This window comes from Balaenoptera borealis (genome assembly GCF_965194805.1).
Source record: "Balaenoptera borealis genome assembly, chromosome: 1".
Taxonomy (NCBI): Eukaryota; Metazoa; Chordata; class Mammalia; order Artiodactyla; family Balaenopteridae; genus Balaenoptera; species Balaenoptera borealis.
The window spans coordinates 146,655,017-146,943,374 of record NC_138860.1 but is presented as its reverse complement, the minus strand read 5'-3'; the positions used below and the strand labels follow the sequence as shown (position 1 = coordinate 146,943,374).

The window sequence follows — 288,358 nt, the reverse complement described above, 5'->3', positions numbered from 1 at the left end:
CTATCTGCTGATCTATAGGAGCTCTGAATATAAATCATGTTTAACATGAGTTCCTTGCCATTGAGGAACCTACAATCTGATTAAACACTAGTAAAATGTGAGATACTTATAGTTCAATCATGGACATCCAATTTAACTTACAATTATCCTCCAAGGACAATGGTACCAAAGAAAAGAGAGCTAGATTTTTCAAAATAGTTGGAGCATTATTGTTTCTATCTGCCAGTACCATAAACGGCCTGGCTTTGTCTGTGATCCTGTCAAATGTTTCAGGGATAATGTTTCCTTATTATCAATTCACCTTTAGTGCTTGGAACACAGTAGGTTCTCAACTGGTAAGAGCAATTGTCATGAAAGGTGTGAAGAAAGAGAAACATACACAGGACTCTGAGGTGGGATTAATTAAGAGGGGGAAATCAGGAGGCAGAAAGAGATTGAGCAAAAGCCTATGAGAGGGATGCGTCCTGGATCCATTTGTTCTTGTAAAGATCTCTTGAGCACCTTCTTAGACATCATGACCTTTCTACCTGTATGCCAGAACTGACCTGGCTTGTCCAGCCCAAACAATGGGATTTTAAAATTTGAAGTAGTTGCCATCATTGACATATCAGTAGATTACATGTACAGATTAGCAGTTTTTCCTAAAATATCAGAAGGTCCAGCGACACCAGCATTCCCACATGGAAGCAATGGGCAGGCACTTTCCTGTATAGTGACATTTTCCTATAGATAAGACATGACCACATACGTCATGGTCACCATGGCTCCCTGGTTGGCTTCACTCATTAATGTTCCTGTGTGCCCCCTTGGCAGTTCTGGTTTTGATGCCTGACTATGTGCCCAGCACTGTGGTGATGCTGGGTCCCTACCCTGGAGGGGCTGCAGAATAACAGGAAGTGATCCATGGGGCAGGTGATGTGAACCTCAACAAAGAAATGGCTATAGGAAGGGAAACAAATATATGTATCCCAGACATATTTCAAAGCCTGAAATCATGGAAATCAGTGAAAGATCATGTCTAGGGAAAGGAGAGACAGAGTTTAAAGTAATTTCAGGATTGTAGCCCAAAACAACAAGAAAAAGGTGACTAAAATGGGATAATTGGGGAAGAAATCGGAAGAGGAAGGAGAAAGGAAAGGGGGAAGGAGTCATGAAGGGAGGGAGAAAGGGAAGGGGGAAGGAGTCATGAAGGGAGGGAGAGAGGGAAGAAGAAAGTATTTAAGTGGCTACTCAACCAAGCATTTTCACATCAGCTGGTTTTAAGGGAAATATTATGATAAATTTTGGACATACTGAGTTTTGGAGCTAGCACAACTTCCAGGAATGGTTTCTGATGGGCAATAGCTAAGAAAACAGGAAATTCATCTCTTCAACAATTTTTAATAATAAAAGCAATAATGATGAAAACATCTAATCTACATTGAACATGTACTCTATGCCAGTTACTATGCCAAACACTCCCTAGGTATGAGCAGTCTTTTGCAATCTTCCCAACAATTGTGAGAGCTAGCAATAATAATAAAAACAATAAATAATAATTGCTAATAGTGAATTCAGAGTCACCGTGCCAGATGCTGTTCTAAAAGTTAATACATATATTAGCTTATTTGATTTTGACAACATCCTTGTGAGATAGGTATTTTGTCTACATTTTACAGATGAGAAAGCTAACATCAAGTGGAATTAGGTAAGTTTCCCAAGATTACACAACTAGTGAGTAATGACATTGGACTTCCTACCCAAGCCTGTCTGAATCGTAGTTTAAGCACTGAGACATTACGGTCTAACACTCTGTGCCAGGAAAGATTTTTGGCACTAATGACTCAAATAATAAAAGAAGATAGGCAGTCTCTACCCTCAAGGAACTCACAGTCTAAAGGGAGAGGCAGACGAGCGCAAACACTGCAGGCTAATCCTCACGACAATCTTAGAGATGCCTGCGTACCAGGTGCTCTGAAAGCAAGAGGTAGAGGAGCTGAACCTGCTCAGTGGGAGGAGGGCAGGCAAGTAAGTCTTCACAAAATTGCAGCACAAGAAGCTGATTCTGGAAAGATGGAGACAAATTTGACAGGCAGGGAAGAGAGAAAAAAATGGAAAAGGGCATGGAAGTATGGAAGTTTAAACCTTCTTTGGGGAATATCAAAACATTTTGGATGGCTGGGAATTTGTAAATGTGGAAAAGGTCAAGGAATATGAAATGTCAGAGCATGCAGAGCTAGACTGAAAGCCTTCAGTGTCATGCTAAGCAATGAAGGGATGTAGAAAGCTAATATTTCTTGTGAGCACTGTCATGCACAAGGTGTGCATTTTTGTCCTGTAGGTAATGGGGAGAAATTGAAAGAGTAACATGCTCAGATCTGTAACAGAAAAAATGTCCCTCTCAGGCAACCAGGTGGACACTGGATTGTAAAATGGCTAGACATTTAGAGAGGGTGTATTTAAGAGACTGCAGCGATAGCCTGAGTGAAAAAGGATGAATCCAGAGGGTAGAGAAAAAAGGGTAAACTAAAGAGAAATTTCAGAATTCTTTTGCAAGGGTAATGTATCCTCTGGCTTTCAATTAATCATTTAAATCATAATATGGTGGGAAAACTTCCACAAATTCAATTCATTCTGGCTATGCTGAATTAACTTGTTGTACTCAACCACAAGGAAAGTTGTTATTTTTGTCTCTTTATATTTATAACCATGATCAAGCTCTTTCCACAAAGGATTTGAGGTGCCTGGAAGATCACTAAATGAAATGCAGTCTCTGACAAGTGGATCCTTACTGAAAGAACTGATCTGGAAGCAGAAGTCAGCTTCTCCTGTCAAACGAGACAAGTTCAAGTTGAAGATATCAAGAAACATCCTCTACGTCAGCTCAAGACTCCAAGTTACTGTTCCTTCCTTTGTCTGGAGAAACAAATGGTGAGAAAGTGTCCAGTTTGTTCTACTGCTAAATTGAGCATTTCACTAGGAAAAAGAGGAAACATTGAAAGCAGTGATGAGTTTCAAACAGCACTTGCACACCCTTTCCTGGAGACACTTAAAATTATATAAGAAGATGTGTAAATAAATCAAAACTTTAAACAAGACAATACCTTAATCCTAAAACAGATGAATTCTTAGGAATGTGAAGCATATATATATCACATTTGTGCACAGAGTATTTTTGACCTCTTAATCTCACTTAATTCTTTTCAAAACAACCTGCAAAAGAGTCTGGGAAAGAATTATTATCTCCATTTTACAGATGAAAAAAGCTAAAGGTCAGAGCTTGAAAATGGCTTCCTCAGATTGGCACAACTTTTGTTGTTAGTGACAGAATTAGGTTGAACGTTAATTTTACTAATACTCATTTTAAGGAAAATGGAGTAGGATAAAAATAGTAGGAACTAATATTTAGAGTGGTCACTATGTGTCAGACACTATGCTATGTACATTATATGCATTATCATATTTAATTCTCAAAGCACCCCATGATAGAGGCAGTATCACTGTTTCCATTTTACAGATGAGGAAACTGAGGCCAGAGAAAATGACTAAATCAAGGTCACACAGGTAATTATTGGTGGACCAAACCCAGACATCCTGTGTCAAATCTAGCTCTTAACCAAACAAACATCTATTTAAATCTCACCTCTGCAATTAATTGTCTAGCCTTGGCCAAATTATTGCATTGTTGGACCCTCTGTTAAACAAAATTGTGTGTTTGTATCTGTGTGTGTGTATGTATTTGTGTATGTGTGGCCTGGTTCCACATCATAGTCTTTGTAGGTCACCAGTAAACATTATTTCCCCCTGTTTCAACCATAATACATTGTCACTAGACATTTTTATGACAGAAATAACCGTATTAGTTAATCTAACACAAAACGGCAGCATTTGTATTGATAGTGGGAAAAAAAAGAACTGTACCTTAAACTCATCGTATAGTCATATTTGACTGCTAATCTCAAAGCTTTCTCCCAGGGTTCTTAGGGTAGAATTAAAATTTCCTTTTGAGTAGGAAACAAAAACTACACTTGTTCATAAAATTAATTGTCTTGCCAACAAAAGCCCATTTGTTATGGAATTCCCAAATGACTTAGGCACATTAAATCTGAGTTACTTAGTAATACTATAGTTTAAATAAGTAAAATCTTGTTAATCAAAGATGGGTACCAGAAAATTCTCCTCCAAACACTGCAGGTTTTAGAACCTCGAAATGGAGGCACTTGAATTTGAAACTATGCCATGTTTGAAAGTCAAAGCTCAAGTCTCATGGATTCCAACCCTTTCAGGTAAAAGTGTCCCTTTTTAAACATAAAAGAATTTGTGGATCTACCCCCTGACATAATGAGAAAAGTAGTGATATTAGTTTATGTTAATTTTTAAAACTATGATTATAAAAGTAGCTGTGTATTCATTCGTGCATAATTTGTAATTTATTAATCCTAACAGTATAATACACTTCTGTAAAAAAAATAATACTTTGAGATGCTAGACATTTTTTTAGCATACAGATTCTTGTGCTCATGAGTCCCTTTCAAAAAAAATCTATAGCCTCTCACAGTGATCCACAGGGTGGAAACCACTGTTTTAAAATATTAGGATTAGAAGGGATGTTTAATGTTATATAAACTATCTCAGTACCTAATAAATGCATTCCAGGTACAACATTTTGAATGCTAGGCATGTGTTATCTGTTTGAACACACTCAAAGACCTGGGAGGGAGGAAGCTGGAGTAGGGGAGGTGTGGCCAAAGAGACAGGGGTGTGCTAAGTACCTCACAGAGTAGTTGATCTATGCTGCTGTGGAGATACTAGGAAACTCTTTAGAGTTGATCTATGCTGCTTAAATGTCTCATGTCCCCTGTATCAGTCAGGGTCTCCTCAGGAAAATCAAAATCATACTAGTGATTTCAAATAGTGGGTGGTGGGTAGAGGGTGGGGGTAACACAAGCACCTCGTTGCAAAAGCATTTGAAGGCAAAGGAAGTCAAGTGGGTGGGGGGCAGTGATAAATAACGACAGAGATTAGTTTCTACCACGTACAGAGCTGGAGGCACAGAAGGAAGGAGGTGATATTAGCAGAGCCTAGGAGCACTCACTGCAGACTGAGCAGCTGCTGAGCAAGCCGGCAGCCACTGCTCCTGCTGCTACAGCTGCCACTACCTGACCACCTGATGCCCATACCCCTGAAGCCCCTCGCCTCCGCCAGCCACCGGCAATCACCCACCAGATCTACTTCTGCTAGATCTACTAAAGGCTGCTGCAGGACATAGACACCTATTTCTCCCAGAGAGAACACCAGAAGCAGAAACAGAAGAACAATGACCTTCCTCCATACCTTCCTCCTTTCTCCATTTCTACCCCGGCTTTATAGTCTAATTCCTCCCGCTGGTTAAATAGACAGGGAAACCAGCCATCAAGGGAGTTGGTCAAGTATAACTTGCAGAAGTCTGGCCTGCTGTGGTACAAACCTGGGCATGGCAAACGTGGGAGGGAGCTGACAGCAAAAGGCAAATGATCAGCTTAATTCAACCCTTTAGCCACCCAGATCCACTCTCACCCTTTTAGTCATATTCAACTTGCATCAATAGCAGAGTCATAATTCTACCTAATATGATGAACCTCTTTCTAATACAAATACCCTCTCATCTTTTTCGAAAAATAGATGAGATAAAGCCTTGTCAACTACCATATATATGAGTCAATTCCATGGAAATTCAGTAACCTTAAAACTAAATAGAAAGGCAACTACCACCAATACTCCTCATATAAAATATTATAAAATATTAAAACTAAGGGAAAGACAAAAAAAAAAAAAGAAGGAATTGGTATATACACACACAAACACACACATACACACATACACACAAACATATATCAAATGCAAGAAAAAACATAGATAAAGCTGCTTCAATCTTTGTTTCTATAATGGGTCATTTATTCCATGTTTGATATTTATCTCCATTCCTTTGCTCTTGACAAGCACTCTGATTGAGAGACTCAAAGCTCACCTATTGTTATTTCCCATCACTGTCAGCCCTCCTAAATCTTTGTGTAGCACCTTCTAGAACTAGCCCTGAAAAATGAGAGGAAACGGTAAACACTACCCTCAATTTAGATAACTGTGACTTTGACATTCAATAAATATATGACTTTATAAACTATGTATCCTTGGTTCCTCCATATCTAGTATTCTGCATTCATGGATTCAGTCAACAATAGATCATGCAGTACCTCAGTATTTACTATTGAAAACAATTTGCTTATAAGTGGACCTGCACAGTTCAAGCCTGTGTTATTCAGGGGTCAACTGTATTTTCACTTCTCCTTCTCCTTTATTTTGTGATACTCATATTTTACCTCTGCATACATTAAAACTTCACAATACACTATTTTTTTTTAATTTTCAATAATCAGTGTTCTCTTAAAGATAATTTTTTAAATGGGAAAAAAAATATTTTCTACTTACCCAGCATTTCCACTGCTGTTCTTTCATCTTGTAGATCTCCGTTTCCATCTGGTGTCATCTGCCTTCAGATTGAAGAACTTCCTCTAACATTTTTCATCATGCAGGCCTGCAAGTAACATATCCTGTCATATGAAAATCAATGAATTTGCTAAAGTTGTAGGATACAAAATTAATACACAGAAATCTCTTGCATTCCTCTACACTAACAATGAAAGATCAGAAAGAGAAATTAAGGAAACAATCCCATTTTCCATTGCAACAAAAAGAATAAAATACCTAGGAATAAACCTACCTAAGGAGGCAAAAGACCTGTACACAGAAAGCTTTAAAACACTGATGAAAGAAATCAAAGATGACGGAAACAGATGGAGACATATACCATGTTCTTGGATTGGAAGAATCAATATTGTGAAAATGACTGTACTACCCAAATAAATCTACAGATTCAATGTAATCCCTATCAAATTACCAGTAGCATTCTTCACAGAGTTAGAACAAAAATTTTACAATTTGTATGGAAACACAAATGACCCCAAATAGCCAAAGCAATCTTAAGAAAGAAAAATGGAGCTGGAGGAATCAGGCTCCCCAACTTCAGACTATACTACAAGCTACAGTAATCAAGACAGTATGGTACTGGCACAAAAACAGAAATATAGATCAATGGTACAGGATAGAAAGCCCAGAGATAAACCCATGCACCTATGGTCACCTAATCTATGACAAAGGAGGCAAGAATATACAATGGAGAAAAGACAGTCTCTTCAATAAGTGGTGTTGGGAAAACTGGACAGTTACATGTAAAAGAATGAAATTAGAACACCCCCTAACACCACACACAAAAATAAACTCAAAATGGATTAAAGACCTAAATGTAAGACTGGACATTATAAAACTCTTAAAGGAAAACATAGGAAAAACACTCTTTGACATAAATTACAGCAAATTTTTTGACCCACCTCCTAGAGTGATGAAAATAAAAACAAAAATAAACCAATGGAAAAAAAATAAACAAATGGGACCTAATGAAACTTAAAAGCTTTTGCACAGCAAAAGAAACCATAAACAAGACAAAAAGACAACCCTCAGAATGGGAGAAACTATTTGCAAATGAAGCAACTGACAAAGGATTAATCTCCAAAATATACAAGCAGCTCATGCAGTTCAATATCAAAAAGAAAGAAACAAACAAACAAAAAAACAGCCAATCAAAAAATGGGTGGAAGACCTAAATAGACATTTCTCCAAAGAAGACATGCAGATGGCCAAGAGGCACATGAAAAGATGCACAACATCACTAATCATTAGAGAAATGCAAATCAAAACTACAATGAGGTATCACCTCACGCCAGTCAGAATGGCCATCATCAAAAAATCTACAAACAATAAATGCTGGAGAGGGTGTGGCAAAATGGGAACCATCCTGCACTGTTGGTGGGAATGTAAATTGATACAGCCACTATGGATAACAGTATGGAGATCCCTTAAAAAACTAAAAATAGAACTACCATATGACCCAGCAATCCCACTACTGGGTATATACCCTGAGAAAACCATAATTCAAAAAGAGTCATGTACCCCAGTGTTCATTGCAGCTCTATTTACAATAGTCAGGACATGGAAACAACCTAAATGTCCATCAACAGAGGAATAGATAAAGATGTGGTACATACATACAATGGAATATTACTCAGCCATAAAAAGGAATGAAATTGGGTCATTTGTAAAGATGTGGATGGACCTAGAGTCTGTCATATACAGTGAAGTAAGTCAGAAAGAGAAAAACAAATATCATATATTAACACGTATATGTGGAATCTAAAAAAATGGTACAGATGAACCTATTTCCAGGGCAGGAATAGAGATGCAAACATAGAGAATGGACATGTAGACACAGGACTGGAAGGAGAGGGTGGGATGAATTGGGAGACTAGGATTGACATATATACACTACCATGGGTAAATAGATAGCTAGTGAGAAACTTCTGTGTAGCACAGGGAGCTCAGCTCAGTGCTCTGTGATGACCTAGATGGGTGGCATGGGGGGAGGTCCAAGAGGGAGGAGATATATATATATATATATATATATATATATATATATATATATATGTACATACATACATACATATAACTGATTCACTTCATTGTTCAGCAGAAACTAACACAACACTGTAAAGCAACTATAGCCCAATTAAAAAAAGTAAAGTTAAAAAAAAAGAATGGGGGTTTCCTTGGTGGTGCAGTGGTTAAGAATCTGCCTGCCAATGCAGGGGACATGGGTTCAAGCCCTGGTCCAGGAAGATCCCACATGCCGTGGAGTAACTAAGCCCGTGCGCCACAACTACTGAGCCTGTGCTCTAGAGCCCGCGAGCCACAACTACTGGGCCCATGTGCCACAACTACTGAAGCCCATGGGCCTAGAGCCTGTGCTCCGCAACAAAGAGAAGCCACTGCAATAAGTCCGTGCATGGCAACAAAGAGTAGACCCTGCTCACCACAACTAGAGAAAGCCTGCACACAGCAACGAAGACCCAAGGCAGCCAAACATAAATAAATAAATAAATAAAAGTATTTATTTTGTTTTTCAATTTTGCAAGTTGTTTACTCTCTCCATTAGAGCCCGTAACATTTTAATCATAATTATTTTTAAATTTCCAATCTGATCATTTGAAAATCTCTGCCATAACTGAGTCTGGTTCTGGTGTTTGCTTTCTCTCTTCTTACTGTGTTTTTTTGCCTTTTAATGTCTCTTCTAATTTTTTGTTGATAACCAGACATGATGGATCAAGTAAAAAGACATGAAATAAGTAGGCCTTTAGTGTGAGGTTTAATGTGTATCTGGCTAGGAGTTAGACTGTGTTTAATACTTGCTGTAGCTGTAGATATCAAAGGCTAAAATTTCCTCTGATGTCTGTTTCTGTCTCCCTTGTTTTGGATTTCCTCAGAGACTCCTTCTTAAATAGGGTCTGAGGCTTGCAATTCTTTTAGCTGTAATCCTCTTTTATCACACAGTAGCCCAATTAACATGGTGGTAAGTGGTACAGGCTCCAGCAGCAGGCTTCTGCTCCTGGGTTGCTTCTCCCAGTAAGCTGGATTATTTGTATTCACCTATCTCTCCAAATTTTCAGGGTGGCAGCTTACCTTGTGACCTCAATTCTCTCATCAATCTAAGACAAGTTGTTGATTTTCAGTTTGTTCAGCTTTTTTCTTATAAAATGGGAGTAATGACTTCCAAGGTCTTTACATATCAGACCAGATACCGGAAGTCTCATTGCTTTCCATTTATGAAGGATATTTTTTTTCCTGGATGTAGAAATTTAGTTTGACAACTTTTTTTTTTCTTTTAGCATATTAAAGAAATTGTTCCATTGTCTTCTGTCTTGCCTTGTTCCTAACAAGAATTTGGTAGTCATTCTATTTGTATATAATGTGTCTTTTCCTCTGGCTGCTTTTATTTTCTCTTTATTGCCAGTTTTCAGCAATTTGACTAGCATGTGCCTTGGTGGTTTTTCCATTCATGTGTGTTTACCCTGTTGAAATTATTGGAAAAATTTCGACATTTATTTCTTTAAATAATTTTTCCACCACCACTTACCATACTGTCAGGGTCCCTAATTACATGAATATTAAATTACTTTATGCTTTCTCAATGTCACTGAAGCTCTGTTTATTTTATTTCTTATGGCTTTTTTCTCTATGTGCTCTCACTTGGATAGTTTCAAGCTTGCTAATCTCTTATTCTGTTATTAAGCCCATTCATTAGATATTTTATTTACAATATTTCATTTTTCATCTCTCAAATTTCTACTTAATTCTCTTTATATCTTTTATTTCTTGACTTGCATATTTCTATTATTCTTTAAACCCTTGAAAATATTTATAATAGCTTTAGAGTCTTTGTCTGCTAATTCCATCATTTCTGTAACTTCTGGGCTTATTTCTACAGATTGACTTTTCTTCCAGTTATGGGTGACATTTTTTGTTACTTTGCACATCTATTAAAATTTTATTGGATGCTGGACACTATAAGCCTTACATTATTAAATATTTGGCTCTTATTGTCTCCCTTTAAAGAGTGTGAAAGTTTGTGTTGTCAGGCATTTAATTTGTCTATGAATCAGCTTGATGCTTTCAAGCTTTATTTTTAAACTTTGTTAGGGCAAGTGCAGAGTACTCAGCTACTATGGCATAAACCTTCTTGGGTCTCTACAGAATGGCCTAGATATTCAATAAGGTCTCTGCACTCTGGCATTTAGAACTCCCAGCCCTTTGAGGGCTCTACGAATTGTTTGGCTTATACCTCCTTGATACATATTTTTTGCCAGAATTGTTCTTTGCTTGACCTCAGAGAGTCTCACTCCGCACATGCACAGGATAGTATTCAGCCAGACTCAAAAGGACCCCTGTGCATTTTACTGGATCTCTTTCTGGGCTTACTTCCCTCCTCTATGGTACTCAGCCCTGCAATTCAAGTTGCTTAGCCCTCCCCCAAACATCTATCTGTTTCCTCAACTCAGTGAACCTGTGAAGCTTTGCTTGGGTTCCCCTCCCTGTCCCATATTTCAGAGAATGCCTCCAGTCTGAAAGCTGAAATGATTGTGGGGTTAACCTCATTTGTTAATCTTCTCTCATGAAGCACAATTCCATGCTGTCCCATGTCTGAAAACAGAAGAATCATGTATATTGTTCAGTTTCTCTAGTTGCTTATGACCAGTGAACTAGTCTATTATACTAATTATAAATACTTTTAGCATTTCATTCTAGCAAAAAGTATACAGGCAATCCCACATGTTCTTTTATGCATTAATGTAACAAACAGCTATTAAATACCTAACAAGTTCCTGGCACTGTTCCCCAGGAAAAAGCAGAATGGTAACCTGGGAAAAAGTCTAACATCTGGAGTCAAGAGATCTGGGTTTCAGTCTAGGTTCACTATTTGCTCACTTTGTGACAAGTTATTTAAACCTCTCTGAGTCTCATTTCCTTACTGTTAGAGCAGGATAATGTTATGCCTACTTTGCAGGATTACTGGTAAGGCTACATATACTGTATGTAGAACAACTGGCCAATTCCTGGCACATAGCCTGAACCTGATTGATTGCAATTATTATTTTTATCATATATGCTATGGAAAGAATTGAAGGTACAATAAATCAGCAGACCGGGGTGAAAGAAATGCCTCCACTGGAGGCTAATAATAACACTATGCCTGAAAGTAAAGGCACAAACTGGGAGACATCCAAGAGAAAGAAAGAACAATGAAAACTGAGAGCTTAAAGAAATAAACTTTCCCTCTCTGGTTAAGTAAGGGAGAGTCTCAGAGTATGCAACCTGAGAATTTCAGAATAAGTAACACAGGCACACTCAGGCACTGAAAGGCAGACCAGCAGCTACTGATAAAGAAACTGGATTCCTTAAAGACAGAAAATGGAGCACCAGAAATGATGGGATCTCTGTATCAAGAAAGTAACTGTAGCATAGATGAAGATTGATGGGAAAATGCCCTCAGTGTCACTCTCCATAAATTGGGTGGAGAGCCACAGGTAATCTGAGATTTCATGACATGCAGATAGAAGATTTTGCCAACTTTATGGGCCAAACATGAAAATAATAGTGTTTCCAGTTCATCAAACTTAGTAGCAAAATCCTTTGATCTGAGTATGTGTTCTATTTTTCAGAACGAGTTAGGAGAGCTGCAAGAAAAGACTGAGGGTGAAAGAGGGGTAAATGTTAAATCATAAATAATCCATGCTACTAATTAACTGGAGATTGAAATGAAAGAATGAATGATGTGGGTGTTAAGCTTTACATCAGGCCATTTCCCAACTTACACCAAAATTTACTTTTTGTGTTTTCCACTTCAACATTATTTTTCAAAGTAACCTTAGCAAAAATGTGTTCAAATAAATTAACATTGTGTTAACTTCCTTGTGTTTGGATTTCTCTCCTCTAATAGGATGTAAAGGCCTTGAATTGAATCAATGATGACTTATTTTTCTTTATATCATACCAGCATCAAATGCTGTTATGTTGGCCTGTAATAGATTCTCAATAAGTATTTCAAGTATTAAAGTTTGAATGGATTAATGAAGGGAAAGAAAATCAAAATTTCTGACATAATTAGCAAGAAAAAAATTATAAAAGGGTGACTTTTTCAAATGGAGCAGACCATTGAGCAATCAGAACTCTGATGCTTATTAAAGTTGGGGCACATTTTTGTACACAGCTTTTAGACAAATCATCTTCCTCTCCCTTCCCTCACCCAAATTAGCCATAGAAAATACAAACAGTCATGGTTACTTTGAGAAGAACTCTCAGAGGCACTAACAGCAGGAAATAAACTAGGACAATCTGTGGGATGAGAACTTGATGAAATTTGGGACATTTTATATAACATTCTCATTTTGGTTGGTTTTGACTTTATTAAATTAAAATTTTTAAAACACAAGGCAACACCAATGAATAAATTCAGGCATAAATAGGCCATGTTAAATGATATCCTATAAGGAAATCTGTTTATGTGATTTTTGTCCTCCAACTTTATTAAAACAATCAATAGGGTTTATTTATCAGTAACATTCCTGGGATTACTCCCTGAAGTGGATTTCTTTGAGAGTGACCAAATTACATTATTGAATAGAACTATATGTTGTTTTCTATGTGGTTAATTTAAGAACAATTATCGATACATATGACATATTACAAACAAAAGTAATAATTGAATTGGTTTAAAAACTACCTGACTTAGAGCCAAAGAGTCCATCATCCAACCTGTTCTGAATTCCTTTATATGCATTGCCCAAGTTCTACGGCACTTTATTACACCAAGGTGTCACTTTTGGTATCAAGGCCTTTACTACTATTTAAGCAGGCTTCTAATTTCTGTGATCATCTACAATTGCTCAAAGTTTAACTACCAAATTGGTATCAATTGTACTTTAGGAGATAAGGTGCCATACAGAGACATCCTCTAAAATGTCTAACACTGGTTACTTACCCTAGGAACAGTATCCTTCTTTATTTCCTTGGTCCTGCAATATCAGCTCCTTCTGGTCTATGTGCCCTATTCTCTCTGTAGTCAATATTTATCTTTATCTGAAGCCAGTAGCCTCTCTGTGATGCCTATGCTCTAATAGTGTGAGAAATGCTTTAAAATTATTTTCATGTGAATAGTAACCTCTTGACCAGCTCCTAAAAATTTGCATTTTCCCAAGTAGACAAAAATAAATGAGGGTTCCTTTTTAGGTTCGATTTATATTTAGTAAATGTACAATACTAAATGCATAATAGGGTGAGTTTTGACAAATGTGTACACCTGTATAACTGACATTTCTATCAAAATATAGAACATTTCCATTGCCCAGCAAGACCCCACATGCCCTTTCACCAGGCAATCTCCCATGTCAGAGAGAGCCATTCTAAAATTTGTTTTCTTTAATAAAGTAGTTTTTGCCTGTTTTAGAACCTCATGTAAATTGAATTATACATAATGTACTATTTTTTACCCACATTTTTTGGCTTAGCATAGTCTTTGAGACACTTAACCATGAAATTCATTCATTGCTGAGACTCCATTTACCTGTCTAGACAAAAGGGTTGTTTCCAATTTGGAGCTGCTATGGATATTCTTGTACGAGTATTTTTGCGGACATTTGCTTTCATTGCTCATGGAAATATACCTAAGAATGGACTTACAGGGTCATGGGGTAGGTGTGTTTTAATTTTACAAGAGACTGCCAAAACCTTACCACAGTGGTTTAGTGCTGCCGCAGTGTGCTGTCCGGATTCCCCCTTCCAAGACTAAAGCACACATTCTCTCATCTGCTAGAAATGTTGGCAGCTGACAGCTCTGAGCTAAATCCTTCTCTGGGACTTGCCCTCAGCTGCAGAGAGCCATCTCACCCAAGGAAACACAGGGCTGGGAACAGGGTGAGGCAAGAAGATGCTTAAGGTGCAAAATTTAAGGAGGTGCTCGCTCTGAGGTCCACGCAAGTGTGGCCCGCTGTTTCTCCTGCCAACATATATCCATACATGGCTTCAGAGTCTCTTTAACCCTCTTCAAGGCTAGGCCTGTTATCAAATGAAAGGTAGAAACTTTTAGTTTTTACCATCAATAATCACTTTTTCAATCTGTAGAACATAATACAGTTTACCAAGCATTTTCATCTGTATATTCTCTTGTTATCCTTGGATGAAGCTTAGCAGGTCCAGAAGGGCTTAGAGATAGAGATTTGTTCAAGACACTGACATTGCCAATAACAAAGGAGAATTGAGTCCAAGTCCTAACACATCACAAGTACCAACCTTATCTATAATTCCCTTCCCTATATGCTATAAAGCCTTTCCTGGCAATGTTGGTTTGTTTGCTTTTTCTAAGGATGAATGAGTGGAAAATGCATGGGCACTGAGGGCTTACATAAACTGTCCTTCAGCCAAAATACAAGACTACAGCAAGGCACATTGGCTCTGCATTAGTCAAATTTCTCTGAAAGCAGGGATTTCTTGAACATGTGAAAACCACTTTTCTTGTTATATGTAATTCTGTTTCTTCAGCCTGCGCTAAACTATTGATCAGTAGACCTAAGGTTGACACCTGTACTTTAAGGACTATGTCATTTTAGGGAAATTATATCACTTGAGTTTCAACAGAGTTTCATTTGCCCCATCTGTGAAACTTGTTCCCAGAATCTGTGATTTCAGAGATTATATGTGTTGGGGGGTGTGGTGTGAAAGCTACCATACTAGTCTCACTATCAGTCTTTCATTTCATAACAGAATAAAGGATAATCCTTTAAAATGAATATATTCAGCTGATGAGGTGGATGTAAATGCCATCATGACCAAGCCTAAGCTGAGAATTGGTCTTTAGGAATCCCACATCTCTATAATCCTTTTAATTTCTGAAGTTATCAACCTCTCTGAAGGCAATATGAGAGTGTTTGTTAAAAAAAAAAACATGGTCCCTTGGTGGTAGACAGCAGTTCATAATGTTTCTGATTTTCTGGGGGAGTTTAATTAAGCAGTTTGCCACTGGGAGCTTGACACCAGAGAGGAGGCCCAACCCAGAGAAATCTGGTGATTAAAGACAATGTTTGATTGCTAGCTTATTTTGCTTGGGAGCTATCCACATCCAGCAGAGCGCCTGAGGTTTGAAGAGCCCCACAAACAACACACTGCTCCCAGAGCACTGTGAGCCCAGCAAGGCAGACTTGATCGGTAGCAGGTAATGGCCCTTGCACTTGATGGTTGAAGTAGGAAATAGGCCTTTCATTCACAAAAATCAGCTTTAATAGCAGAAAACCTAAAAAGACCCCTCTGACAGGGGAAGAGTGACAACTAGCAGTTTTCAAGCCTTATTTGACAGCAAAACAATTTGACTTCACCCCTTAAATTTGCTCTTCTCCCAATTTACTTTTTTAAAATGTAGGGTGTGAACTGTTACAGTAATAAGTAAGGCTTTATGCTATCCTTCATGGTTTATGAACAGTGTTTTATATGACTTTTCATTTAATCCTCATTACAATCTGTGGAAACGTATATTCTTTTTTCATGGAGACAATGAGGTACAGACCAAGGAAATGATTTTCATAAAACCACATAGCCAGAGACCAGTGGCATCAAACTATTTGCCTGGAGTATAATCACACTAAGTTAAATGTCTATGGGTAGACACCAAATCTGCATCCACAGCACCAACCCCAGTGCCCAGTATGTGAAAGGCACTCAATAAATATTTTTTGAGTGAGTGAATGAATGGATGAATAATTATACTAAGGAACTAGAGTGTAAGATTTATCCTGCATTTTAGCCATCTTTGGCTAGATGTCATGGACTTCCTAAGAGCCTCGAGAATGGCAAACACGGAGATTTAGCTGGACAAGATCAACTTCCTGTTTTTTACTTATTCAATACATATGTGCTGAACAACTACCACATGAAAGGCAGGGTGTTAAATATTATGAAAATTTTACTAGAATATGTATGGTTCTTATTCATCTATGTCTGGAAAATACTGTTAGTGAGTAGAAAAATCATAATTTTCCTACACCCTTTCCACCTCTTCCTCCCACATCATATGCTGCCTGCTTCCCACATCAATAAGGCTAGAAAAGGCAAGCATAAGCCTATAGAGACAAAATTAATGTTAAGATTTCCTGTTACTCATCCCAGATTTCCATGACAGTCAAATAAACAGGGAAATAATAGAAAGGTATATTATTTTTTCCATCATGACCATGTTTCTGGTAAATTATATGTCTTATAAATCAAACGCTTTGTTCTACTGACAGTAAAATTGGAGAGTTTCATTTTCATTTATGGTCATCTTCAGTTAGGAATAGTTCCTAACACAAAAACTTAAATTAATAGTTCTCAATCCTGAACACACTCACCAAGGGAGTCTTAAAAGCATACAATGCAATTTCCTGACTTCACCCAAGATCCACTAAAACTGAATATCTTAGTTTCATTTTCAAATTGCTTTTCCAAAGAAGAGAAAGTTAGGAGCAAGTATATAGTTTTACTATATGGGAAGCAAAGAAATGAGGAGGTAGCTGGAGGGGGATGTGGAGTAAAGGGAGGATTATTTTTGAAGATGAAACATCTAACACCATGTTTATATCCTCATAGTAAGATCCAGGTGTGGGGGGGAAGAGGGGGAGATGTATTAGTGATTCAGGAGAGAGTGTAATCCTAGAGGCAAGTCACAGAGTAGATAAAAGGGGATGGATCCAGTGCACAAGGAGAAGGGCTCACCTTTGAGAAAATCATGAATGTACATCTATATTAAAGGAAGAAAAGTATGGCTGGTTGGGAGATGCTATGGTGAAAATATGCAAAAGTTCTACTTTCTCAATGAAACTAGAAGCAAGGTCATGAAGAAAAGAGTGGGGGAATAGGATAGAGGTATGCTGGAGGTTTGAAAAGAGAAAAATTACATGAAATTCTTACCTAGGAAGGCATGGTCAAGATGGAAGAGTAGGAAGACCCTGAGCTCACTTCCTCCAACAAGCACACCAAAATTACAACTATTTACAGAGCAACTGTCTATGAGAATGACCTGAAGACTAACAGAAAATACTTTTCACAACTCCAGATATAAAGAAAGAATTACAATGAGATAGGTAAGAGGGGCAAAGACATGGTATAGTCAAGACCAATATCCTGGGTAGGTGACCCACAAATGGCAGGATAATCACAATTGCAAAGGTTCTACCCAAGGAGCAAGGAGTCTGAGCTCCACATTGATTTCCCCAGCCTTGGGGGGCAGGAGTTCAATAAGAAGATGAGCCCCTTGAAAGCCAGTCAGGATTGCATACAGGAGAGCCAGAGGGCTGTAGGAAACAGAGAATCCACTCTTAAAGGGTGTGCACAAAAGCTCACATACTCTGAGTCCCAGAACAGATGCACTAATTTGAAAGGAACCTGGGTCAGTCCATTTGTTGAACTTGGCGAGCCTCCCAGAGAGGCAGGAGGCAAGTGGGACTTCCCCTGGGAACACAGACATTTGAGGCAGCCATTTTGGTTAGCCCATTCTACCACAAGGACACAGGTGCTGACAGTGGCCACTTTGGAGCCCTCCCTCTAGCCCATAAATGCCAAGGGCTTACCTGCTCACCAGTGGGTCAGCACCAGTCCTGGAACCCCGTGGACTGAGCAGCCAGCTGCACAGGAACTGAAACCCACCTACCAGTGGCCCAGCAGCCACCACACAAGACAGAACCATGCAGCCAATCAGGCTGGGGGCCAGTCCTGCCTACCAGTACACCCACAGTAGTCAGCCCTGCCACAAAAGAAGGGCCCACACAGCCCACATAGAGGGCTTCTCTGGAGCATATAACTCTGGGGACTCAAGAGGAGTGGGATGCTGGGCCCCATTGTATGTCTCCTACATAAAGCCACTTCTCTAAGATCAGGAAATGTAACCAACTTACTTAATATAGAGAAATAAACACAGAGAATTAGGCAAAATGAGGACAGAGAAATATGTTCCAAATGGAGGAACAAGACAAAACCCAAGAAGAAATAAGCAAAGTGGAGATATGCCAAAAAAGAATTCCAGGTAATAATCATAAAGATGCTCAATGAACTTGGACAAATGGATGAACTCTTTCTAACAAAGGATAACCAAAGAGAACTGAAGAATACTATAACTGAAATAAAAAATACGCTAGGAGGAGTCAACAGTAGGTTGGATGATATAGAGGAACAGAACAGCGAACTGAAAGACAGAGTAGGAGGAATTATTCAAGTGAACAGAAAAAAGAATATCTAAAAATAAGAATAATTTAAGAGACCTCTGGGACAACACTGAGCATATTCACATTCACATTTATAGGAGTCCCAAAAGGAGAAGAGAGAGGAAAAGGGGCAGAGAATTTATTTGAAGAAATAATAGCTGAAAACTTCCCCAACCTGGGAGAGGAAACAGACATCCAGGTCTAGGAAGCACAGAGAATCTCAGACAAGATGAACTCGAAGAGGTCCACACCAAGACACATTATAATTAAAATGACAAAAATTAATAATAAAAAGAGAATCTTAAAAGCAACAAGAGAAAAGCAACTACTTATATACAAGGAAACACCCATAAAATCATTAACTGACTTTTCAGCAGAAACTTTTCAGGCCAGAAGAGAGTGGCATGATACATTCAAAGTAATAAAAGGAAAAAAAACCTACATCTAAGACTATGGGGCAAAGCTATCATTCAGATTTGAGGGAGATATAAAGAGTTTACAGACAAGCAAAAGGTAAAAGAATTCAGCACCAGTAAACAGGATTTACAAGGAATGTTAAAGAGACTTCTCTAAGCAGTAAAGAAGACCACAACTAGAAATACGAAAATTATGAAAAGAAATTTTCATCAGTAAAGGCAAACATAAAGATAATAGATCAACCACTTATAAAGCTAGTAGGAAGGTTAAAATACAAAAGTAGTAAAATAATCTATATAGACACAATAAGTAGTTAAGGGATACACAAAAAAAGTTGTAAAATATGATGTAAAAAACATTAATATAGGGGAGGGGGGAGTAAAAACACAAGGTTGTTAGAAAGCATTTGAACTTAAGAGATCAACAACCTAAGATTATTGTATATATGTTATATATGAACTTAAAATAATGTTATATATGAACTTTAGGTAACCACAAACCCAAATATATAATAGGTATGTATGCAAAAAAAGAGAAAGGAATCTAAACATAATGCTAAAGATAGTCATCAAATAACAAGAGAAGAGAGAAAAAGAAGAAGAAATGAAGAGAACTACAAAAATAACCAGCGCAGAATCAACAAAATGGCAATGAGTACATACATATCAATAACTACTTTAAATGTTAATGGGCTAAATGCACCAGTCAAAAGTGAAAAAAAAAAAGACATAGAGTGGCTAAATGGTTACAAAAACAAGACCCATATATATGCTGCCTACAAGAGACTTACTTCAGAAATGATAACACACACAGACTGAAAGTAAGGGGATGGAAAAAGGTATTCCATACAAATGAAAACGAAAAGAAAGCCAAGGTAGCAGTACTTGTATCACACAAAACAGACTTGCAAACAATGACTTTAGCAAAAGACAAAAAGGATATTACATAATGATAAAGAGATCAATCCAACAAGAAGATATAACAATTGTAAATATATATGCACCCAATATAGAAGGACTTAAATACATAAAACAAATGAACAGAAATAAAGGGAGAAATTAACAGTAACACAATAATAGTTGGAGACTTTAACACTCCATTTACATCAATGGACAGATCATCAAGACAGAATATCAATAAGGGACCACTGGCCTTAAATGACACATGGGACCAGATGAACATAATAGACGTATATAGAACATTCCATCCAAAAGCAGCAGAATACACATTCTTTTCAAGTGCACATGGAACATTCTCCAGGATAGATCACATACTAGGCCACAAAACAAGTCTCAATTAAATTTAAGATTGAAATCATATCAAGCATTTTTTCAACCACAATGGTATGAGACTAGAGATCAACTACAAGGAAAAAACCTACAAAAAACACAAACATGTGGAGGCTAGATAATATGCTACTAAACTACAGTGAGTCACTGAAGAAATCAAAAAATACCTGGAAACAAATGCAAATGGAAATACAATGATCCAAAATCTTTGGGCCAAGCTAGCACAGTTTTAAAAAGGAAATTACAGCTTATATAAAAGTGTAAAAGTCTAATCTCAGGGAACAAGAAAAATCTCAAATAAAACCTAACCTTACACCTAAAGGAACTCGTAAAAGGAAGGAACAAAACCCAAAATTAGTAGAAGGAAAAAAGGAATAAAGATCAGAGTGGAAATAAATGAAATAGAGACTAATAAAACAATAGAAAAGATCAATGAAACTAAGAGCTGATTCTTTGAAAAGAGAAGTAAAATTGATATACCTTTCACCATATTCATCAAGAAAAAAAGAAAGAGGGCCCAAATAAATAAAATCAGAAATGAAAGACAAGTTACAACGGATACCACAGAAATATGAAGGATCATATGAGATTGCTATGAACAATGACACACTGATAAAATGGACAACCTAGAAGAAATGGATAAATTCCTAGAAATGTACAATCTCCCAAGACTAAATTAGAAAGAAATAGAAAATATGAATAGACAAATTACCAGTAAGGAAATTGAATCAGCAATTTAAAAACTCCCAACAAACAGAAGTCCAGGACCATTTGCTTCCCAGGTGAATTCTACCAAACATTTCAAGAAAAGTTAACACCTATCCTTCTCAAACTATTCCAAAAAATTGAAGAGGAAGAAGCACTTCCAAACTCATTCTACCAGGCCGGCATCACCCTGATACCAAAACCAAAGACACCACACACACACAAAAAGAAAATAATAGGCAAATATCACTGATGAAAATAGATGCAAAAATTCTCAACAAAATATTAGCAAACAATTCAACAATACATTAAAAGGATCATACACCATGATTAAGTGGGATTTATTCCAAGGATGCAAAGGTGGTTCAATATTCTTGAACCATCAATCAATCAATGTGATATACCACATTAACAAATTGAAAAATAAAAATTATTTGATAATTGAAATAGAGGCAGAAAAATCATTTGACAAAATTCAACATCAATTTATGACAAAAATTCTCAACAGAGTGTGCATAGAGGGAACATACCTCAACATAATAAAGGCCATATATGACAAACACACAGCTAACAGCATACTCAGTGGTGAAAAGCTGAAAAATTTTCCTCTAAGATCAGGAATGAGACAAGCTTGCCCACTCTCACCACTTTTATTCAACATAGTATTGAAAAATACTAGGCATAACAATCAGAGAAGAAAAAGAAATAAATGGAATCCAAATTTGAAAGGAAGAAGTAAAGCTGTCACTATTTTCAGATGACATGATACTATATATAAAAAACCCTGAAGACAAAAAACAATTAGAACTAATAAATGAATTCAGTAAAGCTGCAGGATAAAAAATTAATATACAGATGTCAGTTTCACTTCTATACACTAATGACAAACTATCAGAAAGATAAATCAGAAAATCAATCCCATTTGCAATTGCATCAAAAGAATAAAATACCTAGGGATAAATCTAACTAAGTAGTTAAAAGACCTGTATTCTAAAAGCTACAAGAAACTGATGAAAGAAATTGAAGACAACATAAACAAATGGAAATTTGTATGATGCTCACAGAGTGGAAGAATTAATAGTGTTAAAATTACCGTATTACCCAAGGCAATCTATAGGTTCAAAATACTAATGGCATTTTTCACAGAAATAGAGCAAATAATTCTAACATTTGTATGGAACCACAAAAGGCATGAAATAGTCAAAATCTTGAGAAAGAAGAACAAAGCTGGAGACATCATGCTCCCTGATTTCAAAGTACACTACAAAGTTACAGCAATCAAAACAGTATGGTACTGGTACAAAAACAGACACACAGATCAGTGGGACAGAATAGAGATCCCAGAAATGAAGTCACACTTACGTATCAATTAATCTGCATCAAAGGATGCAAGAGAATATGATTGGGGAAAGACAGCATCTTCAATAAATGGTATTAGAAAAATTACATGCAAAAGAATCAAACTGGACTACTTTCTCACATCATATACCAAAACAAACTCAAAATGGGTTAAAGCCTTAAATGTAAGACCTGAAATCATAAAACTTCTAGAGGAAGACATAGGCAGTAAACTACTTGACATCAGTCTTAACTTTTTTTGAATAGTCTCCTCAGGCAAGGGAAACAAAAGCTAAAATGATCACATGGGATTACATCAAACTAAAAAGCTTTTGCACAGGAAGGAAACTATGAACCAAATGAAATGGTTGCCTACTTATTGAATGGGTGAAGATATCTGCAAACAATATATCTGATAAGGGATTAATATCCAAAATAAACAAAGAACTCATACAACTCAACATCAAAAAAATAAGCAACCCAATTTTAAAAGGACAGAGGACCTGAATAGACATTTTCCCAAAGAAGACATATAGATGGCCAACAGGCACATGAAAAGATGTTCAATATTATTAATCATCGGGGAAGTGCAAATCAAAACCACAATGAGTTATCACCTCACACTGTCAGAATGGCTCTTATCAAAATGACAAAAACAAGTGTTAGCAAGGATGTGGAGAAAAGGGAACCTCTGTGCACTGTTGGTTGGAATGTAAATTGGAGCAGCAACTAAGAAAACTGTGTGGAGGTTCCTCAAAAAATTAAAACTAGAACTGCCATAGGATCCAGCAATTGTACTTTTGGGTGTTTATCCTAAGAAAACAAAAACACTAATTCAAAAAAATATATGAACCTGTATGTCTTTTGCAGCATTATTTACAATAGCTAAGATATGGCAGGAACCTAAGTTTTCATCAAAAGATGACTAGATAAAGAAGATTATCTTTATATAGGAACATTATATTATATAGGAATAATATATAATATAGTATAATAATAATACATTGGAATACTACTCAGCCATAAGACCAGAATGAAATATTGCCATGTGTGACAACATGGATGGACCTAGAGGATATTATGCTACGTGAAATAGGTCAGAAAGAGAAAGACAAATACCATATGATTTTACTTATATGTGGAATCTAAAAAATAAAACAAATGAATAAACATAACGTAACAAAACAGGAACATACTCAGAGATACAGAGAACAAACTGCCATAGGGGAGGCAACTGGGAGAATGACTGAAATAGGTAAGGGAGATTAAGAGGTCCAAATTTCCATCTATAAAGTAAATAAGTCATGGGGATGTAATGTATAACAGAGGGAATATAATCAATAATATTGTAATAACTTTGTATGGTGACAGATGATAACCTGTCAGACTTAAAAGTGGTGTTTATTTTGTAATGTATAAAAATATCTAATCACTATATTGCACACCTGACACCAATATAATATTATAAGTCAATTATACTTTAATAAGAAAAGAAAGAAAGAAAGAAAAAAGAAAGAAAGAAAGAAAGAAAGAAAGAAAGAAAGAAAGAAAGAAAGAAAGAAAGAGAGAAAGAAAGAAAAAAGAAATTGTTACCTAAGAAAGTAGGATAGTGATTGAAATAGGAAATTATGAGGCATGCAAACACCACAGCAAAAAAACTGACAAAGACAGACCTACCGTTGTGGTACTTACATTCCTATGACAGAAAAAACAAGCAAACAAACAATCCACCTAGTGTCAGATAAATGCTATGAAGAAAATTAAATCAGGGTAAGGGCATAATGGGGTCAGGATACCCCCAGTAGGGTTGTCAAGGAAGACTTCTTGATTCTATGACACTTGGAGAAGATCTGAATAAACTGAGGGAGTAAGATTGGTTGAGCAGAGAGTGATTATTCTAATAAAAGAGAACCCCAAGTGCCAAGTCCATAAAGGAACATGCTTGATGTATTCAGGAACAAATAGATGAATGTGGCTGAAATGGAGTGAGCAAGGGGAAGAGTGAGGGGATGTAAAGGCAGGGAAGAGGCCAAGAGACAGACTGAGATAGGCCTCATAGAGCATGGTAAGGATTTTGAGTTTATTCTACATATTTAGGGAAGCTGCTGGAAGGGTTTAATCAAGAAATTAATGATCTGTCTTCTTTTTAAAGAATCCCTCTGCTGCTCTACTGGGAATAGACTTCAATGGCAAGTGTGGAATCAGGAAGACCAATTATGAGATTGTTTCAATAGTTCAGGGGAGACATGATGGTGGCTTGGGAGTAATAGCAGTGGAGTGGTAGGAAGTGGTCAGGTTCAGAATATATTTTGAATATAGAACATAATAGGATTTGTTGATGGATAGATACAAAGTGTGAAAGAGAGAGTCAAAGGGAGGGTCAAAGATCACTTCAAGTATTTTGGCCTGAGCAATGGAGCAGATTACAATGCCATTCACTGACACAGAGAACTTTAGGGGAAGAGGGAATCAAGAGTTGTTTCAGCATTTTTCACATAATATTACCATTATTAATATATGTGACTATCACTCCATTAGATGATCAGCCATCAGGGCAAGACCACGAATTCCCCAAAGCCCTGATACCTAGCCCAATTTTTAACATATGATGGTGTGATAGTGTGATATAAGAAATGTATGTTTAATCTTTGTCCAGGCACAAGAGCTTCTGGGACCCTTGGAATTTCTTAAGTGATAAGTGTAAGAAGAGAATCTTTTGTTATTCATGATTAACCCCTTTCAGCCCCTCCTGGATTTATGCTAATGACGTAACTGGTTGCTAGGGGCTCCTAGATGGCTTCAGGATATGGGCTAGTTGCCAGAAAGACCAAGGCATGACTACAGGGTTGGAGTTTTCAGCTCTACTCCCCAGCCTCTGGGGAGGAGAGAGAGGTTGAAGACCAAGTTAATCACCAAAGGCCAATCACGCCTACATAATGAAACCTCCATAAAAATCCCTAAATGGTGGGTTCAGAGAGCTTCCAGGTTGGTCAACACATTGAGGTGCGGAGAGGGTGATGTGCCTCAAGAGAACAAGGAAGATCCCCAACCCCATATTTTGCTCTAGGCATCTTCCCTTTGGCTGTTCCTCAGTTGCATCTTTTATAATCCTAGTAATAGCAAGTAAAGCACTTTCCTGAGTTCTGTGAGCCTTTCTAGCAAACTATCAAATCTAAGAAGGAGGGATCTGTGAGAACCCACAACTTTGTAACCAAATCAGACAGAAATGTGAGTAACCTGGTGGCCCAATACTTGGCACGGGCATCTGAAGTGGATACTAATTCTGGGTAGTTAGTGTCAGAACTGAATTGAATTGTAGGACACCCAGTTGGCGTCTGAAGAGTTGGAGAAGTGTCTGGTGTGACAACGACCCATACACATTTGGTGTCAAAAATGTTGTGAGTAAAAACGTAGCAAAGGTAGATAGTCCTTAATATTCATTGAAGAAACCTTTATAATATAGTCTGTTAAAAGATTAACTATTTGCCAAGAATTTTATTATTGATATGTTCTAAGTCATGGGACCAAAATGTAAATTTATATCCCATATGAGAGGTAACTTAAAAACAAAACCAAAAGCTTCTTTTTAAAGGACTTACAAAATAGACAAACTTTTGGCAAGGTTTATTTAAAAAGAGAGAAAATGCATTAAAAGAATTATTAGGAATAAAAGTAAAAGTATCGGGGCTTCCCTGGTGGCACAGTGGTTGAGAGTCTGCCTTCCGGTGCAGGGGACACGGGTTCGAGCCCTGGTCTGGGAGGATCCCACATGCCACGGAGCGACTGCGCCCGTGAGCCACAATTGCTGAGTCTGCGCGTCTGGAGCCTGTGCTCTGCAACGAGAGAGGCCGCGATAGTGAGAGGCCCGCGCACTGCGATGAAGAGTGGCCCCCACTTGCCACAACTAGAGAAAGCCCTCGCTCAGAAATGAAGACCCAACACAGCCAAATAAATAAATAAATAAATAAATAAATGAATCACAAGAAAAAAAAAAACCTAAAGGGCTTTGAAAAAACCAAATTATTAAAAAAAAAAAAAAAGTAAAAGTATCTACTGATACAGATTCTGAAAATCATAACAGAGTAATACCAATCATTTTAAAACTTAAATATTGGACAACTTCTTAGATAAATATAACAAACAAAACTGAGAAAAACGAATGAAGTTTCTTTAAAGTAACTTAATATAATAGATTATAAACTAATTATAATAAAATAGATAAACAAGCTGGATCTACTTTATAGATAATGTCTATAAAGCTTTCAAGAAACAAATAAGCTATATCTCATAAACTATCCCAGAGAATAATAAAAAATTGAAAAGACCCCTAACTCATTTTTGAAAATACAAACCTTGAAAAAATTCTACATAAAATAGTAACTTTCACTCTAAGTAATCTATACATTCAGAGTCATAAACTTCACTATTATCAAAATCCAAACAAGAATTTTCAGAGAACTTAACAAGCTGATCATAAAATTCATACAGAAGAATAGATGGCCGGGCTTCCCTGGTGGTGCAGTGGTTAAGAATCTGCCTGCCAATGCAGGGGACACGGGTTGGAGCCCTGGTCTGGGAAGATCCCACATGCCGTGGAGCAACTAGGCCTGTGAGCCACAACTACTGAGCCTGTGCGTCTGGAGCCTGTGTTCCACAACAAGAGAGGCCACGACAGTGAGAGGCCCGCACACCGTGATGAAGAGTGGCCCCCGCTTGCCGCAACTGGAGAAAGCCCTCGCACAGAAACGAAGACCCAACACAGCCAAAAAAAAATTAATTAAAAATAAATAAATAAATTAAAAAAAAAAAAAAAGAATAGATGGCCAAAGTAACTAAGACAAAATGGAAGAAGGAAAATAATGAAGTGGGATTCAGTTAGCTGCATATAAAGACTGGATAGCATCCTGCTGAACTGTGGTAGGAAAGGATTTCTTAAGACAAAAAAAAACTACAAACCATTAATGAGAAGATTAAGAAAATTCACTGTATTTAGATTAAAAACTTTCATATGACAAAAGATACCATAAAATGAAAAATCAAGCTAAGGACTCAAAAAATATATTCACAACACATATAACTAACCAATGATTATTATTCAGAATATATGAATAGATCTTACAAATTTATATAAAGACAATCCAACAGAAAAATAGGCAAAGAATATAAACTTTTGGTTCATAGGGAGCAGGGAAGCTGAATGACAGGCTTATAATAAGACATTCAAATATTATTTATTAGAATTCAGATTAACAAAATTAATAAATGAATTAAAATCATTAATAAATGAATTTAAAATACAAATTAAAACAATGAGATATTAATTTAGAGTGCTAAGATTTGCAAAATTTAATAAATCTGGTAACACTTATGTTGGCAAGGATTTGGGGAAGAGAGATACCTAAACTTTATTGATAGAATCATTCATTAATACCATCACTTTGGAGAGTCATTTGACAATACATGTAAAAAGACTCATATACTCTATAACCGAGAAATTCTGCTTCTGGATTTCTATCCTAAAAAACAAAAACAACAGCAACAATAAAACTATCTTACACATGTCCAAAGAGACTTGTACAAAGATGTTTATTGCAGAACTTTTTGGAATGTCAAAAAGTGGAATCCCAACTCTTTCTTAGTGGTGACAGTAGGGAGATGGATACAAAAGGAGCAGCACTTGTGTAACATAAAATAATAACAATAATAATACCTATATGTTATGGGCTGAATTGCATCCCCCTCAGATTCATATGTTGAAGCCCTAACACCCAGTACCTCAGAATGTGATTGTATTTGGACATAGGGCCTTTAAAGAGGTGGTTAATTTAGAATGAGCCTGTTAGGTTGGGCCTTAATCTAATATGACTGGTGTCCCTACAGGAAGAAGAAAGTTGGACACACAAAGAGACACCAGGGATACCTGTGCACAGAGAAAAGACCATGTGAGGACACAGAGAGAAGACAGCCTCTTGCCTGAGAAGAAACCAAACCTGCAGGCATCTTGATCTTGGGCTTCCAGCTTCCATAATTGTGGGAAAGTAAACTTCCACTGTTTAAACGACACAGTCTGTAGTATTTTGTTATGGTAGCTCTAGCAAACTAATATACCATTCTATTCTATACACTAACTGCATGACCTCCTTAATCTTTATTACAATTCAGCGATATTGATGTTATTATTCCCATATGACGTATGAGAAATGAAGACTATATAAATTGAAGATTATGTAAACTGCCCAACTCCATATGCTTAGTTAATAGTAGACTCAGATTTTAAACCCAGAAAATATGATAAGAGTTGGTTCTTAACATGATATTAAATCACTTAAAATGAATAAGCTAGATCAAAAAGTCTTCAGAGATAAATGCCAAAAATATAATGCTGAACGTAAAAAGCATCTAGCAAAAGGATACTTCCAATATATCAATTATGATCATTTTAAAAACACACAAAATAGACGTTACACCTTTGAAAAAAAAGGAAGGAAGAGGGTTGGAGTTAACTATGTTTCTTTCTTTCCCTTTTTTTTTTTTAAGAGAGAACTGAAACAAATATGTCAAAATGTTAATATGTGTTTAATCTTTGTGAGAGATAATAGGTATCTGCTAGGTGATTTTCTCTGCATAAAGTGTTTCAGAATTTTTAAAATATTTTCTTTTTAAAAGGCATAATATATTGCTTTAAACATCTTTCTTTGTGATTAAGTCAGGCAGTAAACCCTTTGTCATAAAAGAGCAGTTCATTCTTTCATATAAACAGTGAAGAAAACGTTTCTTATGTGTTTGTTTGTTTTGCAATTGGAATATTAAAAGGGCAATTTTCTTTAACATATGTTGGTTGTCTTGCAAAATAGTCTGGATCCCTTTACAAGTCAGGTTGCTGAGTTGATCGTACAGTGAAAGACCAAAGGAAGTGATTAGAAACAGATGTGACATTTAAAAAGCTTTCACTGTAAAAAGCAGAAAAGAGACAAAGATGGAGCCAGCCAGGGCATGGTTGAAGGGCATAGTGTACTTCCACAGGCATCCCCCTGCCCTTACTAGAGTGAAAGCTCATCGCCACCCACCATCCCAATTATATAGAGAAGATCATTTTCCTCCAAATACACAAGAAAGAACACTAATTCAGGAGCTGTTTGCTCTGAGACACAATTAAGAATCAGACCAGAATCAGTGGTTGGAATCTCATGTTGCCTATTTAGAAGGAAAAAAGCATTAATACAGGATTTATACGCTGGAAAGCTCTCCAGAAGCTGAAATACAGTGGTAAAAGAAATAAAGCATCTTAAGAAACCAGGGGGAGTTATGAAATTAACTGGGTAGACTAACTTTTGGGACCCTGGTAAAAATCCCTATAGATCAATTTGCTCTTTTCCGAAGGAAGCACTATTACTGTGTTTTGGGGAGACAGTTCTCCACGTATCTCTCCCATTTCTGCACATCTTTTGAGCAGAGGCACTGACATCTTTTGTTCTGAACTAATTTATCAAGGATATTTATACAGTAAACAACCTGAGAAAATAGAGTATCTCCCTCAGGAGCGAGAGGTTTGTTGGCTGTCCAATATAAAGCTGATTCACGTTGATATACAGCAGAAACTAACACAACATTGTAGAGCAATTATACTCCAATAAAGATGTTAAAAAAAAAAAAAAAAAGATAAAGGTTTCCTGAGCTCAGGATTTCTCAGCTGTGAAGCAAACTCACTCTGTACAGCACCCACCTGTGTCATGCCACATCACCCCCAAGGGATTTGGAAGTAAAGGGGAGCCAATGAAAACAGAAAGATCATGCTGCTTGCTGTATTGTGAGTAATAAGTCTTTCGTCTCTGATCCAGGAGTCTTGTGACTTTTGTCAGCATCCGTGAAGCTGTGGCGGAGTAACCTGTATTAGCTTGCAAGCTGAATAAAGTCTTAGACCCTGTACAATCCTTAACAAGTGTTACTTCTAAGGGTAATGGTTAAATATACCAAATTCAAATTCAACAAATACGTAGTGATCGCTTACAATGTGCCCGTCACTGTGATAAGTGAGCACTGGAGGTCTATTATCTTATTTAACCCTCCATTGGCTCTAGGAGGAAATGAGGCATAGCCAGGTTATATAATCTACTGAAAATCATACAGTTCATGAGTAACAGCTTCAGGTTTCTAGCCCAGCCAGTCTGACTAGAGCACCCACTCTTATGACTTTCTATCCATGCAGCAACACTTTGCTGTCCCTGTTAACAATAAGGAAACCGAGATTCAGAATGGTTAGTGCTTGTTCAAAGTCACAAAATTCACTCATGTGAAGTTAGGATATCAACTCCATTATAAAACCAAAAGGCAATATTGATTATTAAGCAGAGAAGTCACCTCCAAACATTTTGCCTTAAAAATCATGATTCCTGCTATAAGCTTCCAATATTGTCTATTTATTGTGTAATTATTTTATTAAAAGCAAAAGAACTAAAAGATGCCAAAATTAGTGGACAAAAGTTTGAGGAGAAAAGGGGTCTATGTAATTTCAAATTATTTTCCCCAAAAAACTTATCAACTGCAAAGGGAAAACTAGTAACTTTATGGTAGAGAAACCTAGCAGATACCAAGTTATCCCAGTGATGAAGGTGCATTACCAGCAATAAGACAATCAACATCATAAACTCCTTGATATGATACACTGAGAAGGACACATTTTTTTGGTATTCTTGCCAAAATAATGCATGTCTTATTCCAATCATGAGAAAATATCAGACATACCCAGATTGAGGGACATGCTACAAAATAGCTAACCAGTAATCCTCAAAAGTGTCAGGGTCATGAAAGCCAAGTAAAAACTATAGAACTGTTATAAACTAGAAGAGACAAAGGAGAAATAACAAGGAGACACAATGCGAGATCATGAATAGGACTTTGGAACAAACAGGGAAAAACACCTGTGTTAAAACTGGTAAAATTAGAAAAAGATCTGTAGTTTAGTTAACAATGTTAATTTCCTGTACTTGATCATTATACTGTGGTTATTTAAGATGTTAACATTAGGGGGAGCAGGGTGAGGAATATAAGGAAATTCTTTGTATTTTTTTTTCATCTTCTCTATAAGTCTAAGGTTGGTACAAAATAAAATGTTTTTAAAAACTTAATTATGTCACTTACATAAAACAATGTTTTATGAAATGTATGGTTAAGAGTGATTAAGAGTATGTTCCCCTTATTCAAACCCCAGGTCTTCTACTTATTAACTGTATCATTTTGGACAAGTTATACTAATCATTCTATGCTCCAATTTTCTCTTCTCAAAAGTGAGTGGCATTATATGGGGAAAGACTCTTAAAAAGAGTGGATATATGTATATGTATAACTGATTCACTTTTGCTGCACACCTGAAACTAACACAAGATTGTAAATCAACTATATTCCAATAAATTTTTTAAAAGTGAGTGTCATAATAATTCCTACTGTATAAGATTATTGTTGTGAAGATTAAATAAGGAATCCTTGATAAATGCCAAAAACAGAGGTCATTCCAGAAGAAACACTCAAGAAATACTGTCTTTGTTGTTGTTCACATGCAGTGGTTCACCTATGCCAGGCACCCTTGGGTTTCACCTGTTGAAGACGGCATAATCAGAGACTGCAATCAGCTCTTGGATGTGAGAAGAAGGAGAGTACAAGGAGCAAAGGCGGCCTCTCCAGGGCATCCTCTGAACCGGGATGGTCAGCTCAAATGCCCACAAGCCCATGCCTGCGACACCAGAGAGTAAAGTCAATCTGGGTGGGAATGTGGTGAACTGGAGAGCCTGTGCCCCATCCAAAGAGACAGCTGCACTCCTGCTGTCACCATGACAGATCCTGGCCAAATATTGCCAACTCTTCTAATTTTTCAAGGAAAGCAAGAATCTTGGCTTTTTATAGGAAAACCCCCAACTCTTAAATGTTGACAAATAATTTAAAAATGTAAAACTCTCTGAAGCTAATACTACAAAGGCCCAGTCAAACTCCTTATCAATGAACCAGGTGCTACAGGTGTCTCCCTCTCAAATGGCCAACTTCTTGGCAGGTACAACCAATGGACTGTCAAGAGAGCAGGGCTTTGAGGTCAAAATACCTTGGTACACATTTGCTTCTGCCATGAATTAGTATAACCTACACACACATGTTTACACACACACACACACACACACACACACACACACACGCACACACACAGAGACATCACCTAGTCATATAAACTTGAGAAATTCAATTAAACACAATTTTTTGAATTTCAAGTCTCAGAACCTTTCATATGCTCAGGTCTGTTGTGAATCCAGATTAGAAGTTCCGCTATGCCTTTTCTTTTCCAATTTCATCTGCCACTGGGCATTTTTCTGAGGAGTTATTCATGGGACAAGCATTGTGTGAAAACACTTGGGGAACACAGGACTAGATGGTCTCTGATGCTCTTCCCTAACTGGCCGTGACTCTCCACCATCCTGAGCTCAGCATCAGGACCACTTTCCCTCTTTTTTCCCACAGGCCTTGGTGTGTGGTGGACTCTTGCTCAGTGCTTACAGAATTAATTGCCTTTGCAGAGGAATGTGGGGTTCACAACGCAGCCTGTACTTCAGCTTAGAAACAGAAAAGAAAGCCAGATGCCACACTGGACTGAACAAGCTTGCTGGTTCTGCCAGTTGGCTCTGATTGTTTACAAAGGAAAAGCCAAACAAAGAAGGAGGTGGGATTTATTTCAGTAAACAGCATCTTTCAAAGAGAAAGAACTCAGTCTCCTCCAGGAGAGGAGGCCTCACTTCTGTTACAATCAGAAAACATTTGTGAACAACCACTTGGTTAAAGAAAACAACATGGGCAAACAACGGAACTGTGGGTTTCCTCTGGGCATTTGGGGGGTGGGTGTGTTCTGAAAGGAGGGCAGGGAGAGATGCACTTACGTACATCTCTATGTTGAAGAGCATTTGTTGTCTCAGGATCAGAGAGTAAAAGGTTTATACACACAGTGCATTTAAGCACTAAGGGATTTTACACCCTATCTTGCTATCACTCCTCAATTGGCACATGAGGGAAAGAAGTCCCAGAGAGGTTGAGTGGCTTTCCTAAGAAATAGATTCCAGCCCTGTTCCCATCCTCTCCTACTCCCTTCTGCCTGATGTTCTCTCGCCAAAATGCTACCCCTTAAAGCATAGGAGCATTTTAAGAAATGGTTTACAAAGCCACAACTCTAAATAGATAATACCAGCAATAGCAAAACAAACAAATATGGAAAATGGCAAAAGAGTTGGGCGTTGGTCAAGGTGAGGAATTAAACTCCAAAACAACAGAGTGGCATACCCAAATCCAAAGGAAATCTAACCACGTTGCTGGGAGATATCATAAACTACTCCAATAATAACACCCCTGCCTAACAACTAACATTTACTGAGTGCTCCCTGTGTGCCCAGCGCCGTCCTGAATGCTTTGTTCTCCATCTCATTCAATCCTAACAGTTATTCTCTCTGCAGGAAAGGCAGCACCATCACCATTTTAACACATGGAAGAACTGAGGGTTAAGAGGTCTAAATAAGTAATGTCCAAGGTTATAACGGAGAAGTAAACATGTTGGGATTTGGACCCAGATCTGTCTGGTTCCAAAGCCCTGAGATGTTCTCCTACATCAAAAGGAATGACGGCATTGACAGATGAATGGATAAAGAAGATGTGGCACATATATACAATGGAATATTACTCAGCCATAAAAAGGAACAAAATTGTAGAGACATGGATGGATCTAGAGACTGTCATGCAGAGTGAAGTAAGTCAGAAAGAGGAAAACAAATATCGTATATTAACACATATATGTGGAACCTAGAAAAATGGTAGAGATGAACCTGTTTGCAGGGCAGAAATAGAGACACAGCTGTAGAGAACAAACATATGGACACCAAGGGGGGAAAGTGGTAGCGAGGGGTGGTGGTGTTGGGAGATTGGGATTGACATATATACACTAATATGTATAAAATAGATAACTAATAAGAACCTGCTGTATAAAAAATAAATAAAATTAAATTAAAAAAAAAAGGAATGACGGGAAGCCACTTGTATATTATAACGTAGAAGTCAATTTTTGTACATCTAAAGAAAATACTCATTCCTCATCTACAGTGTCCAGCACAAGTTAGTCACTGGTCCATTCTGAGGATGAATCAGTGAATCAGACCCTGTCTGGGCACTCAAGGTGGGATCTGGTGAGGAAGACAAGATAAGAAGGATGATCTGAGCCATAGGAGAGCACTGTGGGGGCCATTACAGTCAATTAATCAGGGGTTCCTGGAAGGGTACTTGGAATTGATGGCATTTGAGGTGGTCCGTGAAAGAGGAAAAGGGTCCTCAAAGGGAAGGCAGAAAGAAAATACCATTCTAGACACAACCAAAAGATTGGAGAGCAATGGGAGTGTGTTGGGGAAAAGCATCCACTGGATCATGGCTGGGGCATGAGTGTGTCAAGAGGTACAGGGAGATGAATTCAAAAAGCCTGGGTATCTTGAACTTCAGGCTAAGCAGTTTGAGCTTCATGTTGTAGGTAATGAGGATGGGATGGAATAGGTTCAGTTCATGTGACCATAAAATGACCCAAATGCAACAGGAATTAGCCTGTGCGGAACACAGGTTAATGGGGGACGATCTTTTCTAGTCAGATGTTGGATTTGCAGCTCTGCTACCCACTAGCTATGTGACCTTCAATAAGCTCCTCACCTCTCTGAGCCTCAACTTCCTCATTTGTAAAATAGGAATAATAAGAATATCTAGCTCACAAGACTGCTGTGAGGGTTAAAGAAAGATCCACACAAAGTGCTTCTGAAAGTGCCTTACACATGTGAGCTATTATTCACATGGCGGGTTCTGATTTACATAACGTTTGGTTTGTCAGTGGTTTGGGATAATCAATGCCAACATCTTTTTTTTTTCAAAACTTGCCCCCTGGCTATTATACACAGAGATCCCGCGGTGTAGTAGAAAGGACCACTAGTTTTAGAGACAGGCAGGCTCAGTTTCTGATTCTGACTCCCCAAGTTGCTGGCGGAGCATAAATTGAATGACTTTAGGCCAATTATGACCCCTCTCTGAGATTTGGGTTCTCTTTCAGCACAACGAGTAGCACAGAGTTGATTATCAACAGATATTGTTGCCCTTCTCTTCCTTTTTAAGCCTGGTATTGCCTGTGATTTTAGTATGTCACTTAACTTCTCTGGGCCTCAGTTTTCTCCTTAGGAAAATGGGAATAATAATCTGCACTGGGTGCTTTATGGGATTATTCTGAAGATCAAATAGCAGATGGGATAACATGGACCAATACTTTGTAAACTGAATCTCTTTGCAAACAGGTAGGATCATCATTATAAATTCAGCCAATATTCAAATAGTTTCATTGACATTTTGAAACCATGAGGCAAAATGGAGTCCATATTTGGAGTGGCCACATGAGCTCCAGGGAAGAATAACAATGAAACTTTCATCTCCTGGCCCAATAATAGAGAAAAACGGTTTACCTTCATGAGCCTCTTCAGTGCTACTCCAAGAAAACAGGGCTAAATGCTCTAAAAGGAGGCCAGTGAAATCTACACAGTTCTGTTTCCTGCCACCCATCAATTTCACTTCTTTCTCCTCCTCTCCCAAATAATAGCCACGCCCACCCTTCTAATCATGGTGAAGTCTTACATCTGTGAAGATCATAAAACGCACAACACACATTGGAAAAAAATCACCCTAAGACACACAGAGACACACATAAAACATGCACAGATACATATGCACAGGGCACATCAGCACACCCCTTCACAATAGAGTCTTTAAGAAAGAAATAACCAGTTTGGAAGAGCTGATTTGATGGAGTCACTGAGCAACCCTGGTGACATGGCCATGGGCATTTCTTGAATCCTTTCCACATGCTCTGGGCACCAAGACACACAGGCTTAAGCTAGAACCAGCCCTGAACGGACATTAAGAACCTAAATGCCCTTTAACTAAACAAATATCAAAGCATTGGTTCCAAGGGTCTGCAAGAGTTACTGACCAGAGGCGACTTCCCTTGGGTTTCTTTTTCTGTTATTGGGAAATGGAACGATCACCCACCAGATCACCCATGGATGTGTAATATCCTGATTTGGAAATATTATATTTTAGTTTTTACTTTCGCTCCTTTGGGAAAAATATGAAAGAGAAAGGACTGGGCTGTGGTGGTAAAAAAAACCCCACTGGACTTGAAGTGAAACTACCAGAATTTAAGTACTTATTGTTTTCCATATAAGCTATGTCATGCTGTGTGAGCCACTGCTCACCTGAAATATGGGGTAATGATGCTCACCTCCCAGGACTGTTGGGAAGCTCGATAGAAGTATTCCAGAAATAAAAGAGTCTTTTATATTTTTAGTGTTGAATAAACATGAGTTGTTATCACTCTAAAGGGCAATGAATTAGAGTCGGGGGACATAGGACCTGAATTCTGCATCTGCCGCTAAGTAGATGGGTTGACCTTCATGAATGATTTACCTCTTGGAGATTCATTTTCCTCACATCATTCAAGAAATATTCACAAAACCTCTCTTATGAGGCAGGTACTGTGAATCATTCTGTAAAGTGTTAGTCAAACATAATGGATAAACACTATGTTATTGACTAGTTACTACAGTACTTGTTAATTATGTGAATTATACAACTTTATCATTTCAGTGTGGTATCTTCCCCTACGATCTATATTTCTAGGTTATATAATCTGAAATTTTAATCTTCTATTCTAATTTATATTTCCCAGTTTCTGAATATTAAATATCTTAAATTTCTACTTGACTATTTTAGTATAGCAATATTGAGTAAGCTGCTGCAAATACTTTATAGGATGAAATGTGATAGTGATATATAAAAACACAAATAAGAGTGGAGGAAAATCCTCCAGGATTAAAATTCACTAGATTTGCCTGCATTCGTTCCAAGTAATTCTCAAGTCATTCTCTGGTTACCCAATCTCAAACCTATCCTAATGTGAGGATTAAAATAGAGGTACTTGCTTTTATAAGATTAAATAATGCCAAAAAAAGGGAAGATACACTCTAGGAAGGTTGCTTTAATTCATACATATTATAAAGAACAATATCAGCAGTTTTTCTGGTAACTAGTTTTGAGGGAAGAAAAAATATTGAAATCAAAGAGTGCTCTTTGAACACTGTGGAATTGGTGGTAACTCCCACAGGGAAAGGGCTTGGGGGGAGAAGGGGAAAGAGGAGGGCTTGACTGGCCAAAGGCACTACTTTTATGGAACACCTACTATGCTAAGTGTCTTACAGCTACTGACACATTAAATCCTCACATGCATGTAAGGGAGACAACACCATCCCTCTTCACAATTGCCCAAGTCCACATGGCTATGGAATTCAGACCCCAATTTTTCTGACCAAATTTGCACCATCTTTCCACTCCAGGGTGCTGATTCCCTTCCTAACTTTGCTGAGTATTAACACATCTCTGGCAACAGCCCCTTCTGCTGTCCTAGGATGCCCCTGAAATGCAGATGAGTTTAATGGGGACACAGTACACCCAACCCACATTCTCTTTCCTTCCTGTCTGACTCCTGGTCCATAGCTATTTCACACCAGCCACATACAGGACAGAGTAGACTTAATAAAGAAACAGCCTGAGTCTCAGTGTATGCTCCATCCAGGGTGAGGAGGAGAAAGCTTCTAGTTGTTCTTAGGAGGAACTGTCTTTCATTTTAGAGGCTTGTATTATGTGGGACAACTCAGGTTGATATAATAGAAGGAGAACACAATTGGGTCATAAAGATACTAGTTGAAACCCAGACTATATAGCAGCACTTTCTATAATGATGGAAATATTCTACATCTGTTCTGTCTAATATGGTAGCCACTAGCCACGTGCAGCAATAGAGCACTTGAAATGTGGCTAGTGCAGCTGAGCAACTCAGTTTTTAATTTTATTTAGAATTAACTCATTTAAATTTAGATGACCACATGTAGCTAGTGGCTGCTGAGTTGACAGCACAGCTCTCTTACTGCCTAACTGTGTGACCTTGAACAAGTCACTTCATTTCTCTGAGCCTGAGATCACTCATCTGTTCATGATCCTGCCGCCTCACAACTTCATTGGACTGACAAGGTGAGAAAAGAACCACGTGAGCGCCTAGCACAAAACGTTGCACTTAACAAGTACTCAAGAGACTTTAGTTGAATCTGAAAATACGAATCTCATAGCAGTCCAAGAGAAATGCATGTTAAAAGTCTAAGCCTGGATTTTTCTCCAGAATTGATTCCTTATGATTGCTTTATTCATCCAAACGTCATTTGCCTGCCGAGAATGACCTCTAAGAAAATGAGGGCTGAAGATAGCCACACTAGTTAAAGGACTGTGGGTACCATCCCTACTTCTGACTGCCCTGCTTCCCCCTGGAGTTCTAACATGTCATTTTCTCCAGGTGGTAATGATGGGAGGAGCTAAATGCAGGGGGAAGTGCTACGCATCTGATGTAGCCACACATCATAGAGAGTTTTGCCAAAAAATTCCCTCCTCCTCCACTTTTTAAACACATTGCTTTCAGGAAAATTTGCCCATCTGGTTCTGATTCATCTGCACTTAACTCATCAGAGGGCGGTGTTGTAATACCAGACTGACTGAAAAGTTACAATTCACATATCCCACAGCCTCTTTCCTTAGAAACAGGAGAATGGGTTTGGCCAGTAGATGGGACAGAGGGCATGAGATGGCAGTTCCAGCTCTGCTACAAACTCTCTGTATATGAGTACATCCTTCATTTCTGGGGTCTGGGCATCCCCTCCTGGGAAATGAGGGTTTCAACTGAGTGGCAGCTCAATTACGCAGTGATAGTTCTCTAGTGTGGAAAAGCCGAGTAGTTTTACAAAGAGCACTATTATCACTAAGAACTTACACAAAATTGGACAGTTTGATGAAAGAAGTCTAGAATATGTTTTGTAATGACCCCCCAGAAAAAAGGAAATGTGGTCATCAGAAATTCAGAAAAATCAAACAATCTGAGACTGACCTTGCTCTTTAACTGATAAAATCACTAGATTACTAAACAAGGTCTGATATTTGAATAGCTCTACGTTGAATAAAGTCTTCTGGGATGATCTGATGGATGAAAGAGAGCAGTGAGGACTGGATGGTAGTATGGTTTAAATGGCAAACCCTGGAATTAAATGTAGGTTAGCTTGAAACCAGAAACCTGCTCCCTTTGCACTAAACTATGTTCTTAGACATCTGCTGAATACAGCATATTCAGGTCTTGCTAGGCCTGCCTGGTGGACTGAATACCTCATCGGTTCCTTTATTTCTTTATTTTTTTATTCATTAGTTCATTTAATCATTTCTTCATCCATTACATATTCTCTCAACACTTCCTAAGTGCCAGACCATGAGCTTAGTGTTAAGATAACACAGATGAACAAATAAGATGAGGCTTACAGTCTAGTGAAGAAGATTAAATTTCAGTGGAAATTTCTCACCAACAATCAACACCCAGTCTGACTTTCCTGATTATTTTTCTCTCTTCTCTCTCTCTCTTTAAAGTCATTTGTAGTGCCTTTTCCTCCTCCCAGCTTACCCAGTATTACGATAATGACTTCAAACACCAAGCATTGCTATTCAGGGCACTGTGAAAATGTGTTTTTCTCATCAGTCCTGATGAAATAGTTTCCACTGTCTGTTTCCCTTGCAGATAGCAATCAAAGTCCAGGCACAACAATAAAAAAAAAGTCTAAACTCTTGTCTGATATAGAATCTAAAAGTTGTCCTTGGAAAGTGACACCCAAGGAAATTTAATCACAAATGCTCTTCACTTGGCCCAACCCATTGCTGTTAAATACAGAATATTTGGAATGATTTGTTTCTGGGAGCCGATTTTCCTATTCTTCCCCCTTAGTCTTCCCAGAAGGCCAAAATAAGAGGCCTTTGAAGAATGTTATTCCCTTAAGACCTCTGCTGGGATCTCCAGGGTCTCATACTAGCCTGTAAATCTCACTGTCATCTTTTTACTACCTCCTCTGGCTATAGACCCCTTTATACTGCACCATTCTCTGAGCATTTCAGTTTCTCAGATTGGTTGACTTTACATCACCAGGTCAATGCCTATCACTTACTATCCATACCAGGCCCTATAACTTACTAGTTACATGACCTTGGACAACTATTCACCTCCTGGTCTCAGTGTTCCCAGTGGTAAAACAGGAGTATGCACCTGTGTCTCACAGGATAATTTTGAGGTTAAATCATGTAATATAGCAACACTACAAGGAAATTGATCCTGAACTGGTTGGAGGATTATAAAGTCTCCTCCTCCCTGTCAATCTCTCTTTTCTCTGAATTTTGTAACACTGGTAGCATGCAAACATAGAACTCACAGCCGGAATGGACTTGGAGATGTTCGTCTGAATATTCCATTTCAAATGCTTAGTACACACACATACACACAACACAGACAACACAAACATACACCATACTACACATACAAACCACAAACACACACACACATCCTAAGCTGGGCATTTGGACATTTGCCATTTCAAATTCCAAGGATGGCGTGTCTTCACTGCCCTTGTCTCCTCGTGTGATTTGGCCTTTGTAACTAGGAAAACAGCCCTGGTTCTCAGTCCAAAGATGTTATGAGGAAATGCTGTGGGAAACATAAGGAAAAGGGACGTGCTGTTTTTCTAAAGCCTTTTGTTCTTTGGTGATTTTAGACCTTATTTCCATGTCCACTGGTGATGGTCATTAATAAGTAACTAAAAAGTAATGTATGTACAGAACATTCACCCTCTATCAGGCACCATGCTGGTGTATTACTTACAGGATGCATTTAACCCTTACAACACACCTATACAGCTACAGCTATGAAGCAATCTGGTTGCAGAGGGAGCTGCCATCCCCAATATTCTCTACTGCCAGGGTTCTACCCAGCAGTCAGACTGCCCACTACAAGTTTGATCACTAGCAATTAGAAGAGCAATTGTATATCAAGCTGGGAGTGACCAGTGATTAACCATACAAAGGGCACCATGAGTGTCAGTCTTACTGACATAATGATCCATAAAAAGTAACAAGTGGGCATCCAGGGATCAGGAGATATGAAGGTCTTTGCCATTTCATCATCCTGGTCATGCTTGGTATCTCTCAGAAGCTCACAGTCATTCCAGAGCCCTTGTGATGCCTGGCACTCTTGCCTCCAGACTATAATCAGTAAATATAGTTTTTTTTCCTCAAAATGCAAAGCAGTTTCTGTAAAGACCAAGCCAGATGTTCTTTGCTAACCTGTCACTGACCACTGGGTTGACAGAAAGTTGTGGGCTTTTGCTGGAAAAGGGCAGCGCTAACAATCTGCCCATGTTATCATGTACGACTAGTGTAGGGCATAGCCATGCCAGCCCCAGTGATTTATAGCGGCACTGAGTTGCAATAAACCAAGCAAATGGAATTCCAGTGATATCATTTAGGGAGAAGGCTGTCTTCTTTGGGACAACATAGCCATGTAGATAATATCAAAAACTACTCTTACCCCTTTAAATAACATATACGGAGCACATGTATCCATATCATACATGGAACTTCTGAAGTTCCAAGACAGTGTAAGACTGGCTCCTGTCAGGGTTAACATTTTCTATTACTTGTTCCATCTCAATGCTGGGTCAGATACCCTATGATCAACTTCCTCCCTTCCATTCACGTGGTTTCCAAACTGCTTTCATGTTCATTAATCATTCACAATGACCTTGAAGGGTTATCATTTGTATTTCTCAGATGTGGAAACTATGCATCAGGTAGGATAAGTAACTTACCAAACATCCCACAGCCCACAATGGCAGAGATAGAATGATGCGATTGTTTAGTGTTCACACCACTGCTTCCAGCCAGCCCAGATTTCTATCTGCAAGTTGGTACCAACAAACATTCTGGGGGATGACCTAGGCTATCTGATCTGGGTGAGTGGAAGAAGCAAGGGGGTCCCTTTTAGACATTGCTAGACTCCATTTCTTTCCACATGCTGATCGCAACTGGTCTTTGACTCCAATTCATCTTTAAGTCTCAGCTCAATGCCACTTTCTCAAGGTGGCCTGTCCTGACACCACTATCTAAGTTAGGGTTTCCACCGTTATATGTTCCCACAGCATCTTGTTCTTCCTATTTAGTGATACTCTTCATACTCATAATAGCTTTTTCAGTTGCTATTTTCTTTATTAAGCTATAAGTTAATAAGCTTATTAACTGAAGCAGGGACCATATTTAGCTAGCATAATTCCTAATACCTATTAGGCACTCAATACATGTATAGAATGAAAGAGCAAAATATTTCGTCTCACGGAGAAGTCTGGACAGGGCCAGAGAGTGTCAACCCATCAGTCAGAAGGAGACTTACCAGAAGTAGCCAGGGAGAAGTACAAAAACATGGCCAAGAGCTCAGCAGCTGGTCAAATGATGTAAACCATTTGTTTTCAGGTCTAAACTGGGTCTAGGAGCCAGGAATAGGACCACAGCCGAGGGGAGAAGACCCAGAGCCTTTGTTTCCAGCAGGGTAGTCACTCAAATGCCCCTCTAGGGGCCAGAGGACAAGCATCCCAGCAATATGACCAGGAAAATAAAGTTTACAGCTCTCTGCAGGGCTGTTCAGTTAAAACAGATGGCTCTGTACCTCAACAGATGCTTTCCTTCTTATATGGCCGACCATTTCAAATAGTAGGTGATAGGGAGTTATAGATAGATGCACTGGTGGAATATCATGGCAAAAGGTGTGTTTAAAGAAGATTATTGTTAGGATAGAGAAAAGCCACACAAGAATCAGGAAGATCAGGGACTTCCCTGGCAGTCCAGTGGTTAAGACCTGTGCTTCCACTGCAGGGGACATGGGTTTGATCTCTGGTCGGGAAATTAAGATCCTGGATGCCGTGATGCGTGGCCAAAAAAAAAGAAGAGCATTATTTAAAAAAAAAAAAAAAGAATCAGGAAAACCAGCTAAGATGCTAACAGACAAGAAAGAAGCAATGAGAAAATGAATTCAACAGGGACAATTGGAACAGAATGAAAAGAATTGAAATATATTTCAAAATATATTTCAAAGGTACATTCTGTTGAGCTCGGTAATTGATAGGGTATGTAATAGGATCCCCTTTGGATTTGCTTTCTGTTTACTAAGTACTTTTATATCCTTTACCTCATTTAAGCCTCATAAGAAGCCTGTGTGTTGGATAGATAAGGAAACAGGCTTGAGAACTGACCTGCCCACATTACACAGCTCAGAGAAGTTGGCCTGGGGCTGGAGTCCAGTCTCCTGACCACCATCTCTGAGCCTCCAGACAGCATCAGGCCATTGTGTATCCCAGAGTTCAGGTTACAGAAATGAGCTCACCTCACTCCTCAAGGATTAAGCAGGCTTTGATCTAGTTTGTGTATTCATGTTTATGTAAATGCATATTTATAGGCCTGCATTTCCCAGAAGAGAGGTCGGAGGATTCCCATCAGCTCTGGGAGTGTGATAACAGCCTCAGCAGCTGCTGCACCAAAGACCCCAGTGCCTCTCGACAGGCTCCGCTCCCTGTGAGTCAGGCCTGTTCTTCGTCTTTACTGTTTTTCCTGATTACTAAAGAAATTCCAGGGTCATTGTAAAATATCCAAAGAAGAAATTTTAAAAAGAGAAAATACTATATACTCTGTGACAACTTACTTTTTTATTTGATAATGTAATACAAAACACCCACTGACATTTATGGATCCTCTGTTAGTTGCCAGGAACTGGATGAGTCACTTTAAATGAGCATCTCATTTAATCCTCAAAACAGTCTCCAACAAGTGCTATTATTACCGCTCTTCTACAGATGAGGAAACCAAGGCTCCCATGGAGTCATGTACCCAAGTTCACAGAGATGGTGAATGGCAGAGACAGCATTCTGGGCAGGTCCTATGATCCAGAATGCACACACCTAACTGCTGCTGTGTATCTGGGATATCTTTCCAAGTCAGACATATTCAATCATATCTGTTTCTTGAAGAAAAGTTTGTTGTCTTCTTCTACTCCCCAAAATGTTTCTTGGGTTTAGTTAACTAGAGTAAAGGGGCCAATCCATAATTCATTTTCTTTTCAAGGTTTTGAAAATACATTTTTTTTTATTGAAGTATAGCTGATTTACCATGTTGTGTTTCTTTCATGTGTATAGCAATTGATTCAGTTATACATACATATGTATCTATTTTTTTCAGATTCTTTTCCCTTATAGGTTATTACAAAATATTGAGTATAGTTCCCTGTACAATAGTAGGTCCTTGCTGGTTATCTATTTTATATATAGTAGTTTAAAAAAAAAAAAAAAAGCAGTCACATTCTTCAGCTAATAGGTTTTCTCGTATCTACTTGCTGAGTCAGAAATCTAAACTTAAATAGGTTTTCTCGTATCTACTTGTTGAGTCAGAAATCCTCATAGTTATGTCCCCTTACTTGTGATAGACAAATCACGTGGCTAAAACAGGAAGCTCAAATCTTGGGTTAGGTCCTGGCTACACTATTAGTTTACTGAGTAATCAGAAGCAATACCCTCTCTGTCTGCATCTCAGTTTCCTCAACTTTATGATGAGAAGTTTGGGTGGTCTCTGAGGACCCTTCCAGTTCTGACCCACCACATGTTGTCTCTCGTGACTTTCTGGAATGTGGATGGGCTTATTTTATAAGATCCTTTATTTAAAACAAAATTTAAACTTTCATAGTAACATTCAGAATAGTAGAATGGCCGGGGAAAGGAGATGAATGGTGTATTGGTTTTCGAAGGCCATTGTAACAAATAAGCACAAACAGTGGCCAGAAATAACAGAAATTTATTGTCTTAGTTCTGGAGACTTTGAAATCATGGTTTTCACAGGGTTTTATTCCCTCCAGACTCACTAGAGGAGAATCTACTCCTTGCTCTTTTCAGCTTCTGGTGCCTCTTGGCTTACACTACATCCCTTCAATCTGTTTCCAGTCTCTGTGGTCATGTTGCCTTCTCCTCTTCTTCTGTGTCAAATCTCCCTCTGCCTCTCTCTCATAACATTTGTGTTTGTATTTAGGGCCCACCCAGGTAACCCAGGACATCCCCATCCCTAGATCCTTAACTTAATCACATTTGTAACAACCCTTTTCCAAAGAAGGTCACATTTACAGGTTCCAGGGATTAGGAGCTGATATCTTGGGAAGCTGTTGTTCGGTCTATTATGCAGAAGCACTGAAAACCCCATTTCAACTGCTCCATGATGACACTCAAGGTGATCTCTCAAGGACATCATCATGAACAACAAAGGCCAACAGACATAAATACAAACATGCTGTGGGTATTTGATAGGGGAGAGGAAGGAAAGCAGAAGGAAAAGGTCAAGAGAGGTTGATTGCAATGGAATTGTTGTGTAATGGAGAGAGTGCTTGCTACCTGAAACAACACACAAGTGCATCACACTGACTGGCTGAAGGGTTCCACCTCCACAAACCAGGGCAAGACTACCACAGAACCCTAGATTGCCCAACCAATGAGAAGTTTTATGACACTAACCGTTTATTGTAAAATCAAACAACTTCTTGGTGCCAGAATTCTTCCCCTCTGACCCATTCAATTCCCTACAATACATTTAATTATTTTCTTTAAGGAAAAAACAAACCACACTTTTCATTCCCACTAATACTACACATACGCTCCTTAAACTGGCATAGGATTTACCAGCTCATCTTTTCTCTGGAGAGTTCACTAACTTCAGGAAGTGTTCTTAAAAATAAATGCCCAAGCAATATTTTAGTAAACCTGAAGAAGTCTACCTTTCTGGAAATTTGGATTCAAGACGGGATTCTACCAGGTACAAACTGGGTGCCTTTGGGTAAGTTATGCTGTACTCAACCATTCAACCACTGAAAAGTTGGCCCCTCCCAGCCACCTGCTCTCTCCCTTGGTTTAGAATAATGTTGAAAAATGTCTTATATCCACTTCTAAACTCTGAGTTCCCTGATGACAGGGAAAATGTCTTGAAGAAGATAATGGCTGATTTACTGAGCCTCATGTTCCATCCAGCACTCAGTAAAGTCTCTATGAATCATGAAAATGATTCCCGTTTTAAAATGAGGAAATGTAATGCTTAGAGAGATTAGTTGACTATTCGAGATGGTACAACTAAAGAAAGAGGAAGTTAGGATTCACACCCTAAGCCCAAATTTCATACTCTTTCTCCCAGATCACACTCCCTCCCTTTATCTCTAGCACCTAGTACAGTATCCAGAACATGGGACACTCTGGAGGAAATAATAGTTGATGGGTATGAATAAATTAAAAAGTGGAAGATGGAAGCAAGGACTTGTTTACACTATGCATGAGCTATGCTACCTCTGCAATGTTGGAAATCACAGGTATATGTGTGAGAGAGGGCAAGCAGAGGCAGACAGAGAGAGCAGTGATATACAAAATAAAGCCTTACAAATTACAACTCTCTACACTGCCTAAAGCAATTTTCACAGGGATTGCTGCATTTGATTCTCACAAAATACCTGGGAAGTACGAAATGTCAGGAAGTGGATTCTCACTTTTAGTAATAGAAATACAATCTGAGGTGTTACCTAACTACAATTCCTAAGTGGTAGGGACAGGATTCAAAGCCAGGTCATAGGACATCTTGTCCAGTACTTTTCCCACTGGGCAGCACTGCTCCCTCTCGCCATGGACTCTCCTCTTTGGCCACAAATCCCTTACCTATAGCTTGCTCACAGGCTCTGGGGCCAGAAGCTTTCTGCCACCATAAGTAAACACACACACACACGCGCACACACACACACACACACACATGCACATTTCCTTTTGCTATATTTACAATGCCCTAGGGCTGAAGAAACAAGGATGGGGAGCCTGGGGAAGGTATAGAGAATCTGTAAAGGGTACAGGAACCAGACTAATGATATTGTCATCACAGCTTTCCCAGAAGTTCTTGAGAATTTTTTCTAATGGTTACTATAAATTTACTGTATATGTATATATATTTCTAGGTGTGACTCATGGCCATGACTTAAGAAAAGTCACAGATCATCCAATACAGTCACTGTGTCCTTAAAAAGCTTCAAAGTCAGACCTGGGTGAACAGCCAGCTCACCCATCCTCTTGCTGTGGGACAGTGGACCAATTTCTCTCATTTTATCTGTAAAAAAGAACTACAGAATGATTTTATGTATAAAAGTGATCATCAGTATAACATGCCTAACACTATTCAAGCAGATAATTATTATTCAACTTATTCAGTTAACCATTAACTTCTTATATAAAATGGATATATTTACATATCAATTCTTTGAAAATGTAACAACTCCACTTCATTAGTTCAATAACTCTAGTAGGTCGCAAGTTATAAGTTAATTAGATGTAGCTTGTAAGTTCCTCTAGACTATAACCCCCATGAGGATGGGAATGTTTTTTTTAATTTAACATTCTATTCTCAATGTAAGATACAGTGTCTGATACATATTAAGCAGTCAGTCAATGGGTGGTAGAGAAGGTTAAAAATAAACAACGCATCGGACTGAGTAAAAATATCAATATATGCAACTACAACTTTTACTCATATGTATGTAAAGGGGGTTTCAAAAGAAGCTCCTTGAATGTATATTCTAATTGAAATTCACCTTTTGCTTCAATTGTAGAAGACTTAAAAAATATTGTTGCTTTTGCTTAACACCAAGAAATCAAACTTATGGTTTTGTGTAACAAATTTATAATTCCTAAATTATCATGTACTATATCAGATATGTGGTGGGCATTTGTAGTTTTGCTGACTTATTTTCTTTTCCCTTATCATCTGGACAGGTCAACACAATTTTCTTTTGGCAACCTCCTTACTGCAGTCTCAGTCCATTCAGAGAGGGCTGATCCCCACTTCTGGATCCAAGGGTGAGAGTATGACTCACCAACCAATGAGAATACAACAGCACCCTGTACACTGTGACTGGCCCAGATAAGAGCATATAATGGGCAATTCCTGGATTTGAGTTAGATTATTGGAACAGCATCTCTGTCTTCCAACTGATATTGTCAAACTGGTAAAATATATGCCTGAGGACCTGAAAATGTTATCTTGTTGCCAAAAGAATTTGCTTGAGAATGAAGCCAGTCAGAGGAAAGCAGGTCAAGATAAGGAATGAGGCAAGTTGCTAAAGAATCTGGGTCCAGCCATGTCAGGTAAGTGAGCTAATTAATTTCCGTCTTTGTTTCTTTAAGTCAGTTTCAATGTGTTTCTTTCTTAAACAACCAAAAAAGTAATTCTGATACATATTATCACATCAAAATCACCAACGGTTTAAGAAAAATTGATAGGGGAAATAATATAAAATTGGGACAACTCTATCCGTTAATTAATTTTGCTGTGTAGGATAAGAGCATGATCATTTGCTTTTCAAGAGCAACTAATATTCAATCATATGATCATCTCAACAGATGTAGAAAAACCAGTTGACTAAATTCAATATCCATTTATAATAAAAAACTCTCAATAAAGTGGGTATAGAGGGAACATACCTCAATATAATAAAGGCCATATATGACAAACCTACAGCCAACATCATACTCAATGGTGAAAAGTTAAAAGCTTTTCCTCTAAGATCAGGAACAAGACAAGGATGCCCACTCTTACAACTTCTATTCAACATAGTATTGAAAGTCCAAGCCTTAGTGATAAGGCAAGAAAAAGAAATAAAAGGCATCCAAATTAGAAAGAAAGTAGAAAAACTGTCACTATTTGAAAATTGCATGATATTATATATAGAAAACCCTAAAGACTCCATCAAAAAACTATTAGAACTAATAAATGAATTCAGTGAAGTTATAGGAAACAAAATTAATATAAGAAATATATTACATTTCTATACACTAATAATGAACTATCAGAAAGAGAAATTAAGAAAGCAATCCCATTTACAATTGCATCAAAAAGAATAAAATACCTAGGAAGAAATCTAACCAAGGAGGTGAAAGACCTGTACTCTGAAAAGTATGGCATTGATGAAAGAAATTGAGGACAACATAAATAAATGGAAAGATGTACTGTGCTCATGGATTGGAAGAATTAGTGTTAAAATGTCCTTACTATCCAAAACAATCTACAGATTCAGTGCAATCTCTGAATACCCATGGCATTTTTCACAGAAATAGAACAAAGAATCCTAAAATTTGTATGGAACCACAAAAAACCCTGAATAGCCAAAGCAATCTTGAATAAGAAGAACAAAGCTGAGGGTATCACACTCCCTGATTTAGAACTATACTACAAAGCTATGGTGATCAAAACAGTAGGGGATTAGCACAGACACACAGATTAATGGAACAGAACAGAGAGCTCAGAAATAAACCCACACTTATACAGCCAACTAATCTATGACAATGGAGGCAAGAATATACAATAGAGAAAAAAAAGCATCTTCAATAAATGGTGTAGGGAAAACTGGACAGATACTTGCAAAAGAATGAAGCTAGACCAGTTTCTTATGCCATATACAAAAGAAACTCAAAATGAATTAAAGACTTAAATGTAAGATCTGAAACCATAAAACTTCTAGAAGAAAACATAGGCAATACACTCTTTGACACCAGTTTTAGCAATACTTTTTGGATACCTCTCCTCAGGCAAGGGCAACAAAAACTAAAATAAACAAATGGGACTACATCAAACTAAAAAGCTTTTACATACCAAAGGAAACCATCAACAAAATAAAAAGGCAACCTACTGAATAAGAGAAGATATTTCCTAATAATAAGTCTAACAAGGGGTTAATATCCAAAATATATAAAGAACTCATACAACTCAATATCAGTAAAACGCAAACAACCCAATTAAAAAGTGAGCAGAGGACCTGAATAGAATTTCCTCTTAAAAAAAGATATACAGATGGCCAATAGGCACATGAAAAAAATGCTAAACATCACTAATCATCATGGAAATTCAACTCAAAACCACAATGAGATATCACCTCACACCTGTCAGAATGGCTATTATCCAAAAGACAAGAAATAACAAGTGCTGGCAAGGATGTGGAAAAAGGGAAACCTTGTGTACTGTTGGTGAGAATGTAAATTTATACAACCACTATGGAAAACAGTATTAAGACTCTTCAAAAAGTTAAAAATGAACTATAATATAATCCAACAATTTCACTTCTGAGTATTTATTCAAAGAAAATTAAAACACTATTTTGAAAAAATGTATGCACCTCAGTGTTTATTGTAGCATTATTTATAATAGCCAAGATGTGGAAGCAACCTAAATATCCATTGATAGATGAAAGGATAAAGAAGATACACACACACACACACACACACACACACACACACACACACACACACAGAATGGAATATTACTCAGCCATAAAAAGAATGAAATCTTGCCATTTGCAACAACAAGGATAGACCTAGAGGGTATCATGCTAAGTGAAATAAGTCAGACAAAGAAAGACAAATATCATATGATTTCACTTATACGTGAAATGTAAAAAACAAAACAACCAAACATAAAACAGAAACAGACTCATAGACATAGAGAACAAATTGGTGGTTGCCAGAGGGGAGGGGAATGAGGATCAGTGAAATAGTGGAAGGGGATTAAGAAGTACAAATTTCCGGTTATAAAATAAATAAATTACAGGGATGTAATGTACAGCATAGGGAATATAGCTAATAATATTGTAATAATTTTGCATGGTGACAGATGGTAATTAGACTTATTGTGGTGATCATTTCATAATGTATATAAATATCAAAACACCATGTTGTACCTGAAACTAATATAATATTTTAAGTCAATTATACTTCGATTAAAAAAAAAAGAACATCTAACATTGATTGCATTAATTGAGGACAGTCAATATTTATGAACACTGGGCAAGGTTCTCACACAAACATGTGCAGGGCTAGCAATTGACTTTGAGGGTTGACACAATGAAAAAATGCCAATGCATGAGGATGGATGGGTTTTCCTTCAAAGGGCCATTAAGTTGGCTCTCTCTTATTTCTGGCATGAAGCATGCAAGTGACTCTGAATGCCTTTATTAAAAAGTGAATTAAAGGTCAGAAGTGAATTTCCCTTAGTCCTTAATTTCCTGTGTGTATGCCAAGGGCAGGAAGGGGAGGGGGTGTTGGGGGGAGGGCACAATTTGTTAAACACCAGATGAGGATCCATGGCTGGGAGAGCTGTACCACAGGACTTGGCCACCTGGGCCTGGAGGCTGAAGCTGTGGAAAATGGTTCCACATTCCTGTGGTGGAATGTTTCTTATTGTCAAGGATGATAGTTGAAGGAGTGATTAAAAAGGGGGAAAAATCAGGGCTTGTCATTTAAGCATATGAGGTGTAACAGTGAGAAACAGCTGCTCAGCTTTCATTACATGTAGGCAATTGAGGACATAGAAAAATTCCAATATCACTTTCCACTTTTTGGTTTGATTCTATTATTATATGTCTTTGAAACAGTCCCCTGCCACTGAGCTTTCTTATAAGTGCTAGGTTATCACAAGGAGTCAAGCTGATTTGGGATTGAACAAAGGCTCTGCCACTGACTTTCTGGATACTACACAGTAAATCACCAATTCTCTGAGCCTCACTTTAAAGTCAGAATGCAAACTCTCCCTCTAGGATGGTGTGAGAACTGTGTAATGATGCACACAGAAGTACCTTAATAAAGCCTGTGCATGTAGGAATACAACAAATAGTTTTCCTTCCCTCCCTTCTCTGGTTCACATCATTCAGCAAACATATTAAGGCACAAGATGGTGGAATGGAGCAGACTCATGATTGGGGTCAGACAGCTGGAATTTGTATCTTACATCTGCTATTTACCACCCATGAGACTCTGACTTTTTCTTTTTTAAGGTTCAGGGTTTTTTTAATCTTTAAAATGAGCATAATCACTATTGTCTCCTCTACTTTACAACATTGTTAAAAGGATAAAAGGAATCAATAAATTTTAAAATACTTTGTAAATGGACATGTGTCAGATATATGTGTGTGTGCATACATATATACACACATGTATGTATAGTTATATATCTATCAAATTGTACATGATATAAAAGACATACTAAAAAATTTACAAACATTAAAAATATATCGATCTTCATGATGTTGGATTTGGCAATGGATTCTCAGATATGACACCAAAAGTGTGAGTGACAAAAGAAACAATAAATAAATTGGACTTTATCAAAATTAAAACCATTTGTATATCAAAGGATATTATCAAGAAAGTGAATAGACAAACCACAGAATGGGAGAAAATATTTGCAAATCATGTATCTAATAAGAGTCTAGTATCCAGAATTTTAAAAAACTTACATGACTTAACAACAAAGAGACAAAAAAAATTTTTTTAAGGGTGCCAAAGATTTGAATAGATACTTCATCAAAGAAGACATACAAATGGCCAACAAACACATAAAAAGATACTCAACATCATTAGCCACTAGAAAAATGCAAATTAAAACCACAAGGAAGTATCACTTCACACCCACTAGGATGGCTATAAAAAAAAAGAAAACAATAACAGTGGAAGATAACAAGTGTTGGAAAAAATGTGGAGAAATTGGAACCCTTGTATATTGCTGTTGGGAATGTAAAATGGTTAAGTGGAAAACGATGTAGCATTCCCTCAAAGAGTTAAACAGAAAATTACCACTGACCCCTCTTATCATCTATACCCAAAGGAATTAAAAAAAGGTACACAAGCAAGTACAGGTACACGTATGCCCATAGCAGTATTACCCACAATAGCCAAAAGATGGAGACAGTTCAAATGTCCATCTATGGATGAAAAGATAAACAAATTGTAGTACATACATGTAAATGGAATATTATTCAGGTATAAAAAGGAAAGAATTACTGATACATGCTACAATATGAATGAACCTTGAAAACACTATGCTACATGAAAAAATCCAGGCACAGAACATCACATATTGTATTATTCCATTCATGTGAAATATTCAGAATAAATACATTTATATAGAGAGAATGAAGCTTGGTGGTTGCCAGGGGCTGGGGGGTGGGGAGGGGGAATGGGGAGAAACTACTTAAGGGGTAAGAGATTTTACTTAGAGGGATGGAGTGTTTTGGAAATATATGGAAGTGGCCTTTGCTCAACATTGTGAATATACTAAATGCCACTGAATTGTTCACTTTAAAATGGTCAATTCTAGGGACTTCTCTGGCAGTCCAGTGGTTAAGACTCCACGCTTCCACTGCAGGGGGCATGGGCTCAATCCCTGGTGGGGGAACTAAGATCCCACAAGCCACAGGACATGGCCAAAAGATAAATAATAATAATAATAAAAGCTTCTGTTTAAAAAAACAGTTAATTCTATTGTGTGCATTTCACCTGAATAAATTATTTTTCAATAGATTGATAGTTTCAATAATGTTCAAAGAAGGTCCTTCAAAGGACTGTTCTACATCTAAATATTTTGAGTTTTCTTAAAGAAAATAGTCATCTCATAAATGTTTTTAACAAACAAATAAGTACATCAATAAATCAATTAATATTATCTTGGAAAAATAGTCTATTGTTAGGAACACAGAGAAGACTCCAAATAAATTTTCAAGCAACATAACAGAATCATTGCCAATGATATCACTGTTTTGTGTCAAACCATTACCAAGTGAAACTGAAAAAAATTAAAACTATCCATAAATTTGCCAAGATAGCATGTAATACTATGACATAATGGCAAGTTTTTCCAAAGTATGTTACTTGTTTATTTTATTTTTTGGTAATTCCTCTCTTGTCTCTACTGAAGAATGTTCTTTCTTCAAATTAAAACTAGCTAAAAACTATTTAAAGAACACTAAGTGACAGCATTTATCTCAGCTCTGAAGCTCAGTCAGCTGAAAAAAATAAAGTTGAAAAAAGTACAATTAATTTTGTTATTGCTAAATCACAATGAAGACCATTCTAAGTTTGTTTATAATTTTGAAGTGTGCTCATATTGACAGGATATTTTATTTTCTATTATTTGTTTTAAAGCTTCGAAGTTTATTTATGTGAAAATATTTTTCTGTTGAAAAGACTGTTATTTGATCATTAATAAAATTTGGTCTATGTGTGTTTATATATCACTCAGGATCTAACCTGTTCAACAAAAACTACTCTAAGGGTCTAAAATAGAAGGAATTTAATATAAGGAAATGGTTGTACAGGAGATAAAAAAGTGAGAAGCTACACCGATAACCAGGGGTCACTCCAGAAGTTAGCCATGGCAGGAAGTTGCTACCACCCCATAAACAAGAAGGACAAAGCAAGGTGCCCAAGAGCCAAGGTCACCCAGCTGAAGCTGGAATCATTGTGAGCTGAGGGTCATGAAAGAGATAAAGCCTCAGCTTGAGACAGAAGACATACAGAAAGAAGGGAAAACACCCTGGCTCTTCCTTTCTCCCCACCCTCCAATCTCGCACCAGTACATCCCACTAAGGAAACCCAGCCAGAAGTTAGCTGGTTGGTATAGGAGCCTAGGAAGCAAAGACTTCTTCAGGGCCAGCCCCCCTGTGACATAAGGACAAGCAGGGAAGGATGAGGAATGGATCTGAGAGCAAGAAGGTCAAGGACCAACACAGAGGGCAAAACTAATGAGCACGTGACAGGGACAATATCACATGAACTAGAGATATCCAATCGCAGACATTCAGTCTCTGACCTCAAGGATCTCACCATCTTCTTCAGGAAACAGGCTCTCTGATCATTAATTTATTAGTATATATTATAGTTCACCCCTGGACATAATAAATAGAGCATAGATAATAAATAAAGCACTGTATTCCACAGATAATGAAACAGCACGTTACATAGCACTTTCACACACATTATTTCCATTCTTGAGATATTAAAGCTTGAAGAGTTGCCATGAACCTGAACCCACCATGATCCTTGATTCCTTTCTCTTCATCAAATCCCCTCATTCATACCATCACGAAGTCCTATCTGTTTATCTCTTTATTTCTCAAATCCATCCACTTCTTTCCACCCAACATCCGTTACCCTGAGGCAAATTAGTCTCTCACCTGGATTACTATCATTAGCTACAAATAATTTCCCTGTGTCTACCCTGTCCCTCTCCAGTTTGTTTTTCACACAATAGCAGTGACCTTTTAAAAAATACAAATATGACAGTTCTACTTCTTTACTCAAATGCCTTCAAATTCTTCCTGTTGTTCTTGAGTTACAGACCAAAACCCTTAATGTAACCTAAACTGACTTGCTGATTTGGCCTCTCTCCAACTTTTTATCCCCATCTCATGCCCCTTCCCCCAAGCTCTAATCATACTAATCTGATATACCTGTTTTTACAAAGTACAAGCTCCCTCTAACCCCAAGGGTTTCGCATATGCTGGTCCTTCTGCCTAGAATATAATCTCCATCTGCCCCCAGGCCTCACTCCATAATCCCAATTGTTATGAGATAATACATAGCTTTTGATTTCTGGAAAGAATGATTTATTCATTAATTAATTCATTCAATAGATATTCATAACTGCCTCTCACACACAAATTCTCTGCATAAGTGGTAATTCATCTCCCTGCCTCTAAAATATGCCCCATCCAGTCTTTCCTATAGAAACTAAATGCCTTATTAATAATAACAATGACAGCAATAATAAAGGCCAAAGAAGAAATGTTACTATTTATTTAGAATTCTAAAGCCTTTTAGTCAGCCTGGGCCATGGGAAGAATTGAGTCATTGGATCCGTATATTCAAGTTGGCAACAAACATATTCTTGGTAATGTGGCTTTTGAAATCCTGTACATGGAAACAAGAAAACCTGAAACCCTTTGGCCCATGGTATTATTATAAGGCCTCGCCCTAATAATGAGCAGTGTTTTTCCTATTTTCTCACTAAGAGATTTCAGGAGTCCTGCTTACTTGGGGCCCTAGCTGGCCTACCAGCTGTATTAGCAACACTAGAATTCTGCAAGAATTACCACTGCAACAAAGGGAATTCCACTCAGGCAGAGCCTCCTGACCTCTAGGGCTTTTGTGTAGAAGTCTGAGCACTCACACTCCCTGTTCTAGCTCTTTGAGAGGAGGAAGTGTGGGCTGGTGTTCTCCAGGCTACCCTCCACCCCCAGGGCTGCTCCTCTTCTGCTGGTTGTGGATGGGGGAGGGGTCCCTTCCACCCCCCAAGTAATAGAATAGACTATAAAAGAACCAGAAAGCCTCTCTGTGCCTATTCACATAATGGAAAGCGTCCTGGCTTTGTAATCAAACAGACCAGGGCTCAAATTCAAAGTCTGCCACTTGCTAGCTGTGTTATCTTCTAAAGCTGCACTGTCCCATATGCTGGCAACTAGCTACAGGGGGCTACTTAAACGTAAATTAATTAAGATGATGTAAAACTAAACAGTTTCTTAGTTGCACTAGCTACATGTCAAATGACCAGTAGTCTAGTGGCTACCATACTCGAAAGCACAGATGGGATATTTTCATTAATAGAAAATTCTATTGGACAGCAATGATCGAGAAAAAGTAATTTAATCTCTCTCTCACTCTTTCTGATCCTCCATCTCCTCACCTCAAATGAGATCATACGTGAGATCATCTATACAAAATACAGTGCTTGGCACAGAGCAGGTTCTCAATATGTTATGTGTTCTCTACCTTCCATTCTTCAAGGTGTATGTGTTACTTGAAGGCAGGAATCTCATTTCAGCACTTTTGTATCCCCAGTGCCTTCCTAGCACCATAGCCAACTCATAGGAGGTGCTCAATAAATATTTGTTGAACTATACGACTTACCCTTTCAAATGGAGCTCAAACCTAACTTTTCCCTGCCATCACCTGAATGCAATGCAATAGGGATGAAAGAAAAGTTATATATATATATATATATATATAATAGTATATTAAATGATATATTAATTTAATAATATATCACTATTAATAATTAATTTTATATTAATAAAATATATTCCCATTAATAATCATTAATTTTATATTATAAAATATAGTAATTTTATATTAGGAAAATATATTATATATATAACAGAAGGAAGGAAAACTAGCTAACAACTGTTAACATTTATTCAATGCAGTGTGATGTGCTTTGTTTATATTATGTCATTTAATCCTTACAAAAGTCCTATGACATGACATTTTAATATACATTTGACTGGTGAAGTAACTGAGGTCCAGATTTCAGAACCACAATTCAAACGCATATCATTCTGAATTCAAAGTGCATGCTCTCAGCTATTATATCCTACAACCTCCCAATGATGAAAGAATAATATTATCCCTTGCCTACTCTAGTAGATTCTTGTGGTGATAAAATGAGATCATACATGTGAACACCCCTTATAATCTTTATCCATGCAAAGTGGCCATTAATATTTTGTACTTATTATTGTTAAGTACTCTAATTCTCAAGCCAGAGTGCCTAGGTTGGAACACAGGCAAGTTGCAAATTACCTATCCAGTCAATGCCCAATCTCAAACTCAGAATACCAGTAATAGAATAATAATACTACGCATGCCTCATAGACTTACTGTAAGGATTATATAGAGTAATGTGTTTAAAGTGCTTTGAATAGTTTCTGGCATATTTTTAGCCATTAATATCACTATTATTACTATTACTATTACATGGTGAAGAAGTAGGAATGAAAATTGCTTAGAACTGAAAGATATCCTCAATAAAAGTAAAGAGTCTAGTTTCTCCAATTTTTTTTCTAAGCCAAAGTAAGTGAAAGGGTTTTCCTTGATCTTACTTATCATTTAATCGGGACTCTCCTAGGGACCATTCATCTGGAACACTTCAGTATTTGGGGCACAAAATTCTAATCAGTCCCCAGCCCAAGGTCTCATCTACAGCCACCAGATGTATCAGCCAATGAAACACCTGGTGCAGCTCAGTCTGTCAGGTGGAGGCATTGCAGGGAGAGAAGTCCTAGGTTTTCATGGCTCAGAGAATGGAACCTGAAGGCTGCAACTGGGCCAACATCCCCCTAGGCAATCACAAAGCAAGTTTTAGAAGTTTCTGGACAATTTGCAGCAGACGGGTGGACAAAATTTCACACTCTCTAGTCTTGTGGAAGCCCCAAAGCTACTTTGTTAATAGTAAGTAAAAGGATGAGAATTAAAATTAGAGTCCATTTGTTCATTCACTCTAATGGTGTTTATTACTAACACACACTTAGTATAATGCATCTCAAGTAGATGTTCTTTCTTTTTTCCTTTATTTGAACAAGTATAGAAGACAACTCCCCAATAAAATACTGAGAACCTGGCATAAGAGTTGACCAGCCCTCCTCCTCCAGGCAATTCACAGAAAATAAGTAATAGGGATTCCTAGAACCTTAAGCCACTGAGAATCAGCCTCACAAGTAGGAGGGACTTGACATGAGAACGGGGCTATAGGAAGTGTTGAATGAAAAAGTTCTATTCCTGATGTAACACATTGAATATGATTGGGAATTGTTAAATGAGAATGACAAGGGTAAGAATGTTTATAAAGGAACTCCAAGATTTCATTGAGCATTTGAGAGGATGGTGTGTTATTTGCTGAGAGACAGTTTAAAGGGAAGAATGTGGGGAAAAGGGGAAAAATCAGCTTACAGTAAACACCTGTATGTGCCAAGCACTGAAGTAGGCACTTCACATACATCCTTTCATTTAATCTTCACTGAAATCTGTAAGGTAGATATTATTATCATCCCCATTTGACATATAAGGAGATTGAGGTTCAGAAAGCTAAGTAACTAATGTAAGATATTAAGTTCTTAAATATTAAGACGCTATTCAAACTTCGGGCTTTGTTACCTGAAAACTCATGATCTTGCTAATACATCCTTATGGATTTCCAGGGTGTAAACCTCATTACACCCTGTTATGTAGCTATTATTAGCCCCCTTTTACAAATGGGGAGATTGAGTTTCAGAGGGAGCAAATGATGCATCAATAGAACTAAATGGAGAGAATCCAGGCTCTGGAGGCAGGTAAGTCCTAGATTCAAATCTCAGTTTTGTTATGTATCAAGTAAGTGACTTGGGTTTTTAATTCATAATGTAGGAATCACATGCTTTATGAGGTTGCTGTGAGGATCTAAAAAGGCAAGACATGTAAAGTACCTGCATGGCATGAATTCTCAATACACAGTAGCTGGTAGTTTTGTCATTATTATACGACTTACATTTCCTTTATGAAATTAAATGAAACAATGTAAATGGCATAGCACACTACCTACTACATAGTAAGTATTCAATAAATGATAGCTATTATCTTATTGTTAGGTATCAAAAATGGCCTTGGCTGTCTCATCTCTGACTCAAAAAGCCACAAGAGAAGCCCTGTCCAGTCTTGCCAGCAGGATTTCCTCCATAATAAAACTCTCTGAGTTCACTCAGGTGCAATCTGATCCTTCCTCCCCTTGACTCCGGTAATCACTGGTATTCTACCTTTCCTGACCTCCTCCTCCCCTCAGGCTCAGGACAGAATAATATCCCTGTCCTTCCTTTGAAGGATGTAAAGCGGCTTAAATAATTAACAGTTGTGAGGTGCTTTGAAAAGAGAGCACAGAACACCATAAATCCCAAGAATTAATTCATAAAATCAATGGTGGGCTTGTCAATTATATATGTCATATTTGTTCAGCTGTGAGAATGGGGCAGAACGTCAAAGTTTGGAGTGTGGTCCAAATCTCTCAAGACTAAGGATTTCCTGCAACTCTGTATTGTCTGTATTCTCTAAGGCTAAGACTGTAAAGTTCCAATCTCTTAAACATGGCATTAAGAATAGTTGCATTTTATTATGACTGTTTTTTTTTTTTTAAAAAAAAAGCTCTCCACTTAGGTCTAACCTGCATTGCAGTCTGGGTTTAGGAAGGCAAACGGTGGAATGGAAAGCACACAAGACTTGGAATTACCAGAACTTTCTTAAAGCTCTGGTTCTGTCACTCTCTGACTGGGAACATTTTAGTTCATTATTTAACCTATTGTAGTCTTCATCTCCTCCTTAGAAAAAGAAAAAGGCTAATAATAGTTCTAGTAATTCAGGTTGTTATAATGAACTAATGAGATGGTGCTTATACATTCATTCACCAGAAGTTTACTGAGTATCGTATTCTGTGCCAGACTTACATTAGGCAATAGCAATCAAAAACAATTCCTTGGTATCATAGAGAACAGACTTGTGGTTACCAAGGGGAAGGATGGACTGGGAGTTTGGAGTTAGTAGATGCAAACTATTACATATATTGAATAGAATGGATAAACAACAAGGTCCTTTTGTGTAGCATAGGGAACAATATTCAATATCCTGGGATAAACTGTAATGGAAAAGAATATAAAAAAGACCCTGTGCTCTAGAGCCTGCAAGCCATAACTACTGATCCTGCGTGCCACAACTACTGAAGCCTGCACACCTTGAGCCTGTGTTCCACAACAAGAGAAGCCACCGCAATGAGAGGCCCGTGCACTGCAACGAAGAGTAGCCCCCGCTCGCTGCCTCTAGAGAAAGCCGGCGCAACAATGAAGACCCATGCAGCCAAAAATAAATAAATAAACAAACAAATAAATTTATAAAAAGAAAAAAGAATTTATATATGTGTATAACTGAGTCACTTTGCTGTATAGCAAAAATTAACACAACATTGTAGATCAACTGTACTTCAATAAAAATAAAATTTTTAAAAATTCCTTGGTCTTAATGACCCAAAAGGACAAATAAACTGATGATTGCAATAGGGTGGGCCAAGGCTTTGTCACTCCAAGTGTGGTCCATGGACCACAGCAGCATTGCCATCTGGGAGATTTTTAAAAATGCACAGTCTTGGTCCCCCCTCAGACCTATTAAATCAGAATCCACATTTTCATGAGGTCCTGGGGTATTCCTATGCATGTTAAAGATTGAGATGCATGGGGCTCAGGGCAATGCTAAGATAAGTACAGGGTGCTATGGAGAATGTAAACTAGATAAAATATAATGCTGCTGTTATCTAGATGGGTGGGGCAGGTGGGCAGTGAAGAGAGGCTGGGGGAACTTGTTGTGCATTCAATCCAAAGAGAAGGATATATGTAAAAGCACAGAGGTATGAACCAGCGTGGCAGCTTCAAAACACTATAACCAGCTCAATATTTCAGCATTGGGATTGGGATATTATCAATAAAGTGCTACTGATCGTTAGTGGTCCTTAACATTCAAACGTAACCCCTAAGATCCTTTCCAAGATGTTTATTTCATAGTGTACTACATGCATATCAACCTGCCTCTGAACTTCAGCTTTAACTACAAGTGTTTCTGTTGTATAAACTGCAAATGCACTTACTGGCAAGACATCTCCAATAGGAAATAGAGGGTCAGATTAAAATCTATCATCTGTGGTCCCTCAAACGTGTTTGATGTTGTTGAGAGAGAGAGAGAGAGATTGGGAGGAGGGTAGGAGAAAGGAGGAAGAGAAAGAACAAAGGAAAAGAGGGGGAAAAAGAGAAAGAAGAAAAGAAAAGGCACAATTCTTTTTGGATTAGATTTTCCTGGATCTTCATGCCTGAGTTTGTGTTCTTCATTGTCACTTTCATCATCTGGATCTTTTCACTCTCTTGGTCCTTTATTGAGTTCAACTTTGTTATCTTTCGTACACAGTTTTAGGAATGCTTTGCATTTGTTCAATATATTTAAACTTGTTAGAACACCTTACGTCCGGCTCACAAGGCCTTCATGATGGGGCATTTGCCTGCCTTTCTAGCCTCATTCAATTCCTGTTCCCAATCGCAAACAAAAATATTTTCCCTTCCCAGAGAATACCCAGCTCTGTCCCATTCAGTCCTTTTGAAATACTCTTTCCTCTGCCTGAGCCCCTTTATCCTCAGGAAAATCCTCATTCTTTAGTAGAAACAGTTGCCATGGCTACCACCTATTTAGGACCTATTACATGTACTCAACAATTTTTATTCACTCTTTTCTAATTACTGGGGATGCAACTGTATTATCTGCACCTAATTCCTTGTCTCAGACTGTTTTCTAGGGAACCCAAACAATAACCCTAAAAATTTGCCAAACACCTTCACATTGATGATCTCATTTTAACCTCAAACTATCCAAGATTGTACGTATCAATTACATTCAACCTTAATTTTAAGCATTGATCATTATTAACTGGATTCAAATATTCATTTATTCAACAAATATTCCCTGAGCAACTACTATATTCTAGGCACTGTTCAGTACAATTTATTACTCTACTCTCTGACACTTTTGTAAATTCTGCGATTTAATCCTTGCCTTTTATATTCTCAGGCTCTTAGATTTAGTTGGTCTTTGTAGTCATCTCATCCAGCCTTTGACCCCGCCCAGAGAGCCCCGCCCAGAGCACCCTTGACTATGGTCAGCCTCTGCCTGAACACTTGCAATGAAGGAGGAATACTTCCTCTATCCTTTATCATATTCAGCTAAAATCTTCCTACTGTGTCTACAACCCACCAATCTGATTCTGCTCTCTGTTCCTTCACAGAATGTCAGGGCTTGCTTTTATGTCGTTTTTACAGAATCATAGCATAGAAATATTAAATGAAACTCAAGGATCATCTTCTACAATTTCCTCATTTCAGATGGGAGTATTGAAGCAACTTGTCAACAACAAACTGCACATTAGTGAAATGCCTGCAATTAAAACCTCCTCAGTTCTAGGCCAATGCTCTTGCCATGACAGTGCACGGTCTCTCATTCATTCTGAGTGATTTACTCGACACGCCAGCCACTTGTGCACATTTCGTGTGTGTGTTCTTCCCGTTGTTTCCACTAACAACTCTTAGCCTTGACAAGACTTGTTAAATAAACACAGATTCGTGGCTTCAGTATTCCTTATTAAGCACTCAGTTGCTTCTAATCAGTTATTAAATTATTTTTCTAGTTTCTACCAGAACCATGATTATGGAAGACCAACTTATTCATTTAACAAATGTGTATTCAATGTATGCTGTGTGTCAGGCATTGCTATGTGCTGAGAGTCACAAAATTGAAACAGTCATGGCATCTGCTGTAGAGAAGCTCACAGCAGTCAAGTTGGGAAGATACAAACACTAACCTAGAGGTCAGGAGTATGGACTCCAGTGTCAGAAGGACCTGCAAGAGAACCTAGCTCTCCCACTTACTAATTATATAACACTGGACAAGTTATTTAACGTCAGTATATCTTTATTTCATCATTAGTAAAATAAGGTTATGTAATATAGCATTAACCTCAGTGTACACTAATGATGATTAATGGCTCAATAAATTGTAACCATCTTTATATGGTACATAGTTACCAATTAAGAAGTGATAGCCATTATTATAATTATTATCATTAATGAAAATTATGTTAATTTAGCAAATGTTTATTATGTTTCCCCCAAGAGGCAAACTAGTATATATGGCTGACATGGATGGGGCCACCCAGACTGCCTTCAGGGAAGGACTTTCTGACCAGCTGTGGAGTGTGTGATGGACAGTCTCCAGCTACCAGCAACCTCAGGGTCTACGTTAGTTGGAAGGAGCTGTTTTGCCCATAGTCACACCTTCCCCAAGGCAGCCCATATCTGGAGACAAGGCAAGGCAGGGATATAGAGGTCCAGCCCTCCGAGCCCAAGTCAGATCAACTCTAATAAGAAATACATTCCAGCATTCTTCACCAACTCCGCCCAAGTTGACTTCTCCCTCTGCCCCATCCTGCTTCTTTACAGGGACTCATCTTTAGTAAACATGCCACATCCTGAACTCTATCTCCCTGTCTGCCTCCAGAGAACCCAACCTGCAGCAGTACTGTGCCCAAGAATATGGGCTCTAAGCCACACTGCCTAGGTCTGAATTGTGACCTCTGCTCTCTGGGCTCCTTCAAATGAATCACTCAGTGGAATGTTTTCTTGGTTTCTTCATCTACAAAATGGAAATTAGAGTAGTGCCTACCTCATAGAGGTGTTGTAAAGAACAAATGAGTTCATCTCTGTTAAGTGCTTAGAAGGGTGCCTGGCACTTTTAAGCATTCAGGAAATGTTGGTTGTTATTCTTTCCAACATTACCATATACTCAGCACTGTACCACAACCTCGACACACAGAGGAAGATCAAGCGTGTTGGCTCTTGCCCATGAGGAATTCTATTAAGAATTATGGAAGATGTGTCTGCATGAGAAAGACATTCTGTGGTTGTAGAGTGAATTATGTTATGTGAGAATCCATAATTGGGACACAAAATCCTCCTGAGGCTGGAAAAAATATGGGGGAAGTTAATCACTTCATAAAGGAGGGGACAGTCATGGGACTGCACAAAGAATGAGGGGGATCTTGAAATGAGGTTCAGGTCATGCCATGATATCCAGCCTACCTCAATTCTGCCTTAAACAATGGTAGACACGAACAATAACGTGCACTGCTGTCCTGCCAGAACATAAAGAACTTTCACTTCTGTTCCCTTTCTGTTAGCTTCTTCACTTCCACTACAAGAAAATACTCTAAACCCCCAACAATTACCTGAACTCCAAGGTCAGGTAAAGTCCTACCACCAAGTTTGCCCAACTAAAAGCAAAACCAGAAAATGCTACGGCAATTGGATTTCTGAGGGTTTTGCTCAGGAAATGCAAGAGTTATTTTACCTGAACGAATCATGAGGCTATGTCCATCCTGAATACTGCACTCAGGAATTTCTCCCATTCACAAGCTTTACCAGTTAGGGACAGCTAAAAACAAACATATACAGTATTAGTCCCTCTGAACTATTTTTTCTCATAAATTTTATTTATAACAAATAAAAAGACAAGGTTTGTTACTTGCACTTATAATCCATTCAAAGACAGAGTGGGGTGATTTTTACTTTTGATTACCATCTGCTTGACTTATGTATTTTAATAAAACGAGTAATGTATATATATTCTCCCAATATTCATGGGAGGTCATGGGAACTATAAATTACACTTGCACTAACTTGCTTAGGATTGACACGGTTACATAAAAACAACTGACATATTCAACTTTTTTTACTGAGCCTCTGTTTAAAGAACTAAGTGAGAAAGAAAAGTATGAGGAAGGAAAAAAATGTTTTCATTTTACCCCCATGACAACTTTGATGAAACAGAGAAAGTATTATTCCCATTTTACATATAAGAAGTAATGAAGCTCATAAACAAAAGAGTAGGACAGATAAGCAATGGCCCAAAAAATCGTGACCAAAATGAAACAAACAAAAACAAGTGCCCTGCTATGACAACCATGTTGTATGGGAAGAATTCAAGCTTTGGAGCCCAAAAGACCCAAGTTCAAATTGTAGGTCCGCCATCTATTGTTTGTGTGACCTTAGGCTTGTTTTGAACTTCTCTGAGCCTCATTCACAACTGTAAAGTGGTAGGCAGAGAAACACCTGTCTCTTAGACTTGTGAGAATTAAATGAGGTGTTCAATAATTATTAGTCCTCCTTTTTCACTTCTCACCATATTCCCTGCACCTCTCACTCGGCCTGCAAGTGAAGGTCTGGGGAGGAGGATTGCAGAGGGTATCCCAGACACAGGACAAGGCTTGTGCACAGGCATGGAGGCCTGGGACAGTGTGGGGAGCTTGGAGACTTGCTAATATGCCTCACTTGGTAACCGAGCACAGAGCGGGAGGCTTATGGTGTTCCCAAAGCTTGGGACCTGTCACTTTCCATCCTACTCTTGTTTATTTACTAATTCATTCACTCATTCAGTCATTTGACAAATATTGATTAGCATTTACATTGGGTTCTGGGTATGTGGGATACATCAACGGGTCCTTTCTACCCACCCTGCCTCCAAGGCTCTACTCATCCCCTCTCTCTCATGCATGCACACCCACACACATCCTCACATGCACACACACTCAGTAATATCTTTCTCTTGGCTTAATGAGCACAGTAGAGGACAGTAATTGTTCTGAGTGTAAGACAGACTCCATGAATCAAAACTCCCCCTGGCCTGATAAAACTCTCCTCTAGCTTTGAAAACTACCTGCCCTCCTGGCTCTGGGCAGTTCTCACATTTATAAGTGCCCACTGCTCTTCCCTGGGACCTTCCCACGGTAATAGCTGTCCTTCAGAAAGTTGTGCTTTGCTCCACAAATGAGAGAGAGTTTAGTCTCTATCCACCGTGCCCACTGGATACTGCAGTATCCCAGCTCCTTTTCATAATTACAGACGCACTTATAACTCAGACCCAACTCTTCGTACATTACCTGTCTCTGAGATTGAAAGAAATGCCATCTATTTTGAGACAGATCTCTTTTCTTGTGAGAATTTCCTTTGAGGAGACACAGTATGAAGTGCCAACAAAGCACTGAGCTTGGTAATCAAAGAGAACTGGCTTTGATTTTTGAATGATTTTAACTTTCTGAGACTCTATTTATTGCATCAGTGAAATGGAGATAGTAGGGCCTTCCCAATAGGGCGATTACTAGCACTAAATTAGATAGCATGGGTAAAGACCCTGAAATACGATAGGTGTGTAGTGACTATTCTAGCCCTCTTTTGGCTTCAACCATGCAGTGTGTGCTTCTTGACAAATTGTGAGGTCTCAAGTCTCCAAAGGCAACCAAAGGCAGAATTCACCAAAAGAGAGTGTAATAATTGGCTTCTTTGTCTATTTCCTTGAACTAGTAACTCATTAATGTTCCTGCAAGCTAAATGTTACACTTCCTTGTGGATCAAATTACAAATGCTATGTATCTATGGGAAATTCCACATTTAATTCATAACTTATTAATGAAAACAGAATGTTTTTTCCTGGTTATCCATTTGAAAGTTGCACTTCTTACAAAGAACCATGTGTCCCTAAGCTGGTAACCTATGTTCTTTGACTCTTAGTTTTCCCAACATAATAATTATATATGTCATAGAAATATCATGAAGAATGAATGAGATAAATGTACATATAGAACAATTTTTTTCAATATTATTTCCATGGTCATTAAAAATGAAAGAAAATTAAAACTCTCCCTGCCTACCATCAGTTAGTGTTTAGGAAAATAAAAAACAAACAAAAGAAAAGTAAAAAACCCAAAAAAGTTAGCTGTAAAATAAAGAAACATTCATTATGAATTTTATTACTCCAACTACTGTAAACTGTGTAGGAATCTGAGTTGCAAAGCTACCCATTAAACTGTCTGCTCTTTCCTGTTTAAACAAGGCCCCTCTTGGGTCATGGCTGCCTGAACCTTCATGGGTCTGCATCCAGGAAGGAAGACGTTTCTACGGTAACCACTGAGGCCTTCTCTGGAGGTTCGCCGGGAGAGGCCAGGGTCTGGTGCAAGTGACAAACCCCAGTTCCCTTGATAATGTACAGAGAGGTAGCTGCCATGATGTCCAAGCGTGAGCAGAATAAGAGCATTCAGGCATGAAATCTCTTTCAATTGCTCATTTGTTTCCTGTGATGGAGAATTCACTTTGTGCTGCCCTTGAGAAATGGCCAATCTAGACTCAGTGATGTATAAATAATAAATGCTCCAGAAGGAAAGATATTTTTGTGATTTGGGAAAAGGGGTTGTTGACATCCCATTGTCACTTGGGTCAAGGTTTTAGAAGGCTTGAAACTGTAAGAGATCATAAAGAATAGCCCAATAGCCTTATTTTATAAATTGAGAAATAGGTCATGAGAAAGGAGTGGGGGAAGATGGGTTAAAGTCACAGAGAGAGGAGGATGGTATCAAAAAATATCCTAAGCTCCTGTGGAATAAGGCTTGCATTGTACAGTGGTGACTGTCACAATAGAGTGTGGTAAGTACTCAGAGGGAAAGTTGGACAAGAAGCAGTGAGAATATGAAAAGGGGATACCTGAAGCTACCAGTTACAAAGAAGAGTTAGAGCTTGAGCTGAGACTTGAAGAATGAGTAAAAGTTACTGTCCTTTATGTAGCATTTATGTATGACAATGTGCTAAACACTTTCTATGCATCATCTCATTTAATCTTCACAAGAGCCCTCTTATGTGGGTACCATTACTAGCCACTGTTTTTAAGATGAAGAAACAGGCCTAGAGAGGTTAGTTACTTTCCCACACAGCTAGTAGATGGCAGACTTAGGATTCAAACCCAGGTCAATCTAATTCCTACACCCAGCTCTTTATTGACTATTGGTGTACTACCTTCTATAAATAAGTGCAAGAGTCTAGCACGTAGGTAAGTTGAGAATAGTGTTCTGGTCAGGAGAAAAAGCCAGCCCAGGCAAAGGCACAGAGGAAGACCACATGCTCCATCTGGTACCTATCAATGCTTAGTGGCACTACCAATCTCCCACAGCCTTGTCTAGGGCTAAGTAAGCCTCACCGTTGCTTCTGACTCCTTAACAACCTGGCTCTGGCCATAATGAGACAATCTGACACTTACCCAATAATAAAAATCCACACACATTTGGTGGCCTGGATAAAGCCCCTACATCCTCCGTGGAAGTCAGAATACTAAAATCCACTGTGAGCCACTTTCTCTCTTACAACTCACTTTTACAGCCTGTGGGTTTCTGGAGGCTCTCATCATTTGCATCTCCCTTCATTCTGGACACTCAGAGTAGACAATTTCCATCTCAGCTTCATTTCACGGGGACATGTTGACCCTTGGTGCTTAGAGCCAAAGCGGTGCCAGTTCAGTAAAAAGTCTTTCATGGAAAATCCATGGTGGAGCTTGAGGGAAAAAGTGCCTGCCCATGAGGAGGCTACACCAGTCCATGCCAAACAGAGTGAAAAATAAAGAAAGTTTTCCAGATGTCAAGGCCAAAGTAGCCACGTTGTGGTAGAAGTTATCCAGGTTATAAGAGCCAACATTAAGTGCTTGCTCTGCAGGTCTTCTTTATATATAGATTCTTATCCTCTTCACAATCCTTCTTTACCATTGTACAGATGAAGAAACTTAGGCTCAGAAAGGTTCAGTTGCCTGCCAATGATATAGAGTATTCCTACCCAGGACTCTTTGATCCCCAAACCTCCACTTTTTCACATCACCCCAAAATCATCAATCTAGTGGCTGGTTGGAATTATCATAATTTTTGCCACTATTTTGTTCTGGGTTCCACAGATGCCCATTGGTTAGCACATATGCTGATGCTTTGGCAAGCAAGTACCTTCTGTGTCCCAGGTGCTATACTAGGTCCAGATAATTTAGAGATTGCTTCATTCTATAGGTTAGTTAGTCACTGAACCTGTTCAAGGGCCAGTTACGAACAAGGTGCTGAGGCTAAAAGGGTGAGCAAAAGGCAGAAGCAGACCTGCATGAAAACACCCTCACACTGTAGTGGGTGCCATGAAGAAGTGGTACAAGGAGCCATGAGTGGGCAAAATGGGTGGGGGAGAGGACTTGGTGCTGTCATTAAAGTCATAGGCATCCCCGAAGAAGTCCCTGGGCAAGGCGGGGTAACAGTACAGGTGGGGGAGATAAACTGGGGAACTGATGAAAACCAGGAGGAAGAGGGATGAGTAAAGCAGGCAGCTATAGGAGAGTGAGTCAGTGTTATGGTCAGGTAAACCATCATTCCTGGAAACAGAGAGGAAGGGGAGCTTAACTGCCCGAGGGCGGGGCTGGCTGTAGAGCACCTTCAGGAGGTAGTGATATCTAAGCTGAGAACTGAGGATGCACAAGAATCCAACAGAGGAGGAACTGTTTGACTGATGTACACAGAGGAAACAGAACACACACAGATCCAGAGACAAGAGAGTGTGTGACGTGTTTGGGGAACTGCAAGTGCTTGTAGGTGTTGTGGGGACTAAGAGAACAAAGGCAGGCCCAGGATGAGGGTAGGGATGCTAAAGGGAGTGACACTGGTGTTAAATAATAACAATACTGAAGAACATTATTCTGATGGCAAACTCACAGTCAGAGCAGGAGATGTGTTCTCGTGTGGATATTAACAAGGCAGATGCCAGCATCATGAAAGGGGAGAGAGGTGGGAAAGAGAAAAGGAGTTAGAAAAGGAACTAATATTTATTGAGCACCTACTAGGTGTCAGATACTGTCAGGTAGAGCTCCATTCTATGGATGAGGAAACTGAGGCACCAGAAGGTGAAACAATCTGGCTGAGGGCATATTCATGTTTCATTCTTCCTCACTGACTTCTGGGACTGTCTTGTGCCTCTATTTCCAAGGGCTTTCTTGTCCCACCAGAATACTACCCAAGTGGGTGATTAAGACTGGCATTAGTCAGGACTCTTATCTGTAAATTCAACTAGCTTAGGTAAATGATACATAGCAGATATGTCTGAATTAAGGAAATAATTAGGAAATGTTCAGCACTAGGGCATAAGAGGGGCAGGAATTCACCTGGGTCTCAGGAACAGTTGAACTCACTAGGGCCCTCTGTCTGTCCTGTGTCACTCTCTACCCATAAGCTTTAGTCTCTCTTACTACCAACCATTTCCTTCTTCCATGTAGTAGGAGCTTGGTTACCCATAGTTCTGGGGCTTTCCACTACAGAGGGACATGCTGTCTGTTTTAGTTTTTAAATTCAAGGAAAGATCTCTGATTGGCCCAGTGCGGGTGGTGTCCAACCATGAATCAATCAGCTACAACTAGGAACACAAACATGGCTGCCAAGGGTTCATCCCTGTGGATTGCGGGTCATTCTTCAAAACTCTTGGTGAGTCAAGAAGCCACTCCAAAGAGTATCTATGAAATTTATAACAATATTTATCATTCATGGGATATTTAAGACATAGCAGGCTCTGAACTGAGAAAGCACATTGTTCTTTGTTAACATTATTTGATTCTCCCAACAACCATGAGAAGTAGGGATCTCTAATTTATATATAAGGGAACGGAGGCTCAGAGAGGCCTATGAATTTGTTCAAGGTCCCACACTCGTAAGGAGTAGGAGTAGGATTTGAATCCTGGACTGACTCCAAAGCCATGCCCTTAACTCTCATGCTTAACTACACCTACTTTGGCTTCCTTGGGAACTGAAGCGAGGGTGGTTATAATCCAGGAGTCCTGGGATCCACCTCTGCCACTGTGTGGCCTTGGACAAGACCCCCTAAGCTCTCCATGCCTCAATTTTATTGTGTGCAAAATGAGAATAATAATTCCTGCTTGCCTACTTTTATAGTCATCAGATTAAGTGAGACTGAGAGTGAAAGTGCTTAGAAAAGAACTCCATGCTAACAAAGGTGAGGCTTTATTATCATTTTATGTCTCCTAAATCCAGTATGCCATGATTTTGAAACTTCCTATAAAGCAAAACCTGTTCTTTGAAATAAGAGTATGTTTATGAAGAGCCAATAGACAGATCTGAATGTTTTAGGCTGTGTTTTTTTTTTTTTTAATAACTCCAGATTGACAGAATTTAACAGAGGAAACAGAAATAGAGTTAATTTATCCTGGATCCAAATGTTAGGCTCCTCTTGGTTTTTTTCAAAACAGACATTAGCATTGTTCCTCTGGATTCCTTCTGTGCTGACACCACCTGGTTTCTGCTTATTTTTTCATTTCACTCGCTTCGGTGACATTGAATTATAATTGGTTTCTGCTGAACTTTCTCATGCTGTGATGTACTGATTAACAAAGAAAATGAAATCTTTCATTTGGTCAACAAGTTCTGCCTCACTGCAATATCTCAGATGGCAGTCCTTTAAGGAATTAAGGTTCTGTGGCATAATTTCCATGCTTAGGAAACAACTGCAAGGTTCTAATGAAAGACTTTGTCAGCTGACATTCTGTTTATGGCCCATCAGCTACAAATTTGCTCAAACTAGGAACTGTGACATAATGCTCCCACTCCTAAACCCATGCATGGAATCAGGCACTAGGCTGGGTGATGGACTTCCCCAGAACACCTCCATTCTCGGTCCCCTTCCACTCTGTGTCACAGCCTCAGCCCAGGCCTTCACACTGCCGCCCTGAGACTATTTAAACAGCCTCCTAACCAGTAATTCACCTCCACACTGGTGCCAGGGTGATCTTCAAAAAACATAGATTCTGACCAGGTCAGGCCTGCTGGTCACCTTTCTGCGGCTGCCTATTTGCCAGGTGAGCTCTGCTGGTCACCTTTCTGTGGCTCCCTATTTGCTAGACAATAAAGGCCAAATTACTTACCGGTGTCCCCCTTAACTTGACCTCTGCACACCCTTGTAGCATCATCACATTGCCACCCTGGCCTACCACACCATCAGGATCCATCTTACTCTATCATCATGACAATGATACTTACTAACATTGCTATCTTTTATTGCATGTCTGAGTCTGTAGGACACTTTTTCACAAATTCTCAGAAACATCCTACGAGATATTTCATACCTTTATTATACACAGATTTAGAAAGTTAAGGAAACTGCCCAGGATCACACAGCTGATCTCACAGGTGACAGAGTTGAGACCCAAACCCATGTCCATCTGATTCTCAAACTCCTTCCACTCTGTCACATGGACATTAGGATATACTGGCAGTTCTCTGAATGAGCCATGCCCTTTATACCCTACCATCATCTTTGCAATTGCTCTTCCCTCTGCCTTTAATACATCTTGCCTTTCTTTGACTGGCTGGCTGACTACTACTCATGCCCTAAGATTCGTCTCAAATATCACCTTGGGGTGAAACTCTGAGCAATTGCAGATGGAGAGATAAAGAAAGAAATAGAATCAGACTGGAAACCAGGAAACTGAATGAGTCTCCACAGCTCTGTCAGCTAAGCCTCCATGTCTATAAAATAGGGATAATAACCCTGCCTACCACCTGGAGTTTCGGGGAGGATCAAATGGGACTTTATATTTGAAACCACTTTGCAAACTATTAAGCCCCATATAAATGTAAGTTATTATTGTTATATTAATTAAATAATTAAATCTCAGCTATAATAATGATTCTTAAAAATGACTATCAATGGCTATTAATCAAAACGCAGGCTGATGGTAATTACACTAATTTAAACTCTCAGTAATAATGATAATTAGCCCTGATACTGAGAAGTGGTCCATGGGACACAGACTAGCATGAAACTGGGCTGTAAATAACACAAGTGAAAGTTGGCAAAAGGACCTGGAAGCAGGTTGATGAACAAGACAAGCAGATGAGCCATGCTCTTCCTGGCTGAGAGTTCTGTTGTGCTGAGGAAAAATGGACTGATAAACACCAAAACCACCTATTGTTATATGAGCATTTGGCTTGCAATGGTCCATGTAGTTGTCTGTGTACATACATCTCTGTGTGGTGACACCTTCATATTAAGCGTCACTTCATTGAACTGCACATGGGTCCATGACCGTGCCATTCCCTAACACCACTTACTCATCACATCACCATGTCTCCTGACAAACCCAAGTTCCTTCATGGCCTGGTTCATGGAATTCTCTTCAATGAAGCCTTCCTGGATTTTTCCTGGAAGACTAGGATGTCTTTCTGATCTCCTTCACCTTCTGCAAGCCTCCCCTTAGAACTTACGGTCCCAGGTCCATCACTTACAAGCTGTGTTTCTTCAAGATGTTACATAAAACCTCTTTTATGCTTCAGCTGCCTCATTTACTAAATGAAGATAACAGCAGTATAGACCAGATAGGATTGTTTTGAGAATTAAATAAGACATGTAAGTCTTTTAGAATAGGATTAGACATATAGTACTCCATTACTGTTTGTTATTATTACCATTACTATTTTTGTAATTATTTGTCTCTATATCCATCGCTCTGCCAGACTGTGAACCCCTTCTTTTTGTGTCCCTATTTCCTAGACTTACTACATAATTGCTGCCCCTTTCATTGTTGATATTACAATGGAAATGGATGGGAGATGTTCTTAAGGGAACTGTGGACAAGACTAAAGGCAGTGGGCTGGAAAATTCATTGACCATGAAATCAGATTTGGTTTAAATCTTGGCTCTGCTACTTGTTTAGACATTGGTTTTGTGCAAGTCACTTCCCCTTCTAGGACTCAGTGTTTTCATCTAGAAAATAGAACCAATAATCTCTGGCCTATTTCCTCACAAGCTCCATCATGAGGTTGGAATAAGGACACAGATGTGAAACTGCTTTGTAAACTGAAAGGCACTAATCAAATATAAGATACTTTTACTGTTATTAGAACCATCTGGAAGTTGTTTGGACTTACAAATTGATAGAATCAGTCAACACCTACTTGACTTACACAGAAAGCAGTTGTTATGCTTGGGTATTTTTTAAGCCCTTAACCCCATGGATATTCCAAGTCTTTTCTCCAAATTCACGCCCAATTTGAGAATGTTCAAGTTTATTTTCCCAAAGACTGAGTAAAAATAGGAATTTAAAATATAGCTAAGGCTGAAACTTCACTAAAGATTTCAGTTTCTATTTCCCTTAAGGGAGTTTCTAGAGCCCTAGTTCATAGCTGAGTTATTAAATGCAGCTTAATTCATAGGGTTTCTCAAGGTACCAGGAAGCTCAACCTCAGAGGTTACTTTAGGATAATAGGGAGTTTAGATTAAGATGGTCAATAAATTGCAAAAAAAAAGAAAGAAAGAACCATATAGATGGTAAGAACACTGGACCAGGAGTCAGAAATCCTAAATTCTGACCAGCTCTACAGCCTTCTAGTTTGAACATCTTCCCTACTGGGCCTGACTTTTCTCAGTAAAATGTGGATAATCTCCCCCCATTTCATTAACCTTTGCCATATAGCAAATCACCCCAAAACTTAGTGACGTAAAAGATCAAGAGTTTGTTTCTGACAATTCTGTGGGCTAGTTAGGAAGTTCTGCTCATCTTTCTGGGCCCACTCATGGAGCAGCGTTCAGCTGGTGAGTCAACCAGGACTTGGGCCCAATGGACACAGCTAGGACTCTGAGCCTCTTTTTCTGTATAGGGCCTTTCACACTTAAGGTGCTAGCCTGGGCCTCCTCACATGGCAATGCTGTTCCAAGAGAGAGAATGTGGAATTGCTTGGCTTCTTAAGGCATAGTCTCACACAGTGTCATTCCCTCCGTATCCTATTGGTCAAAGCAAATTACATGGTCAGCCCAGCCTCAAGGGTTGGGGAAACAGACTAGATCCTTCAATGCGAGAAAGGCAAAGTCAAATTACCAAAAGGGACATTGTCACAGGGAGGCATGATTCATGCGGATTCATGGCATGGGGGATGGGGGGATCTTTTTGTACCAATCTAACACACATCTATCCTGCCTCCACGGCTATTTACAAACATCTAAGCTAATATAATTAGAGACACTTTGTAAAGAATAAAGTCTTATGTCATACAGATGGACGAGCACTCAATTTTTGTCCTAATATTTGTATTCATATTATTTAACTTATTTCAAGATGATTTGGATTGTTTTCAGATTTTGATTCCCTGTTAGTTAAGAAAAGTTTATGAGAATATAAAGAGAAGAGTTCCAGACAGATTATAGAATTAGAATACCATGATTCTGCAATCCATCATGAATTAGTGGATGCAGACCTCAAGCACCAATGACTGCTAACATCACAAAAAACAAGACAACTAGATCATATGTGTCTGTTGAGGAGGAGCACATCACCTATGAAGCGGTCTTGCTAAAATAAAAAAATTGAAACTTAATCTGATCAAGCCTCTAGTTACAACTACCAATTTTCAGGAAATATAGAAGACAAAGGAACATGTAAAACCATACCACAGAAGTACAATCAGCAAATCCAGACTAGAAAACCACTACAGGAAAACCACCTGGTTTTTTCAATACCTAAATTACAAAGGAAAAGAAGAGGTGGGGAAGAAGCATGTGCATTGAGAGAGACCAATAACAAGGTGTGGAACTTATTTGGATCCTGATTCAAATAAACTACTTTAAAAATTATGACATTTTTGTCATTTTGAAAATTTATAAACTGACAGGATAATGAAATTAAGAAATTAAAACTAATTTTAGGTGTGAGTTGGTATTATATTTATGTATTTTTTTAAAAAAACTCCTTAGCTTTTAGAGTACATATTCAAATACCTGTGAATTGATATTATAGCTGAGATTTATTAAAACAGAGTGGGAATAAGTGGATAGGGGTACAGATGAAGCAAGAACATCCATGAGTTGATAACTGTCCAATATAGGTGATGAGTACGTGGGCATTCATTATTCAGTTCTGGCTACTTAAGTATATGTTTGAAATTCTCCATAATACATTTTTGTAAAGAGTTGGACAATAAGTCAGATAGCCCTGAGTTCAAGTAGCAGCCCCATGTCTCCTTTCCTTAGTCATATGTTCTAGGGAAATTCATTTCACTTCTCTGAGCTTTCATTTCCTTACAAACAATGTAGGGATAATCTCCTCCCATTATTTTCCAATGATGCTCTGAGGGCCAGATGAGTCCATGAAGGTAAAAGCATCTTATAAACCATGAAAGCCTACACACATTCTCAGAACTGTTTTTGCTACTAATTATTGACCTGAAAATAATTTAGATCTTTTGGGCCCTGTCTTCCCTTTAGTAAGAGTATCTCTTCATCCTTGGTCTGCTCTCATGAGAAATTAAGCACAGTGAGCTCAGAAAGCTCATTGGGCAGTGGTTATGAGCTTGACAAAGGGTCTGAATATTATTTTTTAAATCTTATCTTTTGTCTTTATCTTAAATCCAGGTGGGAAGAATTTCTGCTTCTGGACAAGACAGAGCAACAGGGACTGTATTTACCCTCCTGCTGGATACAACCAAGAAACAGACTATATAAATATGTATTTACATATAGTTTCATATATGTATGAAAGAATGGTTTTCAAGGAACTGAGTATCAGGCCAAAAAGGATAGTGGTCACTGAGATATAGGAAAATAGGAAACAAACAAGTTGAGTCTCACAATTGCCTCAGTTTCCTGCCTCAATTGAGAGTTTCCAGACCAAAAAAAAAAAAAAAAAAAAAAGGAATAAAAGATATCCAGATTGGATAGGAAGAAGTGAAATTGACTTTAGTCACAGATGACATGATCATCTATATAGAAAATCTAACAGAATCTACAAAAAAAAAAGCTATTAGAACTGAGTGAAACTAGCAAGTCTGAGGGGTACAAGATCAATCGTACAATGATCAATTATATATCTATATATTATCAATAAAATATCAGAAATTTTAAATTTTAAAAATATATCATTGTCAATAGCATAACAATATGAACTATTTAGGGATGAATCCGAAAAAGCTGTGCAATATCTATACACTGAAAATGGTAAAACATTGCTGAGAGATGTTAAAGAAAACCTGAATAAATGGAGAGATTACTGTAATCGTATGCTGGATGACTCAGTATTAAGATGTCAATTCTCCCTAAATTGATGGACAGATCCAATGCTATCCCAATCAAAATTCCAGTAGAATTTTTTAAGTAATTTGATGAACTGATTCAAAAATTCATATGACGCAAGAGGGTGGGGATATGGCAATATATGTATACATATAGCTGACTCACTTTGTTATACAGCAGAAACTAACACAAAATTGTAAAGCAATTATACTCCAATAAAGATGTTTAAACAAAAAATTCATATGAAAACACAAAGGATCTAGATAAACCAAAACAACTTTTAAAAAGAAGAAAGTTGGACAACTTCCACTATCTGATTTCAAGACTTATTATAAATTACATTAATCAAAACAGTGGTAGTGGCATAAAGATAGACAAATAGACCAATGGTATAGAATAGAGTCCAAAGATACAGGGAGATGAATATATCTATCTATCTATCATACATATATGATTGTTAATATAAGTGCAAAGGCTATTCTGTCAAGAAGACTAGTCTTTTCAACAAATTGTGCAAACAAACAACAACCTTCAATCTATACTTTTTTCCATAAACAAGAATTAACTCTAACTGGGCCATATACCTAAATGTAAAATCTAAAACTATAAAATTTCTAGGAGAAAACTTTTGTGACCTTGAGTCAAGGAAGGATTCCTTGGATCCAGCCTTACAAGCACAATCTGCAGAAGAACAGAGTGGATTGGGGACTGAAGGAGTCGCTCTGCTGGTGACGTCATTACCAGATGGTCACTTAGGTTCTAGAGAGAAAGGGAAGAGTTTAATGAAAGATCCTATGACTCTTTTCTGAAGAAAACTAGACTCATGTGGGTTTTCTGAAATTCCTCGGAGGCAGAAAGGCCATATCTGAAAAAACAGATCCTCTTTAGTTCCTTTTATATAAGACCCAAATCCAGAACTTGCTTTTTTGTTTTGTTTTGTTCTGTTATAGCATTTGCCACCACCAGCCCTCCTCCAGCCCCTTAGGGCTCTTTCTCTGCCTTTTGAGACTTGAGGAACTACTGTTCAGACCCTGAAAAGTTCCTCTTGCCTCAGACAGCCTGCTCCACCATTTTTACGTAACCACTGAGCAACCACAGATGACATACTGCGTCTCTTTAGGTCTCAGTGTATGATAAAGCTTTTGGGGAGCCAATCTATAAAACCTTTTTTAGCTCTGAGCCCCTCTTATTCTCTGCTTTCCAAGAAGAATGATTCAGCGATCAAACAGCATGAACAAGATTTTTTTCCTATTTAATACCAGATTGTACCCGAGAACAGGAGTGAAAAGTGTTATTGCCCAGATCAATAATTCAACAAGCTACATTGGAATGAAGCCACATTGGACTTAAACAAATTCTGGGATGTCTGTTAAATAGCCAGTCATAGTTCCATTTGGCTCATGCCTTCATCCATTCATTAAACTAATATTTACTAACCACTTATTATGCCCCAGTTGCTCTGCTGGGTATTAAGATTCAGGGCTCACATTCTGGCAAGAAAGCCCAATGAAATTCTTCCCGCTGCAGTGCCAGTGCACACGTGTCCCTTCTGCCTGGGGCAGCCTTCCCCTCCTCTCTTCTCCTGGCCAACTTCTACTCTTCATTCAAAGAACCCAGATGTGACTTCCTCAGGGAGAACTTGCCTACCACGAATTGAATGAAATTCTCCCATTATTTATTGCCTTGTGTCCCTCCATTCTTTTCCTTCCCAGCCCTTAATGAAATCTAGGACCATTTTATTTCTCATTACAGTCTCAGCACACTTAGCACAGATCCAGAACTGAGCAGATGCTTAATCAACATTTGTAAGCTAACTGAATGAACAAATGAGCAGATAAAGGGCACATAAATGGATGGGGAGAAGCCGGGTGGAAAGGTCTCCTAGAAGAATTGTTAGGCCTTCAGGGTGGTAAGGATTTAGGTAGGTGAAAGGTGAAGAAAATGGGCAAGCAGATGCCTCTTCTCCATTCCATGATCTCTTATCTGGGAAACAGTCTCCCAACTTGTCTCAAAATTTCTGGTCTCTTTAGTTTTTCAGGCTAAGAGTTATTATGTTACAAAGTCAGTTATATCACTTAACGTCTCTAAAATGCAGTGGGCTCCCTACTGAAAAATAGCCAAATTCTTCAGCATGGTGCCACCCCCTCCCCGAAGTGATCTGGCTTTCAAGCATCTGTCTGTATATATTTCCCAGTAAATCTGCCCATTTACTTTTTGATGCAGTCATGCATCGAAGATGCCATTCCCCACTGACCAGACACAGGTCCTGCCCTTTCCTATTTCCTTGCTATGCCCTGTCCTCCATTCTCCCTCTGCTGAAGTTCTCATCTGAATCAAGTGTAACTCAAATGCCATCTTCTCTATGGAAGCTTCCGTGGTAAGGTACCCTCCTCCTCTGAAGGAATCTCTCCTCCCTTTCTGCATCCACTCCACATGCTTATCCTTCCTTTCTGTGCACAGAAGTCATTCTTCTTCACACCACAGTTTCTATCGACGTATCTTTCAGTAGCTGGTGAATTCCTTTAGTTCAGAAGCAGCTCTGAAACTGCTCCCGACATACGGTAAGCACTCAATAGGTGTTTGCTGGACTAAATGTCCTGATATATCCACCCAGGAGATCCCTTTATATTGTTCCTCACTTCCTGTGGTGGGTCACTAGGAGAGCATTAAGATACTGTCCTCTTGAAAACCAGACTACAGCCTTCCTCCCAAATCTGACAATTGACTTATTCATCAGATGTCTATTGAATACCTAACATATTTTAGACACTTTTCTAGGCACTGGGGATACAAAACAATAGAAAATAAAATATTTCTGCCCTCACAGCACTTATATTTAAGTGAGCAGGAGACTCAGTATAATATGAAGTGCATCAGGTGGTGAAAAATATTGATACTATGGAGAAATATAAAGTGCAAAGGGGGATAGAGAATACATTGCCTCCTGGAGGTAAGGGGATATTTTAAGGAGTGTTCTGATACAGCCTCTAATAAAAGGTGATTTTGGAGCAAGACTCAAAGGAAATAAAAGAGTAGGCAGATACGAGTGTAAGGCACTCCAGGCAGAGGGAATATATAGCACCAAGGTCCCAAGGTGGCAGCAATGCCAATAATCCAAGTTAAAGGAAATGACCATCTGCCCCAGGGTGTCATGTCTGAGGATCAAGTCTGAGGCCAGTGTGGGTAGAAGAGTGTAAGTGAAGGGGCAGAGCGGTAGCAGACACGGCGGGACATGGGGTGTAAGAGTGTGTAGAGCCTGAAAGGTCATAGTAAGGACTAAGATCTTCCCTGTCTGTGACATAGGAAGCTGTTGGAAGGTTCTGAACAGCAAAATGAGATCAACTGACATGTATTTTAAAAACGTAAACTAGTCACGGTGTTGGGGAGACATAGTAGGGGAACAAGAACAGAAGCAGACAGAGACCGATTCGTGCAATAATCTAGCTGAGGAATGATGGAGGCTCAGGACAGAGTGCTGGCTGATGTGGGCTACAGGTGGACAAAGTCTGAATTTATTTTGAAAGCACTTGCTGACAGATGAACTGTGGGTATAAGAAAAAGAGAGGACACAGGAAAGGCTGTAAGTTTTTTAGTCTGAGCAACTAGATGGAAGGGGTTGTTGTGGAGAAAGCTGTGTCCCCAGCTTTACTGAGATATAACTGACATATAATAGTGTGTAAGTTTAAGGTGTACAACATGATGCTTTGATACCCATTATCTATGGAGAAATGATTACCACAATAGGGTTACTTAACACCTCCATCATCTCACATAATTACCCTTTTTTGTGTCTGGCAAAAACATTTAAGATCTACTCTCTTAGCAACTTTCAAGTATATAATACAGTATTGTTAACTATAGTTGCCATAACATACTTTGGATGCCCAGAACTTATTCATCTTATAACTGGAACTTTGTATCCTTTGACCAACATCTTCCCATTCCACACACCACCCCCTGCAACCACTTAGCATAATTCCCTCAAGGTCCATCCATACTGTCACAAATGGCAGGATTTCCTTCTTTCTCATGGCTGACTAATATTCCACTAAGTATATAGCACAGCTTCTTCATCCATTCATCTGTAGGTGAACATTTGGGTTGCTTCTATATCTTGAATAATGTTTCAGCCAACGCGGGCATACAGATATCTCTTCAAGATCCTTTTCATTTCCTTTGGATTTATATCCAGAAGAAGGATTGCTGGATCACATGGTAGTTCCAGTCTTAATTTTTTGAGGAAACTCCATACTGTTTTCTGTAGCATCTATACCAATTTTCACTGCCACCAACAATGTACAAGAGTTCCCTTTTCTCAGCATCCTTGCCAACACTTGTTGTTATCTGTCTTATTGATAGTAGCCATACTAATGAGTGTGAGGTGATATCTCACTGTGGAAGACTATGAGAAAAATAGATCTTGTGGGAGAACAAGGGGGATTCAGGAGTTCAGTTGTGGGAAATTGAAGTCTGAAATATTTTTATCATCCAGGTGAGATGTCAAGTTGGCAGTTAGAAAGAAGAGTCTGGAGTTCACTGAAGAAGCCAGAGCTAGAAACATAAATTTGGGATGTGTCAACCTCATGATAACATTTCAACCCACGATGACCTAATCAAAGGAGGGGTTGGTAAAGATAGAAAAGAAAAGAGGGCCTGGGGCTGAACCTGATATTAAGGAGGTCAAGAATTTATGAGGAACCAACACAAAGAAAGAGCAGCCGGCAAGCTAGGAGAAAAACCAAGGGGGTGTGGTGTATAACCAAGTGATGAAGGGATCAATTATGCCAATTGTTGGGCCAAATAAAATGTGGACAATTGACCATCAGTTTTAACAATGTAAAAATCGGTGATCTGGACAAGGTTTTGTGAATAATGGTGTGTAAGCTTGATTGGGGGGAAGGTTCTAAAGTGAATGGGAGGAGTGGAACTGGTGACAGAGTATAGACAGGGCTGCCATGTGCCTTTGTTTGCCTGTGGCAATCCCAGTCTGCACCTGCAAACCAGTGGTACATCCAGTTAAAAGTGTTCCAGTCTGGATAATAAATTATATAACAATCCTAAGTATAGTATCTATTAACACACTGTACCCATTCATCCATATAACAGTGCACTTTCCCCTTTCTAATTTTCTAACTTTCCTGATGTAAATAAGCGTCACATCTCCCAATCCAGAGAGCAAAGGCCTGGAGAACTCTCCCTAAGGTAATCATTCTCAAGATGATCCTTGTGTCCACACAAAGGGGACCAGGGCACTACCCTCAACGATGTTAATTCCATTGATCTGAGATACAGCCAGGAGATTCTGTGTAACCAGGAGTGGGGACCACTGTCCTGGTTAATGAAGAAGCAAGCAGGTGAGTCTGATGGAGATTATTATATAACCCTCCCTCTTCAGCCATCTCTTCAGAATCTTCCTCCCTGCCCATCCCCTGGTCAACGCTCTGGTTCACGTGGTCATTTTCTCTACCTTGGACTATTGACGTTGCTCTCCAGGTAGCTTCTCTGACTCTGGGCTCACCTCATCCAGTCCATTTTCTCTCATATTACCAACTTATTCCTCTCTGTTCTTCCTTTGAAAACTTCTGATGTCACTTTATTGACTTAAAGTTTAAATTTCTTAAAATGTCATTCAGAGTCACGTGAGTACTCAAGAGTTGTATTGTACATGAGAAATGAACGAATGGACTCAGACCTCTGGGGTCAACAGAGACATAAACAATGAAGGAGTGACAGGACCTACAACATGGGCTTGGATGGGTGGCTTTTAAAATCCCCTCATAACTTTAAGAATGTTACCAGGGGGAAAAGGGGCGGGGGATAAATTGGGAGATTGGGATTGACATATACACACTACTATATATAAAACTGGTAACTAATAAGGACCTACTGTACAGCACAGGGAACTCTACACAATACTCTGTAATGACCTATATGGGAAAAGAATCTAAAAAAGAGTGGATACATCTATATGTATAACTGATTCACTTTGCTGTACACCTGAAACTAACACAACATTGTAAATCAACAATACTCCAATAAAAATTTTAAAAAAGAGTGTATGAATCCATGATGGTAAGGAATTTCCCATTTGACATATCCTTGAGCACATTTTGCTCATGCAAACCTCACCTGGACATGAGTTGGAATACAGAGAAGAGAGGAAAAGTGGGGAGTGAGATTCTTTACCTCTCACTTGTGCTCACTCTGTCTTTACCCCAGGCCCATGGGGGAAATTACATTCATTCCTCAAATAAGCCATGTTCTCTCACCTCCAGGGTTTAGCACATATTGTATCCTCCTCCTGGATTACACTTCATCTCCCTTCTTCAATTTCTACTCATTCCTGAGATCTCAGCTACATGAAAAATTCCTCTGACAAGCTTTTCCCAACACCTGTCACCCTCTACTTCACCAACCCCACTAAGGCCAGATTGAGGGCGTTTCCTGCAGCATCCTGTATCACCCTGTACTTCCCTCACCATGGCCCCTCTCTCACTGTATTGTTTTGTTTGTTTGTTTGTTTTTTGAATTTTATTTTATTTTTTATATAGCAGGTTCTTATTAGTTATCTATTTCATACATACTAGTGTATATATGTCAATCCCAATCACCCAATTCATCACACCACCATCCCCATCCCCCCGCCACTTTCCCCCCTTGGTGTCCATACATCTCTCACTGTATTGTAATTGTAACTTTACGTGTCTATCTTTCCAACTAGACTGCCAAGACCATATCTATCTGTTTCAAGGCTCAATAATTCTTTGTTGAATTAACACTAATATGAATTCAATCTAAAGTGCTGGTAGAAATACCTAAAACAAGCATTAACAATTCACAGGTGCAGAACTCTCCTTTGAAATTTGACAGCCCCAAGGATGTCCCACCTAACCCTGTCCTTGCTTTGCCCCACACCCACTGGTGGACATGTGCTTGACGTTGGCCCCGGTGCCCGTGACTTATGATTCATGCTGAAAGCACATTGGAAGCCCTCATCTTTATAGCTCTTTTCTGAGAAAATTACCCAATCTGGCAGTCCTTCTGGCCCCAAGGCCATTTGACAGATCCCAATGAACAAGGCCAGATGGGAGTGGGGGAAGAACTCCACCATCAAATTGTCCAATGCCTGAAAAATGTTGGCTTTGGAATGATGCAGGTCCTCTCTTGTGCACTGCCTAGAATCAGAGGAAGGTGTTCTCCGCCAGGCCAAGGCAGTGTGGTCTCTGTGTTCCTGGCTGAGGCCCCCAAGCCAGTGCTGTCTCTGCAGCAGAGCTCCCTGCCGGGTGGGGTGTCACAGCTGTGGAATCAGAGAAGTTGTGCAAGAGGAGAAAAAAAAGTTTTCCAAATGAGCAAAAGAACAAGTCTTGGAGAGAAAGAGCTCGGGGAGAGTGGGAGTCCAAAGCAAGGCCAAGAATCATGAAATAAAGTCCACGTGGCAAGAACTAAGGATCTTAGCAACTGCAAGATCTAGAGGAAAGTAAATGAGCAGTAAGTTAGAGGGAAGAATGAGCTTGGTCAGGAACACATAAGGAATTCCAATGCTTTCTTACAGCCTGACGTTTAGTTGCAAAACATTCTACAAAGTCAATTTGTATATTAATTAACTCACCAAGCATTTATGGATACTTTGTACCTAACATAACTCCCTTGATCTGCACAACTACCCTAGCTTCTATTATTATTGCCATTGTAGGAATGAGGAAATTGAATTTCAATGAGGTTCATAAGTGATTAAGACAAGCTTAATGCCCAGGACCTGTCTGATCCACAGGTCCCTGTTCTGGATTGAAGCCCACCCCAAACCACCTTACGGGCTAGGCAACCCTGAGCAAAGTCATTCTCTCTTTTCTTGTCTATAAAATGAGGGTGCTATACCCACTGAGATAACCTACAGGAAAGGATTTCCTCAACCGTAAAGCATTATGCAAATGTAAGTTACATATACTTGTTTATTTACTTGCTTGTTTCTTTATATTCTATTTTGTTTCACAATGAGGCTTTGCATGAGACCACACGCAGTGAAATATCGCTGTACAGTCATCTGAATACCGGTGCCGAAGAGATTGAATTCTCTGCTTGACAAGTCTTCATGGAGGAAGACCCTGCAGGCGCCGACCTCACATTCATAAAATCATTCACTCAACAAGCCCTTACGAAGCCCCTGCACCGGATCAAACTGAGTGCAGTATGTAAACGTGAGTAAAGCACAGTCCCTACCTCCAGAATCTCAGTCTAGAATAGATGGTAGAGTAATAAAGAGGCCACTTTAAGAGTGTGCTCAGCACAACAGGAAAATGAAAGACAGCAAGTTGCAAGTTTGGGGAATGTGACAGAGGCACTTAACCCAGGAAAGTGCCCCCAGAGGCAGGAACTTCTGAGCTGTTTCCTGAAAAATGGACTGGAGTCTCCCAGGAGAAGCTTGGGGGTGAACGACAAGAAGGATATTCACACCCAGGGACGGGAGGGTGCGCGAGTTGGCAGGGTAGTGGGGCTGCAAATAATTGGCCTGGCTGAAGCCTCAAGTTGCAGGGGAGAGTGGGATGTGTATGAAGAAGCTCCGAGACCTAAAATAACTTCCTTGGCTCCGCTCATGTGCCCTCATTCCAAGGCACAGTGAGACATCAGGGAGGCTTCTGGAGCCTTCAAGAGACTTCTGCCTCGCTCAGACCCATCAGCTTCCCTAGCTGCTCCGATACATAAACCAGGCCTCAGCAACGTCTTACCTAAACCACATCTCTCTTCCCTCATAAGCAAAATGAGCTGCTCAAAGCTTGAACAGGTCCTGACTTTTTCCTTTTGCTGAGTGTGTAATAGTTCAGGCCTTGGGTTCTGGAGTCAGACTGGCCCATCTTCCAAGCCTGTCATGGCTGCTTCCTTGCTATGTAACTTTGGGCAAATAATTTATCTTCTCAAGCCTCAGTTTCCTCATCTGTAAAAGGGGTCAATAATAGCACGTGCCACATAGGGTTTGTGTGAGAATTAAATGAGATAATACAAATAAAGAACAAAGAACAATGCCTCACCCATAGCAATTATTCAGTAAGTGTTACTTATTATCATTATTATGATAATTACCTGCAGCATCAACTTCTACAATCCAGCCACTTTATTTTTAATTGCAATTCTTTCCAGTGACTGAGGAAATGTGCATCAAGAGTGATAATGAGAGAAAATATACATAAGAATCATTGATTAATATGGAGGGAAAGAACACAGAAACCCAGACCATAAAGTCTCACATGGCTACGTTGGATTAGTTTCAAGTTTGACGTCCAGTTTCCTGGCAGCCAAAGCAAAAAGGAGAACCAACTTGTAATTACTTCCCCAGGACAGTTCCAAAAGAATTTCTTCCACCAGCTTCACACAGGAGGCAAGACATGATGTAGTGAACAAATTCACAGTGGGGTCTGGATTGGTCTGTCAGAGCTGCCATAAGAGAGTATCATAGACTGGGTGGCTTAAACAACAGAAATTTATTTGAAATTTATTTTCTCACAGTTCTGGAAGCTAGAAGTCAAAGGTCAAGGTGTTGGCAGGGTTGTTTTTTGAGGCCTCTCTCCTTGGCTTTTAACTGGCTTTCTTCTACCTTGTCTTCACATTGTCTTTCCTGTGCATGGCTGTGTCCTAATCTCCTCTTCTTATAAAAACACCAGTCATATAGGATTAGAACCCACCCATATGATCTCATTTTACCTTAATAAGGCCTCTTTAAAGACCCTATTTCCAAATACAGGCACATTCTGAGGTCCTGGGGGTTAGGACTTCAACGTATAAATTGGGGGAGACACAATTCACCCCATGACAGCATCCCTGAAGCAGAGCAGGGAGGAAATAACACAGCTTGATTCCACAAGGCTCCCTGACAATGCAGTCCTCAGACCTTCTGATGCCCAGCTGATTCCAGAAGAGAACCCAGAGCATCCAGAGGGGTGGATGCACTGTTTACCTTCCAAAGATCTGGGGGGAAGATCACACCCCTCACTCAGTGCTAGGACGTAAAGGTGGGGTAAGAGAAATAGAGACCCTATTCCCGCTGTGAGCAGGGAGTGAGTTCAGCCTGGGGTGCTGGGTAAAGAACCTTTAAAAAGGTAGTATTGTTTTTAGGCATGCTGCTCCAGCACTGGTGTATGGCTAAGACAACAGGGAAAGCAGTTAAGAATGGTTTGTAATTACCTAGGTCAAGGCTACCAGTCTAAACTGGGCCATGGCAATGGAGACAGATGCCAGGAGATGGGTCTGCCTCATGCAACCTACTTCACGGTTACAGTTCAGAAAATGTCTCCACTGGGTTGAGAAGTGGGAAGAAGTGAGGATGATGAATGGGGCAGTTTCGGAGAAGAGGATTCGAGTTTCCAGTCAGTAAGGATCTGGGTTAAAGCCTCTGGCTTTAGAGAGCCAGTCTGCTCTGCTACTGTTTTTCTGTGGACCCTGCCCTCCAGGAAAAGGAGAAGAGTGGCCCTTACCGAGCATCTCTGTGCCAGACACAGAGTTAGTCACTGTTCTTACATTTTATCATGCAATTCCCAAATGGACCTACCAGTTAGATGTTATTATCCGTATTTAGGGATAAGGAAACTGAGGATCAGAGGGGTAAAGTGAGTCACCTAAGGACACATGGTAAATAACAGAGCCAGAATTCAAACCAGAGTCTGATGACTTCCATAACTGTGACCTTAACCAATAAACAGTCAGTGCCCCACTCACCTTACTGAGATTTCAGAGGTTAACAACCTTCAGCATGTTTTACATCAATCAGTAACAACTGACACAATGTTGCTTTTGCCTTCTTGATCACTAAAACCTCCTGAAACCATTTCTCTGAATGGAGGTACCAGAGTCTTTAGCCTGACTGCATTTTCATGGACAGAAATGAGACAGAAAAGGTCACAAAGCTGTTAAGCAACGTCAGGACCTCACAGCCTCCCAAATACCTTTTCTTGGGCCTTTAATTGTCCTTTTAAAAAGAAACCCAAACAATGAAGAATCATCTAGTAAGCATCCTACCAGCATGATGGGCAACTCCACAATGGCCCAGAGTCAAATCCTGGAAGAGAAAACAGAGGCCCAGAACACTGCATCCTGGTCCTTTCACAGAATTCTCATTCCCAGAGGAAAATAGCCATCATTTTCAGCATTCCAGAAACCAGCTGCCCTCCCATTTCATGAGGTCCACTGCACCCCTTGACTGTCCTTCATGGGAAATAAGGAGATGGAGGTGGGCCTGGAACGGACAGCTTCCTTCATTCAATGCAAGTGCACTGAGCCCCTGCCCTGCTAGCACGGTGGTGGGAGGAGCAAGGACCTCAGCATTAGGCTCAACCTGGGTTTGATTCCCACCCCTGCCATTGGGTGACCTTGGGTGAGTCATTTAAACTCTCTGAATTTCAGGCCATCATTAAAAAATTAAAATAACAATGCTGGTGGAACAGGGCCTGCGACTAGCCAGGTCCGTTGAAGTAAAGCAAACAAGTGGGCCAGCACGCAGAGGCAGAAAGAGTTACAGTTAAAGAGTCGGGTTCAAGTCTCAGCTTCACTACTCGCAAGCTCTGGGACCATGAGATCTCACTTAATTCCTCTGACCCTCCATTTCCCCCCTATAAAATGGGTTAACAATACCTATCTTACAGGCCTGTTATGGGAATGTGAAACACTCTTGCAAGGCACCTGAAATACAGCAAGTCCACAAAAAGTAGTGATTTTTATTGTTTATCAGATGCCATGCTAGACACTAGGGATGCAAAGATGAAAAACAGTGATGCACCCTACCATGAGAGCTCACATCTCTGTGTATCTATTTCCTCGTCCATAATATAGGGTAACACTCTCTTCCCTGATTTACTCATAGGGCTAAAGACAAAATTAATAACGCAACTGTAATTATAATATCTAACACATATGGAGTGATTAACATATGGCCTGGCATGTTATTGAGTGTATTAGATGCCTTTTTTCATTTGCTCTCTGTGGTATGCAGAATGTCCCCCAGAGATATCCATGCCCGATCCCTAGAACCTGTGAATATTACCTTACATGACAAAAGGGGCTTTGCAGATGTGATTAAGTTAAGAATTTTGAGATGGGGAGATTATTCTGGATTATCTGGATAGGCTCAATCTAATCACATAAGACCTTAAAAGCAGAGAGTTTTTCCAGCTGGAGGCAGGAGAAATGAGGCATAAGGAGAGGTCAGACAGCAGATTTGAAGTGTAAGGACTTGACATGTTGATGTTTTGAAAATAGAGGAAGAGGGCAGAGACACAAGGAGTGCAAGTGGCCCCTTGAAGCTGATAACGACTTCTGGCCAACAGTCAGAAAGGAAATGGCAACCTCAGTCCTACTACCACAAGGAACTAAATTCTGTCAGCAACTTGAAAGAGCTTGGAAATAGATTCCTCTCCCATGTCCTCCAGAAAGGAAGACAGCACTACTGACCCCTTGATTTCAGCCATGTGAAGCCCGGAGCAGAGAACCAACTGAGCCAGGAGGTGCACCTTTGAAATAATAAATAGGGATGATTTTTAAGGTATGAAATCTTCAGCAATAGAAAATCCTCAACACAGCCCTGTGAAGAAAGAGTCATTGTAACTCCCATTTTGCTGATGAGTAACTGAGGCAAAGATAATTAACTCATCCAAGGTTACACAACTAGTAAGTGGCAGAGCTACTTGATCCAGTCTGATTCAAGAGCCTTTATTCATGAAAGCAGTCCCTGGGACATAGTAGGTACTCAATAAATATCTGTTAAATCAATGGATGGAGGGACAGATAGGTGAGTGGAAAGAAATATTGAGTGTGAAGATGCTGAGGACATAGAAAGAATTGTCACTTGTGTTACATTAAGCAGATCCAAATCTGCCATTTCAAGAATAGCCTGAGACCGTCAAAAGGTACAAACTTCCAGTTAGAAGGTAAATAAGTACTAGGGATGCAATTTACAACGTGATAAATAGAATTAACACTGCTGTATGTTATATATGAAAATTGTTGAGAGTAAATCCTAAGAGTTTGCATCACAAGAAAATTATTTTTTTTTATTTCTTTAATTTTGTACCTGTATGAGATGGCAGATGTTCACTAAATTTACTGTGATAGTCACTTCATGGTGTATGTAAATCAAATCATTACGCTGTACACCTTAAACTTATACAGTGCTCTATGACAATTATATCTCAATAAAACTGGAAGAAAAAAAATTTTTTTTAATATCTTTAGATATTTATTTAGAAATAAAAGGTAATTTGGCAATTTGAAGAAAGAGCACTGGATGAGGAAGCCTGTATTTTGTTCCTGGTTTTCCAATTTATTTTCTGTGTGACTTAGACCAATCTCTGCACAGCTCTGAACCTCAGTTTTCTTGTCTGTAAAATGGAAATGCTAAACCGACTACAATCTTCCCATCATGGGTGCCATGAGGCTCACATGGGATGCGGAGACATAAAAGTGGTTGGTAAACTACGCTCCACAACCCATTCATCCACTTGGTCATTAACATTTACTGAGTGCTTACCCTGTAGCAGGCAGTGTGAGAGGGGCTGGGGGTGCAGCAGTGAGAGAGACCGAGCCTGTCCTAAAGGTCCCCCAGCCTTGCCATGGCAACATGTGCAGGAACATGTTATTGGAAAACCAGATGAGATGTGCTCAAGGTCAAGTTAGACCAAGAGAATAGTGTGATCAACCCTACACGGTGCATGTATGTTGCGTGAGTGGGCAGGTATGGGTACAGGAAGGCTTCCCAGTAAAGGTTACATTTGAGCCACTTCCTGAATAATTACGAGTTGGCCAAGTGTTTGTGGGAAGGGAGGACCTTTCAGCCAAAGGAACAGCCTTTCAAAGGCATCAGTGTCCTGTGCAGAAGGACTCCGTGTGGTCACTAAGGATGGTCACCAGTATCTGCTTCTCCTCTCCTTTCGAGCACATGTTAGCACAGCACTGCCCTGCCTCTTGGAAGTTAGGTGGGGTCTGGGACTGGCGTTGGCCTATGAAATGTGAACAGAAGTGTCTGCTGTTATTTCTGTAAGCCATAGATGCAATTTTAAATTTTCTAGTAGTCACATTAGCCACACTAAAAAAAAAAAAAAAGAAAAGGGTAAAGACAAACAGATAAAATTAATTTTAATAATACATTAAATATTTTAACCTAATATATTCAAAATATTATCATTCACTGTGTAATCTAACAAAAAGTATTGAGATATTTTATATTGTTTTTCATACTACGTATTTGCTTTGTGCTACAAGTGTGTATTTTACACTTACAGAACATCTCAGTTTGGGCTAGGCTGTTTTCAAATGCTCAGTAGCCACATGTGTTGATAGCTGCGATATTGGACAGCGCTAGGGTGACTGGCAGAGTCTCTATGACCCTCGGCTGGTGAGTGAGAGACAAAGAGCAAGGGCCCAGCGAACACTCAATGAACCTGTAGCGTAATCAAGACATGAGCCATTGCTTCTGAGATTTCGTTTGTTATTGCGACATAACTTAAGCTAACCAGCACAAGCCTCATGTTGCTAGAGTATAAAGCAAAACCAAAGGAGAATGGAAAGTGAGACAGGAGTCAGTTAACGAAAGGCCTTTTATGAGGTACTTAGACATTTGAATTTTCCTGACACCATTCAGATTTACTGGAGGCAGGGAAAGTAAATAGGGGGCTGGTGCAACATCCAGGCAATGAGGTCTGCTACTGGGACAGATGAAAGCTCATATAGAAAGGCCATCCCCCATTGACCTACAAACGGCGCAGCTTGTTTTTTGGGTTTTTTTTTAATTAATTTATTTATTTGCTTATGGCTGTGTTGGGTCTTCATTTCTGTGCGAGGGCTTTCTCTAGTTGTGGCAGGCGGGGGCCACTCTTCATCGCGGTGCGCGGGCCTCTCACTATCGCGGCCTCTCTTGTTGCGGAGCACAGGCTCCAGACGTGCAGGCTCAGTAATTGTAGCTCACGGGCCCAGTTGCTCCGCGGCATGTGGGATCTTCCCAGACCAGGGCTCGAACCCGTGTCCCCTGCATCGGCAGGCAGATTCTCAACCACTGCGCCACCAGGGAAGGGCACAGCATGTTTGACTTCGTGTAAAAGGGGAGCTTCTTGGTCCAGCCAGTAAGGGAACCATCAGCCTGATCTCTTACATTCTGCTGTGGCTTCAGTTTCATCTTGTAGCTGTTGGCTGTGAGGAATGATTCCACATATCCATCGCGGTAGAAGGCTTTGCCCTGATGAAAAGGATTATGGATCTGTTTCAAGGTCATTTTCACATGTCAAGGTCATTTTTTCTTATTTTTCTTCTAGCCCAGGGCAGACCTCAAAACCTCCAGCTTTTCAAAGCACTCCAGCTGGGGTGGGGATTTTTTCCTCCCTGTACTTTTTTCCCTACAAATGACATGTCATGAAGAAGAGATAAAGAGAAAAAAAAACAGTGATTGTTTGGATAATTCTGAACCATCCACAGAAGGGGAACCAGGGACTGGGCTGAATGAAGAAGGCCATGCAAATAGATTGGTGTTGATTAGAAGTCAACACATCAAAATCCATTCCATAGATCTGAATTATTGTATTTTGAGAATTCCAGTTGTTTATCTTTTTAAGCAGGGGTCAAGGGACACACTTTGATCCTCAGTTACCACAAAGAACTCTTTAGGAAACATTTTGGTGAAATGAGAGTCATAGCCATGAGACAGATTTGTTTAAAAACCACTTTAAGCCTTTTCACTGAGATTTTTGTACAGAAGGATGTCTGTCGCAGTGATTTTCATAGTATTTAATCAGCCTTAGCTGTCACAGTAATGTGGATGCAAAGCCCTTATACAGGCACATAGGCATCAGGGATTATTCGTTAACTGCTGTGTAATGAAGCAGAACTCTAAGTCTGAGTTCTCCCACTTACTTGCTGTTTGACCTCAGGCAAATCCAATAACTTTCTAAGCCTTGGTTTCCCCATCTGTAAATTGAGGGCAATGATCCCTACCACCCAGGGTGGTTGTGAGGATTGAGTGGAAAAACTGGCATGTTAACTGATGTTCCATAAATCTCAGTTTTTTTAAATGAGTAAAGAAGTACATGGACTTGGGGCCAATAAGCTTAGGATAAAGATCCAGCTCTGGCACTCCCTAATCGCATGGCCTTGGACAACTCACACACATCATTTGTCTACATATTCTATAAAATGGGATGTCAAATACATCATGCGATTAAACCGCATGATGTATTTGACATTCAGTTTTGTCTTCATCCTCTAGAAAGCAGTCTGAGGCAAGGATTAAAGTGCTGGTACTTCCAGTTGGAGGTGAAAGTCAAGGGAGGCCAAGGTGAAGAAGAAAAGCAGAAGCGAATGAAAGAAATACGTAAGCTAATGTGATTTGTACGTTGCTATGATACCGCTCTTCAGGGTGAGCTGCAAAGAGATGCTCATCCCACAGAGGCACGTTCATTCCTTCAGCCACTATCAATTTCCAGAGGCTTTTCAAACAGACACTGCAACTCAGCACTCCCCAGAAGGGAGGAAAGAGAGAAATGTATCTGCCTTGCTCCTCCTGGTCTCCCTTTCCCATTGATGAAGGTTTACCCCATGGGGAGCTAATTCCCCACATCTCTGAGTCATATCATGTGGCACCTCAATAGCTGATCAGGAAACAGTTCATCTCTCCCAGTGGAAAGGTGTGGACCACCTCCATGTGGTCCAGCTGAGCCTGTGGGCCATGCAGACCAGACAGGCCTGGGCCTTGCAACCCTTGACAACTCAGGAAGCTCCATCACCACAGAGGCACCAGAACACTCCAGCCCCTTCATGCTGCGCTCTACCCGTGGGCAGGGGAGGAGGTGGCATCAGTGGCACAGAGCAGGAGTGAGATTCCAATTTTTAAAAGATACTTTGAAAGCTTAAATGTGACCTGTCTGTTTTAGAAATGAGGATTTGGAGCCCCAGAGAGGGAAATGGACTTCTCTAAGTTGCATAGGTGCCATTGTCAAAGTCCCTCCGGCCTGTGCTCCTCCAACTCTGTGCTCCTCAATCTAGCTGGCAATTTTGTTTGAAAGGAGATTCTGACCCAGTAGGTCTGAGCTGAGACAGAGATGGGGATCTGTGGATTACATTTTGTGTAGCGAGCCTTTCAACGGCCAGAGCCACCTTGGAAATCTACACTAAGTGCCATGTAAATGAAACTTCGGCATGTTTCCTCTTTCATCCACCATCTTAGTCCAGAATGGTCCACTTTGCCCATCACTTGCACCTGACTCTCTCCTGCTACTTGACTTTTACTGACTTTGCCTATTATTTTCTCACCACTGGCCTTGCTGTCTTTGCTCTAATATGATGCTTAATGTTCCACTCTTCCTTCCTTCTTGGTTAAGATTTTGGCTACCCTCACTATCACTTAAGCTATGCCATGTAAAGTTGTGCTGAGTACACACTCTCCCTCTACAGCTTGGGCCCAGAATCCTCCAGCCGCAAGGCATTCCTTGTGGTCAGTGCCTCTGATGGGCTCCACCCAGCTTCTTTTATGTGAAGATCAAACTGATGAGAACCCAAGTCTTCCAGGCACTTTCCACTATACCACCCAGCCTTAATTCTAAGGTTTAATAAGGCCGAAGGGGATTTGCAGGGCACAAGAATATTTTTGTGCTGGAATGTGTACTTGTTCTCAAAAAAAAAAAAACAAAAAACCACAAAACTTACATTCAAGCTGGAATACTCTAGTTTCCTAAAAATCACAACAGAAATAGATTTTCTTTCCTGTTTACGTATGAATCAGATTGTGCTTCAGAGTTACTGGTTTGCTGAATGAATGACCAGAAGCAGATCTGAAAGTATTTATGAAATGCCTACTATCTTCAATAGTGAGCAGAGAGCACAGAACGGGCTAGAGTTAGTCAGTGAAACAGAAACTGAGTTACTGAAGGAGAAGGAAGCGGTGGGTGTGGACTGGAGAACCGTGGGAATTAGATTTCCCAAGCTCTTCATTTACTCTGACCTAAAGCAGTTGGCTTCAGAGCGGCAGGATTTCTCATGGCTACGAGTAGGGACTCTGCAGCCCAACTGCATCAATTCAAAGTCCAGCTCTGCCATTCACCATTTGTGTGATCTTGAGCAAGTTATTAAATGTCTTGGTTCCTTGGCTTCGCCAATTGTAACATGGGAATAATAATAGTACCCATCTCATAGAGTTGGCATAAGGATTAAATGAGTTAATCATTTAAACATAAGCCATTTAAATTTTTCTCACCACATAATAAGCACCCAACAAATGGTAGCCAGCATGCTGCCAGCTGAAACTTCACTGCTTCAACTCCCACTCCAGAGATTATATTGGAATTCACGTAAGTGAGAGTGGAAAGAGAAAACAAGTCTTAATAAATTTGAGAAGATTGAAATCATATCAAACGTTTTCTCCAACCACAAAGGAATATATTCTAGATACAGCAAAGAAGTATTTATGCTAATTTTATCAAGAACCAAGATTTTTAGTGTATGAGAAAAGAGAAACAAGTATAAATTCAATTAAGTTAAATTTGATATTACTGTATTTGGATTGTCAGTGATTAGCTTGAATATAATTTTTTTAAATAGGTATTTTCTAGCTCTGCCCACTAAAAAGGCCTAGAAGCAATCACAGCCTCATGGCCGTGAGTATCCCTAGCACCCGAATTGTGGCTTATAAAGACCATTCCCTTCCAAAAGAAACAGGGACTCCTCTGAAAAGTGGATGATGATTAAGATCTGGGGGAAAGAATTTCCAAAGACTTGTACCAGAATGTAGGGAAGCTATCAAACAGTACTGAGGATGTGATAAAAGGACTCATGGCAAGTGTCTTGAAATACACTGCATATAAAAACCCATGTGCTCAAAAGGATACCCAATAGAAAAATAAATAAATAAGCTCAGCACTCAAACAGTGTTCACCATCAGTGGTAACTAGGTACCAACTCAACTGAACATCAGTCGTTAAAGGGACAGAACCATTTATCTTGCCTTTCCTCAATGGAAAATATTTCAGAATAAACAGATACTCATAGTTTATCAGCATAATGGGTCCTTAGAGAAGAATTCCAGCCAAGACATGGGAAAGGATGACAGAATTAGAAAAAGTGCCCGTTTTCAACCCCTAACAAAATAATTGATTCACGCAAAGGTTGTCTGTAGATGACACCATTAGATGAAAGTTTAAAGGAAAATTTAGAGTGGAGATATCAGACTGTCGCCATCTGAAACCCTTGATCAAATTAGCATCATTAAAATGGTACAATCAGACTTTCTGCGCCTTCTAATGTGATGCAGCAAGAAGTGCATAGCACCAGCAACGAAATGCTCTTGGAAAAATCCTTGAACTCGACTCTCAGCAAAGGCTTTAGAACTAGCTTCTAGTTTACTGTAAATAGAAAGAGTAGGTAAATCAGTTAAATTACACCACAATGAAGCAAATACACACATTCAGAATGTGGGATTTTCTATTAAGACCTGGTTTCTTCCATAGGAAAAATGGCGTAAAAGAGGAGGGATCAGGGAAAGGGCCCAGGGAGGAAGGGCTGTTCTAGACTACAAGAGACTTAAGAAACACAACAACTGAATGCAATATGTGTGGATTTTATTTAGATCTCGATGTGAACAGTGTTACATCACATTCTTGAGATAATTGGAGAAATCTGAATACTACACTGAGGCCTTACAGTGAATTTCTTTAGGTATGATGATAACCCTATGTTTAGCTCAGAAAATGTCCATATTCCTATAAGACATACCCTGGACTATTCACAGGTGAAATGATATGAGATCTGGGATTTGAACAAACAAACAATTGGGTGGAGTTGGGGTGGGGGGCAGGTGATGAAGCAAGAGAGGCAAAGTCACTTGTGTGTATATATATATATATATATAATTATTTATGTATTTTATATATATATACATATACACACACACACACATACATACCACACATGCATATTAGTTATATGGAGTTTATTATACTCTTGAACTGTATGATGCTAGACTATATTATTATTGTACCATTATTATTATTGAACCATTATTATTATTATACCATTATTATTATTATATTCTCACCACTTTTGTGTATATATGAATGTTTTTATAATAACAATATTTTTAAATAACATGGGAAAATCCATAATCAGACTTAATACACATTTTGTTAAAAAATATTTGCAACCTTTGATTTTTTTCACTAATAGCAAAAATTCCCTGTTCCATCACCCACCACCAAGCCAAGGCATCCCATTATGTCACCACTCATGCTGCATGTGTGCCATCCTTGAACTAATCAGTTTGAATGAAATGGGGGTGCTCATTTGTCACTCACCAGACTGTGGCTTGGGAGCAGGAACTGTGTCTTATTCAACTTTGAACCCCAGCACTGGTACACAGCCAGTGCTCACAGTATATTCACATAGTAGGTGAATATGACTAGGAATCAACCAGAGATGATTTAAAATGCTGATCCCTTGACATTAACTCTAGAACTTCTGAAGCAGAAAGTCTGTGTGGGGTCTGAGGAATCTTCATTTTTAGTAAATTTCCCAGTGATTCCTATGCACAGTGTTTGGAGCCCACACCTTGAGAAACACGTTTTTCTCTATTAAACAGTCACGTGGGACAGTTTCACAGGGTAGCTTGGGAATAAGCAGAGTCAATAAACAAATGGATGGCATGTATGCAGTTATACTCATCAGTTTCAGAGGCTCTGATTTCTGAGGTTAAATAATGAGAAGGGGTGATTAGCAAATGCAGAGGGAGCAGAGCAGCTTCTAATGCAGCATTTGATTTCAATTTTATTTTTATTTAAACGGAAACTTCTGCAGGAGTCAAAAGCAAAGCTTCTCGATTACAGACAGAGCAGCCATGGATAAATATAAATCCTAGCTTTCCAGACAGCTTTGTGAAATGGATAAGGAGCACACGGCACTAACTAGCGTGATTATATAAGGCATGTGCTTGTAATAAGACTTAAACGAATACGGGCTTCCTCAGAGTCGAATTTATAAAATTTCTCATTCTCTCCCATCAGCCCCGTAGGCATCTGTTTGAATCTGCCTGCTCACTGGTTGGAGTAATATTGTTTCCACACAATTCCCATTCCATGCCAATATATTGTTAGTGGTGGGTAGTTAGTTTCCTCTTGAGCCTAGAATTGCCCACCCCTGGAGTTCAAGTAGAGGACAGAGGGATGATCATTGAATGATTATGTGATCTAAAAGATCCTACATTGGGTCTTGGAGAGAAGGCCCAAGATTCCTGCCAATTCCTTTCCTCAGTTGCCCCCTTATTCCTCCCGGTCTCCAAGCTTGGCAAATGCTCTGCCTTTGCCTAAAATGCTCCTCCCCATCTCTGCCTGACCAGGTCCATTGAGCCCCAGCCCAAAGATCAGCTCTTCCAGGAAGATTCCTCTGACTCCAGGCTGATGTCAAAGCTCTTCTCTGTTCTAAGTAATCTGAGCTTACCTCCATCACTATATAATCTTTTTAATATTTATTTTATTTAGTTTTATTTATTTATTTTGGCTGCTCCGGGTCTTAGTTGCGGTATGAGGGATCTTTAGTTGTGACATGTGGGATCTAGTTCCCTGACCAGGGTTCGAACCCAGGCCCCCTGCATTGGGAGCACAGAGTCTTAACCACTGGACCACCAGGGAAGTCCCCATTATAATATAATTGACTATTAAATTTTGTTAGCCCTGCCTCGACTGTGAGAACCGTATCTCACTCAGTGCCATATCCCAGGTATCTTGCACAAACCTGGCAGACCGTAGATACTCAACAAAGGCAGTAAAACTGAATGAATGAATGAATGAATGCCTAACCAACACATCTAAGTTACTCAACCAATCCAGTTCAAGTATGCCCCTGAATTGAAATAGTAGAAACATTTTGAGGAATTTCTTAAATATTGGAGAATTAGAGAAATGCCACAGACAGGAGATGGATACTAGTGTTAGTTTTTCAAAAAGCAACTAAAGGTGAATTTAAGACCATGAGCAGATTAACTTGTAACTGATTACTAGTAAAATGTAGGAGCATTTTAAAAGCAAAGAAGTGATGATTGGGATTCACATAGTTTTTCAAATCATAAATCCATTTGAGCATTTGACAAATCTTGTATAACGTCCATGTGAAAAGAGAAAAACATTAGCAGGAAGACAATGTCATTTAGACAAATTTGTAGTTGGTTAAATTTATGTATTAATGAATGTATGAAGATTAGTCTGGAGGGAGAATACTGTCATCACTTCTTTGCCTTTGCCGTTTAACAACTGTATAAATTACTTGATAAAGATTCATAAGATAAGCCCATTAAATACATTCATCCATTCAATAAGCAACTGTTGAGCCCTTGCTTTGTGCTTTCCCTTGAGAAGCTCATTGCATAGTAAATAGCTAATTATACTATAATGTGACAGATGTTATCACAGATAATGAAGCAGAATCTCAGGAGGCTGACCTAGAAATCACAGCCATTAATAAGAGCCCCAGGTAATACTTGTAATCAGACAAGATCTGGGAAACGATGGTATATGACACAATCAAGTTTAAAGTATATCTATCCAAAAATGAATAAATAAAATCAAGGGAAAAAATGAGAGCAAAACTTTAAAATACCTCCACTGGCAAGAACAATGGGTTGAAACCTAAAAGGAGAAATGTAATGATTAGTAATGTTAAAATATGCAAAAACTGGGCTCTACCTATTATACAACAAAATAATGCATGTGATCTGGTTTGCTAGATCTGTTAAAGGCAGGTAAATCCACATATCTCCAACTTACTATCTTTACTACAGTAGTAGATAAAAGAGTATGACCATAGCAATACGATTTCTTGAGTCTCAGTGTCCTCATCTATCTAATGGGCATAATAATAGGACCGGCCATGAAGGCTTGTGTAGAGTCTCCAGGTATAGTTGTGCAGGAGAAAATTAAACGAGATTATCTGCTCATCAAATATTTATTGACTGACTACCATATTCTGATGTTAGGCTCTGGTTATGTCTAAAGCACTTTGCACCATGCTTAGCACACAGTATATGTACCAAAATAAAATGGTAGCTATTATTATTATTAAGCCATTTGTAATGATCCTGGTTATCCATCCTGAATCTAGAAACAGAAACTGCACCTGATTTTTTATGCTCGACAATAGGCGGGTCTGTGCTGGGCTACTGTAGTTAGCACATTGTAAACCTCTTCAGAGCTCTTTCCTTATCAAGTGCCACTGAGAGTTCCAGCCAGAGGCAGACTCTCAGTATGGTGTCCGCTGCTAGACTTCTTAGGACAATCAAGTGTTTTCAAAATCAAGTCACAATTAATCCTTGACTAGACCAGCTTTCATAGAAATTCCTCACCTCTGAACTTCTAAGCATTGTTAGTCTGTAACATGCAATGTAGCACTTAATTTTACCATCTTGGAGTAGAAAGAACACTTAAGATTACCTTAAAAGGTATTAGTTAAGAGACTGGGCTTCTTGGAGTCAAACAGTCCTATGTTCAAACCCCTAATTGTCTGACCTTGGGAATGTTATTTTGTTTCTTCATAAGTTCAATGCAGTACTGTGAAGACTGAATGAGATTATTATGTACCTTGCAGTGTAATAGGGAAGAAGAGATCTGACTCCATATTGGATCTGTTTCTTTTACGTTTGCATTCTTTTGCTTTTGCTTGGAGTTAAGAATGTTGCCTATAGCCTAAAATATACAGGATAGCCCATTCTCAAGGCTCTGGCCTTTAAGGGTTTAACAATTTCCATTCACATAGAGATAAAAAGTTGCAGAACAGAGAATAACATTGGTCTTGTTGGAGGTTTACAGGAACATCATGATCTGATCTATGTGGACAGCTGTAAGAACAAAGGATTACAACACCAAGAGGTTTGCAACAGTCAACAACACTCCCTCTCCTTTTAGTATAAAAGAAGTCTGAATTCTTACTTGGGTAAGATGGTTCTCTAGGACATTAGTCCACCATCTTCTCAGACTCCTGGCTTTCCGAATAAAGTCATTATTCCTTGCCCCAACACCTCGGTCTCCCAATTTATTGGCCTGTCGTGCAGTGAGGAGAACGAGCTTGGACATGGTAACAGCAGGAACTCACTAAATGGTAGTGGTCAAGAGTAGTAACTGCTCACTGGTTCATAGCTGGTTGTTAGAAAGTCCTCAACGGATTGAACCAGAAATTTCCTTCCTCTAGCTTTGTTCTTCCCAGTAGTCTAAAGTCTGCCCTCTGAAGGTACACAGAGTCACATATCTTTACTTCCTCTCTCTAGGAAAGTGCTTCAGATAGTTGCAGACACCAGTGATGTCTCCCTAGGGTGACCAACCATCCTGGTTTGCCCAGGACTAAGGGGTTTCCTGGGACATAGGACTTTCAGTGCTAAAATTGGGAAAATTCCAGGTAAACCAAGATGGTTGGTCACCCTACCTCCCTCTCTGTTCTCCTCCAGGCTGAATAACTCCATGATCTTCAATCATTGCTCTTGTGACCCATGTGTAGTCCCCTCATCATCCTCTCTCCCTCCTTATAGGCATTAGTTTTTTGTCAATGCCCTTCTTAGTGTATAGCACAGAGACATTTATGCTGCAGTATAGATGTGGAAGATTTTCTCCTGTGATATATGACATTGGTTCTTCTTTTCTTTTCCCCATCTCTGGTGCAAAGATCATTCTCCTAAGTTCATGGGTCACTATGTACAAGGCCCCCTTGTTTCTTTATTCCTCATTGTCTGCATCCCTGACTTTTATTTCTCCCTCCTGATTAGGCACTCAGTCTAATGTGAGAAAGATTAGATGAGGGTTTATGTCAGTGTCAATCATGTAGTTGTTTTTTATGCATGTATATTTCAATTTGCATAAATGGTATTATGCTATAAACTACATTTTCTCTTTTTTTTTTTAAACTAAAGGCTATTATTAAGATCTGTCCACATCACCATGTGGACAATCATTTCCTTGACTATAATTGCTGCATAGTATTTCCTTGACTATAATTGCTGCATAGTATTCCTGAGTGTACATCCAGCTCATTTTCTAAATCTATCCCCTCAATAACGGTAAACAGGTGACCTCCTTCTCCCAGCTGCTACATATAATATTGTGATAAGCATCCTCATTCAGGTCCCATTTATGAGAAATTCTCTTGGATCAGTTTTAGTTGCCAGAATCTCCTTGAGCTAGTTTAGCAAAAAAAAAAAATATATATATATATATATATACACACACACACACACACACACACACACACACATATATATATATATAAAATGGAGAGAATTCTTATTTTTAAATGGTTGGAAGAAAGCAGGATTTAGGTCAAGCTTCCAGGAATGACACCTGGAACTACACAGCAGAACTGACCCACCAGGGAGCAATGGGCCAGAGGACCTAGAAACCAACACCACCTCTCTGAGAGCAGGGAGACCCATTGCCCAGCTTCTTGATACTCACCATGTTAGGACCAGATATCAGGCCCTCTACTACATCTTCTGAAAAATAAATTTCAGCTACCTAAAAGTCTTTGTGACCACACGTACCAACAAAAATAACAGACACATCAGCAACAAGACCTCTGCCTCATGATAATCACTTCCACCTTCCAAATATCACATACATACATTGCTTGGAGGAAGCTAGGTCATTAATGGAAGCTGAACAATAAGGGCATCTGGAAAATATAGATTTTACCTTTCCATCCCCTAGAGTGCAGGAAATCACATTCTAAGTGAGGCAGAAGGAAGTTGGCTGAACCAATCTATAGAGTTTGCCACAAACAAAGAGTGGGACTGACAGATCACAGGCATATACAAACTTAATGTGCTCAAGTAGTGCCAGATTGTTCTACAGAGTGACTACATAAGTCCACACTCCCACCAGCAGTGCATTAGGGGTCCCAATGCCCTCTTCCCTGACAACGCTTGGCATTACACAGCTAAAAAATGTTTGCCAACCTAGTTATGATGCCAAAGTAAAAAGCACATTTTTAGTGTTCCAGTACCCCATTGGAGTCAATTGAACTTGATTTCTAACAATTTTTTCCGGTGTTTCTGACATGAGCTGCTACCTTACTAATTTTCCTCAAGCCAGTAGTTCCATTTTATATGTAATCTTAAATTCTGGACTTGACATTTATCTTTTTAAAATTTCTTGTAAATAGTATTAGCTTAGTGCCCTGGTCTATCAAGATTATTTTAAAATCTTTCTAACTGTTATCTATTTTTTAAGTGCCCCATTCAACTCTGAGAGAGTAGAGGGAAAGGGTGTTAATTTTCTATTTTACACATGAGAAGCTCAGAGAAGATAAGTAACTTGCTCAAAGCCACCCAGTGATACGTGGAAGAGGCATGCTTTGAACCAGGCATGTTTGCAACCAAAGCCTTTCACACGCAGGGTCATATGCTTTGCAAAATCATACAGGGGTATCTGAGGACTAACCCAGACTCCCTTTGGTTTAACCATTTAAAACATTATTTTCAGAATTACAATAGGCCCTTTTATGGCCTTTGTAAATAAAGTCTAATGAAAAGACACCAAAAGTGACTTAATGGAAAATTTTCAAGATCTTAAGAGATATTATTGCAAAAAACGAGTTTCTCATTAAAAATGGTTCAGGATGGGAAAAGTGTGTTTTTCTGTGACCTCCACACTTTTGCACCTGCTGTTCACTGGAAATCTCCTTTCTCCATCTGGACAATTCTTGCTCATCCTCCAACACCCAATTCAAGGTAATCTCTTCTGTTTTGTCTGCTCTGATCTCTTCAGAGAGAGAGATTCAAATCTAGGCACTTTGATTCCAGAACCCACGCTCTTGACCTTTATACGCAAAAACTAATGTGGAGAGGAACATAAAAACAAACACATAATATGATGTGATTCATCTTACAAAAGACATAACACAAAGGCACAAAGGGCACAGAGAGGAAGAAGCAGCTGATTTACCTGAGAGAATCATGGGAGCTTTTCAGAGGATGTGATTGTTGAACTGACCCTTGAAAAAGGAGCAGGATTTGCCAGGTAGACAAGGTAGAGAGAGAATTTCAGACAGAGAGAACAGTAACAGCAAAGGCAGGGAGGAATGAAAGAACATCTTTCTCCCAAGAGCAAATTGATACACTCTTCCCCCAAATATCAGTCAAAGGGTGTTTTATAAATAACTCTGGATCTTAGAGATCATCTTTATAGTAAATTTTTACTTTACATTTTTAAAATGTATTTTAAAACTAGCTTGTTATCACTAATCAGTCAATGGTACAGCTAGGATTGCTGGTGTTTCCCCAAATTCTCTGATGACAAGACTTGTCTGGGGTTCTTGTTAAATACACAGCATCCTGGGTCCCTGGAGCTCCTCATTCAATGGGTCTGGGATGAAGTCAGAAACTTGTAAGGTCTAACAAGTACCCCCAGGAAATTCCCATCAACAGAGAAGTTTGACGAACACTAGGCCAGCCTGGGCCCTGATATCCAGCACTCCTCTGATGACACTTTGCAGAGGAGGAAAACTCCAGTGCAGCAGACAGCCTCCTGGTCAGTTAACAATTAAATCGTGTGAACCACTGCGCTGGATAACTCGAAGATATATTTCGTTAAAGAAGGTGACCAGGAGCAGTGTGTTTGGTGGTCCTGTGGATATGTCTCTTGCTTCAACAGTGTTTGGGCAGAACCGACCCAGGGACACCCCTTCCTCTAGCCTCCGACCACCCACCAACCATTTTTCCAGCCACAACTTTCAGAACCAACCAATTAGCTATCCTCGGCCTCTGGGACCAGCCAACACCATTTGTTGAGCTTAGCTCCTTATTGCTGATCAACCATGAGCTCCCGGATTTTTCAGAATTATTCTACCCAGGTGGAGACCACCATCCACCGCCTGGTGAACCTGCATCTGCAGGCTTCCTACACCTACCTCTCTCTCTGGGCTTCTGTTTCCACCACGATGATGTGGCTCTGGAGCGGGTGGGTGACTTTTTCCATGAATTGGCTGAGGAGAAGCACAAGGGCACCGAACATCTCTTGAAGATGCAAAACCAGCGCTGCGGCCATGCCCTCTTCCAGGACCTGCAGAAGCCATCTCAAGATGAGTGGGGTAAAGCCCAGGATGCTGTGGAAGCCGCCCTGTTCATGGAGAAGAACCTGAACCAGGCGCTTTTCGCTCTGCATGCCCTGGGTTCTGCCCACACAGACCCATAGCTCTCAGACTTCCTGGAGATCCGCTTCCTGGATGAGCAGGTGAAACTCATCAAGAAGATGGGTGACCACCTGACCAACCTCTGCAGGCTGGCTGGTCCCCAGGTGGGGCTGGGCAAGTATTTCCTCGAAAGGCTCCACCCTCAAGCACCACTAGGAGCCTCTGGAGCCCAGCGGCCTTTGAGAAGCCCCCTCTGGTGTCAGTGCTTCTGCCTGAAGCCTCTCTGTGCAGCCACTGAACAGCTTTTTAACTGTCCTGGAGCCCTCTCCCAAGACTTGGACCAAATGGAAACAATAAAGCTTTTTGCAGCAAAAAATACTAACAATAACAGTAATGTGAATTCGGAAGCCTTGTACCGCATTTCTCTTTATAAACCCAGTGCCTGACACTTTTCCTGCACTGTCTCATCCAATCCCCTCAACGCTCCTGCCAGGTAGATATTCTTTTACATTGTACAGGTTTGGAAACTGAAACTCAAGAGGTTTGGGAAATTGTAGGTCATGAAGCTTATAGTAAGTAGCCAAATTGAAATTTAAAGCCAAATTCATCTGAATCCAGAGACTATGTTCTTCCCATTATCCCAGACTCTGGAAGGGTCTATGGCAGATTCTGTCTTCACAAAGTCAATCTATACAAATGTCTAGCCACAGTTGAAGTCTGCATGCCTTTCCTCAGGATCTCTCCATTTTAGGTTGACCTTTCACTGACCTTTCCTCCCCCACCCCACCTGCTTCACCCCAAGAAGCCATCCTGTTTTCTCCTTGCCACTCCATTGCAATTTTCCACCCGGATTATTTGTGTCTATAACAAGCAAGGCCACACCAGTGTCTGGCTTTAAAAGAAGCATGAGCCTTCATTCCCGAGGTAATGAGACCTTTTTTTCCAAGTTCCTTCCTTCAAAGTTCATGAACTTAATAAAAAATAAGACCAGCTCTATTACAGCCCAGACCTCTGCTGCAGGAAGCCAGGGCTGACTGAGTAAAGGCAGCGCCTGAATGAAAAAGAAAATGTATTCATACATCAGCACTGTCTTTGCCTTCCACCGACCAAATCCACAGACACGCTGGGAGGCACCACAGCCCACGTCTGAGCTTCCTGGTTACACACTACAGGTGACATTCACGTCACAAGGGCAAAGTGGACCTTGATATAGAGACGTTTACAGTCTTTGTTTATAGTCTTTTCTCCCCCTTGGAAGTAGAGCTTTGGAGAAGCCTGACACTTGACTCTTCAAAGTTGTTAGAGATGTGCATCCATCCGCTCCCCACACAGAATAGTGTGAAAGACCCAGGGGGTGCATGCAATGAGTTATTCCAGGCTGTTTCTCATTGGCCTCTTGCTCCTCAGCGCCAGTGGCCATTGCCACATGCTTCTGCAGCTGCCCAGTAATGGTCCCACGGTGGCCCTTGCCATCACTTCATCCCTCCAAATGGCTCCTCTTCTGAGAACCTTAAAGGTCACTAGTATTCCCCCCACTAGTATTCCCCCACTAGTATTCCCAGCTCCTAGCAGCTCACTTGTATACCTACTGCTCTAAGGCCTCCCTGGACCCTCCAGGAACTTGGCTCACCTGCCCATCAGTCCCCGGTTAGCATTCACACATCTGTTCAGAAGACATGTTCTGAGTGCCGATCATGCTCCCGGCATGAGGGATTCACCTTGAATAAGACCCATCCTTGCTTTCCCACCAGCCTCACCTCCTTTCCTGCCCAAACTCTCCTCTCACCATCCTATGGATGCTTCATTCTGCTCCACTCAATCACTCGTCTTCTCTGCTTTGGCTGCCAAGCTGCTGGAGAAGTTTGCCTAACGAGGCTGAATTGCACCAGAAAAGAATTAGCCAACTCTGCCTTGGCTTCAGTTTCTACATTGCAAGGCTGCAATGAGAAATAGAGGAGGGAAAGAATTTAAACCCCTAGTATACCATGTAACACAAGTAGGTGTTCAATAGATACTCCATCCAATTGCTGTGTTCTCTGAGCCACAGCCCCTCATCAGGAAAATGGAGGCAGCAAAACAGCAAAGTCTTTAGGCCATAGAGGGGATTCAAAAACAAACATGTCAACAGCCATTATTCCCTCGTGCCTTCCCCTAAATGAACATGGTCTGCCTGGGCTTTGGATCCCACACCATTGCCTGAGTTCTAGGTGGTTTTTGATCACCAGCTTCAGCCTATTGCATCAGAGGAGCTCTGCTGATGACAGGTTTAAGACCTGCTAGGCTCCTAGAGCCTGTGCCACTGCCTCCTAATTCTCAGCTAAGACCATCAAAAAGATTGCAGAAAGATACAGGAAACAAATCTCAGGAGGCCCTGCAGCCCGGGAGGTTTGGTGCAAGGAAATGTAACATCTCAGTGCCTGGAGCTCAGGGCTCCCAGGCCCTCGGCCCCCATCCCAGATGTTGTGGGCAGCGATGATGAGGAATGGGTTGTATTTCCTGTGAATTAAGCCATCGGGTGGGAGAACAATGTCGTCATTGATGGGGAAAGGTCACTGAAATTCCAGGGACACTTGAGGCCTTTCACTGGGTTGAGACAGAGATGCCTAATGTTAATCCTACGTAATATGAGACAACCCACTTTCTAATGACAACCCACTTTCTAATGGGCCTACTGGAAGCTCAATTGGCCATTCACTGTGATTCAGTGCATCCTCAAGGAAGTGGTTTGGAAGGGAGGGAACTTTCTTTTTTTTTTTTAATCTGTGGTCCAAAACTCTCCCAGAATATATTAGCACGGGCTATTCTGATTCTTGGTGGAAAAGGTGTTTGCTCCATTCAAGACATACTTAGTTGGAAGGCGAGGGGTTCCAACCTCCAAAAATAGTGAAATCAATATTCTTTCATTTATTAAATACACATTAATGGGGCACAGAATGTAATGAACACACAGGCTATTTCTGCTGCCCTCCTTAGGGTGGTTTTTGGCCCGTGACCTTGGCTCTAAGGCCCATGTCTTTGCCCTCGTACTTTAGAGTTCATTCCTTTATTTGACAAATACTTAATGTGTGCTTCCCTTCTTCCAGGCACCGTAGTGAGGGATAAAATGGCTAACAAGACAGAGCCATTCTCTCCCCTTACATGGTTTATTGACTAACTGGAAAGTCAAACCATGACTTTATTCATTACAATTAAGTGGCACAAGTGTAATGCCAGGGGAAGTGCAGGGTCCTCTGAGAACATAGGGCAGGCCCTCTGCAAGGGGAGAAAGGAAGGGGAATTTAAGAGGATCTTTGGAGAAGCTGACATTTCAGCTGGGCCTGGACAGAAGGCTAAGAGTTAGCCCGGGGAAGGGGGAGCAGGAAATAAGGGGGACAAAAGAAGGGCACTGTCCCTGGGCTGGAGGGAGTAGGGAGTGGAAGGGGTGAGGCGTGGCTGATGCAAAGTGAGCAGATGCAGGGGAGGGCTGCCTGCCCCGCTCACTTCAGCTTTCCAGCTGCATGACGTCTCCAGACCTGCTTCAGTGCCAAGCTTTGCAACCTACTTAGCTTGGGGACGGGAAGTTCCAACCTCCAAACACAATGAAATCAATATTCTTTCATTTATTAAACACACATTCATGGGGCACAGAATGTAATGAACACACAGGCTATTTCTGCTGCCGTCGTTAGGGTGGTTTCTAGCCTGTAACCTTGGCTCTGAGGCCTATCTTCAGTGACAGCCCAAACCCCAGAGTCCCAGGAGAGGTCCAGCTTCCCAGGGGCCACTTGTCAGGGAGGGGAATCCAGACCACCTCCACTCATGTCTCCAGGGTCAGATTTCCGTAATTAGAAGAATTGGTCGGAGTGGGGAGGTCCAGGTGGTCCACCGAGTGGGACCCATGGTGCAGTGTTTCTGACACGGTGAGCTGTTTCCTCGCTCCTTTTCTTTGTCTTCGCTGGCAAGGAAATGATCTTCAGGAGAGTCGGGCACTGGAAGTGAACTCTTTGTCTCCCTAAATGACTTCTCATCTCCTGGTTTGGATTAAATTAAACTCTGTCCCAGAAATGAGAGTTTCTGCAGATAAAACTTTAAGGAAACATGAAGAACAAGAGCAGAGTTGAAGGATAGGGGTGTGACCAACATTATTTTTATTTTCAACGATGAGAAAAAAGTAGACACAGGAAATGTCAGTGGTGGCCTTGACACCGAGACCAAGCCAGGATGAAGACAGGTGATCAAGGAGGAGATCCCAGGACATCAGAGAAGGAAGCAGTGGTGACCAGGAGAGCAAGTTCACTCAGCTGGCTGCCTGTTTTTGGACAGATACGAGTTGGCAGTTTAGCACAAGTCCATAGTTTCTCTGGGATTCAACAAAACAGGTGTCAAACACTTCCTTGGCAATCCCTTAAGATACATTCAACTAACGTACGCTAAAGGTGGTGTGTCTGCAGAGTCAAGGCCAGAGCGTATGAGAGCACGGAACAGAGTCACCTACCCCAGCCTGTGGCAGGTCTGAAAAGCATCCTGAGAGAGGGCCACCTGAGCAGATAAAGCACACATCTGGCACACGGTAGGGTATAGGGTAGAAGCAGGTAGTACAGCATGGTACAAACACTACAGCCAGACTGCCTGGGGTCAAAGAGGACCCTGCCATTTACTAGCTGTGCAACCCTGGGCAAGTTCCCCTAACCTCACTGCACCTCAATTTCCTCATCTGTAAAATGAGAATAATAATAGTACTTCGCTCATACGTTTGATGTGAAAATTTTGAAAGAGTCAATATATACAAAGTGCTGAGAATGGCACCTGGTAAGCTACATAAATGTTAGCTATGATTAAGGAGATGTGTGGTTAAGTTTTTTTTTTTTAATTAATAGTCTTTATTTTAAAGCAGATTTAGGTTTATAGAAAAGCTGAGCAGAAAGTACACAGAATTCCCATATATCCCTCCCTTCCACACACAATTTCCCCTACTGTTGGCATCTTACATTAGTATGGTGCATTTGTTACAATTGATGAGCCAATACTGACACATTATTATTAACTAAAATCCACAGTTTACACTAGGGTTCACTCTGTGTTGTACATTCTATGGGTTTTGACAAATGTATAATGTCAGGTATCAGCCATTACAGAATCACATAGAATAGTTTCACTGCCCAAAAGAATCTTCTGTGCTCTATCTCTTCCCTTCCCCCACCCCCAACTCCCTATCCCCTGACAACCACTGATTTTTTTTTATTATCTCCATAATTTTACCTCTTTTAGAATGTCGTATTGTTGGAACCATACAGTACATAGCCTTTTCAAATTGGCTTCTTTCACTTAGCAATATGCATTTAAATTTTCTCCATGTCTTTTCCCTGATTAAGTTTTTATAAATGGTGGGTATATTCATACCAAGTTGAATGACAATACTCAAAGGAAGCTGAATAAAGAGTCTTTACCTTGTCAATCTATAGAAAGTTCTGCTAATATTTGCCTTTGGAACTATGCTATTTCATCCTCCAGTGAAGTCCGACCACTAAGGGTTTTTGTCCCTAGTTAAGTAACTCCTTTAAAATACAAACATTCCTGGGAGGTCACATTTTAAATATTTCAGGTCTAGAACTATAGCATTGTTCAGCTTTAAGGAGCTTCAGTATCAAATGTTCCCAAACCCGTATTTTTTTTTTAACATCTTTATTGGAGTATAATTGCTTTACAATGGTGTGTTAGTTTCTGCTTTATAACAAAGTGAATCAGCTATACATATACATATATCCCCATATCTCCTCCCTCTTGCGTCTCCCTCCCACCCTCCCTATCCCACCCCTCTAGGTGGTCACAAACACCCAGCTGATCTCCCTGTGCTATGCAGCTGCTTCCCACTAGCTATCTATTTTACATTTGGTAGTGTTTGTATGTCCATGCCACTCTCTCACTTCATTACAGCTTACCCTTACCCCTCCCCGTGTCCTCAAGTCCATTCTCTATATCTGCGTCTTTATTCCTGTCCTGCCCCTAGGTTCTTCATAACTAATTTTTTTTCTTAGATTCCATACATATGTGTTAGCATACGGTATTTGTTTTTTTCTTTCTGACTTACTTCACTTTGTATGACAGACTCTAGGTCCATCCACCTCACTACAAATAACTCAATTTCGTTTCTTTTTATGGCTGAGTAATATTCCCTTGTATATATGTACCACATCTTCTTTATCCATTCATCTGTCGATGGACACTTAGGTTGCTTCCATGTCCTGGCTATTGTAAATAGAGCTGCAATGAACATTGTGGTACATGACTATTTTTGAATTATGGTTTTCTCAGGGTATATACCCAGTAGTGGGATTGCTGGGTCATATGGTACTTCTACTTTTAGTTTTTTAAGGAACCTCCATACTGTTCTCCATAGTGGCTGTATCAATTTACATTCCCACCAACAGTGCAAGAGGGTTCCCTTTTTACCACACCCTCTCCAGCATTTATTGTTTGTAGATTTTTGGATGATGGCCATTCTGACTGGTGTGAGGTGATACCTCATTGTAGTTTTGATCTGCATTTCTCTAATGATTAGTGATGTTGAGCATTCTTTCATGTGTTTGTTGGCTATCTGTATATTTTCTTTGGAGAAATGTCTATTTAGGTCTTCTGCCCATTTTTGGATTGGGTCGTTTGTTCTTTTTGATATTGAGCTGCATGTAAATTTTGGAGATTAATCCTTTGTCAGTTGCTTCATTTGCAAATATTTTCTCCCATTCTGAGGGCTGTCTTTTCATCTTGTTTATGGTTTCCTTTGCTGTGCAAAAGTTTTCAAGTTTTATTAGGTCTCATTTGTTTATTTTTGTTTTTATTTCCATTACTCTAGGAGGTGGGTCAAAAAGGATCTTGCTGTGATTTATGTCATAGAATGTTCTGCCTATGTTTTCCTCTAAGAGTTTTATAGTGTCTGGCCTTACATTTAGGTCTTTAATCCATTTTGAGTTTATTTTTGTGTATGGTGTTAGGGAGTGTTCTAACTTCATTCTTTTACAAATAGCTGTCCAGTTTTCCCAGCACCACTTATTGAAGAGGCTGTCTTTTCTCCATTGTATATTCTTTCCTCCTTTATCAAAAATAAGGTGACCATATGGGTTTATCTCTGGGCTTTGTAGCCTGTTCCATTGATCTATATTTCTGTTTTTGTGCCAGTACCATACTGTCTTGATTACTGTAGCTTTGTAGTATAGTTTGAAGTCAGGGAGCCTGATTCCTGCAGCTCCGTTTTTCTTTCTCAAGATTGCTTTGGCTATTCGGGGTCTTTTGTGTTTCCATACAAATTGTGAAATTGTTTGTTCTAGTTCTGTGAAAAGTGCCATTGGTAGTTTGATAGGGATTGCATTGAATCTGTAGATTGTTTTGGGTAGTATAGTCATTTTCACAATGTTGATTCTTCCAATCCAAGAACATGGTATATCTCTCCATCTGCCAAACCCGTATTTTAGAGATGGAAATCAGACAGAGAGGTTACTTAGTGAAGAGTACACAGTCAAAGACAAGCAACACATCATTCATCTAGGAAGTCACCTGTCACTTGAATGCAAGTTTGGAGAGGTAGGGCCAGTAACCACACAGCCTGAACTGAAAAATTAAGATACAAGTTTCAACAAAAAGATCTTTTGAATTTCATCCATGAACATGTACAATCATTTAATTATTTCATGTATAACCTTTATCAATAATAACAACATTAAAGTTAGGGCTATTTATTTACCAACATATACTTATTGGGTGCCTACAAAATGTAGACAATAAGCTAGGTGTAAGGATATGCAGGTAAAAATAATACAGGCTTGCAGAAAGTAGGAATCAATGACTGCCTGGGGCAATCCAGGAAGGTTTCCCCGAAGAGGTGGCATTTGATCAGGCCCTGAAGGATGAACAGATATAGGTGGGAAAAGAAGGACACTAGAGTGAACCTGGGAAGAGGAGAGTGTGGGATGTTTATTCAGGAGTAATGAGCAGTTTTGACTGGCCGAGAAGAGAACACACGGGGAAGTCACAGAAGTGAGGCTGCACATTCCCCATTACAGTGTCAAGGTGACCGTAGGCTGCAGAGGGGCTGGCCTGGGCAGAGCCCTCAGAAAGCTAACTCCTCCATGTCACCACTGTTCCCAAGGCCCACGTTGTTCCACCAGTGTCAAGTGTCCAGCCACCCACTGAACACTTGCCAAAAGGCAGTCTACAGCAGGTTCTTAGAGAACTCAAGGACTCCCTGCTTCCTCCCTGTGTCCTTGGCGCCGTGTCCTCATTGTGCTCTCTAAGGAACAAGTTTCCTCTCGAAGGGCAGACAATAGAATTCTTTTGAGAGAGACTTCTCAGGCATGAGTCGTCCCAAGGCAACCTTAATTCAGCCTGGGCGGGGTGGGGGTGGGGGGGGGTTAGAGGGTGGGCTTTCCTTCCTGGAAGTCCAGCTTATTAGGGAATTGCCTCCCCACCCTCATCCCACTCCTGCTGGCAGCCCTGCACTTCCAGCCCCCATTCCTCTGCTAACGCAGCAGCCTCCCGCCAGCCCTTGCAGTCAGGATGGGCTTAAGCAACTTTCTCCATTAAATTCCAGACTCCTTATTTGATGCAACCGTTTTTCCACCAGCCTCCCCAAGCTTGTCAGAGAAAGGAAGGCTCTGGGTCTGCAAGACACCCCACTCAAATAAATGCCCAGTTGACAAGCAAGCGCCGCCATGTCAAAGAGGAATCAGGAGTGTGGTTGACAAGGAGGGGGTCTTGGGAAAGTGAGGGCTTTTTGGGACTGATCCCCCACAGTCCTTTCAACACTTACCTCCCTCCTGACTGCTTCCCCACCTCTGTAGATGAAGGCACGCATGCGCACGCATGCGCGCACACACAGCCCTGGTCCTCTTATTCCCTGTACTCACCCCATTATCACTCCCCACTGCCAAGCTTTCCGGACCCCTCATGTCCCCACTAATTCTGATACTGTCATGCACCTCAACACCACGGGACACAGTGGGATGGAGTGGCGAGAACAGGGGCTTTCAAATCCTACAGACAGGGGCTATATTGCAACCCTAGTATCTATGTATTGTTTGTACCGTGTATAAACCTCCCTCAGCCCCAGTTTCTGCACCTGCAACCTGGAGATAAAGAAAATGAAAGGACTAAAGTATATAAAGTGTGTAAATAACCAAGAACAGTAGCTCACACAGAGTGTAATTCCAGGTGATTTCCTTTCCTCTGCCTCCCTTAACAAATTAAACTCAATTGCATTCAAACAAGCACAGTACCGGAATGTCCCTTCAAGGGCACAGAGAAACAGTATCATGGGGAGGACAAAGGCTCAGAGACAGATCCTATCTCATACAATACAAATTTTTATTGCAAAGAACAGAAACCCCAACTCAAATTGGCTTCAGGGAGGGGAAAAAAAGAGTTAATTGCTTTGGCAAAATTGATCAATACTCCCAAGATCTGTTCTCCCATCCTTCTCTTTAGTAATAGAACTCCCTGTCTCCCGTGACGGAAAGGTTGTGACCGTCTGTCCCACACACACTCCAGAGGCTGCATTTCCCGGCCTCCCTTGCATCTAGCCGTGACCGTGCAGTGGAATGTAAATGAAGGAGATGAGTACAGTTCTCAGGTCACTTTCTTTAAAAAGAAGCTGATCGCTCTACGTATCTTCTTGTGTTCTTCCTGGGTTGAGAAATGGGTCAGCTGAAGCAATCACTTGGGACCTAGAGATGGAAGCCACATGTTGAGAATGGCAGAGCTACTCTGGCAGCCCTAGACCACTTACCTCTGGGCTGTTATGTGAGAGAGAAATAAACTTCTATGTTGCTTAAATCCTTTTGCTGGGGAGTCTATATAGTAGCAGCCTAGCCTTCAACTTACTAACACAATTAATTTCAGGTGAGACTTGATTCAGCAGTTTCCAACAATGTCACCAAGAACCTGTTTTCTTTCATTGTCTCTGTTCTGCTTCCAGTGGTGTCTGTCTTATTCTCAGACTCTGCCTGACCCCCTCCCATAATTGGTCCCTAGTCCCCCAGCCCTTAAACAGCTCCCGGGACTTCCCTGATACTAACAAAAATTTCTGCAGCCAGTACTGACCTCAAATCCTCACACAACACACTGTAGAGAAGAGGAATATTTTCTACTCTTAGCATCACGAGTTGGCAAGAGGGACACTAAAGGACAGACAGATAAGCTAGTAAACTTAAAAGGATGACAGTTACTCATTTTCTCCTTTGCACATCTTGCTTAACTGTTTAGCTAGAGCCATTAGCTTAGGATTTACATCAAGTACTGTGAACTTTAGAAACCAGCTCTAATATTCAGACCATGCTCCTTCAGAGCCCTCTTGGGCTTCTACTGTGGGAGACAAACACCTGTTTCCCACAAAGTCCAAGATACACGAAGGAGGAAACTAATTCCCCAAAATGAAATTAAGTCCTGTGAGGAAGTGGAAGTCAATGCTGGGAAGCTAAACAATGGTAAATGTCCACCCCATCACCTATATATTTATATCATTCAAACTTGTAATTCCAGCCCAAACCTCTCTCCTGTGACTCAGACAGGGACAGGACCAGAGTGACGCAAGCAAGGAGCCCAGGAAACTTTTAATTTCCTGAAAAATCTAAGGAAACACTCATTCTCAAGTACTGACCCTGCACTAGTCGGACCCTGAGAGTGAATGCCTCCTTAAATTTTGCTCCCTAACTCTAGTCCTGACCCCTGACCTTCAAGCCTGTGTACTGGCCATTTATCTACCAGGATATTTCTTAGGCTGCTTAAGTTCAAGCATGGTTAAGATAGATCCTGTCACCTACCACTTCCCAACCTTGTCCTTCGACGCTCCCTATGACACTACCACCTACCACCTATCTAGGTGCTCAAGAAAGATTCTTGGGAATCATCTTTGGTGTCACCCTGTCTTCACCTCCCTCTAGACAATCACCAAGTCCTAACCATTCAACTTTGTTTAGTCAGCCCTCCACAACCACAGATGCAAAACCCCCGGATACAAAGGACCGACTGTACTCATTGTACTATGCCATTTTATGTAAGGGACTTGAGCATCTGCAGATTTTGATATTCAGGGGGCTCCTGGAACCAAGCCCTCACAGATACTGAGGGATGACTGTACATATCTCCAAAATCCATCCCCTTCGCCAAGCCTGCCATGCCTGTGGCACGAAACTAAGTTACTCTCATCTTTCCACTTGAAATTTGCAACAGCCCCATACCTGGTCTTCCCACTTCCAGTCTTGCTTTCCTCCAATCACTTTTTCCTATCATAAACAGAATGGTATTTCCTAATTTTACTTACAAAGTAGTCCCCCACAATTTGACCCCACTGACTTCTCCAGGCTTGGTTATTACAACTACAGCCATATTGTCTTCTCTTGGTTCCGCAATCCCTCCATGCTTCTCGAACTTTCTTTACATGTTCTTCCTCCTCCCACCCACCTCCCCCATAACTTCCTTATTCTTAGAGTATTAGCTTAAACTTTATTTCCTCCCAAAGGCCTTCCTGACCCATAAACTAGGGGAACCCCTTCTCTATGCTCCCATAACACCTAGTTCTACTTTTAAGACACTCATCAGATTTTTGAAAAACACTTGTTTACTGTCTGCCTTTCCTGACTGGCTATACGATCCTTGAATTGCTTATCATAAGTTGGATGAATGTTTGAGGTAAGAACCAACTCTACAAATCCCAAAATTACTACCCTGACAATGCATTTATTTATTCAGCTATCATGTACTAAGCCTCCAGAGGGTGCCAGGACTTTACTAGGCATCGAAGCTGCAGAGATTAAAGAGACATCATCCATACCCTGAGGGCACTCAGAGTCTAGTATACCAGTGAAGAGCCCAAGCATCAGAGTCAGAGGCCTTGGTTCTCTCACTTGTAAAATGCGACTATATCCTATAACAGATGTCTCTAGTACTTTCATCATGTTCTGTTGATCTACCCCTAATTTCAGTTGCAACTGTAATGGGTATTTCCATGCAAGCTCAGAATCATCTTGTACTGTCAGCTTCCTACCTCAAACAAGTATTTCCCATCTTTCAGCATCCTCCCCCAGAGCTTTCTCCGATATTGCCTTAATCTACCTACCTGTGTAGGTAAGCTCAGCCCAGGAGTGTAGGAGCACCTATGACCACCCAGATTCTAGGACTGCTCCTAATCCACAAGGCATGGTGGCTGGTGGGTAAATGCCCCAACCTCTCACTTTTCTAGGAGACAGAATTGAACCCCCAATGCCTACAGGCATGACCTCAAAACACACACTCATTTTGCCTTTCCCTCCTTCCCTGTCTCCCTCTCCCTGTTCCCTCACTCCTCCTTCTTGGGATCCCTGTACCAGCACCCAGATCCTTGTATCAGGCTTCACTTTGAGTGGAACCCAAATTAGAGTACCAAATTCACAAGGTTATTCCAAAGACTAACTGTGGCAACATGAGTGAAATTTTTAACACAGTTCCTAGCACACCATCAGTGCTTAATAAATTGTAATTTAGCTACTCTGTTCCTGGTGGGGGAGATGGACAGGTATAATCCAATAAGATAAATGCTATAATAGAAGTATAAAGTGGTTGAAAGGGCAGAATGAGAACAAGCAAAGGAGCCCTTAAGTTTGGAGGAATCAAGGACACTTCACAGAGGAAGTTTCTCTTAAACTGAGCTTCCTTAAAGGCCCACAAATCAAAAGAGAAAATTCCCAACAAGGGACATAGCAGAAAGGAAAACGTGACATATGACAGAACATGGCATGTTATGGGATGCATAAGCAGTTCCGTATCATAGGAGGGTTAAGAGAAGGTTTATGAGGGGTAGAAACTGAGGGCACGGAGTGTGGCAGAGGCTCAAGGAATCCCCACCAAAGAGAGAGGCAATGTCTGAGGCTCCTACAGAGAAGACCTGCCCGGACTCTCCTGCAGATAGCCACTCAGAGAGGGACACATAAGGTTCACCATCCATCTACACATGTGCTTTCCCTGCTCCTGTTTATTTACACTCTGCGTGGCTGGAGAGAATCAAGGCATAATTCATGACCCACCCCCTTCAGCGCCCTGCAGAGAGGGGGAAGCAGGGAACATCCTTGTCAAGTGCCAGATGTTTGGCAGGGCCCTAAGGGCTGCTGATGGCTTTGGAGGTGAAACAGGAAACTCTTCTGGGGCAGGAAGACTGGAAGTGCAGAAGTTTGCTGAATGAAAGACAAGTGGCTTCAGAAAAGTAGGGGCTGATGAGATGGAGTCGAGTCAGACACATCTGGGTTCCAGTCTCAGCGTGGTTCCTTCCTGACTATGTGGCCCCTGACAAATCACTTCCTCAACCTGAACCTCAATTTCTTCAGCTCATGTCCCTTTTAGAGCCCTGAGGTTCAAGGATGCTATGAGGCAGTATATGAACTTCACTTTGAAGGTTGAAAAGGATTTTGTTACCCCAAAGCTCCTTTTTACTTGGAATGAGTAGACCACCAAATGAGATGTCTTTGACCCAAAAGGAATTCAAAAAAATACCAAAAAAAGCTCAGAGGCCTGCTCACCTGCCTTTAGAGTAAACAATGACTTTTAAACAAAGGACATACAGAACAATAGATTAATGGGGGGTTGGGGGAGGAGTTGGAGGGGAAAGAATCCTACTGGGTATTTAGAAATGCTAGTTGGCTAACTTTCACTTTCACCTGGTTACTTTAGTTCCAAACTGGTAGCTAAGAGCTCATAAATTTTTGCTGAAGTTTTTTCCAGTCTCCTGTCCCACTCTGCATCCTACTCCAGCCATGCTGAATGAACCGCTCTGCAGTCTCCTAAAATGCCCTCATCTTCTATTTCTTTGTCTTTGTCCATGTTGTTCATTCATTCAACAAACATTTACTAGGTCCCATTTGTTAATTTTTGTTTTTATTTCCATTTCTCTAGGAGGTGGGTCAAAAGGATCTTACTGTGATTTATGCCATAGAGTGTTCTGCCTATGTTTTCCTCTAAGAGTTTGATAGTGTCTGGCCTTATATTTATGTCTTTAATCCATTTTGAGTTTATTTTTGTGTATGGTGTTAGGAAGTGTTCTAATTTCATTCTTTTACATGTAGCTTTCCAGTTTTCCCAGCACCACTTATTGAAGAGGCTGTCTTTTCTCCATTGTATATTCTTGCCTCCTTTATCAAAGATAAGGTGACCGTATGTGTGTCGGTTTATCTCTGGGCTTTCTATCCTGTTCCATTGATCTATATTTCTTTTTTTTTTTTTTTAACATCTTTATTGGAGTATAATTGCTTTACAATGGTGTGTTAGTTTCTGCTTTATAACAAAGTGAATCAGTTATACATATACATATGTTCTCATATCTCTTCCCTCTTGCATCTCCCTCCCTCCCACCCTCCCTATCCCACCCCTCTAGGTGGTCACAAAGCACAGAGCTGATCTCCCTGTGCTATGCGGTTGCTTCCCACTAGCTATCTATTTTACGTTTGGTAGTGTATATATGTCCATGCCACTCTCTCACTTTGTCACATCTTACCCTTCCCCCTCCCCATATCCTCAAGTCCATTCTCTAGTAGGTCTGTGTCTTTATTCCTGTCTTGCCACTAGGTTCTTCATGACCTTTTTTTTTTTTCCCTTAGATTCCATATATATGTGTTAGCATACGGTATTTGTTTTTCTCTTTCTGACTTACTTCACTCTATATGACAGTCTCTAGGTCCATCCACCTCACTACAAATAACTCCATTTCGTTTCTTTTTATGGCTGAGTAATATTCCATTGTATATATGTGCCACATCTTTATCCATTCATCTGTCGATGGACACTTAGGTTGCTTCCATGTCCTGGCTATTGTAAATAGAGCTGCAATGAACATTTTGGTACATGACTCTTTTTGAATTATGGTTTTCTCAGGGTATATGCCCAGTAGTGGGATTGCTGGGTCGTATGGTAGTTCTATTTTTAGTTTTTTAAGGAACCTCCATACTGTTCTCCATAGTGGCTGTATCAATTTACATTCCCACCAACAGTGCAGGAGTGTTCCCTTTTCTCCACACCCTCTCCAGCATTTATTGTTTCTAGATTTTTTGATGATGGCCATTCTGACCGGTGTGAGATGATATCTCATTGTAGTTTTGATTTGCATTTCTCTAATGATTATTGATGTTGAGCATTCTTTCATGTGTTTGTTGGCAAATCTGTATATCTTCTTTGGAGAAATGTCTATTTAGGTCTTCTGCCCATTTTTGGATTGGGTATTTTGTTTTTTTGTTATTGAGCTGCATGAGCTGCTTGTAAATCTTGGAGATTAATCTTTTGTCAGTTGCTTCATTTGCAAATATTTTCTCCCATTCTGAGGGTTGTCTTTTGGCCTTGTTTATGGTTTCCTTTGCTGTGCAAAAGCGTTTAAGTTTCATTAGGTCCCATTTGTTTATTTTTGTTTTTATTTCCATTTCTCTAGGAGCTGGGTCAAAAAGGTTCTTGCTGTGATATATGTCATACAGTATTCTGCCTATGTTTTCCTCTAAGAGTTTGATAGTGTCTGGCCTTATATTTAGGTCTTTAATCCATTTTGAGTTTATTTTTCTGTATGGTGTTAGGGAGTGTTCTAATTTCATACTTTTACATGTACCTGTCCAGTTTTCCTAGCACCACTTATTGAAGAGGCTGTCTTTTCTCCATTCTATATCCTTGCCTCCTTTATCAAAGATAAGGTGACCATATGTGTGTGGGTTTATCTCTGGGCTTTCTATCCTGTTCCATTGATCTGTATTTCTGTTTTTGTTCCAGTACCATACTGTCTAGATTACTGTAACTTTGTAGTATAATCTGAAGTCAGGGAACCTGATTCCTCCAGCTCCATTTTTCTTTCTCAAGATTGCCTTGGCTATTCTTGGTCTTTTGTGTTCCCATACAAATTGTAAAATTTTTTGTTCTAGTTCTGTGAAAAGTGCCATTAGTAGCTTGATAGGGATTGCATGGAATCTGTAGATTGCTTTGGGTAGTGTAGTCATTTTCACAGTATTGATTCTTCCAATCCAAGAAGGAATGGATAAAGAAGATGTGGCACATATATACAATGGAATATTACTCAGCCATAAAAAGAAATGAAATTGAGCTATTTGTAGCGAGGTGGATGGACGTAGAGTCTGTCATACAGAGTTAAGTAAGTCAGAAAGAGAAAAACAAATACCATATGCTAACACATATATATGGAATCTTAAAAAACGTGGTTCTGATGAACCTAGGGGCAGGACAGGAATAAAGATGCAGATGTAGAGAACAGACTTGAGGACATGGGGTGGGGGAAGGGTAAGCTGGGACTAAGTGAGAGAGTAGCATTAACATATATACACTACCAAATGTAAAATAGATAGCTAGTGGGAAGCAGCTGCACAGCAGAAGGTCAGCTCGGTGCTTTGTGACCACCTAGAGGGGTGGGATAGAGAGGTTGGGAGGGAGGCGCAAGAGGGAAGGGATATGGGGATATATGTATACATATAGCTGATTCACTTTGTTTTACAGCAGAAACTAACAGAACATTGTAAAGCAATTATACTCCAATAAAGATGTTAAAAAAAAAAAAATTTACTGAACAGGAGCCTCTCTGGCCTGGGTTCTGAACAGTGAAAAAAAACGAAAGACGTGGTCCCTGCCTTCGTAGGCATGTAGTCTAAGATTAACTAGATTAACTAGGTAGACGTTAACTAAAGAGTGGTGCACAAAATGGAAATGTCAGAGGTTGTACATGCTACAGTGGGGCAGAATATTGTTCATGAGAGTCATAGTAGAAGAAATTGACTTAGTTATGGAGGTCAGGGAAGGCTCTTGGAGTTAGTAATGCCTTTATGTCCTTCCTTTTAAGGACAAAGTCCCATTCAGCTTTACAAGGCAGCTCAGATATCTCTGTGAAGTCATCTGCATCTTGCCAAGCAAGACATTCTTTCCTTTGGGATCTGTAGAGTTTTTGTTATGGACACTAACGGAGCTTTGGGGGCACTGTGTTAGTATCTTGAGCTATGTTCTAGTCTGTCTCCTCATAAACTGTGAGTGCCTTGATAGTGCAAGGACTTCATTACCCACTTCTGCATCCCTGACGCTGCACCAAATACAAACGAGAGGAAACTGGAGTTAGTTGAAATGTAAATTGGCTGCAAATTCAAGATATTTTTGTAAGTGAGTAACTTATTTCACAATTAGCAATCTAAATAATGTTCTGATTCATACAAGTTTTTCTTAATAAAACAAATTCTTTTCTAATAAGTTTTCCTGGATGTATTATATAATTAGTAAAAATAAGCCATATATGAAAACTCTAGACCTGCCATTCAACTAACGGATCATAAAATTCCTTCACTGGATTTTAAAGATATTCATCTGTAATTTCTCCATAAGCCCAAAGTCTGGCTGTCAAAGTGACTGAAGTAGTGAGGTTTCTTATTTCATATATGAATTTTTATGATGTGGTCTACCTATGTGGGCAGGATCACTTAGGAAAAGGCAGGTGGGTTTTTGGGCTTTGAAACAGAAGTAAAAAGAACTTGTTGAAAGTCCATTTCTCAGAAGTAAATACGTCTGTCGCCTTTCCTCCTTACATGGTAGAGTTGTTACAAAACAGCGCCAGAATTATTTGGTTTCCTATCGCTGGGTAGGAAATTGCCTTGTACTTTGCGCATTCAATTACCTCCACCTGGAAAGTCTTTGCTCCTATCAAAATCTTAGGCACACTTCAACCCCCATCTCAAACATATCCTTGTTTATTTTACCAATGGTTGGATGGCTGGAATTTACCCAAGGTCATAAAACACATTCGTGGCAAACTAAGAGAACAGGCCTCTAGCCATCCTGGCCTATATTCCTTGCTCCCCACCAGGGTTGTCCAAAGGGCATGGGGTCCCAGGTATTTGGGAAACGTTATCTAACTTCCTCTTCCCCTTTCTAGAGAAGTTTTAATCCCTATTAACACCAAAAATGCTATAAAAAATCCTGTAGCTTAGATGCAATTTAGAAACCATTATTTTTTTATTTAATGCAGCATTTTCCAACTCATTTGAGCCCTTTACCCCATCCATTAACTTCCCCTAGAATTATTTTTCCAGAAAACAATTTGGCAAACACTACTGTCTGTCATGATTTCTCTCACTCCCTTTCTCCCTATCTTTTTAGATGGGGGAGCCACAGACAGTTATTATATAGGTGAGATGCTAAGATATTTGGATAATCACCTCTCTTCACGGCCATGAGAGAACTCTATTTTACATTTAAATAAGAATCAAATACAAAATCAAAGGGGAAAGGAATGAAAGAGCGACTTATGAAGGAAGAGACAAATTGTCATTAAGTTATGGAAAGGTGCTATGTCTCACTGAGTATCAATATTCATAGCAATGCAAAGTGGAAAAGATAAAGGGAACCGAATCTCTGCACCTCCCCCTCCCTTCCCTTTTTCTAGAGCAAAACAAATACCTCTTACTTTCTGAGGTGGAGAAGATTGCCTATTCTTTTCTTGCTTAAGTTCCTCATAACACCTTTACTCCCAAGTAGTTTATCAAGATATTTTCATAAGAAAGACAGTTATCTCCCTGAGAGGAATTCTGGTGATGGCCATTAAGATTTTTTTTTTAATTTACCTCATTACACACATATACAGAGGCAGTATTGCACAGTAGTAAGGAACATAGTGGGCTATATATCTTGTCTTCTTGCTGTATATCTTGTCTAGCTGTGTGGCCTCGGCAAGTTATTTAAATGTGGTGTCCTAGTATGCAGAATGAAGATTATAATACTGCTGAACTCATAGGGTGTTTATAAGGATTAAATGAGTTAATACATGTAAAACGCTTAGAACATTGCTTGGCACAAGATAAGGTCTCAATGAATATTAGCTATACATTTTTTATTAAACAAGTTTTTACTGCATTTACTCTGACCCCTTCTCTTCCTATGGGACTTTATCCCTTTGGGTCAACTCCTTTAAATGCAGTCAACACTTATAAGGCATTAGCAAGAAGATGTACCATTGTGAGCATTGTAGATCATTATTGCAAAAAAAACTTCTGGCCAATGATATATGACTGCAGATAGTGACAGGACTATGCGAAAGTAATGGACCAGCAGGATAGCATAACAGCTGGGAGTCAGGGAGCCTGTGTTCAAATCCCAGCTCGGAAACGTACTTGCCATTTGACCCTAGAGAAGTTGCTTGACCTTATCCCTAAGCTGGTTTCCTCATTTGATTAATGTGAGTTAAAATAAAGCCTACCTTACAGAGCTGAGAGGATGAAGAGACATGACGTAGAAGGAAAACATGCCTAGTACACATTACATGCTCAATAAATTAGATGGAGGTAGTAATGAACAGTCAGCATAACATGTGTGTTTAAATGAGGGTCCCATTCAATGTTTTTCACTCTAGAGGCTATGTATATATCTCAGTGTTACTACCAACTTCCAAATCCTATTTAGATATGATCCTTGGAACACCTGAGAATATCTGTCATCCACAAACTCATCAACTGCAATAACTATGGGTAAGATTTTTACATCTTCATTTTGTTCATATATTTTTATGTCCCTGAGATCATTCTGTATAAATATTTTATACCCTACTTTTCTACTTAACATGATGTTAAAGGTACGTTCCCATGCTTTTAAATTTTTTAGACACTTTAGCAATCACATGTTATTCTATTGTAAAGATCTGCCGTAATTTATTTAACAACCCTCTTTTTACTGATCATTTAGGTTTTCAATTCTTGATTATTATAAATAATACAGCAAAGTTTTGGATTCTTTCCTTCAGCTAAATCCCTAGACATAGAATTACTGGGCCAAAAAAATACGAACCCATGATTCATATTGGCATATTTTTATCCAGATCCTTCACATATTTGAAGACAATAATCACACTCCCAAGTCTTTTCTCCAAACTAAACACTCCCAGATCCTTCTATCACTCTTCGTCTAGTTCAATTCCCAGTGCTACCACCATTCTTGTCCCTTTTCTCTAGGATCAAAGCATACACTTCTAAGCTAGCATTCAAAGTTCATCCACTCTAACCCACTTTATCTTCGCCTCCTCATCTGCTGCATCTCACCTCACTTTCCAGGTACCTTTCCCTCCAATCAACCATGGCTCCCTTTGTACACCCTGCTCTTTCATTCTGCCACTCATTTGTTTATTCTATTTTTTCAGTACAGAAGTCTTTCACACTCTTGACACCTGGGAAACTCAGGCTCCTCTTTCAAGATGAGGCTCAAATCCTACCTCTTCTCTAAAGCCTTCTTGGTTCCCTTTTCCCTGCCCTGGACAGAACTAGCTGTTCTGTCCCTTCTACTGCTGTGCTACCTAGTAAAGTAGCAGTCAGAGTCCCATGAAAAAACTGATGACCCGCTCAATTTGGGGTAATTCAAGGAGAAATTAATGAAGGAATTATTTAGGGAGGTGTGGGCAGGTTGTGGAGAAACTATAAAGACTAACACATACCCAAGGGCCAACAGGCTTTTAACATCCATACACCTGAAGGAGTGAGGACACGGAGAGATTACCGGATCTTGGTAGGAAAGGGTCGTGTGGAGAGGACCTGTGACTTCCATGAAGGGACAAATCAGCCCAAGGTAACCCCAAATAGAGGGACCCAGGAGAATAAATCCGCTTGACTTCACTCTACTCTCTCCTTCCCACATCTTGCCTAGGCTTTCATTAGCAGAACCCAGCTAGAACCAGAGGGCTAGGAAACCACTGATATGGTCTATATAGGTCAGTGCCTTGGGGCACAGAGCATGGAGGAGAAGGATGCAGAGTAGATCTGAGAGGCAAAGGGAAGAGCTCCATCTTACCATATGAAAGTTCATTATCCTTTATTACAGTTCACTGTCAGCAGGTATGCTTCATTCGCTGGACTGAATACATATTATCTAACTCAGTTCCAAACCAATTCTACCCTATGGAATGGCCATCATGCTCTCCCACTCAGCACTCCTCAGTGTCCCACCGTGCCCCTGCCCCATTGCCTGCAGAGCCAACTATAAATGCATAAGCATGACTAATGTTCCTGGTGACAGGGCTCTGGCCTTTCTCACTTCCTCAGGACCACCTCTCACTTTCCTCCTACTTCACAATCCACCACGTGAACATGTCACTCCCCAAACACAGCATTCTTTCTAAAGAGGTTATCCTCTTTCCTTGAACACACTTCCCCAGCTGGAAACCTCCTCCTCATTCTTTAACACAAACTCTGTGTTAAACTCTGTGTAAGTAAGGGCTACTTACACAGTGAAATTCCCTGCCTCTCTCAAAAACTCTCGACCTGGGCTTCCCTGGTGTCGCAGTGGTTGAGAATCTGCCTGCCAATGCAGGGGACACGGGTTCGAGCCCTGGTCTGGGAAGATCCCACATGCCGCGGAGCAACTGGGCCCGTGAGCCACAACTACTGAGCCTGCGCGTCTGGAGCCCGTGCTCCGCAACAAGAGAGGCCGCGATAGTGAGAGGCCCGCGCACCACAATGAAGAGTGGCCCCCACTTGCCACAACTAGAGAAAGCCCTCACACAGAAATGAAGACCCAACACAGCCATAAATAAATAAATAAATAAATAAATAAATAAATAAATAAATAAATAAAATTAAAAAAAAAAAATCTCGACCTCCTTCTCCAAAAACTCCTTTAACAGCTTATATTTTATAGTACTTTATATTATAGATGTTTATCACCTTAAACTACCACCTCCCTTAAGGCAGTAAGACACAGTCTTACTTCATCTATTTCCTTAGAACCTAACAGAATCTCTGGCACGCTGTAGACACTCAATATTAAACGAAAGAATGAATCATAGAATCAGATAAAGATATTTGCAGTTAATTTAGATTTCTCATTTGGTGGGTAGGTGTTTGGTTTTTTTAATGTATACTTGTTCTTTATGCACTTCTAGGGTATGTGTGCGACAGAGGGCAGAAGCTTATGTCCTGAGCATCTCTCATCATCAGCTGGCACTGGCTTCCATCTGCCCTCAGTAGAACCTCTGCAGGAAGGTAGGCATCCTTGGGAGGGCAAGTAGGAGACGGTCCATATAAGGCCTACCCATTGTACATCCATTTGACATATGGACCCTGTTAACAGGTAACTTGCCAACAAGCCCTTAGAAGTTCTTGTGTCTGCTTCCTAAACCCATTTTGGAGCAGAAATCCATTTTATTAGCTGAAGACAGAATAGACCAATTCCAAATATTTGGAAAAGCTTAATCTTGCAAATTAGCTAGCTGTCCTCTGGCCACATGGTGGCCACTTGTGTGGGAGGAAAGCAGGCCCATCTCAGGACAGACCTTTCTCTGTTTCTTGAGAAAACACAATAAAACACCCTTCTCCTTTCATCCACATCTGGCGGCTGCAAAAACAGTGACCCGTGGAATTCACATTTTCATACTTGACTATGATAGGCCAGCGTGCAGGGGTTATTCTTGTTGTGTTTATGAAAGAGTGAAGCCTGTCAGGATAAGAAGGCTTCTGATGGAGTGCTTATTGAGAAAACATGCAGAGATTTCTGTTTCCCCAAATTAGAGAAGGAGCTTATGATAAGAATCCTTTTCATTGATTTCTCCTCCTCAACTGCTTTCCCACTGTCCTGCAGTATAATTACAAGCCCTGAAGTCTAGACTTTTGAAGGAAGTCCAAGATAAAATTCCCCAAAGTGGAGTAGCTCAGGGGGTCCTAACTCTCAAAATTGCACAAAGCTTCAAAGAAATCATATTGTACCCATAATAGGGTCGCCACACTAAATGAACTGAAAAGGGATTTTTGTTGTCTCCATTTTGGCTGGCGTTTTATCAGTCTGTTCTGTTCATGTTACAAACTGTGCGCTGATGGTCTGATCACCTTCCTTGGGTAAGTGGGAATGGCCTTGGAAGAAGAGAAAGGCACCTTCCGCAAGTACCAGAATGGAGGCAGGTAAATCAGACCATGGAAGGTGGCCATCAATCTAAATAGAGCTCAGCAAAGAAATTATGAGGACAAAGAAGACAGAGACCAGGGGACAGTGCTGGTTCAATGTTCGAGTGGGCATGGGATGCTTAGGGCAATTTCTGAGCTAACTAGCAGGCAGTTTGATCACTTTTATCTGCTGCCATGTTTACAGGCCTGAACGTGCTGAGAGCATTGAGGGGACAATCAAAGTGGACATTGATGAGAAACTATATTCAGCAGTACTTTTTGGCCTAGCTATTATAAAATTGGGGGACATTAGTTCACAGAATCATTGACTAGTTCATTCAACAAGCATTTCATCAAACTCTTACTCCATGACAGGCACTGTCCTGGGCCCTGAATTTACAAAGGTATGGAAAACATTCTCTGTGCGCTTGAAAGGCTTGTGGACGAGAAGAACTCCCAATCTCCCTGATCTCCAGACTGACACCCGGTTGCCTACTCCTCCCTACAGCGGGAGGTTTGTAAACCACAAAGCAGGCCAGATTAAACCCTGCAATGGCTCCTTCTTAGGAAGAGAAAGTAAGTCGTAGCACCTTAGCATGGCAATTGGCCCCTTCTCAGCAGCCTCTCCAGCCTGATCGCCACACCCCATCCCATCCCAACCCACACAAAAGTCTCTGCCTCCAGGCCTTTGCTCAGGACTCCCCTGTGCCCACACTGGCCCTTCTCCTTCTGTGCCTAGCCAGCTCCTTCTTGCCCTTCAGTTCCTCACTTAGACATCAGGGTCTCTAAGAAGCCATCTCCTACCCCAATGCCAGATCTGCAATCCTCCTCATATTCTGCCATCATAGCCCACGTGTGCCTCTGCCCCTGTAAGCACCACTGCTCTGCTCTAACTGCCTGCTAGGCTTGCATGACTCACTAGATTGCAAATTTCTTGAGAATGTGCTTTTATCCCCTTCCCCTTTGTTTCCCCACATGCAGTATAAGGAAGAGCACTTGGAGTCAAACCTCAAAATCATTATTAGCCGCCTACTACTTTTCACACCTTTCATAATTATCTCAGGTAACGTTTACAAAAATCATAAGAGGATCACATTATGACCTCACCTTACAGATGTGAAACTGTGACTCAGAAAGGTTAAGACAGCTGCCCGAGATCACACAGCTCTGAAGTGGTGGGTGGCATCAGAGAGCACTCTCTTTCTCTACCCAGCAGTGGCCTGCAGGGACCTTCTTATTGCATCGGCTATTTGCACTTAGCTAGAGCACTATATCCAACCCTTGTGGGGAGGAATGAGGGTAACACTTCTTAAAGAAATAAAAGCAGTTTTTCTCTCTTCAAAGAGATAATCAAGGCCACTGTTATGCTTTAGTCCTAAAGACATAAAGATGTAGCTTTCTCTACCTAAAGGTTTGCTGCTAAGGATTTGGGATCTAGTCAAAGGAACCACGAATCTCTTTCTAATGGGCTTTGAACATAATAATGGGAGAAAATATGCAGAATGAAGGCTTTTGTGTGTGACGTTTCCTGAGAATGTGGGAACCAATCCCCAGGAAGGAGACGGGGGAAGGGACCCTGAATGAGACCCTGGATCCCAGCTTCTGGATCCTACTCCTGAGGGTAATGGAGAATGAGTGGAACACCGCTGGCCCACAGAACAAAGTCCAGTCCCCAGGCCAGGAATGCCTTGCCAGGCAGGCTCGGTAGAGCAGTGGTCTGCAAACGTTTTCCTCCTGTACCCTTAAAACAATTTTGTAAAAGCTCTGTACCCCCTCACACATTTTAAAATAAAACTCTTACATTATGATTTTTGCATGTACCCAGTTTAGTCTAAATACCCTAGTGACTTCAAACCCACCACAATCCATCTGAACAATGTATAAACATGCTCTCCTTTAACAGTTGGAAATTTTACATTACTCTTTTTTTCTTTTTGAAAAACTCAAACTCCTGTTTCCTTCTATTTCACTTCTCCCACAGAATTTTATCCCAATGTATTAGATTCTTATGCTAGAATCTAGTCTTTGATCAACCATCCAGTACTTCTGTCAAGTGTGTGTGTGTAATTCTTTTAGTTGATTTAGTTTCCTGAAACCATAAGGCAATAGGTGTTTAAATGGGGGTTGGGAATGGAGATTATGAAAAGGGAGGTAGGAAAGTGGGGAGAATCTTTGCCAGTACCGATGCCCTTGGGAAGATCAATGCTGGGAAAGAACACACATGGAAATTGCAGTGCTAGACATTGATTCCTCTAGAACTATCTATGCCTGCACATTTCTTGAGAAGTCTGTAGGTACCTCCAAGGGGGTATAAACCTCAGATTGAAGACCACCAGCCTGAGGTCTGAGTTAAGGCCATGCCTTCCTGAGCCTGGACCCTTGACCACCAGCTGTCGAGCTGTGTGATGGTCATGGAGAGAATGTGATCTATGCCCACTTGTGCCTCAAGTTCAAACCCCAAATCACTTGGCGACCCTGAGAGGCCATTCAGAGAGTTCTGCGACATCTCAAAACACCCTTTAGCCCTCAGGGAACCAGTGGGTACCCAACCTGTGAGAGCACCCCTGCCTGGGCCTCAGGGCTGGACTGGGGCACATGAGCTCACTGTGATCTGGGAAGAAGAGGTCATGGTCACCACCATAATTCCCACAAGCCCTCATCTCCAGACCCTGTTCTCCATCTGCCAACCCCCCAGCTACTCAAAGTCATTTCCTCTCCACGCCGTCCATGCTATTCATCCAATTGGATGCATTCATCCTTTTGACTGACAATTTTGCTTAAGTATCACCCCCTTCTGACACTTTTCTGGCAAAGCTGATTACCACAGCCTCTGCATATTAGGTAGAGGTTATTATTAAACTTAGCACATTGCACTATATGTGTGTGAATGACTGTGTCTTGTCTTCTTTGGAGGCATGAATCACATCTAACCTCCAGTGTCCTACTTAGTCAATGATTGGCAAATGATTACAGTCACCAAAGGACATTCACAGGAGGTGTTTTCAGATTCACAGACTTAGAGAATGAACTTATGGTTACCAGGGGTGAAGGGTGTGGGGGAGGGATAGATTGGGACTTTGGGACTGACATGTACACACTGCTATATTTAAAATAGATAACCAACAAGGACCTATTGTATAGCACAGGGAACTCTGCTCAATGCTCTGTAATAACGTAAATGGGAAAAGAATTTGAAAAAGAATAGATACGTGTATATGTATTACTGAATCACTTTCCTGTACACCTGAAACTAACACAACATTGTTAATCAACTATACTCCAATATAAAATAAAATAAAAAAGAAAGTGAAAAGACAACACACGCGCACATACAAACACACACACACACACACACAAAAGGAAGTGTTTTCTAGAAGGAAGTTTTATGGGCCAATTTTATATATATGAGATTTAGGTACTTTTAGCACCAGTTGTTAAAGCTACTTCCTTTGGCCTCTAAAGCAAAAGTGCCAGGAAGAATGACTTGTCCCGCACACTTTGGGAGTTGGAGCACGCAGAAGAGCCTGCGTTCACTTTGTGTTTGCATTCTATTCACTTGTGCTCACAGCACTGAAAAAGACCTTATCATTTCAGAAAATACAGGTCATCCCATCCAGCAGAGGATAAATTCATTAAGAGCTGCGTGACCATTTCATGAGGATGTAAAATGGTACATCCGGCCAGGATTGTATTAGCTTCTAGAGAAATGTGTCATCTAATATTTCATACAAACCACTGTGCTGGGAAAAGTGGAATTTATTTTGACCCTTCAGATGTTGACTTTTGATTCATCAGATATTCTGACCCTACTTATCCCAAGGATGTACATTACTTATGGAAGAGGACACTTAAATCATTACTAATTAAAGTTAAATTGTGCTTAATTTCTCTATTTTCACTTTTATGTTCTTCAAAATGAAATCTTCATTTCAATCATACATAGATTTGATTCACTGATTCATTTCACTGTCTTTACCTTATTTTATTAATTGTAGCTTCTGTCATTGCGAATTTTATTTTCTGGTTATTATTTCAATCAAATCCTATTTCTCACACCAAAGAATACAGATCCAATTTTGACGAGAAACTTTGATTCTTTCATCACTTTTCTTTCTTTTTTGGTTTGATAACAGAGATTAGCATATGCAGTTGAGTCACTGTCAATTTTATTTTGTGGTGATTGCTTCATCTAAGTTCAATGTGCCCCAGGAAAGATTTTGCAGTTTCAGATGATACCAACACATAGTGATGCTTTGGTCAGGCTTAATCCAAATTAACAATAAGATGGGAATTTTTAATAAGGTTTTCGTTTGTCACAGCAGGAAGGATTAGGATGGGGGGAGGATGTCAAGCCACCCTGTTTCCTGGAACAGGCTTGTGTGTAGAGGACCCAGGACACAGAGTATCCAAATGAGGCTGAAATAAAACAGCGTGGAGATGAGTTTGAAAGGTGAGGATGGGGACAGTTTGTCAATGGCCTTGAACACAACTAAGATGCAGTTATATTATAACTGCCCTTGAGGAAAGGGCAGTTAAGGAAAGACCCTGCTGTTTCCTGCTGTTGAGGAAAGACCCCCTGCCCGCCTCTTCCCATGCTTCCACTTGTCTGCTCCCCAGTTTCCTGGATCCTGGGAAGAATCATTAGTCTGAGGTCAGGTCCCAGGTTAGTCACGGAGCACGCTGCTCTTGCATTGGGAGCTGTGCCTTCAGGGCCTGAACATGTGTGCTTTGCTTCCTTCCTTGCCCACTTCCCTCAGGGCGGAAACTGACCACAGTTAGGAAGGGGCAGTGAGCAGCTAGGCACATTCCAGGTGTTTCTGGCTCTCATGTTGAAATACAGTTATAACATCCTAAAGTTCTCACTCTTTTTCCTAGCATGTCATAGAACCTTGAGCAAGTCGCTTAAACTTTCTTAGGGTCCATTTTCTCATGTGTAAAATAAGAGTTAAGAGTTAGTGAGGGGCTTCCCTGGTGGCGCAGTGGTTGAGAATCTGCCTGCCAATGCAGGGGACACGGGTTCGAGCCCTGGTCTGGGAAGATCCCACATGCCGTGGAGCAACTGGGCCCGTGAGCCACAACTACTGAGCCTGCGCATCTGGAGCCTGTGCTCCGCAACAAGAGAGGCCGCGATAGTGAGAGGCCCGCGCACCACGATGAAGAGTGGCCCCCACTTGCCACAACTAGAGAAAGCCCTCACACAGAAATGAAGACCCAACACAGCAAAAATAAATAAATTAATTAATTAATTAATTTAAAAAAAAAAGAGTTAGTGAGAATTCATAAAAATAACTGACATCACAAGTGTTCTCTGTGAGTCAGGCACTCTTCTCAGTGCTTTACAGAAATGGACTCACCCCTCCTAACAACCCAACCAGGTAGCTGCTGTTATTACTTTACAGTAAAGTATTTTACTTTACTGTATTATCTTTCCAGAGGATGAAACAGAAACCTAGAGAGGTTGATGCCTTGTTCAAGATTTCATAATTAGTTCTGGGTGGACTTGGGATAACAAACAGGGGCTCTACCTTTTAGGTAAACACACACCCACACACACAACACACAAACAGGCACGTGCATGCCACCTCATTAAATAGCATAAGCGTCTGATATATTTAAAACAGTGCCTAGAACAAGTGGGTTCCTTAGCTGGGAAATCTGCAAAAGGACCTTACTACAGGGCTAAGTGTACAGGTGACATGATTTCATTTATACTTTAGAAATATTAGTCTGTAATGTCTCTCCTCTCCCAAAGTTAGGCCTGCATCACCCTCCCTAGGGTGTGGGAAGTTAGAATAAAAAATAGTAAATTCAGACCACAGAATATAGAACAGGAAGGGCCTTTAATGTTAGCTGTTCCAGCCCACTCTTACTCAGTTGGGGAAAATGAGGTGCAGGGGGAGGACTGGGGGAGGAACCAAAGCACGTTGCAGCAAGGTTCCAGACCCGGGGCTCTCATCGAAGTTCTTGCCCAGCGTTCTTCCCCCTCCCCACCCCTTACCCCCGCTGGGCTGCCTCCCCAGCACTTGGGGAAAGAGTTAAAAGCGTAACCCAACCAGAACAATCATGTTCACATGTGAAAGAGCCCACAGACACACATCTCCACGGTCCGACCTCCTCCTGCCCTCTCCGATTCCTCTGGAAATAACAGAGTCTCCTTGTCCTTTGCAGTTCCCAGCAGAGTTACCCTTGGCCTTTCCCTGGGAACAGAGGTACATGGGGACACCTACTTCTGACCATCAGAATAAGAAAAACATTTGAAGTGGGCTGGAGGCAGGGGGGCTGCTAGGCTTCAGTTCTTCCTTTGATGTTTTCAACCTCTGTTTTAACCCACTGCAAACTCGTCTGCAGCCTCCTCCCTGCCACCACTTCCCTTCCCTAGCCATCGCTGGAAGTGCCTGGGCTTTGGAGACGGCCAACTTCGATTTGGATCATAACTCTGCCAATGAATAGGGTAGCTGTTGAGCAAGTCTCTAACTAAGTTACTTAATTTACTTGAGCTTCAGTTTCCAAATCTATAATTATATCTTCCTCAAAGAGCTGAAGCAAAGATTTAATGGAATAGCCTATATAAAGGGTACTGTTCGTAAAATCTCTATAAATGATTCCCCTCCCTTTTTTATGATAATCCCAGCAGCATGTCTCCTAGATCAAAGTAGAGAAATAGAAGAACGAAAATGCTATCTTATATTTTTACGGCACTTGAAGCTAACACGTTACTTTTGCTTGACATTGCTGCTTTAGATTTAATTTATTGATAAGTAGTGAAAAATAAATTAGTGAAATTTCATTCCTCAAGTATTCACTAAAATTTAAGAACATTGACCTCATTGTGTTGCTGTAAGAATTAGTGCATTCAAATATTTAGAAAGGAGTCTTTACTTTGATTTACATTGTTACTATTATCGTACGCCAGATGCTTTGGTAGGTGCTAAGGACACAGATGAATAAGACACAGATTCTGCCCTCAAGAAGCACAGAGGCATCTTGTTGACCTTATTTAACAGTGAATGAAAAGAGGCTCAGAAAATTCATTGACTTGCCAATGTCACAATGTACGTGACAGGGACAGGGCTCAAGCCCAAACCCAAATCTTCTCCCTCCAATTCCCATGTTCTTTATACCATGTTATCAGATAATGCTGTTTTATTCAACTGTCCTCCACCATGATCATATCTTCAATCTTGACCATTACTATTATACTAACTTTTTCTATGACTCCCACCCCCAGACGCTGCTTGGGTTTCAAGTACAGGGGATAAGGAGGAAGAGGGTGTTAAAAATTATGTGTATATAAATTTATAGAGAGAGAGACAGACAGAGACAGAGATACAGAGAGAGACAGAGACACAGAGAAACAGAGACAGAGACAGAGCGAGACAGAGACAGAGAGAAAACCTGTCATTTACCAGGCACCAAACTAGAGATGCTTTTACTAGACAGTCATGTCTCACTTAACTATGAGTATTATTGCCCTCATTATTATGCCCAAAACTAAGGCTTACAAAAAAGTATATATTTCCTAGGCAACTGGTGGATCTGGGATTCAGTCCGTCCTTCTGAGTCATGGCTCCTAATCTTTTTTTTTTTTTTTTGGCTGCGTTGGGTCTTCGTTGCTGCGCGCAGGCTTTCTCTAGTTGCAGTGAGTGGGGGGGCTACCCTTGGCTGTGGTGTGCAGGCTTCTCATTGTGGTGGCTTCTCTTGTTGGGAGCACGGGCTCTAGGTGTGTGGGCTTCAGTAGTTGTGGCACATGGGCTCTGTAGTTGTGGCTCGCGGGCTCTAGAGCGCAGGCTCAGTAGTTGCAGTGCACGGGCTTAGTTGTTCCACGGCATGTGGGATATTCCCGGACCAGGGCTCAAACCCGTGTGCCCTGCATTGGCAGGCAGATTCCTAACCATTGTGCCACCAGGGAAGCCTCCATGGCTCCTAATCTTAATCCTTGCATAAACTACATTCAAAAAATGTCAGAGCAGTATTGGAGTTATCTTTCTTTCTGGTTCAGTAGGCCTGATGTCCAGAGTTTCATGGGGATTTTAGATTTGCCACGTTCAACACTTTGTTCCACACTTATTGAGCAGTTTTTATGTGTTGGACACTGTACTTGGGAATCAGAGATATGTACGATGCTGTCCTGACCCTCAGAGACAGCCATACAAAGACAAATAGTGGTAGAAGATGAGAATATATAAGTCCATTCAAAATGAGTCCCAAAGCTGAGTTGGTTAGAATGGTGTCATACTCACTCACTTGTGACCCAGAGAAAAGATTATTTGGGGAATGACATAATAGGCATTCAATAAGTGCTCATGGAATGGATGAAAGGGCTGGGATGAAATCTGGATTACCAAGTGGAAAGGCCAGCATCTGGAGGGTAGTCTCTGCTCTGCTAATCATACATGTAACTTTTCCTCTATGCATCTCACTCCACAGCACGTATTGAGGACCTACTGTGTGCTTGTCACAAGGTTTGCAACCATAAATCTGACTGCATCAGAAAACTCAGCACAAAGCAGGAATCCAAACAAGCTAACATAAAGAGTACATTCCAATGAAATATGCAAATTGAACCAGTGCTCATGTGGGACACATGGGCTGCAATTTAAAAAACAAATGTATGTGTCTCTCACTGCCCTTTTAACCTGCTTGATGGGGGTAGTCCTTCCTATATTCCTGGATGAAAGTTGAGGTAGACCCCCTGACTTCCTTATTTACTCTTAGGTAATCAAAAGTTTGGTAATCATTTAAAATCCTTAAATAGAGTCTCAATTCAGTAGAGTCAATATAGTAACCAAAACCTCCAAGCTCATTTAGGATGAGTACTTCTTCCTCCTCCACCTCTGGCCTATTTTAGTCCAGGGGAGGGTTATAGACAGTGTCTTCTTCCTTTAATATCCAAGCTCTTCCTCCCACTACTGGTTGACTCTGGTCTGTGAGCACATCCTGGAGTTGGACTGGTAGAGGGACAAAGAGAGAAGAGAAAATGGTAATGGGCAGAGTGGGAGAGCTTTTACTTCACATGTATTGTCATAAACTAGCACTGGCTACTCTGGTCCTGGCACCTGATTAAAGATGATTAATTCAAAAAGGTACATGCGTCCCAATGTTCATAGCAGCATTATTTACAATTGCCAAGATATGGAAACAACCTAAGTGTCCATCAATGGATGAATGGATAAAGAAGATGTGGTGTGTGTGTGTGTGTGTGTGTGTGTGTGTATGTGTATATAAAACCCAGTATTACTCAACCATGAAGAAGAATGAAATAATGTCATTTGCAACAACATGGATGGATTTGGAGGGTATTTTGCTAAGTGAAATAAGTCAGACAGAAAAAGACAAATACTGTATGATATCACTTATATGTGGAATCTAAAAAATACAACAAAATAATGAATGTAACAAAAAGAAACCGACTCACAGATATAATAGAGAACAAACTAGTAGTCACCAGTGGGGAGAGGGAAGGTGGGAGGGGAAATACAGGGTTAGGGGATTAAGAGGTACAAACTGTTAAGTATAAGATAAGCTACAGGATGTATTATATAACATAGAGAATATAGCCAATATTTTATAATAATTATAAATGGAGTATAAACTTTAAAAATTGCAAATCACCATACTGTACACCTGTAACTTATATAGTATTGTACAACTATATTTCAATTTAAAAAAAATAAAAAGATGATTAAGGGTGGAAGAGGGGACAGGATTTGTGGCCTTTGCAAATTCCTCACTGAAAGCATTTAATGACACTACCAGGGAGTGGGTGATGGGTCTCCCTTAAGCTAGCTGTCCCCTTCCCATGCCCAGTCCCCTTTTTCCCAGCAGTCTGGTTCACATAGGCTCTCTATTTAGTTATCCCTCCCAAGTAGGTTTCTTGGGTAGAATTTCAGTGCCTCCAAGCCTGCTTTCTCCCACATGGTCCATGGCAGGTCTTCAGGAAATATACAAATCTTTGACCTGACAGACTCTGGGAGGCAGGCTAATCCAGTGCCTCCGCCTCTCCCTCCTTCCAGCCATCGGCAGCTCGCCAGGCTGCCTCTGCTGCCAGCTCTCTTGGGCAGAAGGCAGAGCCAACCTACTGAGTCACCCCAACTTCAGAGGACCCTTACCAGACTCTCCAAGTGGCCCCGTGGAGGCACTCACTCTTTTTTTGAAGGAAGGGGGATGTGCCCTTACCCCATCCCTTCCCTGGGGATGTGGGATTCAAAACACAGCTCATGTCAAAGACAGTTTCCTCTCAAACCCTCTTTTAACCTTCAATTTCTTGATTTATCTCCAATATTTTATGTCCTCAATGTGGACGTAGAATCCAAGAGCCACAGACTCAGTTTGGGTCTCTCTCCTTTGTAAATTCCACACCTGGTGAATGCAGCTTTTAAGGTAGCTTGGCACCATGGCCAACTTCTCCCTGAATAGCCTACCATACACACATTAAGTATGTCCCAATTTTCACATTAGCCAGTACAATGTAGAACTCATTCCCAAATTAGCCCTTAGGTGGAAACTTTCCTCTGAAAATGATTCTTTCCAGCTCTAGTCCCACATCCCTCAGGCTGTATTCCCCAACGGCCTCAGCAGATGGTGACGTCTTTTGCTGTCTGAGCCACAATGTGGCACAAAGTCTACCTTGCATGCCCAAGGCCCTCTATGATTGATCTGTGATGGATGTATCTGAAGATACCATGAACTTCAGCGGTATCGCATTACCTATTCCCACTGTATCCATTGCCAATCTTCCTAAAAAAGCCTTCAGCACCCATTCAAGCATGGCATCATGGATACAACATACCCTGCACCATAGCTATTACCTTTAAAGCATTTCTCTGCTATAAATAAAAGAGGGAATTAATCTTTCTTGAACCCCTATATATCAAGTACCAATTCTTATTTCACTTATTTTCCAAAGTAACCCTAAGGAATATTTATTACTTTACCACTTTTCCAGATAAGAAAACTGAGTTTCAATCAGGTTAAGTAACATGCCTGAAGACACACAGCATATAAACGGTAGAGTTAGACTTAAATACCTTTGATTCCAAAAACCATAGCTGTAATAGAAGGCAAAGTCCATTATGAGACAGGAGACCTGGGGTTTATCCCAGCTCTGCCATTAGTTTGACTGTGGCCTTGGATAATTTCCTTCTCCTGTCTGAGTCTGAGCTTCATCATCTGTAGATGAAGGAACTGGATACAGTGACCACTCACACCCTTCCTATTGCAGAGTTCTGAACTACTGAAAGGTGCTTATGTTAGTCACGTCGGCCTGCCCAGATGTTTTAATTCAGAATTTCCCATGTGGTAATCAGTCTCATCTTGTTATTTCCTGCCTGCACTTCTAACCTCCCTCATTTGGGATCACTTGTGTCGCTTTTTTGTATTGCTCGTGTTTACCGAGGGCCCGATTTAGAATCATCTGCAAATTTCATCAAAGGTCGTTTATTCACCCACCACTTACCCAGGGAAACTTCGTGGGTCATACCAACAGCAGAGCTCACGTTCTGATCGCCCTCTTCCTTCTTACACGTTTCTCTAAATATCTGCCCTCAAAGTGGGTTAGCATTATCCTGAACACCTGTGGTTTGGGGATCAGCCGGACATGGGTGTGAACCTTGGGCAAGTTATTTAATCTTTACTTAACCTTTTTGAACTTCAGTTTCTTCATCTGGGAAACAGGAATCATTACGCCACCCCCAAAGTGTTATTTGGGGTATTAGAATTAGGTGTGGCATATGGAGCATTCCAATGCAGGACTAGGAATCAGTCACTCCCCACCGCCTTCCCCATATCTAAAGGCTTTGGGAATGGCCATCAGGCAAACAGAGCTTTCCAAAGAGATTTCTCTCTATCTGAATAGCATCGTGGAAAGTTTTCCTAGCAATGACATATAATATCGCCCATATACTTCTTAACACCCTTAGGCATATAATGTGTACTTTTGGCCTGCAAATAAAGAAGGAAAACAATATCTCAGGTCTCTCTGATGAGTGACCTTGCAGGGGTTATTTAATCTTGCTAAGCCTCTTTTTATTAAGCCTCTCTAAGTCTCTATACTTTTACATTGCTGTGAGGCTTAAATGGAGTAATGCAAGTATGTCAGGCCATGATAGATACTTGATACATCAGATGGGTCTGTATTTGAATCCCCTCTCCCTTTTACTGACTTAGAGATCTCTTTAAGGTCTAACTTCCACATCTGTCAAATGGGGATAATAATTCTTATGTTCAGTGTGGTTGTTAAGGTCTATGCATTATTGCATCACTGGACATGCCTAACACAGAGAAGGTTCTTGGTATGTGGTAAAACCTACTCCCTCCCTTTTCCTGAATGTTTTTGAGTTGTGATGTCATGATTAAGAGCGGGTAAGGAGTCTGATTTTTTTTAAAAAAAGTAAAAATGCATAAGGGCAAAACAGGTGAAATCTATTCCTTCCTTTGAAGGGTCCCTAAGAGTTAAACTTGGGATGTAGTTGAGACATCAAGATGGTTCTCCATAAATAAAAACTTTATTAGGCAATCACATTTGGTTCATATCAAAATCACTCAGATCCAAAGATGCATTCCAAGCAGTTGACATCCATTTCAGTTGGATGCTAATCCAATTTTTTAAAATTAATCCAAACTTGAAAAGAAGCTGATCTCATGTATCTTACCAGAACATCCTGCTCCCACTTGATTTCCTGGGAGGGAAATGGGTAGCCTGGCTGTCCAAAACAGAGCTAAAGACACGTCTTTTCCCCATTTCAGCTGGAATCTGCAGTTTCAGAAAGGATTTAAACAGCCCAGTTGAATCTCATAAATTACTCCTGTCACAGCCTTTTTGCCTCTCTCTTGAGATTTACCAAAAAACAAAAGAGCTCATGTCCTTTCCTACAATCATTGGATCCTGGAACCCCAGCACTGGAAGGACCCTCAGAAAGCTTGCCTCTTCCATCTCCATCAGCCCCTCACATGCGACAGTCACCAAATCCCACCAGTTCTATCCTCTTGCCATTTCCCAAACCTGTCTCTTTAACTTTATCCCAGCTTCTATTCCCCCAGTCAAGCCCTCATCACTTCTCACCTAGACTATTGCAATCATGTCCCAAATCATCAGGACTCTGCCAGTCCATCCTCCCTATTGCAGTCAAAATCTTTATAATATGCCAATAGGCACATACTTCTGCTGCGTGCTTAAAATCTTCCAGTGGCTCGGTACAAAATGCTTAGTTTGGTCACTGACAGCACATTCTGGCCACTGCTTATCTTTTCAGATTCCTTCCTCTGCCACTGCCCTCTTTATACTCTGTAACCAGCCATAAGTGACTTTGGACTTCTCTTTTGTTTCCGGAAAGCTTTGATACCACCTGAACATCTGCTACGTGTGTATCACTGGGAACCTAGGGATGAACGTGTATCCTACACTCAAAGACCCTACAGCCTGAAGGCATAAACAATACATAGAGGCAAATAATAATACAATGTGGCACGGTAGAAGGAAGCACAAGATACTCTTCTTGGAGTCGCAAGGAGAGGATCTGAACAATCTGGGGGGGAGAGAGGGAAAGGAGGGGGAGAAAAATGTTTCTAAAAAGAGATGACACAAGTTATTTCCTTTAAATTTGAACTGTGTTTAGACTTTTAGAATTGCAGGTTTATGGTGCAAGATGGCAGAGTGGGCATCCCTCCTAGATAAGACCTCACTGAACAGATAACAAAGATGTACAGGATAGAATACATATTTTTGATGGTTTGGATTTTTTTAAAACAGAAAGTGCTATCTACACACAAATCTCTGATTAGTAGAAAGCAAATGGGATCACTGAAGCATAAGCTAGAGCATAAGAGGTCAGTACAAAACCCAGAGAGAAGACTGCAGTGAGTGTGTGACCTCATGTAACCTGATGGAGCAGGTTTGGGGAGCCACAGAGGGCTATGGGATGGCCATCATGAGGGAATCAAGACTAGCCTGGGGAGGCCTGTAGTCTGGGTGGAGGCTGGAGATGGAGTCAGAGAAGAGTTCAAGGTAAACCCACATTTCCCCCTTGACCAGAAGAAAAGGAGGAAAAATGCTTCTATTCAGGAGGAGAAAAATGTGCTGCAGTGAACTCTTTTTCACTGTAGAAATTATAGAGGTTCAAGCAAACTGGTCTTTATGCACAATAAAGACAAGCCTGCCATTCATCAAGACCTGCTCATCTACACAGAGCTCTCCCTTCTGCCCTCCCATGTGGAGAAAGAGGCCTTTGGGGTAAAGGGACCTGTTGGATTACTGAGGCAAACCATGCCAGCTACCTATGCTGCCAGACAAGAGACTCACAAATAAAAGTAAAGCAATTCAGTCAACATTTGAGGAAAACTGATGAGAAAGAGAAAGCTCAAGATTAAAAAATGCAAACAGCGACACTGAAGGGAATAGCAAGAAATAGAAGAGGATTTTCAAAATAAACTCAATCAGGAAACTCAGAGAAATTTGAAAAGTTATTGTTACTATGAGAGATAGGCAGCCAAAGGTTCCTGGAAATGTGAACTATTTTGTCCACATTTTAAAAATGCTGTGGATTGGTCATGGTTAAAGTCTATATTAGTAATCTGGAAGATGAAGTCAAGGAAATCTCATGAAACATGTAGCAAAAATGGGGAGAAGAAAAATAGGAGAAAATTAAAAGTTAAACTAAAGGGAGAACACATCAAGAAGTCTCAACATTCTTCTAATGGGGAATTCAGACATGGAGAGAATGATGCAGATATTAGTGAAGGCTATGGAGAGGGGGAGGGCACAGATATTGAAGAAAACACAGAGAAAAAAAATTCTTATCCTTAAATAGAGATTCAAGTTTTCAAGTTGAAAGGATCATTTCAGAGTAAATCTTATGGATATAAACAAAGCAAACAAACAAACAAAACAAAACAAAAACCCACTCCCAGTCATTATCTGGTGAAGTTTCAAGGAGAAAAATATTAAAAGATGCCAAGGGATGTGGCAGTAAATATGCCTTTTAAAAAAAAAGAATCAGATTGTACTCAGATCTTGTGTCAATAATCACTGACCCCAGATGATGTGGAAGAATGTCTCCAAAGTTATGAAGACATGTATTTTTGAAACTATAACTGTAAGCAGTGTGAAGCTAACTTAAGAAATTTCAGGATTTGGGAAGACACTAAAAGTTTATGTGATAAGCAAAAGAATGACCTCCTCCCAAAGGTGTCCACATCCTAATTCCAGAAACCTATGAATATGTTACCTTACATGACAAAAGAGACGTGAAAATGTAATCAAATTAAAGAGCTTGATCAATGTGATAAACCATATTAACAAATTGAGGGAGAAAAACCATATGATCATCTCAATAGAAGCAGAAAAAGTTTTAGACAAAATTCAACATCATTTATGATAAAAACCCTCCAGAAAGTAGGCATAGAGGGAACTTACCTCAACATAATAAAGGCCATATATGACAAACCCACAGCCAACATCGTTCTCAATGGTGAAAAACTGAGACCATTTCCTCTAAGATCAGGAACATGACAAGGTTGTCCACTCTCGCCACTATTATTCAACATAGTTTTGGAAGTTTTAACCACAGCAATCACAGAAGAAAAAGAAATAAAAGGAATCCAAATCGGAAAAGAAGAAGTAAAGCTGTCACTGTTTGCAGATGACATGATACTATACATAGAGAATCCTAAAGATGCTACCAGAAAACTACTAGAGCTAATCAACGAATTGCGTAAAGTAGCAGGATACAAAACTAATGTGCAAAAATATCTTGCATTCCTATACACTAATGATGAAAAATCTGAAAGAGAAATTAAGAAAACACTCCCATTTACCATTGCAACAAAAAGAATAAAATACCTAGGAATAAACCAACCTAAGGAGACAAAAGACCTGTATGCAGAAAAGTATAAGACACTGATGAAAGAAATTAAAGATGATACAAACAGATGGGGAGATACACCATGTTCTTGGATTGGAAGAATCAACACTGTGAAAATGACTATATTACCCAAAGGAATCAACAGATTCAATGCAACCTGTATCAAACTACCAATGCCATTTTTCACAGAACCAGAACAAAAAATTTCACAATTTGTATGGAAACACAAAAGACCCTGAATAGCCAAAGCAATCTTGAGAAAGAAAAACGGAGCTGCAGGAATCAGGCTCCCTGACTTCAAACTATACTACAAAGCTACAGTAATCAAGACAGTATGGTACTGGCACAAAAACAGAAATATAGATCAATGGAACAGGATAGAAAGCCCAGAGATAAACCCACGCACATATGGTCACCTTATCGTTGATAAAGGAGGCAAGCATATGCAGTGGAGAAAAGACAGCCTCTTCAATAAGTGGTGCTGGGAAAACTGGACAGCTACATGTAAAAGAATGAAATTAGAACACTCCCTGACACCATACACAAAAATAAACTCAAAATGTATTAAAGACCTAAATGTAAGACCAGACACTATAAAACTCTTAGAGGAAGACATAGGCAGAACACTCTATGACATAAATCACAGCAAGAACCTTTTTGACCCACCTCTTAGAGTAATGGAAATAAAAACAAAAATAAACAAATGGGACTTAATGAAACTTAAAAGCTTTTGCACAGCAAAGGAAATCATAAACAAGATGAAAAGAAAATCCTCTGAATGGGAGAAAATATTTGTAAATGAAGCAACTGACAAAGGATTAATCTCCAAAATTTACAAGCAGCTCATGCAGCTCAATATCAAAAAAACAAACAACCCAATCCAAAAATGGGCAGAAGACCCAAATAGACATTTCTTAAAGAAGATATACAGATTGCCAACAAACACATGAAAGGATGCTCAACATCACTAGTCAGTAGAGAAATGCAAATCAAAGTTACAATGAGTTACCAGCTCACACCAGTCAGAACGGCCATCATCAAAAAATCTACAAACAATAAATGCTGGAGAGGGTGTGGAGAAAAGGGAACCCTCTTGCACCGTTTGTGGGAATGTAAATTGATACAGCCACTATGGAGAACAGTATGGAGGTTCCTTAAAAAAGTAAAAATAGAACTACCATATGACCCAGCAATCCCACTACTGGGCATATATCCTAAGAAGACCATAATTCAAAAAGAGTCATGTACCACAATGTTCACTGCAGCTCTATTTACAATCGCGGAAGCAACTTAAGTGTCCATCGACAGATGAATGGATAAAGAAGATGTGGCACATATATACAGTGGAATATTACTCAGCCATAAAAAGAAATGAAATGGAGCTATTTGCAGTGAGGTGGATGGACCTGGAGGCTGTCACAGAGTGAAGTAAGTCAGAAAGAGAAAAACAAATACCATATGCTAACACATACATATGGAATCTAAAAAAAAAAAAAAAAAGGTTCTGAAGAACCTAGGGGCAGGACAGAAATAAAGACACAGACATAGAGAATGGACTTGAGGACACAGGGAGGGGGAAGGGTAAGCTGGGACGAAGTGAGAGAGTGGCATGGACATATATACACTACCAAATGTATAATAGATAGCTAGTGGGAAGCAGCCACATAGCACAGGGAGATCAGCTCTGTGTTTTGTGACCACCTAGAGGGGTGGGATAGGGAGGGTGGGAGGGAGACGCAAGAGGGAGGAGATATGGGGATATATGTATATGTATAGTTGATTCACTTTGTTATAAAGCAGAAACTAACACAGCATTGTAAAGCAATTATACTCCAATAAAGATGTTTAAAAAATGAAATAAAATAAAATAAATAAATAAAGAGCTTGACATGGATGGTTAAAAGTGGAAAACCTTTTCCTTTGTGGTCAGTGGGAGATGTGACCACAGAAGAATGGTCAGAGAGATGTCACAGTGCTGACTTTGAAGAGGGAGGAACAGAGCCATGAACCAAAGAATGCAAGTGACTCCTAGAAGCTGGAAAAGGCAAAGAAACAGATTTCCCTGAGTATCTACAGAAAGGAATCCAGTCCGGCTGATATTTTGATTTTACCCTAGTGATACCCATGTGGCACATCTAGCCTACAGGACCGTTAAAGTAACACATCTGTACTATTTTAAGTCACTAAGTTTGTGGTGATATGTTACAGTAGCAGCAGGAAACTTTACAGTTATCTCTCACTTTTCTCTTCTGAAAAGTACTTGAGGATGTACTTTAGCAAAATGAAAAAGAAGCTAAGAAAGAGAAATATACATGATGCAAGAAACAATGGAACTACTTCAGAAGTAAAATGTAAAGAGACCAGATTTACAGCTATGCAAGAAATCCAGTAAGTATTCTATCAAAATTAGAATAGGAAGCCAGAAGGTTTTGTGAAAAAAAATCTTAAAGGAGAAAACGACTTCCATTGCAAAATTATAAGACAAAGAAGCCCAATGATCTTAAATACATGATGAAAACTTTTGTATATTCTATGAATTTTTTAAAAAGAGGTTAATTAAGAGCTTTGTGAAAAATCAGAAGTTGTATATGTAAGTCATGATCCAAATATACATGATTTTAAGCAATTGACAGAGAATTAGAAAAGATCATTCACAAACCCTTGATAGCAGGAACATTTCTCTTCAGGCACTAATGGCTTAGAATTACCATTTTTTCTCCGTGGGTTCAATAATACTTCTAGATTCTGTAGTTTACCCATTTACAATATATATTTGAAATGCCATTTTGTTGGTCGAGCATTTTTAGAATCAACCTATAAACAAAGCAAGTAAGGTCTAGTTATAATTATAGTACAAAATCTAATATGAAAATAATGCTGACTATCAGGAGTCAGGTCAAACAGTGTCATCATTTCACATGGTAGGAAGTCAGTAGAGGCTGTCTAAATGGCTGACTAAATAAAAGTTTAAGTACAATATATTTTAACTTAAAGATAATCAATTGTTCATTTCACAGATATTCATTGAATGACTCTTTATGGTAGGCACCTTTCTAGGTATTAGGAATGTAACAATGGACAAAATAGATAAAGCCCTTTTCATTATAGAGTTTACATTCTAATGAGACAAGATGGATCATAAGCAAATAAATGAGTGACGTATCTAGTAAGTCAGATGGTGATCAATGCTACAAAGCAGAAGCCAGCAAACTTTTTCCATAAGGAGCCAGATAGTAAATATTTTAGGTTTTGCAGACCCTAAGGTCTTAACTCTACTGTTATAGCAGGAAAGCAGCCATGAACAATACATAAACACATCCATGTGGCTTTGTTCTAATAAAACTTTATTTCCAAAACAAGCAGAGAGCCAGATTTGAACCATGACCCATAGGACATAATTTGTACACCCTTGCTATAAAGAAAAATTGAGCAGGGACAAGGGCTAGGGAGAACCATAGAGAGAAGGGTGGCCATTTTGAATAAGGAAATGAGAGAAGGTTTCAGAAGAAACTGTTATTTGGGAAACAACCTACAGGAGGGGAAGAGAATAAGCCTTACAAATATTTGGGAGAAGAGTGTTGAGGCAGAGAGAAGAGCAAGTGTAAAGCCTGAGGTGGGAGCATGCATGAGGCTGGAGCAAGAAGAGGGAGGAGGAAGGTAGTAAGGGACCAGCCCAAGAGGCAAGAGAGGATGCATATGCAGGTTGTGGAGATCATGAAGTGTTGTAATAAAAGTGTGGTCCATGAACCAACAGCATCAAATCACCTAGGATCATAGTCTGCACTTTAGCAAGACCCCAGATGGATAATATGCACATTAAGGTTTGAGAAGCACTGGTGAGGATCCTCCTGGGCCATCACAAGGACTTTGGATTCTATTCAGAATGAGAGAGAAAGTCATTGGCTTATTTTGAGCAGAGGAGTAACTTGATCTGATATTCGTTAAAAAAAAAAAAAAAAAAACTTCTTGGCTGAAACTAACAGAATATTGTAAAGCAACTATACTTCAAAAAAAAAAAAAAAACTTCTTGCCTACTATTTTGTAATTAAACTATAGGAGCACAAGGGAGAAAGCAGGGAGACAAGTTAGAATACTTTAATAATTCAAGTGAGAGACGGCAATGATTTGGACAAGGGAAGGTAATGAGAAGTGGTCAGAGTCTGGATATATATTTTGAGGTAAAGTCACAAGGATTTTCTCTCACTTTGGTTGTGAGGCATGAGGGGGACAAAAAGGAATGGGGTATGATTACAAGATTTGGGGTCCAAACAACTACAAAGATGAAGTTGGCCTTTACTGAGTAAGGAAGACTGGGTGGGAGGGCGGGGTGGGGCGGGGCAGAATGGGGCGGGACCAAAGACCATGAATTTAGTTTGGGATTTTTTAAGTTTGAAGTGTTTGTTAGACATCCAAATGGAGAGATCAAGTAGGCACTTGAGTATGAGTCTAGAGTTCAGTAAAGAGAACCACCTACTTGAAGAACTGAAAATAACTTGAAGAACTAAAAATAATTTAAAGAAATAAAAATAGTAACATGAGAGATGGATAGTGTGAAGGGATTTTGGAAGTGGAGCAAGGATGTTAAATCTTTCATTGCAAGGAATCAATGAGTACTGTTTAAATTTGAGAGATTAAATAATATCGTATAAGTATATAAATTAGAGTTATAAAAGTAACCTACCTAAGATTAAAAATAGTAAAAAAGAAATTGTTTATACTAAGTGAAATAAGCCAGTCACAAAAGGACAAAGATTGTATGATTCTACTTACATGAGGAACCTCAAAGTAGCAGAGTATTCAAATTCATAGAGGTAGAAAGAAGAGTGTCTGTTAGGGGCTGAGAGGAGGGGGAATGGGGAGTTACTGTTTAGTGGGTACAGAGTTTCACTTTGGGAAGATGAAAAAAGTTGTAAAGATAGAAGGTGGAAGGGGTTAATCTCCAAAATATATAAACAGTTCATACAATTCAATATCAAAAAAAAAAAAAATGGCAGAAGACCTGACTAGATATTTTTCCAAAGAAGGTATACAGATGGCCAACAGGCAAATGAAAAAAAATGCTCAACATTGCTAATCATCAGAGAAATGCAAATCAAAACCACAATGAGATATCACCTCACACCTGTCAAAATGTCTATCATCAAAAAGTCTACAAATAACAAATTTTGGTGAAGATGTGGAGAAAAGGGAATGCTAGTACACTATTGGTGGGACTGTGAATTGGTACAGTCACTATGGAAAACAGTATAGAGCTTCCTCAAAAATCTAAAAATAGAACGACCATACGATCCAGAAATTCCACTCCTGGGAATATATCCAAAGAAAATGAAAACACTAATTTGAAAAGATACATGCACCTCAATGTTCATAGTAGCTTTATTTATGATAGCCAAGCTATGGAAGCAACCTAAGTGCCCAGCAACAGATGAATGGATAAAGATGTGGTATATATATATATATATGTATATATATATATATATATATATATATATATATACATATATATATATATATATACATATATATATATATATATATATATATATACACACACACAATAGAGTACTATTCAGCCATAAAAAAAGAACGAAATTCTGCCATTTGCAACAGTGTGGATAGACCTAGAGAGTATTAAGTGAAATAAATCAAATAGAGAAAGACAAATACTCTGTTATTACTTACATGTGTAATCTAAAAAATAAAACAAATGAACGTATATAACAAACCAGAAACAGACTCACAGATATAGAGAACAAACTAGTGGTTACCAGTGGGGAGAGGGAATGAGGGAGGGGCAAAATAGGGGTATGGGATTAAAAGACACAAACTACTATATATAAAATAAATAAGCAACAAGGATATATTGTACAGCACAGGGAAGTTGGACATAGCCATTATTTTGTAATAACTTTAAATGAAGTATAATCTATAAAAATATTGAATCAGTATGTTGTACACCTGAAACTAATATAATATTGTAAATCAACTATACTTCAATTAAAAAAAGAGATAGAACGTGATGATGGCTGCACAACAATGTGAATGTGCTTAATTAATGCCACTGAACTATACACTTAAAAAATGGTTAAAATGGTAAATTTTATGTTATGCATATTTTACCACAATATTTTTTTTAATTTTTATAAACTCACATAGTAATCACAGACAAAAAAAGAAATAAATCATTACCTCATGGGACAGGAAATGAGAAGAGAGGGAGGACGGGAGATTTTTGCTTTGTATTTTGTAATTTTCTGTACTGTTTGGATTCTTTAACCATATGCACACATTATTTTCATATTTAAAAGTAAAATATTTTAAAAGAATGAGTATGCAAAGAGAATATTTCAGTCCATGTTTCTGCTTGACTAGCATTCAATTTCTCAAACACTATTTTATAGAAGCTGATTTCCAAGAAGCCTTCAAAGCCCCTTTTTATTATTATTTTTACTAGAAGCCATTCCCTTGGAATCAGACACTCGTGTTTTTCCAATGGAACTTGCATTCAAAGCCTGGGAGAGTGAGTGCATTTGGAAGCCTACTCAGCACAGCCCTCTGCCTTTGAACTGCTATGTTTTCCAGAGCTCCTCACATATCCCTCTTCCAGTTACCTTCCAATCCAACAGATCCATCAGGCAGCCAGTATTTATCGAGTTGCCCGTGGAGGGGGCCAGAGCCTGCTGGAGCATGCCCATTAAAGAAAACCTCCCACCAGCAAAGCAGACCTCAGGAAAATCCCTGACTACAGCTGCTCATCGCCCAGGCTCCAACCAACAGGCCATACGATGCCAATATGTAGGCCTCAAATAAGGCCATCTCATCTTACAGGATTTACCAGAAATTGTAGATTCCAGTCGGAGAATTCTAGCATGTCAGAGCTGGAAGAGACCTCAGAAGTCACATTATAAAGCCATTCCATTTTATAGAGAAAGAAACAAGGCCTAAAGACGCACAATCACAGACAATGAGTTGGAAGCACAGCCCAGACCCAAAAGTAGGTGTGGATATCAGGAAACATGCCGCTCTCTAATAAATCTAAAAGGATCTCCCAGAATGGTGGGGCCTGTCCTGTGGGGGAAGGTTGAGGAACAGGTAGTGATAAGGGGAATAGGAAGAAGGGAGGAAGCAAGGAAGGAATACACATAGTTGCAGTTACCTTGGCACACAGAGTAATAGCATGATGAGTAAGCCAGAGTTTTTGATGCACTGTGAAGCCATTCAATAGATGGATTGTTTCTCTGTTGACTCTTTTTTTTTTTTTTTCATTTTATGTACCACACTTTGCTCTATATGCTACGGATGTTGACTTGAATCAAATATGGCCCTGCCCTCAAGAGTCAGTCCAGTAAGCCAGGTGGTTGCCATGGCTGATAATAGAGACAACTGCAATACAGTGTGATGAGCAGGGGAGATAGCAGTATTTCCTAAATTTTTCTAATCATAGAAATTACCCACTCTAGATTTATTGAGTTGGAGTAATCTGGGGAAGGGCCTACTAATCTGCTTTTTTTACCGAGAATCCACCCCTAACCCCATCCCCGAGTGATTCTTACGATCAGTGACACTGGCTTTGGAATCATCCAGAGCTGGATTCTAACACTCACTCAGGCCAATGATATGATCTGCCTGACAAAATTATTTATCTAGACATTCACCTTTCACCTACTCCCAAGTCCCCTGAGACTGTGCCTTTCCCACCTGTCAAGGTAGAGACCACTTTGCATTGTTGTACAGGTTGTGTACTGCACAAAGACTCCAGTCAAGAGATGGAACATTTGCTGAGATTCCACCCCATACTAATCCTCTGCCCAGAGGAAGGGGCTCCATTTTTTTCATCCAAACACTCTAAGCTTTGCATCCTGTGTCTTCCCAAAGGAAGAGACTTTTGTGATTCATCTGCCCAGAGGGGGCCTTTTTTCTAATTTGAGCAAAGGTACCATATAGACCAGCAGGATCCTGAAAAGGGTAGTGGTACTTGTCTCCACTCCCGGATTTCCCTACCCCGGATGACTTCTTCCTCTCTTCAGTGCCTGCACCAGTCTAATGGAAGAGCCAATTCCCAGTCTGAATTCTTGCCAATCCACTCAGTCCTGCAATAAAGGATGCATCGTTCCAAATACTGTCTGGTCCATGCCTGAAAAGAGAGGCAGTGTAGCTTATGATTAACAATATGAGATTTGGAGTCCTCACCCTTTACTGTGTGACTTGAACAAATTACGTATTATCTATAAAATGTAGATTAAAACCTTTTCTTCTTATGCAAAACTTTGTTGTAAGGGTTGAACAGGATAATACATGTAAAAGTCCTTAGCACAGAGCCTCGGACATAGTGAGTTTTGTTTCCTATGTGCTATGCCATTTGACTTAAGCTTCACCATAACACGTTCGGATAGCTGTTAGTATTATTATCTCCATTCCACAGAGGGAAAAATGAGTGTTGGAGGTGAGATGGAGGGAAGTGGTACAGAGCTGATATGGAAATCTGACTCTAATTGTCTAATCCACTTTCTCCCTACTTTTGCCTCTAGATCCAGACATCAACCTTTCTCAGGCTTCCAGATTCCAGGAGAGGAAAGGCTAAACTTTCACCCTCAATTTATAAATGCACCTAAATTAGGCTTACCAACACATGTAGAATGGCAAATAAGTTTCTGATTTTGAGCGCCAACTGACAGCAGTTAGTGAGTACTGTCCAGAGGACTGCGTTCTGAAGGATTGTAAAAGCAAGTCAGGGTTCATAGAGTATCATAATTGATGAATGCCATCAACCACAGGAATGGGATCCAGGAATGATGGCAGGCCCTACAGAGTGTAACTCACCCCCTTTCAGATACCAAAGTCTGCCCAAAATCAAGCACACTTGATAAAAAGGGAGGTCCAGGGGTACTAAATAAAGCTCTTAAAGACCATTAGCACCTTTTAAGACCTTTTCCCAGATGTAGCCAGAAACAGCCAATGAATACAGAATGGAGGAAAAGTCTGGAGAGAAAGCATGGAGCTACCTGATGCGTTTTACATAAGGAGCGAAAGCTCAGTTCTGCCTATTCCCAAAGACTCTAGACTTCATCTTCCTGAACATCCAGGTAGGTGGAGAGAGGTCACTATGGAATTCTGAAACCTCCTCATGAAGCCCAGGAGGAGCTTAGTGTGACCTTGGGTAACTAATGTAGGCTCTCCCAACCTTGGGCATTTCAACCTTGAGTGTGAAATGTGGACAGTAATCTCTAACTCGTTGTGGTTTTGCAAGTATTAAACTAGGTAAATGTATCTAAAGAAACTACAGAGAACCCTATCCAAAGTAGGTGTTTGAAAATGTTCGTTCCCCACTGCTTCCTTTTCTCCCTCAAAAGGAACATTGTGACTTGTTTTTAAGTCAAGGTTGCTGAAGTATAATTTATTTTATTTTTTTTTCACACACACACACACACACACACACTGTATTTTATTTTTACAAGAGATAAATAAACTGACACCAAGCATTGTAAATGGATGACCACAACAAAAGCAACAATGATTGCAATTGAGGTATAATTTACATACAGTAAAATTCATTCATTTGAGATGAAGAGTTCTATGAGCTTTGACAAATGTATGCTGCCAGATAACTATTACCACAATAAGGTATAGAATGGAGCTGTCACTCCAAAAATTCCATCGTGCCCCTTTCCAGGCAATCCCTTGCCCTCACCTGTAGTCCCCTGGAAAACACTGATCCTATTTCTGACCCTATAGTGTTGTTTTTTACTGTGACCTCTTCTAATAGCAAAAATCAAAAAAGCATATTGTTCTCTCGAGTTTTTCTTCCACATCCTACTAAAAAATAGCCCAGCTCTGACAGCTCAGCTTTCTTCCAGGAAAATTCTTCATTAAATAAATGAATTCCATGTGCATATTAAAAAGACATTCTGCTTAGTATTCCTTCTATTTATAGCCGGAGTTCAACCAGCAGGGGCCCAGCAGGCCTGTCAGGGTCCTCTTGAGCACACACTCCCCGCTCCCTGCTCCGGCCCAGCTGCAGACCTCGCTCCAGGCCAGGTGGCACAACTGAGTCAGAGTTCCAAAAGGGGCCCGGGGAAGCCCTTCCACATGAGTTGTGCTCCTCGGCTTTAGGTGACTAAACTTCAGGACACCCTGGAATTCCCGTGGGGAATATATGGCCATATTGTCATTAACAACAGCAGGTAGAAGAAGGGAATTGGACTAGAAACAAGGGTAGAAGGAGGGATGGGTAGGGCTAAATGGTCTCCAAAGTCCTTCCCTGCAGAGAAGTCCCATTGACCCAAGTGACCAGAAGCCACCCCCCCACCCCACCCTCACCACCATGGACCAGAGAGTGCACCAGGCATAGGATTTCAAGGAGTACCAGAAAAATGATAAGACCTGGTTTCTGCTCACAAAGTACTTAGTATCTCAGAGAGACAAGACATGCAGAGAAGGATGGGGCTGAGTGGAGGAGAAATAGCACGGGCTATAGAGCTAAAGGGAATGAGATTTTTAGCCCAGTTTTGCCATTTGCTAGTTATGTGACCTAGTTCTGTTGCTTCACCTCTCTGAGCTTCAGCGTTCTCATCTGTAAACTGGAAATTACATCCATCCTCAGAGGGGTGCTATGTGAAAGGAATGAGGTAATGGATATAGAGCATCTACAGGCTCAAGAAAGAGTAGTTTCCTTCTAACTCTCTTGTATTACTCAAGGTTCTCCAGAAAAACAGAACCAATATGAGATAGATGACAGATAGACAGATAGAGAGAGAGAGAGAGAGAGAGAGAGAGAGAGAGATAAAGGGATTGATTGTAAGGAATTGGCTCAGGCAATTATGGAGGCTAGAAGTCCCAAGACCTGCAGCTGGCAAGCTGGAGACCCAGAAGAGACCCTGGTGTGCTTCCAGTCCAAGTCTGAAGGCCTGAGAACCAGAAGATCTGATTGCATAGGTCCAGATCAAAAACCAGCAGGCTTGAGACCCAAGAAGAACTGATTTTTCAGTTTGTGTCTGAAGACGGGCAACGACTGATGCTTCAGCTCAGTAGTCAGGCAGGAGGAGTTCCCTCTTACTCAGCTTTTTTGTTCAGTTGACTGGATGAGGTCTACCCACATTAGGGAGTGCAATCTGCTTCACTCAGTCTAGCAATTCAAAAATATAAACCTCATCCCAGAAAACCCCAACAGACACACCCAGAATAATGTTTGACCAAATTTCAGGGCACCCCATGGCCCAGTCAAGCCCTGAGAACCTGCCCCATCCTACAGGACAACTCTAGGTTGAAGTCTCATTCACTCCCCATCAGTGTCAGCTACATTCCAATATGTGACCTCTCACTTTCCACCTTGCATTATAGTCCCTGGTTCAATTCTATTGATCTACAGGCTTCTTAAGAACATTGATCATGACTGATGCTGTGCCTGGCACATGGTAGACGTACAGGAAATATTGGTTGAATGACTACACTATCTCATCCAACCATTGCATGCAACAGATAAAGCAACTAAGGCTCAAGACTTATTTGTTCACTCATATAACATTTGTTGAGCCTCTTCTATGTTCTGTGACAGTAAATAAGGGTATATAGAGAGGTAAGCAAGACATCACATATGCCCCTAAAGCTCAGGCTAATACAATGGAGGAAAATGAAAAAAATGGAGCTCACACTATGTATAAGAATCTTTATGTACATGACTTTACCCTATATTCCCAGTGTCCATTTATTCATTCATTTTTCTAGAAATATTTATTGAACACTAACAGTTCTAGGCATTGTCCGAGGTTCCAGAGATACAAAGGAGGTCCCAGTCTAGTGGGAGACACAAACAAAGAGAGAGATTAAATGAAACAAGGCAGTCATGAAAATGACAGTATTTGCAAAATGCAGAGGAATCAAAAGAGAAAGAATATACCATCTGCCTGGGGAAGTCAGGGAAGGCTTAATAGTATTTGAGCTGAGAACTGAAGGAAGAGGACATTTCTGCAATCAGACACGTACAGAATATTGAATATACAAGACACTGCATCTTAGGTCATGAGAACAGCCTGTACAAATGTTTGGCAACATGAGAGAACATACATAAATAAAAGCTTTCGTTTCATGCTCGAGCCTCCTACAGTTTAATTTTGCCGAAAACATTATATTAAAACATATGACCACAAACCATTGCATACCACAGTCTAGCTCTGATTCTTTATTCTAGCTGGTGAAATGTAACCCTCTGTGTGGCTGAAATCCAACTGCTTCCAACATTCACTGATCAGAAAATCATTTCGGGTTGGGCTCTAACTTCTGGGTCAGAGAGTACCCTTGGGTAGGGAAGACTTTTCTACCACCACTATGTATATCTTTGTGGCCCTTTTGGTATTTGCCTCAACCAATCGTTATTACTTCCTTTGGATTAAATCCTGCTTTCAAGGATCATAGGCATGGAAAGCTGTCAGAGAGCTGCGTTGGAAGCTTTGTACTGCCCTTTACTTGTTCTGGTACCACAATTAGAACAGCCTTATTGAGCCTGTTTTCTCAATTAATAATTGTTCATCTTTATTGAGGGCTTATTATATGCCAGCTACTGTTCTGGGCACTGATAGTCTATTGTCAAGCACGTGTTATCTCATCTAATCCTCACTACAATCAGTGGATGAGGATATAGGTGTTAGGATTCCCATTTTAAAGTTGTGAAAACTGAGGCCCAAGAGTAATGAACTGATTTGCCCAGAGTCATACAGATAAGATCAGAATGTGGTCCAGAGCTCAGCAAGCTCATCTCCTCACCTCTACCAACTCCCTTTCCAGAATTAAAGGTGAATAAAATTCAACTGTGCTTAAAAAAAGAGAGAGATGTGTAAATATTAATTAGGCTATCAAGCCTGACTACACGGTTCCTAAACTTAAAGTGATTGTTCAATTTCTCCTTCACCAACCACAAGATACTCCCTTGCCCTTGCATGGAATTCAGCATCCTTTACAATCTAGCTCTGCCTACCCCTTCAGCCTTAACAGCATTCATCTCCTCAACCCCACACCAAATACTGCACATTATAACCTTTAAACCCCAAACTACCTTCTATAGGTAATATGTGTGCAGTTTCTCAGTTTCCTAATCTGTAATATGAGAAGTTTGACAATAGACAATAAGAGTTCTTTATGCCTAAAGAAACTATGAAGATTCCTACTTCTGGCCAAGATGGAGTAATAGGGACCAGATTTACTCTCCCACCCGAAACAATTAAAAACAAACCAAAAAATCAATGGTTCTCAAGACATTGGATGTTTAGGCAATGAAGGACCATGATCCCTGAGGGCTAGGAACAAGTGAGGTGAATCTTATAATTGCCCCTTTACATTCTTAAGTGAGTTTCTAGGTCACAGCACAGGATGGGGAACCCACGTGGAGGTCAGTGGACTTCTTGATTTGCAGAGACAAAACTAAGAGTCTGGGGAGACCAAGATGGCAGTGTACTAGAAAGAGAGATATGAACCCAGATGATAAAATTAGTAGACAAGGACATTAAAACATTATTATAATGGTATTCCGTATGTTCAATAAGCTAGAGGATTGAACATGTTAAGTAGAGATGTGAAAGAAGTAAAAAAGACCTAAACTGAATTACAATATCTGAGATAAAAATTGAACTGGATGGGATTAATGGCAGATTCGACATTGCAGAAAATAGTGAGCATGAAGGCTGTCTACAGAAAGGAAAAAAGACTGGGAAAAAAAAATGAACAGATAAGTGAGCTTTGGGAGGACCCTGCGTAGAAAATGTGAAGACAAACCACACATTGGGAGAAGTTATTTTCTAATCATATATTTGATAAAGGACTGGTATCCAGACTGTATAAAGAATTCTCAAAACTCAGCAATAAGGAAACAAACACAGAAAGAGAAAAACAAATACCGTATGCTAATGCACATATATGGAATCTAAAAAAATGGTACTGAGGAACCTAGTGGCCGGGCAGGAATAAAGACACAGATGTAGAGAATGGACTTGAGAACACGGGGCGGGGAAGGGGAAACTGGGACAAAGTGAGAGAGTGGCATGGACATATATACACTACCAAACGTAAAATAGACAGCTAGCGGGAAGCAGCCGCATAGCACAGGGAGATCAGCTCGGTGCTTTGTGACCACCTAGAGGGGTGGGATAGGGAGAGTGGAAGGGAGGCTCAAGAGGGAGAGGGTATGGGGATATATGTATACGTATAGCTGATTCACTTTGTTGTACAGCAGAAACTAACACAACACTATAAAGCAATTACCCTCCAATAAAGATATTAAAATAAAAGAAAACAAACAACTCAATTAAAAAAATAGACAAAAGATTTGAACAGACATTCTACCAAGAAAGATAGATGGATGGCAAATAAGCACACGAAAAGATGTTCGACATCATTGGTTATTAGAGAAATGCAAATTAAAACCACAATAAGATACATTACTCACCTATTGGAATGTCTAAAATTCTAAAAGACCAATATACCAAGTGTTGGTGAGGACACAGAGCAAGTGGAACTCTCGTACATTCCCAGTGGAAATGTAAACATTGCAACCATATTGGAAAACAGTTTGGCAGCTTTTTAAAAAGTTAAACACACATCTATCATGTGACTCAACCATTTTACTTCTAGGAATTTAATAAGACTAATGTTCTTGGCAGCTTTCTCTCTAATAGTCAAACCTGGAAATAAACCAAATGTTCATCAACAGGTGAAGGGATAAATTATGGTACCTATTTACAATGGACTTGGCAATAAAAAGGAATAGTTGTGCATGCAGGGAATAACATGGTAAGCCTCAAAGTAATGACGCTGAGTAAAAGAAGTGAAATTTTTAAAGAATACTTTATGATTCTGTTTATATAGTTTATATATTATATGATTCTGTTTATATATACTACTATATATATACTACTCTGTGGTAACAAAAAGCAGATCCATGATTGCCTGGAGAGGGGGCTGGGGAGGGTGGCAGATAAGGGCAGGAAGAAAGGATTCCGAAGGGCAGGAGGAAATACATGGGGGTGATGGGGGGTGATGGATGTATTAACACATGGGGTTGATGGGGGATGATAGATGTATTAACTATTTTGATTAGGTTGATGGTTTCATAGGTATGTACATACACTTACCAAATTGTACACTTGAAATATGTGCAGTTTATTGTATGTGAAGAAGAAGTAGGAGGAAGAAAAAGAGAAGAAACATGGCTATGATGCTAAAAGTAGCTCTCCTACATCACCCCAGAGGCCAGGGCTAACTTCTTCAGGGCACCCAATCCCAAGTTAAAATAGGAATAATGAAATAAAGTAAGTACCTAACAAGAAAGTTGTGGAGATTATTCATTTAGCAAACACTTTTTGACTGTTTACTTGATCCTCATCAGATTCTGTATTGAGTGCTTTGCATTCTCTAGTTCATCTATTCCCCACATCAGCCCTCTGAGGTAAGCGTTATTAATATTCCCATTTTACAGATGAGGAAGCCCAGGAGGGTTAAATAACTCACCCGGCATAGAGCAGGTATTCTATAAATATGAGTTGAGACAACTCCTTGTGGTGTTGTGTCAGTGGAGGCCACCTTGCCCGGCAATTGAAACACAAATACTGTAGTCACAGCACACTGGATTCAAACCCACATGCCAGCTCAGGGGAGTTGGGCTTAGGATTTCATCTCTCTGTGCTCAGTTTCCTCATCGGCAAAACAGGAATAGTAAAGCCTGATGTGAAGACTAATTTGAGGAATGTGCATAAGGAATATGGAATAATGGTTGACATGTAATCAAGTCTCGGATATAACAGTTATCATGTTAGTTGAGTCTTGGCTTATGCAGTGTTTGTTGACTGACTGATGATGGAAACAAAGCATGTGACAGCTCTAATATACTCCACCTGAGAACTCCCCAGATGGCAGTCCTGTTCTCACTCACCATGCCACTGGGACCAAGAAAGAGACCTAATTTCAAAACAAAACCCACCATTTGCATCCTAACAAATTCAGGTCTCATCACTGATGCTTCTCCAGCCCTGTCTGGCCATCTCATAACCCCCTCAAAGACTTGTGTGGGAGCATTGACCTGAGTGCACTTGTCTTCTCCTGGACAGAGCCCCACAAGCCAGTGGCCTCCCACCTTCTACTTCATTTCCTCTTAAATATCCTCACCCTATCTTGGGGCTCTTGAGCCTCCAGGAAAAATGGTTCAGTGCCATTTATGGTACATTGTCCTCTTTGGAGTAGATACCAATGTTTAATGGTTTACATAAGGGCTAAGAACCCTGGCTTGTAGGCCCCTCGGCTGCTTTGAGTACCAGCCTTGTGACTTTGAACAAGTTACTGAAGTCACTGGGTCTCAACTTACTCATGTGCTAAATGGTAATAATAATAGTATCTACGTCAGGGGGTAATTTTGAGGAGTAAAAGAAAAAAAAATTACATAAATTATTTAACCCAGTTCTTCGGTAATAAGGAAGCTTACAACAATTGCTTGCCATGTGTTTGGTTTTGTTCTCACTGTTGTGTTTTCCAGCTTACAGAACCCTTTCACATTTGCCGTGTCCTTGGACACAGCCTGGTGAAGGAACAGGCTGTGTCCTGTTGGAGAGTTGAAGGCTGGGCTCTGAGAAGTAACTGGCTCTGTGACTGGGTTTTGCTCAGGTCACAGCTGGCAGACCAGGGCCTTCATCCTGAATCTCAATGCCACAGTGGATAGTACTGCTACTATTTTGATGTCATGCTAAACACTCAGTTCTACCATTCATCCCATAAAGTAAAGAGATGTTGCTGTCGAGACTTCAGTTCATTCCAACATATACGTACTAAAGTCAACTAGGTGTGCAGAAAACCAGAAGCTCTTGAACAGAATACATTTATAGCCAAAGACTTTCTTTTTTGGGAGGCAGTGTCAGAGTGGTTAAAGACCCAGCCTTTGGAATGAGGCCTGGTTTCAAATCTGCACTCTGCCACTAACCAGCCATGTGGCCCTGGGCAAGTTCCTTGATCTCTACAAGGCTCAGTTTCCTTGTGTATAACATGGGGTTAGAAAGCATACCTACCTACATCTTCTAAGGCTTAGAGCATCATTCAGGCTCTTAGACATTCTGAATAAATGTTAATTTTTATTATCAATTTTTTACCCTCCAATTTGTACCTACTGCCCTTGGGGTAAAGGCAAAACTCTTTAATGTGACCACAAAACCTGAACCTGTCTCTGTACCCATCTAGCCTAAAACTCTACTTTGCTTACTACCCAGCAGCTACATTAGTGAGATGGCTGTATAATTTCTCATCCAAACAGAGATGCTTTGGAGAGGGCAAGAAGGCTCTATTAATGAGTACCCTGAGCCTTAAAAGGGACTGTCTCCAGCAAACAGGGGCATATGGTCACCCTACACATTGGTCTTCTCTCCTCTCCATCCTTGGTTTGTGCCAAACTCCTTTGCAACTTTATGCATGCTGCTTTACTTCACCAAAATGCCCTTCCCCACCCTCTTCACTCAATCACCTATTATTCATCCTTCAGGGTTCACCTCAAGCGACACTTTCAGCCACAGGCCCTCGCAGCACCCTATATTCCTTTCTCCTAACACTTCCCGCAAAGTTTCATTCAAAAATAATCTCTATTAATGTTGATTTATATCTATCTCTCCCACTAGACCAGAAGCATAGGCCATGACTGTCTAATTTATCACTATATCTCTTTTCTAGCAGTTAGTGAATGAATGAAAGAATGGATAAATGAAATTATTATCACATTCGTCCTGCACAATCTCTGTAGATGAAAAAGTATGATCACCCCCAATTTGTAGATGGAGAAATGGAAACAGAGAAGTTAAGCAACTTGCCCAAAGGTATACAGTGAGTGAATCATGCAGGACATGGGACTCTGACCCCTAGCTCAGTGCCTTTTCTGCTATGCCACATTGTCTCTTAATACTTTATCTCCATGTCTTCTGGACTGAAGGACTCAACCTCTACAGCAAGTAGCTAAGAAATGCAAGAGAAATCTCTCTGAACACAGAAAAGCCCTCTTTACTTCCTGTTTTAGTGGGGAGATTTAGGAAAGGACGCTTACTTCAAATCAGTATAAGAAATAAACATTTTCACCAGGTTGAATATAGCCTATTCCAGTGGTTATTTGGATAAAAACCCCAGGGCAACGTCCCAGCCGACCTCATCTCTCTGTGGGCAGCAGAGTGCCACCAGGTTCAGGCCACACTCGGGAGCCTCAGCCCGGGAGCAGCACACCAGGAAATAGTTCAGAATCCCAGGGCTCCAAAGCAGCCTTGATGGCTGTAACCTGAGAGGCCTCTTGAACTTGAAGGAGAGGTCAGTCGACCCAAACATTCCGTTGTCCACTGAGAGACACCCAGCGCAATTTGAGATGCCTCCAAAAGAATATTATTCTCTTACAACAGAGAGCTTTATATTTTTTCAAAGTGCTTCCATAAACAGCTTTGTCTTCCTTTTATCCTACCAACAGCTAAGAAAAGGAGTGGGAACAGGCAATGCCGCAAAAATGGGTAAGATCGGGGCTTCCCTGGTGGTGCAGTGGTTGAGAATCTGCCTGCCAATGCAGGGGACACGGGTTCGAGCCCTGGTCTGGGAAGATCCCACATGCCGCGGAGCAACTAGGCCTGTGAGCCACAACTACTGAGCCTGCGCGTCTGGAGCCTGTGCTCCGCAGCAAGAGAGGCCGCGATAGTGAGAGGCCCGCGCACCGCGATGAAGAGTGGCTCCCACTTGCCGCAACTAGAGAAAGCCCTCGCACAGAAACGAAGACCCAACACAGCCATAAATAAATAAATAAATAAATAAATAAATAAATAAACCCAAAAGTTAAATAAAAAGAAAAAAAAAAATGGGTAAGATCATGGGATTTGGAGCCAGACTTGCTTGGACCCCATTTCTGACTCCTTCTATCTATGGGACTCAAATAAGTCACCGAGTGCCTCTGAGCCTCAGTTTCCTCACCTCTAAAATGAGATACAGTAGTAGTATTACATACAGGGACACTACAGAGTCAATTCGGTGATATATGCAACATGCCTGACACATATGTTCAATAGTAATTCAATACTCATAGTCCTTCAGTCTAAATTTCTGGGTTCCATTACATTGAGTGGGATTTCTTTATAGGGAGGCCCACCAGCAAACATCCCCCCATTAGTTAATCTCCATAGTTAACCAGCTGGCTGAGTAAATATTTGTGGGATGCATCCATAAACCAGCGAATCTCTGTCCCATGATGGCACCAAGAAGACTGTTCCTACTCTCCTGGTTCAAAGCATAAATGCTTCTAGAATAACAGACTGTCAGGCATGGATGGATCACAAACTGGTGGATTTACCAATGCCCTCGGAGCAATCAAGCCTAAAGAACAACTTTTTACGTCACATTGATGGGGGTGAAGGGGAGCCTGGCTGGGTCCTGATGAATCCCACGCTCAACCTGACAGGGTGAATGGCAGCTTCATCAAATGGGTTCTTGGTGGAGGCCCTCGGGGAGTTCTCACTTACCAGCCTCTCCAGACCTGTCTGTCTGTCCACGGCAGACCCTGCCTCTGACTGGGGAGGCCTGAGTCAGGCAGCCAGGAGACCTGCTGATTGGAGTCAGCTCTCTGGGCTGTCAGCTGGGGAGAGGGGGATATTGAATTCATCAGTCATGCTGACAGGGGACGAGGGGTGGGGGAAGGGCTCCCAGGGCACAGGTGAAAACCCAGCGTAGGACAAAGATGTGAAGAGCAACTGGTTTGGCCTTGAGCAGGGTGACCCCTTAAGCCAGATTAATGACCCATAGTTTCCCATTTTTGCTTCAAATTGCACTAAATGATGGATGATAAACATTAGCCTTTGGTCCTCACTCAAATCGTCTAAGAAAAGCAGTAGACAATTTCCTAAATTTCTTCTGTAGTATTTTGATGTATTCTTGATGTGATACAACAGTTTGCTTTTCAATAATTGGACATTTTGTTACTTCTGGGAAGGGGAAAAGGTATTGGAATTTATTGAACACTTACTATGTGCCACGTCCATCGGTCATTTTAATCCTCGGAGAAGTGGACGTGAATATTTCCGAAGTTATAGGTAAGGATACAGGGAAAGACAGGTGACTGACTTGCCGAGTCACCTCAAGTCAGTGACAAAACCAGAATTTCTACTCAAAACCAGAATTTCTACTCATTGACAAAACCAGAATTTCTACTTCAACTCTAAAGTGTATCCATCCATGCCTCATCCACTTGAACTCTGCTCCAGGAATCAGTAACTGGAGTTGGTTTGGCCCATTATTTACCTGTTGGTAATATGTATATATTTTTCACTGGTTTATTTTTGAAGTCAATTATTTCTCTACATGCATTTTACCTGGAGCCCTGTTAAATTACCAGGCTAAATCTTCAGAACAATTGTCTTTGGTCCTAACTGTCATGAGGAGGTCTAGTTCAGGTGGAATCTGTGAGGGTCCTTCCTAGGATCTGCTCCAGGTCTGGTCCACTCCAGGACCCATCAAGATGCACCTTTTCCTGGATTCTCAGAGCCAGAACAGACCTTGAGGTTCTTCTTTTACAAATTGCTGGGGCTTTCCTAATTAGCAGGTGGTAGAGGGGGAAAGAGAGTTTTACAGTTGGTGTAGGGAGCTGGGCCAAGGACCCCTCTGGTTATGATGCTCTAGGATTCTGTGAACTGAAGGTTCTCTTCTGGTTTAACGTCCATATTCACACTTCTGCTCTCCCAGCCTGTCTTCCAGGTCCATGGATTATATTGTCAGTTTTAGTGCTTTCAGGTTAATGATATGGAATCGAGGTTTGGAAAGGACCTTCTGGCTGTCAAGTCCAATCTTCCATTCAGTACTTGAATCTCACCTCCAACACCCTGCTTACTCTTCTCCAGCAATGAGGAGCTCATTACTTCACTCTTTCTTTGGAAAATGTGGCCATTTGAAAGCTCTTCCTTCCCTTTATGTTGTTTCAGGCAGAGGGAACAAGATGAGCCAAAGCACGGAAGAGAGGAACAACCTTGTGCCTTCAAAGAGTATTTGGAATCATAAGACTAGAGTTCAAGTCAAGTCTCCTACTCCTTAGCTGATGACCTTGGACAGATCACTTAACCTTTGGGACTTGAATCTTTCTTTCCTTGGCTATAAAATAGAGGAGTAATACCTGCCCTATCTACCCCAAGTAGTTGCTGTGAGGTTCAAATGAATCATGAATAGTTATTTCACAGAGAAAAATACTGTGTGCTTTAAAATACAATACTTATTATCATTGATATTTTCTTAGCCAACCTTTTCTACTTTGAACAAGAAAGGAACCAAAGCAGTTGTTTTTGTTTTGCTGTTGTTGTGTTACTATTTGTAAGAGAGAGATTTAAAACCTATTATAAAACCCAGAGGTAGCCCTTGCTCAAGTTTTTTCATTTAGTGCACCCAAAATATTCCCAGACAATATCATGAAATTGCTTTTCCCTCATCCCCAAATCTCCTTCCTGATCCAGGCGTAATCTCTGTGCTTCTCCAGGGAGAAGGCTAACACTTGTGCTGATTTGCACCCAAGCTGCCTAGGGCTTGCATTGACAGAGACAGATGTCAACAGGGTGAAACTAACAAATTAATTTTACCTGATGACCTGAGCCAGATGTGACAGAAGGAAGAAAGGGGGGAAAAAAGATATGTCCTCTCCTTGCTAAGCCACAATCCATGCTGTATTTCAAGATTATTTATCAGCCTCAAAACTGTTTTATATCCTATGAAACTTTTCTGAAATAGTGTTCCCAGGTTATCCAGACTTGAATCCCTCTGGATAACTGTGGTTATCACCCTTTGGGAAAACCCTACTTGATAATTTCAAATGCAACAAAGAGTCCTTGATCTAGATGACATCTCCCTTAATTCTCAGAATAATCCTATGTGGTAAGTTTTATTATCATTCTCATTATTTAGATGCAGAAAGTTAAGCCAAGAGAAGAAAAAGTGAATATCCAAGTTCACAAGGTTAACAAAACTTGAACTAAACTAGAACTAAAGTCTTTGATTTTAAGATAAAAGGAAGTATTAAAGGCAACCTCTCTTAAATGCACATTTCAAACAGGGTGTCAGCCATTGATTAAATCCCTTCTTTGTTCAAGGTTCTGCACTAAGCATTGGAGGAGAGGGTTTAGAGGAATATCTCATTCTATTGAAGAAGAGTTTCTTTTCATACACTATGAATTGTGTGATTCTCAGGTCTGCCCATTCAACAAATATTTAGCGATACCCACTAGATACCAACCAATGCTCTGGGTGTGGAAAAAAAAAAGAGAGAGAGAGAGAGAGAGAGATGAACAATCCATGCCCTCAAGATGAAAGATTAGAAGGAAGTCGCTCCATATGATCAAATATCGATTTGATCAAGGTCTATGTAGGCTATATGGGAACTCAGACAAACCTTATATAGCACAGCCATGGGGTGAAGGAGTACAAGGAGGGGAAAGTCAGAAAGTCTTCTAGGAAGAGTTCTCAGGTAACTTAAGTCTTGAAAGTCAACTATGGCTTAGCCTAGTTAATACATGAAGAAAGGATATTCCAGGGAGTAGGAACAGTGGAAGCTAGGCATAGGTTGACAAGAGTTCCAGGTATGGAAGACCACAAGTTTAAAGCCTGGTGAGAGAAGTGGTGACGGATGAGACTGGACAGAATGTCAAGGGTTGGATCTTGAAGGATCTAAGAAGCCAGATCATTAGTGTGTAGAAATGCAACTGGTTTCTGTAAGTTGATTTTGTATCCTGCAACTTTACTGAAATCGTTGATTAGTTCCAACAGTTTTCTGGTTGAGTCTTTGGGATTTTCTATAAACAAAATCATACCATCTTCAAATAGCAACATTTTTATGTCTTTCTTTTCAATTTGGATGCCTTTTTATTTCTTTGTCTTGCCTGATTGCTGTGGCTAGATTTCCAGTACCACATGGAATGAGAATGGTGAAAGTGGGCATCCTCATCTTAGAGGAAAAGCTTTCAATTTTTCTCCATTGAGTATAATGTTAGCTGTGGGTTTGTCGTATATGGCCTTTATTATGTTGAAGTATATTCCTCCTATACCCATTCTGTCAAGGGTTTTTATCCTCAAAGGATGTTGTATTTTGTCAAATGCCTTTTCTGCATCTACTGAGGTGATTCTGTGATCTTTATCTTAATTTTATTAATAAGCACACAATGTTTTGATCTGAGATAGTTTTCTTCTCCAGTCATAATGTGTTTCTGAAAACAATTGTTTTTGCAGGTAGTTAAATTACTTGTGGATTCGTCTGACTCCTTGGAGACCTGTTTTTAAGTTTTTCTAAGGCAGTTCCAGAATAGGCTTTACTAGAGGAATTGTTCAGCTCACGATAAGGAATGATGCCTCCGGAGTTTTCACTGAATGCCCCCCAGGTGATCACCAAGGCTTTTGAATTTGACTTTCTGGAGCTTGAATGTTTCCCTGACTTTTATGAGTTCTGGGAATTGTTCTGATTGCAACTCCTGGTCATTCTTTGCCTGGTCTTTCTTCACTCCAAACATGTGTGACCTTTTACTCAGCAAAGATTCCAGGGGACCCTATGCAGATTTTTGGAGATATTTTTCTGCATGGCTCCCTTCTCTCTGTAACTCTGCCCAAAAAGTTCCTAATACCACAACTTCCTTGTCTTTGCTCTTGTCCTCAAGTTAGTGAGGTCTCCAAGCTCATTCAGGTTCTTCCTTCCTAAGCCTACAGTTCAGAGATTTAGACTCATCTTATTTGTTTACCTTTTTTCATGGATCACAGCTTTGCACTACCTGTTGTGCAATATTGGAGAACAGGTCTTTCAGATATTTTGTCTTCTTGTTTATTGTTTATGAGGAGGTGAAGTTCATTCATGATTACTTCATCCTGGTTGAAAGTAGAAATCTCCTACCCTGGTCTTTTCCTTGCTGGCCCTCTTGCTCACATATTCTCATCCTCTCTTTCCTGATTCAAATCAGGACCCTGATTCTGCAACCCACTTATAACTCTCCTACTTACCCAAAGTGCCAGTTATCGCCAAACTAAGGCAACTTTTGCCTAAGGCTGTTTTTCTCCTTTAAGGAATATTCTATACTCTGTGTTTTTACTTTCTCACTTCCCATTCATGCTTTGATCTAATGCAATTTGAATTTCACTAGCACCATTCCACTGCCATACTGCTGATACTGTGGATAGATACCAATAATCTCCTTATTCTCAAATTCAATGGAAGCACTTCTGCTCCATTTTCCTTGATTTTTCTGCAGCATCTGATACTGCTGACTCCTTCCTCCTTGTCAAATCTGCATTCCCTTGGAGGAGAGAAAACAAAACATTGTGGTTAAGAGGACAGACTTTTAGTCAAAGAGACCTTGTTCTAATCCAAGTTCTGCCACTTATATAGATACAAGAACTTGGACTAATTACTTGATTTCCTTGAGTCTCATTTTCTTCATCTGTTAAAAGAACATGGTAATATCAACCTCACAGTATTGTTGAAAGAGTAAATGAAACAAATTCATAAGGTGCTTAACCAAGTATCTGGCACTTAAAGGCACTTCATAAATAAAAGCCTTGATTATTACCTTTCTTCTAATTTCTATGACGTTATTTTCACCTGGCTGTCTCTGGCCATTAGGTGAGTCTCCCTTAAAGGTTCCTTTTTTTCTAACTATCCTTTGAGATGTATTGTGCCCCATGACTCAAGCCTCCTTTATTTTGTTTTTCGTCTTTACATTTTAGATTACTACTTTAAAAAACAAAGTATTAAAAAGTATTGAGTAGAAACAAAAAATATTTGTGAAATAGAGGTAAGTTAAAAAGGAAATAAGGACAACTTACACCCCTGTCCCTACCACCTTTCTGAAGAAATAGAATATTACAATCATCTTTGAAACCCCCTGTGTGCACTTTTGGGGTTCTATCCCCTACCCTTTCCCCCCAGAGAAAACCATTTCCTGATTTTTGTGTTTATCATTTCCTCACTTATTTTTAAAGTTTCTCCATGATCGTTTAGTTTTGCAAGCATCTGTACTTTATATAAAAAGAAACATACTGGATGTTCTCTTCTGTAACTTTCTTTTTTCTACTTAACATTATGTTCTTGAGGTTCATCCATGTTTCTGAGGTTCTGTTTCATTATTTTTTATTGCTTCATCATTCCATTGTATGAATACTCCAGGATTTATTCAGCCTTTCTCCTGTTGATGGATATTTGGGCTGTTTCCTATTTTTTTTGCTAGTACAACAATGCTGCTATGAACTATTTTTCTATATCATCTCTGAAGTTGTCTAGGCTATAGAATCAGGACTGGTATTGCTGGATGAGAAGGCTTGCACATTTTTCCTAGGTAAAAATGGTTTTTTAGAATGGTTGTATCAACTTACACTTCCATCATCATTGCATAAATATTCCGGTTGTTCGACATCCTCACCGACACCTGATATTGTCGTACTTTCTGAAGCTATTTTTTACTCTATCGATTCTCCCTTAGTTTCATCACCACTTCTGAGCTGATGACCACCAGACATTGATCTCCAGCTGATATGTTTCTCCTAAGCTCCAGATCCACATACTCAACTCCCTATTTACCATCTCCTGGTTGTCTTCAGCCAGAGCAAATGCAACATGTCCCAAACTACCATATCTTTTTCAGTAAATTGCACCATCTTTACACAGTTATCTAAACCAGAAATGAAAGTATTACCCTAAACTTCTTCCTTTCCCTTTTATCCTTTATCTGAATCCTGTTAATTCTACTCCCCAATTACCTCTTGAATCTACTTGCTCTGTTCCCTTATGATTCACTGGTATTTCTGGCACTCCTCTTTCAGGGCTCACCTCCCCATTTCATGACGTAGGTAAGGCCTTATGACTTACTTGGCCAACGAAATGCGTGCAGATATAACATATGTCACCACCAGGCAGAAGTTGTAAGACTCAGTACATGATTCACCATGACCTACAGCCCTGCCACAAGGACTGACAACAGTACATCTGGTAGAGGGTCCATCGGCCTTGATTCTGGAATGAGAACAAGAGAAACCTGCTTCCACATAATTAACATGTAGCAATAGCATTAATTTAAAAAACCTGCTTTTTTGCTGTTTTAAGTCACTGAAATGTTGAAGTTATTTGTAACTACAGCATAAACAAGACTATCCTGACAAATGCACCCTTCTTCCCATCTTCCTGACTGTTGAACATGTATAAGCAGCAGAGTTAGAGAATTTTCCAGTTCCCTTGGAGTTCACTGTTATGAGATTTGAAATTTGTTTGCAACTTCCTGAATAAACTCTTATGTTGGCATGGAAATAATAGCCTTTGAATGCCCAACTTCAGAGCTTGCTGAATTCTTTCCAAGTGGCGTTAGTTGAGGTTTTGGCACTTTCTTCCAAAGCACAGCCATCCTCTATCTGCATAAAAGTCAGCTGTTATCTTCTTTCCAAAGCCATCAAATCTCAAAATAGTATAAGTTGGGAGTAGGCTAATATCTTCCTGGCAAAGTCCAGTGTCAGGTTTCAAGGGCACCATATGACATCTAGCTGACGAGGGACATAATTAGAGTGTCTATAATGCTCAAAGACCTACAGAATTTTGCTTTTAAGGAACTAACCAAATCTAAGCCATGTTATGACACTAACCAAGTGAGAGGAAATTAACATTGGTTGAGCCAGGCATTTTATGTATACTGTCTTGTTTGGTCTTCAGAACCACTTTGTGTGTTGGATATTATTACTCTAGCTGACAAATCATTCCCAGAAAACAGATTCAAACTGAGTAAGTGACTGGTCAAGGTCATCATAAAGACTCTAGGTCCAGAACCCAGAGCTTAGGGCTTCTTGTAAGGTGTTCTTTCGACTCCACCCTAGACTCGTAATTGTGTCACTTTACTTTGCTTAAGATTAAAAAATAACCCAAATGGAGACAGATGAGTTTTCTGAGTCTTGACTCACTCATCTAACAAACATTGCCTCCAACTTAGTGCAAATACCATTGCTAGAGAAAGAAAAATGAACTAAGAGAATATAGAATAGATGAGAGGAAGAAATCCCTGCCTTCAAGGGGCTCATGACATACAGTATAGGCAGATTAACTACAATGGGATGTGATGAATGCATCCATTCATTCATTTATCAAACACTTACCAAAGGTTGAAGATTTGGAGGCAGAACCACAGTCCCTGTCTTCACGTAACTCACAGTCCAGTGTCACAGGTAGAACAACAGAAATATGCTGAGTGGGAGCATCAGGAGGGTACGGCCAGTTCTCTCAGGTGAGTCCTAGAAGTCTTCAGACCTGGGGTGATTCTGGAGATCGATTTTTTTAAAATTAAGATGTAATTGTCATATAACAGTGTGTAAGTTTAAGGTGTACAATGTGTTGATTTGATACATTTACACAGTGCAATATGATTACCACCGTAGCATTAGCTAACACCTCTGTCATGTCACATAATTATCAGGGAGATAGATTTTGAAAGATAAATTAATAACCAGAAGAAGAGCATGCCAGGCCACTACAGCAGCATCTGCAAAGGCCCACAGGGCAGGGCTGTGAATACTCCCCTGGAGAGAGAGGGAAATCTTCCCAGAGGAAGCAACCAGTCAACTGAGACTTGAAGTATGGCTAGGACAGACCTCACGGACAAAGGTGCAGAAAGGCACCACCAGAGCAGATGCCAAAGCATGGAGCCTTCTTTGGAAGCAACTGCAAGCATTTGAGCATGGCTGTGGTTCAAGGTTCAGATGGGGGAGTAGTAGAAAATGAAACTAGAAAACCAAGGTCAGGGGCAGATCATGGAGAGTCTTGAATGGTTTGCCAGGGAAACTGAGATTTCTCTTATAAACAATAGAGAGCTGTGGATGTAATGTCAGCACAAATTGAGAGAAAAAAAAAAACGACTCAGAACAGAGCTTCACACACAATAAGTCCTTAGCAAATGTTAGCTATCATTATTTTTAATTATTGTCTTAGTCCAGGCTGTTACAATAAATACCATAGACTGGGTGAAATAAACAACAGAAATTTACATGTCACAATCTGAGAGGCTGGAGGTCTCAGATCAGGGTGCCAGCACGGTCAGGCTCTGGTGAGAGCTGTCTCCCTGGCTTACAGATGGCCACCTCCTTGCCGTATGCTCACATGACAGAGAGAGACAGAGAGAGAGACAGTGAGACAGCTCTCTAGTCTCTTCTTATAAAGGCACTAATCCCATCATGGGGGATCCACCCTCAAGACCTCATCTAAACTTAATTACCTCCCAAAGTTCCCGTCTCCAAATACCATCACACTGGGGATTAGGACTTCAAGATGTGAATTTGGGAGGGCCAAAAAGATTCAGTCCGTGGAAATTATCACTATAAAAAGGTGTTATTAGAAGGAAATAATATGGTCACATTAGCAGCTTAGAAAGCTCACCCTGGCAGGCATGTGGGAATCATAAGTCAAGGGTTCCCTCCACCACTGGTAGTACCTACTCATGTTGGCAGGTGTATCTGGGCTCCTCCTCTCTGCTTCCACATCTCCTCTGCTTCCCTCTCTCACAACACTTAGTACACGTCTCCTTATATGCTGGTCCTTCATGTTAGGTCATCAATTTCATGAGGACCGAGATCATATTGATATCTGTGTCCTTAGCACTGTCAACTAAAAAATACTTAAATGCACGTGACTCCACACTCCCTCATGGCACTGGGCTGGTGTGTCCTCCACTTGGTTTCCCCTCCTCCCTCCATATTCCACATTAAAACGCCCGATCATTACAGCCTGCTCTGGTTTTAGGCTTAGGGTGTCATGTTTCAAAAGTTCCTACTCAGATCATGGGTGGTAAGTATGGTGTCTGCCCCCCCACAACACTTTCCAGAACCATCCACATCCATGTTCCCAGTTTCTTTGCACTGGCCTTGAAATTGATGACAAATGAATTTTGTAAGCCCATCTAGGAAATTACCTCAGCACCCAAGTCATTTCCTGGGGCCGTTTACATTCTTAAATGTAGGGAGAAGGTTGAGGTGCTTTTTCTTTTTAAATTCCCTGAACCACTGGTAAACCCCTTTCACCCTTATAAATGGATGGGAGATGATGTCACAGCACAGTAAAAGCTCTCATTGCTTTAGCCCTCCCTTCGTGGTTCAGGACTGACTCAGATTTCTCTGACCTCGGCTCCCTCTGAGGCTGACATGTCAGATCACTAGGACTTGTCTCAGACCTTCCACCACTTGAGGCAATGGATGGTCAGAGAGCTCTTGGAAGAAGACACTGATTTTTTTCAACATCATACTGTTAGCCTGCACCTCCCACTGACACATCCCGCATGGATCACTTTGCCATTCATTAATTCAAGCAACATTGATAGAGCTCTTACAATGGTCAAGGTTGTGCTGGATTCTGAGGTCACAGAAGTGAATAAGGTATATACCCTTCCCTGGAGAAGACAGAGCATTATGCCAAGATGAAACGACCATGACTAAGACTCGCTCACTCATATCAATGAGTTCGCAGAGTTCGTAGATGAGGAATATGTATAACCACGTGGCCATGATATAATTAATACAATGTTGAGGGTAGCAAGGACTTTAAGGAATATATATGTATATACATCATATATTTTAAATAAATATATATATATCTACTATATACGCATATACTATATATACATTTGTATACCTATATGGGTACACATGTATACCTATCCTATATATACCCTACATACTTCCTATATGTATGAGTATATATTTTATATGTATATATTTACTATAATATTTACTATGAGCCAGGTCCTTTTAAAAATGGTCTCATAAATTAACTCATTTAATTCTCACACTATCTCCATGAAACCTGTACTATTATCATCATCCACATTTTACAGATTAGGAAACTGACTCTTAGACATTTTAAGTAACATGCTCATGATCTACTAAGATCTACTAAGAGCAAGGACTTGAATCAGGCAGGATACTTCCAGAGGCTGTCTTATTAAACCATGTGCTATAAACTGTGAAGGAGGTAAATAATGGAATTGTTCCCAGCTGATAAGGCTGTATTTGCATGCAGACTTTAAGGCAGGAAAGGAATATTTGAACAAATCCTTTGAGGTGGAACTTTGTAGACCACCCTCAAAGAATGGCAAATGATTTAATTTGGTTGGACCATAAGAAGATGATGCCTGTCTTTGGCTCTGTGAAAAGGTCATGTGGAAGAGTGGCGTCATTCTGGAGGGCAGAATGAAAGCCAGTGGGTAGAGGGTGCAGGGACTCAGATGGTGCCTGGCTTTCTACCAGCAAGGATGTACAGGAGTGGAGCATCACCTCTTTTGGGTCCAGCTTGGCCTGTCTGAATAGTCTAGCCTGCTGGTCCATCTTGGGGGCAAAGGATTTGAGCTCTGGATTCCACAATGTTGACTTTTTAGTACAATGGCCCTAGAACCTGAGTAACATCCTCTCTTGCCTGAAGAGACCACCAGTGTCCACAGCAGACAATAAAGGCACTAAGGATCTGTCCACTTGTCTGCTGCTGTGAAATAAACCACCCCAAACTTGAGAGTGTAAAGCAGCAATCATTTTATTGTGATCCCAGATTCTGTGAGTCAGGAATTGGGAAAGGGCATGGTAGGTACATCTGCTCTCTGTACTACAATGTCTAGGGACCCAGCTGGAAGATTCTAGGCTGGAGTGACTTGACAGGTGGGAGCGAGGATCATCTGAAGACTCCTTTACTCACACGTCTGGGGTTGATGCTGACTGTTGGTGAGAACTGCCTCTGAGGCTGTCAATTAGAACACCTGTAGGAAGCCTCTCCACGTGGCTGCCTGTGCTTCCTCACAGCATGGCAGCTGGGTCCAAGAGTTACCACCCTAACAGAACCAAATGGAAGCTATGTACCTTTTATGACCTGGTCTCTGAGGTCAAATAGAGTCACTACTAGTATAGTCACAAGCCCATCCTGATTCAAGGGGAAGAAACTAGACTCCCACAATTAAAATCATGAATATCAAGGTTATATTGTAAGAAGAGCACGTGGGACGGGAGATATTGCTGTGGCCATCTTTGGAAAATGCAATCCGCCCCAGAACTTCATATTCAGAATCCAGAGAACTCCCAGCAGTTGAACCCAATCATCTCACTATGGAGTTGGCTAAAAAAAAAAAATGCCAGTTCAGCAAAAATGCATCATCATTAGCACCACCCAATTTCCAAAGTCATTTGACCACCGAACCCTTTTCCTATGAGATTCTTCAGAGACAGGTAACCCTCCAGCCTACTTTTAAATATAGTAATCCAGAGATTATTCATATAAGATGTGACCTCAAAATGAAATCTTTCCCAAGTCCCTCTTCAGGACTTTTGTACCAGCTCTTTTCTCTGCTTTCAACACTGTTCCCTCAGATCTTTACAAGGATGACTTTCTCTCCATTTGGGGCTCAGTTCAATCAACACATTTTGGGAGAAAACCTCCCAGATTACCCAAGCTAAAGTGCCCACTCTTTCCACACATTATCTGGTATTTCCTAATATCTGAAGTTATTTTGTTGACGTGTTTATTTTCTGTCTTCTCCCTGCCTCATGGCTTCTGCATGGTAAGTGTCATTAGAGCTTAGACTTTGCTCTTTCTGTTCTCTGAAACCTAGCCCAGTGCCTGGCACACAGTACACATCCATCAAACAGTCATCGAATGAAGAAGTGGAAAATGGTGCCATACCCAGAAATCTTTTTGTTTCTTGTTTGTGGGATTTGGGGTAAGGAGAATAAAGAATGTTTACATATATCTCAACGAAATGTAAGCTTCCTTCTTTTCATCTCTCCACTTCCTGAACCCACTCCCAAATTTTCTCCTTTTTTAAAAAAACAATATTGAATATGATGCACAAAAGAGGGCTGTGCACAACTGTGCAAAAATCTAGAAAAGCAAAATATAATAACTACTTCTTGAATTACCTCCCCATAGAATTTCAGGTGGTTCCATATATTCCATTATAAATTCCCTCATATAGAATTCTTTTCTTTTTAAGTGTAGCTAAGAATATATAATAAAATATAATATATAATTTATTTATATACAAAATATTTATATTTATATTTATGTAAATATATTGAATATATTTATCATATTTATATTTTATAAAACATTTTATAACATTTATATAGTATAAAATTTCTACTATATAAATATTATAATATTTATGTAAAATGTAAAATACAAATATATGTTATAAAATATAATGAGTAGCTTAAAAAACCACTTTGAGCTTTCTTTTAAGTATCTGATCTTTCTTAAAGATTTCATTTCTAAACAGTGGAAAAAACTAATTTATATCACTGTGACACAGAAGTGTATATCCAAGAAAATGCTATAAATATCAAAAGCATTAGAAATAGCTCACTTGAATTAAACAAAGCCATGACTTGAAAAACCTCAAACATAAATGAAATGGAAAGTCAAAGAGATACAGTAGAATTTTACCTTCATGTACAGTCACATATTCTTTATTCTCCGATGACAGGATTAACAAATATGGCAAGCCTCCCTAAGGTAGATTTCAACATACAAGGACTTCTTCATCCAAGATTCTTGGAAACCATGACCTCCAAGAAAAGAGGTCTCTTTGCTCTTCTATGGAATATCCTTCAGAGTCCTAGCTTCCACCCCGCCTCCCCTCCCCCCCTCCCCTCCCCCCCCGCCCCCACACCCCCCACACACCCCCCACCCCCACCAGCACTGCCCACTATGACTCAGCAGCGCTCATTAACCACATGCAGGTGCACAGGCTTAGGCACATCAGATGTGGCCCAGAATTTTTCACAGGAGTCAAATTATACTCACCCACACACTGAAAAGGAGGTCTGCTAGAAATCTTTTAAAAACCGGGTGCTTAATTTATATGAGACGGTGTCTAGACATTTATTTTCTGGAAATATTTAACTTGGATAAGACACGTGGCCCCCAAGATGAATGCAGGATTGAAATATTTCACTTGAAAATTTGTGCAAGGAAACGTCTGGTTGAGTGCAATGAGGTTAAACGTGGACATGTTTTCCTAGGATGGAAAGGTCATCCTGTTTGCCATGTGCTAGCAGGAACTTGCCTCTGAATACTCCTGGTATTTTGTTAGAAATATAGAGTTTAGGCGATAATTGCTTTTGCTGTGCCTACTTTTCTATAGTTATATATGCATTTACATGAATCTATATGTGAATACTACAACTTAGTCAGTGGGGGAGAAATACTAGAGAGAGAAATTCTGGAGATAATATACAGTGGAAGCTTTATTTGAATTAGAAGTGTTTGCTTCAACATCTTAGACCATTGGGGCCAGCAGATTTTTCTATGAAGGGCCAAATAGTAAATATTTTAGGCTTTGCAGGCCATTCAGTGTGTCACAACTTCTCAACTTTGCCACTGTAGTGTGACAGCAGCCAAAGACAATGCATATGCTAGTGGCTAGGCTGTGTTCCAATAAACTTTGTTCCCCAAAACAGGCATTTGCTGACCCCCTGTCCCAAACCAGTAGCTTTTGAATTGTTTTAACTGTGACTCATAATAAGAAATGAAATTTACACCATCACCCAGAACAAACATATGTGTGTGTGTGTACATTCACAAAATAATACCTACCTTCATAATGAGCATACATCAATATTTTCTATTCTATCCAATTTGATTCTAAAAATCACTTTCTTTTTTATTGAAATATAGTTGATCTACAGTGCTTCAGGTGTACAGCAAAGTGATTCAGATATATATATATATATATATATATATATATATATATATATATATATATATATATATATATATTCTTTTTCAGATTCTTTTCCATTATAGGTTATTACAAGATATTGAATATAGTTCCCTGGACTATACAGTAGGTCCTTGTTGTTTATCTTAAAAATCACTTTCTACATGCTGACGGCCACCATCTAAGTTGATTTCAAGACCCACTAAAGGTCATGACCCTCAGTTTGCAGAACACTGTACCAGACTAACTCTGTGCTTGTGTTTAAAGTGAATAGCGTGCGAATAGTCAGAAGCAGACAAAGAATCACTGTCCCTCTGTTAATGAATGAGATTTCTTGCGTTTAGTCCGAAGCCACTGCTGCCTGCTTGGGTTTTCCCATCTCTGGAATCTGATAAAGTTGTGACCCAATAACCAGGGAGAACATGCATTGCTGAGAACAAGTACAAAAGTCTGGGTAAGAGCCACAGGACAGGAAGCTGAATGTCTTATCTTTTCAAAGTGGAACGGAAAAACAGAATCTTTTTTCTTCGGAATGAGTCTAATAGAGCTGGCAGAAATCTTTCTCTAAATGGAGTCCCAGTGGGCAAGAAAACAAGGAGGAATAACTTTTTTGAAACAATAGACCAAGCCCCAGAGTAAGAATCAGACACCTCAGTCCTAACCCTGACACGACCACTATTTAGCTGATGATCTGGGGAGGTCACTCCTTTCTTGGAGCCTCAGTTCCCTTCCCTGCTAGCTGGGTGACTTTAAGCAATTTTCTGTGCCTCTCTGAGCCTCAGATACCTCAACTGTAAAAGAAAATGTTAGCTATCTTAGAGGATTGTGATGAGGATTAAATAAATGAATGATGTATGTAAAGCACTTAACACAAGCCCAGCACAAAGTAGTACCTGATTTATAATACTTGCTACTAGCGTGTGGTAGTTGATATGTAATACTCTTGTTAGTAGATATAGATATATAATACCAATACTTGATACGTAATACCTGCTACCATTTCACCCAACTTTTAATTTTGAAATGTTTCAGAGAAATTTCAACAGAAAAGTTAATAGTCCAATTAATTCTTTTTTTTTTTCTATGCAAGTTTACCAACTGTTAATATTTTGCCACATTTGCTCTTTCCTTCTCTGTCTGTCTCTCTCTCTCTCTCTCACACACACACACACACACACACACACACACACTCTCTCTCTCTTTGTCTCTCCTTATCAGTCAATCTCTCTCTCTCTCTATATATATATATATTTAGATAGATAGATATAGATATAGATATTTACATATATAAATACATATATAGTTTGTGAACCATTTGAACATAACTTGCCAACATCAAAACACTACATCTCTAAATAATTCAACATGTATCTCCTATCCTCTTACAATTGTATTCTCTCATATGATATCATTATCATGCCTCCCAAATTTAATATTTATAAAATATTATCGAACATACATTACATATTCAAAGTTTCCCAATAAGGTGCTTGAAAGCTGTTCTTCCTTTTTTCCAATCTGGAATCCAAACATGTATCACACACTGCACTTGGATGTCATGTCTCTTTAGTTTATCTAATATACAATATTCTTTATACCCTTTTTCTTTCTTTCTTTCATGGCATTGACATTTTTGAAGAGCCCATGGTAGTTGACTTGTTATGTGTTTTGGGGTTAGAACAAATGAGTAAATATTTTTTGTGGAAACCAGGATTCTCACTGTAAAAGATGGGAGATACAAATACGAATGAGTTAGCTGAGCAAGAACCCAATGGTATTGGATTTGAACTAGGAATATCAGACTTTGTATTAGGGTTCTCCAGAGAAACAGAACCCATAGTGTGTGTAGTTGGCAGGGGGAGTGTTATTGATTTAAGGAATTGGCTCACACAGTTATGGAGGCTGGCAAATCCAAAACCTGCAGGGTGGGCCAGCATGCTGGAGATGCAAAGGAGAGTGAATATGGGTTTCAAATCAAAGGGCTGTCTGATGCAGAATTCCCTCTTGCTCGAAGGAAATCATTCTTTTTCCTAGTCAGGCCTTCCACTGATTCAATGAGGCCCACCCACATTACCACGTGCAATCTGCTTTATTCAAAGTCCACTTATTTAAATGTTATTCTCATTCAAAAACATCCCCATAGAAACACCTAGAATAATGTGTGTCCAGCCAAGCTGACGTTTAAATTAACCATCACAGACTTCAACAGAGGTAGAGATAGAAACAGACACACACACATATCCATTTATTTATTTTACCTCTGTACTGAAAGGGCCCCAAAGCAATAATACCCCAGTAATACAGAGCACATATAATGTCCAAATCTTGGCTTCCAAATACCATTCTCCACTAAAAAGAACCAGTACCCCTTGGAGAAATAGCTGATTCTGGCCCTGGAGCAAGGAAAGTACAAGGTAAGTCTGGAACATCTTTATGCCCGAGAATGAGGAAGTACTCAGAGATCACTGGAGACATATCAAAAGGACGGACACTGGTTTAAAGGATTTTCCACTGGACAAATCAACTGAGAAATCAAAACAAATAATGCTGGGAATGATTTATAGCACACTCAACAACAATTAAAAAGAAAAACCTGTAAGACCATGATAATAACAAAATAAAAAGTTGTATGGGGGCAGGGAGGGAGCTGTTTTTAGGAATAGTTGCTACTAGGAGGAAGAGAATATTTGACAGACTTCATTGCTGACAGACCAATCCTTGGACACAGACAAACTGGATATTTGCCCTCAAGGAAACTGCCCTGATATTGGTTGGGGGGAGGGGGGAAGGTGTGGGGAGAGAGTAATAGTTATTGAAGTTATGAAAGAATGGTTGAAACAAATTGGAATGATGATGCAGATGGTGATACTGTTTATGGAGTGAATACTAAGAGTTAGACACAGTACTATCCCACTAGCCCTTTTATACACATTATGAGTTCCTCCCAAGGTCAGTCTAAGAAAGGTAACAGTGACTTAAGCTCAGAGAGTCAGGTGGCGTGCCCAAGGCCTCACTGCTACTAAAGAGCAGAGCTGGGATTTGACCTAGACCTGTGGACGCCAGTGTCCCAGCTCCTGCCCCCAGCACACACTTGCCTGTGGTCTGAATGTGGGGATAGGTAACCAGGGCAGATTCCAGCTCTGCCTCTAAATGACCTTGGATAAATTATTTCCCATCTCTAAACCTCAGTTTCCCAGGCTTTTCTCAAAACCTCAGCACCCCTTGCTCTCCTTGTCCTCTCCCTGTTTTTTCTGACCCCCATCCCTGCCGCCTTCAGGGCTGCAGGCCTTTCCTAAAGAAAATCAGTTAGTCTCTTCTCCACCTGCCCAGCAGTTTACTTTACCCCCATCCACGCAAAAAAAAAAAAAAAAAAAAAAAAGGCAGGTGCTAGGAGAGGGAGGACTGAACTCTGCAGAATGGGTATCTTCTCTTCCATCACTGTCTCCGGAGCTTAATGTGGGGCACATTGGATGAGGTTAGGGAAGAAGGTGTGGAAGCTTGTGGAAGCAAGTCGTTTGCTTGCTTTATAAAATATCCCGTACATACAGAACAGTTCAAAAACTGGCAGAACAAACAGCTGAACCCACCACCTGATCGAACAATGTTAACATTTTGCCATATTTGCTTCAGATTTTTTTTTTTTTAATTAAAACATTTAGTTGAAGGTTCAGTAGAAGTCCTCTTTACAAGCTTCCCTGACCTCGGTCCCTATCTTCCTCCTCAGAAGTTAATTACTATTGTGAGTGGCGTGTATTCTTCCCGACCAGCTCTTTATGGTACATAAAGAGAGTTCATTTTAAACATACAGGGTTGCTTTACATGTTTTTTAAATGTGCATAGAGGATATCATCTTGTCTGCCTTTCTGCAACTTGCTCTTTTTTATTTAGCAATATGTATCTGCGATTTATCCCTGTCACTAAGTGGAGCTCTAATTTATTCCTTCAGCTGCTGTTTCATATTTCATCCACAAATGACCAGTTTATCCATTCCCCTGTCAATGTACTTTTAGATTGTTGCCAATATTTCACTATTATATAAAATGCTGAAACAGAACATTTTTGTGTGTCTCCTTCTGCACTTAGGCAAGGGTTTCTCTAGGGTATTTTTTTGCTTCCTAGAGGCAGCCCTGGTTCCAAGGGCATGTTCATAGTCACCTCTATTAAGCATTTCCAGTTGCTTCCCAAACTGATTTTACCAATTTCTAGCACAGCTAGCATGTTATGATAGTTCCCATGCATCCTTATCCTCATCAATCCTTGGTATTCTCTGTTCTTTTTGCCAATCCAATGGATGGGAAATGGTATATCATTGTTCTCATTTGAATTTCCCCATGACCAATAATGCCAAACATCTTTTCATGTGATTATTGGCCATTTGAAAGGCCTGTTCACAATCGGTCAATTTTTCCATTGAGTTGTTTGTCTTTTTCTTATTGACTTGTTTGAATTATTTATATATCCTAAAACTTGAATGTGTTGTAAATATTGGAACAAGCTTTGTAAACTTCAAAGCAGCATGAAAAAACATTGGTTTTTATTCGTGTTCGTTTTACTCTTACATATGTCTTATCACCTAAACCAGAGCCCCCAGAGGACAGAGAATGTGGCTTCCTTATGTTTATTTATCCAGAGCGAGGGTTAATAGGAAGCAGCCTGGAATTATGGGGGGAAATTATGGCTTTAAAAATAGAAATGGAGTTAATAGCGCCTCTGCCACTCAGTAGCTGTGTAAGCTTGGTCAAGCCGCTTAATCTCTCTGAGTCTCTGTTTCTTTTGTTCTAAATGGAAGGGATCCCACGGTCGTTGTCACGAATCACATAAGATAATGCATGTAAAAGTGCTTAGTGTGGGGCGTGGCATGTGCTAGATCTCAGTAGATGTTAGCTGAATAGAAATACTGATAAATATTTCTTGGTAGTTAACTTAATTCTTCAATGACTGAATAATAATAGCTTTGATTTATTGAACATTTCTTATGTATTAGACACTACATAAACAGCTACCCTCTATTGTATTTTTTTCCCTTTTACAGATGAAGTATCCCAGACTAAGATTATGTAATTTGTACAGTTTTACAGCTTATTAATGGTGGCATTAAGCTGCAAACACTGATATATCTTATTCTTGCCCTGAAATGTACTCGTTCTTCCAACAATATTTATTGAATGTCTACTATGTGCCAAGTACTCCACTGGGCACTGAGCTACATTGGTCAAGAGGTCTTTCTTCCAAGGAGTGATATGTTTTACTAAGGGACCAAAACAGAAAGCAAACAGGCAAATAAATTCGGATATGTTATGAAACAAATACACAGCTAAGATAGAATATGGCAAAGAGCTTGGAGGTTCTCTTTCAGGGAGGCAATCAAAGAAGGCTTCTCCAAGGAGATGACATGGAAGCCAAAATAAAATAGATGAAAAATAGCAAGCTGGCCATTTGAAGAGTAATCTCATTTCGAGCAGAGGCAATGACAGTCCAATCCAGTTTCAATTTATATTGTCTACTAAATTGAAACTTTTTTATTCCATATCCCTCATTTGTGGCTCCTTCTCGCTCCATTTAGCCTAACCCCTGGCAAAGAAGAAAGGAGTGTGAGCCCCAAGCAGCTGGGAAAGCCATTGCTCTGTCCTGGGCCCAGATCAGCCCCAGCCAGGCAGCAGTCATCTGGACATCTTCCAGATGTAGGCCTCCCTCCTCCTACCAACTTCCCTTCCACGTCACTGTTCCACCTCCCAGGCCCCAAGCCTGTGAACTCAGCCAGTTAGGTTTGGCTTTGTTTCCCAGGTAAAAACTTTTCACCCCACACCATCAACAGAGTGGACATTTGTAGATTGGCCTGTACGTACATGAGCTGACAACCCCGGAGGACTGATTCAAGCCTGGAAGGGTGCCAGGTTTTCATTAAACCCCTTGTAAACCCACACTTTGGTTCTACAGAGCTACATCTGCCGAGGAAGCCATCTGTGATTTGTATCATCGTGCTCCAAAAAAACACCAGCAGTGTGAAAGACTCTCCCCTCTGCTCCACAGTGAAATGGAAAAGTAACATTAGTAATCACTTCTGCAGGCTCCATAATGACATAATGGGCATTGGCTTAAGTCTTAAACCATGGCTGATGGTCCCTGCCAACAATCTGGGTGGATCTGAGTTGTCCTAAAAATTACAGGTCATTACTCATGCTCACCTCTCTACCTAAGAGAATATAGATGAAGAATTTGCCCTTGTGATACAGGGAGGAAAAAGGAACTAACATTTAACGAGTGTCTGCTAAGTACCAAGCACTTTACCCCCTGACAACCTTCTAAAGCAGGCATTATTATACTCATTTTACAGATGAAGAAACTGAGGTCAGAGGCGCTAGATGGCTTACCCAAAGCCATGCAGATGAGTGACATGGCTGCAAGTAGAACCCACATCTCATGAACTCCAAACTCTGTGAGCTTTCCACTGCCCTAGAAAGAACCCTGAGGATGGTGTGCAAACCAAGTGTTTGGTAGCTTGTTTTGATTTTTTTCCAGATTTTTTTTCATTAAAAATTAAATAAGGAGGGACAGGTAGGACATCTTCCACCTACAGTGGCTTGGATCTAAGTAAAACCACTCAATAATGGAATCTGCAAGTATGTGATTTAAATCTGTGATACTCGCTTTGAATTGGATGAACTACAGGGAGCTCCCCTTCCCTGCTTCTTTCTTCCTCCTCTCTGAAGCCCAACCCACCCTGCCAAAAAAAAAAGATACAGCCAGTTCCTGATGCCTGAGTTCACGGCCAAAAATAGAGACATCCAACTGGTGTCCATTTCACAAAGAGCATCTTCCAAAAGTTGGGATCATCTGTGTTGGCTGGTGCTGACTTTTGGTGGTCTCCTGCAGTCTCAGAGCTAAAGTACTTTTTCTTCTGAAACTGCAGGTATGCAGTTTTCTCCAGATCTGCCTGGGGCAGTCCAGAGCAAAGGGACAGGCTCCTAAAAGAAGGAGTTCAGAGGAAGCAGCAGTTTCCATCAGTAGACTTGCAGACTCAGAAGCAGGGAGTAGCAGAAAAAAGAGCCTGTGCTTTAGGTTAAGTTCTGAATCTTGGCTTTAACGCCTCATGCTTGTGTGATCTCAGACAAATGTTTACCTTTCTGAGCATCCTTAGGTGGCAAATGATCTAACGACACATGGTAAATTTTAATACAAGTGAACTGGCTTTCCTGACCTTCCACATTTACCTCATATTCAGGTGAAGCTTCAAAGAAAGACTCCTCAGAATGTCAAAAGGGTTGATAGTTTTCTTTTGGAAGGGTAGTTTCTGATATTTCAGATGTTGTTGGATTGTCCAGAAGTTTAAGTCTCAGCAGCTTTTCCTCTTCCCTCATATAAACACCTAGAAATAATTTCCTGATCTCCATCCCATGGAAACCAAAAAGCACCTAGACAAAGAGAATCAAATCACGTCGAAATCACTGAGCAGAGCTCACCCTTCTTCCACAGACAGCCAGGTTAGCCAAAGGTTTTGCTTTTTTTACCAAAGGGAAATGGAGGGAGGAAAAGGGCTGACGATAAAGGAAGACTGCCGCTGTGGGAGAGTTTTAGGCTTGACTAAGATTCACGAAATATAATCATCCTGTACGTTTCCACAATGTAATCTTTACAAAGAGAACCTAGTTGAATTTCCAGCACTCCCCCTTGAGCAAATTGTTCCTTACCTCCTAACTTCAGTTTCCTCTGCTCTGAAGTGGAGACTGGAGATAATCACCACCTTGCAGGATGGTTAAGGGGATTACAGATTAAATCCATCCAGCTACTAGGCTCAGTGCCTAGCAGAGAGCAGGTGCTTCAAAAATGGCTGTTTTATTGCTAACAAAACACTGGATAGCCACAGCCACCCCCGGACGGTAAGAATCACTGATCCCATTTTTCAAGATGAGAAAATGGAGACTCAGAAAAAAAAAATAAAGCATGCTCAAGATCCCACAACCCCGGCTTTGCACTGAGGGGATCGGCGCGCAGGTTTATTTGGCTGTAAAGCCTGTTTTCCTTCCAACACACACACACGCACGCGCGTGCGCGCACACACACACACACACACACACACACACACACACACACACACGCTGCTGCCACGTCTGTTCCCGTGGAGGCAGAGAGGGGAGGGAAATTTTAAGTGCGTTTCTTCGTCTACATCTGAGTTGCTTCCTCCCCTCTGGCTCATTCGTTCCATCCCCGAAGTCCCGGCTGAGGCCTCCACTGTGCTGCCAACGTCCCCTCCCCACCTCTGCCGCCAGCTTAGGCTCCCACACAGCCACAAAGGCATTGGAGAAACCACATCACCCCTCTCCTCCCCACCGCATGCCTTTGAAGTGAGCCTGTCATCTGACCGGTACCTACTCAGGCTACAAATCCCAGACTCCTTTCCTACCTGGAGCCCCTGGTTCCCCCGTGGTTCAGGGCAGACACTAGATACGTCTGCCTTATTTTTCACGGGGCTTAATTTCGATCCAGCCTGAACTGACTAAGCACCTACTCTGTGCCAGAGGCTAGGCTTGGCTCTGGAAAGAGAGAAATGAGTAAAATACAGGCCCTGCCTTCAAAGAACCCACGGAATAGGACAGAATCCAACTTGGTTCCATTTAATAAATAATCGCTGAGTGCCTACCTATGCCAGACCCTGTGCTGGGCCCTAGGCAATACAAAGATATGTAACGTGTCAGTCGCTGGAGGAGCTCCGGTCACTGCAGCCTCCTAATTAGCACAAGTACCTGCCAGCTATGCATTCCCTGCTACGACCCCCAGATTGTGCTTTATGCACATCCTCTCCAGGCCTCAAAATAAAAATAATGTTCTGAGATAGATGTTCGAAAGGGCAGAAAAGTCCCTCTGTCCAAGACCAATCACGATGATGAGGATTCTAGAATCCAGGTCTACTTTCTGTCTCAAAAGTTACTGGTTTTCAAATATAAAATAGATAGCTAGTGGGAAGCAACCGCATAGCACAGGGAGATCAGCTCAGTGCTTTGTGACCACCTAGAAGGGTGGGATAGGGAGGGTGGGAGGGAGGGAGATGCAAGAGGGAAGAGATATGGGAACATATGTATATGTATAACTGATTCACTTTGTTATGCAGCAGAAACTAACACACCATTGTAAAGCAATTATACTCCAATAAAGATGTTAAAAAAAGAAAAAAGTTGCTGGTTTTTTTGGCAGGGTTACGGCAGATCTGTTGTTCCTATAATTACCTCACATTTGAAGGGTGTGCTTGAATTTTCCAAAGCATATTCCCTCTATTATCTCATCTGAGCTCAGCATCCCTGTCTCAAGTAGTTACAGGGGTTTTTTTTGTGAGGCCCAGAGATGGTGACAAGTCAGGGGAAAGAGGGCCGGCCAGTGCCAACCCCTGCAAGGCCATTTACTCCTCAGAGAGCCCTGGAAAGGAGCTGACCTCGTTCCTTCTCTTGTTTTCTATTTGAGGAAACTGAGGCTTAGAGCATCTCTCCCAAGAACACAGGACTAGGCAAGAGAAGTCCTGGGCTTGCACCCAAGTGCAGCAGGAGCCAGTGCCTCTGACAGCCAAACCTGCTGTCCTCAGAACAAAACAGTGTCTCATCCTGGAGCCGGGACAGCCCAGCCTGCCTGGTGGAGAGGTGGGATGGCTTTGTGGGGTCTCGGCACAAGCTTGTTCTCTCAGCCTGAGGACTTTGGGAGACTCACCAAACCTCTGGGCCTCCATTTGTCACAAGGCGATGCTAAACCCTGCTGGCTGCATCCCAGGGTTCTGCGAGGGTCTGCTGAGATGTGAAATGGGTGGGGAGAAGGCTTTGAAGAAGGCATAAGTGCGCAGGATTGCACTTCACAGAGGGTCCACTGACACGTTACTGGGGAATCAGGAGGCCTGGAGACAAAAAGCAGACAGGCCACAATCCCCTCCAGGAGCCCTGCTCTGGAACCAGGACTGGCCCCTCCAAGGGGTCCAGGCGAGGGCCATCGTCCACAGAGCCAGGCCCCCGCCCTGGTGATTTATCCGTCTTTGCCTCTCCAGCCGGGCTCAACCTGCAAGCGCAGGGGTGGGGGAGGGGCTATCACAGAAACAGACAGGTCTGGTCACAGGGTGACAGCGTCCATGCCAAGAGCCCACTTTGTTTTAACGAATGACACCAAACACTTAGGCCATAATCTCTTCAGATTGCTGTGTCTGGCAGTAATTACATGCCTCCCATTAATAAATCCTATTTCTGAATGGTTTACTGCACTGCACCCCTTTCTGCAAACACTGCAGGCTGAAACCTGTCAGATGAGGCCAGAGGCAGGCTTGTGAAGAGAAGGCAGATAAAACGGCAGCTTTCTGGGCATGAAAAGGCAACAGCCACAGGCAGGGAAATAGCCACAGGCTCTGATGTGCCTCCAAGTTCCAGGTATGGAGGGAGGTTTGTAATTCTCACCCCTACATTCAATCACTCACTGACTCCCCAAAACTCTGACCCCCAAATTTATCTTGAAGGCATCTCCACTGCCTTGGTTCAGAATTCATCAGTCTCACCTGGAATATAGTGACAGTGTGTCATGTCACTCTCCAGCTCATCTGCCACGTGCTGCCGGAGTCATTTTCTCCACAGAAAAGTCTGATCGCATCACGCTCCTGCATAAAAACTCTGCAGAGCTCTGCAACACTCCAGGATAAAGTCCACTCCTCCCCATCAAGGCCCTTTGGGATTTGAATCCTGCTACTTGTCCAAGCTCACTTCCCAGAAATTACCCTTCCCACTATACTCCACCCTAGTGGTTCTCAGAGTGTGATCCTTGAACCAGCCACACCAGCATCACACAGCATCTTTTGAGAAATGAAAATTCTCAGGCCCCACCCAGAGCTACTAATTCAGAAACTCTAAGGTGAGACCCAGTGATCCGGTTTTTCAATAAACCTTCCAGATGATTTTGATGCATGCGATGGCTTGAAAAAATACCTCTTTACCTACTTTTTCTTAAACTTCAGTGTGGGCAGGAACCACCTGGGGATCTTGGTAAAATGTAGATTATGATTTAGTTGGTCCAGGGTGGAGCTCAAAATTCTACTATTTTAGCAAGTTCCCAGGTGATGCCAGCACTGCCGGCCTACACACCAAACTGGTCAGCAAAGTTCTGGACTTCAGTGAACTCCTCATGATTTCAAAGCACACCTACTACCTCTTGCTTGCCTTCGCAAGTGCCGTTCCCTCTCCCTTCCCTAGTTTTCTTTTCCTCCCTTTCTCATGTCCCTGTCCCATCAAACAATTCTACTCATCTATCAAAAGTCCACATAAAGAGCCTCTGTACTCGGAAGACTTCCTTAACACCTCCCATCCCCACCCCAGGTGGATGAAAGCCCTTTTTTCCCTTGCTCCCACATGACTCTGCAAACACACACTACATCAGAGCACTGATCACACTATACTGTCTGTCTGTCTGTCTGCCTGTGCTAACCCCTCCAAAAAAAAATACTTTAGGAACAGGACCTCTTGCATAGCTGTGAACACAGAACCAAAACAGTGCCTGACACATAGCAGAACAACAAATAGTGAGTGAATGAATCCTTAACAACCAGTCCTATTGGACTAGGTCAGGTAGTAGACAAAATATTTGGGAGGATTGGCCTCTTATTATTCTACCTACCATGAGACCTGTATTAACCGCCAGCTTCCTTTTAAAGCAGGCAAGAGCAAACTCTGTGTTCTAAACCAAACCAGCTGCCTAATCCTAGAAGACAAAAAACAGAGAGATGTTCTCCGTGCACCAGGAACCCCAGAGAAAATTTCTGAGAGGGAACATCCAAACAGGAGGTAGGTACACAGGGACTTCTCAGAGAGGAAGACTCCACACAGGGAAATTTCACCAAGGAAGTTCCTTTATTTATTAATGTATGCATCCCCTCCACAAGCATTTATTGTACCCTTTCTATGTGACAAATATTTTTAAGAAGTGGAAATGTAAGCTGAATTAGATCTCTTCCTTGCTCCCAAGAGGTCCGTCTAGTGGGGAAAATAGATACACAGATGTGTGAGGACAATACAGAGTGACAAAAGCTGTGATTCAGATGTGCACAAACCATGGAGCAGATGCTTTCCATTTTGCCAGGAGGGATGGGGACAGGCATCAAAGAGGAGATGATATTTGAGCTGAGTCTTGAAGGCTGAGTTCATTTTTCAGGAGGAAAATAGGGGAGAAGGGTATTTCAGGCAGAAGGCACAGGGCAGGCACAGGAACAGAGGATAGAAGAATACTGCCCTTAGGGGATGGTACTCTGATACAGTAGGAGAAGTGGGTTGGGGGCGAGGATCTCGCGAGGAAGATTAGCGGAACCGGATGGGTCATTTGGCCAACATTGATGGACGCACCAGCTCGGCACTGAGGCAGGCCCTGGAGATGCAGAAAACCATAAACAACACGGAAATGGTTTCTGCTCCCCTGGAGTTTACAGTTCACAGTTTAGTAGGAGTGGTGGGGAAAACACAAACAAACAAATGAAAAAAATATCTGCACACAGTAACGGACAATTAGCTGAGCCAGAAAAAGAGTGAGGGCTTAAACTTCAGGTAAAATGAATAGGGAAAGGCTCCCCAAGGAGGTGAACTTAATCCGAGAAGGAAGAAAAGAAGGGGAGAGAGGAGAGGAACCCCAAGCTGAGAGGGAAGACTAGGCAAAACCCCCGAGGAGGGAGGTAACGTGGCAAATTCAAGAAACCCAAGGTGGATGGAATTAATGAGTGAAAGGACAGTGACATAATTTGACAAGAAGAGATTGGAAGGCTAGACAGGCCACACTGCCTGGGTCCTACAGGCCACAGTGGGTGTTTGTCTTGATGCTAAGTGCAGGGGAGCCTTTTGGAGGCTCCTGAGCAGGAGGATGGCGTGACCTAGTTTGGTTGGAGTATTTTCTTTTCCCTTTTATTTTTTTCCAAATAGATGACTCCACTTCCTTAATTAAAAAATGGATTGGAAGGAGATTGGAGACAGATCCTCCCTGGAGGCTCAGAAATTGTTCTGTTGAGAAAAAAAGCCAGGCCAGAACTAATGTGATGGCAATAAGGATGGAGGGAGCAGCCTCAAGAGAAGGTCCCTTAGGAAAACACCACACTAGGAGCCCCCGAAGAAAAGCTTCCTCTACTTAAGTTGAATATACAGCAAGTTCTCTTTCAGGACCTATTTATTGAAAAGAGTACCTTTCCAAACCCTCCTACACTGTTGGTGGCAATGCAAATTGGTGCAGTCACTATGGAAAACAGTATGGAGATCCCTTAAAAAAACAAAAATAGAGCTACCATATGATACTGCAATCTTACTCCTGGGCACATATCCAGAGAAAACCATAATTTGAAAATATACATGTACCCTAATGTTCATAGCAACACTATTTACAATAGCCAGGACATGGAAGCAACCTAAATGTCCATTGACAGAGGAATGGATAAAGGAGATGTGAGATATATATATATAGATATATATATATATATATATATATATATATATATATATATACACACACACACACACACAGTAGAATATTACTCAGCCATAAAAAAGAACAAAATAATGCCATTTGCAGCAACATGGATGGACCTAGAGATTACCATACTAAGTGAAGTAAGCCAGACAAAGACAAATATTATATGATATGGCTTATATGTAGAATCTAAAAAAATAAAAAATGATACAACACAGAAATAGACCCACAGACATAGAAAACAAACTTATGGTTACCAAAGGGGAGGTGGGGAGGGATAAAATAGGAGTTTGGCATTAACATATACACACTACTCTATATAAAATACTGGTTGGCCAATAGGTCCGTTCAGTTTTTTCTGTAAGACAGCTCTAGTAGCACTTAGTTGTCTTTAACTTCACTCAAGACAATTTAGTTAGATTGTATGTGACAGCTGTCATATCAGTGTGCATTTTAAAAAAGTTATCAAAATTGGTGAATTTTTGTGTAGCCATTTGAGTACTGAAGATGGAAGAAAAAAGCAGCATTTTCAGCATATTATGTTTTACTATTTCAAGAAACGTAAAAATGCAACTGAAACGCAAAAAAAGATTTGTGCAGTGTATGGAGAAGGTGCTGTGACTGAACGAATGTGTCAAAAATGGTTTGCGAAGTTTCATGCTGGAGATTTCTCACTGGACGATGCTCCATGGTCGGGTAGACCACTTGAAGTTGATAGCGATAAAATCGAGACATTAACTGAGTACAATCAACGTTATACCACGCGGGAGATAGCCGACATACTCAAAATAGCCAAATCAAGCGTTGAAAATCATTTGCACCAGCTTGGTTATGTGAATCGCTTTGATGTTTGGGTTCCACATAAGTTAAGCGAAAAAAACCTTCTTGACTGTATTTCCGCATGGGATTCTCTACTTAAATGTAATGAAAACTTTCCTTTTTTAAAACAAATTGTGATGGGCGATGAAAAGTGGATACTGTGCAATAATGTGGAATGGAAGAGATGGTGGGTCAAGAGAAATGAACCAACACCAACCACACCAAAGGCCAGTCTTCATCCAAAGAACGTGATGTTGTGTATATGGTGGGATTGGAAGGGAGCCCTCTATTATGAGCTCCTTCTGGAAAACCAAACGATTAATTCCAACAAGTACTGCTCCCAATTAGACCAACTGAAAGCAGCACTCGACGAAAAGTGTCCAGAATTAGTCAACAGAAAACGCATAATCTCCCATCAGGATAACGCAAGACTGCATATTTATTTGATGACCGGGCAAAAACTGTTACAGCTTGGCTGGGAAGTTCTGATTCACCCTCAGTATTCACCAGACATTGCACCTTCGGATTTCCATTTATTTCGGTCTTTACAAAATTCTCTTAATGGAAAAAATTTCAGTTCCCTGGAAGACTGTAAAAGGCACCTGGAACAGTTCTTTGCTCAGAAAGATAAAAAGTTTTGGGAAGATGGAATTATGAAGTTGCCTGAAAAAATGGCAGAAGGTAGTGGAACAAAAGGGTGAATACGTTGTTCAATAAAGTTCTTGAAAAAAAATAAATAAATAAAGTTCTTGGTGAAAATGAAAAATGTGTCTTTTATTTTTACCTAAAAACTGAAGGCACTTTTAGGCCAACCCAATAGGTAACCAACAAGGATCTATTATATAGCACAGGGAAGTATACCCGATACTTTGTAATAACCTATAAGGGAAAAGAATCTGGAAAAGAATAGATATGTGTATGTATAACTGAATCACTTTGCTGTATATGTGAAAATAACACGACATTGTAAATCAATTATACTTCAATTTTAAAAAAGAGAAGAGTGACTTTCTGCTTTGCAACATGACTTCCATCTGCCTGAATTCTGGGTTGGGGAGCCATTTGGCTCAAGACATGAGGAAACTCTATGGTAGCCATATTCCTGGTCAACACATGCACTGATGCTGGCAGGCACTAAAAAAAGACAGAGGTAACTCACATATTTTCCACCTTGCCACTGTTGGGCTACCCAGCCAAGTCTCCCACTGGGCTGAACTCCTAAGAAATTGGGATCTGAGGAATACTGGGGAAGGGGGTGGCTCCACGAAGACAAAGGCCAATTGCACACAGGAGGCATGCAGCTGCTTCCTTTTCTTAAACCCTCTAGAATGCCTGTCCTATGAAAGACAGATCGTGGCATCTAACAGCTTTTTAGGAAGGGAGTTTTTTTTACTGGGGGTTTTCAGACGTTTCAACAAATCCTAGTCTTCAAATCTAAAAGATCTCCAAGGGAACCTTTGCACACTGTTTGTGGGAATGTAAATTGGTGCAGCCACTGCAGAAAACAGTATGGAAGTTTCTCAGAAAAACTAAAAATAGAACCACCATATGACCCAGCAATCCCACTCCTGGGTATTTATCCGAAAGAAACAAAACCACTCATTTGAAAAGATACATGCACCCCAATGTTCATAACAGCGTTATTTACAATTGCCAAGATATGGAAGCAACTTAAGTGTCCATCAACAGATGAATGGATAAAGAAGATGTGGTACATATATACAGTGGAATATTACTCAGCCATAAAAAAGAAGGAAATTTTACCATTTGCAACAACATGGATGGGCTTGGAGGGTATTATGCTAAGTGAAATAAGTCAGACAGAGAAAGACAAATACTGTATGAGATCACTTATATGTGGAATCTAAAAACTACAACAAATTAGTGAATATAACAAAAAAGGAAACAGACTCACAGGTATAGAGAAAAAATTAGTGGTTACTAGTGGGGAGAGGGAAGGGGAAGGGGCAATATAGGGGTAAGGGAGTAAGAGGTACAAACTATTAGGTGTAAAATAAGCTACAAGGATATATTGTACAACACAAGGAATATAGCCAATATTCTATAATAACTATAAATGGAGTATAACCTTTAAAAATTGTGAATCACTATATTGTACACTTATAATTTATATAATATTGCATATCAACTGTACTTCCATTTAAAATCAATCAATCAATCAATAAAAGATCTCCAAGGATAACTTCATCCAACCCCCTTTTTGACAGATAGGCAAGCTAAGATGCAGAGAAGAGTGACTTATCGGAAGTCATGAAGCTATTGTTTGAGCAAAGCTGTAACTGCAAGGTTGGTCCGCATTCTCAATCCTGGGCCCTTTCTCTAAGACTCCACACACCTTTCTGTGAATAACTTATTGAGCATTTACTACATGCTGGGCTCTAATTCACCACACCACTAGAGAAGTGAATTTTTTAAATATAATACATGCAGTGTTATAGAATGGAATACTAGGCTTGTTGAGAATCTTGAATGCAGTCATGGCCTCCATGATACTCTGAACTCCTGAGAGCAAGGGAACTGAGTCTTATTCATCTACATATCCAGTCAAGGAACCAGGCAGATAGTACTGCTGGTCAGTGAATGCGGGAATGCATCCTATGGTTGTTGGGGATTGTTCACAACAATAAAATGGGGCCAAGTGGTATCTGGTGCAGACAGTTCCAAGCAGCTCTGCTTTCACAGTGGGTCTCTGAATGCAGACGCTGCGGTAGTGGGTGGGTGGCAATGATTTTTTTTCCCTTGCTGGTCAATTGCCTTTTCAGGTGGTCTTTATGAAGCCATCAATCTCTTAACCCTGACAGTCACTGTGACCCACTGCAGCTCAGGAAAGGAATCTTTCTTAATTACCAGACCTTTCTTGCTCCCTTGAGATCCTTGAGTACTACACCAGGTGTAGCTGATGGATGTGTCATCTGGTTCTACCAGCAAAAGTGAAGGGTCTTATTTGCTCAAACCTGAGGGCCCAGCTTGCCATCCCAGCGTAGTTAGAGGGGAAGCCACCCATGATTCATGTCTCCAGGAAAAGACTTTTTTGCTCCAGCCTTTGGAATATTGCTAAGGGGTTAATAACACAGACTTCAGAGTCAGATCCATGAGCTTGGATTTCCATCTCTGCCTCTCACCGTGAAGCAGGTTGCTTGACTTGACTCCTCAAGCTTTGATTTCCTCGTGTGCAATGGGTTCTGCTCACCTGTGCCACTTTGAGATGATGGACGGCTCAGTCCTCTGGCAGCTTCTCTTGTTCAGCTATACTCATTTCCGTGATGATTTACCCCTGCCTTTAAATACTGTGTATATGCCAAAGTCTCTTAAATGTTTTTCTATCCCAGACCTCTCATCAAAACCCCAGGCCCAGATAATGATCTACATACCTAACATCTCAGCTGGACCATGTCATGGGCATCTCAAACTTAATATGCCCCAGACCAACCTCTTGATTCCTGCTGCACCCTGTCTTCCCTATTTTTAGTAAGTGGCAACTCCATTCTAGCAGGTTCTTGGGTATAAGACGTTCGAGTCATATTGGACTTTCACACCCCACTTCTGGTCCATCAGCAAAGCCTGCCTGGTCTGCATTCTGTAATCCCACTCCTTCTCACTACCCACCCCATCACCACTGAGATCCAAGTGGTAATTAGCCCTTGCTTGGATTATTACAGTAGTCACCTCCTTGGAAGATTTCCCAGCTTCCACTCTTGCCCCTTATAGACTTTCTCCCTCAGCAGCCATAGTGATACTTTATAAAATCAGATCATGTGTCACCTCTTTACTTAAATCAACAACCTCCCATTTCACTCAGTAGAAGCTAACATCCTTACAATGTCCTAAAAGTCTCTATATTTCCTCCTCGAAAAGGGAACCCTCCTACACTGTTGGTGGGAATGTAAGTTGGTGCAGCCACTGTGGAAAGCAGTATGGAGGTTCCTCAGAAAACTAAAAATAGAACTATCATATGGTCCAACAATCCCACTCCTGGGCACATATTCAGACAAAACTATAATTCAAAAATATACATGGACCCCTACGTTCATAGCAGCACTATTCACAATAGCCAAGACATGGAAACAAACTAAATGTCCACCAACAGATGAATGGATAAAGAAGATGTGGTACATATATTCAATGGAATATTACTCAGCCATAGAAAAGAATGAAATATTGCCATTTGCAGCAGCATGGATGGAACTAGAGATTATCATACTAAGTGAAGTAAGTCAGAAAGAGAGAGACAAATACCATATGATATCACTTATATGTGGAATCTAAAATATGACACAAATGAACCTATCCATGAAACAGAAACAATCACGGACATAGAGAAAAGCCTGTTGGTTGCCAAGGGGGAGGGGGCTGGGGGAGGGATGGAGTGGGAGGTTGGGGTTAGCAGATGTGAGCTTTTAGATAGAGAATGGATAAACAACAAGATCCTCCTGTATAGCACAGGGAAATATATTCAATATCCTATGATAAATCATAATGGAAAAGAATATTAAAAAAGAATGTATATATATATATGTATGTATATATAATATATATATGTATAACTGAATTACTTTGCTGTACAACAGTAATTAACACATTATAAATCAACTATACTTCAATTAAAATATATATATATATATTTCCTTCTCTTCCGCAGCCCATACTTCTCTCACGTCCTCCCACCACACTCCCTGTCATTCAAGCCACCCTAATCCATCCCACGCCACCCCCCTTGCTGTCCTCCAGCAAGCACGTTCCCGCCTCAGGGGACGTGAGGGCTCTTGCAGATGCTGTTCCCTCTGCCTGGAACGTGCTTTCCCTGGTTATCCACGTGACTTGCTCTCTCCCTTTTTTCTGCTCCATGTCACACTATCAGAGAGGCCTTCCCTTATCCTCCTGTATGACAGCAACTTCATCCTTTCCTGAGCCACCATCCTCCACATTCTGCTTTATTCTCCCTCATCATATTACTGCCACCTAAACTATTCATTCAATTGTTTGTTTCCTGAGAGCATGGACTTTACTCTGTTCACCACTGTGTCCCCAGCATCTAGAATAGTGCTTGGCCCATAGAAGGTGTTTATAAATATTTATTGAATGAATAAATGAATACAATGGAGGTAATAGTTTATTACTAGGATGATGGAGGGATTGAATGGGATGGTGTGTGTAAATCATCCTGCATATTGTCTGTAGGTGACCCTTCTCCCAGTGGAGCTTCCAACATGACTGCAGGTCATGGTAAGTGACAGAGTAAAAACACCATTCCAGGGCTTCCCTGGTGGTGCAGTGGTTGAGAATCTGCCTGCCAATGCAGGGGACACGGCTTCGAGCCCTGGTCTGGGAAGATCCCACATGCCGCGGAGCAACTAGGCCCTTGAGCCACAATTACTGAGCCTGTGCGTCTGGAGCCTGTGCTCTGCAACAAGAGAGGCCGCGATAGTGAGAGGCCCGCGCACCGCGATGAGGAGTGGCCCCCGCTTACCACAACTAGAGAAAGCCCTTGCACAGAAACGAAGACCTAACCATAAATAAATAAAAATAAATAAATTAAAAAAAAAAAAAAACACTATACCAGCCCCTTTATACAATAAGGGCGACCTTTCACTTCTTCCCATTTGTGTACTAAGCTTTTACCTTTTTTATATCATTTAAGCAAACCTACAAAGTAGATATTTTTATTACTTCTAGTTTCACAGCTGCAGTAGCTGAGGTCTGGAGAGGTTAGAAAATTTAGATTACCTGTGTATAAAAGAGCTTGTCATATATTAGGTATGTAACACAAATGTGATGACTCCTCCATCCAAAGTTCTGCCTTTGACTGGGAATTTAGGACCTGCTGGCCTCTGAGCCTCCTTAGAACCCAGCTACCCCTATAGACCAGATTTCAAAAGGCTAAGAAGACAAGAAAGAACTGTAAGCACAGAGTGGTGTCCTCTTCCATAAACTGGGCCTATGAAGAAGTCCACCCTTAAAACTTTAATTCTCTCATCATAGAGGTAACTTAGGTCAGCCAGACATGAACCTTTTCAACACTTCTTTGGAGAAAATCTACCAGAGCTGCACCAAAGTGCTTATGTACATGAGCACACACGTAAGATTTATCCCATGTTTCTACTTCCAAATCTTGTCCTCTGTCAGTTGAAGGAACATGGCAACAAATTGAATCAGGTCACACATGCACACAAAAAAGACAGAAATAACCACAGCCAACTGTGTCATTAGGTTCAGACTCACAGATACGAGGTTCCCCAAGGACATTGAAGATGTGACCCCAGGTCTCAGGCCTCTTAAGCAATTCTGAACCAGGAAGAACAAACAACTGTAAAATCAAAGGCATTGAAATGATGAGAGCAAAAGAAGAAGAGATGGTAGGAAGAGCTAGAAGTACATTGTTGGGAGGAAAAAAGCTCAAGATAGATACTATTATACAGAGATGGGAGAGTGTGTGTAGTATACACATCATATAATGTTTTGTATATAAAAAGAGGGAGATTCTGTAAGCATATATAATAAAACGTCAAAGGACTTATCTCTGAGGAGTGGGAATATATGTGTGATTTTTGTCTCTTTTGTCCTTTATTTTTTTCTGCAATGGACAGATTCCATTTGGGTAATAAGAGGGAAAAAGAAGATATTAGCCAGAAGATAGACAGCAAGGCTCACCTCTTCCCAGACAGCACGGACCCCGGTTCCAAGCAGTCCACCAGTGAGTCCGGCTGCTCCTGTGTTGGCGGAGGTCAGGACATGGACTTTCTCCCAGTTTACTAGGCTCAAAAGCTCCTGGGTCCTCAGCTTTACCCTTCTCTTCACCCTAGTGTAAGTTTCACTCATTCTAACACACAAGTTTTTGCTCTGAAAAATTGGCCTTCACAAAAATAATAATAATTAAAGAGAAACTGCAAATATCAGTCCCATGGGAGAGGATATGGTCAACCCAAATACTAGGTAAAGAGATGCAAATTAAAATTAAAGTGATTAACCATATTTCTCCTAATAACTTTACCAGTAATAATAATAATGCCAATGCTGGCAAGGGTGCTGTGAAATTGATAGCCTCCTACATTGTTGAGGACGTTGTGAATATGTTCAACCCTGTGAGAAAAGCAAATTGGCAACATGAAGCAAGAGCCATGAAATTGGTTGCTCCATTTCATCCAGTAATTCAACATCAGGAAATGTATCTTTAAAACATAATAAGAGGTACTGTCAAAGATTTATGTCCCAAAATGCTCATATTAGCAGAAAAAATAGCTCTGGTATATCCACTCAATAAAATATGAAACTGCCACTAAAGATGACCATCATGAAGACAGGGGCAATATGCTCGTGATATCTGTAAAGGCACACCAGTATTACAGTTTCAAGTAAGTCGTGGAGAAAATAGGCTAAAACATTCTCAAAGGAAACATACCAACATACTCACATTGGATGCAAAAGAGGGGTAGAAAATGAAAATCTTTTGAATTTTCTAGAATGTGGGCATGCTTCTTTAAGAATTTTTTTTTTTAACCCATTCTAAATGAATTGGGGTGGAAGTGCCTTCTTTGCACATTAACTTCTCAGTTTCCTTACCTCTAAATAGTGTTAAGAAGAGTTTCATCTCAAGTATATTGTGACTTTTGGACAAGTGAATACATTTGACACATTAAATAAGCTAAGTCTTTAACGTGCTTAGAACAATACCTGGTACACAGCAAGTACTCAATGCATGCTATTTTTGTTGTTGTTCTTTGATAATTTGTCCCTACCTTGACTCTCCATTCTTCTCTTACCACATTATTCTAGGGAATTTCTCTTCTCACTTAGATGCTTTAAACAACTCCCTACCCGATCTGCCTCCAGACTCCTCTGTTCCTATCCTTAGCACAATTTTTTAAAAGCAAACAAACAGAAAAAAGCAAACAAAAAGATGATTTGTCTACATCATTTCTCACAAACCTCCAACGTCTCCCAGCTCAAGGACACTATTCAGACTCTTCAGTCTGTTATTCTATGCTTCATGATCAGCCCTAAGCTTCCTTCTAGACCTTGCACCACCAACCAGAAAACAGCCCTTTTCTCTGTTGAAAGACAGTACTAATTGATCCTGCACACCTAAAACAAACTGGCCCTGGGCCACGTGCTGTTGACATGCCTGATTACACTTAATACTTAGAATCACCTTGCTGTAGTCAGTGTTACGATCATTTCACAGAAGAGGAAACCAGCTGAGATAAGGGACTTGCCCAAACTCACAGAGCTAGTAAGTTACAGAATGGAGATCTGAACTCCATCCCCCCCCACACACACACACACCAACCCCAGGGCCTGTCTCCTTCTGCTTTCCTCCCCACGTGCCTGCCTCATGAATACACCATCCAGGGCAGGCCTTCAAAATTACCATTCTGCAAACATACCATGTTTCATACAGGACCCACTTAGGTTATTGGGTCCAGAACGGCCTATACAACCACACACACCCATTCCCCACACACATGAGCACGTGCACACACACACACATATGCCCTATCTAATGCTTCATCTCTCTCCTGAATACTAATCCTTCTTCTAAGACAATTTAAATACTTCCTCTCATGATAAAAAAAAATGCCTTCTTCATTGACTTCCAGCTACAGTGTATTTTAATAGACGGTTTACCAGCAGTCAACTGAGTACTGAGATACAGGCTATGGGGCAGCCAAGAGGCAGTCGGGGTAGGTCCACCTACAGGGTGCTTACCATCTAGTAGCTGTATCTCTGAGGTGCCAACTACAAAGAGGGTCAAAGTCCTAGCAGAGATCAAGGAGCGTCAAAGGAGGAGAGAGGGGTCAGAGCTGCTTGGCATGAGAAAGTATTTTATGTCAGTAAGAGTGGGACCAGGTCCTGACTGAATCTGTTATCCTAAATAAGTTACTTCTTTCTGGGCCTCAATTTCTTTCTATATAAAATGGTATTAATGAGTTGAATGTCCTCTAAGTACCCACATTCTTACCCCAAACTCAGCATAGTGTCTGGCACATAGTAGGTATTCAATAAATATTTGTCCAATGAATAAACTCTGCTACTCTAAGATGCACTTTAAGATAAAGTCCAGATATGTGGAAGGGAGAGGAAGAGGATTCTCACCAGCTTTAGGCTCTCAGGAAATGATTCCTGAAAGGGGTGAAGGATCCCCCCTTTCTCACAAGATCCAGGCCAGGTTTTCTCTGAGACTCTGACCCATCTTAGGCAGGGAGGGTTTAATTATTTCTGAGTCTGTACCCCAGCTGGATAGAGTTAATAAACCAGCCAGGTCTTTATCTTAACAAGGAGTCTTAGGATCAAATTCTCCCCTCATTAAAGGCCCAGAAATCTCCCTGACAGCAGTGGGAGTTCTGCAGTCAGCCTGAACGTGGAATTTAGTTTCTTAGTGAATTCCTCCATGGGCAGGAGCCTTTAGAGGTGGGACAATCTGGAAGAGAAGGAGAGATGGAGGAGAAAAGGAAAGGAGGGAGGGAGGAAGGAAGGAGGGAGAGAATGAGGAAGGGAGGGAGGGAGGGAGGGAGGAGAAGGGGAAAAACAAGCCTCTGTTAGAACTCAGGGCACAGAGACAGGCAGGAAGGAGCTTCCCTAGATGGGTGTGCTGTGGAGGCGGGAATGGTGTAGAGCCAGAGCTGGATCCTCACACACACCACCTCTCTGGACCCTCTGGACCATCCTGGGGAGTAGGTATTCTCATCTGAAAGCGGACTGACCAACCTGAGCTCCCCAGCTGGTAAATGTTGAAGCCCATTCTCCTTACTCCCCAGCCTGAGCTCTTTCCATTAACTACACAGGTTTCCCCAAATAAATTTCAGAACGTGGCAGTCTCCAAGGACAATGTTATATTCCTATTTCTAAGTCTCACAACAACCATATAAGACAGATGAGGAGCCAAACAGTTCTTTCCTCTTTAAGATAATGCCAGGGCTTCCCTGGTGGCGCAGTGGTTGAGAATCTGCCTGCCAATGCAGGGAATACGGGTTCGAGCCCTGGTCTGGGAAGATCCCACATGCCGCGGAGCAGCTGGGCCCGTGAACCACAATTACTGAGCCTGCGCGTCTGGAGCCTGTGCTCTGCAACAAGAGAGTCTGCGATAGTGAGAGGCCCGTGCACCGCGATCAACAGTGGTCCCCCGCTTGCCACAACTGGAGAAAGCCCTCGCACAGAAACGAAGACCCAACACAGCCATAAATAAATAAATAAAAATTAAAAAAAAAAGATAATGCCACATATAGTTATATATTTATAAATACATGAATATATATAGGGAGACATTGAAATGTGTACATAAAAGCATACTTATTGATTCCTCTGCACTATTTTCCAGTACATTCTTATGTATATGTGCCTGGGGGGTCCAATGTGACCACAGAGACCTGAGTTTGAATCCTGCCTGGATCACATGCTATCTGGACATTGAACAAATTTCTTAATGTCCTGGAGACTTTACTTCCTCATCCATCTAGTAGAAATAATAATAAAGCATTTCCCACAGGCTGGTTTTAAGAGTTAAATAAGAGAATACATAAGTTGGTCAAAAATACAAATACTGTATGATTCCACTTATGTGAGGTACCCAGAGTAGTCAAACTCATGGAGACAGAAAGTAGAAAGGTGGTTTCCAGAAGTTGGAAGGAGGGGAAAATGGGGAGATGTTTAATGGGTTATCGAGTTTCAGTTTTGCAAGGTGAGAAAGTTCTGGAGATGGGTTACACCACAAGGTGAATATATTTAACACAACTGAACTGTGCACTTAGAAATGGTTAAGATGGTAAACTTTATGTTTTCTTTTGGGTTGGCCAAAAAGTTCATTCGGGTTTTTCCATAAACCCAAAAGAACTTTTTGGCCAACCAAATGTTTTTACCACAATTTAAAAAATAAGTGCAAATAGGAGAGTACACATGAAAGGCCCTGCATAGCATCACACACAGACCGCACTTATTTTTGTCACACACACACACACACACAAGCACACACACACACGGATGCACTCAGTGCTCTTTTGTAGTGGCACTTACAAGGCAGCACACTGGATCCCTATTTTAGGAAGCTTGTTTACAAATTAATTAACGATACCGTCATTAATTAGCCTCATTTGAGAAGCACAACTGGTCATGTGCTAGCAGGTAAGGAGAAGGGAGAAGATGGAACAGGGAAAAAGAAGTGGGAGAAACATTAGGTAATTTCTCAAGACTTGAGGCTAATGCTTTACTTTTTTTCTTTTCAAAATATGCCATTGTGTCTGTGGGCATGCCTGCACTCGTACATAGCTGCCATTCATTCAGCAGCTCCTGAAGTCTGTTTCTTCTCTGTTATAACAAACCCCCCTCCTTTCCTTATAATGCTAACCCAACACAGTCCTGGATACCCTATAAGTGCTAGAAAGTAAGTGTGGCTATTGGGTGAACACATTCCCTTGGAGCTAGAAGAAGATACTATACCCTGGAGCATGAATGGAATGGGTCATGGGGCAGACCAGGCAGCCTTTGGGTAATTCCGTATGTTATTTCTATCTTGTGGCGTCCCCAGGGGCCCCGTGGGACTGCCCACTGGAGGAGAATACCAAGGTTGTTGGGTTCCCAGGCACAAATCAACCCCTAGGGGATTAGAATTCAGAGTTGAGAGGGAGCCCCAATGGTGGTGGAATAAATAAAGCCGATTATCAGGGTCAAACAGCAAGGCGAGCCCAGTAATTAAAGCAGAAGCAATGGACTTGAAAGCATCATGGACCAAATGTAGTATGAAAAAGAGCACAGAACGGGCCCTAACACCACGTCTCAGAAGCTTTCCACGAGGAGGAAGCAAACAGTGAGTTTCCCCTTCAAGCAGCACCTGGGACATGACTGGACTTAGTGACACTGCAGGGGAAACAGCATGTTTCTGAAACGTGCCTTTAATTATTGAGTGTGCCACGTGCACTAGCCTATGAACCAAAGCTCAAAGATAACTGCCTGACTCCACTGGTACTTTTCATATGAGACAGTTCAGTCCATAGTCGGCCTTACAAGGGAAATAAGGTTTAGGTCTTCCCCTCTACCTTCCCTGGAACCTATTGTCAGAAAAAGAGCGCTATGGGTTTTTGAAACATTGAACAGAGCCAAGTGAGCTTCACATTGGCCAGAGGACACGCTGTGTCACAAAATGCTGAAAGAATGATGGCGAACCATCTGAAGACCAGCAGGGAGAGGAGGGCACTCGGAAAAGGGTCTTGGGTCTCGGGTTGGCTGCTCTCAGCCCCTTCCTCTGACTCTTTGAATTTTAAGATAATAGTGCTGGAGATGGCAGGGAATTCCCGTCTGTGCTCATCACTCAAACACCGCAGACTAATTATAAGATGGCCACAAGAAGGGCGCTCCTGCCAAACCAGAAGCTTCTGGTCTTGTTATTTGCTCTCTTGCCTATCGGGTGACAGGAAAATACTGCAGCCCACAGCTGTCTTGTATTTGGGTATCACACTAGTCCTTGGAGAAATAAGATCAAGAGAATATGACGTAAACTTGGAATAGTGTGTCTCAGTTTGCAAAGTTCTTTCGCCTGACTAGTATCTTAGTGGGAGAGAGGTTACTGCACTTAGCACATGAGAACATTGAAGCCTTACAACATTGGCCTCTCCTGCCTCTTTGGATACTCTCCATGCCTCACGAGGTAGGTGCATGCTTGGTTCCAGCTACACTAACCTTCTTTCTGTTCCTTGAACTCTCCAAAATCACTCCCACCTCAAGGCCCTGGCACCTCCTGGACACCCACTCTCCCCTCCTTCTGGAATGTGCTTCCCCATCGATTTACATGCCAGCTCCTTCTCCTCACTCAGGTCTCAGCTCAAATGCCACCTTCTCCAAGAGCCCTGCCTGTCCACCCTCAATCAAGTAGCCCCACTTCCCTGAGACAAGAGCGCCAGAATCAAAGCTAGATCATCCTTCTTCTGAGGGGCAATGAGGAAACTACTTTTCAGTCCTTTGTGGTCAAAATATGAGTGAATTTCCCAGTCACTTGTCACAAATCTGGAAACCACTCATCTCTGATGACCATTAACATGGGGTATTACTTTGATGGGTAAAAGTGAATCCTGCTTCTGAACGGAACAGCGGCAGGAGCTGAGTTTTCTGGATGTTCCTACCCAACAGCGAAGGTCACTAATACAGAGGTGTCCAGGCTGGGAGAGGCTAGTGGGGGAAGTTTGTGAGAAATTTTCTGGCTAATCCTCACTAGAACTCTTGGTCTAAAACCAAGAACTTGGTAATGGTTTGGTGGGAGGTCTTTTAGGCTGTTCCCTGAAGAACATGTTATCAATATTCTAATGGTGGTGGTGGTGCTGCTGGTGACCCAGAATTCCCTCCCACACACCCAGCCCGGGTGAGTATTTCTCCTACCTACTTGCCCTCAGTCACAAGACATCCATGCTCCCTGGTGAAATCCCCCCGCCTGCCCGCCGCCCCCCCCCCAACCTCGGGGTCTTCTGTGTCCTGCCTTTTACACGTGTGCAGGAGAGGCAGGGCTCCTCACATCCCTGGAAAGAGCTAACAGCTGAGAAGCATAAACACTGGCCTGAGACTCAGAAGACATGGGTTTGGATTCTAAATCCACCCCTTCCCAGCTGAGTGAATCTAGGGAAACCGCGTGATCCCTCTGAGCTTCTGTTTCCTCACCTATCAAACAGAGACTTGATAAGTCAGACAGAGAAAGACAAATATGTGGTATCACTTATATATGGAATCTTAAAAAATGATACAAATGAACTTCTTTACAAAACAGATATAGACTCACAGATGTAGAAAACAAACTATGTGGTTACCAAAGGGGGATTAACATATACACACTACTATATATAAAATAGATAAACAGCAAGGTTCTACTGCATAGCACAGGGAACTATACTCAATATCTTATAATAACCTACAATGGAAAAGAATCTGCAAATGAATAGATATAGCTATATCTATAACTGAAATACTTTGCTGGACACCCGAAATTAACACAACATTGTAGATCAATTATACTTCAATTAAAAATGTTTATAAATAAATAAATAAAACAGAGACTTGAATCTAACCTTAATCTACAATTCTGGATTGCTACCAGAACACCAAATAAATATGAGACTCAACAAACAATTTGGTTTAATAAAAAAGAGAGAGGACCAAGAGGTCCTGGACCAAAGAGGTGCTGAAGTTACACAGAGAGATTGTTTCTTTCCTCTAACTGTTCCCGGCGAGGCAGTAGCCCTGTACTGTAATCAGCAGCAGCAGTTTTACAAAGACTCCCACTAGGATACCTGCATGCAAGAAACCTCCTTGAGGATTTGAGAATGATTTGATTCACATACGTTTGGGTTACAAACAAATATTCAGGAGCCTACTTATTCCAGATGCATAGAGAGAGAATGCCTTTATTATTATAAGTTTATTCTTTACTTGTCCTCTGATGTGACAGATGACCTTCTGCCTCTCTCCACGTCCTCCCCCGCAAACCTCCTAGGAGCTCTATGTAGAGTCATGACCCTTCGACCAGTAAGTATCATTTATTTACTTTCAGCAAGGTGCTGGGCATAGTATTAGCAGTTCTCACCCATTTTTCCTTATTCTTGCAACAATCCTAGGTGATGACTGCTATGCTTACCCCCATCTCACACACAAGGACGCCGATGATCAAAGAGGTTAAGTGACTTGCCCAGGGTCCCATGGTGCTGAAGTGACAGAGTAGGCTATTTGGGCTCCTAAGGCCTCACTCTACCCACTGCAAGGGAGAGACAGCAGCACTTCCTACCTGGCCGCTGTCCTCTGCTCGTTCTACCATAGAAGTGGCCGTGCAGGGTGACCCACCCCTCCCTGCCTGCCCCCAGCTCCTCCTTGTCAGCGGTTCCAGGCCCAAACAGCCGTCCCTGCAGCCTCCACACGGCCAGCTCTGACTTCCCAAGTCAGCCACCCAGGGGAAGTCCACTCGTGGCAGACAGCAGGACTTTCCACTCCACAGAGGACCTCAGCCTTGCCAAGTTCTCCAGCAGCCAGGCTCTGGGACGTGGGCCTCATGTGTTCCCATTGCGTAAGTGTTATTCCAGCCAGTTTCCAGAATCGGAAATATGGCAGACCATTCACCTGGTGGGGAGACCTTGCCCGGCAGGGGACACTTGTTTGGTTAGCTGTGTGTGTCTTCATGGCCTTTTCCAGGAGAGCAGCTTGTGAAAAGGGTTGTCTAGCAAGGTCCATTTCTTAAGTCAAAGTGGCTTTATTTTCCCTATTCTTCAGTCCCGCAACACATTTCCAACCAGTGATCTCTCAAACCCACCTCAGCAGCCTCTGCCCTGGGTCAGGCCCCTCATCTCCAGGTACAATCACTCCATGGCCTCTTTGGGTGTCTTCCAGGCCTCCTGCCTCCAGCCTGGCCCAGCTCTAGGCTAGCCTCCACATGATAGCCTGGAGCATCTTTCCAAATGCCAGTGTCACTGAATTAGGCCCTTGCATAAAATCCTTCAATGGCTCTCCAGCATCTAAAAAATATATACTTCTCTACCGTTCAAATTGTAGAATATACAATACGATAAGAATATATTATTATAATAATTTGAAAGAAAATATTTTAAGATATGCTTCCCTCCCTAGACTGCAAGTTTCTTGAAGTAGGAAGAATGTCTTTTTTGTCTCTGTCTCCCCAGGACACAGTTCAGCGCCCTATCCACCATAGGTAAGAAGTCAAGACATGTCTATTGAAGTTCAGTGGTACTCATCAGAGCTTGAGAAGAGTAATGGGATACCCAGTGTAATTAGACTGGGGTGATAAAATTCCAGCCAAAACAATTTAGCCAGTATGCACAGCATTATCTAAGATAAAATTACAATTTCCATTATAATTTTTGATACCAAAAATGGTTCTTAGACCCTCTTTATCAATGCGTATTAGATTCGAACTCCTGATTGGGATCCATTTGTCCAAATCTGTGTACTGATGAAGATGGTGCTCTTCAAGATGGGCCTTGATTTTGATGAGCTGTCAGGACAGAACCAGGGAAGTGAGGAGAAATTAGCAGGAAGACAATTTCAGCCCCATGCTCTCTCCTCCTCTCTATTTGGAACTCCAGTGATAGCCTTTCCTACAGCTTGTGTCTCAGGGGTCAAATCTGTGTTCTGTCATGTACCAGCCCTGTGACATGTAGCAAACCACTTCACTTCTGGAGACTGCATGTTTGCATCTGTTCATGGATTATTTGTGAAAAATAAATAAAATCATCTATACATATATATATTTGTATATTGGCTGATGAATTTGAGGAACACAGAAAACCACTGAAATTATTAACGTTACTTATCCACAAAGCTCTCTCTCCTGCAAGATTAGGCACTTGAATTGGAGGGGTTGTGTCTCACTCCTCCTGCCTTCCTTCAAGTTCCTAGGAGATGCTCTTGAATTGATTGGATGTTCAGCCGATGATTTGGGGCAGGAATTGACGTAAGGCCTGGATGTGTCAGCCCCACAGGCCTCTAGTAAGAACAAGGCCAAGGTTACAGGCACAGCATGAGCCCCTGACTCAGGCTGGAGAACAGGTACTGCCAGGGAAGGTGGCAGATGGTTCAGTCTTCCAAGAGGCCTTCGACGGAAACGTTTTATTCACATCTTGACTGAATTTGCCCAAGTTTTGAATTTATCCTGCAGTTCCACAGGCTCTGAAACCTGGTTTTGTGGGCCCCCAAGAGCCGATCCTTCTCTCCTGCACACCAAGAGCTAGTCTCCTGGAAGCCAGGTTGCTCACGTGTTACTGTAGAGAGAGAACAAGGAGGTACCATCTCATGGAGGTGGAATCCACACCTCAGCACAACCAGTGCCTTCTCTCCCCGTGGACCACGCTGCTTGGGATGTCACGTCATACTCCGCAGGTTGCTGGATGGGCTGGGTATCAGCACAAGAGAAACTAGATGAATAAACTACCCAATAGCACCCAATTAAGATAGCCTCATGTGATTCCTAGCGCACAGCCTAGACAGAGTGCCAAAACTTCCCTCTGTGACTCTGCTTTCCTTCCTTCTTCAGATATATTTGAGATCTGTGGTCTGATTAAGATCAGCTGACTCTCACAGCCCTGGAAGCCATCCTGTCTCCTCTCTAATCCTCTGTGCCTCTCTTAAGCTTTAACTCTCAGAGGATAATCTTGTTTCTATATTTCTAAGTTCTCCCAGGAAGTTCATTATAATCCTGTGTGCTGGCAACAATGGTTTTCCTTGAGAACAGCCTGGTAGAGTGGAAGGAGCATCAGATCTACAGTCAAGAAAGTGGGATTAAGAAAAAGCTCAGACATTTGGATGAAATAATCCCTACCTCCTCATCTGTTACGTGGAAATGAAATGCTAATAACTCTTCCTCTAGGGTAGTGACAAGGGTCAAGTGAAGTCAAGGATGCTATCAACCCCATGCGACTTGCTAGTCATTATTTCTGTTTTTTTCTATAAAGTCTGGGAATAAGAAAGATACAATTTGACTCTCATTTGGCCAGTTTGTAACCAACACAAATGGAAAGACCATTTGTCAAATATGATGCGGGAGTTAACACTGAGACACTGAGTAGCCGTCTTCTCTCCCAGACCATTCACATCTCTTCTGCATCTGAAATACTGGTCCCAGACAGCCCTAAAGGATAAATCTGAGGAAGCATCCAATTGGATTTATTTCCTGGAGAGCTGTCTGGGGAGAGGTTGGAAGTTTTTGCCCCATCTTGCATATAGCTGGAAGTTCCAGTGCTATGAAAGCCAAGAATTGGGTGGAGAGTCCTCCAGAAAATAGCCAGACGTTCTGGATACCAGAAGGAGTTCACTTAGGGTTAGATTGATTCAGCTGTCAAGTAGTAGCAGACATTAGGATTCTTTTTTAATGAGAGCTCACCAGCCCACCCCTTGTAGAGTATGAACAGTATGAGCAGCCTTTGGCAGATGCATCCACCTACTGTAGGGTCATCCATCCGGGATCAGCTCAAATGTGACCCAAGGAACTGGGAGGTTCTTGCAAAACATCTGTTCTGTTAATTACAGAACAGTGCGCTATTGAAACCAAAGCAGATTCTGACTCCCAGCTTTTTCATTTTAACCGTCATTGACCTTCATGCCTCAGTACTTCCTAATACCCATCTTTTGCTTCAGCATGATATAGCTCCTGACTGTAATCCCCTCGGGCCATGACTATTTCCCACCTCCATGTCCATCTTTGCTCCTACTGTTATCTGTCAACAATCGGCAGGGGAGGGAGGGGACACAAGGACCTTATCTAAAAATCCCAAGCGTCTAGCATGGTATCTAGAAGTAGCTCATTGAGTGCTAGGTGGATGAATGAATGAATGAATGAGTCAGTGAATGAATAAGTAAATTAATAAATTAATAAACAGAAGCCTGTGTTTTCCTTCCACAAATATAAACTAGTTGATTTCCTTGTTTTATTCTAGGATGGCCCAGACTGCATGATTTTCACAACACAGCAGAGAAACAGGTCAATTAAACCAGGGGAATCAATATGAGTTTCAGGTTTATTGGGTTTAATTCCCAACTGCCCAGCGATAGCCTAGGAGAACCTGGACCCAGTGCTAAGATCTGGGTGCGCAGGTGGGGTGTGACCTCTGAACGGCAACCTGTTGGTTAAGGCGATGGGTTGTTTTTTAAAAGCTCACATTGTGTCTCCACAGTGAATGACCTGAGTCACTGCTACTTCTCTTCTTACGTCAGAACAAAGTCCACAGAGACAAGAACTGATGGTTTTCAAGTGCTCAGAGGTGTGTGTTTTTCTTTCAGTTGCTGTATGATGTAAACATCATTATCCTCCATTTTACCACTGAGAAAGCTGCGTCTCCAAGAGGTGAGTTGACCTGCCCAGAATCACATCACTAGTTCATGGATCTAGGGTTCAAATCCAGGCCAGTCTGAATCTAAAAGTCCATGCTTTTCCCACCCATTACTACAGATGACTAAGTCAGTGGTTCTCAAACTTGAGAGTGGCTGGAGGCATTGTTAAAACCTAGGTTGCTGGGCTTCACCTCCAGATTTCAGTCAGAATGGGATGGGGCCTGAGAATCTGTATTTCTAACAAGTCTCCCAGTGAAGATACTGATGCTGGTCCGGGGATTACACTTTGAGAAACATTTGGCTGGAGTATCAGAAAGGACTCTTAATTGTAGTTAGTAGAAACCAACTGGAGGTAATCTGAGCCAGAAAGGAGCATTTCATCGCACAGGTATAGGGACATGTCCTTTCATCCGAGAGAAGGAACATAACTGGGTCTCAAATAGGTCTAGAACCAGAGACAGGCCTCTATCTCCAGCTTTCATCTTGGCTTCTCTTCGAAATTGGCTTTATCCTTCTCCTATTTATACTAGCTTCTGAATCTGCCCTCCTGTCCAGCGATAGACCACAAAGGCTAGCAGCATCTTCCAAGGTTATGCCATGAAGAGCCAGCAGCCCCAAGAAAGACTGACTCTCTCACTGTGCCAGACCTAAATTCCAAAGACTTGTTTGAGTGAGATACACATTCCTGGTCTAGTCATCTGTGACCAGGACAATGATGTGGAGGGCATTGTACAAAGTGGCTACCAGGGCCCCATCACTGCAACCATGTCCTGTAGATTGACAGTACATGGTTACAGTGAGAAGGGTAGTTTGCACAGAAAGGAACTGGGCAGTAAATAACCACTATGTCTGGGGTGCAAGAAATGTGCATGCATTTCTTACCTTACAGGTAGGTTAAGAAGTGAGAAAGCCATAGTAAGCCAGCATAGTGACCAGAATGCGAACTATGGTTGGGGAAACTTTCGAAACATGTTGCTGGTGGCCTTCAGAAATAATATTTTCCCCTTGAGCTAGAGGAGACACAGTAAACAGTAAACCCATCTGGTTTGCAAATTCTCTTAAACAAGTCTACATAGACAATTCCTAGGGCTAAATAGAGCCAGTTCTGTTTTCCTAGAAGGAGAACAATGGAATGTGGAATTTCAGACCAGTGCAGCTGGCGAAACTGGGTCAGGGAAAAGGCACAGATTACATTCATTAATGTTTTGCAAACTCACCCCATCCCCACCCTGCTACACCCCTTGCCTATCTTCACCCTACAAGGGAAAAGCCTAAAATTGTAAAAGAAAGGTTGACACAGAATTTGAAGCAGATGGAGTCAGATGCTCAGCGAGGCCTTCCCGGCAGGCACCGATAGGAGCCTGGCACCGTGGGTCCAAGAAAGAAGCATTTCCAGCAGGCTGTGTGCTGCTGGGCTAGGATCCCTGTCCTGGCAGGCCCTCTAAGTCCCAGGTTTGTTTGCTGGGGATTCCAGTGATGGAGATCTGAAGAGAGAAAGGTGCTTGTGAGAGGTACAGTGGAAAGAGCGTTGGGTTTATGATCAAGCCTCAATGGATTCAACTCATGACACTAACAAACTGAGAGACGAGCCCAAATCAGCCAGTGACACTCTCCGCCCTTCCTTCTCCTCATCTGATACTGGCGACCATAATCATCAGTGTCCTTCTGATTCTCTAGGTTGCTATAAATTGCAAATGTGATTGGCTGAGATATCATACGTTAGGTCAGGACCAGGCCACCGGTTACATGTATAGTGTTTTTATGTAAATTAGAAAAAGGCATCCCTTCTTCTATGTCAGAGCACGTGGCTTAGCAAGCTGAGCGCGGGCTGCATTTCTCTCCCTCAGCCAGGCATCCTTGCGCAGGGAACACCTTCACTACCTTCACGGTGGCCCTGGGTCACAATGGACCCTTTAAGAACAAGGTAAATCTGTGCCAAGTATAGAGGCCTCAGGGTGGTGTCAATCAGCCTTGGTGATAGCAAGAGGCAAGAAGTGTCACCCCAACTCTCATCCCCATCCAGGTTAAAACAGTTACCCAGAATGATCTCTTGCCGTCCAGAAACCCATGGAGGTAGGCAGAGGAGAGAGTCACAAATATGCTCATACTGACATACTTAAATGGAAACTTCTGCACCCTCCAGAAAAACCACAGTTTTTAGAAGCTTCAGGCTGGCTGGTTTGAAGTTACATATTTTCACCAAATCCCCACCAGCTCTCCTTTCCTGTATTAGGCCTGTAGTTGCAGTTCCTTCCATGACTGTGTCTATATCATCTGAGCAGAGGTTTGGTGTTTAAAATTATGTAAGAGCCATGTATTCTCAGCTGCTAGAGCTCACTACCACAAGTGGGTGTAAACCCTGCTTGTGCCTTTTTTTCCTGCTTTTTTGCTAGACACCTATTTTTCTTTGATTACTTATGCTGCTTTTGTCTTTGTCTAAAACACTATTAGACTTAGATTCCTTTTCAAATTGCTATTTGGCTTCATCGGTCTGTTGAGTCGGAATCGTTAGTACCTAGAACCACCGAAAGGGGGCGCCCAGCACGATCTTGTTCTTGGTGCCTTGAGTCCTGGACTGTTTTTCCTCAGCTCTTCCTCCCACCTCACTGCGCCTTGCTCCTGATGGTGCTCTGACATTCCGACTTCATGGCCCATTTTTCATTTACATCTTCACCTTGCCTAGTGAACTTGACCCTCCCCACCCGCCCCCCCACCCCCAGCTACAGATATTGAGATCACCTCCCAGCTAACACTATTCTGGTTGTCTTCTCCCAGCCTGAACCATTTGGGGTTCTCTATGGGTTTGGCTGTGCCCTGAGGGCCTCACACAGGCATTGACCTCACCCCCTTGAGTTACAGGCAGGTGACACCACCCAAACTCAGGAACAGGAAAAGAGTAAGGAGAGCTGAGGAGAAATCTCAGGGAAATGTGGAAGCAACAGCAAGGTGCCCCTCCTTCACGAGGGGAAAAACCTCCCCCACTCCGATCCCACTTGGGGAGAAAGCACTATGAACCTCGCAGGAATAGAATCTGAACCCCATACTAGTAGACTAACGGGGAGACCCCAGTGATGCCAAAAGGGAGTTTCAGGAGGTTCAAAAGAGCTGAAAATACATTTCATAAGATGTCCAGTGAAAAATCAATATGGGTTCTTGTTAAAGTCGATTGTCAGTTAAGGCTTCCGGGATTATGTTGCCTGTATCTGCATACTTTCTGAAGTTCCTGAACGTTTCTGAAATCTGGGGGTCTCCCTGTTTCCAGACTTGTGCCACTCGATTTCACCCTTGAAAGCAGCCAGAGACATTGCCACCTGCCTGCTGGGAACCCGTCAGCAGTTTCCTATCACCATCACTGAAGTACAGCGTGACCTGGGTCAGGACACACGGCCCTGCAGGACCAGGCCTGATTAGATATCTGTTTGCATCACAAGACTCTCTTGAGGCAGGGCCTATGTCTTCTTCGTTGCTGTATCCCCATCACCAAGAGTCACACCCGACACGTGGTAGCTTGTATTCACTTATTGATTGATTAATATCATGGACAAAGTGCTCCTAATTGGGATCTAATCCTGTTTATGTAACTTCTCATCTTTCTGTAAGGGGAAAAATTAAGTGACTTCACTGTGTTTTCAGGTGCAGAACCTCAGTGGCCCTGGACCTTGCCAAAGCATCCTGAGGGATTGTGCGGCTGGCCTCCCTCCACAGTCACTGTCTACAAGGCTGAGGTTCTTGAATACCAAGCCTGCCCTGGTTGGAGAAGTGGAAAACAGCTAGTAGCCACTGGGAGCTTGCAGCCAAGGAGATGTTTTTCTAGTCTGAACCCACACACCCAGATAGCCCCGAGAGATCCCGAGGGCAGGTGAATGTCCACTTCCACAGGAACTTGAACCCCCATGGAGGCCACCCCAGCACCAAGCCCACCCTGTCTACTCCCCAAAGCCCAGCAGTCTGACGCCCACTTCCTCTTCCACGTTCCAAAACAATGAGGTCTCCTGGAGCCCAGTCTAGCTCTTATTCCCACTTGACTTCATTCCAGAATGCCTCATGGAAAAGTTATCTACTTTCAAGTTTTCTCCCCAGAGGGGACCCTCTGCTGTCCAGCAAAGCCAGGATCCTTCTATGCACTCAGCAGGCTTCAAGTCAAGACTTCTCTCAATGGATCTCAGCAGTTTAAAGCACTGGTAGCACAGCTTCCCACCGTAGACCCTCCTTACATTTCCACGGCTCAAAATAGCCCAGAAATGGAGGCATGAAGCAAAGGTCAGAACCACCCCCAAGGACAAGCAGGCACTTGTTTTGTCAACCCGATGACATTTCTGCTAACTTGGGACCCTTTGTAAAAGGAAACTTCTCTGGCAGGCAGCTGAAATGAGGGTGGTGGGGAGAGGCATGTGTACAATGGAAAGAGCAAGGACTATGAAACCAGAAGGACCAGGTTTAGGTCTTTGCAACTGGCTGTGAGATTTTTGACAAGTCGTTGAAATGTTCTGAGCCTCCTTTGCCAAGAGTCTATGAAATCAGGCAGATGTGAATCTGCCACATGTGTGGCAACTAGAGAACCAGAGAAGTGATGATTTTCTGAGTGCTGGGTTCTTCATCCATAAAAACCAGAGCAAAACTACTCCCCCTTGAATCTTCTCAGCAACCCCCTAAAGCTCAGAGAGGTTCAACAGCTTGCCAACGTCACACAGCTAATGTCCAGAGCACAGATGGAACCCAGTTCTGTCTAATTTGCAAATCACATCTCCCAAGTCTCATGCTTCCAAAGTAAAATAAGACACATATGTGGTCTTTGCTTTAAGCAAACTCAAGTCTTTGAGAGAAGTTATGTTGACATCTAAAAGAAGGTGTCTTCTACCCATAGATAGTCAATAGAGCTTTCTTGGAGGAGGTGAGACACAGGGGCTTGGCTTTGAAAAATGGGTTTGATATTCCCCCTTTTTCCTTGACTACTAGAAAACCTGATCCAAGCGTGTGGCTCCCCTGTCACATATATAAAGGACTTGGCAACATCTGTGGAGTGTGCATTTACCTCACCTGCCCACAGCTTCTTCCTTCTTTTCTACCTGGATCTTTTCTTTGCCGCACCATTTGACTTGAAATGTTCTTTATCTTGGTATTTTGAGTGTATGTTTGTAAGTAAGCTGCCTTCATGTGTTCTATGGCAAGGTAGAAGATGAGTAAATGAATAATTCACAGCACGTGCCAGTTCCCTACCTCACCCCTACTTAAGTGCAGACAGGCCAAGTTTAGACACTGCTTGGCTAGTGACTACTTTCAATCCTCATGTTTTGTGACGCCCCTGCATTTCAAGCCCTCTCATTCCTGCATTTGACCAACTGTCCCCTCCCACTCTACCTATAGGCTCAGGAAGGTAGGTGAATTGGCTGCGTTGAGGAAGCCTGCTGTGGGCAGTCAGAGTTTGGGGGAACAAGCAGGCCAGCCTGCTGAGCCCACTGGGAGGGTGGCCCCAATTTCGGTGAAGGTGCTCCTGGCAGGTCACAGGTCAGTAGGTGCCCCATCTGTCCCTGGGCCTGCCCTCTGCTGAGATTTCCTGCCCGGTCCCCAAGTTCCTCCAGTACTAGGCTTCTGCTCTTGTCAGACCACATCCTAGAGCCCAGAGTCCCATATCGACTCCAAGGCCTCCAGCTGGGGCAGGAGAGGAGCACAGAGTGGCCCCATCAGTGGGTGAGAACAGAGATATGCAAAGTCACCTGAAGGACCTGGAAGGGCTCCCAGGCAGGAGAGGCTGAAAAGCCCCATGACTTCCAAAGGAAGCTGAGTCACACTGCAGGAGAGCCAGCCAACCATATTAATTGAAAAAAAGAGAAGGTCACAAAGTCAAACCAAGGGTCCCTGCCTATGGAGAAGACTGAGCCAAACCACTTGTAGTCTTCACAGACTACAAGTTGGCAAGGACCATCCCTACTATGTGATAAATGATTGAGAAGTCTTATCAAGGCGTCATTAAACATTTCATGTATGTATTTCTCCTCGTTCCTATTTCATGCTTATCACACAACCTTGCATAAAGGGTTTTGTTTTCCCAGTTGGTCTGCTCTCAGGGAAAGCATGAGCTTGTTATTGCCAACGGGAGCATTCCATCCCTGTAACCTTGGTTTAGCAAGTTACATAAGAAACAACTTGGCTTCTGAGACCTCCTTCAATCTCATGAGCAGAGTCTACCCCTGAGTCACAAACAGGCTGCCAGAGACCTCAAAATGTAGATGTCTACATCTAAAAGCCCACAGGATTATGGAGAGTTCATCAAAGGAGTGGATGACAAATTGTGAGACCCTTTGGCGGCCAAGCCATTTGGGCTCATTGGGTAGGATGTACAGCTGCCGAGAAGAGCACTCTTTCCTATATTTGAAATTCCACTTCTTCCTGTTCCTCCTGAAACTGCCACCCGCAGGAGTGCTTGTCTGTACTCCCTTCTGTCTGCCCCCATTGGGATGCCTGCCCACCCCTCTCCCCATAGACCTCACTCACCTGGGTGGACTTCTTGGCACCTGCCCTCTGTCTGGACTGTCCACCACAGTCCCTGGGGAGCAAGCACACCTTGGCAGGACTCATCCTTGTCCCATGCAGTTGGCCCAGACTCTAACCACCAGCCAACACCCTATGGGTGAGAATACTTACCAGCACCCAATTCCTCCTCAACCAAACTCAGACCCATACCGCCCCTCCCGCTTGGTTCCCTGGCTACTGCCACCCCACCCAGCTCAGACAGGAAACGCAGATTGCCTTCTTGGGTAACTAACAGATTACAGTACAGAGCATTCCTCGAACTGGATCAAGAAGCAAGAAGGTAGAATTAAAAGAATATGGTATTTTGTGTTTGGTAAAGATCTTTTTATACTCGATTCTAGAGGGAGCAGGAAAACAGGAATATTCACCCACTGCTGGTGGGAATTCAAATTTTTACAGCTTTCCCGGGGGATAATTTGGCAATAGAGTACATTGAAATATCTTTAAAACCCAAATGTACTTTAAATCATCAATTCCGTTCCTAGGAATTTATCCTAAGGAAGTAAAGATATACACAAATATTAAGCTACAAAGATGCTTATTGCAACTTTTTTTAATACTAGTGAAAAACTAGATGTAAGCTAAATATTTAACAACAGAAGATTGGTTAAATAAATGGTACATTCATACAGTGAAATACTATATGGCCTTTTTAAATGATATAGAAACAGTTATAGACAGGAAGACATTCACAGTATATTGTTCAACGGGAAAGCAGGTTACAAAAATATGCATGGGGGGAAGTCTAAAATGACATATAAATGTGATAATAACTCTTATATTTGAATGGTAGGATTTATGGGTGATTTTTATTTTTCACTTATCCATATTTTCTCACTTTCAGACAATAAACGTGCATTACTTAAGTAATAGAAAATATAACAAAATTTGTTTTTTTAAAGGGTATGGACATGGTATCCATACAGACTTGGGTTCAACTTCCAGCTAGCCCACTGATGAGCATTGTGACCATGGAGACATCACTCACTCCCTGAGCCTCAGTTTCCTCATATCCAAAATGGCAAGACCAACACCTTCCTCACGAGGCAGTTGTGAGAAATAAATTAGGAAGCACAAATAAAGCTCCTAGCATAGGGTACACACTGAACGACATTTTTCCCTTCCTTCCTGGATATCCAAAAATACCTCAGAATAACAATTCACAAAGACAAGATGGTCAAACACGCACCTAATCATGTAAAACATAGGTATGAAAAATTAGGAGAGACTCATATTTAATGTTCCAGGCTTAATTCTTTGAGCTCTGATCTCCCCACGCAGCGGCAGACACAGAGATCCCCACTGTTAGCAAGTCTGTCCTGCAATCCAGGTGGAATGAGGCAGGCTGTGTTACTCAGCCCCATCAGCAGGTGGGGCCGGTCTCCACCCTGTGTCTCTATACGGATGGCTACATCCACTGGCCAGCACCTGACAGCAGCTGGTGGAAGGCTATCCCACCATCATGGACTGCAAATACTTAGGACCCTCATCTCTCGTCCCTAACCTGCTCCCACCTCAATCCAGGTCCTGTTCATGTCTCACTCTTACCACTTGGGACTTGAGCCTCCTGGTTCATGAATTTGGTTGTCTATCCGGAATCCAGCGGGGATCTACCCTGCCTTCTCCTAGCTTCATATTCATTCACTTTCCAAGCTTTATGACTACCTAGTGGATACTAAGCTTTGTGCTAGGACATAGGGATAATCAGAGGTATATGCTACTCTGGGGGCCTCACCGCCTAAGAGAAAACTGGCAGGAACACAGACCATCACTCTATAATGCTGTGTTATAGTGACTATTATTATTATAATACTTATATAGCACTTGTTCTATTCCAGGAGCTGTTCTACTCATTTTATATGTTATGCCTCATTTAATCCTTACAACCTCCCTTTATGGGGTAGGTTAAAATTATATCAATTTGGAAAGAGACAAGAACATTAGGCACAGAGAAGTTAAGTAACTTGCCCAGGATAGCACAGTGGGTAAATGTCAGAATCAAGATTTGAACTGTAGATTCTTTACACTCTTAAAAATGACTGAGGACACTACAGAGCTTTCATTTATGTGGGTCAGATCTAGTGATATTTACTGTATTCGAAATTTAAGTTGAGAACTTTTCAAAACATTTATTTATTATTTCTTTAAAATAATAATACACCCATTACATGTGAATCTAAATAACATATTTTTAAATGAAAAAAAACAACATAAATATTGGTGAGAAGAATGACATTGTTTCACATTTGCAAGTCTCTTCAATGTCTGATTTATTAGCATAAAGTGTATTCGCATATCTTTTGCACTGTCTATTGTGATGTGTTATTTGGTTGTATTAAAAGATAAACTGAGGCATATTGAAAATTTTAAGAGCTTATTTGAGCAAAAATCAATTCTAATCTGGCAGCACCAAAATAGCAGTGGTTAGGAGCACTCCACGGACAGGAGCCAGGGACCAGACTTTTATAGGGAAGATGCAGAAGCAAAGTAAGGAAATTATCTGATTGGCAACAGCTTAAGTGGTTGCCTCATTTGGGAAAGGCTAGTTGGCTGTTTGTGATTGGTTGTCCTTGAGTTTTGATTTCTTAAATTTGACATTTACAGCTTAGGTTTTTGTTTGCTTGCATAGGCTGCTAAGGCATTAGAATCATCTCAGTCTGATGGCTTCCTTGTTGAATACCTTAACAGTTGATACATATGAAGAAATTTGGCCTCACACAGACGTGGAAAAGGGAAGACCATCTTAGTAGCCTATTCAGGTCATCATGGAGATTCTTCTTCGATGCTACACCACAACTTGACAGGGGTGATTTCTTAAAGGGTAGCTGCAATGTGGGATCTGACAGCTCACGGTAAAGCATACAAATTTTTCAAAATTCTCATTTTTCATCTGAACTCTCAAATTTTATCTTTGGCAACAAATACCATCATTTGTTTTCTGTGAAGTAACAGCACTGACTTCATCATTAAAAAAAAAAAAACTACCCAACTACTGACTACCCAAGTCTTAATAACCACATTATGTTTATCAGTCATTCTTTCAAGGGAAAATGGTGTTTCGTGAGAAAAATGTCTGGTCCAGCTCCCAACCCAAACAAGTGCCAGAGCTTTTCCTCAAGGGTTCCACTGTGCTTTGGCGGGCAGCAGAAACGCTTGATGCGTAGCTCCCATCTCACCACCCAAAACATTCAAAAGACAGGTACTCAAGGGTAGAAATTTAATAAACTGATTATTTATACTGCTTTATCAAGGACATTCTTAAGTGAAACTGGCTATTTTTTTTTTTTTTCTTTTTTTACCTGCACGTGTGGTGGTGAATAATCAATGGTTAGGACTAAAGTTTGGTACCATCACCTTGATTCGCACTAAAGCACCAGCAGTATCACCCACCGTTGCTTTTGCCCCATCACTTCAAACACTAACTCAATGAAAAGGGGAAATAAAATCTCAGTAGCTATCTAAAAATAATTTGGATCTCATGGACCCCTGACGGTGTCTCAGGTTCCTGCGGGGTACTCGGACCACACTTTGAGAACTGCTGCTCTAGCTGATACTCTGGGACTACTTGAGCTTCCTTGCGGATCAGTTTGGATTAAAGCCCTGCCCTGAGCCTGGTGATTCTGACAACCTGCTTGACCTTGGCCAGCACCTTCCCACCTCTAAGAGTCAGATCCAGTCCCTTGAAACCCCAGGTTCTGGCTTAGATGGACCGCTGACCACCACCTGTCCTCAAACCGGACCCACCTAGCCTGGACCACACTTCTGTCCACCTCACCCCTATAGAAACTGAGTGGAACTCACATGTCCTGAGCCTTGACTGTGTGTCAAGCGTGACAGTATCTAATTTAATTCGCACAACACTCCCGTGAGATAGATATTATCATCCCCGTTCTGCCAGAGAAGAAACTGAGGCTCAGGGAAGCAGGATGCCCACACAGATCTGTCTGGAGAGGAAGCCAAGTCCTTGCGCTGCCTTCTGGTCAGTTCCCACAGTCCCATTCCCGCCCCCTGTCTGGACTTCCCTTCGGTCGGCCTGCTGGTGAGGTTCCAGCATGCCTCACCACCAAAATTTCCTGAAATGAGAAAATTCCCAGCACTGGTGGTTTTAATCATCCAGTGTCTGAATTCCTAATATTCACAAATCACTCAGATGTTGGAAACTATGAGACACACCAGTCTCCGGAATAGATAATTGATAAAGTCTGAGCTGGGTTCTCTCTCACCAGTGTCCTTAGTGTGCAGGACGTGGACCTCCCTCTGGGGAGTGCTTCTACCCGAGCAGGGAGTTTGTCATCTCTGTCTCTGTCTCTGTCCTGCCCTCAGGAGTTGACAGCCTCCAGCCTCTTCCTCAGCGCCAGGGGTTCCCTGAAAGAGCCAGAGCCCATTCAAACCAGTCACAAAACAACTCCCCAGGATGTGACCAGGATAAGAATCACATCCTAAGACTCAGATTCAGGAAAGTTCCTCCCAAAATAAACCCAGAGCTGAAGTAAATAAAACATCAGGAATATTTTGGGAGAGCAATTTCACAGAACTACAAAAAGAAAAAAAAAAAAAATACTATTGTCCACAGACTTGGTTCAGACATTGGGCATTTCTGCTACATCTTGTTAAGTGGTGCTTTCGGTATATGACATTGCTGCAAGGGGGGAATGACCCATGTTTATGAAAATTATACCATTTCTTCTGAGGGTAAGAGCATCCTTTAAGCACTGGTTTGAGATGGGGCAGAGAGTTTGATAAGGAGTCGGGGTTGTGATGATTAAAGCCAGGCTGGGAGAAATATGTCATTTGCCCAAAAGACCAAGCGAACAACAGCTAAGGAAGAATTGCACTGAATACATACACAGGGGACACTGCAGCTCAGTCTTGATTCCACAGGGGGAGGAGGGGACACAAACAGAAAGTATGGTTTCATAGGACAAGAGAAGAAACCACACTTGGCATAAAGAAGGGCAAATCATTTGGCGTAATGGACACCAACTGAGCCGTCACTCACACATTCTACCAAGACAGATTCTATCATTGCGACCATAATCTTCTTGCAATCATTCATTCATCCAGTCTTGAACGAGTCTACCCTCCTTAGCTGGGCACTGGGAGTAACGCAGTGATGAGAACACTGTGCCCTCGAGGAGCTTCCAGGCCAAGTGGGCAAAACAGACTTGCAAACAGGCAAGGATGAGAAGGTAACGAGTGCTATTAATTCTGCTGGGGAAGGAGGTCCACCCTGGAAGGTTTCTGAGTGAAGGTGGCAACTGACCTAGTTAAACTCCCAGCGAAGACGGTGGGTGGGGTTTTTGACAGATGAAGGTGGATGGTGATGGTCCACATGATACTCCCAAAGACATGGGTCATCAACTTTCTTCAGTCTGCATTTATATCACTCTGCTTAAATCCTTCAGAATTGGTATAATTTATACGGTCGCTAATTTAAACACGATAAGCAATACACCATTATATTTGACTTAGGAAGCAGCCTGATCTAGCGGTAGAAAATGAGGGATTCGGGGGAGGCAGACCCGGGTTTGAATTCTACTTCTGCAGTCACTATTGTGGATAAGTTGCTTAACCTCTTGGAACCATACTTCCTTCCCAGGGACGTTATAAGAAATAGAATGAAGCAGTTAGAGTGTCTGGCACATAATATCCCATTCATTCTCTGAGATCAAGTAACCACATCCCAAATATCCCTTAATTCCATGTATTACTCTTTCTCTCCAACCCACAATCTTAATCCAGGCTCCATCATCTCTCACCTTGGCTGCATGACACCCTTAGCACTCTTGTCCCTGCTTCCTGCCTTTTTCCCCTTCAGTCCATTCTTCACCCAGCAGCCAAAAACGCTTTAAAATGCATGCATGCCCACACCTTTCCCCTGTTTCAAACCCACCAATAGCTCCCCCTTGTCCTTAGATAGAGTTGAAACAAAAATAACTCTCAGGGCCTTCCTTATTTGAGCCCTGCTCACCTCTCCACTGCCCTTCTCCATCTCCAAGCTAATACCTCTTCCTTCCCGATGCTTTATTTTCCTATGCTTCTTTTGCAAGACCAGATTTGGTGCCCCCTCTCTGCATTCTCATAACCTCCTGCTTCCATTTTTTTCCCATCCATATTCCATTATAATCTGTATCCATTGTTAGACAGTCATTTCTTAGGGTGAGTTTTGTAGGTTTTATCCCCAGTACCTGGACTGTTTTAAATGAATGAACCATCTCACCACTAATGAATGGCAGAGATGAGATTAAAACTCAGGTCAGTCTAATCCCCAAACTCATGGGTTCCCACTACCCCAGTTGAAACTGAGCTGAAAACAGATAGTGTGGCCCCCTTCCAACCCAATAGATCCCATCCCACCGGCCCCCTCTAATCCACCCCCAACATACGTGTGCTACAGCCCCTCTATTATGTGTGGACTCACTTTCTGCCAGGAATTCATATCTCCCTTGCAGACTGAGGCTCTGTTTTACTCTGCAAAATGATTGTTCTCAGGGAAAACACTCAACCCATTGATTCTGGTGAAAACATTCTGGAGTGACAGTGATAAGCAGGGGGCTTTCCTGGGCTCAGGACACGGGCTTTGGGGAGCGGCAAAAACCACACTGCAGCTCAGTTCGGAAGAAAAATTCCTGGAAGTTTGAGCAAGATGGTTTGTTTCTTACTCATGAAAGTGTATTGAGCCAACCCTCATTCTTTTGCCAGTATTTATGGGCTAAAAACATGACAAACCATCCTCTGTACTGGTCAAGATGTGGATACTAACTGATAGGGCTACAGACAAAATCCCCTGGGAACAAAACTGAAGTTTCATGACTGGTTATAGGATAACTTTTTCCCATTATGGAAGGTTCCACCATGTGATGGGAAGAGCACCTGTGTCAGTGGAATCCAGGAGACACTCCACCCGGAGGTATCTGAGTCCAGAACATGAAGGGCCTTGTATGTTACCCTAAGGAGTTTGGGCATTAATACCAATACTGCCACTTATTGAGGACCTTCATTGTGGCAGACTGGTTTAATGTACCTCTCTAATCCTGAAAGCTAAAAGTGTATACAACCATATGATGAATTTGGAAAATGATGGCAGGAAGTTAAGGCACATGCCATTGCCACTAAACTGCTAAGTGACAGAGACAGGAGTTCAACCTGCTCTTTTTGCTCTGTCTCCCCTGCCTCCCACCCTGGGCCCGGCCACCATCATCTCTCTTTGCAGGAGCACCAGAATGGATCTCCCTGCTTCCTTTTTTTTTCCCCTCCTGCAATGCAGAGTGATCTTTCAAAATATAAATCAGGTTATACCAACCTTCTGCTTGAAATCTTTCCATGGTGGTAGGTGTTGTTGCTATTTCCCAGCCTCCATCCTGCCCACCCATCTTCCTGTGGTTTGGTCAATCCTGGGAGTCCCATTGACCCTGACACAGGAGTTGGTTATCTGGGCATTGCATTCTCTTGGCCGCAGAGATGGGGCTGCGGAGATTAGGCAGGCTACAAGGAGAGGTCATCAGCTCAGAATTGAATATTATTTGCGGTAGTGCGGAGTAATACTCTGCTATCATTCCTGCTCTCACTTTCTTTCCAGAACGTGAATGAAAAAGCACAGCCTCTGAGCCTGCTGGCAGCCATCTCGTGACCTGGAGGGAAAGCAGCGTGGCAAAGGTGCTGGCCTGTGGGAGGAGAATGGAGCCAGGGGAATCACAGGGACCCAGAGCTGGAGCCCTGGCAGGACCACGTCTGAAACCTCTGCACCTTTCAACCTTTCAGTTACGGTGAACCAAAAAAGCCTCTTTACTGTCCACGCCAGCGTGGGTTAGGCTCTCTAGAACTTGCCACAGAAAGTCTCCCGGGTGATTCAGATACCTCCCGTCCTACTTTGAATAGCATCCAGATACCCTACCTTGGTATTAAAGGCCTGCTAACCTCTAAGATCAATGAGCGGCGAGGGCAAGGGCTAGACTTTCATTTCCCTTGGTATTACCAGTCCCTCCATCAATCTAACACACAGCAGGCACCCTAATTTTTTTTTTTTTTTTTTTTGAACAAGTAAGCCCAGATCTCTCTCTAGTACATTATATGCTTCCCAGAGGCAGGGAGTCCTGCTGGGGTCCCACTGAATCATATGCTGGCCCCACCTCTCTGCCAGTGGGCTGCACTTTGCTAGACATCATTTTAGTTAGACATCCAGCTCCTCCATCAGTGTCGTCAAGGAGATCACCTCCAGGGAGGGCGTGGCAGTTCTGGGTGAGCAAATGCCCAAGCTGCAGAGTATGCAAGCACTCCCCCAGGAGGAGAACCTCTGGAACAGGCTGGAATTCTCACAAGTAAACAGGGAGGGGACTCAGAGCCATTGTGATCTGGGCAGTGATGAATGTGACCAGTGGGGCGTGGGGAATGCCCAGGTGTGGGTCAGAGGAACAGTCCATTCCTTTTGTTTATCTAACCAGCAGGCCCCCTCTGGCCTCAGGCCCTCTGCCCTGCTGCTTCCTCTGCCTCATCACCCAGTTACTGTCTCTGTGACCAAGCTTTGACTTAATTCTCTGCAGAGCGTTTACCAATAACTGATTTTATTTTTCTCTGTTCCCCTCTCTAAAACATAAGCCCCATGAGACCAGAGACCTTGACTGTCAGCTCACCACTACATCTGTGGTATCAAGAATCCCCCAGTAGATACACAATAAGTGAATGAATAGTTGCCCTGCCCCACCCACTCAGAGGCCCACTCCCTTAAAGGGTCAGCTCAGTCTCCTCACGAGGCATCTCTCAAATGTGAACCCCCTCGTGGAGAGTAACCCCTCCCCCCAAACCACCACTTTCTTTTTTTTTTTTCTCTGTAATTTTTCTTTTCCTTTTTTTTTTTTTTTTTTTAATTCAGGTATGGCTGTTTTACAACGTCGTGTTTGTTTCTACTGTACAGCGAAGTGGAGCTCCCTGTGCTATACAGCAGGTTCTCGTTAGTTATCTATTTTATACATATTAGTGTATATATGTCAATCCCAGTCTCCCAGTTCATCCCACCCCCGCTTTCCCCGCTTGGTGTCCATACGTTTGGTCTCTACGTCTGTGTCTCTATTTCTGCCTTGCAAACCCAGACCACTTTCTGTCAAGGCATATGCTCATTTCTTTCGTGGCCCTGATCATAATGCAAAATTATCTCATGTATTTGTGTTTACTGATCTGTTATCTGCTTCCTCAAACGAATGTAAACTCTATGTCATTCCCTGTTGAGTCCCCAAAGGCGAGACCACTTCCAGACATTAAGTGCTCAGTAAACTTTTATGAAAGGAATGAAGGAATGGGGGACGGAATCTCCAAGGCTCTGGAACTGGTAGACATGAGGAGATAAAGGAAAGAGGAATCCAGGTTGATTTCAGAGTAACTTCGTGAGGTAAACAGGGTGGGTTTTGCCACATGAGGAAAGCATAGGTCAGCCATACTATGACCGTCTCAAAATAGCGTGTCTGGTGAAGTTCAAATCTGAACCCAGCTCTCTCTGATTCATGTGCCAGTTTCCTCTCTACTGAATCATGCAGCTTTCCTGTTGAAAAGTTATCTACGTATATGCTTAAAGGATTGACAATCTCCCCTATCCCCATTAGTCCAGATTCACAAGAGGTGAAGACTGGCTGCTTGCGAAACCATAATCGAATCTCTGGGCTTGTTTGTCTTCAAAATGCTTCAATTAAACCGCTTTAATGAGGCACAAGCAGCCGATACCAGCCTGATATTTTAAAAGTCTCTCCACGCCTTTGTGCTGCAGCCAGACCTCTGGCTTCTCTCTCTCAATTATTACCTTAACCATGCCCTGGAGACTTAAGGAGCCAGTTTATTTTGACTGGGAGATTGTTAAACAGCAGGAGGCAAATCTGAGACACTGCCAGGCTGTGATTTCCATTGCTCCACCCGGCCACGGGGTGCTGAGAATAGCCAAGGCCGCTTCCTGCTGGAGGAGGAAATGGCAGTTTCCTCAGCTCCCGGAAACATTGCTTCCTCTCTGGTGCCTAGCTCTGTGTTAAACAGTTAGATAGCCTCTTCCCACCCTGAACCCCAGAGACCTTGCCCAAGCCTGTAGAAGACATCCTGTTTCCCCTGAGGAAGTGGCCCAGCTTGAAGGAGCCTCTAGGGCATTGGAGTGAGGGGTGAGCAGGGAGTAGGGCAGGAAGGGGACGACCAGTGGTAATAATAATAGTGTTATCCAGTGTCAGCTAAGTACTATGCCCCCACCACACCCCTTTGTCCTGATGCTCAGAGATCTAAGTAAACTTGACCTAAACTCTCACTGGCCTTTGACGGTCCAAAGTCATCCAAGATAGAAAATTCAGTGCTTTTCTTGTTTCTACAGAAAATACACTCACACCGCACGTTCCAGGAATTTCGAAACATTACAGTGGATTTGAGTGGTCACAGGATCATATTTCCTGGCAAGTAACCTCACGGAGATGGCTCTGGAGTCAAGCTTTCTGGGTTCAAATCCTGCTTCATACGCTTTATCCCCTATTAGCCATACGTTATTGGGCAGGGCAGGTTCTCTGGGCATCAGTTTTTCCTCTTTTTCCCTCTGTACAGGGGAATAGTGGTACCCACCTCATCAAGAGTCAATGAGAGGGGCTTCCCTGGTGGCGCAGTGGTTGAGAGTCTGCCTGCCAATGCAGGGGGCACGGGTTCGGGCCCTGGTCTGGGAGGATCCCGCATGCCGCGGGGCTGCTGGGCCCGTGGGCCACAATTGCTGAGCCTGCGCGTCTGGAGCCTGTGCTCCGCAACGGGAGAGGCCGCGATGGTGAGGCCCGCGCGCCGTGATGAAGAGTGGCCCCCGCTTGCCGCGGCTGGAGAAAGCCCTCGCACAGAAACGAAGACCCAACACAGCCAAAAATAAATAAATAAATAAATAAAAATTAAAAAAAAAAAAAGAGTCAATGAGATAAAACACTTAGAACAGATAAAGCACATAGCACGTAGTTCAGTACCAAATAAATGTTCATTATTGTTTTTTTCTGCTTCCTCCTCCCTTTTGGAAGGAAAAAAAACAAAAACCTTTCCTTGTCTCATGAAGAATAATGGTACCCCTTCTCTGAAATCTTGGCATCAGCCAGTATCCATGCCCTTGGAATTTCAGTTTCTATATGAACAGCCCTTATGGGGGCATTCCTCTGAGTGCTTTCCTTGTAGGCCGTTGAGTAGATAAAAATTTCTGTCTTATTATCATTTATTACCATTTAATAGCAACCACTGACCAAATGATTTTTTATGGCATTATCCCATTTCTTTTTAAATAAACTTCATATTTTTGATTAGTTTTAGCTCTACACGAAAATTGCAAAGACGGTATGGAGCTCCCAAGTATCTCACACTCAGATTCCCCCATTATCAACATGGTACATAGATGTGGTCTGTTTGTTATAATTAACATGCCAGTGTTATAGCTGAAGTCCATATTTATTCAGATATCTTTAATTTTTACCTAATGTCCTTTTTTTCTGTTCCAGGATCCCATCCAGGATAGCATATTATATTTAGTTATCTTTTCGCCTGAGTTCCTCTTGGCTGTGACAGTTTCTCAGACTTTCCTTGTTTTGGATGACCTTGACAGTTTTGAGGAATACTGGTCAGGTATTTTGTAGATTGTCCCTCAGTTAGGCTTTGTCTGATGTTTTTCATAGGATTAGATAGACTGAGGTTTGGGAAGGAAGACCACAGTGGTAAAGTACCATTTTGGTCTTAGCATATCACAAATGACTTAACATTGTTGATGCTGACCTTGATCACCTGGCGGAGGTAGTATTTGTCAGATTTCTCCACTGCGGAGTTACTCTTTTTCTCTCCCTTTTCATACTGCACTCTTTGGGAGGAAACCACTATGTGAAGTCTACACCTGGGTGCGGACATATGCTTCACCTCCATGATGGCAGAGTATCTACATAAATTATTTGGAGTTCTGCTGTATGGGAAACTTATATATTCTCCCTTGTTGATTTATTTATTCAATCATTTGTTTATATCAGCATGGATTCATGGATATTTATTTTATATTTTGTGTTATAATTGAATATTAGCTTACTAATTTTGTTGCTCAGATGGTTCCAGCTTTGGCCTTTGGGAGTTCTTTCAGCTGGTTCCTGAATCGCTTTGACATACCCATCATTGTTTTACCTTGTTTTGTTTTATTTTTGAGCACTCCCTTATTTTCTGGTATATGAGGTGTTCTAGGCTCATCTTATAAATTTCCTGCCCCAGTCTTAGATTCGGCCATTTCTCTAAGGAGAAATGGTTCCTTTTATTGGAGAATGGTATTAAACCAAGATCTGGACACTAGGTGCGTTCCCCATGACTGCAGTGTCATTGATTCTAGGCTCTCTCAGCTGACAGAGCAAGGAAATATATGTATGTATAGTAACAAAAGATCCATGTATATATATATATATCTGGATGTAACCATCTGTATGTATATTAAGCTAAACATAGTTCTTACTGATGTCTCCCACTCTGATCCGTTACCTCCTGGATCATTCTAGCTTCCTCCTCTTGCTCAAGTATGTACTCTCGCTCCAATAGTAAGAAAGCTGGCTCCCACCATCCATTTATTTAATTGTTCAACTCCAGTATATTTGTATAACAGTATCAGAACTGTTAACTCATATTCCATGGGAAGCAACCTTTAACTAGAGCCCAGTGCTCATATACAGTTTCTTTTGCCTTTAGTTTCACAAACACCACTCATTTCCAAAGTTACTTAGGTTAGCAACCTTTTCCTCCACTCCCTTCACTTAAAGTTGCCTCATACATTTGTAATACAGTTAGATTATTTGGTCACATTCTGTATTCCATCCTGGGATCCTTTGACCTCCTACATGATTTGTTTAATTTGCATACATTAAGGTTCACTCTGCTCTAAAGTTCTATGTGTTTTGATAAATGCATAATGTCACATATCCACAGTTACAGTGTCATACAGAATAGTTTCACCACCCTAAAAAAATCCCCTATGCTTCACCTATTCAACCCTCCCCCTCAATCCTCTGGCAGCTACTGGTCTTTTTACCTCCACTATAGTTTTACCTTTTCTAAAATGGCATATAATTAGAATCATAGAGTATGCAGCCTTTTCAGACTACTTTCCTTCACTTAGCAATACACATTTAAGATTCATCTATATCTTTCTATGGCTTAATAGCTCTTTATTTTTTATTGTGGAATAATACTCCATTGCATATATGTACCACAGTTTATCCATCTATCAAAGGACATCTTGGGTATTTGCAGGGGTGGGGGCTTTCTGGGTTTTGGCAATTATGAATAAAGCTTCTCTAAACACTAGTGTGTAGGGGTTTGTTTGGACATGAGTTTTCAAATCAGTTGGAGAAATGTCTAGCAGTACAATTGCTGAATCATATGGCGAGACTATAGTTAGCTTTGTTCGAAACTGCCCGACTGTCTCCTTAAGTGGTCGTGCCATTTTACTTTCCCCGCAGCAATAAATGAGAGTTCCTGTTGCTCCACATCCTCACCAGCATTTGGTGGTGTCGGTGTTTCAAATCTGGGCCATTCTTGTGCGTGTGTACTGATACCTTATTGTTGTTTTAACTTGCACTTTCCTAATGACAAATGATGTGCATCATCTTTTCATGTGATTATGTACCTTCTGTAGATCTTCTTTGGTGAGAAGTCTTTTTAAATCTTTTGCCCATTTTCTTATTGTTGAGTTTTAAGTGTTCTTGTATATTTTGAATATAAATCTCTTGTCACACATGTGTTTAGAAAATAATTTCTCCCATTCTGTGGCTGATCTTTGGACTATCTTAATAGTGTCTTTCACAGAACAGAAGTTTTTAATTTTAATAAAGTCCAACTTACCAGCTTTTTCTTTCATGGGCCATGCCTTTGGTGTTGTATCTAGAAACTCAGCACCAAGGCTTGAATGGTTTTAAACAGTTCTCTTAGGTAATCATGACACCACTGCTCTTAGGCAAGGAATATAACATCTATTTTACAGGAGAAATGGCTGTCTGTCACACTTTTCTCTGAGGTATCTTTAAACAGGCCAAAAAAGAGAATGGGTAAGAACTAAGAGAGAATGGGTAGACGAAAGCTGGCCAAGACAAATAATAAATACCTTCAAAGTTCCTTGGTCAGCCTTAAAATTCATGAGCATGTGAATATCTCCTCCACTACTTAGCAGTATTTGTTTTTATATAAATATTATATTATTGTTGCTGCAGTACACACACACACACACACACACACACACACACACACACACACACACACACACTGCCATTTTGATAAACACCGGTGCCTCATGAAGAAATTCTGTGCTGGGTGACTTTGCTCCCCACCCCAGTACAGTGACATGCTCCTTCCAGGAATATTTGAACCTCAGTTTGGGAAGCAAACTGAATTGTAGGGGCAAGGTTAAGCAACTTGTCTGATGTCACACAGATAGCAAGTGACAGATCCAGGCTTTGAGTCCTGAATGAGCAGACTCCCAAGCCAGTGCTCCCAGGGGGCCACAGGGTGGTCTGTGTTCCAGGGTCCTTGGCCACAGACAGCGTGGCTCAGGGAGCCTGAGGTCATCTCCATTTCCAGGAGGCACCCTTCCCCCCTTCCCCATTGACCTGGCCATCCCTTGGCCTTCACAGCCTCTAGAATCATACCATATAATTTAGGCTTCCCTCTCCCTCCAAAGCATAAACGAGAGAAAGGGAAAAAGCAACCCCAGACTGGGTCTATCATGGAAGCGTGTGAACGTAGGGGAGAACCAGCCTGAGGGGATGATAAAGAACTTGCAAAAGATTACCTTTCCTTTTCAATGATAAAAAACTTTGTGTCCAAACAATTTTTGCTGAAACAACAATGCACTTCATAAAACATATTGAGGAAACTTATAATTATGTCAAATTAAACCGTGTAGAAGCATCTCTCTGGCCGTGAGAACCATTGATTTCTTGGTGCAGCTGCATTCAGTGTCTGGGGCTGGGGTAGCCGCAGTTCTGAAAGGAGCAGCTTCGGGAGAGAAAGAGGTCATTCTCTCAGAGGAATGGCCTTTGCCCTCCCGAGCTAGGATCTCACTAGCTCCTCTGGAAAGAGCGGAGCTGCAGGCATCTGTCTGTGAGAGCCTGCTTTCAGGGCCTGGGGCCAGGAACACCAGCCTCTTTGCTCCCCAGCCGTCTCATCTGGATTTTATGCATTCAGCAAACATGACCATGGATAGGCGTGGACCCACACCTCCAGCCTCCTCCTCGGTGTTCAGTGGTGCTGAACTTCCCTAGAAGTGTCCCCCTTTTCCCACGTGCTCTCCTGGAGTCCAAGACCTAAATTTAAGTCTCTGCTGCACCAGTGACTAACTCTGTGACCCTGCTTGACTTCTCTGGGTCACTTTTCTCTCATCTGCAAAACAGTAGTAATAGGACTCTAGGTGGGGCAGGGCGGGATGCTTTTACCTATGTCATCTGAAAGCGATTGCTACCCAAGCAGGAAAACTGACAAGGTGGGGACTACATCACCTACACTGGCCTTCAAAGTTTGCTGCAAGGACATTCGGTGCTTTTGAGTAGTGACTTCTTCCTCTCAGATGTATGCAAAACAGTTAGCTCAGTGTGCTAACTCAGCCTTTTCTTCCCTTTTCTTTCAACGGCTTCAAAGAGCCCCCATTCACTTTTGCCTGCCTCACTGCCTGGGACAAGGCAGCTCTGCCCCGCTCCCCACTTATGCCCTGAACTTCCACACATCTGCAGGGAGCGCTTCAGAGTGACTGCTGCCATTGGCATTTCAAAGACTCCAAGATGGGGCTCTGAGCCCCATCCCGATCAGTGTAACGGAAGGATGGAGCTGGAACAGGGAGTTTGGGAGGATTAACCAGCTCTCCTACTGTGAGGCCGGGCAACCTGTGTCACTAAATCTTCCTACTGGATTAAGCCCAAGCCCACAGATCAGCCGCAGCCTTGAACAGATGTGACACAATGGAACACTTTGTGGGCCTTCATCCAATGAAGAATCTAAAAGTAGATGGCACATGGGCACATGGCACTTGTCACTCTCTCCCTTGTGTTATTGGTAGAGGCAGCAGTGAGTCTTGAAAAAAATCACGAGCCAAAAAGTCTAGGTGTGCCCCCAGCTCTGCCACTTGCCAACTGTGTGATCTTGGGTGGGTTACTTCACTTCTCTGAACCTCAGTTTCTTCAACAGAAAAACAGAGCTTGTGGGAGGGATTTCACAGAGTCTTGAAGGATTCTGAGATAACACACACACTCATTTCCTCAAAGAGCACGTGCAGGAAACCTGAATGTGACTGTCCCTGGCTGGGGCGAAGGCCTGGCTTTCTCTGTCCTTCGCGGCGTCTTGCACCTGCTTCCATCTTAACACTCAGTCTTTTAAGTTTCTCTCCTTTTAATGGTGGCTCCTCAGAAACTGGGGTTCTGTGGTTATTTATCTTCACTTTCCCACACCTGGCCACACATGGGTTCCTGGGAATGTTTATCAAACTAAAAATACTCTGTAACAGATGCCCCGCCTGGGATCATTCACTAGCGTGTCCCATCTCCCCTCCTGGACTAGATACTCTGAGGGCAGCAACTAGGTGTGTGATTCATCCATGTAGCTACTATGGCACCAAGCCAGACACACAGTGGATTTTCAGGGGATACATGGGAAAAGCAAGAAGAAAAATGAGAAGGGGAGAGAAGGAAACAGGTCCCCCTCCTCGACAGCAGTAACTCACCCAGCAAGTCTTCCTACCCACTCAGTGCCAGGCAGGCTCATATTCTTGCTTCTCCCTCTGAGAACAAGGTCCAAATATTTTCTTAGTCCTCCTTGACAAAAACTGTACAAAATTTACAAAACCCAGTTACGATTTTTTTCCTTTCCAGCAGGACTTTCCTGGATGATGTTTAATGACTCAACCAATCACCCAAAGATTACAATTCCTATGGAATTGTCAGGGTCATGGGATAATCTATCCCTGACTCCAATATGCAGGAAGATCCCCTGTATAAGCTCTCCCTAAAGATGGGTGGGGACAACCCACCTCCCATTTCGTTTTCCCCACTTAGACACAACCTGCTGTTTTCAACCTCCGTATCTTTGCTGTGCTGTTCCCTTTTGTCTGAAATGACTTTGCCCATCCTCCAAACCATACCCTCATACTCTGTGATTCCTACAACCACCAGCCTTGCCACAGCCAATTTGCGCAGCTGACTCATACATACCCTTCAAAATCTGACTCAAGTGTAACCTCACGAGAAGGAGGTAGTCTACACAGCAGGCTTGGGGAAGAGTAGTGAGCCCAGACGTTAGAGTTGAACCTCGGCACTCGCACAAGTGAGCTGTGTGACTTCGGGAAAGTCACCTCCCATATCTGAACCTCAGTTTGCTCATCTGTAAAATGGGAGTGTGGACACCTTCTTTAGGGAGTTGTTCTGAGAAGTAAACTGGTTCATGAATGTAAAGAGCTTGGCACAGAACTTGGCGTGTGGGAAGCTCTCAATTATGGCAGCTGTAGTCATGTCTTCTGTGGACCCCAGACTGGATTAGCTGCCCCTCCTCTATACTCCTAGAGCACCCTTACACATAGCCACCTGTAGCTGCCATTTACCTCACTGTTTTAATATCTGCTCATTACTTGTGGCCCTACCGATGGTAAGCAACTCACAGGCAGAAACTCTTAGCATCCCCCAGATCTAAGACCAGGTCTGCTTGTTGCATGAGTGAATGAATGGATGGAATGAATGAATGCATGAGTTAATAAACTGAATTAGTAGACTTTTAGGCTACCTTGACAGCCATGCCTATTCTAAGCCCCACAAGGGCTAGAGTTGGGGCTGCCCAGAGCGGCTCAGGTCTGAGCCACGCCTTGGATATCACACGGGCCCATGAGGACATAGAACAGTGGGGACAATGAAAACTAAAAGGTGGACTCCAAAATGTGTTTTGTTACTGCTGAGTTTGCCCTCTCACCTCTTTCCAAGGCCCACCAGGCCATCAGTAAATATTTGCTTGGAATTATTCATAGATTCATTTGTTCATTCAGCAAATATTTATTGAGTCAGATACTGTTCCAGGCACTAGGGTACAGCAATAGATAAGACGAGCATATTCCCAGGAATATGATTCCGTGGAGAGGTGACATAAGCCATTATCACCTTATCAGTAAGGCCGTGGAAGTAGGAAGGGCAGGAGGAGCAATGGACAGGGAGTCGGGGAGCCCAGATTCGGATCTTTGCTTTGAGCACCATCATCTCAGTCAAGTCACTCGGCTTCTCTCTGCCCTGTGACATGTTACTTTCATAGGGTGGCCATATCTGCCCTACTCATCACAAGGTCAGATATTTGTATTGGGAATGATAATAGAAAAGGCTATAGAGTCGTGGAAAGATGACAGCTTATCAGCAAAATGACCTGGCTCTGTGACCTTAAGCACATCATCTACCTCTCCAAGTCTCTGCTTCCTCATCTGTAAAATGGGGAGAGACACTCACTTGGCCTACCTTGCAAAGTCCCTGTGGGTCTTAACCTAGACCACAGGAGGAAGCAGGGCACTGCAAACAGTAAAGAGCACTGGGGGCTTCCCTGGTGGTGCAGTGGTTGAGAATCTGCCTGCCAATGCAGGGGACACGGGTTCGAGCCCTGGTCTGGGAAGATCCCACATACCGCGGAGCAACTAGGCCTGTGAGCCACAATTACTGAGCCTGCGCGTCTGGAGCCTGTGCTCCGCAACAAGAGAGGCTGCGATAGTGAGAGGCTCGCGCACCGCGATGAAGAGTGGCCCCCGCTTGCCACAACTAGAGAAAACCCTCGCACAGAAATGAAGACCCAACACAGCCAAAAAATAAATTAATTAATTAATTAAAAAAAAAAAAAAGAGCACTGACCTTGTAACTCTTGGCTGTAGGCCTGCACTTCATCCACTCACATCTGTTTCAAGGTCTAGTTTACTCAAGTGGATCAGGTAGCCTTCTCTGACTCTTGGAGTCCTCATCTGTAAAATGGGAATAATAATCCCTGTCTGGCCCACCCCCCAGCGTTGTGAGAATCTGATGAAATTATGGATGTGAAAAACTTTGGCAAGTGTTGCCACGCTATATAAATGATAAAGTGCTCTGTAAATTTGAAGACCAGTTATTCTTTTTGTTGTCACGAGGGATTATGCTCATTGTAGTAGAACTGGACTTGTCCTATGTCTGTTCCTCCACCTCTAGAAAGAAAGAAAAGAACCATGGAGATGGTCTCCATGTACTCCCAACACGTGTGGAATCTCACTTTAGTCTTGAGGTAACTCCATGTGTTGTGCAGGAAAAAAAAATTTTTCCATCATTAGAGAGGAAGATAGGATTCTAGGGGGCCACTCTTGTAGTTGCTTTCCCTCTCTGAGCCTCATTCTCCCCATTTGTCAAATAAAGAGGTCGGATTCTATTTAAATTAGGATACGTATGGCTGCAAGGAAAAAAGTGATAATCAGTAACGTTATCTGTTATCTCACATAGCAAGAAGTCCAGATGTGGGCAACCCAAGTTGGGTGTTACAGTGCCTCTAAGGTGTCAGGGCCACAAACCAGTGTCCCTGTGATTTTTTAATGGTGTCAAGATGATTCCTGTGGTTCCAAACTTCACACCTTTATTTAATAATGCCCAAAGGCAAGAGAAGATCAGTGTTTGTCTTGGGCTTCTTCTTAAGAAAAGGATATGGAAGATTTTCCCAGACCTGCTGCTTGTATTTCATAAGGGGGGCAGGGGCAGGAGGGTGATCCCATGTCCCTTACCTCAACAAGTCAGGAAAAAGGAAAAGGAATTACCGTATCGAGCAACAAAATCCGTGTTCTGACAACAAAACCATCATGAAAATGGCTGCCAGGCAGACGTCCCTCAGGTCTGACACAGACTCTGGATCTCTGAAGTCCATTCAAGCCCCCAAGTGCAACGTTGAGCTCTGACACAGACTCTGGATCCCCAAAGTCCATTCAAGCCCCCAAGTGCAATGCTGAGATCAGCCCAAGGTCACTGCAAGCCCCCTTCCCAGCTTCCAAGTCCTACCCTGTCCCTACTGGGTGGAGCTGGGCGGGAGGTGGTGCTGCAAGAGAACCAGGACCCCACAGCTGGGAACTGCCCTCTGCCCACCCATTCAGCCTGGTGGCACCTCTGGCAGCTTTCTGGACTCTGTTTCTGAAAACAGCCTAGCCCACCAGGCCCAGAAGGAATGACCCCTTACTTTCCTTCCTGCATCTTCCCATAAATAAACAGAAACTGATAAGAGTGACTGAAACAAAATAGAAGTCTATTTTTTTCTCATGTAAGAGGTCTAGAAGCAAGCAACTCAGGGCTCCATGGCCTATAGGAACCCGAGTGCCTTCCATCTTTCTGCTCCTCCATCCTCAGTATATGTCCACCTTCAAAGTTATTTCATAGTCCAAGATTGCGTCTGCAACTCTATTATTATCATCATGTCATTCTAAAAGGAAAAGGGAAAATTAAAAAAAAAAAAAGACCTCTATCTGTCATACCCATATCTCCTTCCCTTTTTAAGGAACTTTCCCCACATCCCACCCCAAAACTTCTTCTTCTATCTCATTGGCCAGAACTTGGTCACAGGGCCAAACTTTGCAGCTAAAGAAGCTGGGAAATGTCCTTTTTAACTAGGCATATTGAAACCCCCAATTCACTTAAATTAGTAAGCAAGATAAAGAGAACGTGTATTGGACAGACAGCTAGCAGTCATGGCTACAATTCCAGGGCTAATCATCAGAGAGTAACACGAGTTCTGGTAAAAGGTCTGGGCAGTTGATCATTGCAAAACGTTGGAGGACAGGGGACCTTGGGTGGCTGTCACTTTGTTTAGTTTTTATAGGCTTCCATCTGGCTACCTATGGGACTTTGGGCATGTCACTTCATCTCTCTGAAACTCCTCTGGTCTAAGATGGAGGTGGGACTACTAGATCGACTGTGGTGAAATGAATCTGAGGGCAAGATTCATTCTTTCAGCTGTTCATTCATTTATTCAACAAGAATCTCCTGACACACCTTCTGTGTGCCAAGTGCTGTGCTAGGCATTGAGGATTCGGAGAGTCATAAATTGTGGGAGTTTATAGTCAATGGAAAAAAGCCCAGGAAAACATCCATCATGATAGATTGTGCTAAATGCCATGTTAAGGATAAATGCAAAGAAGGAGGAGGTTCGAAGAGGGGCACCTACCGCAGGTAGGGGACCTCAGAGGCATCATGAGGATGCTTAAGGGATGAACAGGAGCTTGTGGGCAGAGGAGGTTGGAAAGTACAGGAAGGAGGCCAGCCTGTGCATAGATATGGACTTGCAAAAGAGCACATGGCGTTCTGGAAGCATTTTCCTGCTGTACACTGACCCTCAGGTAGGGCTCTGGCTTCAGAGCTTTTTTAATGAGCTAGTGCTGTTTATTTAGTCCATTTGAATTCAAACAGATTGGAGGTTGGATTTCAGCTCCACCATCTAATAACATGCTCTCAGGCCAGGGGCTTCATCTTGAACCTGAGCTTCACCCCCAGCATGAGCTTCAGCATCTTTGTCTATACACGCCCTTAGCCCTCAGTGCTATGCACTGAGATCTCATGTATAGACGTGCCCAGCGTGGCCCTGACACACGGTGAGTTTTCAGTCCGGATTTTTTCCTCCTCTCCTCTTCCGCAGGGCTATGGGGTGAACCTCATAGGTTTCAGGGAACCAGGAAGAGGAGACAGCCACTGGCCAATGGCTTAAGGAGGGCAAGAGTGGTTTCTGTGTTGATACTTTTAGGTGCAAACTGGAACAGGAAAAAATCAGGTGAGAGAAACCAGTATGCTGCCAAGGAGTAGACTGCATTGTTCACCCCTGGTAAAGCAGCTGCAAAGAGCTGTTAAAGCAGGGGAAAGGTCAACCCCTCGCAAGAGAATAAACTGCCAAACCTTGTGGCCCTGCGCCCTCCCTCCTGCAATTCCCATGCCCCCCTGCGCTGGTTTTCTCCCTGGAGATGAGAAGGTGACCTCTGCCCCGCCAGGCTGTTTGGGCTGTGTGTTCGGGCTGTGTGCAGGGGGTTTGTAGAGTGTAAACTGCAGGCAACCCTGAAGAGGAAGGTTGTTTTCGTCTTGATATCTGCAGGCTGGCCTCCTCATCCCCATGCTGTTTGCTCAGTGCTGCCTCTATGCCTGCCTTCACCCAAAGCTCTCCCTTCTTCCTTTTACCTTCCAAATCCTCCCCATCCATCACAACCACACGTCCAGGAAGCCCGTCCTGATGGCCCTAGTTTAAACTAATTCCGTGCCCTCAAAATGTCTTCAGACAACCACACCACAAGATAGTCACTCTCTTTCTCCTGGTTTTTTTTTTTTTCTTTCTATTCAGCTTCATCCTCACCCCACTTGAACAAGGACCATCTGGGCTCCCAATTCTCTGAACCAGCACAATCACATCAACTGGGAACTTGTTAAAAATGCAAATTCACCCATGGGGGTGGGCCCAGCAATCTGTGCTTTAACAGGGCTCCAGATGATTCTAACACACACTCAAGATCAAAAACCAGTGCTTCCAACAATCCTGGCTACTGAGAAGGGAAAGGACGAAATAGTGATATTCTTCCTTTAGCTTCAGAGTTCTCTAGAAACACATCCACATGAAGGTCCCCATCACAGAGCACTTATTCTTTCCTTCAGCAACATCCCAGCACACTGACTGCATGGGGATGGAAAGCAGAATGGTTCTTCCCCTATTCACTCTGTAATTTACCCCACAGATGTTACTGAGCACGTGTCGTGCATGTTTCCAGCTTGAACTCAGACACACCTGAGTGTGGTGAGTCTGGGCTCACCACTCATTGCCAGGAATGGAAACATGGTGAGGCAAGGACGCAGATGGGGAAGCGAGACAGGAGAGCTGACAGAGCTCAGTTCCCACTCTGCCTGCAGGAGGGGGCAGTTCCAGCTCTGGGGGGAACCCCTCTAGGTGTGTAGGGTTCTGTCCCCCTCCCCATACCCTGCACCAGCTGCTACATGAGGGGCTCCCACTGTGCAGGGAAGGGCCTAGGGTGGGGCACTCCAGCAAACTCCAATGACACATGTTTCGTATTACACGCAACATTCTTTGTGGGAACCCCAGTGAAAAATACACATGGCCAATCATCCCTTTCTCAGGAGGAGGGGCCCCAGGAAAGGGGATTTTCGCTGCGGGCTTTATCAAGAGTTAGAAACACAGTGAAGGCTCTGAGCTTCTTAGAAAAACAAACTGTTTGTGCTTGGGCTTTTCATTTGAAGGATTAGGAGATGGTTTGGATATCAGCAGATACCTGAGGAGCTCACCTGGGTCTCAAGACAATGGTGGAAAGTGCATGGGATCTGGCATCTCCTGGCTCGGCTCCCGGACTGTATTTCTGAGTGGCATTTAGGGGAGCCACCTGCCTGGCTGAGCTTCTATTTCCTCATCTCAAATAAGAGAATAATAACACTTCATCTTAAAGGGCAGGCACTATAAAACCCCTGTGAAATGGTATTTGCAAGAGTACTCTTTGTAAAACATGTTACATAAACGGGATTCTTACTATCATTATTAGATGTAGAAAATCCAGAAGGAAACCTTGTCCGAAAAAATTGTCTGGCAGCATGATATAGTGGAAGAAATATGAATTTAAAGACATACAGAAATGAATATAACCCTCACCCTCACCACTTACTGGCTGTGTGGCTTCAGGCAAGTTACTTCACCTCTCTGAGCCTCAGCTGTCAGGGGTAAAAATACTCCCCATCAGATGGGGTTGCTGCAAGGACTACCTCATTTTCTCTGTAAATGTCCCTGCCCTATAGAAGGTGCTCCATACAGGTGAGCACTGCAGCCCAAGGATGCCCAAAGTGGCACCGCCACCCCTGCCCCGCCCACTGGGGTTTGAGGCCACTCGAAGAGTCAGCCCTGCTCTGCACATCCCCTCACTTGAGGGGAGGAGTTTACCTCCTCCCCCTGACACTCCTCTGAAAAGCTATTCTTCATCCCCACAGCTCTGGCAGCCTCCCCTCGCCACCTCGATCAAGTTACAGACCCATTTTTTTCCCCTCACAAAGCACTGCAGTCTGCCAGCTCCTCCCCCTTCTCCTCCAGCCGGGCGAGCTGGGCCAAGAGTTCAGCTTCCAGTAGAAGAGCCCCAGCACTTCTCACTAAGGCACACAGAAAATGTCACAGCTGGCCCTGTGTTTGTAACCTTGTATATGTCTTCATCAATTTCCAGGCCCCGGGAAGCAGTTCCCAGAGTCCACTTCTTTTCAGCTGAGTACGTTCCCTAGAGGGGAGGGGGAGTTTCTTAAACCCGCTCAAACCCAGCAGGTGTTGGTGAGGGATCTGATCCCAGGCAGAGGGGGCAGGAACTAATGTTTTCGACCACATCCCACATCCCAGGCTCCTTTTATACGTATCAAATCTCTGCATTAGCATCACTTTTCTGGGGGCTCCTCTCTTGACCCCCAAGACTCAGTGAAGTGCCGGTACACACTCGCTTAGCAATCTGCATTTCTTCTTGTAGAAGTCACACGTATGTCAGTTGAATGTCTTTCTTCTCTGGTAAGCTTCAGGAGGGGTTTGATCAAGTCTACCTCATTAGCACGGACCACAGTGCCTGATGAAGAGTAGGTGCTTAACAGATTCCATGTAGGTGCTTATTCATTCGATGAATGAATAAAACCTCATGGCAATACTGTAGGATAAATATTTTCATTTTCCTGATTGTGCAGAGAAGACAACTGAGACCCCAAGAGATGAAGTGTCTTACCCAGGCTGACACAGCCAGTAAATAGTTGAGCTAAGATTCAAACCCAGGTTTTCACCAAATGCTTCACTGCATTTGATTTATATTAAGATCACGCTGGAAATGCTAACAAAGACAATTTTTCAAAATAAAGAAGCTGAAACTGCTTTCCCTCTCCACCCCCAACACAGCATGACTTGTGCCAGCGAGAGGGTTCTGGGAGCCGAGTGCAACCCACACGAGGCGGAGGCCAGGAGACAGGGGTGGCCCTTGTCCCTCAGCCGCGGGGACTAGATCCTCGCATGGAGCCCCTCCCGGCTTGTCCCCACCAGGGCAGGACTTGGATACAAAGTCTCAGGAGAACAAAGATCACATTTTCCCCTACGAAGCAGAGAGGCCAGCGCTGGGGAAACAATGGCCTTGCTGGGATCAAAGAGAGCTGGGCCTGGACTGGGGACAAAAGCTGAGCCCCAGCTTGATAAGAATGACAACCAGCTCTCCTCCTCCGGTTACAAAGGTCTGGGGGTGGGCGGAGCAGCGAGTGCGCATGCGTGTAGATCCTTAGGGGCCCACCCCACCTTCCAGCCGCACCCCCCAGCTCCCCGCCCCTCCCCACCCTGCACAGCTCCTGGAACGCAGCCTAACTGCCCTCCCCCAAGCCAGCCATGTTCTTGTCCATTCTAGGTCTTCCCTCAAGTTTTTCCTCTCACGTGCTCATCTCCTCCTTTCCCCTTAAGTGCCCTGGCTCAGGCTTCAGCGTTTCAGCTCACAAGCTGCCTCCTCTCTGCCCTCCGTGACCCTTTGAGGCCTGGGTCCATCACACCCTGCTGTGGGCTTGCACCAACCCAATTCCCGCCTCTAGTTCTGGCACTGCTGACGTTGAATTATTACGACCACTGTCAATACGACCTCCCCCCCGCAGGCTGTGACCACATGGAGGCCTAGACAATTTCTTACCGATTCTGTAAATGCATTGCCTAGCCCAAGAGGAGACGGATGGCTAAACGTTGGTTGAATGAATAAAGCAATGAATGGTGTAGAGTGAGCTCTCCTAAGGCCTGGAAGTTGACTTTGGGACCATGTCTTTTGAATGAATCAAAACCTCTCTGACCTCTGGATCTCCTTCACTGAATTTTATGCAACTAATGTCCTTAAAGTGCCTCCTCCATTCAGGGCATGGCTGGGTACTGAGACTGGAACGGTCAGTGAAACGAAACCCCTGCCCTCATGGAGTTTCAGTCTGTGGCCAGGGCCAGGGAGACAGACGTTAATCAAGTACATAATTGAAAATTATGATAAGTGCTAATAAGGGAAAGCACAGGGCAGGGCAATAAAAGAGCATATTAACCTGTGCATCAATGTCTGTCTGTATGCCCGGCAGAGGTCTTGGCTCTGGGAGGGATACATCAGGGAACTATGTGTCCGCTATGGAGATAACCTAGCTAATAACAGGCGAAACTAGTCCAGGCTGGGAAGGCTTCCCTGAGGAAGGGACAGCTGAGCCAAGATCTAAGGGATGAGCCAGCATCAGGAAGCAAGAGGCAGGAGGTAGAAAGACTAAAAATTTGCTATGATTAGCAATGGATTGGGTTGCCTCTGGGAAAATATCAACGCCTCCACCCCAAACTGCCCACAAAGAACCTGGTAGCAGAAGTCGGCAGAGCAACCAGAACACGTGGAGGTCAGAGAGGCTGTGTACTTTTCCCAAGGTCACCCCCAGGACTCTAGCAGATGGAGAGAGATGGAGCCCCAGGGCCCCAGCTCCAAGTCTGCTACCTCACAATGCCCTGCACCTGTGAGACAGATCGGGGAGACCCTTCTCCAGCCCAAAGGTGGGGCCCTGGGATTGAAGGGCAAAGCATCCGCAGGAAGTGCCCCCCCGGAGGACCAGGCTTGGTCTGAAATTTCCTATAAAGGGACTGTCCCTCACCATAGCAAAAGTAATAGTGATGCCTCCTGATGCTGTGTTCATTCAACAACCATGTACAGTTAGCAAAGCACCGTCGCAAAAATGGCCCCATTTCTTCTAAGAGCAATGGTCAAGCCCTATTTAATCAAGTCTTATTAACTGTGACCTTAGACAAGTTCTTTTTCTACTCCGAGCTTGAATTTCCTCATTTGTCACTTGGAACCAAGGCTCCCTATTGGCAGGGCTATGGTTAGGATGGTGTCTTTATTATTAGTTATCTCAGGTTGCCATTACAAAGTACCAGAGACTGACCGGCTTTAACAACAGAAACATTTTCTTGAAGTTCTAGGAGCTAGATGTCTGAGATTAAGGTATCAACAGAATTGGTTTCTTCTGAGGCCTCTCTCCTTGGCTTGTAGATGGGCATCTTCTCCCTGTGTCTTCACATGGTCTTCCCTCTGTGCTAATTTCCTCTTCTTATAAGGACACCAGTCATATGGGATTAGGGCCCTCCCTAATGACCTCACTTTAACTTAATTATCTCTTTAAAGGCCCTATCTCCAATTACAGTTACATTCTGAGGTACCGGGTGGGGGGTGGGGGTAGAACGTCAAAATATAAATTTGGGGGGAATACAATTCAGCCCATGACAGATAGAATAATGTTTCTAAATGTCTGCATGATGCCTGGCACATAGCAGACACTGACTAGATGGCAGGAATCATGGGCATCGGTATCACGGGGAAGAATTGTGGGGTAAAAGACCACCAGTTCTCTCTCATGTGCTTTAATGGACAAAGCGGGCCATGAGGCACCCTAGGTTCTAATCCTGCCTTGCTGCCTGGACGACCTTGGCAAGACCTTGGTACTAACATAGAGGATGCACCCCCTAATGTCTACATCCCTTTCCTTCTCACATATTTCTATTGTATAAATAGAGAAAAATGAAGTCTCCAGCTCTGGCCACTCCAACAGTAGGGCAGGAAAGAGGCTAAGCTTCTGCCATTTTCAGAACGAGCCACACCAATGCTCACAGAGGACTTAGCATCCTGCTGCTGCTCTGAACACGTAGTTGAAGCACCTCCAGAAAACATTCTCTGCCTTACCTCTCCCCTACTGCCCTCCCCAGCAAGTGAGAGACAGCATTTTTCCTAGAGGCCATCAGTTATAATATTATCAGGCCTTGAAGACATAACTTAGGGAGCTGTCCTGATAGGACTCAGTGGTGCCCAGGTCACCCGATGGTATCTCAGGCCAGATTCATTCATCTGGCACCCTTCCCTGCCCTGTCTGGCCCTGGCATGTCCAGGACAGCTGACCCTCCAGGAGCAGCTGTCAAGGCCGGAATATCATCTTTCAAGTAGCTTTCCCACCGTGTGGTTATTCAATGAGACACTAAAGAAGTTGTTGGTTTGGGTTGTTTTGTAAAGACTATCTCAGCATATCCTATTTGCAACGTGAGCCCGGGCAGTTCCTACAGGCTGGGTTTAGTCTATTGTATTTGCTTCCTCTTTGAGTCCAGTCGTATCAAGATAGTGATGCCAAAAGAGATGAGTGAGCAGAGGAGAGACGCTGAAGTGGCACTTTGGCACAGCAGGAAAAAAAAAAAAAACACAAATGGGTTTTGAAAAGGTACTAATTGATCTTTAGGCCGGTGAGGCCCTATTTGGGGGTAGCTTTTTGTGCTCCATTCCGAGCCCCGTATTTTGTATTGATTTTCAAAGTGACCCATGCTCATTGCAGAAAATGTGGAAAACAGAAAAAGGTAAAGAAGCACGCACACACACAAAACCCATAAGCCCATCATCTTAAGATAATTGTTGAGATAATTGTTCTTAGTGTTGGGATGTATTTTACTCCAATCTTACTTCTCGTGGAATTGAGATCATACTAGAGATAAAGTTTTATATCTTGTTTGCTTTTTTTCAACTTTATTGATGTATAATTGACATATCTTGCTTGTTCTAATTAGCATTTTATCATAGGTATTTTTTTCAAGAAAAATGTAATGTCTGCATAACATTCCACTAAATTGATGTATCACTGTTACTTATCCATTCTCCTGTGGTGAGTGTTTAAGTAGGTATACTGCTGTCTGTTTTATTATGAATGGCTTTTCTTTTATAGGTTGGGCTGTTATAAATAATGCTGCCTTGGACATCCAAGTACTTTATCTACCTTTTACTGACATATCACATCCTTAGTTCATATTCTGTGTTCTTAAAAGAACCCTGAGAATTAGGTAGTATTTGCATGTAATAGATGAGGCCAGAGATGAAACACAGCTAGTAAATCCAGACTGAAACAGAGCCCACCTCTTTAGACCTCAAGCCCGATGTTCTTTCTACTACTCTGTGATTCATATCACAAGGTGAACAACAGACACATGAACCATCTGACAGCCAGGTCGCATCAGGAGGAGTCGGAGGACCCAGGAATTCTACACCTGGAGGAGCTAAGACCTAGAAAGCAAAGATGTCATCCAGCATCAGTCAGGATGGCCGATTGGTGAAAAAGCAAGCAAGCTTGTCCTGAGCAGCCACAGAAGGCAGAACTAAAACATCTATATGGGAGTTCAAGATGATTTCCATTCAATATAAGAAGAAAGTGTGATGCCATGAGATTGACATAAGATGGACTTCACTTTGAATCCTTGCTCTGTTACTTACTGGTTGTATGAACTTGGGTAAGTCACTTGTGTTCTGTGAAACTCAGATCCCACAAATTTAAACCGTGTGAGGTTGATCTGAGGATTAGAGGTAATGTGCATTTAGTATATAGTTTGGTGCACAGCAGGGGCTCAAAAACGGTCACTATTTTGTTAACACTAAATTTCGGCTGTCCAGCATGGAACGGGCCACGCTGGATGTTCAGGCAGAGGTGGGATATCCATCTGTCCAGTGGTTAGTGGAGGCAGCAAGGTTAAACCAGGCGATCTCTAAGTTACATGGTAAGAAAAATGTGAGCCAGAGTTAGGAGGCCTGGACCCAAGACCTTGCTCCATTACTTAGGAGCTGAGGCATAAGGACTTACCTTTTCCGGGCCTCAGTCACCTCGTTCGTAAAAATGGGAGTAACAACGCAATCCTCAGTGGGCTGTTAGAAGAGAGAAATGAGATTGTTGATATGCAAGCACTCGATAGAACTCCAAAAATTTCCACTAAAGTCCATTCATTTTATGATTATCATTCCAACTCCACAATGCAGTGGCTCTCCTGGGGTTGCATGAAGAAAATAAACTGTGCTCCTGATAAAGCTGCTGGGGGAATTCTCTGGCGGTCTCTGGGGTTAGGACTCCGCGCTCCCACAGCTGGGGGCCCGGGTTCAGTCCCTGGTCAGGGAACTAGGATCCCGCAAGCCGCTCAGCATGGCCCAAAAACACCTGCTGGCTTCCAGCCTCCGCACCCTTCACAGCCGTACCTTTATCTTCCAATGCTGTTTAAAGAGGGAGCCAGCCAGGATGACCAGTGCACGTCTGGAGTTTGGAGGGGCTTACGATGCTGCCTGTGGACATGTCTTTCATCCCCCAGGAATGTCTGTGGTATTTACAGAGCAGACAGTACCTCGTCTCCAGGACTAGGTCAGAGACCATCAGGACCCTTCCCCAGCCCCCTCACCTCTGGGTGTGGGACACTCGCAGGCTTTGGACAGCTGCCGCTTTGGGCTGGAATGCTGTGAGCTAGGCCTGACATATGTTCCACCAATTTCCTTGGGAAAGAAAGATCCCAGAGACGCAGCCTGCATTCATCCACCTAATATCAGCGACCCCAGGTGTCTTTGGGGTTTTACATCTTCATTGGTTGTAGCAAGTAACTGGCGCCCTTCACTCAAATGCCCATTATGTGAGGCCAGACATTCCTGGTCCTTGGTGCTCAGACTTCCATCCATCACTTAGGAATGGACAGGACTTGCATTCAGAGGAAGAGGTGGCTTGTAGCAGCTTCACCCCAGAAATTCTGATTAGGTGTCTTCTTAGCCAACATTACCTTTCCTCCATTGAAGTCTTGGGATTTATATCAACCCCCATCAGTCTCCTTACAGCAGAACTGGGCAGTTGAAAGCTCTGAAGGCAGGTAGACGTGATCACAAATACCAGTTCTGGCATTTGTTTGTGACATAAGGCAAGCTGTTACGTAGATTAAATGAGATAGTGTATAATAGACCCTTAGTCCACTGCCTGGGCCATAGTGAACGTTCTGTAATTAGCTGTCCCTTAACTGTTGTAGTAGCTGCACGATCTTGGGCAACTCACATAGCTCTTTTGAGCCTCAGTTTCCTCATCTGGAAAAATGGATCATCTATAAAAAGTGATTAAAAAGAAAGGAATAAGTTTCACACTCAGAGCAGGCTAGGTTCATTATCTACGTCTTGCACGTAGTAAACTGTGTTTCCTTGGCATGTTGTTTAAGGGAACCTCAGAGCTTCAGCTTCCTTTTCTATAAAGTACAAATAATAACACCCATTTTTCAGGGTAGCTGGGAAAATGAGAGATACTATCTGGAAAGTTCCTAGCATGAAGAGCAGCTATGACATTATTCCTGTTGGGCGACTGGCAGCATGATTCCTACTTTAATTTGGAATGGTAGTGATTTAAATTTGGCATCTGAAGCCACTGCCTCTTCAAAGGGTGGAACGGTGTAATCGCCAGCCAACTCTGCGGCAAGCAGACACGGAGGTAGTTGCTGTGGGGGCAGCACATGGGCCACATAGGTTAAATCGGAGCCAGGCTCAAATTACACAGGCAGCCGCCAAATGCTTTGGTGGGGGAGATGACCACTCTCCCATCTGTCCTTCCCAGCCTCTCCCTGCCCCGTTCAGGAGTGGAGAATTCCTCTAGAACTGAATTCACGGAGGAGCCAAAATAAAATAGACTCTTGACCTCTAGTTCTCATCCCATCCTCAAGCACCATATTTACCCTGGTCTTTCATCACCTAAAAGCAGCTTTGTCATATGACTCCCAGCTCAAAGAACTTGAGTGGATTCCTAATATCTCCCAAATGAAGTTCAAATTCAGAGTCTTGAATGAAGTTCATAAAGTTAAGGTCTTCTAGAATTTTCCACCACTGATCCCAAGGAAAGCTCATGGTACGGGGGGTTGGGGGTGGGGGCGGCTCCAGCCTCTAGGAGTCACACACACCTAGCTGAAGCCCAGCCCATGCCATGTACTGCCTAAGTGGTGTGGACCAAATTTCCTGGAAGAAACAAGTCAATATTCCTCAGGCACTACAAGACGAGGCTTGGTGCTGGGCACCTCTGTATGTTATTCCTGTTAATTCTCACGACACCTGTGAGGTAGAGATTCTTACTGTCTCCATTTTGCAGTTGTGGGGACAGAGCCCAAGATCAAGCAACACAGGCAGAGTCTCTGAGCTCCGTTCCTTGTGGGTGGAATGGGGACCGAGGAATGCTTCCCCAAGGAAGTAGGAGGACTCCGCCCAAACACTGTGAGGTGTTTGTTGTTGCCAACATCGCCTCGGCTTGAGCGTCCGTACTCTCCCCGGCTTCACCATCCTTTCTTCTAGATCAATAGCTATAGCCATAGAGACCAGCATGGTGTCTCGACCTAGTATGGATTTCATAGAAATTTGCACATGTTTTTTGGAGCCTGGACTCATCACCAGGTTCCCATCAGAAAGTAAGGAGCAGGCAAGTCCCACCAGCCTCGACTAGAGCTGGCCTCCTTGTTATATGTTCTCAAAGTGCCACTGCATTTTCCTTATAGTTCTTATAATTATACACAGTGGGAACACCGAGGCTGAGGAGTTCACGTGGGCAGGACGTGTGTCTAATGTGCTCATCGCTGCATCCTCAGTGTGGCTGATTTCTAGGTACTGGTTGAACAGATGAATTAATAGGACTGCTTTCCCTGGCAGCAGTGTGTGTGCGGTATCAGTTGAACCAGGAAGAAGCACTTAGGACAAGTCATGTAGGTTCACGTTGATGCAACTCAGAATCTGCTGGCCTGGGTTGAAGTCACAACAGCAATAAGGAGACGAAAGTAAAAGGTTAGTTACGAATTCCCAGGAGAGCAAATGTTCAGCCCTCGAGGACTCAAGTTCAAGTTCCACCACTGCCCAGACTCATCGCATGACCTTGAGAGGTGCCGCCTCCCTCGCCTGACATGGGAGGAGACTGGATCAGGGGAGCTCACAGCACACTTCCAAGTCTGATGTACACCTGTCTCCACTGGCTAACTCCTCTTGCTCCAACTTTTAAGGACATTTTGAAAATAGCTGAAACTGTGTCCAGAATTTTAGAATATTAGAGGCAGCTACTGAGGGTAAAACTCATGTTGACTAACCACCCACCTCAGAATGGTGCAAAGGTGTAGGATATTGGTAATTCAAAAGGGGAGACAGGCCCTCTCAGTGTTAGGGTTAGGGTTTTAATATAATCAGAAGGGTCTCAACCCCTCTCCCACTCTCTTTTACACACACACACACACCCCCCAAGGTAATCCTGTTACCTACCTGGACAAAAAGAAGAAGACGACAAGGGCTTGGGAGAGGGAATTGCTATTTTCTAGCCTGTCCTTTCCCTCCTCTCCTGGTTTTTTTTTTTGTTCAAAGCTTAGTTCAGCTGAGCGCTAAGCATCACAGCATCCAAATCACCTGGCGTGAGGGGTTGCAAGTCTGTTCAAATGCAGAGTCCTAGGCCCCGCACAGATCTTCAGAATCAGACCTTTTGCACACATTCCTCATGCCCCCTCCCCACCTCCTATGCTCACGAAGTTTTGAGACTCACTGTGTAAATGTTGAACCCAATTTGGGCGCTATTCAAATGTGCCACGTACTTTACACGGTAGCATGAAGCGTCTGAAACTGTCAGTATTCAACCCTTTATGACCTTCAGAAGTGGCAGTTTCATATGGTTCAACCTAATCCATCGGTGTCGTTGATAGAAACCTCAGCACAACCTTCCAGGTAGGCATAATTATTCCTGGTTTACATTTAAGAACACGAGGCTCTCAGGGGTCACGCGTCTTGATGAAGGACACACGGGCATGGAAGGAAGGTGTGGGATTCAAACAGAGGCCTAACGTCCTCACAGCCCACGTCCGCCCCTCTGTTCCTGAACCTTCGCCTCTGCTCCTCGGGACAGCGGGAACACTAGACAGATGTGCACTGCGTGTGCCCCAGTGTCCTAGGTTGGCGCCACCATTGGCTCAAAACAGGGCCACGCGTTTGTCCCTCGAGGCCTGGGCTGCATGCGCAAGTTTTCAGAAAGCTTTGTTTCTTGTCAAAAACTCAACTGATGTTTTTCCTGGAATGGCTTTTGGAAGGGAACGTGATTGCTGATTAAATATGAAGTGGTTTGAAGCCTAAGTGTCTCTCTTAATAACGTAATGTTTACTCCTGATCATGAAGGGGTGCCAAGTGGCTGTTTCCTCGGGGTTATTTACATGTCCCAGTCTCCAACACCCCCTTTGCAAGCTGATGCTGTGACCCTCTTTGGGTTTGATGCCCCCTCCCGCAAGGGATCCATGCCCTGAAGTGGCCCGAGGGCTGGGAGGGAGGGAGCACTGCTGTCTCCAGAGACATCAGCTCTGCTGGCTGAACCCCGAGCCCGAAGCTGCCCTGCTCTTGCCCGGAGGAGGGGGACGCAGGAACTTACCCACTCTCTCCTGCCCCTGTAGCTTGGGACCAGGGGACCCAAATCTGTGACGCTGTGGAGGGAGTCCTGGAGGAAGGTGGAAGGAGAAGAGCAGCTTTGTCTAGAAGGGGCTCCTATGTTACATCTATCATCCCTTTGAATTCCTCAAAGACCCCTCAGTATGGTCACTCCTGTTGCCATCTTATAAACAAGAAAAATCAAGACCCCCAAAGTTAATACTTTCCCCAAGTCCACACATAATTTGAGCCCAAGACTGTCTGATTCCAAAGCCTTTGTTCATTTCCAGAAGGAAGGGGGAGGCAGGAGGGAAAGGGGACTTATTTTATGCCAACCACTGTGCTAGGTGACTTCCTTTTCAGGATCTTCTCTGTTCCTTCTATCGTTCCTGTGAGGAAGGTATAATGATGCCCATTTCAGAGGTAAGAAAACAGAGGTTCGAGGTATCAGAGCGTTTGCCAAGGCCATAAGGCAGTAAGTAACAGAACCGGGCCACAGCCCAGGCTTGCTTCCCACTCCCCTACCCCCCTCGGTGACAATGAGCCCCAACGTCTGGGTCTCTTCCTGACCCTGCCACTAACTGGTGTGTGACTGGGGGCAAACCACTTGCCTCTCTCAACCTCAGTTTCCCCTTCTGTATCATGAAAAGGCCTCCCAGGTTTATAAATGTGAGACAACGGAGGCCCCTCAGAATAGTTTCTCTGTGTTGGAGAGATGACCTGGCTCCTGGTTGGATTATAAATAAATATTGTTTAAGTAGCTTGTCCTTGAGCTGTCTTTGTAGAGGGGAAATATCTCAGAAGACACCAAAAGAGTTTATGTCGGTTACTAGGGAGAGGCTGGGAGTGGGATGGGGGTGTGGGAGTGTTTGGGAGAAGCAAGAAGCTTCAAGAAAACCTTGGAAAGCCCCTGCAAGGGCTCTCATAGTCACATCACGCAAGCAGGGCAGGAAAAGTGCAGGTGAGCTGGGGCTTACGTGAAGTGATTCTGTGCTTGCTTAGAAGGAGGGGGCTATATCCACCTGCCTACAGCAAATGTACTCCGAGGTCATCACCCTCAATCTCTTCACCCTTGTCCATGCCCCCCAACATGTGCCAGAGTCGGGCTTCATGAGCCCCCTGCAAACTTTCAGTCCTGGGGCCACAGTTAGAGTAGAGGCTACCAGAGACTAACCTCCAGAAAGGAAAGAAACTAATTTGTTGCAGTTCAGCTGTATACCAGGCATATATTCAATGATAAAAGTAACTAACTCTGCAGTAATTTTTTTTTACATAATAGTAAGAAATAATAGCAATTAAAAAGGACGATAAGAACAAATACAGTAATCAACACTTACAGAGTTCTTCGTGCCAATATGCAGTTCCCTTTGCACGCATTGTGTTAATCCTTACAACAACTCAATAAAATATTTACTACTACTGTGTCCATTTCACCAACACAGCCCCCTGAGGCTCAGAGAGGCTTAGTCACTTATACAAAATCACACAGCAGGTAGCTGGCAGATTGGGACTATGAACCCTGGTCTGGTGCCTGCTCTCCATTACACCTCCTGGGGGAAATGCCTCAACTCTCCAGTCTTTCCCTTTATTAATGGTGTCACCTTGGTCAGAGCATTTAACCCCTCTGAATCTCAGTTTCCTTATCTGTAAAACAGAGTTATGTGGGGACCAAGAAAACTAGACCCATTCTCGTATTTAGCCCATCAATCCACCGCCACGTCTGGGGCTCCTTTCGTGTGTCTGAGCTGGGGTCCAGGGTTCAGGAGCTGAATGAGAATGTCCAGTGACAAGAACAAAAGACACAGAGGCAGCCAACCAAAAGGCAGCACACTGAGCGTTCTTAGAGAACCGTTTGCCACTGGATAAGAACTGGATAAATGTTCTTATGAACCTTAGGTGAATTATTATTGTCACTCTTCATTGGCACATTAAAGGCTCATTTCCCCTCTGGTCTCACTGCCTGGGGCTCTCCCTTTCCATCCTGTATTCCTCAGATGGATGTCTGGGCCAACAGAACTTGTACTTGCAAGTTGGTTTCAGAACTTGCGACACGTTGGGCTTTTTTTTCAACCCTTCAGGAGCTTATAGCCTGGAAAACCCCAAAGGTGACTCAGAGACTTTCAGGGAAAGTGACCAAAGCTGAGGCCTCTAAAGCCCCTGGATTCCACTCGCTCTGCAGCTCCCCCCTCCCAGAACAGACCCAGCCAGAGCTGAAGCACACAGACCTCACTCCCTGGGGCAGCCGAGGGCGACGGTGCCCAGACAGGGGCCTCCACATCCGGGCTCCACTGCCCCTCGGCTCTGTGTCAGTTGTGGATCCCTGGGCAAGTCCGCCCAAGTTCAGTGTCCTCATTGTAAAGTAGGGATAGAATTTCTAGACTCTCCCGTATGCTAACACATATATAGGAAATCTAAAAAAAAAAAAAAAAAAAAATGGTTCTGAAGAACCTAGGGGCAGGACAGAAATAAAGACACAGACGTAGAGAATGGACTTAAGGACACGGGGAGGGGGAAGGGTAAGCTGGGACAGAGTGAGAGAGTGGCATGGACATATATACACTACCAAATGTAAAATAGATAGCTAGTGGGAAGCAGCCACATAGCACAGGGAGATCAGCTCGGTGCTTTGTGACCACCTAGAGGGGTGGGATAGGGAGGGTGGGAGGGAGACGCAAGAGGGAAGAGATATGGGAACATATGTATATGTATAACTGATTCACTTTGTTATAAAGCAGAAACTAACACACTATTGTAAAGCAATTATATTCCAACAAAGATGTTAAAAAAAAAAAAAAAGAATTTCTAGACTCTCTTCCTCCCAAGCCTGCCGTAAAAACTAAATGGGAAAGTACAGTATTGTGCAATGACACACCTGTCACAGAGAATCCATTTATCGTCAGTGAGCATACACTTTGTGTCACCAGCTGACCATAATACCTAATGTTGGGACGTCCCTGGCGGTCCAGTGGTTAACACTCCACATTTCCACTGCAGGGGGTGTGGGTTCGATCCCTGGTCGGGGACCTGAGATCCCACATGCTGCACGGCATGGCCAAAAAATTTTTTTTAAAAACCTAATGTTTTCTGGGTACCAGTTATTAACCAAATTAGTTAATAACTCCATACATTAGGTTCCTTATATTAACTAAGTTAACTTATGTAAAACTAAGTATGACATATATGAGTTAATATTAACAGTTATATATATACAGACTTAGTTAATATACGGAATTACAAAAATACTCAGTTTTACATATATTAACTAATGTAATCCTCACAACAACCCTAAAGGTAAATATTTTCTATATCCCCATTTTACAGATGGGGTAACTGTTCAGAGGTTAAGTGACTTGCTTAAGGCTCCACAGACACAGCTGAGAAGTGGAGAGCTGGAAATGAACCCAGGAGGGACAGCTCCAGAGTCTGTGCCCTTAACCTCTACTTACTCTCCACCAGCAAGATATGGGGTCCACATATCTACCTACCACATCTGGTAGGAAAGAAAGACAGGTAAGCAGGCAACTGCAGTATCATGATTCATGCTGTGGTGATGTGGGGAGTACAAACGGACCTGTGGAGCTAGAGGAGGGGCTCCGACTGAGCCTGGGGGTATCAAGGAGGGCTTCCTGGAGGAAGCAGGTACAGAGTAACAAAGTGATCCTGGTGGAAACTCCAACTGTGGAAAAGCTCTGGGGTGAGAAAGAGGCTGGTCAGTGTGACTAATAGGAAGAAGTGGACACATCGGGTGCAGGGGTGAGACCAGCTGGGGCAGAGCATATAGGGCCTTGTAAGCAGTATGTATCAGGCAGGGTCACAGCAGGAAAGAGACAGCGCATTCACTTGAGTGACTTAAGAAAAGTGTAAGAAACTTTACACAAAGTGTGGCCAGGGAGCAGGAAAATTGATAATGGATGCTGCAGTGCTCATGGGCTAGTAGCCGGTGCCACCCTGAAGCCTGAGGGGGCCAGAGCAGGCAGGGTACAGGGAAGACAGTGACAGGAGCTGTGGCCTTTGGCAGAGGGAAACAAACCTCTCCCGGGAACCTGCAGGAGGGAAGCAGGAGGTCGGTGCTCTGACCGCTCTCCTCCTTCCCTCCCATCTCCCGGGGCTTCATTGGCTGAACCCAGCTAGGAACATGAACATGGTGGGCCCATTGGGTGTCAGGGTCCTAGGAGGAGAAGGGAGGATGGTGGCCTTGCAGGGGACAATCAGAAGACATCCTGGCCCAGGGCTTTGTTACTTATCCTGAGGACAGCGAGGAACCAAGGAGTGACACTAGATCTCCATTTTGGAATGATGACTCTGATCACAAGGTGAAGGAGAATATGCAGCGTGTGAGACCAGAGGCAGAGAGGCCAGTTAAGAGGCTGCAGCCAGTGTTCGGTGGGAGGCGTGTGGCCAGGAACCACGGCAGGGGTGTTTAGGATGAAGAGACCTGGACAGGTCATAAGTTAAGAGGCAGACCTTTCCTCTCCCTCCCCCCACCTCCACTGTGCCACACCTGCACAGGCACATGCACACATGCACACACCACCACCTCCTCTCCGAGCACCCTGGTGCAGTCACAGGCTGCGTCCTCCATGCCTCTGATTCACATTCGACTGATACCTGTTGAGCATCCCTGGTGTAGCTGCCACCAGGCAAGATGTTCTCACCCTGATGTTTCTTTCACACGTTGCACAGATCTGCGGCCTGGGCACCGTGCTCTCATCTTACAGAAGTGCAACGTGAAGTTCAGATGAATCCAGAGACTCGTTCAAGGCTCCCACAGCAAGGACACTGCATAGCCAGGACTTGAACCCAATTCGGCCTGGTCCTATCTTTCCACCTCCTCTCTCTCTCCTTTCTCTTGCCCTCCCCTCTTCCTGGCAGGAGACCTCCAAGTCTTACATGTTGACCTCCCAGGGGTTTCCTTGCTGAGGGGCGTCCTCCCCCGTAGAGTCCCCAGTAGACAGAGTTGAGTATAAAGGCATCTTCCCACTGCCACAGGAAGCCTCATGCATTGCCAGAGCTTTGCAGGCCTGAGGTCCCAACCCCAGAAGGTCTGCTCCCCCAAGTCCCCAAACAGAGGGTGCCGCCTGCTATGGAGTGGGTGATGATCACTGTGAGGTTTTATACGTGGAGGGTGCTTACTTTATCCAGGCACTACCTGAAGGGCTTTACCTTGAATCATCACAAAACTCCATGGGGTGTGAACGCTGAGTATTCCCATTTTACAGATGAGAAAACTGAGGCACAACAAGTTTAAATAAATGACCTAAGGACACAAAGACAGTGAGTAGCAAGGCTGCCACAGAACTCAGGCAAGGTGGCGCCATAATCTGCTCACTTCATTTCCTCGTGTGGTTTTTGTCTGAGCTGGAAAGTCCCAAAGCACACCCATAACCACCTCTCATCTTGAAAATGAAGAAAATGAGCCCCAAGGAGAGGGAGTGACTTGCCCAGTTCAGTGGCAGAGCCTGGACTACAGCCCCTGACCCCCAGTCCAGTGCTCCTCCCGCCTCCTGGCACTGCCCCTCCTCCAGAACCTCTGTGTGCCCCTGGCTGGAAATAGGCTGAGCTTCTGCGTAACAGCTTGATTATGCTGTGGTGAGCTCTCCCCTCCAGGAAGCCAGTTTACGGGACATTAAAGCCTCTTGCTAATGACCTATATTCCTCACATTCAAACTGGAGCTTGGTCAGGTACTCCCAAGTGACTCCTTGCAGGGGTCATGAAGTTTTTGGCTGGGGAATAACCAAAGCCAAATATTCCCAGAAGCAGGAAAACCCCTAGGGTCCCATTCCTCAGCACCTCCTCAGCCCACAAGAAGGTTGCCCTACAGCCAATGGAAGATATTTTCTTTTCTTCCTGAGACGCTCACGGATAACACTTGGTTAGCCCGGGGTTACCAGCAGCTCCTAATCACCCTTACCCCACAGCTATTCTACAGATGAAAAGCTGTAGGATGGGCATGTCTTTATCCAAAGCCCGTGTTGAACCCGTGGGGAAACCGAGGTCATCAAGGAGACGGGACCAGCTCCACGTTACATAGTGGGGCCAGCAACAGCCAGAAGCAGGCTGGAAACCCCACCCGTCTAGCCTGAATCCTGCTTCTTTCCATCATACCTTGTAGGGTCCGCTCAGCATGCCCAGAGTAAATCTTTACTATAAGTGTTTTATATGATTCTCAAAATTCTAAACAATTGTAGATATCCCCCGAAAACTTACTTGTAGAAATAAAGAAAAAAATAGCTCAGGAAATAACTTGTCTCTCTCAGCCCTTACTTAAGCTGTTTACTCAGAATTACCAGGCCAATTACCAAACTGTCTCCTTTCCTCCCCCAGGGGGTTTGAAGGAGGTACATTTAATTACCAGGCCAATTACCAAACTGTCTCCTTCCCTCCCCCAGGGGGTTTGAAGGAGGTAAATTTAGGACATCACAATGAGTTCAATGCACTAATGTTTGTGAAGTGCTTCAGTTTACATCCGCCTTGTGAGGTGAATGCATGCCTATTGCAAGAGAGACAGCATGTGCTGGCCGTGTTTCCACTGGACGCTGGAATGAGAGAACCCTTGGGGTGAGACCCCAGTCCCAACACACAAGCTGTGTGACCTCAGGGCAGCCATTCGTCTTCTCTAAGCCACTATTTTCTCCATTTTACAAAACGGACATCATACCCACCTTGCAGATGAATGAGATAAGGGCCCAGCACATTATAGCACTCAGTAAATGTTAGCGTTGCTTATCCTTGTATCCTCTGCCAGGGACCACATTACCAAAAAGGTAGTTAACCCTGGGGTTTGCTATCCCATCTCAGGCAGAAAAATATAAATGAACATCAGAAGGGTTTGAGAGGTTCCAGATGACAAACCCATAATGGGAGCTAGATATATTCAGGATGGGCACAGCACTCTGGTTAATCTAATTGGAATGAATCCAGGTCTTAACGTGGGAGCTACTGGGAAGATGCACTATTTTTTCCTGCAGGTTCAGGATGTGAACCTGAAGAATGCAGGCCTGGCGGTGCTGGCCGCCATCTTGCCAGCGTGGAGGAAAGGAGGCCTGAGAGAGGAAGAGAGATGGGGTCCTGATGACATCCTTTGACCCCTCCCTCCAACAAGTTCTACCCCAGACATTTAAATTGTATGCACCAATGCATTCTTTTTGAGTTGCGGAGAGTGTCCATGGCTTGCAAGTAAAAGAATCCTACAGGTTCACCCATTGGCCTCAAGGGATGTTGAAAGATCAGGAGAGACACTAGCCCACTGGGTAAGAAGAGTTGGATGGTCCCATTGGAATGAGATACACAGGACACTTCAGGCCGTTGTGGAAATGTTCTACTTCTTAAACAGAATAGTATGTATGTAGACTTTTGTATGTTCCTCTTTGTGCCTTGCATGTATGAAAAATCTCACGACACAATTTTTTTTTAAATTCTACCTGCATAAGTATAGCTTGAAACAACCTTTCTAGAGACAATTTGGCAATACATATCAATTACAATGCACAATTTATCAATGTTATTAAATTACCAATTTAAAATGCACATCATCTCTTTTAGCCCTAAAATTCCTCTTCCTATCCTAAGAAAATACTAAAATGCACAAATCTTTGTGCACAAAGATTTATGTTCCACACAGTTTATCATTTTCAAAAATTAAGAACTTAGGAGTTTTATCAATGAGGAATTGAGAAAATTAACAATAAATCCTTACAATGGAATATTTATGTAGTCATGAAAAAGAACATAGTAGATTTGTTTTTGCATTGACAGGGGAAAATATATATAATATAAAGTTAAGCGGAAGGGGTGGGGAAGAACTGTGTATCATTTAGATACTTAGTGTCCAGGCACCAGTAACAGAAGACCTCATCACAGTGGCTTAAAATCACAGGGAGTTATTCTCCAATGTTAAGAAGACCTGGAGAAGGACGATGGGAATGGTATGGCTATTCCTTTAAGTTATCAATGCCTCAGCTACTCTCTTCTGGTCCCCAATGTGTGGCTTCCAGCCTCAGAGTTCCCTCACAGCCTAAGATGACTGCTGAAACTTTACCTTCACATCTGTTTTGTAGGTCAAAAGGAGGCAGGAAAAAAGGCTGAAAAGACACACCTCCCATCTCCATCAGCCTCTCTTAAGCAACCTTCTTGGTGCTGCACAACCTGTCTGCTTATATACTATTGGCTAGAACTTAGCCCCCTGCACACACATTGCTGGAACAGAGGCTGAGCAATGTAGTCTTTATTCTGGTTGGCAATGTGCTCAGCTAGAGATCAAGATTCTGCACTAAGGTTTGTATGTGTGCGTGTGTGTGTCTGTGTCTGTGTCTGTGTGTGTACATACAATGCAACATATAGGTTTATATGCATACAGAATAAAGTCTGGAAGCACATACACATAACAAAAAATGGTTATGTCTGGGAAGTCAAATTAGAGAGAATTCTTTTACTTGCTACTCCACATCATACTGAATTAACAGAATTATTTTCAACCAACTTTTACATTATTTTTGAAATCAGGAAAAAGAAACGTAAATATACCTCAGTTTTGAAGAAAAAAAGAGCTAACGGCGTTAAAGTCCTATAATGTAAACTTCAGTGTGCATTATGTAATTAGCAACAATACTTTATGCCAGGGTTTGAGTATATGCATTTATACTCATGCAGTTATTAAGCGTTCTTAGAGCCTTCAGAGCGTAGTAGGCATTGAATAAGGGAAAGGGCAAAAACAGAACACAGAAGACATGGAAACCTCCTCTGATCTAAAGAAATTAGAATCTACTGATGATACTCTTATCGTGATTCAGTGAAGACTTCCTTTTACAAACATTTCACCTCCCCATGAGATTCACCCAATGAACATTAATTGAGTGCCCACCATGGGCCAGGCAGTTTATTAGGCCCTTTCCATCTTTCTCATTTAATCTTTAACAAAAACTGTGGCAGGCAGATACTACCGTCCCATTTCATAGACGAGGAAGCCAAGCCACAGAGAGACGAAATAAGTTTTTTGTTTTGGTTTTTTTTGGTACGTGGAAGACCCGTGTTTCCTGGACCAAGAATCAGTGTGTTGGGTGTCAGTGTTTTCTGCAAGGGTTGTGACCTGAAACTTTTTAAAGAACCATCCACCTTTTGGGGAAGCATTTCTGAACTGTCCATTATCAACCGCTTCTTCTTGGATACCAACATGAAACACCTGTTTGCCAGTTGGAGCAGTCCTTTAGTTGGATGCACCTCTGGATCCAGATGAAACATTACATCGTCTTCCTTCTCCATCAGGTGTACAGTTTTTAAACTATCACTGGCATTTCAAGTCTTCTGAAGACAGTATGGCAGTATACGCGTGGTCCATAGCACAGTAAAAGCAGCATCTAATAACAGTTTTCATTGTAGAAGGTTTTCAGATACTTGAATAAATCAGATCTTTAATTGAGACCCTGTTGACGACAGCTGGTAATGCCTTTCCCACCTCACCTCTAGTGCTGACCAAATGTAGCTCAACACTAGATCTCCCTGACTTCAAAGCTCATCCTTTTTCTACCCCACTGGAGGATACCTCCAAGTTGAATCAGCCCCAGCTCCTCCTCCAGAGGCCAATGGATGATGAATGGCAAATAATCCTCACCCGAGTTCCCAGTCTCCAACCTTAGGAGCCTCAGAGTCTAAGGCTTTCTAAAATTAGGTTGATCGCTTCCTTCCTTACCTCCAGTCAGTTTTAAATATAAGCTCTCCTATCCATCTTCCTTACTTGCTGACGTTTCCTCTGCGCTTTCATGGACCATCAAGACCCAGCAGTATTTTTCCTATTGCCCTCTTAGCTTCCTTTGGGAGTCTGACTTCTTACTCATTTTGGACCCGGTGTCTCGTGAACCTGTAAATGGTCTTCCTTACTAACTCAGCTCTGACGCAAGTCAGGAAGGGCCTCCCGTGTTTTAGTCACCCCTCAGGGACAGGCCTCTGGATGTCATGCAGCCCCTCCAATGTATCTCCCATCAATTTCCCGGAGGCAGCTGGTGTGGTAGAAAGAGCTTGGGCTTTGAACCCAGATGGACTTGGTTTGAATCTTAGCTGCACAATAATTCTGAGTCATGATTTCCTTATTTCTAAAACGCAGGTGATAATACATCTTCTCCAGCCTGCGCGTGAGGGTTAATTGAGATAAGTATTTTTTTGCCTGGCACATGGGAATCGTTTAATAACTTTTGTTATTTATCTTACCTCCAGTTTTCTTGATTGAAAATGCCCCAAATTCTCATCATATAGCTAAAGAATATTAACGTCAATTATAATTAGGCCAACAGTTAACACGGCATAATCATTAAAAGCAGGGGCTCTAGGAAAAACTGCGTGAGTGTGAATCTCAGCTGCACCACTTAGTAGCTATGTGACCTTGGGCATTTACTTAAACCCTCTGAACCTCAGTTTTCCCAACAGCAAAGTGAGTTTTACGATCGTACCCACCTCATGGGGTCAGATCACTTAGAATAATGCCTTGCCCATCATAAGTGCTAAATTTGTGTGCGATATTATTGTTGCTACCATGCATTGAGCTCTTGTTAAACGCCACAGTCTCTGTTAAACTCTCATGCATTCTCTCGCGTTTTCACAATGACGCAGGTCATACGATCCCCACTTTTGAGCTGGGGAAACTGAGGTTCACCGTGGGAGGATGACTTACCCCAGATCCCAGAGCTCATAGGTGGCAGAGGTTGGATTCATGACAGGCAATCAACACCAGAGCCCTTTTCACTCCGCTCTGAGGTGACAGCCATCTGACTCCAGCTTATTAACCAAGAAGCCCTCTTGGCTTTTTCCCAACTTCCTATCCTGATATCTCAGGGACATTTGCACATTAATCTTGGTTTCCTTTGCTATTTATGTTCTGTTACCCTGCCCATGCTGTATCACAAGGGTTGATTAATCAGAAATTGTGTCTCAGTGGTTATGACCCTAAAGGAAATGTACCAGAACCCCTGTAACCATTACTGATCTCAGGTCATGAATGATAGGCTGTTTATCAGAGGGCAGAATGCAGCCCATTGTTGGGATGTAAAGAAAAGATGACCAGGTTAGAGGGCCTCGTATAAGACATGGGCCTCTGGGACCTGCTGAGTAAGCTGGTGCGCATATGGTTCTTGGTAAACAGGATGGTGTTGGCCCAGATTGCTAACACTCGGCTCTGCCATGCTGTGAACTGAGATACATCAGAAGCAAGGACGCATTGCCACGGAGATAGCAATGCATCCACCTAACAACCAGTAGAAATTAAAATCGTAGCATCTACCTCTGATTGGGTGCTTCCCATGTGCTAAAGAAGAGGTACACATACCTCCTGGGTGTCAGCTCTTACCAGGCCCTGCCTTGCCCTTGAAGCTCCAAGAATCCCAAGCAACCCAGAGTTCCCCAGAGGCACCATGCTAATCCCTGCCTCTGTGCCTTTATCCATGCATTCCTTCATTCAACAAATATATCCCGACTATCTACTATGTGTGTTTTTTGGGTGGAATTGTGTCCCCCCAAAATTCATATCTTAAAGTCCTAACCTCCAGTACTTCCGAATGTGAACTGAATTGGAAATAGGGTCATTGAAGATGTAATTAGTTAATATGAGGTCACACTGGAATACAGGGAATTGTGTCCTTATAAAAAGAGAAAATTTGGACACAGGCACACACACACACACACACGGGGGTAATGCCACATGAAGATGAAAGCAGAGAGCAAGGTGATGTGTCTACAAAACAAGGAACACCAAAGATTGATGCAAATCACCAGCAGCTAGGAGAAAGACACAGAACAAATTCTTCCTCAGAAGAACCTCAGAAGGAGCCAACCCTGCTGACCCCTTGATCTCAGATTTCTAGCCTCCAGAAACATGAGAAAATAAATTTCTGTTGCTTTAGCCACCCACCCTATAGTACCTTGTTACTAATACAGCATCAGACCTGAAGGGATGGGGATCTGGCACTGAACAAGACAGGTGAGGTCCCTGCCCACATTGAGCTTACCTTCCAACAGAGAAGACAGACTCTAAGTACACAAAAATAAATATACTAGGACTTCAGGTCATGATAAGTGATGTAAATGAAACTAAAGCAGGACAAAGGGATAGAGAGTGACCAAAGTGCTCAGAGAAAATGCCTGTGAGGAGGGGACATTTTGAGCAGAGGCCTGAAAGAAGTGAGGAATAAGCCATGCAAAGTTATGAAAAAAGAATATTCCACGTTGGTCCCTTTGTCTGGACAGTGGTCTACCTCGCCTGTGCCCTCTCCCAACCCTCCCAGTACCTGGCTGATTCATCCTTCTAGCCTCAGCTCAGATGCCACCTCTTCTAAGGAGACTTTGCTGACCCACAGACTAAGCTAAATGCTGGGCTCCCAAACACCTGGAGTACATGTGTGTCCCTGAACTCCTTGTTTTATAAGTTTTTTGGTTAGTTTTATGTCTCTGTACCTAGATTGTGCTTTCACAGAGGACAGGATTATGTCCTATTCATTTCTGGGTACCCAGAGGTCAGCACAGAAACTGGTGAACAACAGGTGTGCAATAAAGTTTAGTGGATGGATGGTTGGATGGATGGATGGATGGTTGGATGGATGGATGGATGGATGGATGGACTGATGGACAGATGGGTGGATAGAAGAAGAGGTGAATGGAATTACATTATTTATTCCTCACTACAACCTTGGGGGATAGTTATTATTGTACTCATGGTACTGATGAGGAAATTTGGGTCTCACTGAGGAGGGATACTGGCTATTCACACTATTCCCACTGACCACGTTCTAGGCCACAATTCAACTGGCCCAATTCAAATTGTCAAAGGAGCTGGCTGAGCAAAGTCACCAGTTGGGCCCAAGTTCCTTGACGTGCACAGTCCTTTACATATTTTACCCTCTGACATTTCCATTTGTTCCTCACAACAGCCTGAAAGTACCCAAATAGGATAATTATCTTTATTTGACAGATAGGAAAATCCTAATTCAGGGAGGTGAGCTGAATTGCCCGGGGTCTCAACAGCCGGCAAATAGAGCGAGGACTCCCAGCTCCCTGCTTTTTCTATTCATGGTGCTGCCACCCCACCTCACTGACCCTCAGAACCATATCTTAGATTCTTGGACCTAAGAGGACTCGGACTTCATCTAGGCCAACCTCTTACAGACAAGGAAGGAGTGGCTCAGGGCTGGCAACCCCTATGCTCACCATCCTTCCCTCAGGCTGACCCCATTTCACTCGCTCTAAGAAAATACCAGAGAGATGCTACTCTGTCCAAAGACAACAGGAAACACCTGTCCTTTAAAACAAAATGAACAAAACGCAAAACAAAGAAAGAGAAGAGGAAACCATTATCTAGACAGAACCCTAAAACCCGCTTTTCCCTGAGAACCGCACGCTCTTCGTCAAAGCCCCTTTCCCTTTAAGACCGTAAGATTTTCTGGAGGATTAAGTTGGAGGAGGACAGAGTAATGATAAATCCACGAACCACAGCAGCCCCTCCGTCAGCCCTTTAATGAGAAACACGTGGAGGTGGAGGGGCACGGAGGCAGGGACGGACAGGGTTCAAGAAGTTCCCCCTTGCTGGTGTGGTTGGAGGGTGGTTGTATCTCTCCAATGGCTCCACATTCCTAGCGGGAAATGGCAGGGAGCAGGAGTCCCGCTGCAGCCAGCAGCCTGTGGGTCAGCAAAGGTGACTGGTGACTTCACTCCCACCATCCACATTTCCCAGCAGCTCTCTGCTCTGTTCTGGGCCTCTGTGCCCAGTTCAAAGTTATGGATTCAACCCAGAGAGGTCAAGGTCAGATCCAGGAGCTGCAGGCAGCCCCAGTCCGCCATGTGAAGAGAATCAAGCTTACAAAGCATTTTGGGGTATAACATCTCAAAAGTGGTCTAAAACTGAAGGCTCTTCTTACCCCAGGAAGCCTGCTTCCACCCCTGTGTTCTCAAATACACCAACAATATCCACCTCTCATTCAGGTGGAAAAAACTCAGTCCCTTCATTCCATCCTTGGATCATTCCCATAGTCAAATGATGAACAAAGGCAGCTGACCTTACTTGAGACACATCTCCCCAGGAGCACTCCCTCCCCATTCCTGGAGCACCTGCCCCAGATCTGGCCTCATCACCTCTTGCATTGGTATTCTTATTGGAGCAGGCCCTCCCTCCCCTGACAACCTACCCCATCTGTTGGCGTGATCTTCCTGCACAATTAACCTGATCAGGTCAGACCCCTGCTCCAAATGCCGGGTTCCTGTTTCCCTTGAGATACATCCGGACTCTTCATCAGGGGACACGAGGCCCTGCGTAACTATAACCAACCTCACCTCCTCCTCTCCTACCACCTCCCATTTTTCTCTCCGGCAGCTCTCAACTGCTTGTAGTTACAGGCACACTGTGCCATTTACATCTCCATTCATTTCCTCATGTTATTCCCTTTTCCTGGAATGACTCTCTTCCCTCACCATCTCCCACCCGCTATTGCCCGGCCTTACTGCTACTCATTCTTTGAGGGCCGGCACAGGTAATCATCTCCTGGAGGAAGTTTTGCCAGTTCTCCCTCACACCAGGCCAGTCACCCAGCTGGGGCAGGTGCCTTCTCCATACTCCCACAGCCCCCTCTTGCTACACTGTGCTCCCAGAGTGACAGCCACCTGTTCATGTCCCTTTCTTCTGACTCCTCCTCAGGGGCCAGGGTTCTGTTTTACTTATCTCCACATCACCAGCTGCTGGTTAAAGCTCTGACAAAAAGTCAGAACTCCATAAATGTCTAGGGGCTGAATGAATGAATGGTTGATGGACTTGATGTGACTTATGAAGGAAAATAAGGAGTCCAGGAGAGTTCCAGGTCAGAGGCTACAACAAGGGGCTGGATATTGATGCTTTTCATAAGATTGGAAATGAAGAATGAAGGTTTAGAGAACAAAGGGCAACCCCCACTGGGTAGAGACGTCCACTAGGCAGTTAGATCTATGTACACATCTGGAGTTCAGGAAAGAACTTATCTGCATTTGGGGAATCACTGCAGTGGTAAAATTGCTCAGAGAAGGGTCTAGAGTGAGAAAAAAACAGGGGAGGAACACTGGCATTAAAACATGGGCAGAGTCGTGCTTTGTGACCACCTAGAGGGGTGGGATAGGGAGGGTGGGAGGGAGACGCAAGAGGGAGGAGATATGGGGATATATGAATATGTATAGCTGACTCACTTTGTTCTACAGCAGAAACTAACACACCATTGTAAAGCAACTATACTTCAATAAAGATGTTAAAAAAAAAAAAAACATGGGCAGAGAAAGATAGTTCCATGTAAATAAGAGAGGGGGCATGGCCAAAGAGGTAGGAGCTACTCCATCAGAATGTGATGTCACCCAGACCAAGGGAGGAGAGCATTCCGAGAAGGGGATGACCAGTGTTTCCAAACGCAGCAGTCACCTCTTAAACGATGGGCAAAGCCCTTTATAATCTAGCCCTTGCCTAGATTTCCCACCTCATCCCCTCACACCATAGATTCCAGCCTGTCCGCATGGCTTAGCGTTCCCTGAATATCCTATGGCATCTCACCTTCCGGTACCTTTGTTCATTCATTTCCTCTTCCTGTAAGGTCCATATCCACCTATCCTGAAACTGTCATCACCAATCAAATGCCATCTTAAGCTTTTCCTCCTATAAAGCTTGCCTAACCTGTTGAGCACTCCTTCCCCTAGGCCTCTACTCTTCTGTGAACTTGGCTCTTACACATCACCTATAAGACTATATTTTTATTGCCATGCCTCTCTTCCCCCCAAGATTGAGTTGTCTGGGGGCACAGGCTGTCTATTTATTTCTACAATGCAGAGAGCAGACACAGGGTCTGGCATAAAGTCAGGAGCTCATATATTTTATTGAATGAGAAAGGCTGAACAAAATACTTTGCAAGTCAACATCACTCATAGAACAAATCAGTAGAAGTGCAAAAATCAAGATCCAATTAACTGAGGGTTTTCCTTTGCTGGGTTTTGGTTAACTGAAGTTCCCCTGGGCTAATGCCTAGATTGATGTTTTACAGAATGCATCGAATTTTGCCCTGGCCTATATGAGCTCCTGAATATAGTTGCAAATGAACTAATCTGGGTAGGAGGGATCACCTTCATGGGGTTACATAGAAACATCCATTTGTGTTGAGGCTGCCAAATGGGCTTTCCCTTAGCCCTGCACGGAGTGGGCCCCATAAATGTTAAATAATCATATTAACCATGCTCAACGGGGTGTCAGTGGTCATAAAAGCTGGATTTTATGGATGCTCCTCTGCATCTCCTGGTGGGTGGCTACAACTTATACAGGCCTGGTGGCCAGAGGTCTCCATACAGCCTGCATCTAAGAGACCTATACGCTTGGGTGGCTTGGATCCAATCACAAGCTGGGACGCCCAACCATTGATTGATTGAGGAAGGCCACCCACACTGAGCCTTCTGGAATCCATTGGTGAGTCACGGGCCAAAGGATTATGTCTTCAATATGGGCCATCGGGCCTGATACCAAGGCATTTCCTGCTTATAGCTTAGCAGAGCTGTCCTTAATGAGGGTGATGACCTGTAGGTCCAAGAAATCACCAGATGAGAGGAAAACCCTAGCCTCATTTACACCTCATGGGACATGGCTTCCTAAGTCTTTTCTGTTTGATTCTATATTCTCCAGCAGACCTCAGTTTATACTCATGCTATCATTTATCCGTTGTATTCATTCATTCCATGGACATTAGTTGAACACCTGGGCTAGATAGATGTTAGAAGCACAGAGATGAATAAGACATGGTTCCCAACCTTTTGGGCTAACACTAGAGAGATAAGTAAGAAACCATTCCCATGCAATGTGTTATGTATATATGGCCATAAAGGTAAGTACAAAGGGAAGAAAAGGGACCATGGAGGTGACATTTGTACTGAGTATTAAAGGATGAATAGAATTTCAGCTGGCAAGTGAAAGGGAAGAAGTGAGGGTGCCAGGTATCCAGGGGGGTGGAGGAGGCATTTTAAACAATTAGATACATAGAATGAGAGGGGTGCTGAAGTGGGGGTCAAGAGCAGGATCTCTGCCTCCATAATTCCAGGGATACCACTCACATCAGAGTCTACAGAGTAAGCTGGTGGTTATACGCACCTCATGGCCCTCATCAGGCGACTTGGGTTCAATGCCTGACTCTACTATTAGCCAGCTGTATGACCTTGGGTGATGCTCTTCCTGTTCCTCACTCCCTTCAAAAGTGGAATCAAGAAACTGAACTGGATGGTATCTAAATAATCTCTTCTCTCTAGACGCCTCTATGAGTCTGTGAATCCAGGGTGAGATGAAATGACGTAGGAGTTAAAGCTTGTCATTTCAGGACTGAATTAGGCATTGTCCTTGGAAATAAAACTCTAATCTTCCCCAAACTCTTGATTTGTGTACATTTTTTACATAATGTTGGTTAAACATTGATACATAAAATACGTGCGCAAAAAGGGAATTTAAAGATCATTTAACCCAAGATCAATGAACCCAAGTGGTTCATTTTTGAAAAGGTGAGACTGAGGCCCAGAGAAAGAAAATGATTCACCCAAAGGCACATGGTAGGTTAAGTCAGGACTAGGACTCGACCAGACTCTTTGCCCCAAGCCAAGCAGTTACCAAATTTGACCCTAACTCCTTCCAAGACATTGTAACTTTCTTGGCCCAAGTTTCAGGTTTATTAAAAAAAAAGAAAAAGAAAAAAACAAACAAAACAGAAAAAGAACCAGTATTCTATTAAGAAGCATGATGTTGCTAATGAAGGCTGCCTGCAGATCTTCCCCCATGCCTCTTGGACACCCTATTCCCACTCTGCTGGCTCCCAAACATCAGAGCATCCAGTTGACCAAACCTGCAGATCTAGGACCATAGCACACTTCCACCTAATATTTCCTTGAAATACAAGAATTCCAAACCCTTTTCCTCATAAGTAAATTAAATCTATGTATATATTCAAGTCACTTTACACATGGCCAAAATATTCCAAGCACCATCCACCCAGATACTCAAATGAGAAACCCGAGTATGATTCTAGCTCCTCTTCTCTCTCCCATTCTCTCCTCCTAGTTCCAAAACATTCCCTCTCTCCAACCTCACTGACCTACTTCATAGCCTCATCCTTTCGTACCTGGACTGTTACATTAGTCACCTAACTAGTCTCCCTCCCTCTCATCCATCTTCTTCCTCCTGCCACCGTGATGGTTTTGATTCTGCCCTGCTCAAGGGCAAACAAGGGGCACTCCCACACCTATCCAGTCTTAAGCATGGCATCTCACATGGTTGCCACCTTCTCCCACCCACCTTCACTGTTTATCTCTGCCTTTGTACTCCACCAGAGTATGTACAGTTATTATTTATTGTTCTACAGGTATGCTGGGCTATCTCAGTCCTCCACACCTTTACTCAGGCTGTTTCCTATGCCCGGAATGCTTCCCCCATCCTCAAAACCATCTGCCTTGTACCTGCCTCCTGTTCAAGTCTGCTCAGGATACCACAACAAAATACCACAGACTGGGTGGCATAAATGAGAAAAATTTATTTCTTCACAGTTCTAGAGGCTAGAAGTCCATGATCAAGGTGCCAGCAATCTCAGTTTCTGGTGAGAGTGCTCTTCCTGGCTTACAGACAGCTGCCTTCTCTCTGTGTGCTCACGTGGGCTTTGCTCCATGTGTGTAGGAAGGGAGAGCTCTCTGCGGTCTCTTCTTCTTCTTACAAAGCCACCAATGCTATGGGATGAGGGTCCCACCCTTATGATTTCATTTAACCTAATTGCCTCCCTAAAGGCCCTCTGCCTATATACAATCATATCGAGGGTTAGAGCTTCAACATATGAATCTGGCAGACACAATTTAGTCCATAACACCTCCATTATAGCACTCATCTCTATGCATTATGATGTTTTATTTTCATGTCTTTCTCCTCCATTGGATTCTAAGTTCTTGAGGAAAATTAGAATTATCTCTTCATCCTTATGCTGGTGAAGCCTGGTCCAGGTTTTGTGAAGCCCGAGGCTTATAAAATGTGATGGGCCCTCACTAAGGAAGGGATTAAAAGTTAGGTCCGAAGTGACTTGCAAAAGGGCTCAGGCAAGTGAGGAGCCCTGGAGCTTCAGCTTCATGGCTTCACAGTTTACTGCCTCTGGGCTAACAATAAAAAGCTTCATTGGGTCCTACAAAGACCACAGGCCGGGGCACATTCAAATTTCTCATCTGACTTTGGGCAGGTAACTTCATTATCCACACTTCAGTGTTTCTGTGTGTGTAAAATGGGCTTATAATACCTGCCATGAGGTTGTTTTGAAGATGTAATTAAATAACCTGAAAATACATTAAATATTTGTTTACTTGCTCATTGTCTGTGTTTCCAACTACGATGTAAGCTCCGTCCGGAAAAGAGACTCTGCCTTGGTTGTGGCTGAATCTCTTGCGAGATGGTGCCTGGAAATGGGTGGATGGTCCATAAATATTTGTTGGGTGAAAGAAGGCAGTGCCTTGTGGGACCTGAAAGAATGGTGCTCGGTAAGTTCTCCCAATTGTAACTATTGTTACTATTAATGAGTCTTAGTTAAATGAATAAGGAAGAGACAGAAAATACCAATGATCAGAAGATGTAAAAAATCACTGATAGCTAGACTCTGGAGAGCATTACCATTCAAAATCTCTTATTGTCTTAAATGTTTTTAAACGGAGAATAAGAATACATCTGGAAGGAAAGAAGGAAGAAAGGAAGTTGAGGGAGGGAGGGAAGGAGGAGAGGGAGGGAGGGAGGAAAAGAAAAAGAGAGAGAGAGAGACAGACAAATAAATAAATAAATAAATAAAACAAAAGAACACTGAAAACCAACCAGGCAATGGGGAGAGTAAAAATAGGAAAGCCCCAGAAATTTGACATCGTTTCTTCCAGGACCAAGATAGCTTACATCAGCTCCCTTTGTGCTCTCCAGGGAGTAGGGAGTGTTGCTGGGTGCAGAATGTTCTCCAATCAGCCGTCTAAGAGGGGGAAGGCAACCTCAAATCATGTCAGGCCCCAGTCTCTTCCAGCTTGGAGCTGAAAAGTCAGTCCTCCAACTTAACTCTGAACTCCTCACCCCAATCAATTAAGAGAAATCCCCTCAAAAACCCCAAGTAAGTTTGCTTGGCCTGATCTAGCTAAAGAGGCATTGCTCCTGCTGGAAGAATCTATCATTTTTAAATGGCTCACACTGATGGTTGAGGAATTCAGGGAGAGAGGCTGAATCTCAGCACCTCAAGAGCCTAGAGGGACCCCCACACTCAGAGAGGGCCCCCTTCATTAGAGATGGGGAAACTGAGGCTCCAAGACAACCGGCTACTTTGTCAGGGTCACAGAGCTTCATTATTACTATTGTTAAAAGGAATCCCTGAGACAGACCTAGCCTCCTACACAGTGCATTTAATTCTCACACTTGACTGTGTCAGTAACTCTGACTCGTGGTTCAAGAATAAGAGCCTCACCTCAGTTTCACAGATCTTGTTTCCGTTTCTCATTCTGCTTTGCATGCGCTGTGGGAGCTTGGACAAGTGACTGCACCTTCCTGTGCTTCGATCTCATCCTCTGCAATTTGTCTCACACGTGCACTGTCAAGATTAAGTGAGATAACATTTTCTTAAAAGCTGGTACTTTTCGTGCTTAAATGTTGATCTCCCACCTTCTCCCTTCCTCCCCCTTGCCCTACTTTCTTTCTCCTTCCCTCCACTCCTCTTTCCTTCCTTTGTTCTTCATAGGTGCTAGGATGAAGGCAAAGAAGTAGAACACAGGGTCCTTGCTCAGAGGAAGTTCATCTCCAATCAGGCTTCAGTTTTCACTTCTCTAACACATAAAGGCGGGGATACACAGATGGCCATTCCCTGTCCTCAAGGAGCTTATAGAAAACCAGAGCTAAATACAAGGGGGAGAAAACCCCACAGGAAGCATGACATTTTATAAACATTTTCAAGCGTTCAGAAATCACGTAGAAGAAGGGAGGGAATAGCCACATCAGGGTCCAGCGGTAAGGTGTCAGAGGGGGAAACCCAAGAGGTACTATCGTTCTCCTTGCCTGATTCAAAAAACAAGCCAAAAAAAAAAAAAGAAATGTTAAAGGGAAGTAGAAGTTCACCAGTCAGGGCAACTATTTCTGGGCACCACATTTTCTGAAGAGAATCTGGTGCGTACCAACTACCACATTTTTTTTTAGTCCTCTGGGTCCTATGATTATTGAACCTCACGGGAAAAAATCTAAACTTACATGAAACTGAAACAAGAGAAAGAATATGAAAGGAGAAGAGGAAAGAAGAAGGAAGAAAGGAAGGAAACTACCTTAGGTTTTCACTTCTAAGTACTAAGTCCCAGACCAGTTCCCTTTATTTATTCATTCTATGAGTGAAAAAAAGGAGGAAAAGGGGTGGGGGGCGGGGTGAAGGTGGAAGGAAGAAGGAAGGGTGGGAAGAAAACTTGGAGATGGATATTATCTTCTGTTTAAACAAGAGGAAACTAAGGTCAAGAGAAAATGCCTTGCCCAAGGCAGCAGAGTCATAAGAAGAAGAACTAGGACTGAAAGCCAGCTGTGTGTGACTGCAAAGCTCAGACTCTCTCAGGACATCCGATTCCTGGGTCAGACTCCACTTCATCCCCCAAATGACAGCATCCGTGGCAAGGTATGGTCTGAAGAGCCAGGACTTTATGGGAGCAGCAATAAAAAGCACAGAGAAAAGAGCCCTCTCAGGTGCCCAGTGAATCCCACCACTCCTGTGATTATCTCCACAAGATTAACTTCTCCCTGTGCTACTGACCAAGTTAACCCTGGGTGGGTCACTTAACCTCTCTGGCCCAAAGTTGCCTTATCTGTAAAACGGGTCCATAACATCTTCATCATTTGATGAAAGAGACTGGATTAGCTGCAATCTTGAGCTCCTATCCAGGTTGAAGTTTTTAGATGTTACTCACATCACAGAATTTCACACCTAGAAAAAAAGTGTAGAAATTCATGTGTCTCAAGCTTGAGAAATGGCTAGACTCTTGGCAGAGATTTCCATTTGGCCCATTTGTCTGTTCTCTTCTTTTGCATAATGATAGAATTTTTAGTTGGTCACAAGACTGCCCAACTAAAGAGATTTCTTGGCCTCCCTTGAAGGTAGGGGTGGCCATATGATCAAACTATAGGTAGTGGATGTGAAAAAAAAGGGATGTGTGTAACTTCTGCCCTTAAAAAGAAATGGTAGGCTCTCCCCTTTCCTCCTTTCCTCCTTGCCTCCTTCCTTTTGGATGAAATGCACACTTGATGGCAGGAACTGGGGCTGCCATCTTGGATCACAGGATGTAAGGCACATGATGAGGACTATAGAGCAACACGACGGGAAGAGCTCGGGTCCTGATGCTCAAGAAACCATCATTTTATCCCTGGACTGCCTACCTGGACTTCATATATGAGAGAGAAATAAATTCCTATCTTGTTTATGCTACTGTCTTCTAACAAATACATCCTTTTTAAGGAAAAAAAAAATCACAGATTGTCCAATTTGGGAAACACACTGCCCGGAAAGTGAAATGGAAAACATTTTAGACTTATTCATGGTGCTGCCATAGTCATAAATAGAAAGTCAAATGGGGCCACTGAAATCTCACATCTATACATAGAAATGGAGATGGGGGGAGGGTCAAGTAAAAAATCCAAATTATGTTTATATGGAATGGGGAGAGGGCTGGATAACCATTTCAATGGATACACAAAATTATCACAAAACGTTTTAATTGCCCTCACCCCTACCCTGAACCCAGGGGCCAGAGGAGCCCAGTTAGAGGAAAAATGATCTAATCCATTCATTTTCAAACCAAATTCCACTCTGACTCCAGGACAATATCTGGTAGCGGGAGAAGTCCGGGGAGGATGAGGCAGGACAAGATAGGATCAGCAGATCTCCAGGCCCCAACACTTGCCTTAACCGCAGCATCACTGCTTTTATCTGTTTTACATGCTGAGGTCCCACAGAAGAAGTCAAATGACTCTGTTGTTCAAGTTGCAATAAGTTCAACCTCCTGGTTAATAGAGTAAGCAACTAGTACCCAGAAAGGGGAATTGACTTGTCTACAGCCACATAGTGAGGAAGAGGACAAGTTCCCAGGCCTAGGAATCAGCCTCTTTCACCGAATCAGACCTATTTATTGATCAGGCCAGACACAGCTTCTAGCCCGGGGATAACCCTCTCTTACCCCAGAGTCAGAGCTTCCCTTTTGTTCATGATTTTTAAGTGACTCTCTCATCCACACCGGTGCTTCAGCCAGAAGGGAAACAGCCTTGGACCACAGCAGATGCTCATAGCCTAAGAACGAGCCAGTGAATTCCTATACAGGCCCCAGGAAGTCACAGGCCATCCAGCCTGCTCAGCTGACCCAGAGAGGGTTGGATCTTTCCTGGTCAGGATGGGCCTTGAGAGTAGAGCAAGGGAAGGCATCACATTTCCTGTCCCATCAGGACCATGACCAAAGGTGTCTTCTTCTCAGAAGGTAGGATCAGGTGGGTGCCAGGAACAGGCCCCTAAATTCCTGGGCACAAGTGTTGGTCACTCAGATTAAGATTAAAAGTGATTGAGAATTCCCTGGTGGTCCAGTGGTTAGGACTTGGTGCTTTCACTGCCAGGCCCAGGTTCAATCCCTGGTCGGGGAACTAAGATCCTGCAAGCCATGCAGTCTGGCCAAAAAAAAAAAAAAAAAAAAGGATTAAAAGTGATTATTCATTGGAATGATCCAGAAGTTCCCAGTTCTCAAAGGCCTTTTACACACATTATCTCGGTTGGGGGCTCATACAGTGCTAGAGGGGAGGTGGGTCAGAAATCAATATGGCCTCATGATGCCATCATAGACACCGGAGGCCCATTAGGCTCTCACTAGAATGTGAATTCCTCCAGGGAAGGGGATTGGGTTGATTTTGTTCACTATTTCCCTAGTATTGATGGCACTACACTTGGACTGATGCCCACTAACTGTTTGCTTCATAAGTGAAGAAACAGCCTCTGCCCATCTTCCCAACCTCATCTCTCCTCAATCCCCCCATTAATACACCACCCACACGTCCTTCCAGTCACTGAACCACAGGCAAGTCCCCAAGCGGAGGCAGCGTTCTCTCCAGCCTGCGGGGTTTATACACACTCCTTTCTGAGTCTGAAATGGTCTCTGCCACCTTTTCCTTCTACTGGACCTTTCTATCTCAATCTTGACATTCAGGGCTGCTGTGTTCAGATAAGCCAGTTGTTCACCAGGCAAGAGTGATCAGCCTAGGAGGCAACTGGGGACACAAAGATCTGCTTGGGCTCTGCTTGCCAAGCTGTACATCCAGGTATGAGGTTACATTTGTCCAGAAAAGGAGGAGCCTTTTTCAAATGTTCACAGAGCTTCCATAAGGGCTAGGGTCCTGTTGACATCAGTTCTTCCAGGGGGCATTTACCCATATCCCAGAGCAGCTTAGAATCCACTCCCAGTCTCTGGCCTTGATCATTTCCCCCCAGAAGCTATGAGGTCTCCCACTGCAGAGGCTGTCCTGTTAGAAGTTGTCTCAACCATTAAGACAGTGACAGGCCCACAGTAGCGCTTCCAGAAATGTGTATGGAATGACAGAATGAGTGAATGAATAACGATGGGCTTAGAGAGATGAACTGCCTTTTCCAGGGTCACACAGTCAGTCATTGGCAGAGCTGGCTCGAGCCCCCCAGACCTCCTGGGATCTGGTCCAGAGCTTCCTTCCACAGTGGAAACCCATCTTCCAAACATCCCTTCTGGAAGCCAAGCCCTCAGAGACACCTTATTTAGCAGTGAAGACAAGCCAGATAAACCTAATTAATTTTGAGCACTCTCATGCAGCTTATTCACTCGGTCAGTGAGGGTTACTAGTGCACAGAAATATTTGGGGAGACTCATTTTTCCACCCCCAATTCATAATTCTGTCTACTCGTCACTCTTCACCCAGATTTAAGAGGTGCTAACGAAGTTCAAGCAGGCCCCATGCCTCCAGCGCCGCTGTCCTGACCGGGCTTTGCCCCTTGATGCTTATCCTGCAAACTTAAACCAAAGGGGCTTGACCAAGTGGCTTCTCCAAAGGACCCTGGAGCTAAAAGCATCTCACACATTGGTCTTTGGGGGATAATGTGATCCAGATCCCCTGATGACAAAGCTGTGCAGGAGAAAGTGAGGAGGAATGCAGAAAATCACCACACTGGCAGTGCGGAGACCCAGGTCCCTGTCTTGTTAGGATAGGTAATTCCTCATTGGAGAAGTAAGATTTGACTAGAACCACTTGGCCTGCAGAGGGCAATCCCAAGGCAGAGCTGTCTGGAAGATGTGAAAGATGATCAAGAGACAAGGGGCTTTGATTGCTTCTCTCTCCAAGGTGGGGGCTGTGATAGGAGTAGAGAGAACCCAGGAGTAGTCGTCACTGCCCCCTCCACCACTTTATTGCTCTGTGACCTTAGGCAAGTCACTGACGGTCTCTGAAGCTCAGTTTCTCGTCTGAATAAGGGAGATAAAAATACATACGTTGAAAAGGGTTTTTTTTTTTTTGGTCACACCCTTCTTTCCTTATCTGCTTATCACTACTAGAGCAGAGAGGAAAGAGCCTGGGCTCCAGGCTCAGACTTGCAGTGTGATCCTGAGTAAGTTATTTCCTTCAGTCTCAATTTTCTCCTTTGTAAAATACCGTCTACCTCATAGAGTTGTTCCAAGGACTAAAAGAAAGGAATATATATAAAGTACTTGTTTAGGAAGTGCTGAACAAGTGTGAACAACTCTTACATTGTGTCTTACTACTAAATTACTAATAAAGACAGACCACAGATTAAAGGGCAGAGTACTGGGGTTCCAGCCCCAATGTGGGCACTTGCGTTTCGCGATCTTAAATAATTAAGTACTCTCTCTGGGCCTCCATTTATTCCCTCAGTAAAATGAAGGGCTGGGGTCTCCCTAAGGGCCTTCCCTCATTACATTCTGTGGATGCCAGAATCTCTTCCCCTTTGGACCTTCTGATCCCAGGGCCTGAAATGTCCATTGTTGGCCTGTGGAATTCCCTGCTCATCCTGTAGGGCCAGGTTAAATGAACTTCCTCTGGACATATTTCCCTAAAGGGCACAGAAACAAGCAAGCAAAGTAAGTCATGGTGCTTTCCCTTGCTTTCAGTGGTCACCTGGATTCTGCACTTCCGGCTTTACTTACTTCTCTTGTCCTCTCCCCACCCAGCAAACCCAGTATCCCTGGAGGGCATGGCTCTGGTAGAATAACAGATTGTACCTGGGCTTTGAAGGCAGATCAGGGCCAAGCCGAATTCTGTCCCACCTCTCTAGATGATATCGGTAAGTCACTTCATCTCTCTAAGACTCAACTGCCTCATCTGAAAAATGGGAGACTAATGTCGACATCACAGGTTGTGAGAATTCAATGCAGGAACCACCAAGAGCTGGGACGTGAGAATGAGAGGCAGTCACTCCCAAGGGCTGGAAGTTGCCTTTCTCTGCGGAAACGTCCCCGGGGTGCGGCACGAATGAAGCACGAAACACAGTGTTTGGTGGAGAGCACTCTGTGCGTGGAGCTGCTTGGAAATCCAAATCCTCCGGCCGCCAGGCCTCCCTGACAGATAAACTGCCGCCACAAAGGTTAATGTTCAATCACCCTTCCGACCCCGTGCCTTTCAAAAGGAGCACTGGCTGGAAGCCCTGGACCGCTCCCGCTGGGTGCGTGCCTGCCCACCCGAGGAAGCCTGCGGAGGGCGGGGAGTGGGCGGGGAGGCAGGCCAAACAAAATCTGTTCCTGTGATGTCACCGCAAACGCTCTCCCAGACAAATGCCCAGCTACAAAGCATCTGCATTGCATGCCAAAACGTCCGGCTGGCCAGAAAACAAGAAACCAGGTCCCCCGTGGCCCGCACAGTCCCGCCCCGGGCGCCCGCCTCCCAAGCCCGGGACGGAGGGACGGCAGGAGCCCAGCGGCCCAGGAAGGACCGCGGCTGGCTCAGCTCCCGGCCGCCCTCCCCGCCCCCCACCCCCCGACCAGAGGCCCCGCACCGGCTCGCAGGACAACCAATCAGCGCTTCCCTCTCCCCCAGAACCTGAAGGGACCGCCCGGATCCGCCGCGGCGGGAGGAAAGCCGGGGACCGAAACAGAAACGCGAATGCAGAGGAAACGCACAAAGCGGGCCACGCAGGCAGCAGAGGTAACGCTGAAAGAAACCGCGACTGACCTCCTTGAAGATGTTAGAAGATATTCCACCTGTGAAAACGACGACAGAAATATTGAGGACGGAAGAGGAGGAGAATCGGAGAGTCAGTGCCCTTGGGGGGGAAAAAAAAATACGACGGCTGAAATTTTAAAGAGAAAGTCAATACTCCAAACGCAGCAGTTGGCCCCCCGCAGGGAGTTAATTATTCATGGATTGCATCACCCATCCCTGTGCCGTCCTTTCCCTCCTTCCGCAGCTTCAAGTCCAGGCTCCATCATTTTAATGACTCGGCCTCCACTCCCTTGCCCCGCGCCCATCAGTGTGCGCACCTGCACACTGCAAGCTGGGTAAATACAACTCTCCCGCCCGCCCTCACCTGCGCCCACCCGGCTGCACGTGGCGGAAGAAGCACACCGCCTGGCTGACTCCTCTCAACAAACTCCTGAAATCAAGCCCAAGTCCTACTGCACTTCCCGAGTGAATTCGGTTCCACTCCTCTAAAGGACCATTCGACATCTTCTCTCTTGTCGTCCCCAGCACCTCCTCCCCCGCCCTTCCTCAGGGCTGCTAACCTTGCTTTGACTTTACTGAGGAAATAGACTCAGTCAGAGAGAACTTCCTCCAGCCACCACCCGCTCCTCCACCCCACATGGATATCCGCGCTTGCCCTTCGCCCATCCTCTCTGCCCTCCCTCCCGGAGTCGGCCACGTCGCTCTGCCCTGTCCTTTCACGGACCTCACCTCTGCTGGTACTCTGTGCCCACGTCCTTCACTGCCCCAAGCCACCCTGCCTCCTCTCCCGCACCATCACTTTCACCTTCCTGGCTAAATCATTCTCCTCAGCACATAAACATTCTGTAATTTCTCCCATCTTTAGAAACAGGAGCAAACCCAAACCAAAGAGCTCTTTTGGTTCCATATTTTTCTCCCGCTACCTACCCATTTCTCAGCATCCTTTACAGTACAACTTATCAAGGACAGTCTGCGCCAGCGGTTTTCAAACTGGTTTGGTTTACACACCCACAAAAGAATTTTGAAAAATTATGTACTCTAACACACATTTTACACTGACATCTAAAATTGTTCATTGTAAGTTTACATAGTTACAAAGAAATTTATGGCAATTTGTAAATATTGAAAATTTGAAATAAAGGTACTAAGTCACTCTTTTAAAACTGACCTTTTTTTTTTTTTTAAATTATTTATTTATTTATTTATTTAATTTATTTATGGCTGTGTTGGGTCTTCGTTTCTGCGCGAGGGCCCTCTCCAGTTGCGGCAAGTGGGGGCCACTCTTCATCACAACGCGCGGGCCTCTCACTATGGCAGCCTTTCTTGTTGCGGAGCACAGACTCCAGACGCGCAGGCTCAGCAATTGTGGCTCACGGGCCCAGTTGCTCCGCGGCATGTGGGATCCTCCCGGACTGGGGCTCGAACCCGTGTGCCCTGCACTGGCAGGCAGACTCTCAACCACTGCGCCACCAGGGAAGGCCCTAAGTCACTCTTTTAAATGATCTAGTTGAAAGTGAATATCATAGTGTTCTGATGCCTACATTTACTTTTAAAAACGTATAAAAGAGAGTGGGTTCTAGACTAGAACTCGGGTTCTAATCACAGGACCAGCCCTGCTGACAGTGTGACCTGGGACAAATTACAAAACCTCTCTGAACCTCAGTTTCCCCTTGCCCCTTTCATGCAGGTCCATAGATTCTGAAAACAGGAAGAACTCTCACTAGGAACACAGACTTTTTGAGTTCTTTAACTTAGGAGAACAAAATAACACAGATTCAGATGAAACTGAATCACTAGTCACACTCTGAATTTTATTATCTTTTTTTTTTTTAACTTTTAAATGTAGTAAAATACACATTACATAAAAGTTACCATCTTAACCATTTCCAAGTGTACAGTTCAGTAGTGTTAAGTATATTCACATTGTTGTGCAACCAACTGCCAGAACTTTTTCTTCTTGCAAAATGCAAACTCTATACCCATTAAACAACAGCTATCCATTCTTCCCTGCCTGCAGTCCCTGGCAACCACTATTCTACTTCCTATTTCTATTTCTTTGACTATTCTAGATACTTCATATAAGTGAAATCATGCAGTTTTTGTCTTTTTGTGACTGGCTTATTTCATTTAGCAAACTGTCCTCAATATTCATCCATGTCAGAGCGTGTGTCAGAATTTTCTTCCTTGCTAAGGCTGAATGATATTCCATTTCAGGAATATACCAACTGTGAATTTTATTTCATGCTGAGATGAAACTTGTTTATTCAAAAAATATTTATTGAGCACCTACTATGTGTATATACATCTGGATATGATGTGCTTGTGAGCCAAACAGATATAAATTTCATAGTCTAGTGTAAATGTAAAGTGGATTCATTCTCCTGTCCTATCTTTTCATCCATCAACCAAGCCTCTGGGTCAGAATATCAAGTTGGCATCACAATCCCAGTATTCCAATTTGTAGCCCTGAGATCACCTAGTTCCGTCCTCCACACATACAGCACATCTCCAGACCCTTCCTCACAACAACCCAAACCTCTGCCCCACTTTGATTCACTCCCTTATAATAGCTGCATAGGTGTCTGTATCTCTCATGAGATTGTAAACGTGTTTGCAAAGAAGAAGCAAATAAGATTTCTGTATCCCCAGCAGTTTAACAAGGTACTTGGCACATAGAAATGTTCAAGAGTTGTTTTTTAATATTTACTCATAAAGCTGGAAAATCCTTTATTTGTTCAAAATTATTCAAATTCAAAATAATTCAAAAATTACTGTTGCTTCCTATGTGCTAAGCTTTCTTCTAGGAGATTGGACTATCACAAAAAACAAGGCAAGTTTGACCCATACTTTCATGACACGTTCTGGTTAGGGAGTGCAAGAATCAACAATGAGTTAAAAAACAGTAAAAGAAATAGCAGACAGCGATTAGAATAGGGTGTTTGAGTATCAAGGGCCTGGGTTTGAACAGCTTTATCCTGGAGGGTCAGGGAAGTCCTCTCTGCAGGAGTGTTAGTGGGGCAGAGATCTGATGAGAAGAAGGAGCCCAGCAGGGAAAGGTCACAGGGAAGAGTATTCTAGGCAGAAGGAACAGAGACTGCAGAGGTCCTGAAGCAGGAAAGTTATACTGATGCAAGTTAAAGCCATATTATTCCTAGTTTAGAGATAAGACCATCAAATCTAAGATTCAGTGACTTGTCCACCTCTCACAGAAGTGGTAGCTAGACTGGGAGTTGAGTCCAGTCAGAAAGTAATCATATTTAAAGGGTGTGCAGACATTTTTCAAAGCAGTTCAATCCTCTAAGCCATAGAAAAGAAATAGTTTGACTGAACTTGATCCAAAATAAGCCCATGCATCTCATCCTACACAACCCCGCTGGGCCATCCATCTCATCCACTTCTCATGTCTTTCTCCACCTCTACCATGTCCAAGCTGTTGATTCCTAAAGGTCTGTCTTCAGCCCAGATGTCTGTTATGTCTCTTCTGAGCTAGAGATCCTAGTCCCCAACTGGAATGCAAGCTCTATTTTGTTTTGTATACTGCTGTCCAAAACCAAAGCATTGTCTGGCACAGAGTAGGTACTCAATTAACATTTGTTGAATGAATGAATGAGTAACTAAATGAACTGCAGGCCTGTTTATCCAACTATTTACTGGACACATCTATCTCAACATCTCACAAACAGGTGAAGTTCAGCATATCCCAAACAGAGTTCCTCATCTCTACTACTCCCTCCTCCAAACTGCCCTTTCCCCGTTCTCTCTCTCTGAGATCAGTACATACCCCACCTGATTGCCCAAGTCAGAAACCTGGGCACCATGTTTGATTTCTTCTCTCTGTTTTCACCCATATCTAATAGGCAATGAAGTCTTCTCAATTCTAACTCCTTATATTTCTAGAACCCGCCCTCCTGCTTGTACATCCCTTCTGGCTTTGCCTTGGCTAAAAATCTTATCACTTCTCTCCTGGGTTATTGTAATAGTCGACTAATTGTCTCATTTCTTTCTGTCTCTCCTACATAAACCTCTATTCTATACAATGCCCATAAGAGTGATCACTTTTTAAAATATTTTTAAATTGTGAAAGCTACATATTCATTCTAAAGATGTGGAAAGTACAGAAAAACTTGAAAAAGAGAACAGAAATCACCAATATTTCCACTATGCAAAGATAACTATAGTTATTTTCTGGTTTTGGTACAGCCCCTCCCAATAGTTTTGCATATTTATTTATTCATTTGTTTATTTATTTTAAATCAAAACCAGAATCACTGTATTTAAGCTTTGAATTCTTCTTTTTGGGTTGGCATTTTATTTTGAATGCCTCCCTATGCCTTGAAATATTGCCAAATGTACTTGAATGCTTTAAAATATTGCATCAACTGGATGTATTGTGATTTATTTAATCATTTTCCAATTAGTCAACATTTAGATTGTTTCCAATTTCATTATGTGCCTTCAGCACACATTCTAGTACATAAACTTTTATCTTTATTTCTGATCATCTCCTTATGATAAATTCCTAGAAGTAACATTAGTAGAGCAAATTATATGGCCATGCTTAAGGCTCTTAGCACTTTTGCCAAGTTGCCTCAGAGAAACTTTTTAGAAATGCAAATCTAATCATGTTATTCCCTTTTGAAAACCTCCAAAGATACTAGCTCAGACTTCTTAGGTAGGTATACAAGACTGCATGATTTGGCCTCAACTTACCTCTCTGACTTCATCTGCCATCGTTTTCACATGCGATCCCTTTATTTCAACCACATCAAGCTATATATCAGCTCATGAAATGTGTCAGCCCTTTGGACATGGTTGTGTTCTCTGCCAAGAGCACCATGCTCCCTTTTCTTTACTAGCCATCTCCTACTTGTTGTTTCAAAATTTAACATTAAGCAACATCTATATAAGATAGAAAATATCTTCAATTTAAATGCTTGTGGTGAGTTGGGCTCTATACTAAAATATCATTTCATTTAATCATTATAACCATTTTGCATAAGTATTATGTTATCTCCAACATCCAACTGAAGAAACAGAGGTTCAAGAAGTGAGGGGCTTATGTAGTTAAGTGGCAGACTGGAGATTTAAACCCAAGTCTATCTGACTCTGAACCCACGTTCTTTACAATTTGCTTCCTCTCTGATCTTCCTGTCATTTAGATTCCTCTTTTTTGGGTTTCCAGAGTAGCCTGGGCTTACTTTTGTCTTTCTGTTTGTCCATCCATCAGTCTCCCTTGTTAGACTGTAAATTCCTTGAGGGCAAGAACTATGTCTTATTCAAAGTGTAGGGGCTCAGTGAACATTCACTGAATGAATGAGGAATGAATAAACAAACACTGGTTGTACTCTTATAACTCTGACCTGCGTTTTCCTTAATTTCCTTTGCTGTCACTGATGATGACTTTATGAGCTTGTCTCCTTGGGGGATCACCACTCATTTCCTCTGATGTCTTGATTCATGCTGGGGTCCTCCAACTGAGCAGAGGTGACATCATGGTCATGGAACTCCCCTGCCAATCAAGGTGGAACCCCAGACAGCCTCCCGTGAATCAAGCAGAAAGAGAAAGATGTCGAGTGAGAGTGCCGGTAGAAAGTTTCTGTTTGCCCACACATGCCAGAGTAATGAGAGGGAAGGAAACACAGAAATAGAAGGCAGAGGCTTAATGGGATGGAAAGAGGCCCCAGTGTGAGGCAGGAACTGGCCTTAAAGGATTAAAAAGAAAATGAAAAGTGAAAACTTGGCACATAGCTTCTACTGGAGTTAAAGAGATCAGGTCCACAGGAGTCATTGTCCCCAGAGGCTGTACCACTGATGTCAAAACTCCTTCCAACCCCTCGTCCCAACACCCTGAATTCAAGGGCAGTGCGGTGCTTACTTAGGTACAATGGATTCCACCCCCCAAGCCCCATAAAAGGCATCTTCCATGGGGCGAGTTTCTGAGAGCTGCTTGGACCACATATTACACAGTTTGGTCACCAAAGTGGCAATTATCCTTTATTTCCCCTCTCCGCTGTCACCGCAAACATCATAGCATCCCCACAAATGCCACCTAAGAGTTTGTGTCACCCACTCAGAAGAAGCAGAGCGAACATTCACGTACGTGCATATATTTGGACACACACACACACACACACACTTGCATGCATGCCCAGAGATACACAATCATGTATTGGCAAATACATGTACATCTTTGCATATATAATTCACACATACACACCCACTTCTAAACATATACTAAAGAAGGAACTCTTTAGTCACCTATTCAATCAAAAATATTTAATCGAGTACTTACTCTGTGCTAGCCGCTGTGCTCCATCCTAAGGAAATGAAGGATAACACGTTGTCATTGCCTGCAAGGAGTTCACAGTCAATAGGTGAGATAGTTGGACATCTCGTCAATTGCAGAGCAAGAGGACAGTGGAAGGCCAGCAAAGCCATCCAACACAACCTCTGGGCTCAGAGTTTTCCCAGGTAGGTAGAGGCAGATCTGTTTCTTTCTTTCTTTTTTTTTTTTTTAATTTATTTATTTATTTTTGGCTGTGTTGGTTCTTCCTTTCTGTGCAAGGGCTTTCTCTAGTTGCAGTGAGCGGGGGCCACTCTTCATCGCGGTGCACGGGCCTCTCACTATCACAGCCTCTCTTGTTGCGGAGCACAGGCTCCAGACGCGCAGGCTCAGCAATTGTGGCTCACGGGCCTAGTTGCTCCGCGGCATGTGGGATCTTCCCAGACCAGGGCTCGAAGCCGTGTCCCCTGCATTGGCAGGCAGATTCTCAACCACTGCGCCACCAGGGAAGCCCCAGATCTGATTCTTGATGATAACTAGGAAGAGGTAGCTACATATGCAAAAGCGAAGTGATATGAGTTTGGGAGAATTGCAAGCAATTCAGCATAGCTGGATTTTAGGGGACAAGGGGAAAGGTAGGTGTATCACAAGAAATAGGGGTTGAGGGATAGGGAAATCCCAGATCATGAAAGGAATCCCATGCTGAAATTCCAAATCTAGCGACATGGCAGACTTCATTAACGTAGAACTACCTCTCCCAGAAAAAACACATAGAAATACTGAATAAAATATAACAGTTCTCTCCACTGAATATAGTTCCCTTCCTCTATTAATACATGGACCAGATCAAAAGACATTCCATGTATCAGAAATAAAAGGAGAGTATAAAACCAAGGTAATAGCTTCTGGCTGAAGTTGAAGTTGGAGAGGCACATAAAAGCCAAATCACACAGTCTTATAGATCCATCTAATAGGACTGAACTATTTTCTGAAATCCTTCTTTAGAAAGTTTAAAAAGAGAATAACATAATTTGATTGCATAGCCCAGGGTCTATGAACCCCCTGGGATTCCTTGCTGGCGGCAGCAAACACAAAACTGCTTTTTAGAGACCAAGATGCATGGGACTCCCATAGACAAGAGAAACCCTGCTATAGATAAGCTCACAATAAAAAATTATAAACCACACAAACTCAACCTATTCAGTGTGCAAGATGAAAATTAAAATTCAGAGGGATTTTACTTATTCACACTTATCAGATTGTTAAAATTTTAAAGTCCAACAGTACCAGTTGTTGAAGATGGAAATCAAATAGAAATTACATATGCTGCTAGTAATAGTATAAATTTGATACAACTACTTCTGAGAGCATTTTGGCAGTAATATCCATTAAAGTGGAGATGCATATACTCTACCATCTAGCGATTCCATTTCTTTGTGTATTGGGACTAAAAGGAGAAATACATAAAGGAGTCTATTTCTGCACTGTCTGCAATAGCAAAAAACTGGAAACAATCTTAGCAAAAAACTGGAAACAATCTAAATGTCCATCAACTTTATAATGGATTAATAAGGTATGGTTTACCCATACAGTGATGCTACAGTGTTAAATGAACATTACAGATCTGTGTGCCATCATGTGTAAATCGCAAAAACACGATGTTGAGTGATTAGAGCAGATTATAAAAAACATACTACTTTGATACTATTTATATATATGCTTATTTAAAACTCACAAAACAATTCTATATAGGGCTTATGCATGCATGCATATGTTGGGTCAAGTAAGAAAACCTGATTTGAAAGGACATGCACCAAATTCAGGATAATACTTACCTGGCGGAGAGACTGTGTGGAATGAAGAGACTGAGCTAAAATTGTATCTTAACCGCTTCTTTCTTAACAACAACAATATTTGATCTGGAACAAATAGGGCAATATGCTAATCTCTTATAGTTGAGTGGTAGGCACACGGTTCTCGTGTTCTCTGTATTATATTACATTATTTGAAATAAATTCAAATTTAAAAAGAAGAATAAATACCATGTGAAGGATTTTATTCCCTGAGCAGGTGAGTGACATGGTCAGATTTGTGTTTAGAAGGTTCCCATTGGCCCCTGTATGGAGGAATTCTTACAAGAATGTAGACTGAGGCAGTGATACCTGGTAAAGAGGCTATTGCAGTTGGTTAAAAAAAGAGTTAATGAGGCCTCAAATAAGTAAAGGGAATAAAGGGAAGGGATGAGTTTGAAAGCTATTTAGGAAATAAAAATTGCCAATATCTTGTCAATCTTTTTATTTTCCTTTGGTATTGAACAAATTTCCTTCTGTTTCCTTTTTCAGTTGAAGTGTGATATAGCAATAGACAAATACATGAATCGAAATATACTGCCTAATAAATTTTCACAAAGTGACTACCACCCACATTAAGTCCTCTCCCAGTAGATATGCCCCCTAAAGGTAATCACAAATCTGACTTCTATCGCTATAGATGAGCTTTTTCTGATTTTTTTTCTAACGTTGAATTTATTGAAATAACAGAGGCATTTAGTTATCACACATAATGAGATGTCTAGATGCAGGTGGTTCCAGAGCTGATCCACCTAGGGCACTGGTCAACTGCTCTGTGAGGTTCTGGCTTTTTCCTTATGGCTGGCAAGGTAGCTGCCAGAGCCCCGAACATCATACCCTCACAGCACCATGTCGAAGGAAGGAAGCAGCAATAACCAGGCTAATGAGACATCTCAAGTGCTTTCTTGTTTTCTCAAATACATAGAACATGATCAGCTGAATGGGGGCTGGGAAAGCCAGTGACCCCCTTTTTTAGAATCTGTGATAGGAGATGAGTAGAGAAAAATAAGGTTGAGTATCAT

The 288,358-nt window shown here is 41.9% G+C and overlaps 1 protein-coding gene, 2 long non-coding RNA genes and 1 pseudogene across 34 annotated transcripts; 3 read left to right on the top strand and 1 right to left on the bottom strand.

Annotated features, from left to right (window-relative positions):
• Nucleotides 1-44,683: 44,683 nt before the first annotated feature.
• Nucleotides 44,684-51,819, top strand: LOC309613517. The gene is made up of 2 exons (XR_014235771.1): nucleotides 44,684-44,794; nucleotides 44,841-51,819. It is a non-coding gene; the product is annotated as an uncharacterized lncRNA (long non-coding RNA).
• A 19,710-nt stretch (nucleotides 51,820-71,529) lies between these two features.
• On the top strand, nucleotides 71,530-87,304 carry LOC309613469. Its single transcript, XR_014235750.1, has 2 exons — nucleotides 71,530-72,393; nucleotides 72,437-87,304. It is a non-coding gene; the product is annotated as an uncharacterized lncRNA (long non-coding RNA).
• An 18,088-nt stretch (nucleotides 87,305-105,392) lies between these two features.
• LOC309612867 (ferritin light chain pseudogene) lies at nucleotides 105,393-106,153 on the top strand (annotated as a pseudogene). The gene has a single exon. The product of its transcript is annotated as a ferritin light chain pseudogene (transcript).
• A 3,757-nt stretch (nucleotides 106,154-109,910) lies between these two features.
• LOC309613193 (uncharacterized protein) lies at nucleotides 109,911-280,356 on the bottom strand. 31 transcript variants are annotated; one of them, XR_014235564.1, is made up of 8 exons: nucleotides 279,213-279,555; nucleotides 278,267-278,366; nucleotides 275,204-275,681; nucleotides 272,470-272,592; nucleotides 247,421-247,482; nucleotides 234,478-236,733; nucleotides 163,935-175,546; nucleotides 114,122-115,399 (listed from the first exon to the last, which is right to left on the bottom strand). XR_014235564.1 is itself a non-coding variant. In XM_082359736.1 (5 exons), the coding sequence occupies exons 1-5, from the start codon at nucleotides 279,705-279,707 to the stop codon at nucleotides 222,092-222,094; spliced, it is 441 nt and encodes a 146-aa protein (XP_082215862.1). In that variant the 5' UTR covers nucleotides 279,708-280,356; the 3' UTR covers nucleotides 214,005-222,091. The 31 variants fall into 31 exon arrangements, 1 of the variants encoding a protein (XP_082215862.1); XR_014235556.1 differs by lacking the exons at nucleotides 272,470-272,592; nucleotides 275,204-275,681; nucleotides 278,267-278,366 and adding an exon at nucleotides 279,568-280,356 and having other exon boundaries at nucleotides 163,935-165,437; nucleotides 168,174-171,720; nucleotides 234,478-234,579; nucleotides 279,213-279,303; XR_014235557.1 differs by lacking the exons at nucleotides 272,470-272,592; nucleotides 275,204-275,681; nucleotides 278,267-278,366 and adding an exon at nucleotides 279,568-280,356 and having other exon boundaries at nucleotides 163,935-168,722; nucleotides 170,291-171,720; nucleotides 234,478-234,579; nucleotides 279,213-279,303.
• Between the last annotated feature and the right edge of the window lie 8,002 nt (nucleotides 280,357-288,358).

Bases quoted from the DNA above. Each gene is read 5' to 3' on its own strand.
- LOC309613193 (XM_082359736.1), bottom strand. From the start codon at position 279,707: ATGTCGAATGGTCCTTTAGAGGAGTGGAACCGAATTCACTCGGGAAGT. The intron at 279,304-279,567 runs GTGAGGGCGGGC...TTCCCCCCCAAG, and splicing joins GTGCAGCCGGGTGGGCGCAG to GGCACTGACTCTCCGATTCT. The intron at 222,138-234,477 runs GTGAGTTACTGC...TGGCTCTTTCAG, and splicing joins TGGGTAGGAAGACTTGCTGG to GGAACCCCTGGCGCTGAGGA.